Source organism: Drosophila innubila (assembly GCF_004354385.1).
Source record: "Drosophila innubila isolate TH190305 chromosome 2L unlocalized genomic scaffold, UK_Dinn_1.0 4_B_2L, whole genome shotgun sequence".
In the NCBI taxonomy this organism is placed as follows: domain Eukaryota; kingdom Metazoa; phylum Arthropoda; class Insecta; order Diptera; family Drosophilidae; genus Drosophila; species Drosophila innubila.
The window spans coordinates 22022605-22266397 of NW_022995372.1; the positions used below are offsets into that span (position 1 = coordinate 22022605).

General features: G+C 36.4%; 30 protein-coding genes across 50 annotated transcripts; 14 read left to right on the plus strand and 16 right to left on the minus strand.

Moving 5' to 3' along the window:
* The first annotated feature begins 7860 nt into the window (after positions 1-7860).
* On the plus strand, positions 7861-8349 carry LOC117781179 (partner of bursicon). Its single transcript, XM_034617925.1, has 2 exons — positions 7861-8115; positions 8179-8349. Exons 1-2 carry the CDS (start codon positions 7861-7863, stop codon positions 8347-8349), a joined length of 426 nt encoding a protein of 141 aa, XP_034473816.1.
* A 10908-nt stretch (positions 8350-19257) lies between these two features.
* On the plus strand, positions 19258-42803 carry LOC117780266 (zinc finger protein Elbow). Its single transcript, XM_034616720.1, has 3 exons — positions 19258-20470; positions 40141-40933; positions 41736-42803. Exons 1-3 carry the CDS (start codon positions 20402-20404, stop codon positions 42482-42484), a joined length of 1611 nt encoding a protein of 536 aa, XP_034472611.1. The 5' UTR covers positions 19258-20401; the 3' UTR covers positions 42485-42803.
* Positions 42804-72389: 29586 nt separating this feature from the next.
* Positions 72390-74850, plus strand: LOC117782003 (cdc25-like protein phosphatase twine). The gene is made up of 2 exons (XM_034618906.1): positions 72390-72738; positions 72820-74850. Exon 2 carries the CDS (start codon positions 72840-72842, stop codon positions 74163-74165), a length of 1326 nt encoding a protein of 441 aa, XP_034474797.1. The 5' UTR covers positions 72390-72738; positions 72820-72839; the 3' UTR covers positions 74166-74850.
* An 864-nt stretch (positions 74851-75714) lies between these two features.
* Positions 75715-77185, minus strand: LOC117781654. Its single transcript, XM_034618444.1, has 2 exons — positions 77026-77185; positions 75715-76947 (listed from the first exon to the last, which is right to left on the minus strand). The coding sequence occupies exons 1-2, from the start codon at positions 77095-77097 to the stop codon at positions 75919-75921; spliced, it is 1101 nt and encodes a 366-aa protein (XP_034474335.1). The 5' UTR covers positions 77098-77185; the 3' UTR covers positions 75715-75918.
* Positions 77186-85110: 7925 nt separating this feature from the next.
* LOC117779590 lies at positions 85111-87974 on the plus strand. 2 transcript variants are annotated; one of them, XM_034615820.1, is made up of 3 exons: positions 85111-85282; positions 86809-86886; positions 87716-87974. In XM_034615820.1, the coding sequence occupies exon 1, from the start codon at positions 85145-85147 to the stop codon at positions 85265-85267; it is 123 nt and encodes a 40-aa protein (XP_034471711.1). In that variant the 5' UTR covers positions 85111-85144; the 3' UTR covers positions 85268-85282; positions 86809-86886; positions 87716-87974. The 2 variants fall into 2 exon arrangements, with proteins under 2 accessions (XP_034471711.1, XP_034471712.1); XM_034615821.1 differs by having other exon boundaries at positions 85111-85278.
* A 258-nt stretch (positions 87975-88232) lies between these two features.
* LOC117779589 (protein tyrosine phosphatase type IVA 1) lies at positions 88233-91121 on the plus strand. The gene is made up of 4 exons (XM_034615818.1): positions 88233-88659; positions 88727-88893; positions 90298-90429; positions 90506-91121. Exons 1-4 carry the CDS (start codon positions 88552-88554, stop codon positions 90615-90617), a joined length of 519 nt encoding a protein of 172 aa, XP_034471709.1. The 5' UTR covers positions 88233-88551; the 3' UTR covers positions 90618-91121.
* Positions 91122-93154: 2033 nt separating this feature from the next.
* On the minus strand, positions 93155-113375 carry LOC117781965 (trafficking kinesin-binding protein milt). Of its 7 annotated transcripts, none has more exons than XM_034618858.1 (6): positions 113054-113375; positions 109469-109761; positions 109188-109397; positions 97437-97715; positions 95741-97367; positions 93155-95048 (listed from the first exon to the last, which is right to left on the minus strand). In XM_034618858.1, exons 2-6 carry the CDS (start codon positions 109641-109643, stop codon positions 93920-93922), a joined length of 3420 nt encoding a protein of 1139 aa, XP_034474749.1. In that variant the 5' UTR covers positions 109644-109761; positions 113054-113375; the 3' UTR covers positions 93155-93919. The 7 variants fall into 7 exon arrangements, with proteins under 7 accessions (XP_034474749.1, XP_034474750.1, XP_034474752.1 ...); XM_034618859.1 differs by lacking the exon at positions 113054-113375 and adding an exon at positions 110359-110493; XM_034618861.1 differs by lacking the exon at positions 113054-113375 and adding an exon at positions 109856-109872.
* A 270-nt stretch (positions 113376-113645) lies between these two features.
* LOC117780224 (RNA-binding protein 39) lies at positions 113646-119521 on the minus strand. The gene is given in 6 exon segments (XM_034616666.1): positions 113646-114718; positions 114779-115017; positions 115020-115363; positions 116146-116544; positions 116934-117082; positions 119262-119521. Coding segments are annotated over 6 exon segments (1824 nt in total). The 5' UTR covers positions 119316-119521; the 3' UTR covers positions 113646-114079.
* Positions 119522-120220: 699 nt separating this feature from the next.
* Positions 120221-121935, plus strand: LOC117780703 (ras-related protein Rab-30). Of its 3 annotated transcripts, none has more exons than XM_034617331.1 (2): positions 120221-120661; positions 120723-121935. In XM_034617331.1, exon 2 carries the CDS (start codon positions 120749-120751, stop codon positions 121424-121426), a length of 678 nt encoding a protein of 225 aa, XP_034473222.1. In that variant the 5' UTR covers positions 120221-120661; positions 120723-120748; the 3' UTR covers positions 121427-121935. The 3 variants fall into 3 exon arrangements, with proteins under 3 accessions (XP_034473222.1, XP_034473221.1, XP_034473223.1); XM_034617330.1 differs by having other exon boundaries at positions 120221-120520; positions 120719-121935; XM_034617332.1 differs by having other exon boundaries at positions 120221-120518.
* A 610-nt stretch (positions 121936-122545) lies between these two features.
* Positions 122546-126792, minus strand: LOC117780702 (guanine nucleotide-binding protein subunit alpha homolog). The gene is made up of 6 exons (XM_034617329.1): positions 125830-126792; positions 124480-124618; positions 124208-124413; positions 123420-123551; positions 123217-123356; positions 122546-123156 (listed from the first exon to the last, which is right to left on the minus strand). The coding sequence occupies exons 1-6, from the start codon at positions 126232-126234 to the stop codon at positions 122796-122798; spliced, it is 1383 nt and encodes a 460-aa protein (XP_034473220.1). The 5' UTR covers positions 126235-126792; the 3' UTR covers positions 122546-122795.
* Positions 126793-126945: 153 nt separating this feature from the next.
* On the plus strand, positions 126946-129033 carry LOC117782285. 3 transcript variants are annotated; one of them, XM_034619357.1, is made up of 4 exons: positions 126946-127112; positions 127421-127912; positions 128055-128227; positions 128397-128461. In XM_034619357.1, exons 1-4 carry the CDS (start codon positions 127031-127033, stop codon positions 128436-128438), a joined length of 789 nt encoding a protein of 262 aa, XP_034475248.1. In that variant the 5' UTR covers positions 126946-127030; the 3' UTR covers positions 128439-128461. The 3 variants fall into 3 exon arrangements, with proteins under 3 accessions (XP_034475248.1, XP_034475249.1, XP_034475247.1); XM_034619356.1 differs by having other exon boundaries at positions 126952-127112; positions 128055-128277; positions 128397-129033; XM_034619358.1 differs by lacking the exon at positions 128055-128227 and having other exon boundaries at positions 126949-127112.
* Positions 129034-129570: 537 nt separating this feature from the next.
* On the minus strand, positions 129571-139571 carry LOC117782284 (monocarboxylate transporter 13). 2 transcript variants are annotated; one of them, XM_034619354.1, is made up of 5 exons: positions 139186-139571; positions 133455-133557; positions 131688-131915; positions 131500-131626; positions 129571-131220 (listed from the first exon to the last, which is right to left on the minus strand). In XM_034619354.1, the coding sequence occupies exons 2-5, from the start codon at positions 133552-133554 to the stop codon at positions 129693-129695; spliced, it is 1983 nt and encodes a 660-aa protein (XP_034475245.1). In that variant the 5' UTR covers positions 133555-133557; positions 139186-139571; the 3' UTR covers positions 129571-129692. The 2 variants fall into 2 exon arrangements, with proteins under 2 accessions (XP_034475245.1, XP_034475246.1); XM_034619355.1 differs by lacking the exon at positions 139186-139571 and adding an exon at positions 137362-137378.
* Positions 139572-139955: 384 nt separating this feature from the next.
* LOC117782283 (protein lev-9) lies at positions 139956-147866 on the minus strand. Of its 2 annotated transcripts, XM_034619352.1 has the most exons (16): positions 147641-147866; positions 146920-147237; positions 146676-146855; positions 146348-146539; positions 145846-146022; positions 144547-144729; positions 143699-144489; positions 143424-143634; positions 142463-143364; positions 142284-142391; positions 141911-142230; positions 141713-141855; positions 141548-141662; positions 141370-141488; positions 141156-141315; positions 139956-141077 (listed from the first exon to the last, which is right to left on the minus strand). In XM_034619352.1, the coding sequence occupies exons 1-16, from the start codon at positions 147690-147692 to the stop codon at positions 140147-140149; spliced, it is 4902 nt and encodes a 1633-aa protein (XP_034475243.1). In that variant the 5' UTR covers positions 147693-147866; the 3' UTR covers positions 139956-140146. The 2 variants fall into 2 exon arrangements, with proteins under 2 accessions (XP_034475243.1, XP_034475244.1); XM_034619353.1 differs by lacking the exons at positions 139956-141077; positions 141156-141315; positions 141370-141488; ... (6 more) ...; positions 143699-144489; positions 144547-144729 and adding an exon at positions 145544-145770.
* A 920-nt stretch (positions 147867-148786) lies between these two features.
* Positions 148787-156473, plus strand: LOC117780427. The gene is made up of 10 exons (XM_034616952.1): positions 148787-149258; positions 150814-150957; positions 151022-151236; positions 151300-152608; positions 153206-153311; positions 153376-154190; positions 154301-155033; positions 155107-155297; positions 155361-155836; positions 156043-156473. Exons 2-10 carry the CDS (start codon positions 150887-150889, stop codon positions 156261-156263), a joined length of 4137 nt encoding a protein of 1378 aa, XP_034472843.1. The 5' UTR covers positions 148787-149258; positions 150814-150886; the 3' UTR covers positions 156264-156473.
* Positions 156474-156505: 32 nt separating this feature from the next.
* On the minus strand, positions 156506-157654 carry LOC117780428 (probable dolichol-phosphate mannosyltransferase). Its single transcript, XM_034616953.1, has 3 exons — positions 157492-157654; positions 157229-157439; positions 156506-156956 (listed from the first exon to the last, which is right to left on the minus strand). Exons 1-3 carry the CDS (start codon positions 157593-157595, stop codon positions 156546-156548), a joined length of 726 nt encoding a protein of 241 aa, XP_034472844.1. The 5' UTR covers positions 157596-157654; the 3' UTR covers positions 156506-156545.
* Positions 157655-158198: 544 nt separating this feature from the next.
* On the minus strand, positions 158199-160163 carry LOC117781166 (1-acyl-sn-glycerol-3-phosphate acyltransferase alpha). Of its 2 annotated transcripts, XM_034617906.1 has the most exons (3): positions 160094-160163; positions 159272-159477; positions 158573-159212 (listed from the first exon to the last, which is right to left on the minus strand). In XM_034617906.1, the coding sequence occupies exons 2-3, from the start codon at positions 159445-159447 to the stop codon at positions 158573-158575; spliced, it is 816 nt and encodes a 271-aa protein (XP_034473797.1). In that variant the 5' UTR covers positions 159448-159477; positions 160094-160163. The 2 variants fall into 2 exon arrangements, with proteins under 2 accessions (XP_034473798.1, XP_034473797.1); XM_034617907.1 differs by lacking the exon at positions 160094-160163 and having other exon boundaries at positions 158199-159212; positions 159272-159447.
* Positions 160164-163350: 3187 nt separating this feature from the next.
* On the plus strand, positions 163351-165371 carry LOC117781998 (oocyte zinc finger protein XlCOF28). The gene has a single exon (XM_034618902.1). It carries the CDS (start codon positions 163424-163426, stop codon positions 165212-165214), a length of 1791 nt encoding a protein of 596 aa, XP_034474793.1. The 5' UTR covers positions 163351-163423; the 3' UTR covers positions 165215-165371.
* A 14865-nt stretch (positions 165372-180236) lies between these two features.
* On the plus strand, positions 180237-193467 carry LOC117781864 (unconventional myosin-Ia). The gene is made up of 8 exons (XM_034618742.1): positions 180237-180474; positions 181073-181372; positions 184728-185035; positions 185117-185617; positions 186957-187661; positions 188776-190456; positions 191305-191468; positions 192320-193467. Exons 2-8 carry the CDS (start codon positions 181282-181284, stop codon positions 192746-192748), a joined length of 3879 nt encoding a protein of 1292 aa, XP_034474633.1. The 5' UTR covers positions 180237-180474; positions 181073-181281; the 3' UTR covers positions 192749-193467.
* LOC117781863 (accessory gland protein Acp29AB-like) lies at positions 193454-194120 on the minus strand. The gene is made up of 2 exons (XM_034618741.1): positions 194028-194120; positions 193454-193972 (listed from the first exon to the last, which is right to left on the minus strand). Exons 1-2 carry the CDS (start codon positions 194116-194118, stop codon positions 193512-193514), a joined length of 552 nt encoding a protein of 183 aa, XP_034474632.1. The 5' UTR covers positions 194119-194120; the 3' UTR covers positions 193454-193511.
* A 1311-nt stretch (positions 194121-195431) lies between these two features.
* On the minus strand, positions 195432-211618 carry LOC117780419 (diuretic hormone class 2). 3 transcript variants are annotated; one of them, XM_034616939.1, is made up of 5 exons: positions 210615-210671; positions 210415-210527; positions 197942-198054; positions 196543-196665; positions 195432-196466 (listed from the first exon to the last, which is right to left on the minus strand). In XM_034616939.1, exons 3-5 carry the CDS (start codon positions 198034-198036, stop codon positions 196331-196333), a joined length of 354 nt encoding a protein of 117 aa, XP_034472830.1. In that variant the 5' UTR covers positions 198037-198054; positions 210415-210527; positions 210615-210671; the 3' UTR covers positions 195432-196330. The 3 variants fall into 3 exon arrangements, with proteins under 3 accessions (XP_034472830.1, XP_034472831.1, XP_034472832.1); XM_034616940.1 differs by having other exon boundaries at positions 210415-210522; positions 210615-210635; XM_034616941.1 differs by lacking the exons at positions 210415-210527; positions 210615-210671 and adding an exon at positions 211558-211618.
* A 1986-nt stretch (positions 211619-213604) lies between these two features.
* On the minus strand, positions 213605-216063 carry LOC117780935 (ribosomal L1 domain-containing protein CG13096). The gene is made up of 2 exons (XM_034617630.1): positions 214625-216063; positions 213605-214561 (listed from the first exon to the last, which is right to left on the minus strand). The coding sequence occupies exons 1-2, from the start codon at positions 215963-215965 to the stop codon at positions 213872-213874; spliced, it is 2031 nt and encodes a 676-aa protein (XP_034473521.1). The 5' UTR covers positions 215966-216063; the 3' UTR covers positions 213605-213871.
* Positions 216064-216577: 514 nt separating this feature from the next.
* On the minus strand, positions 216578-218815 carry LOC117781384 (U3 small nucleolar ribonucleoprotein protein MPP10). Its single transcript, XM_034618136.1, has 3 exons — positions 218649-218815; positions 216852-218583; positions 216578-216788 (listed from the first exon to the last, which is right to left on the minus strand). The coding sequence occupies exons 1-3, from the start codon at positions 218753-218755 to the stop codon at positions 216636-216638; spliced, it is 1992 nt and encodes a 663-aa protein (XP_034474027.1). The 5' UTR covers positions 218756-218815; the 3' UTR covers positions 216578-216635.
* A 331-nt stretch (positions 218816-219146) lies between these two features.
* On the plus strand, positions 219147-220778 carry LOC117781467 (phosphatidylinositol glycan anchor biosynthesis class U protein). Its single transcript, XM_034618230.1, has 4 exons — positions 219147-219390; positions 219462-220086; positions 220153-220424; positions 220481-220778. The coding sequence occupies exons 1-4, from the start codon at positions 219261-219263 to the stop codon at positions 220732-220734; spliced, it is 1281 nt and encodes a 426-aa protein (XP_034474121.1). The 5' UTR covers positions 219147-219260; the 3' UTR covers positions 220735-220778.
* On the minus strand, positions 220752-221384 carry LOC117781468 (39S ribosomal protein L51, mitochondrial). The gene has a single exon (XM_034618231.1). It carries the CDS (start codon positions 221305-221307, stop codon positions 220789-220791), a length of 519 nt encoding a protein of 172 aa, XP_034474122.1. The 5' UTR covers positions 221308-221384; the 3' UTR covers positions 220752-220788.
* Positions 221385-223930: 2546 nt separating this feature from the next.
* On the plus strand, positions 223931-225556 carry LOC117794440 (adenylyltransferase and sulfurtransferase MOCS3). Its single transcript, XM_034635026.1, has one exon. The coding sequence runs from the start codon at positions 224053-224055 to the stop codon at positions 225376-225378; it is 1326 nt and encodes a 441-aa protein (XP_034490917.1). The 5' UTR covers positions 223931-224052; the 3' UTR covers positions 225379-225556.
* A 221-nt stretch (positions 225557-225777) lies between these two features.
* LOC117794439 (apoptotic chromatin condensation inducer in the nucleus) lies at positions 225778-229220 on the minus strand. Its single transcript, XM_034635025.1, has 5 exons — positions 227512-229220; positions 227230-227440; positions 226913-227165; positions 226738-226850; positions 225778-226677 (listed from the first exon to the last, which is right to left on the minus strand). The coding sequence occupies exons 1-5, from the start codon at positions 229014-229016 to the stop codon at positions 226489-226491; spliced, it is 2271 nt and encodes a 756-aa protein (XP_034490916.1). The 5' UTR covers positions 229017-229220; the 3' UTR covers positions 225778-226488.
* A 255-nt stretch (positions 229221-229475) lies between these two features.
* Positions 229476-231119, plus strand: LOC117780078 (tetratricopeptide repeat protein 19 homolog, mitochondrial). Of its 2 annotated transcripts, XM_034616474.1 has the most exons (3): positions 229491-230427; positions 230511-230658; positions 230716-231119. In XM_034616474.1, exons 1-3 carry the CDS (start codon positions 229709-229711, stop codon positions 230965-230967), a joined length of 1119 nt encoding a protein of 372 aa, XP_034472365.1. In that variant the 5' UTR covers positions 229491-229708; the 3' UTR covers positions 230968-231119. The 2 variants fall into 2 exon arrangements, with proteins under 2 accessions (XP_034472366.1, XP_034472365.1); XM_034616475.1 differs by lacking the exon at positions 230716-231119 and having other exon boundaries at positions 229476-230436; positions 230511-230643.
* On the minus strand, positions 231005-232676 carry LOC117780077 (protein catecholamines up). Its single transcript, XM_034616472.1, has 2 exons — positions 232257-232676; positions 231005-232196 (listed from the first exon to the last, which is right to left on the minus strand). Exons 1-2 carry the CDS (start codon positions 232579-232581, stop codon positions 231235-231237), a joined length of 1287 nt encoding a protein of 428 aa, XP_034472363.1. The 5' UTR covers positions 232582-232676; the 3' UTR covers positions 231005-231234.
* Positions 232677-233313: 637 nt separating this feature from the next.
* LOC117780355 (E3 ubiquitin-protein ligase MIB2) lies at positions 233314-240949 on the minus strand. Of its 3 annotated transcripts, none has more exons than XM_034616847.1 (7): positions 240814-240949; positions 239228-239324; positions 237661-237828; positions 236928-237594; positions 236708-236870; positions 234459-236232; positions 233314-234025 (listed from the first exon to the last, which is right to left on the minus strand). In XM_034616847.1, the coding sequence occupies exons 1-7, from the start codon at positions 240847-240849 to the stop codon at positions 233667-233669; spliced, it is 3264 nt and encodes a 1087-aa protein (XP_034472738.1). In that variant the 5' UTR covers positions 240850-240949; the 3' UTR covers positions 233314-233666. The 3 variants fall into 3 exon arrangements, with proteins under 3 accessions (XP_034472738.1, XP_034472740.1, XP_034472739.1); XM_034616849.1 differs by having other exon boundaries at positions 240470-240890; XM_034616848.1 differs by lacking the exon at positions 240814-240949 and adding an exon at positions 239407-239424.
* A 576-nt stretch (positions 240950-241525) lies between these two features.
* On the plus strand, positions 241526-243315 carry LOC117780356 (endonuclease III-like protein 1). Of its 2 annotated transcripts, XM_034616850.1 has the most exons (4): positions 241526-241698; positions 241757-242146; positions 242204-242374; positions 242433-243315. In XM_034616850.1, the coding sequence occupies exons 1-4, from the start codon at positions 241531-241533 to the stop codon at positions 242829-242831; spliced, it is 1128 nt and encodes a 375-aa protein (XP_034472741.1). In that variant the 5' UTR covers positions 241526-241530; the 3' UTR covers positions 242832-243315. The 2 variants fall into 2 exon arrangements, with proteins under 2 accessions (XP_034472741.1, XP_034472742.1); XM_034616851.1 differs by lacking the exon at positions 241526-241698 and having other exon boundaries at positions 241743-242146.
* Positions 243316-243793: the final 478 nt, after the last annotated feature.

Genomic DNA, 243793 nt, shown 5'->3' on the forward strand with positions numbered 1-243793 from the left:
AAAAGAGCCACTGGAGCCACTGGAGGCACCACCAAATGCCGACAGATAGCCAACTGAGAGGGCGCCCCCAATCGAAGCGTATCGCCCGTTACCTGGCTTGGTGTCATTAATTTTGGAATCGTAAAGCCCACAATATGTCAAATGAGACCACACAACGTCGTAAAATTCAAAGTTTATGGCACTCACTCAGTTTGCCAGAGTTTAGTTTGGTTTTTTTATTATTATTTTTTTCGCTTTGAGTTTGGGATTTGGTTTTGGGTTTTAGTTCGTTCGTTTGGTTTGGTCTTTTGCATTTTTTATCAGACTGGCGTTTTTAATGGTTTCGGCTTAGGTGCTGTGCTGTCTAAATGTGTTGCGTGTTTCGGTTTATAAACGCTTGCCACAAAATTAAGCGTAACTTATTTGTCAACTCAGGCCAAGCTCTCGAGTTTCGATTTTGATTTCGTTTTCAAAATGACATCAAACGCTTTGAGTCACTTATCATTCAGATAGTGCTGCCAAAACATGTTAATGGGGTCTTCACTAATTAGTAAAGTCACTCCATTCAATTTATTATAAAAAAGTGTATCAATAGCAGAAAAAAATAATAAAATATTAGCAGCCCTTCTCTCATACATTCACTTTAAGTAAAAAGAAATATTTACCAGTAATTTTCCCGAGACTTTAGCTAGACTGTTAAAATGTGCTATAATTAAAATCAATGTAAACAATTTACAAGTTTAAAATTAATATTGAAAGAGGTATGTAAAGAATTTTGAAATATATTAATAAATTGCTTATAATTTGTCTGCATTACATTAATTTTTTTCGGTTGAATAAGCTGCTCTGTAGATTTAATCGATTGTTGTCAGCATTGATCAATTCATCGACGTTACCTCAATAGCCCAATTAAAGCGAGGTGCAAATGGCTTAACCACTTTATTTGGGTGTCACCAACAGCAGCAGCAGTGGCAGCACTGGCAGCAGTGGCAGCTGGAAATGCCAATCCATCGGATCGTAACAGTTGCCCGTTGGCATCATAATAATCTTAAATGCTTTATAATAACCATAAATGTTTGAAATGTATGTGCCAAATGCCTTTGGTCGCGCAGACAGAGAGTTGGCCGGCTCCCACTGACTGGGCCAACAGCCACAGCGTGAGGCCTCCCCTACCCCTCCACCCCTCTGCGCCGTCAGTAAGCCTTGGTCCATGGACTGACCGACTGAATGCATGAAAATTGTTTATGAGCAGTTCGTGTATGTTAGTTGTGTGTGTGTGTGTGTGTATGTTTGGATCTGTGGTGTGTTTGAAATTTAACTGATTTTTAATGTGCATGCAGACCATTGGCTGTGAGGGGGGAAGACAGGGGGAAGCTTTGTGGGCGGCAGACAGAGACACAGACACACACACATTCATACACACACACACACACACACACAAACACACAGACACACACACACACACACAGAGACAGACAGAGCCACAGAGTAAAGTAAGATAAATAATCACATGGGGCATTACTTTGGGGTCGCCGTTTTGCATTAGCCAATTTGCGGCAGTTTATTGCCTGGCTACATTGGCATGATTGGGGGCTACTGTTTAATAAACTCGTTGATTTATGGCTAATTAAATTAGTTGCCATATTAATTTATGCTTGTTTATGCGCTCATGCGCAATACCAACCATCCAATCCAATCCAATACACCCAAAACAGCCTCAATGGGTCATTGCTATAGTCTGGGCTTAGGTTGTTGCAGAGTGAGTGGATTTCATGATTAATGATCGGCAAATTGGGTTGGCAGTCGCATATACCCACTGTAAAAGCCAAAAGAGTCATTTTTGAGCTGCCCCTGAAACTAAAAACTCTCTGTGTGTGTGTGTGTGTGTGTGTGTGTGTGTGTGTGTAACGCCCAAGCTGTCAGAGTTATGTATCACGATTGGAAGCTTCCATCAACTCATCGTCATCTAAACATTGGATATGCGATATAACGCCTGAGGTTCCCCCCTTCTCCGACCCCCATTTACAACTTTAAGTCGTGCTAAATTTGCCTGGCTGGGGGCTTGAGGGTGTTAACCACACATAACCATAGCGCATTTGGGCTTTGCTTATCCAAAATTGCAATCAACTTAATAATAGGCTCACCTCAATGCTGATTATAGGTTACTTTTACACATTCCCAGTGAATGTTTTCTTGCCGCTCTACGCACTGTAATTATGTTGTATAGTGTAATATCTGGATAGGCACTAAAATAGCCAACAGGCAGTTAGTCTCTATAGCTTTCGCTCTGCCAATCGCTCTTAAAATACAATTACTATATACATAATTACTGTCAAAACATTTGTCTCACAGTTTACAATACTATTTAATTGCACATTCATAAGTTTAAAATTTGCTAAAGAAGATAATATTCATAAAATGTTACCAAAATAAATTATTGAAAATTAAAATAAAGCAATTTTTAAAATATTGTATAGATATACACATAATTACAGTTAATTTAATAAAAAATAATATACAATTAGAAAATGTTATTTTAAACTTTTATGCTTGCATAATCACATAGATAAATCATGCGTGGATATATTTCTGTTAAGTATATTATGTTTGTCATGTAATCGAAATTAATTTTAATATGATTGATACGATTTAGTAAAACAAAAAACCCTTTCAAAAACTTTTGGCGCACAATAAATCATCGAAACAAAAATTGTGCACGCGGCACACATTAGTCAAAGAGGCCAAAAGTCAGCTAAAGTCGTTATTATTATTATGAGTTTTCTTATTGCTGTTATTGTTGCTGTTGCTGTTGCTGGCAAAAAAAAAAACAAAACGCATAAAAATTTAACAGCACGGCAGAGGAGAGTACAAACAATTAACTAAAAATAACATAACAGAGTAGGCAGTGACCCAGAAGACTGGGGCCCAAGAAACACACAAATATGATTAATGAACGTCACAATAGCATTTCGGGAAAGTTACATAAATTAACACATGTCTTTGCCGTAATGAGTTGACTATATAGTCGACTATAGTCAAGTCGTGTCAGTTGCCGTCAGCCAAAGGCGGTAAAACTACTTAATACTCATAATGAATGTGCTAGATATTAATTTTTGCTTAATAGTTTTTCACTAATGTTCAGTTCAGCTACTAAATAGCAGGTGAATTTGAGTAAGTAAATCACATGAATATTTATCATTTCTTTTTAACGATAAAATATTTGAATCGTATTTCACTGACAGTCCACTGTATATTCAGAAAGAGACCCCTTCCATGAAATCTAAAAGGAATTCAGAATTATTTTAATATATAATAATAATAAAGGTAACTTTCTTAAAAATTCCACCCAAAATATATGCTAATTCTCTGACCTAATAAACAATTTGTACTTCTTTAATGCTTTAGGTTCTTAGCCAGGGGCGAATCCCGAAAGCTGTCAAGGGAATCTTCTCCATCTACAAATCTCCTCACGTCTGTCACATAAATTGTTGTTTTTTTTTTGTGTACAACAAGTGAAAACCAAACAAGTAGGACGGCTCGGGGCAAAAAGCTTTGACTAAACAAGTAATCGTGCTCTGGGCATGCCTACTGGACTAGATAATACCCTACAGTCAACGGAAACTCTCACTCGACTACGTGACTAATGGTAGAAAATTGTATTGCAATTAATGAATTATAAACTTCTGAAGTACTTTAAATTAACATCCTGATAGCTCGCTCAGGCCAAGCTCATTTTCATAAACCAAAAAAGACCCTTTTTGTTCATTTTCGGTTTACAGGGTGTACAAATAAGGGCAACTCTGGTTCTGACAGCAAAAGCAGTGACCAGAGTATATTTGCAAATGGGGGAAAAAAAAGTGCTCACAAATAAAAACAACAGAAGAAAGTAGATGGTAGATGGTAGATGGAAGATGGAAGAAGAGAGAAACAAAAGGTTAGGGAGCAACAAATGAAAATGCTAAGTTCATTCAAATGGGCCAAGCTGAAAAGTGCGGCAATAAAAAATGTGTGTGCACATGTGCCCCCAGGACAATTCACAGATAGTCTAACACACTCACGAATACACTCATTCACATGCTCACACTCACACACAGACACACACGTATACGTGAGCACACACAGATCCCAGGGCCACTCTCAGGCCCAGTTGCTGTTCGAGACCCTGTCTCAGGTCCGGGCAGACCCTAATTCGATCTGATAATCATGGAGTCCCGCCAAAGGGCATGAATTGTAATTTCCTCTTTCGCGGAATTAACTGTCGGGCCTGTCGCTCGCTCGGTTGGCTTTGTAGCGCTGCTTTTGCAATTTTTTTTATTCTTTTATTTATTTATTCTTTTTTATTATTATTATTATTATTATTATTGTTGCCCTGTTTTGCACAATTTTTGAAAGAAGTTCAGCCCCAGCTCCAGTGCCTGCCATTGTGTTTGCCAGGCGCTTTGTATTTATGTGTCATATTTATTTATTTATTTAAAACATTACGCTTTTGTTGTTGTTTATTTTTTGTGATTTTCATGTTGTTCTTTTTTTATCAGTCATGTGCATCCGTTTCCAGTGCAAGCTGAAAAGCCTGCCAGCCATCTATTGTAAAACCCACATCTCCATTCTCCCTTCATTATTCTATCTTTTTTCTTTTTCTTTTTTTTTTTTGGTATTTGATATTATCCTTTGAAGTTTAGATATTTTGCGAGCATTGTTTATGAACTGTCTGTTAAATGTGGCCATTTGCTAATTTTGGGAACGAGGCTTTTGGCCATAAATTGTGAACTTAGTTTGGGCTTAAAGCAAGTGCAGAAAATGTATTATTTACGCAAAACTGATTTCAATATCCTTTTCAAAATTTTGAATCTTTTAGTATGCCAAACTATTTAATAATATTATTACAGGAAAGGCCTTACAAGTTATCGATTCCTAAGATATCTCAAAGAGTATAAGCTTATCTTTTTCCAAAAGGATTTCAAATTCACAGCCGATATTTATGTATGGCAACTCTGTCATTTTGTAAACAGAACAACTATTCTGGTAAAAATGTAAATATGTTTCAATTCAAAAAGTTAGAATTTAATAACTGTAATAAAAATATAAAACCATATATTACATTTTTCAAAATAAAATCAAATTGGACCCATTGAACAATTTCATACAGCTTGTACACAATTCCCCAGCATTTGCTAACATTTTTATCAAATAAATAAAAACTAGTCGGAAAGGCTATAGTCGAGATCCCGAATATAGGATACCCGTTACTTATTTAAATATATATAAAATTACTTTAAAGAAATTACTTGTATTATTTGAAAACATTAATTAGACATAACTGACGTTCTACATGTCCGATCTTGATGCGATTCAGTGGGATAATAGATAATAATAATATATAACAGTAATTACCACAAAAACTTAATTTGAAACAAACTTGATCTCCATGGGGTCTATAGAAATCTGTGTGCCAAACTTGGTTACTTTATCTCTTTTAGTCTCTGAGATCCTTGGCTATATCGACTCTGTTGATGCTGATCAAGAATATATATATTATATATACTTTATAGGGTCGGAGATGCATCCTTCTCCCTGTTACATACATTCTATCGAACTCAATATACCCTTTTACTTGTTTTTTAAGTAACGGATATAAAGGGGCTTTTAAATACTGTTGAAAAATATTACAAAATATTTTATTAAAATATTCGATTCATTTTTATTGAAATTTGAATTCCATTCTAATGGCTTCTGATTATAAACACAACTTCAATGTTAATTATAAGTATACCTGATCATCAAATTAGAGTCGATACAAATCTGTGGATAATATATTCAAATGTATTTCCCCCGCCCCATGTCATGAATAACAGCTGGAAAATCTGTCAGAGAGCAATAAACAATAATAATACCAAACGAATAACGAATAACAACAATTTCGCACAAAAGCCAAATGCGGCAAGTAGACAATTCAGACGAAAAACAAACTGAAAACAAAAAGAAAATACAACAAAACGAGAATCGTATCTGAAATCGGAAGCATCAGAGGCAGAAAGTTTTCCTTTCCTTTTTTTTTGAAGGGGTGTGAAGGGGAAATGGGGGACTAGTCAGGACGAATCGAGGCATTTTTGCACTGGGGTAGAAATAAAAATAAAATCAGCATTTTTAGTAGTTAATTTAATTTATTGCAGCATTTTTATGGTTGACTTTATTGCATAATAAAACATAATTTACTGCGCCATTGAGACTTTTGCGTTTGCGTCGATGATTCTAAAGCGCAGCCATATTCCATGTGTTCGGGTAGGGATCGGGATCGGGGTCAGAGACGGGGTCGAGTTGAGTCTGTGGAAATTGGTAAGAGAATGGGAAACAGACTGCGCCTTCGTCTTTGACTTTTTGTTTACGTTCGCAGAGACAGTGACAGCAAGAGAAAGAAAGAGAGTCAAACACAGAAGGAGAGTGAAGCGATTGAGGGCGTTGTGTTGCATGCCTCCTGGACGCAGATAGAAATTTTGCATATGTGCTTATGTCTGTGTGTGTGTGTAACAGAGAGTGAAAGAGATTCATAAAACATATTGGTTTCTGATTAAAGCTGAAATATGTCGGCTGATTGCGGCCTCTTAACGAACAACATGATTTACGAGAATTTGGCCAAGCGGAAGTTTTAAAAAATGTATCGAGTAATCGAGTAGCTGCTCCTGCAGTCGACAACTTGACATAAAGCAGCGGATTAATCCCATTGAAACGAACTTCTTAATTATATAAAAATAAAAATATGTACACTGAAAAAAGGAAGGTATAGAAATGAAGTAAGTATATATAGTTAGTAAAGTATATAGATGTACTATTTAATATAGCGCTCTGGGTAGAGACGCCGCATCAGTTGAGAGCAGCTTTCAGGCGCTGGTTCGAGTCCCACTCGTAACAAGGTAAAATAAAATTTTTAAAAGTTACCAAGACAGAATAAAATGTACATAAATCCAAGCTAAAACAACAATAAAAAGTTTAAATTACAAAATCATTTTTATTTTTTTTTACTTAAATTTTAAAAAAAGTTATTCTTATAAGAAGAACATTTATTCTAAAAAAAGACTTGGTCTTATTGCAAATGTTAAATTTAAAAATCTTTTTTTTTTTTTTACTCAAATCTAAAAAAAATTTATTCTTATAACAAGAACATTTATTCTAAAAAAAAAAAGACTTGGTCTTATTTGCAATGTTCGTAAAACCAAAATGTGTTTTCTCACCTTAAGAATTTTATGTTTTCAGACGCAAAATTCTTAGTTTTAAGACCAATATCTTGGTTTTTTGATCAGTGTAGTGTATATTTTAATGAAAATTATAAATATTTTATTATATGTTATGAATTATGCTTTTTATATTTATGAGAAAATGTTGAACAACTAAACCGGATTTCTTAAAGATATTCATTTTAAATAAATAAAAAAAAAAACCACTAACTTTCCATAATAATTTCTCCTTATTTTTGTAGAACTTGGTTTGACATACTTATCAGTACATTGAACTTGAGCTCCCTTTAGAGTCCTTGATATGTATATAGAGTCCATAATTGTGCCGCATTTGCCACTTGTGCGCTTGTAGCAAAGTCATTTGATTTAAGCACCAATTAAGAAGGCAACCCAGCATTAAGAGGCATCCACACATCACATTATAAAAGCTGAGTCCTACCGCAACTTAGCCAACTTTCCGACTGGGACCAACCGCTGTGTCCGACACAAAGATTCCATCAGAAAGAGTCATATATATTTCAACAGTCGGACCATGAAATGAAATTGCATCACTGACCAGTGCCTGTTAGTTTTTTGGGCTCTATAAAAGGACAAAGAATTGCGGCAAGGGTCAACAGTTCAGTTCAGTTCAATTCAGAGTTGAGACCTCAACATGCATCTACAGGAGTTGTTATTGATTGTGGCCGTGTTGTTGCCACAAAGTTTGCGGGCTTTACGCTATAGTCAGGGAACTGGCGATGAGAACTGTGAGACCCTCAAGTCGGAGATACATCTGATCAAGGAGGAGTTCGATGAGTTGGGACGCATGCAGCGAACTTGCAACGCCGATGTCATTGTCAACAAATGCGAGGGACTCTGCAACAGTCAGGTGCAACCCTCAGTGATAACTCCAACGGGGTTTCTGAAAGTGAGTAAACATCTATACTAACTGACAAGATTACTGATTACAAACTGATACTTCCCTCTGTAGGAGTGCTATTGCTGCCGCGAAAGCTTCCTCAAGGAAAAGGTCATCACTCTGACCCATTGCTATGATCCGGATGGCACTCGTCTCACCTCCCCCGAGATGGCCACCATGGACATTCGTCTCAGAGAGCCCACTGAGTGTAAATGCTTCAAATGCGGCGACTTTACACGCTAAAATTAATTTATATTTACCACAGAAATCAATAAAGTTCCTATTCTCTGAACTTTTCACCCAAAAAAAAATTGATTTTATAATTGTTTTTCCTTGGATTTCCCCAGGGGTCAGGTCAGTGTGTTTGACTTGCTGATTAAATGCCTTTCTGCCTACTGGGCACATTTCACATATCCATTCTGTTGATTTCGCCTGTCCATATCATTTATAGAATTTTTAACTTTGCTTCAGGTCATATTCGACAGCATCAAAATATTTTTTAAATTGCAACTCATGTGTGGCTCAAATTTCTGAATTTATTATTTATCCGTTGTGCTCAGTTGCAGTTATGTTTTCCCTGAAATTTGAATGAAAATTTCTTAGCTTCTGTTATTAGAGAGAAAAGTTTGTAAAGTTGTTTAATGGTTTTAATTGCAAAATCGTGAAAACCAATTAAGATTCGATAAACGTTGAGACTTTTTGGCTTGCAGTAAAGTATTTGAATTTATTTGATTCATAATGTTTGTTTTAATATAGAATTATTAGACTAAAGTACTATATGAAGCCCTTAATTGATAAAAATTCAAACCCTTTTCCGCACTTTGTAATTTTTTTTATAGCTCAAAATAATGTAAAAAAATAGCATATAGTATAGGACATTTTCTGTCTTTATTGGCTTTTTGTGCATATTAAAAAATTTAAATTCGTTAAATTAAAAAAAAAATAAACTGACCAGAAATAGAGAATATGAGATAATTTTCCTCGTGGAAAGGTGCCATTATTTTCTAAATTTTGCTATTTAATTAAACTCTAAATACTAGATTCAAAAAGTACCCGGACTGACACATAGGGTACGCCACTAAAATTTAGAAATACTTTTTTTTTGACAGCCTAATTAATTTCTAGACTGCTGTCAAAAATTTGAGCGCAATCGAACGCTTCGCTATCAAGTTATTGTGGTGCAACTTTTTGATTTTTTTGAAAAATGGAAGAAGCTGAATTTCGTGTTTTGATTAAAAAAAATATGGAAAAAAAATACCGTGGAAGCAAGGAAATGGCTTGATAAGCATTACGAGCATTATCTCTGCTCCAGGTAAATCAACCGTTTGCGATTGGTATTCCAACTAAACGCGGTCGTACGAGCACCGAAGACTCAAAACGTTCGGGAAGACCAGAAGAGGTGATTATCCCAGAGATCATCTGACAAGTCCGTCAAATCGTGTTGACTGATCGAAGAGTCAAAGTGCGTGAAACTGTTGAGACTGTGGGCATATCAACTGGGTCGGCGGTTTCGATTTTGCATGACTATTTGCATATGAAACAGCTCAATGTAATATAGGTGCCGCATTTTCTAAATATTGAACAAAAGCCAAAACGAGTTGCCGATTCCAAGTCCTGTTTGGACATGTATAACCGCAATCCAAGCGAATTTTTGCGTCGATATATAACCATAGATGAGACTTAGATCCATCACTACATTCCGGAGTCCAATCGGTCATCAGCTGAGAGGCGAGAGTTCGGTGAAAACCGTTCAAAGCGTGTGAGGGCAAGTCGATGGGCTGGTAAGGTTTTTGCCAGTGTATTTTGGGATGGACATGGAAAAGGGTGAAAAATGCAACAAAGAATATTACTCAGCATTGCTTGATCGTGTGAATGACGAAATCAAGAAGAAAGGCGCGCATATGGCAAAGAAAAAAATCCTTTTTCATCAAGACAATGCACCATATCACAAAGCCGCTTTAACAATGGAAAAAGTAAAAGAAAAGAATTGAGCTGGAAATTGATTCCTTATCCTCCATATTCCCCAGATCTGTCCCCCAGTGACTACTAGTTTCCTGTTTTCAAACTTGAAAATATGGCGCTAGGGAAAAAAATATTACTCCAATGAAGAAGTTGAATGGGAAACTGAATCTAATTTGGAGGGACTTTCTTCCGACCATTACAAAAAAGACATTGAAATGTTAAAGGACCGTTGGACTAAGTGTATTAAGCTAGATGGAGACTATATTGAAACAAATATTGATTATTGCAAAAAAAAATTGTTTTTTTATTGTCAGTCCGGGGACTTTTTGAACGATCTAGTATTATTTAAAGTTCTTCTAAAATCGAGCTACAATCAAATATTAAGGTCGAATAATAATATGCATTAATTGTTTCTATAAATGTGCTATAATATAAAGCAAGAAGTGCATTGATTAGAAAAAGTGATACATTGTAAGCTGAGTTTAGTCATGTGAATAAGAATGGACTACAATGTATCACATAATGTGTGTAATGTAATAAGTGTTTCTTCCTCTTCCCACCCGATGGTTGCACTTGCCAGTGCTTAAACATGGAAAGGTGCGTGACTTGATCGGTGGGTTTGGCCAACGAAGAGCTCTCTGAAACAAAAAGAGGGGACTCTAAATTAACCTGAAGGAGCAGTGCTAATGCATGGTATATATAATTTATATTGTGTCGGCACGTTGCGTTGTTGTTGATGGAGCAACTGACGCGATGCCACCCAAAACAATGATGAAGCTGCTGCATAAGGAGCTGAAGGAACTGGGTCTGAAACTGAGACTGGAACTGGGACTGACACTGGGCTGTTGTTAATGGGCGTGTCACCTAAATTATGAGTTTCGCACACACGGACAGAGGGACATGAGGGACATGAGGGACATGAGACTGGCATGATTATATGGATAGCGGCAAAAATGCTTAAGTAAATTACAGTGCGTGCAAATGTGCTTGTGAACATGAAATTATTATTTAGCCCGCAACTGCTGAAACAGCGCTCCAATTTACAATTAACCGATGCGATGCCTCGTGCACTTACTTTTTAATCAAGCTGGCCAACAAAGGGGGGACCATGTCTTGCCAATAACGAAAATAACAGCTTACCAAGCTCTTTTCAGCCTAAGTGCAGTTTATGCCTGATTATCATGTTTTGCTGGAGACTTCAAGTTTACCAGTTTACCAGTTTCCGGGTGGGTAAGCATCGACAGAGGGCTCAACACGAAGCTCTCTCTTAACATTTTAGTTACATTGTATGGTATGCTGGCTACCTAATGAGTTAATTTAACAGTTAAAATCGGCTCAAGGCAATAGGCCCCCATTCCCCATTCTCTGTCGGCTTCATAATTGCACTTCATAATCTTCACTGTAGTTTGCAAATGTTTTCAACAACATTGTAAGCCGCACTAAGTGCTGTTAGTATAGATTCTTTGCGGCAGGTAATCGACGGCTTAGAGTGCTCACCAAATGCCCCACTAAAAGATACCTTGTACACAGTACCACTGAACTCGTTTGAAAAAATATGAATTTAGAAATGGCAAATAATTTAACTACTACCATTAGCATAAGTATTTATATTAGCATTAGCATTAAAATTCCCAATATCATTACCATTGTGATTATTAATACAAATATTAAAAGACTCTTCTGTTCTATATATTTCACAGGGTAGATGCATTAAACAACACAATAGAACATATTATCAACTAGTTCCCATTATAATCAGAGCACTCAAGGAAACTATTAAGTTATGTATTATTTAAGATACAAGATAATCAACATTATCAGTTATAATGGATTCGTAGAGGATAATAATTGAAAGAATGTTTGGAAGTATTTTACAGAAGGCACTGTATAAAATTTGTCAGCACCTGAGATAATAAAACATTTGATTTTCATAGTGATATTCCAATTTTGATTACACTCAGCAGAACTATTAAACATAATATTGTTATGACATAACTAATTCAAATTAAATGACCAAACACAATTGAATGTATTTAAGAATAACAAAATTATGAACGATATGATGTCTAAAAGTATTTAATATTCTACGACTTAAAAATATAAGTGTTTTATTCTTTATTCGTTTAATTTGAAACCTATAGAAAGCTAATATATATGCAATCTGTCTCACTAAATACACTCATTAATTTTCTTATGATTTCTGGAATCCATTGTCTCTCGATTGGCAATGCAAACAAACGACATTAAAAATTGTTGCATATTAATAAGTTATAAATTAAACGGAGCAACAAAGCAGCCGCTGTCGATCTATGCGAATCGATTTCTTCCGAGTCTGTGTGCTGGGTTAATAAATGATTGTTAATTAATAACAAATTTGAAAGAAAGAAGGAAGGAAAAATAAACAGCAACATTATAAACATTTGCAGCTACTTAAATCTTTTTGTTGTTGTTGTTGTTTCTAACATACATTTTGTGTTAAAATGCGTTGATATTGCCAATTAATTTCCATCTTGATTTCTGTTCGTTTTCATATATAATTTGTTGGCTGATTTGCATGATTTTGCAATTAATATAAAATCTGTCTCTCCGTCTATCTTTCCCTCTGTTTGTCTGTCTTTTTGTCATTTGTGATATATATTTATGTGTGGTTTTAATGAAAGCCCAAGGCAATATGTAAACAATTTTACAAAAGTTAGCAACAAATCGCATTTTTTGATGAAAAAATGCTTTTAGTCTCTAGCACCAACAAGAAATATTATTAACAATAATAATAATAAGGCGCCCACATTAACGAGATCTAAGACAGCGTGACATCATTTATAGATTGTCTCTTTTCAGTCTCTGATTCGGATCGGCACTTGAATGGGATTGTCTCTCTCTCTGTCTTTATCTGTCTGTCTCTATCTGTCTGACTGTCAGAGGGGACAACACAATTTATTGAGTTTGGCAACTCTTTTGGGGTTGTCATTAGCACATTAGTTTCGCATTGATTGGATTTTATGTTGTGTTTATGTTTATGTTATGACTTTAGTTTAAACTAATGCTATTAACTATTTTTGTGTTCAAATTGCCATAAGTCGGTTTTTTTCTTCATCTTCTTTTGAATTCATGCATTTAGCTCAGCCTTTTCATTTTTAACTATGCGACAATAAAAGAGCTCTTCATTGAAGTCAAAATGAAAGCATTATTCAAAAGTACTCAACTTGCAGCTACCCTGTAAACAGTAAGGAACTTTTTTTTTTGATGGCCAGTTGAGGTCTCAATTTTTGAAATGAAATATATTTTCCAGTAAAATTTATAGAAACTAGTTCTAACTAATTATTATTAATTTTTCATCCTTTCTCCTTTTTTAAATTCTCATAATTTGCCTAAACTTGTCCGATTTTTACGCGGAATATCATTTTAATCATTATTTGGCCTATAATTTGATTCTGCGTTGACGACAAAAAAGTATTTAAAATGAGAAAAATATGTTGATTTTAAGGACATTTATTTCTGAATGTTTTTTTTTTTTAGCTGTGCTATGTAGAAAATCTGAAAATATAATACTTTTAAAAATTTGTATATGATATTAGTATACCTACCATAAATTTACATACATTTTTTTTCTTTGCTTTAATAATTAAAATAGTTCTTAAAAATATTTTATAATACAAAATAATCATTTTTAGATACAGCTGAACGTAAATAAGACAGCTGCTTGAATCAAATAAATAAGTATCTTAAGCTTACTTATTATCATATTCTTCTATTAATAAACATCATAGAGTATTTAAGTCTTTGTTGTGGGTAGAACGAGTTAAGCAAATGCATATATCATATTTGCAGCTAAAGCTTTGCGCTTGAAGCTCAACAAGAACAACAACAACAAGAGAATGGGAATGGGAATGGGAATGGGAATAAGAATGGGACTTGCAATGGATGAGGAGGGTCACCTGTCAGGAGTAAAAGCGCAACGAAGCGCAACATTTTTGCATTTTGCATTAAATTTATGATTTTTACAGCTGACATTTGTTTGGGGCGCCGCTGCGAGACTCTGAATGTAAATGCGAATGCGAATGCGAGTTGCGAGTACTCGTACTCATACTCATACTCATACTCATGTGAGTCACATGTGCGTAGAGTGACAGAGCAGAACACGTAACGAACATGTGAGTGTGACAGCAACAGCAGCAAAAACAACGACAGCAGCATATTTTTCAACCAGCAACAGCAACAGCAGCAGCAACAGAAGTTGAAACAGCAGCAACAACAACAAACAGCAGCAACAGCAGCTGTCATAAGATAAAAATTCGCGCGCGCCTGCATGTTGCATATTCAACTGCAACTGCAGAGAGAAGCAGAAAGAAAGGGAGGTACACAGGGGGAAGGAGGAGGGGGGAGAGGGGCACCTGCAACATATTCTAATGCGTTGCGACATGAAGTGACTGCAACGGCGACAGTTGCTGTTGCCGCTTGAGAGGCGGTGACAGCAACAGCAACAACAACAACAGCAACAACAGCAACTGCAAAAAAAAACCCATAAAATGAAAAGTGAGCTGATTTTTTCCTCTGTTTTCCTGGCATCTATTTTCTTTGCTCTGCTGTCAACTTCTCGTTGCGCGTTGCTTGCCGCACGCAAATGAACTGCAATTATGATAAACGTCAACAGTTGACCGGATATGAGCAACTAACTAACCAGCTAAATGACTCTACCCCTCTCTTTCTCTCTCTCTCCTTCTGTCTCTTTCTTTGCCTCTGAATAAAATCATCTACATTATGTTAATGGCATTGTCAAGGGAACGGAATGGAAACGGTTTACCAACTGCCATACAATTATGAGATAGTGAGTGCTCCACGAGAGGATGCAACAAAATGGGGAGAACTTCATAAGGATTTGCCATTCATAAAGTATTCCCATTTCCGAAACATACTTTTTCTATTGTTATTACCTTAACAATAGCAAAATTATGTTTCGGAAAAGAGTTGATGGAGGTAACTTATGTTAGTAAAAGTCGTAATAATTTACAAATAAATCATTATAAGAACTTATATAGTATATCTTTGACACATTTTAAGGAGACATTGAAAAACCGGCCCTTAATTAAATTCCCTTAAAGTAAGAAAACTTTATATAAATTAAAAATTGAGACATAAAATATTTCTGAATTACCCAAAAGCGATAGTTAATATAATATCTTGTTTATTGGTAAACGAACAACAACTTAACAATTGAAAAGTTGAAAATTACTTCAAAAATAACATTTAATAATTCATTCAAGTAATTTTACAAGCGATTGTAATGTATATTAACTGTACGAGTTGACTATAGTATTAGATAAGTTATCAATATTCTATAGATATTTTACAAAATCGAAGTAAATAAGAACATACTTGATGACATGAACTTTACCTTAGTTATGTGTATATGTTATCTTTGTTAAGTTTCTTTTCTTACTTTTACAAAAGTTGTGTGAATATTGTCGACTTTACAGCAAAATGACTTTTAGCCAGGGGTTATGCTAACGTTTTATATGCTGCTTCAGCAAACAATAGCAAAACCTTTTCACATGCTCCAAGAGACCTAAAAACTCCTGCAACAGAATAAAATATATTAAAAAAATATATATGAAATTGATGCTAACATATGTTGCCCGCTGGCCTGTGGCCTTTCTCATTTTGCTCCTCTTTTTCCATTTTGATCACTCAGTAAACACACGCACACAAACACAGACGCCTTAAAGTTACACTCCTTGCACATTACTCATACGCCCCAGTGGGCAAATTTATGAACTCGCCAGCGCACTTGAGACGACGACATGTGAGCTGCAAAAAAGCACACACACACACACAGAAGCACAACACGTACACACTCCACACACACACACACACACACACACATGCAAGCAATAAGTGCGTTTGTATGTTTATTAGAGAGTACGTGGAAGTAAAGCAGCTTGTAAAATATGCCAAGGGTTAAAAAGTGTGCAGCGCATATAATTCATACAACATGAAAGTGGGCAAACAAACATGGACTGCTGCTAGGTGAAGGGTTGAGGGTGGGGGGTGAAAGTGTGTAGAGGCCAGAAGGTGGCACATAAAAAGGCTAAAAGCGCTTGGCAGTTTAACTGCAGTCGAGTTGCGAGCAGCGTCGATAAAGACACCATGTGTAAGCGAGCACTGTGAGAAATCTGATAAAATAAATTTTAAAAAACAAATATGTCTTGAAAATGTGGATGGAAAAACATAAGAAAATAAATATATGCATATATTTACATTATGCGAATGAACCTAAGCTAACCTAATCTAATTAATGAACTTAATACTTGGCAACTTTCAGAAAAATATAATCTGTAAATATCTTAATCCTCTAACAACTAAGCGTGCCTCAAAACACTTATCCTTTTAAATACAATAACTAAATAGTAAATAATTTGTTAATAACAAAATTTTTTTTATTATGCAATGTAATCCATTTTACTGTTTATTTTTTTCTTAAAATGTAGGTTAAATTACTAATTAAATTAAATGACATATTCGCTAAGATATTAAAATCAAGCATTTTATTTTTAATGAATTTATGTTCATTGTTTTTTTTAAACCTCTGCTGGTATGCCTATACATATACAAATATTTTTAAACATTAAACTGTTCCTCTAACACCCTGTCTACCTATTATAACTAACTACTATAAATAAATCCTATTTGATAAATTAATTTCTGTTTACAGATCACCTTTATTTGTCCATTTAAATCCGCAATATTTCGTAAAAAATTATTAAATGAATTAAATCAATACCAATACCAAAATTTTTAATTAATATAACAGCCAAATACAATAATGAGTATGGAAATCAATGCATGAAATGAAATCCTTAACCAACAATTAAACAATTAATTTGAAAGGATTTAAGCTGCACATAAACAGAACCAGAAATGCACAATAGATCCACTCAAATGTCCATTTTGTGTTCTTCCTAAACTGTCTTTTCCGGTCATTTATGGACCATGAGTGTGCGGGTGTACTTGTGTGTGTGTATGTGAGTTGTTTGTGCGTGTGTGTTGTTCGAGTTGTTGTTGTTGTTGCTGTTGTCAAGCCCGCATAAATGAACTGCTAAAATGCTAACAAAAACACAAACCGGAATGTTTTTCCGAGCCCAGTCCCTTATTTGTCTTTTGGGATTTTTCAGCTTGGCAAAAAGGACAGCGGCAAAAACCTTTTTTTTCTGCTGGTTTATGTGTGTGGCCGCAAATTCAGTTAGCCACTTAATTTTGTGGTTAACAAACACACACATAAACAAAAAATGTGTGGTTCTTAATTGAAAGCTCAAATATTTGCGTTGTTGTGTGGAAAATCAGCATTACCCACCTGAAACCATTAAATTGAATATAATTTAATCTATTTATAATACGCGACAAACCAATTTGTGAATCGGAAAAATAAACCATGAAATATTTCACTCAATCAGCAAAATTTTATAAATGTTCTTACATTATAAGAAAAAATGGTTAAGGGAGTTTGGTTTTTTTTATAAAATTAAATAAGATATTTTTAAATTGGCAATCAAGATTTTTTGCAAATCAATAAAGCCTTATGTGTGCCGAGTTAAATAATGAAACAGTCGTAAATTTTAGGAACTGAAAAAGGCGTTTTTGGGAGCTAACAAATATCTAAATAAATATAGCAATCGCATAATATGAATATGGAAATTCACGTTAACAACGAATGATAAACACCTTATTTATATATTTATCTAATAGTCAAAGCTTTTATGTTATTTTTATGATATCCAGCTCGGAAATAAGGTATTGTTCACAAACATTATTTTGCAGGTAGGTGTTCAGTTTATGATACAGACATTAGCATATGTATTGTAGCCTAATTTAACCATGAATTAAAACAAAGAAAACGTTATAAACTGTTTAGAAAACTTTTCAAAATTATTTTATGTCAATTCAAATGCGATAATATTATATAAATCGATTTTTGGGCATGAATAGAAAGCTCTGATTTGGTTGCACTAATTCAAAATCCAAAACTAATTCAAAATCTAAAACTAAACTAAGTTTAACGGAAATTTAACTGTCATATTTTTGAATAAGAGAAAGTAAAAAATATTTAAATTAATATATAAACGTTTTGCACTGCAGGAAACATAAAATTAGATACAAATTCGCTTAGACAGGAAAGTAATATAACATTTCCGGTATTTCTACTTTACAGAGGCTCTAACTCTTTTACACTGACGTTACAAACCAGCTGTTTTGTGTTTACAGCTCGTTAAAAGACGCTCTCAATCTCCAACTGCTAAGTACTGTCCATTTATTATACTCTCAACTTACCATGCAGTTGCTCTCTCTTTCTCTCTCAGTCGCTGTCTCTCTCGCTCTGCGTGGCAGATAACTAATGTTGTAGCTGACCACATAACTCTAGCACATATTTTCACCACCGCCCACCTGCTCACCGCAACTTGTAAACAATTATGGCCGACGCCGTTGTGCTCTCAATATTGCCCAACACAACCGAAACCACAACCGCAGCAACATCAACAACAACAATAACAACAGCAACAAAGTGAGCGAGAAAAAATCCCAAAATGGCTACACAAAAGCGTCGATCATCCAATGAGCGTCGTGTTTCCAAAAGTTAATTTATCTGTGTGTGTGCAAATAAGTACTATGTATAAATTTAGTTACTTATTTAAGCTCCGTCTGAAATATTAATTTAACTAATGTTGTAACAATTAACAGACTTGGCTTTAAATACATACAAGTCTTTGAGAGCGACTTAATATCTTGTAAAACTACTTTTTGACATGTTACTTATTTATCTACTACTAAATGCACTTTATACTACTACTTTGTTGTGCCTCAGCAGCAAGCATGCGCGCTCCGAAAAGAGCGGCAGCTCTTTAATAAAATTGCGCTCACGCTCACTCACTATTTGAGTGTTGACTCTCGCGCTCTTTAATGCGCATGCCATTTATTGTCGCTCGCAAGACAACAACAAAAGCACACTTGTTGAAAATGAAAACGACAAGCACAAGACAAAAGAGAACACACACACACACACACACATATGAAACTGAACTGGTTTCGGAACGGAAGACTCTCGGCAACTATTGAGACTCGGACAAATCACCACTACAGATGCAAACGCAGAGCGAAAACATGAATGAGCGTCAATGTTGTTTATAGATTTTTAGTCGAATTCTGTTATTTCACGTTAAAGTACGTACGTGCGCTGCGAACGGATTGTGAACGGAGTGTGTGAAATTGTTTAACGTGTGCCGCGTGTCAAAGAAATACGTAAAAAATTACACACAAATTACACACATACGTACATACATACATACCATATGCAAATAATATCTTAGTCGGTGTGTTTGTAAAGTTGCAAATATTTAAAAATATTTTTTAATAATATTTATGCTGAGTGATTGTTTCAAAAGGTGCTTTATTCTTAGACTGAAAATATAAATAAATATTTTATAAATTTTAGAAATCTAAATAAAAAAACATTCATTCAGAGGTCAATATTCCCCCTGCACCAACACCAACACCGCCTCCTCCGCCACCGCCACCGTTCGGCCTGTCACAGTGTATGTCAAAATTACACGTACGTGCCTCGTCATAAACGCGCCCTAAACGAGGCATTCAAGCGAAACCACAAACCAAAAAAAATAAATTAATAAATAAGAAATAAATAAAAGGCACAGCCAAAGAAAGAAAGTAATTTTATAGCTGCAAATCCTTAATTGTTGTATTCTTAATCATATACATATATTTTGTTTAATTCGTATTGCATTTTGCAACTTTTTGGCGCGTAACGCAAAATGAGATTATAACGTGCACAATAACAACAACAATATTAACAACAACATCAACAAGAAATATAAGCAACCACATATAATAAATGTTAAGCAGCTGCAATTAAAATATTTAATGAATTTATTACACAATTAAGATACCAGCAACAGCAGCAAATAAAAATAAAATAAAAAATAAAAATTAATATGCCGTTGGCGTGAAAGTCACAATTCGACGCATAAAACCCCATTGAATTATTAATGATATAAATTACAATCAAACAAACAACAATACAAACAATATCAAACAACAACAACAGCAATAACTACAACAACAACTGAATATCCGAATATTCAACGGCTTAATAAAGAGCTACCAACAACGAGGCGCAGGCGCCGCTTTTAACACGAGTTGGCAGCACGCCACACAGCCCAGTTAATTGGCCAAGTTCGCCTCGACTCGCCGCTCATTTGCAGCTTATAACTCAAACACCTCCTCAACCAAAGAACCAGCCGTCAAAGTGGATTTAACAAATTATAATAAAATGCTGCAATCCAGCAATCATCATTACCTGAGGCCGGATTATATGACAGCTGCCGCCGCCCCAACAGCGGTAAGTTTTCACGAAACTGGATCATCGATCTACAGTTGGTCAGGAAACTCTTTTGACAAATTATTATTAAATAACTTTCCTTGGTTTAATTTTCTTATTTTATAATATTATCTTATGATTCTTAGACCAAGCATTTCATAATGAAAAACAAATATGTGAATTTTTTACTTTGTTAAAATAGTTACTAAACCAAATGTATTAAAAAAAAGAGATCAGCGACAAAACTATCTCTAAGTGGGCAGATTAATAAAGTCTAAATGGTATTTCATTTCTGAAACTAAATATCAACAATTGATGTATATTTTTGAATGCATTCTAGAACTGTATTTTTTGACCAAATGAGTACTCAAGCTAAAAAAAATAAAGCTAGATTCTGAACAGCGTATATTTCCATCAAAACATACAGAGCACTCACATCTTAATGAATATTTAATTATTGGGAAAACATAAGCTTTACACTTAGAAATTTGCAATAGAAAGAATGCCATATAATTTTAAAAACTTATTACCCGTTTCAACCAAATTCAGTATACCTGAACAATATCTTAATCGGTAGTATCTTTGTATTTTTACTATCCATCTTTACTATCTTATTATGTAAAATATGTTTATGAAATAATGTTATTATGTATATTAAGTATTTAAATGGTATCTTAATCTTCTCTCCTTACTTCGATACGAATTATTTTGTCGTTTTTTTAGGTAAGCGAAACCAACTTTATGTATTTAGATACAAATTCCAATAAGAATTGTCATTGCACTGCCATTTTTAATCCCGTTAAGTATTATGTTATAAGCGCAGCCAACTTCGCTTCTTGTTATTAGAAATCGTCGTTAGGTTATGCTTTACTTTTCAAAATTTTATAAAAATAAGTCTGGACTAGATGATTTCTTCTATGAATACCCCGATCAATTCAAATACTTTTTAATACTATTCAGCTATACGTGTATTTAGATCATTCTAGTTGATATTCCATTTCAATATTACTTTTAAGTCACAATTCAATAATTTTTCTATCATTTGTAATCCCTTTAAGTAACATAATCGCAATTTACTTCATGTCTTTTTGTCATTTCTCGCTATAAATACTTTCGTTAAGTCATTTTTTGATTTTCAAAGAATCAATATCAAAATCGATACATCACAAAAGTTAATATCTTCTTAGAAAACCTCGATCAATTCGATTACTTTTATATACTATTCAAATATACGAGTATTTAGATCATTCTCGTTGAATTTCTGTTTAGCAATTACTTATAAGTAAGTCACAATCTATATCGTATTGAGGTGAGACTTAGTGCTTGTTTGTCTTGTTTATCTGGAGTGTAATATATCACAATCGGTCTGATATGGTTGGGTAGCTTAGCAGTATATTGTCCAGGTATCTGTCTGGCATTATTTATTAATGTACGTTGTACGCGAGTATGATATTTCATAAATAATACAAATGTCGACAGAAAAGCAATTACTGCACTCGCCACAAGCAAATTTATTGTGCGACTCTCGACTCTCGATTCTCCCCCGCATATTTACAGCTGTTTTTACGGCGAATTGGCAATCTGGTTGTGGCAAGTGGCAAGTATCAAGTGGGGAGAAATACAGAAGAAAAAAACAACAAATAAGAATTATCCACAATTCTTTATCTCAGCACATAAAACTTATTTATGTTTCTATGTAAATACTTTCGAGTCTCTCTCTTGAGTTCAGTTAAATTGAGTTGAGTCTGCAGTGAGGCGGCAACTCTGGCAATTGTATATAAATTTATGGCACACCAAATTTGAATTTATAATGACAGAAAACAAATGCAATTTTACTATTGCAGCACACACTGAGAGAGCGAGAGAGAAAAGAAGGAAAAGAGAGAGCGTGAAAAACTATGGCAGTTAATCAGAGTCAAAGTCTTTACTGCTGCGGTTGTATTTCTCCCTGTCTTCCCCAAAAGCCATCAGGGGCAATCAATTTTCATTTTAATTTGTGAGTAAATATTCGCATACAGAACGGAAACAGATTCTTTCAAACTGCAATGGATGAGTGCATTCATTAAAAATTAACAACTGACTGCAGTTTGAATGCATTCCCATAAATACAGTATGTCAATTACTTTTTTATTTTCAAAAATATATAGATGGAATAGGTCTCATTATTTATTGTTTTATTTGTTTTTTGAGCTATAACAACTATAATAAATTGGAAAAATAATAAAAAATCATGAAAAGAATTTTTTTTTGTAAATTTGTTAGAACTTTTAAATGAGCCACTGATTCATTCGCTCGAACTAGCTCAATTGCTATCACAATTTTTAGCAGTACATTGAATCAACTTGTCCAATTGCAATATTAATTATTCACGATTTAAAATTTATAGCGCTGTCAACTTAAGTAAATTTATGAAAGCAACTGACTGAGTAACCCTTTCGTGTAGGAATGTTTAATGTAGAGACATATGTAAATACTAACTGGCGAATATCTATAAATTATTCAATGATTAATGGCGACTGCTCGCTATTAATTATAATAAAATCAAATAAACTAAGCTTGACAGCTGTCAGTGTCATCATTTGTTTTTTGTGGCGCCCGGGACAAGACAATAAGAAACTGGCTAAAAATTATGGCTGACATGCCACAAAATTACTGTTGATAATTTGCTGTCACATGTGAAAAATGATGAGGCTCCAAAGTGTTCAAAAGGAAACTGCCACAAAATGGAAACTAATATGCGTCGTGTTGGGTAATAACTCAAAAATGCCCCGGGAGAGTTAAACCAGCTAATGTGAAAGTCAGTTTTGTTTAGTCAGTCAGTCAGACTGGCTTAAATGACAGAAGCGGCTTGTAAAAAAATATTTAAAAAAAAAGTAAATAAAGTGCAAATGTCAGCTGACCGCAAACATCATTAATATAATTAAATGTGTCAGTCAAGCAGCCATTTATTTAGTCAGTCCGTCAGTCAGACATTCATTTCAGTTAACCACACGCTGCTGCTGCAGTCAAAGTCAAAGCTCCACATGTTAAATCGTTTGAGCAGCCAGTCAACAGTTAACAGTCAACCGTCAACCGTCTGCAGTTAACAGTCAACTCTCCACTCTCTGCTCTTCACTCTCCGGTCAGCTGGCAATACTGGCAGTTAAAGTGTGCGCTTGACACGGCACGGCGCTCTCGTTTTGACACAGAGAGAGCGTAATAGAGCGAGAGAGCGCGCTTAGTTCAGTTCGTTTCGTTTCGATTCAGCTCAGCTTAGTTTCGTTCAGTTCAGTTTAGTTCAATTTGGTAGTATGTCCCCCTTTTACTCTTATTTCACTTGAGTTGTTTTTGTTGTTGTTGTTAGTAGTAGTAGTTCACAGCCTGTGTCAGTCTTTGTGTTTGCGTGTGGCTCTAATTAAAGTGTCATCAACAGCAGAGACTAACAGCAACAACAACAACAACAGTGAATTGCCCCAGCATGTTAGTGATAAATTGCCATGTCTAGAGCTGTCATGTTAATTTTTCGTGCATACAAATAATAGTTTTGGCCTAAAGTGTTAATTAATTCTCGGAATATCTTAAATGTGTGTATTTGTATGCCTCTATGTATTTTTGTGCTAAAGTAAATCTTAAGAAATGAAATAACAATATGTACACACTTTAATTGGCTCGCAAAATATGAGAGACAAAACGTCAAGTTAAACATGCTTTATAAATAGATGCACACATTGTTGTAATGCCTAGGAAGCTGTAAGGATGAAAAACCTTTTTAAAAACTAAATCCTGAAATATGCTGCATTGCATCATAAGAATGATATGTTTAAGAGCTTATTTAAAAGTCGCCAAAACCATCTCAGAGATTTAAAAAAAGGTATAAACTAAAAAAATAACTAAGAATTAAAAATAATTTTAATTCCTACATATATCATACAGACGTAATTTCCTATTATAATAATTATATACTTTCTCTGGGACTGAAAAAGATAGAAAGATGAACAATCTGTAGAAATAATAAATAATTATCATAATATATCTGATCTCGTAGACTGTTAACTAGACAGTACAAGTTTGGTATATACTGTCGCATATTCCTCAAACTTCAAATCTGAAAAATACTCTTGTTCATACTCACAAACCAAATAAAATACAATACTCTTGAAATATGGTACACATGTATTGGGACTTGTTACCTTTCTCTAAAAGAACTCTCGACTACAGCATTCAAAGTTGTTGAGATAAGAAATCGATTAAGAGCGTTACCAAAAATAAATGTCATATAAACATTATTTAGTGGGGCTTTCATTAAGAAATACTCGAGTTTTGTAGCATTTTTATGACACTCATAATTTTTTAACGATCAATTTTGTTAATAAGCAACTATAAATAAAACGCCAAGCGGCACAAAAAAAAAAACAAAGCTCAATAAAAAAAATTAAAGAAGGAGATAAAAGCAGTGACCAACTTTTGTTGTTATTGTCGTTTTTCGATGGTTTTGTTGCTTTTGCATGTTGTTGTAGTTGTTATTGTTATTCAGTTTACTTCTCATCTAAGAGCGCAATCAAAAGGCATTTATCAATAAAATTGTTGGGCCGTCAATCGTGCCATTGACGCCTAAGTAAAACCAATTCCATAACCCATTCCATTTTCATGCTAAATGCTTACGTACGTACAAATTGAATGAGCGAAACTCAATGAATTCATTTAAATGCACGCGAGGCACTAACTATGGTAATGAATTGAAACTGCTTCTTAAATGCAAAATAATAACCCGTTTTTAGCGTCGGGCATTACGAGAGAAAAATACAAACAGAAAATACCAACAACAACAACAATACTCAGAAGTTATGGGCCGCGATAATCGAACTGAATGGGGTGTATGGGGGACTGTGGGTAAGAGGGGGACTGCAAAGCCAATAATCGTAAAATGCGGCAACAAATTAACCAATAAATTAATATAGAAATAATCATATTAATGTGACCGCTGATAACTGTCAGTTTTTGCGGCCTGAGAGGAAGAACACTTCTACTGGAGACCCCCAACTATAATATCAGACTATTATTTATGTATAGAGCTGCGATTCAGTTGTTAAAGCAGCTTAATCCCGCCTGTCGATTTAATAAATATAATTAATAAATTGTGAAATTAATTACTTAATCAAACAATTATATCACAATGTCTATCAGCTGAACTTATCTTTGAACTAAATCGGGAATATTTCACGAAACTGCGAAGCATAGTTCCACAACTGTAAGTTCAACTGAACGAGTAAAATAAGTTCACAAAAATCAGAGTTAATTTAAATTTTCAAGAATATCAATAAATATCTAAATAATACTCCTTTATAAAGTTTGGTTTTTTTTCTTCAAATGTAGCTCAATTGAACGAAAGATTGAAATGAAAATCTGAGACATATGATGATTCTTTCAGAACAAGTTCAATTGAACGGATATGGCTCTATTCTGTTATTTGTTGATATCTCAAGTGATTTCTTAAATTAATTAAGAAAGAGCTTAATAAAGCGAAATAATAAGGTGAAGGAAAGTTAAAGAAAGTTACCCTCTCAAATCCATAATTTTAGTTGAATGAGTTAAATTCCATTCTGCAATTCGTTGGTATCTTTGGAATTATTTTAGGTTTTCTGATGATTCAGATATTCTATAAACTAGGTGCATACGGTGAACTAATCAGCGTGATACGTAAAGCTTCCTGTTATGCATGGGTTTCTTATTGGGGTCTCTTACTGGAAATGTGTTTTAAAGCCAGGGCTAAAATTTTATTAATGAGCTGTGGTCTTATGTGGCATTTGCTGACCATTTCCGATGGGGCTCTAATGTGTTGTAATCTGCGGCAACTTAAATGATTTTCAAATGGTATCAATCATTAAGTCGCCTGTACAGCGGGTCGTATGAGTGATTGCCATAAAATGATATAAATATTAAGCTTCAGCCACAGCACAAAAGCACAAAACAGGCTTTCAAAGCTCAACACAACATTTGACACTAAACACGCACAAATTGCTTTTGAAGCCCCAACCAAAAAAATAAAAAAATAAAACAAAAATTATATATTCAAAAGAAGCCCCCACAAAGCCCCCGGGCGATATTTGAAGCGGAAAGCTGTCAGTATTTATGTGTTTATGTATTTATATATTTATGTGTTTATGTGTGGGTCTCTGGGCTTTTGTCCGAGCAAAGCGACTAATAAAAAGAAACTGAAATGTAATATTGATAAGCCAAAAAGCGGTCAACACTCGGCACACACAGACGGACAGACAGACAGACACTCTATACCCCAATGCCAATGGGCCTAAATGTCTGTCTGGCGCCAGGAGACGACTTCTCATTTTGGGCTCGGCGTTCGGTTTTGGCTTTCAATCAAATCAGGCCAAAAAACAAATAAACAATCAATCTCAATCACATCAATTATGCGCTGAAACAACTTCTGAGCTGTCCGCTTGTCTTATCATTCGTCGTGAGTGTCTGTCGACTGCATAGTTTTTTTTATTTATTTTTTTTTTCAATTTCATTTCCATTTCGAATTTGTTATTTGTTTTTATTATATGAACAAGGCGACACTTTTAAATGCAACACTATTCTATCGATGTTAATCATTTTAATTGGCGCCACTTGAACGACGTTTTTAAGTATCTCAGTATCTGTATCTGTATCTATGTCTGTGAGGCCTGAGTGTGAGTGTATGTGATTGGGGGCCATTAATTTTCAAGCAGTCATTTGAAAGCGTTTCAAATTCGTTGTATGTGTTGCAAGCAACAAGCAACACTTCACACAAAAGTGAAAGTGACCAACGCACTTTCAACGAGTTCATTTTCAGTTCATGTTGAGAAACATCCATTTCATTTCAGATGCTACAGATTAAGATAAGACTGTAATCGCATTGAAGATTTCAGAAATTGGTTTCCTTATTTTGTCCATTTTTTTAGAAGGTGAAATAAGGTGGACTTTCTAATTATTTGCAAATCGAGCTCATTCATATTTATAAATTTAAAAAAAAGTCTTTTGAGTTTGTGCAGTATGAATAAAGAATTCAAAATTCTACAAGTAATTTTAAAATACAATTTTTTGAAACGTCAAAAACATCTAAGCGAACTCAAACAAAGTTTCATATTGCTATATTGCTTATATTAAAATCATCTTAATTTCAGTTGAATATTAATATTAGTATATTTGACAATATAATTGTTTATATTTAACTAAAAAGCTACACAATTTGGATAAAAAAAAAGTTAAAATAAAATAATCAAAAAAAGTACAATATCCACTTCGACTTCTTAGAGAGTAATATTCCATTAATAAAATATCTGACATCTTTGGCTCATATTCAGTGAAGTTAAAAGCAAATTAAAGATGCAAAACAAGAACATATTAAATATTAAGTAACATAATAGAAGATAACAACTGACACTTTGCGTTACGAGAGGATCCCATCCATATTCATTACAAGTTGCCACAAAATTCAAAGCTATGAAATATGTACCATCAAGTTGACAGCAAGTTCATTTAAATAGAAAATGACATGTGTCAAACTGACACTTTTTGATTGCTCTTTTTCTGCTCTCAGGAGTACAGTAAACACAACCAATTGTGTGTCCATTCTTCCACAGTGCTGTGCCTGTTCCATCTTTACGCTTTTCGCTGTTGACACTCTTTGAACCCAGTCAGTTTTGACTGGTGACACCTCAAGGCAAAATGTCCCAAGGTTGAAGGAATACAAAGCCACAGTATTAACATGAAAATGAAAATGTGAGTAAAAATAAAACAAATTAAATAGTATGTCAAAGTTGTTATTTTTCAAAATGACATGAATGTCATGTCAAATGCCAGGCAAACTAAATATTTGCTTCACCGAACCCAACCAGGGACCTGCTGTTGACAGCCACATCACGTACAACCCATATAAAATCCAATGTAATTGCTTGCGAAATAAACTATAAACAGCAGATCCAATTGAAACGTACTATTCAGACACAAGTTGAGGCTTTTTGGATACTTATAGAGAGTATTTTAACGGATTAACCAGTTCTGATATAGTTCCAAAATAACAGCCCTTTTGACTTGCAAAATGTTTGATTAATTTATTCCATAAAATACACATAAGTTTATTAAAAAACTCACATTTACTGTGAGCTTGTTCCATGGTTCTTGGTTTACAGGTTTTAAGAAGTTCTTAAATAACTTGTCATTTTATTTTTAGCTTTTACTACATAATTTTGAAGTGTATCTCAATCTCTCACCTTTCTATTCTAAAGTTATTAATAAGTTCACTAAAACCACTTATAAACTAGTTCAAGAGCCGACTAGTTCCAGTTGTGAGCTAGCTCCAACCATTAACATTTCACTGAATCATTACGAATTAATGAGATTTCGTTCCAGTAAATCTTAAATAATGAACTAATTGCAAAAAATACCTAAAACGGCTGTAATATATTGCTAAACTAAGCGGTCAAAAAATGTATCTTAGTCTTGATATATCTATAATCTACAATTTTTTTATCTATAATTTTTTAGCCCTTTCAAAAAGTTTGTCATCTGCCGCTGAAAAGTGAAAATGTATTTTTCCCAGCACACGATAAGATGACAAGCATCTCACGCCTTCACATCTTCCCCTTTCGATACCCTATTAAGATTCGCTTGCAATTTTCCCAGCTGACGTCGCTTATCAGGTGTTGAAGATCGTTGCACAAAGCGAAGAGGCTTTTCTCCCGTTTCCCGTATTTTTGCCTGCTTATTTAAATTAGCTGCAACTATAGCAGAAAAAAAAGAATGTCTACCTTGTGCAATTCATTTATACAGCTGTCGGACTGTCGACCTGTCTCTTTGCCTGTCTGTCTCTGTCTCTTCTCGTCCGTCTGTTATTTTGGCGTACTTTCGTGAAATTTGCTTATCGCAATGGAAAAAATCAACGAAAGGGCGTTGGGTACACAAGCAAAAAAAACTAGTTAGAATTCCTTAAAGGTACATGCTCGACTAATAGATACCCTGTAGTATACTTCAAGGGGCAGCTATCTAACAGTTATCAATTCAGTTGTTGTTATATGTCTATCTAGTAAACTACTTTATTATTTAGATATACCCTATTTGCTCACTTGATTTTTAGAGGATATACAAAAAATGCAATGTCTGTGCTCGCAGCTATATCTCTTTATATTCTAGCCTCCCCCATGTCATGTTTATCCGTGTGTGTTTGTTGTTGCATTTCTCGGAGAATTTGGCTCTATTCGCATATTTTCGCATTTTATTATGCAAACTGATGGACGGGGGCAGGCAAACAGACTGAAAGACTGTCAGACTGGCAGGCGGACAAGCGGACAAGCGGACATACTGACTGACTGAGTGACTGAAAGACTGAGACGGCTGTGTTGTAAAGGGCGTCAGCATGTCACTCAGTCACACACACACACTCACACCACATTCGGGAACATTTTTTTTTATACTTTACGAATTGTATCTGAATTATAAATTAAAAAACAACAAACAAAGAAACAAAAAATACAGTTGTGCAACACAAAACTGTCAGTTTGCCTTCCGGTCTAAACGGGGGGAATGTGGGAGGGTCCTGCAACACTGGTAGCCGTCTCTCTATCTGTCGCAGTTGACTTTCAATGAAGGACTGAAACGGAATTGCAACAACAAAGTCTATTTATTCAGGCCAATTTCAGTTGTCCCAATGCAATTACAGTGAAGCACTTCAAAGTGCGACTAACTTCTTATTTTAGATATGTGGCAACTCTAAATTCATAGCGATAAATCAAGAAAAAAAAAATAATTGAACGTGTCTCCTAAAGCTTTTACAATTTTTGATTATATTTTCGCTCTCTCGATATCTGTCAGCTTAATTTAAAACTCTGTTAGAGATGAGCATTACGTAAACTTTATCTAGATTGCCAAACCTAAAATATATTTTCGAGGTAAAAATAGAGATATTTGAAAAAAATGTATTTCATAAATTTATTCACAATTTTACGTTACTTAAATATTAAATATGTTACATTTTTTTTCTTTTTTAAATCATGTTTTTTATTTTAAATATTAATTATTTAAATAAATACATAACTTTGAAATATAAGCTTTATTTATTTTATTTGGTAAGTCTCTCAATAAAAAAAATTATAATAGAGTTACCAATTCCTATTATAATTTATTAATACTTTGTTGTCCGTACTAAGCAATAGCTACTGTAACTACTGTGCTGCCAACTGGTTGTATGCGGAAATTACATACAAAATGTTTAGAAAGTTAATTAACTCATAATAAACATTGCCAACATTATTCAAACCAAAAAATTTTGATGATTACGCTTACAGAAAATGTAAATGTAAAACACGCAACCGAGTAAACGAATAAATATTCAACAAACAACCAAATGAAATAAAAACATAATCAGGAAAATAAATTATGAATCATCGCAAATGTGAATATGAAATGCAGTGGGGAGCAGGGAAGTAATTTTAAGGAAAGGGAAAACCGAAAGAGGCAAAGAGTCGATGCGATATGCCCGGTTCGGTTGTTAGTATTGCTGACAAGAGTTGTCAACGCATGTGTAGAGCGCATAATTATAAATAACACGTAATTAACGCGCCGCAAATGCGAATGACACCTCAACTCATCTCACTCTCCCTCCCTTTCTCTCTCACCCTCTCTCTCTCTCTCTCTCTCTGTGAAGCTTTTTCTGGGGTTCACGTGTCGCCCGTTGGCATTTTGACAGCGCCCAAGGCCCAAACGGATGACAGCGACATCGCTGACAAGTTGCAATGTGCATTGCCCGCTGAAATTATTAAGTGTCATTGGATTTATTACGGGCGACATGCAGCAGCATGCTGCAACGTGTCTCAACGTGTCCGTGGAGAGACCGTGCAGCCATTTCTCAGCATCTCATACTCGAATATATAAAGTATATAAAGTATAAATATTCAATATTAGCAACACTCGCCGCTGAATTCATTAACGCTGACAACTTGAAATGCTAATTATTGTCAAATTAATTTAGTCAGCTGTCAGCTTAAATGCGAGTAGAGACTCTTTTTTTTTTTCTTTATATTTTTCCCCACATTTTATTTTATTTTTGCATTAACAAAGAATATAAAAATAAAATTAAATTGAGCACAAGTCTGTCAGTGAGAATTTATATGCAGCTTCGTTCGCATTATTATACAAATGTGAGAATTAATGAATGCCGTACGTAGGCGCTGGCAGTCAGGCAGTCAATCAGTTGACAGAATGACACAATGACAGCATGACAGACAGACAGTCCGTTTCATTTTATGCAAATTGCAACAGCTGCTGCCGTCGCACTTTTTGGTGCCAATGTGTGTGCAAAAAAATTTGCAAAATGGTCTATGCCATCAAAAAGACATTCACATCAATTTTTTGTATACTACTATATTACTCGTTTTTGATTGAATTCGAAAATCAGTGGCCAAATAATCAGTAGACTTTGCTATCAAGAGAATTAAGAAGGCTTTATTTATAACAGGGTGTTTTACTTTCATTTGATTGTGGATTAAATAAAGAAAAGAGACTGTAACTTACAGTTTGTTTATTGGGTTTGTTAATGTTGTTTGGATGATTTAAAAAAATCTTTTTAAAAAAAAATTAATTAGATTTGGGAAACGATGAAATATAATTTATTTGCTATTAAAAAAATGTGAATTTACGGTTGAAAAATAAATAAATATATTGCATCTATCTTAAAAATTTCAAAATATCAAAAAATAGAGAAATTATTATTATTGGTAACTTATAATGCGAGCAATCGCAAAAAAAAATATAAAAGCTTAGATACATTTTCCTTAATCAAACAGCTTTCTATTTATAAGCCGCATATTTGTATAGAAAGAGAGGGATAGAAAAAGGGGGAGTGGAGAGGTAAATAATTTAAGAAGTGCTGACGCTCGTTGTAACGCCCACACATTGACACGATTCAGGGGATGGCGTGACAGGTTCACGTTGCGTATGATTGATAAACACGTTGCCAAAAAAAAATTACACAGAGAGAGAGATAGAGAGAACCATAGAGACAACAACAAGTTGCAGCTGCTGATCCAAAGAACCTTGAGCTGTTGTTGTCCGCAAGTAAAAGCAAATAACTCGTAGACAACTGTTGTTATTGTTGTGGTTTTTGTTGTTTTGGCCGTTTTTCAGCATTTGCTTTTATAAAGAGCAAATGAATGATGAGCCGCATAATGGAATATGCCAAATGGGCGTTGACAAGGGGCAATAAGTGTGTATATCTGGTGTGTGTTTATTTGACTAGCTATTAATTTGATTTACAAGGTTAATTATGCGGATATTGCGTATACGCAACGTGTGACGCCAAGAAACGAAACAATCGACAATACAACAACAAAATACACAGCAATATAAGCAATTAGCACAGCTGGCTAACAAACCAGGTAAGAGATTAACAGCTAAATGAAATGCCAACAACCTACAACTAATCTCAACAAAAAAAAGTCATGTAAAAATGTGCAAAATGCGGTGGCCAAAAAAATGAAATAAAATGAAAAAAACAACATAAATGTTGGCATAAACAAGCAAGTAAAAAAGAAAGAAAAGGTTAAATGACAAGCGTAGCAACAACACCAACAACAATAACAACAACACTGTTGTTAACTGACAACTAAATGGACACGTAATGTTGACAAAAGTCTGACATGAAATCTAACTGTGCGGTGGTTGGTGAGGGAGAGGAGGAGAGAGAAGGGGATACGGGGGGAAAGGGGGAATGAACAAGTATGTAAACCCGAACAGACCTCAAATGAAAGAAAGAGTGACACATGAAAATGGCATTAATGTGTCACTCAAAGCGTACACAGCAGCAGCAACAACAACAACAACTATACAATTTGCAACTGCAACAATTGCAATGATACGGTTGACAGTTTCTGTTGTTTGTTTGTTGTTGTTGTGTGTTGCTGTTGTTACTGTTGCTGCTGGGGCTAAAATTACAACATTGTCTAACGCCAAGTAAAGTGTAAATGTGTGTGTGTGTCTGTTTGTGTGCGTATGTATGTGTCGTTAAATTAAGTGGCAACGCCAAAAGCGCATTGCCACACGAAGCTTCATGTTGCGTCCCTCTTTGTGCAAGTTGCCTCTTTAATCATGCAATAGCTTAGCATACGCTAACAATGGGTATCAAACTTTATAAAATAGAATAGCTTTTCTTTAAATTATAAAAATTAATAAGGTTTATCAAATTTACTTCTAAATTAATGCATCTCCACAGAAGAATATTTTTTAGCTAACAATAGTTTTTATTAAAAAACAAAAATAAGGACAAACAGTTTACAAAACAAAATCTATCTTTTTTAAACCCCATTCTAGCTTGTAATTTATGAGGGTATTTTATTGTCGACTATACAATATTAGTTGACTTGATTGTTGTTTTCTTTACTGTTTGCTGGTTGCTGCAATTGCCAACTCTCGGCCATATTTACTCAACCCGCGTTTGACAGTCAAATGACGCTGTCAGTTGTCAATATGACAAGTGTCAGTTTTGCAGCAGTTGACAGTTAATGTGACAGCATTGTGCGCCGGCTAAATAAACTACAGACATATTGGATTGCACATTTGGATAGCTTGTTACTCGAGTAAAATTGCGAATACGAGTACTTGTTATTTGGTATATGAATATACTTTTTCTCAGCAATGCTTTATTGCAAATGTCAAACGTACTTGTGACACTTTAGACAATTCAAAAATTATATTAAGTATCATTCGAGCGAAATATAAAAATCCAATTCCTAATATAAAATGTTGAGCACTTATGTAGAAATTCAAGTGCACTTCAATTTATAGTGAAATATGTGAATTTTTTTTTATATCACAAAATCATATAGCTGAATTTTTCTATTGATAAAATGTATAAATGAAAATTATTATATTTTACTTTTTTAAATTCTTTGACCCCAAGTCGTTTTTCACTTTCTTTTTCAAATTACCAAGTTCTACTATGCTGCGAATAACTCAATTTAAAAGAAGCAGATTTAAATAAGGGCAATTTAGGGGGAACGTTGCTTTATGAATCGTAATTTATGTTTATTGCCACAAAAAGCGACGTGACACAAAATTACAATATATATTTTCGTAGCAATGTTTTAAGGGCATTTATGTAAATTTTCGGTCGAGGAGTTGGAACTAAATTTATTAGCACAACGAAACCACAAAAAGGTGTTAACTGGCAATGAGATAATGGATAAAATACACATAAGTATTAAGTGTGTATGTGCACAAAACACACACACACATACAGAGAGAGAGAGAGAGGTAAACCCAGCTAAACATCTGCATAAAGTTTTATACAATTTTTATCGCTTATTTTATAATTCGCAACAAAACTGCAGAAGCGTCTTAAGAGACGTCAACGTCCTCGCTGGGGGCTTATGCAAAACGATGGCGATGTCGACGTCGACGTCGCCGTAGCACAATTTCCGGTTTTTATGCTTATCCTGTAATTCATATTTATAGCAGCTATTTTTGTACCATAAGACGCCGCACAGGAAGCAGCATCCTGCGCCTTCTTAGCCTTCTTTGAAAATTGCATTTTCGAAAGCAGCAGCAAAAAAATATATATGATTCCCAAGAGAACGAGACAGAGAGAGGGGGAGTCTGAGTGTGAGCGAGACTAAATTGCATTATGTACGTAGATAAGTTTTATTGCTGTACGCTAGGGCATACCCCTAACGTAAATCATTTAAATGTATCTAGTCTGCGGATTATCAGCAATTGGCAGGGCCATCCACATTTCTTGTCAATGCCAGACATTAAATACTTGACTGTGTGAACAAAGTTAACCGAGTTCCGTTGCCAAATCTCATTTGATAGTGTGCTTTAACTCTCAAACTGTGGGATAAACCGTAAAAAAAGTTATTACTGTAGTCAAAATGAGTTTGTAAAATTTCAATCTTTATTTTAATATAATAACATTATAATATCTTATAGTTAGTGTCCACTGTGCTTTCAAGTCATACATTTTGCTTATTTGCACAATATTTTACAGCTGTCAATGAAAATGATTCCAAGTATAATAATAAGCAAAAAAAATAAAAGCTACATCAACAAAATATAAATAAAGAATACACGCGAATTGCTAAATGTGTCATATTTAACATAGCGGCATTTTAATAATACTCTAAGCCCGTGGGGTTTAATGGCTGATGAGGCGATATGACACATCGACACACTTTAGACAGCAAATATACACTTGAAACAATATTAAGTATCAGCGCGGCAACAAATAAAACAATAACAATAACAAATAGAGGCACGCGAAGTCTTCACTCTTTCAATGAGGGCAACTGGGCCAGGAGGGGACTGGGGGAAAAAGGGGGGCAACGATCAGCTGCATACTTGAAGCCACTCAAAAAATCATACTTTATGTTAATATGACAAACAAAATGTTGAAAACTTTTTGAGACAATGACAATGACAGCCCTCAAAACGATGAGCGATGTGAACAAGCAGTGGCTTCAAGATGAGTTCAATTGAATATCCGTTGAATAGGGGGAAAATTGCCAGACAACCACAGAGATAGAGAGACAGCCAGAAAGACAGACAGGCCGACAGACAAACAGATGGAGAGACAGACATCATTTGTGTGCTGAGCAAATCGTTGTTTGTTGTTTTTGAAATTGAAATTTGATGGCTGCTTTTGAGGGCTTTGAAGTAATGCCGATTATATGCGTTGTTACAATGAATACATTTGAATATAATTCTCTTTACTTTGCTTATGGATGATTAATTCTGATCAATCAGTTCAAGTAAAGTTTACATTGTTAATTTATAATTTATTATCTTATTTGCTTTGTGGCTGATACTACAAACTTAAAATAAAAAATATCATAAAAGTTATTTTATTAGTGTCAGAAAGTTGCCAGAATTTTATGCAGAAGGCTAAAATAAAATAACTAAAATTATGTGCTTTCTTTTAATAGCATAATTAAAGCTTGAACTTTGAACTTATTACTGTGTTCAGTTTGAATTGTTTACAAGCATTAAGTTGTGCAGTACCAATAAAAAGAAACCCGTTAAACGCTGCGTATACATAATATTTACAGAGTTTAGTCAAGCGCGATTTCGCACACACACCTTAAAAACTAAATAAACAACAAATGCAAAATGCAGTAATACTACTTAGTACCATGTCATGACATGGGCCTGGGGACTGTGGGCCTCTCTGTTTAGTTTTAAGTGTCTAATTAAATTATCCGCATTTAACAACCGACTGTGACTCGATTGTGCAAAAGGCATGACTAAATACCTCACTCTTTTCCCCCTCTCTTCTCTTCTTTCTTGGCTTGAACCTTTCCGCCCATTGCTCATGTTAAACTCGATGTTGTTTGCTTGTTATTATTTAAATGCTGTTGTTGTTGTTAGCACACTAGGTGTAACATTTTAATTAACACAATATTCATAATTTGTAAACGGATGCACAGGAAATTTTATTATATTTATACATATTTTTTACTCTATTCATTTCGACATGTTTTTGTACAAAATTGAACTAACACAACAAGTGTTAATTAAGTGCTATAACAGCCTACTTTTTGCTATTATTATTATTATTATTTTTATTATCAATAAATTTAGCACGCAGTGTTGTCATTAAGTGTGTCATAATTAAGTTTTGATGGCTTTTAATTTACCAAGCTTAAGTCTTAAGTTAGTATACGTATTAACTAGTTAGAGCTGGCAATTATTAAGCGGACTTTATGTGCTTATAAACGATCGAAGTGGAATATAGATAAGTCTCAATAACAACAATTGTTCGGTCATAAATCAAACAATCCCCATATGGCTATCTACAAGCCAGTATAATAATAATAATAATATTGTTTGTGTGCCGACAATATTTATAAACTAAATCACAAACAACAGAAAATGTGCGACACGAAATACGCGTTATACCAAAAATCAATACGGAAAGTTTATCAACGTTCATATAAATTATGACTAATTGTGCTTAAAAACGAGACTGAATGGGCCATAATTAATAAAGTGTTGATATAGTGCCTCGGTCTGTGTTTTGGGCCTGGCCCAATAACTGTATTTCCCCTCTTCTACCCTTACCCTCTTCAGGACTACCCCAAGGAGGGCAAGCGAGCAAGCAATATAAATTAATAAACCAAAAACGAATTGTTTTGATTCAATAAATGTATTGCAAATCATAAAAATAAACATTTTGAATGTAAATATATTTAGGCGAACAACTAATTAAATATAATATTTATTTACAAAATTAAAAAAACCCGATATTATTACAAAACAAAACTATTTGCATTTTGTATTTTCAATTAAATATTTAATTTATTTTAATTTAAAATATTTAATATTAATTTTCAACATAATAAAAATATATTAACATTTTTAGCTTACAAAGACTATTTCCTACTAAAACAAAGAGATTCATTAAAAATTCGTTATGCGTTCACCGCGTAGTAAAGTAAGTGCTCGAAAATTGAAATCAATCAATATTGAAGAAAATTTGTAATGCTTTGGTATAAAATATAACAAAAAAAAACATACTTTTGCTTGCGTTAACTTTATCAACAGTTTTATCGTGAATAAATATAATCATTTGAAATTAATTAGAATTATTTTGCAATCTTTGACGTAGTTCCCAGTATTGCGGAACTTTGGAAATTACTCGAACTCGACCCGTAAATAATGCTCCTTGAATGCGCTGCTTATCGAGCCTGTATAAACCCAATTTCCATGCCCATACCCACACCAATTCCCCTTTCTCATTCGCATTCCCATTCGAGTTCGGTACTGAAAAAGCGCTTAAGTACCGATAAGAAATTTGCCATTTTTACAATAGTATCATAATAATTTATGGCGGCCCATTGAGTGTTATAAAAGCTTCAATATTTTGTAGTTTATGACCTACGCCAGTTGTGGCATGGGCGTAATTACACACACACACACACACACATATATATATATACAAACGTGGTACAGTAAATACATACATAAGCTGTACGTCATTATTTCCAATGTGCGCCGGGGCTTTTGTTAGTTTGCCATGAATTATGATGCTCAACTCTTTGCTCAATTTTAGTCTCTCTCTCTCTCTCTCTCTCTCTCTCTTTCTTTCTCTATCTCTCACTCTCTGGCCCGCTGTGCCATAATTTATGGCATGCGGCGAAATGGATTTTATTGCAAAAGCCGTGTTTGAGTTTTATGGCACCAACTGTGAGTGGGTAATATTCATTTCATTTATATGCACTTCGCTTTGTGCCTTGTGTCGGCATTTCACGTTTAGAAAATCGCAAATTTTCACTTTTTAGTCGTTGTACTAAAGCATGATTGGTTAGTTATTTGTCTGATGATTAATGCCGCATGATTAGCCCAACGGGCCTATTCAGCATATTTGCCTAATCATTTCGAATATTACGTTGTCATATTTTACGAGCCGTCTTTATGGCTGGCAATTTCATTAAATAAATTGCACCAATTGAGAAATTAGAACTATGACAAATTGGCCATGCTATGGAACTGATTAAGTACCCTAATCAAATGTTTACCCACTCAATCAACATAAATAGCAACTGACGTACACATATTTCTAAGAATATCTTGTTCATAATTAAAAATGTTTTACGGGATGTAAATCTTTTTAGATATTATAAGCCACGGACAACCTTCTCAATTTGATTTGGTTTTGTTAGTTAGTCATGGGTAAACTCTTTTTTTTTTGTTGGAACACAAATTTATATATATGAATTCAAGGAGCTTTGGATCTTTGGATCTTTAACAATGAAGGAATACTACTTAAAACAGACACTGATTTTTTTTTTAAAAACAAATTTGTAAAAACTTTTTCAAGTTGGATATTTTATTCAACAATACTTTTATCTTAGTTCAGGATTGATACAAAGAGATGAAGTAGTAACCATTAAGAATTAACAAAATTATATTTTTCATTGCCAAATAATTATTATAAAATTTCAATTACAGCTTAAACTTTAATCACAATATGAATTAATGCTTAGCATACAAAATCTCGAAACTTCTCAGTTATTTTCTCAAATTCTATGTAGTTATTTTTCTGAACAAGTTTCCCCATTCAAAAGGGGAACTTTATCATTAAGAAATTTATTTTTTTTGCGACCCCAAGGGGCTTGCGCCCATTTGCGTCGTAATTTTATATTTTATGTACTTTTTATATCTTTTATTTGCAAACGTTTTAATAGCCTCATAATTCCATTTATTTGGCCACGTTGGGCATATTTATGGTTTTCAGCCCTTATTTATGACGGCCGTGGGGCACAACAAGGGCAGTCGGTATATAACATACGAATTGTTTCATTCTGGGATAAAACCCAACTAAATGTGAACTGAATGCGAACCAAAATGAACAGAACTCTCAAGTATTTCATGATCGCGCGAATGTTTGCACAGAGATTAAGATCTGGCATCGTGCTCAAAAGTTGGCGACGGTTAAGGAAGTGTTTAAGGAACAAAGTAAACGAAATGTTGAAAAGTGCAAAAATGAAAAGAAACAGAAAAAAACATGAAGAGAAAAGGCCATATAAAGGCGACAGTGGCGGAGTTTTGCCCTTGGGATTTGTCTTATCTGATGCCGCTGGCACGATATGTTGTCCCTTTAGTTATGCATATGGAAAGGCAGGCTTACTAATAATTCCTTAACTCTTTTACTGACTCTACCAATCTTCTTCTTCTTCTGCTTGCAGATGGACAATAAGAGCAGTCCGTTGGCGCTATTGGCGCAAACATGCAGCGCCATCGGTGCGGATACCGCAAATCCAAAGCTGCTGGCGGCAAATATTGAAAAGTCGACAAAACAACAGCCCAAAAGCATCGCCATGGGCATGGGTAATGGCAACGGCTTGGGCATGGGAATGGGGGACAACACACGCGATAAATCCTCACCAGTTAGCAGTCATTCATCCAGCGTTAGCACCGGCTCCGTGGAGCAACAGCAGCTGCCGCCGGCTCACAGTAAAACCCCCAGCACCTTTAAGCCCTATGAGGCCAACAATAACGACTGCGGCGCCACAAATCTCAGCAGCAACAGCAATAGCCACAACAACAACAACAACAACAACAACAATAGCAACAACAGCAACAATGGCAACAACCAACGCGTTAAGACGCCCAAAGCAACCAATGGACAACAACGTTGCGATTCGAACCAAAGTGCCAGCAGCTCACACCGCGAATCGCCAAATGCTCCAAATGCAAACGCCGGCTCCATGGGCAACGCCTCCCTCAGACGCACCCCCAACACAGTTGGCTCCCAGCTCAATGGCAGCCCGGTGCAATTATCCGCGCCAGTTCACAGCAATTCCAAAGAGTCCGCAGCTTTGCATAGTCCAAGTGCCGCTGCCGCAGCCGCAGCCGCCGCCAATTCGAGTCGCCTCCAGGAGGCAGCCTATGCGGCTGCCAAGGAAGCCAGCTATGTGAAGGCGCTGCATGCGGCCAGCCAACAGGCGAATTCCTCGGCGGCATCCTATTATCCTCAAGGTAAGAATTTAGTACTTACACTTCTCATCAATTGGAGTTACAATTAATTACAACGATACATATTACGTTTTAATTTTTATTATTTTTAATAAAAATGTTAAATAACCAGTAAATACAAATAAATAAATTTAACAATATCTTTATTTAATTATTTAACGGAAATTTTCTAATTTGAGAATTTAATTTTTTATTATCACTAACATATTAAAATCTATTATTTTAACTTGTCATAACTATTATACAAAACATTAATTTTAAAATTTTAAGAATTATATTTTAAAACAGAACAGTAAAACATTTAAGACTAAAGTAAACATTTATTAAAATACAAAAATTTACTTTGTTATATTTGTAAAAAATATTTTAACGAAATATAAAACTATTATTTGAAAATGAAATTTTAAATTTTTTTTTTAAAATTTTAAATTAAAATAAAAAAGTATACAAAAAATTAAAAATACAAATTCCAGGTTAATAACAAATTGATGATTTTTTTTAAATTGATAATTAATATATTTCTTAACCTAACGCAGGTGAAAAAAAATATTTTCCAAAATAAAAAAGTTATTATTCGTGTATTTAATGTCAAATTAACAGTTAAAAAAATTTAACAAATTTTCACAAATTTGCACCATCTGAAAAATCAAGTAATACAACTCATTATAACGATAGTTATACGATAGTCTTTTAAGTAGAGGTACAATACTATTGCTGTTACTCTCACTAAGATGTTATCGATAATTAGCTCTGTTTTAATCTTGCTCTATTAAAGCTTATCTCCTTTCACTCATTTCATTCACAGGCTATGGATCTCCGTATCCCATGGACTTGATGACAGCCAGCTCGCTGATGTCACCACATCATGCCATGTTCAAGGCATCGGCCATGAATCCCTATCTGAACTATGCCCGTCTCAAAGGCCTGACGGACCCATCGGCCATGATGGCCGCCTCTCCGAATGTGTGTCGGGATCCCTACTGCACCGGCTGTCCGGCCAGTCCGCATTACATTAACAAAGCCGCCGGGCAACCCTGTCCGGCAGGTTGTCCACAGTGTGAGGTTGCCGGCGGGGGTAAGTCGGGAGGAGGCTCTGGCGGTGCAGGTGGCGGGTCGAGTGCAGCGGCAGCGGCTGCAGCAGCTGCATCTTCATATCATGCTCAGTTGGCGGCACTGGCAGCTGCCTCTCAATTGCCGTACGTGTGCTCTTGGATTGGCAGCGATGCGGCGTATTGTGGCAAGCGTTTTGGCACCTCCGACGATCTGTTCCAGCATTTGCGAACACACACTGCCTCCGTGCCGGACGCTGTGCTGAGTGCGGCAGCAGCAGGGGGCATACCACCGAATCATCCGCTATTCCAACGCACCTATCCGACTCCGCCGCTGAGTCCACTGTCTGCGGCGGCACGTTATCATCCATATGGGAAGCCTTCGATGCTGCCACCATCTCTGGCACCTCCAGGACTGCCAGGGTTGCCACCACATCCCGCATTGGCCCAATACTTTGCACCCTACTCGTTATACGGACCTCGCATGGGCTCATCGCATCCGTAGTAAATGTAGAACAAGTCAGCGGGCGGGAAATGGGGCGAGGGGGCACTGGGGCTAGGGAGGGAAGGGGGATGGAGGGTCAACTCACTCGTGAAACGAAAAGCTAGTGATCTAATGTACGTTAGTTACATACAAATGTTTAATATTAGCTTTAGGCTCTAACGCAAGTTGAAAAGATTCTATTCAAGGACCTATACTTATGTATGTCAGACAACCATCAGAGTCTGTCTCTTCGTATGTCCCATCTACTCGTAATGCTTATGGTAAATTTAATATTATTTATTTAATTCAAAGAAAAAGATAAACATAAACATAACAAAAACAGAATAAATAAACAATATATCTTATACAAATAAAAGATGCAAAAACCAATTATGAAATGAAAAGATTGTCCAAAAACTTAAAGTTGTAAAATTCTTGTACATTATATTAATAAATATAAATATTAAAATTTAAATAAACAATATATATATATATGTATATGTATGTAAAATGTAATTATGAACAATATTTTAAAGTTCATTTAAGTCACTACAACAAATCAATAAATCAAAAGATAACTCAACTTACAATTACTTTTAATGGAATTTTCATATTGCAATTCATGTTATGGTAAGTATAAACTAATTTATACCTTTGCTTGCGAATATAGTCAAGTTTCAAATAATTTGCAGGCAGGTAAAAAATCATATATATATATATAAATATCTTTATAAAATGATAAAGGAAAAATGATATGCGGAATTGAATCCCTAATATGCAAAGTTGAAAACTTTCAAAATGTTGGAAAATGTACTTTTTGAAACCCCAGGACTTAGCTCGAATCTTTTTTCAATTATTTTTAAATTTGCTTGAGTCCAACAACCGATTAAAACGTTAAAATGTCCCAAGAAATGTGGCGATATAAAATTGGAAAGAGGTATTTATTTATTTTTTTCAGAATTATTTTCATTAATTTAACAATAAAGGTTAAGACTTAATGTCAAATAAAACTTATAAATAGATAAATAGCTAAGACGATCAATATACAAATAAAACTAGAACTATCATTATCAACTATTTAACATAAAGATGTTAATTTTATCTTTTTTCATATGATATAATTTGATTTGTATAATATAAAGCTTTAATATTTATTTTGCTTATTTCGTTATGTACACAAATGACTTTGTCTTCATGGTTAATAAGCTAGGAAATTTGAAATAAAAAACGAAGTATAGTATGCACTTAAGGCTGTCGAAAAGATTATCTAAATGGCTTTAACTTCAAAACGAAATGAATAAATGAGAACTGGGAAACGAGTCGAACTCAGGGCCAGCCAATAAACCAGGAGACTCACAAATCATAACATTCAGCTACGTTTGCCGCTGAATTATGCTCTGGAAAGCTCTTCTCTATATGAGGTGGTAGATTGCGGGGGTTGCTTTGACTAGGTAGAGGGTTAGAGGGATGGAGGAGGCGTCGGAGGGAAGTTGCCTGCCGACGCTTTGGTACAAGGCAGTAAATCAAATTTTATATTTCCCCCAAAAAGAAGTTGTGCACTGTGCGAAGCTAAAGAGAAGAAGAAGAAGAAGCCCAATAGTTACTCTGCTCACTGCCCACATATGGCGTCGATAAATTAAAATTTTGTGTTGCCAACAGAAGGAGGGGGTTGGGTGGTGGTAAACTGAGAGGAGAGTTATATTTTAGCCATGCCCTTGCATTTTGACAGCTCGCCAGCCCAGTGACTACCTGACAATTTATTGTATTATACGGTTTGGCATTTGGCAACCCGCATTGGGAATGACCTGGTCACCAACATCTGTGCCTGTGTCTGCGTGTGTTCCAAAGGGGGTGAAGTCATAAAAAAATATGCCATAAACTTTAGCCCACACACACTCATGGGCGTTGGCATCAATAATTCTTTCATAAATGTCCATTTCGCCACATATAGCCGAGAATCGCCGAGAGACGACGACTCTGAGAGTTCCCCCTACATATATCGGAGGGGTTATATATAAGTGATGTTCACGTTCAGTGCTTCTGACAAGCAGTGTAACCAATGTCCTGTAAAAATCAAAATGACAAAAGGGATAACTTTAAACTCCAATTGCAGACACAGCTCTTTTTATATATTAATATTTCCCTACAGGGTATTTGCTAGTCTTTTACTACTGTTTGCAATTTTCCTACTAGTGTCTTTTATTTTTTAATTTTTTACCCGTACAGGTGAAAGCCGCCGCTGTGGCCATTACAGTTCTCGCTGGCCGCGTCCATTTATCATTGAAGAAAACCCCGCAGCAGCTCCCTCTTACAAACTGGACTTGTCAGCCAGCTACCAATACTGAGAAAGAGACGCAGAGAGTTGCATACAGAAGATGAAAGAAAGAGAGAAAGTAAGACACACAAAAAAACAGTGGCAAGAATTTATCGGTTGGGAATTTTGGGAAAATATTTCATTCAACCGTTTGCAAATTTATTTTTTCTCATTGCTGCGAAATATAATGCAGATGAAAAATCGGCACTGATAAAACGAAAGAAACACAAGAATAGTGAGAGAGCGAAAGAAATATTACAAAGTGGTAAAATATAAATTATGTCGTTACAATGGCCTCAAGTAGCTATTAAAGTAGCCAATCCTCAGTAACCGACAGCTCTCGCCCCATTCCACCCATATTTTGTGGCTAACTAATGGTGGGACATGAAACAGCGACTACCTTATAGCCATATAGCCAGATAAGTGCTGACTGCATGTTTAAAATGCAGACATAGTGCACCAGGTAAGATCGTAACTCATTCAAATTTACGATTCCAGCAACAACAATGCCTCCTCACGTGCACAGAAAAAGAAAGAAACGATTTGAAAAGAAAAATATTCACAAACTATAATACACTCACTTTTCAATATGGTACGTTTTTGGCGATATCAATTACATTTACAGGGTATAATTGGATGTTATGTTTATATTAATGCTTCCATATACAGTTACAATTAAAATACAATCCTATCCCAAGCCCAAGAAACCTCATAATTAATAATAAAAGAAATGTATTTATGTTTTTTTTGCAAAATAAAATATATGTAAATTTTACTGTACAATATTATTTTTGATTTATATTAGTACTTATAGATTTGTTTGTCTGAATGTCTTTTTACCTATAAACATTTCTATATTTATTCCCATCTCAATAACTACATACATCCTGATTCTTATGAATTATATTTCTATATTTATTCCTGCATCTATAACTGACTATTCTTGTATTACTCAACTTACTTTTTATAACTTTATCTGTTCCTAGACATATATATTTTTTTATATCCTTGCTAGGTATCTGTATTTTAATCTGTAAAGATGTATTGCTATTTGTAGAAATACTTTGATTTAATCACTGCTATCTAAGCTTAATTTTGATCTCTACCTGTTTGCCTGTCTATATAGTATGTAAGTGGCAGTATTGTCAATTTTGGTAGAGCACCCGCTGCAATGGAAAGTGTATTTGCATACATGAGCGTGGCAAACAGAGTGCAAGCCACAACAATAATTTTCAAAGCCAAATGACAGCCGACAAAACCATATATCATTGTGTATGGGGGTCCGGGCGTTACTTGTCTGGCTTTGCCACCCACGAGCTGAACTTTTGTCACTTAAAAGGCGTCGCAAGCTGTCTTAACCAATGTCTCTCCGACTCTGTGTCCGTCTGTCTGTCTATCTGTCTGTGACTCCATCCACCAGCCTGGCATGCTAAATTTTAATTTCTTGCAAAAAGGAAAAGAACATTGTATGAAAATCTGCTTTATAAATTACCATGCAAGTGCTGCTGAAATTGTCGCATGTGTTGATGCATTGCTAGCAAATTATGCGCACTTTATGTACAAATACAAATACAAATACATACAGATATGTTTATTTGAGCTCTTAGCTCCACTTTTCAACGTAGACCCCACAAAACGCACCCAACCCAGAAATGTCTGATGACATTTCCATAATTAGTCGAGCGTGTCTCGTCTTGTCTTTCTCTGTTGCATGTTTGAACGCTTGTCTTGATTTGATTTGATGCTCGCTACCTAGAGATGACAACGTGTCATGACACGAAGGTGCGTGACCTGTCAAGATAAAGGATAAAAAAAACATTGTGTTGAGTAAAAAGCAAGAAATCTGTGAACTCAAAGCGGAAGGCGATTTAAACACGACCTACTTCATACTTGACTAAAGTAATTATAGAGAATTGAATTTTTTTGACAAATTGGCACCTAAATGTCAGCTTTTTCGTCATCTACGAATATCTATTAATTGAGATGAGTTGGTAGAAATGTATTTAGTTCTGTTCGATGGACGTATTTGTAAAAGAAAACGAATAATATTTTTAAATTTACATCTGCAGAAGATTTGTTTTGTTGTAGCGAACAGTTCTCATTGTGCATCAATTTTTAGAGCCAGCATATTAAAAAAATTTATCGTGTCGTCTCACGTGTCCATCTCTAGCTAAATTTTAACTGCATACACACATATTGAGAAGGAGGAGAGGCACCGTCAACTCGAGAGTTTGAAGTTGTCCGTCGTTACAGCCCATATTTATTTATTATGCACAGTTTGCAGTCGTCAGTCGTGTGTTCCTGTCCTCCATCATCATTCAGTCAGTCGCCTCGACTCTTTATCCATGTGCGAATTGACGCCGCATTTATGGTGTTGAAATATTAATGCCCAGAGTTGGTTGCTCATGTCATTTTGATTTATGGCTCTCTTGTACAATTCTGTTCTCGCACAATGCGAATATCGAAACATCGGGAGGGAGAATGCATTATGGGGAATAGGGAATGGGGAATGGGGAATGGGAAATGAAGAACGGAGAATGGGGAATACGAGTAAGAGGCGTTTGTATACATTGAGATGTTGTAAGTACAAGTCTTTATAAGTACGAAAAGCATTCGAGTGACAGACGTTTATATATGTGTATGTGTGTTATGTGATTCGAAATGTGTTTGAGAATTTTTAAGCTCTTTTTTCTGATGCAGGACATCGATACACTTGAAATTCTCTTCTTTGAAGTGAATCAATCAGTGGGCTACAATTTGATAGAAGCTTTGTTTAATTTTCTAAATATATTTTTGAAAGGAACAAAGTGAAATGAATTTAAGATTATGGAAATCGATACTGATGATTTTCTCCAACTTGAAGTGAATTAAGTCGATTTTGCTTTCAATTCAACTACAGTTTGATAATCCTCAAATTTATTTTTAAAAAGAATAAACATTTTTAAGGAATTGAGTCGTGTTTTCTTTTACTTCAGTTAAAATTTATTAGAAATTATTTTTTTTTTCTTTTTTCTCTTAAAAAATATAGTATTTGGAATTAGAACGTGGGCACACCGTGCGTATGAGTTATGTTATGCCATGTAATATTGCCTTCTATTTTCGCAGCTTGTTCACTCATTTTACGAAACCATTTATACAGTCGTTTAATCATAATGGAGACAGTTTTCCATAAATACGTTGACTCGTTGACCTCAGCACAACGTGGCTCAAAGCAAAGTCAACTAACATTCCATGGATCGATTCGATCAGCCCAAACCAATATAAAGTCAATGGAAGTCAGAGAGTACGCAAACCTGACACCCAAAAGCACAAGTCCAAGACCAACACCAAGAGGAGGAAGCACACGATCCGCACAGAGTGGAGGCAATCGCAAAACTACAAGCGAGAAACAAGCCAAAGACAGCTACTTACTTGCGGGTACCAAAAGGGTACCTCATCTGGCTAACCAGATGAAAACCAGAAGCAGATATAATAATACAACAGCAACAACAACAACAACAACAACAGTTGATGTTGCAGCGTCCACTGCGAAGCCACTTCCAACGAAGGAACGAGCGAATAAACGGGAACGCTAACTGGCGATGTCTGAGGTCGAGCTTGGGTTGCAGGCAAATGCATTTTATCTTCCTACTATATACCCTGTGCAAATAAAATGTTCAGCAATGGGTATATTAATGTTGTGTACATAAGAGACGGAGCTGCCTGTTTATCCGATTTAAATACGCCTAATATTGAAACACAATTTAAAATATAACACTTGATTTTGTTAAAATTCCGATGAGAACCGATTTTAGATAAAATTGTTTCCATTCGGAGTTTAATTCGTTCCTTAAAAAACTGGGCCTTTTCAACTAGCGTCTGTTATTTTGAGAGCACATGATTTTCAGAAGAAAATAAATATATTTCAATTCGAGAAGTGAATTAATAATTTGAAATCATATTCTTATCAATGTGTACTTGTTTTTGGGTCATTATTTAAATAATTACTTAATTTACAGTTTAGACTGAAAATTTCCAGCACTAATTCCAGAGTATCTTGCATTCAGACAGCCATTTTTTTATCTCCGATATTTTTTTCTTGGGTTTCGGGCAGTCGAAAATGCGTGGACATTAAATATGCATGAGAGGACATTACATATAAATAAATTTAGCAAACAGTTTGTATGCAGAACTGGCAAATGCATTTATCGACGATGATGATGATGGTAATGATGATGCCATTTTGAAGGTGTTGAGGCTGCTCACACGACGTTGCCCCCGAAAGAGCACGCAGACCGCCATGAAGCCATTTGACAGGCCACCAAGAGAGGGGGACAAACAGGCAGTCAGACAGTCAGACCGTCAGACCGTCAGACCATCGGGCAGTCAGGCAGCAGGAGCAAAAGATGGCATAGAGAATGTCCCGAGTTTTCCAACGGGTTGGGTTTTGGGACCATGTCAATTGCCTCTTCTGGTTTTGGGTCTCACTGTGGTCAATATCGTTGTGCATTTTAAATATGACCAGCCGCTGTCTCTCTCTTTCTCTCTCTCTCTTTCTGTTTTACTGTTTGCAATGTTGTCAAGAATTTTGCTGGCAGTTTGACACTCCGTGTACTTCATTCCCGATCCCTCCCCCCACGCATGTCATCAGTGGTGTTGTCGTGTTGCACGTAAATTTCAGGTACGACAATATATGCCACGATTTTATGGCTTCCACGTAGCACGCGCGCCTGTCAGCGATTTTGGCCATTGTCCTCGGATAGTGTGTGCCCATTGAGGGCCATTTTGACCAGTGCCAGTGAAGAGTAGTCCCTTTGGATCAATTCTATTAGCCATCATAATTTGACAGCTCATAATTAGTATTTAAGAGATTCTAAAATAACATAATATTTTAACATCATTCCCAAATAAAACTGCATTGGTTAATTTGACAACAATTAGGGAATAACACTTGCTCAATTTGTCTCTCTATTAAAATTACAGCAGAACAGCAACCCTGGAAAGAAGACGGCAATATATATACCTTAAAAAAATATTATATTTAATTTAAATTAAATAAAAACTTTTTACATTTGAATGTACACTGAGTTGCATTCCATCTAAAAAGAAAACTTCCTGATCGATAATTGCCAACCAAATAGATCGATTGCAAGGCTAAATATTTATATTTGCTAAACAAATATTAATAAATAAATAATTTGTAAACAGATTAGAGAGGGCCTTACACATTTTTTCAATAATAATATGCTAATTATTCTGGTGTGAAAATCACCATAATTTAGTAATTTGTGGACTGTACGTGTCTATAAAGATATAGGTTCATTTATAAACGCTTAGCACATTACGTGTAAATCGATATAAAACGATAACCATTTGGTATTCAGAAATATATCAATCTGAGCTTAATATGGCATATTTTATAATCAACAACTACAGCTGTAAAGAATAAAGAATTGTTGCTTACAAATTAAAATTAAAAGATCCAAATGATAGATATTTTGACTATGCTAATCATTTTTCCTCATATTCTGATTTATAGTTTGTTTAAAGAAAATATCATATCTGGATCGAGAGCAAAAGGTGCGCCCAGATTTAAGTTTTAGCTGTTAAAACATAGTGTAATTATGAATACATTGTGACAAACTCGATGTCACGTGGTTAGTTGGCTATCGTATATCATTCACATACGATAGGAGACCTGCTCTACAGAGATACTATAGTATTGTATGGAGATAATTTTCTCGGTGTTCGCGACGCGCTTACTATAAATTATGGCAACTGGTTGGGGCTGTGCCTCTGACTGGGGCAACTCTCCAGCTTGGCCTGTTGATTTTTATCAACGTCATCAGCTTAATTGCCTCACTGTGCCACGGCCTGTCGGACGTTGTGTTGTTGGATATGGGCCGCGTTTTGCAACATTATCTAGAAAATGTTGTGAGTGTGTGTGTATGCGTGTGTGCGGTGTGTGTGGTGTGCACAGTACGAGTTGTACTTGCAATTATTAATGAAATATTGCTGTCAGTAATTATTTGTTATAAATTTGCATAGATATTGCAATTTGTACACTTCACTCGCAGTTTCCAGCTAGTTTCCACTACCTAGCTTTTGCCCCTCCAACTATCCCCCCTCTTCCCTCGCTATACACTGCTCAAGTCGGCGGCACTATTAATGACAATGTAAGCGCATGATAAATATCGTTGACACAGGCCTTTGAGTTAGCAGCTTATAAGGCAGCAGTTAGATGTTACAAATATGTATACTAGTACTACTTACAAGTCATACTACCTGCCTAGTAAGTCGGTTAATTATTACCTACTGCAAGGCAGCAGCTAAAGTCGTTACTATCGCTGCTAATATGATAAACAACTGTATATTGTGGACATATACCATAAATACAATTCTCACCTGATTCTGTTTGCATTTTGATGTCGATTCGATCTGACACTTCTCAATGGCGTTTAATGCTGACATGCTCGCTTTTAGTACATCTTAAAACTCAGACAAGTCGTTTTAATAACAATTTATTGACGCAGTAATTTATTTTATTACTCTAACTCTTCTAGACAAGTTCCTTCGGATAATAGTCCCTAGCTCATTGAATGAGTTACCCAAATGGTGTTATGAAATATCATTCGTACAATTTAATAATCATAATCAACCATACAATTTATATTTCTTAAATGATAGTTTCCCCTTAAGTTTCCTAAAACAAAATTGTACGTATATGAAGATACTGATTAAGAGAACCAATTCATTTATTCTGATGTGCATTATTAAATGATTTAAGCTCCCCGCAACTAGTCTCATAAGTAGAAGACTAGAGAAAAGTTCTCAATATATTAAAAATTATTGGTTTTTAATTGAGTAATTTCAGGTATAGTTTGAAACTAAGAACCATATTCCTAAGCCCGAATTAAAACGCGTTCTTCGGAACTAATTTCGTATCAAAAGTTTTAATGCTTAAATTATAAACTAAGCATCAACAAAAATACCAATTAAGAGTTTAATAATAAATTCAAAAGAAGCTTCAATCTAACCAAATACAAAAGCAATGCCAAACTAATCTGCTAAAACGATTTTATATAATTGGCACAATTTGTAAACAATTTGCGGGCGATTTTGCAAATGTAACGCTTAAATATTTTACATAATTAGAATTTACAAATTAGTTGCGAGCTTCAACATAATACCGGCTAAAGGGTAATCTATCTGCCAGATTATTTCTTGATTGTCATGATATTTTGCCAATTTACATAATTGAAATGCGTGTGCATGTTTGTGTATCTGTGTGTGTTTGTGTATCATCTGTAATCCCACAAAAAACATAACTGATTACCTCTTTATACATACACATATTTAGATTCTAATGCATTTTCCCAACTACTTTGTGAGCAAAGTCCAAGCTCATAATTGCCAACTGACAGTGGTTACAATTAACTGATAGATATTAGAGGTATTCATTGAATTAAATTTCATATAAATATAATTATATAAGTTGCGTTTATTTTGATAAGTTGGGTGACAAGATATATTTAAATTTCTTTAATCCTTTTGATGTATCGGGCGATAAGATTTATAAGGCATTAATACAATAAACAGAGAGTACTTTTAATAAAAAGTGTGACCAAATTTATCGGGAATTTCTGCAAAAAAAAACTTATTTGATCAAATTTATCATCCTTAAAGAGTGGTATTTCTCTTATACTAGTGTGACCAGACTTACCAATAGTGAGCTAGTAGTGTGACCAAATTCCTCTGACACTTTGACAAAAGCTGGTAAGTTTGCTGCTTTGATTTGATTTCAGATGTAAACGACTTGTAATAAATAATTCAAGCGAAAAAGTTTTATGTGCGAACAAGGGAATACCCTTGATGGATTGAGGGATTGTTAGGGACAATGCTGAATGTTGTTGAACGCTGTGTGCTGAGTGCTGACCACTTTACCCAAGGCTAATCGTCTGTAGTAATTCCCCAACAAAAACTGCCACTCAACATGCATAATTTAGGTAACAAATGATAACTCGAAGAAATGTGAAACCATGCATAAATTTTCATTGCTTACAAGTGCAGACTACAACTGCAACTGCAACAGCACTCAGGTGAGTAGACATCAGGTGAGTGGACCTTTAGACATACCGCCCGGCCAGACAATTGCAGACGAACTGCTTTTGATTTATTACAGTCCGAGTCGGAGTCGAAATGGGAGGAGCTGTCAGAAGCTTACTCATCAGCAGCTGCAGTCAGCTTTGGCTTTGGCTCATAATTTATTAACAAACGTGCAGGATAGCCAGGTGAGCAACAGCACAAGGAAGATGGCTCAAAGGTAAAGTTGTAAGCTCTAATAGAACTCTGCAACCTCCTTTTATCATGGGTGGCATAAGCAGTTGTCAATGTTTTTGCCTCAAAACCAAAATGAATGATTCAACGAGCTATAAGTACTTAGTATAGTTGAGAAAACAGTCACGACCTCATACTATCATACTTATTATCTTTTATACAGATCTATTACATATATATATCTCAATATAAATTCTCACATAAAACCAGTTTGCATTAGGTAGCTAACATAGTTGACTTCTCCCATTTATTTCTACTGTTGGGCGCTCAATTTAATTTATTTCAATGTTTGCATTGGCAAAAGCATTGCTATCATTTAATTAGAGCAAATAAAATGCAACGAGCGTGCTAATTAAATGCATTTTTAATTTGTAATCAATTAACTGAATTACACACCAACTAGCAGCAATAAGTATTCAGATAGCAAGTGTTACTAATTGCTTTTTATTTAAGTCAATATGAGATGTACTCAGTTCAGTCAGTCTATCAAACTTTAGACAATCAAAATATGAGTGCAATAGAGGGTCAATTAGATTAATTTAATGAAGGAAACTACTTTTGTCTAATTTTCTATTATAGATGTCCATCAAAACTCATGAAATATGTTTAGCTTTTCTCCAAGCTTTATTATTTAAAAATTTTTTCAAGTTTTTTAAAGTTTTTATTAGTGATGTAGAAATACATCGAAATATTGACAGCTCGATTTTCGCAAAAGCGATTATCGAGTACTTCAACTAGATGCTTTTTTATTGACGCTCTATCGAGTTGATTAAATCGATTTCCAAGAAAAATCAACAACTTTTTGGTGCTTGCTCATTGTATTTAATTTACATAATTAAGTTTGGTCGTTCAATTTTAGATGAACGACCGTTATAAATAACCTACAAGATTGTCAAAGTTTGAATAAGGTATAAAAGATACAAGAAAAATAAGATTTGTAATAAAAGTTTGCGTGTATTTTTTATTACAATTGCGTTTTTTAATTTGAAAAATATTTATATATTATATTTTATATTTTCCGATATATCGACAACTTGATACTTATTTTTGGCGATTTCCTTTTTCGATATAAAACTCGATCTAAAATTTGAATTTACATCACTAGTTTTTACCGATATTTATAAAAAAAATTTAATAATTAATTTCAGTTAGAAAACTTAATTTTTTCAATTCTTTTTCCTGAGTGTCCATTTTTTTCATACTTTTCTTGACACTCTACCACACTTTCCCCTTGAGACTTTTTCAAAAACTTCAAACAATTATAAATTTGTCAAATATTTCTCGATTTTTACTAAAAATTTATTAATTAAATTTTTTCTCAATATATAATTCAAGTCAATTTATGGAAACTAGATTCTCAGTTGCAAGGTTTATCAAGTAAATTATAAACACCCTGCATTTATAAAGATCATAAGTAGGTATTTATAATTTCGTATCGAATAAAAATACACTCTAACAAGTCTACCTTTGGACAACTGACCATTTTGGCAATGCGACGTCCTCTGTATACAAACTAATATTGTGTATTGATTTGATGCTAAGAAGTGGAAGACTTGCTCAACATGAGATGCCACAAGCATTACTCTCCCTCTCTCGTTCTCTCACTAAATGCTCGACATCGTTTAACATGTTCCTGGAATTCTGTGGGTTCCTTTTATGCCGGCAATGCGATCCAATGCGGTGGTCAAGTCGCCCTGAGCTTGTGCGTGGTTTGATTTTGTCTGTTGGCAATGGACTGCTGGATTGTTGGATTGTTGGTTTGTTGGATTGTTGGATTGTTCGGTCCTCTTTTAGTGGCTCTCAACTGCTTCTGTTGTTGGCACTTATTTGGCGACATTGTCATCGATATAAAACGAGCTTTGTTTGTCCACTGGTCAAGGCATCGTCATTGGCATCCGTTGCGCATATTTCGAATACTGTGTGCCTCAGCTCCTCTTCCCTCCCCTCCAAATGTGGTCTGGTCTGTGACTCCGCTCTTTAGTCTCGGGTGTCTTGTTCTGGGTCTCTGGACTTTGGTATTATCAACGTGTGTGCATCAGCATTTGGTTTCGCGTGAAATTCACTCACGACTTGTAATTATTTAATTTTATTGTTTGTTTTACTCTGCCGTTAAACAACAGCAACAACAACAATGAGACTGAGTACAACAACAATATCGGATCGCTTACACTTTCAAACTGTCAGCCGTTTAACAAGATTTCTATATCAGATCAATTGTATAATGGCCTTAAAAATTACACTTAAATGTGTACTACGTTGAGGCGTCACAATCATTATATGGTTAAAAGTCATTAGACTTGTAAAGATAAGAAACAAGTAGTTTTTAGATTAATTGCTAAGATTTTAAAATAAATCAGAACCAGTTTAATGTGAAACGGCTTTGTGTTTACTTTCAAAATAATCAGTGTTCTGATTATTTTTATTTGTTTTATTTTTAAATTTGTTTTAGTTTTTTTTCTCATTTGCAACTCAACACAGAATTCATTTTACTTTTGCTACCGAATCACTGACAAATGGCAACATCTCTTGAGTGATTATTTTGCATGCATACATTATTTAAATATAAATATGTTTTCAACAGTTGCAGCACCACAAGGGAGGAGGCGTATCATATGAGACATAGAAAAGACCCAATTGCCTATCAGCATTTTATAATACTTTTATGCATTTGATGGAATACGTTTTTGTGCATTTTCCAAAACCCTGTGCACACTTCTCATATTTGAGCAATTCTATTTTGAATAATTTACTGTACTCGCAATTGAAAACTGTTGACCTGTGAGCGAAATGCTAAAGAATTTTAAATATTTAAATTAAATTACATTTTTCATGTTGAATAAAAATTTTAGAATACTTTTAGGCAAGGGTGAAGCTCACTTTCGGGATTTTCAATAATTCCTTTGCTCCTTTTGCATATCAACAAGGTATTTATTTTTATACGATTTGATTTGATAATTTCATTTTCAAGCTTTTAGTTTACTGTAAAATTTAGGAAAAATATGCATTTTAGAGCTTGCTGGATTCCATCAAAAATGTTATACATTTAAAAGAACCAAGCCGTATCTGAAAAAAAATCAACCCAGTCGTATTTTCAGTGTTCTTAAATGCTTTATTATAAGCTGTTAGCACAAATGTCAAAATTAATTACTCATGTCAATGGTAACAAATCATAAAATACGAAAAAATTCAAAATTTCAACATTATTTATAACGCATGACAATCAAAGTGTTCGCCAGTTTCTTTGATCTGTTGCGTCGTGTGGCGTTGTTTTTATATTTTGGGAAGGTTGAAGAGGCAGGGGAAGCGGGCTGATTGTCAAAAAGGGGTAACAAAAATTTATGTGACACAAATATTTAGCAATAAAAACACTGACTGAAAAAATGATTTGATTGCATGGAGGTTAAGTCTTTGAATATCTGAGGACTTCACAATTTGACTGTCTCAAAGATAAAATATCTTCTACAGTTATTATGATGTGTGTGTACATTTCGATAATAAAATATATATTTATAAATTGTCGGATTCATTTAATATCTATAAAGGAACTTTCTTAGTTGTGCGTGGTGTCTCTATATAAATTCATAGCTGACAAATTGTTGGCACAGCTGTTTGTGTTTTAAATAAGCAGGCGGATTTTAGTTAATGGTCCTCAACGGTTTCACTTAAGTTGTTTATGGCTTTTGTGTGTGGGAATACAGAAGCAAAAATAAATTCCAATGTGATCTCAAAGAAATGTACACATACATACGTACATACATATACATATATCTACATTTAGGCTTAGTTATTTGCCTTACATACATCAGCTCATAAATTGCAATATATATTTCCCAAGATTTTTAAGAATATTTAACATGATAGATTTATGAATTTATAACATGAAAAATATTTACTTAAGCGCATTCATAAATTGTGCAAAAGAATGACGGAAAATGCTTTACCTTCAGTCGTAATCCCCCAAGCAATTTTGCATTGCCCAATCGACATATCAAGAAGATTATAGCGATATAAATCGAATTGATTTGCATAGAATTAATCGTTTCTTTTAATAGCTTAAAGAATCTCTTATATTTTCGAATAATATTCATTGATTTTTCCTTCTAAAACAATGGAATAGATCTGCCCATTATAAATATATAATTATAACAACTTCATGGTCCATCAAATGTTCGGAAAATTTTAAAAGTATTTCAACTTGACAGGAACTCATATGTTATGAAAAACTAAAGCCACAATATACATAAATCATGAGCACTAAATACTTTGTGTTTCATCAACTAATAATCCGCAGGGTTAAGTTTGTGTATAAGACATTCAAGTCGTAAAGATCATAAATAAAGCACACACATTGTACTAAGCATTTATGTTTAAATTTAGGCTGAATGAGATAATATGTTTATGCAAGGAACAAGATATTAGAAAAACGAATAAATAAGAATCTTAAGATATTCAAAAACGCCAACGTTGCGACGTGCCCTCATACAATGGTTAAAAGTATTTTCAAATTAATTTTTATTAGCAGACGGCTAATAAACAAAAATAAAAACACACACTCTCAGACCCCAAAGCGCTTGTCTTTTAGAGCAAGAATAAATCTAGTCAACAGTCAAAATGAAAATGGAAAAAACGAAGAAAAAAAAATCACAAGCACAGAAAACTGAAAATATTTTTATTAGCATGTCGCGACATTTTTCAAGGCATATGCCAGAAAATAATGTAGCCACCATTTACCCATTTCACTTTAGAAAATCTGTATTTCTATTCGTGTGTCTTTCAATTTAATTTATTAATCGAGCGTGAACATTTTAGTGGGTGGCATCCAATGGGGAATTTTGAAATTAACATCTCTTTTGATTGCCCAATGAGCACACAAATTGAGCTGCGCCCACACGGGCCGTGAATTGAACGACTTTTGAGAGTGGCCATTAAATATATGGTAGCTAATGAGCAGAAGCTAATGGCAAAAAGTGTTCTACATTTAACTGAACTAGTTCTCTAACTCAACGGATGATCTAATCTTAATTAGCTCCAAGGTAAAGTTCACTTGAGTTGGTTATGTGTTTTTGTACTTATTGATAGGAAATTTAAATTTCGGTATAATAAATATTTGAGATTGGTAGGGGAAACTGTCAAAAACTCCTTATATCAGCTTATAAGCTCAACTTATAACTGAACTAGTTCGCTAGTTTGTCAATACCTAAACTCCAATCAAATGTTACTTTTTAGACTTCGGTTAAGTTACTCGACATTGGAGTCTAAATATTTTTAAGTGTTTAAATATATAAATCGAAGATAATACCATCAATATTGACTGATTTGGACCATTATTTCATAGAGCTTTAAAGGAATAATCAATTTTGCAACAGAGTTTAACTACAGCCTACACTTCCCAATAGTTTACCATAGTATCTCGATGCTCTCAATTAAAACTGTAGAATGTGGGCACACCACAAATATATTTGAACCACAGACGATTTATAAAATGCGTAGGCCAACATAAATTATTGATTGCTTTTATTAATCGATGGCAATATAGTAATTATGATACCTTAAAACAACAGTCTCGCCTCGCCCAAAACTAAAAGTTGCAGAAAATACAGAAATGCAAAATATGTATAATTATTAATTGTGACACAATTTTTATGACATTGCGTGTTGACAGATTTATGTTTTGTTTTCGAAACAATATATATTCAATTTTGTTTGTGTTTTTTTTTTCTGCTATAGGTTTGCATAACAAATACTCATACAATACGTACACTGATAAAAAAAATGTTCTAAAATCAAGATTTTGGTCTCAGAACTAAGATTTTTGGTCTAAAAAATGCGTCGAGAACATCAAATTCTTGAATTAAGAGAGCGCATCTTGATTTTAAGAACATTTTAAATAAGACCAAGTTCTTATTTTAAGAATAAATGTTCTTAAAATTAAAATCAAAAAATAAAATAAATGAAAATTATTTTTTATATTTATATTTTTTTTATTTTTATATTTTGATTTATTTATATTCTGTTTTAGTAATTTTATAAATGTTATTTTAATTTGTTACGAGGGGGATTCGAGCCGCCGCCTACTGCTTCGCAACTGAAGCGGCCTCTCTAACCAGAGCGCCACGGTGCTATCATTTGTTTGATACGAAATAGTACCTATTTATACTTTCCTAACAATTTAAGATTTTTATTCTTATTTTAAGATTTTAAGTTTTTTTAGATTAATAATCTTAGTTTTAGTAATTTGGTCTCAAGATAATCTTATTTTAAGAACAAAATATTTAAGATGAATGTTCTTGATTTTAGAAGTTGGTCTTTTTTTTCAGTGTATTCGTATGATATATACATTCTACTTAATGCTTAAATTACGTCATTTCATGGCATGCCGGCTTGTTTTAAACCCATAAATTATAGTCAACATATTTGAATTATGATTGCCCGCTAAAACCCATAAACATTAAATTCACGGCGCTTAATTGAACAAAATAATTTGCTTAAAATATATACAGCTCGTTGGGCTTTGACGTTCCCAACGTAATAAATCAAATGCAGAAAAGTTCTTTTAAAAATTGTAGGCATGCTAATTCTTAACTTTCCACTATTCTTATTTAACTAATTTTTGGACTAGTATTTGATCATTACAATTGTTTTATAATATTTATAATGATAGTAATATAGTGACTAGTGCCATAGTTAATAAACTTCAGCAAGTAGCAATAGGATATAATAATAAACAAATAAAAATATTTAGTTTAACAATTGTGGAAGCACATATATAGCGAAAAAAAAACAGCATTATTATCTCAGCATAAAATGGAATTACGATTCGGCAGAGAAACAAATTGATAGATATAAGTGGGAACAAGGTTACGTGGACTCAGCCCTGATGGGAAGGCCAAATGATCGGCAAATCGGATGTTTTTTAGGTAAGCAATTGTTTTCTTAACAATAACAATGCTAATGGACAAGCTTTTGTTAAAGACAAAAGAGTATTTGATTTGGCAATATATTTAATGAATTTTGTACAGTGTTTAATTGTGAACAATTGCTAAAGCCATATTAGCAATAAGCATTTGCATACGAATAACAACTAAACAATTTAATATTTTAAGGCGCATTTTATTTACAGCAAAGGCCATTAATATATGTCAGGCAGTGCGCATAAATCAGTTTGACAGTTGAGTGCTGCCGTTGCCAGCAAATTGAAGTTGAAAACAGTTCGACTACAAAATACGCTGCTTAGAAAGGTTAATTAAAATTAATTTGGTAATAAAATACATACAAATTAAATATAATAGCAATAAAAATAAATGTAAGATAATACGAATTAGAAGTTATCATTATGCGAAATGAATAGTAATAAAAAATCAATTAAGTTTTATATATATTTGCTAGGGTATACAATGGGTAGAGTCATATAATTGTTTTTATATTTTTAAATAAAGTTTCTAAGACAACGGTCGTCAGTCAGCTTGACGCGCTCCGACTACCTGTCAATACAGCGATTGATTGATTTATGGATGCCATTTAGATTTGATTTGTGTTTGCACAGAGCCAAGTACGAAAAGGGAACTAAATCAAATGACTTCAAATAGAAATTGTTTAAATAAAAACTCCCTGAATACGAATGCAATATAGATAGAAAAGGAGAGAGAAATAGAAGAAGAGTGCAAGGTATATGTATGACAATGCTGCGAATATTTGCATACAACTTCCGGTTTGTCTGTTTCCGTAGCAACAAAACTGTTTTAGGTCTTAACATTTTGTGCACGGCATAATAAATAAGATGAAGGATGCTGCCAGTCAGCATAAAGGACTCTGAATACTCTATGAAATAATATGATAAATGGAGCACTAAGATATACTAAATTATTATTTATATGCATAAGCTAATAAATATTAGCAATTAGTATTAGTATTAGTAATATTAAATTAGATTATTAGATATAAGAATGTTAAAATTTGTATTATCAATATAAACTTTGTTAAAAAAAACTAAAAAAAAATATAACAAATATTAAATAAAAACTTAATTAAAAGCACTTACCTATAAAAATAATATGTTATCAACTTAAAATGCTAAATTTACAGACAGAATTTCGTAAAATTAATCATTAATAATAAATCTACAAAAATATAATTAAAGCTTGAAACTCGAAACGTTATGTTATCTCTAGCACATGCAAGTCAAAGCATGTTAATTTTTCTTAAGTGTATTTAAATTATTTATGACAAAACATGGAATATGATATTCAGCTTTGGCTTTTGGCTTGGCACTTAATCATAATCAACTGTCGCGCAACTGGAAGTTTCCAGCTCAGACACTGAGCCTCACCTAACCAACTAACTAGCTACCCAACTTGGCTCTCCTCTTAACTGTTATTTGCCCCGACTCCACTCCACTCCACTCGATTCAACTCAACTCTGGGGCTCCCAAGAGCGCCAAAGTGTGCCCGAAATAAAAATGAAACTGAAAAAATATATATACAGAAATGCTGTGTAAATAAATCAAAAATGTTGACGCTATGATTACGATACATTTTTGGGCCTCTCCGTTCCAAGTTGAAGCGAGAGCAGCAAAAGGAAATCGTGTTCGGAGGTGTTACAGCACTGACAGTTATTCTATAAATTATGACAACTGACAGCTACATTTATAAGCCACAGCTCTTGAATTGGCACCGAATTAACTTAACATTACATAAAAAATAAATTGTTGACACACAGCAACAGCAACAACAACAGCAACAACTGCCCCCGCTAATTAATTTGACCGCATTAAAAAGTATACAAAGCAATTAGCTAAAATATTATATGGTGATGGTCAGAAAAGATAAAATAAATCGAATTACCAATATTCCATCAGGGTTATAAAATAAATTAAATGTCCTCAACATATTATCGTAAACTAATTAGCATAAAAGTACAAATACAAATAAAAGATAAGCGGAAAAGGTGGTCAACAAAAATTAACATGGGCCAACTGCAGCCCATTAAACCTAGTTACTTTATTATAGTTGAGTTTTTTAATATATAATATATATTTTATTTTAATTCAACTACGAGTTTTATATAACTATGTTAACAAAACTTTATTAAATATAGTGCATTTTGGATACCCTAAATTGGTTATTTAAATAAACTTTATAAATAAGCAAAAGCTGCAATTATAAATACTAACAACAAATTGTAAAATATATAAATTAAATGTAACCGATCAACAGGTTGTAATTCAACTAAAATAATACTACAACATTTGATCTCATTTTGTTTTTGCTTTTTATTCGCTGCGAGTTCATAAGTTTAGAAACTTTTGTTGGCACAAGTCATAAATTAAATCGTAAAGTTCATTGTGTAAGCTTCCTTATTAATTTCCATTGTGCATTTTGAAAGCAATAACAATAAGTACCATATTATTATTATTCATATAATTCATTGTTGTTATCCCATTTGATTGAATACAAAGCAACAAAAGCAATAAATTTAAGTATTTGTTAAGGTAGTTTTAAGAGCCAAATGCGATCAAGTGTTAAGTGTTAAGCACGACAAAGAAGACAAGTATAATCCAACAGTTTATAAAATTATAGATCTTTTGTTATATCGTAAGCTGTGTTGCTAATTTACATTTTGCAATCAATTAGCATAAATTAATGAACAACTGTGGAGCTCGAGCTTGATTCTAATGACTCCTGACAGTTGGATCAGTCGAACAATGACAAATTAAATGAAAAAAAAAAAAAAATTTAACTATTGACCACTATTTGCCTTTCTCATTTCTATTCTTGCCTTATTTCATTAGCTGTAGTTTGTAGCATAAAAATATTATAAATTATGCACAGCGCTTGATATAAACACATTTCAATTTGTCTAAGAAATATTTCACATATAAATGCCGACGAATTTTTGTGGCTTCTTGGAAATAAATTTCAAACAATATGTACAAACGAAATGCCAAATTATGAATAACAACAAGTAAAATAAAACAAAAGCAGATGGCAAGATATTAAGGCAACACATAAATTGGAATAAAAATATTTTAAGCATTTTTACGATGCTCGCGAATTTTGTTGACATTAAATATTGTGTTAATTTAATATTTAAATTCAGTAGAATGACAAAACGTATCAATAAACAAGCGTTAATGTATATTTTTGGTTATAAACCAATGTCGAACATTCAAATACTCTGCAGCAAGATTAAAATAAAGAAAAGTCTAAGCTAATAAATAAATAAAATTAAAGTTGCAATAAATTTTGAGTTAATAATGAGTTAGGTTTCCAGTTTTATTATGATTTTGTAATGTATTTAAAACTAATAAGAAATATGAAATGTTATGTCGTTATTTTAAAAGCTCAAAAAGACTGATTTTATAAAACATTTTTTATATAGAATTTGCGAAGGAAATTTTCATTTACTTTTTTCTTATCTTTTCCCATTGTTTATATATTGTTTTTAATAACGACAAAGCAAATTTTTTTTAACTGATTAAAGAGCTAAATTCCTAGCAAAAGTTGCGCAAAAAGTAATAAATAAAGTGTTGAAATATTATTAAAATTTATTAGAGTTTCGCTTGTTGTCGTTCAAGCTAACAACATTTTTAGTGTATCGTATTTTGTGAGATGCTTATAAATGATATTTGAATATAAATTAATCGCCCACTTTACATTTAGTGGGAATACATTAATTGTCTTACCAAATCGACTTGGTGGGCATTTCAGGCAAATCATTAAAATACAATAAAATTTTATAACAAACTTCATTAGTGACATCGCTGGCGTATCTACTAGTAAATGCATGCACATATACATACATACTCACATAAACATATTATACAATGTATAGATTGTTTTCGTTTAGGCGACAACAGATCAACAACAGATTGTATACCAAAAAAAAAAATAATAAAAACAAAGTATCAAATATTAAAATTAAGTATCGCTTTGACAGGCAAATATTTAGTCATCATAGACACACCCATTTTGGAGAGCTATGAGATCAGATTTCCGACAATAAAAAACTAAGCACTTTTAACATTCAAAGTTTAAGAAAAACCTTCAGTAAAGTAGTTCACACAGATTTATTTAAGCGACAAGTTGCAATAAAAGCACGATTATGTCTTTATCAAAAAGCGAATAAAATGAATCGCGTTGTCGTCGATTTGATTTTGCAAATTGCGAGTTACCTAATGGATGTCTAAAGACTCTGTTGCCCCAGGTGCAATGCCTCAACTAGCTCAGTTATTTAGACCCCTTTCCCCACCCCTCACCCCTTTGCTGCAATCTTTATTGAATGTCTTTTGGCCAAGCGACAGTTGTCCAACCAGATGACAAGTGGTACACCGGTAAAACGCAATGATTTGGCCACATAGACAACATCGTTAACATGGTGGCATGTCTTAACCTATGTCGCATGTCTTTCTATCGGCCATTTCCCCAATTGCCCCAAAAGGCAAAAGAGTGTGTGATGGACACACTGTTTGCCGCAAGCAAATGCTGCACAGCTAATTGGACCACGTAAGGCATCTGATCTATTAATTGAGTGCTCCTTTTCAAGCCATAGCATTATCCAAATTGTAGTTGGATTGGCTAACTACAAATTTACATACTTTTTTTTGAGCTTTTTCTTGGTGAAAATCTAGCAAAACATATATACAACATTGTATATTAAATCTTTTTTCAACTATTCTGTAGTTATATTTTAATTTGTTTTTAATAATGTAAATCAACCAAAATCTATACATTATTGGGAGATCTTCGGTTAGTTTCATATCTATGGCGCCTCTTTAAAATTGATTTTGATACAGCATTTTGAGTTTCCATAAAATTAAAAGAATCTACACCAAGTAATTAAATTGCAGTCCGACTATAAACAATTAAAGAATTAGACTAGAGTATTTTAATACTTTGCAGTGGCAATATTAGGATATTTTCGAATGCTTCTATTTCTATTTAATAAGTATGCGTATTTGTTTCTTATATAAAATTGTTATTTTCATGAAAGATATATTTTAATAAAAAAAAATAAAATTTTCTATTATTAAAAGATACCCTATTGTTATAGAAACAGCTTGTGCTTTGATCTACCATAATCAGGGCTGCCACAGAAATTGAAACCAACCGAAAATCTGCCAAAACTCCCTACATTTCTGGGAGATTTTCGGTCGATGTTAACATCTGTGGCAGACCTGAATATAAGATATTTAGCTTATTTTTGTTGAGCAGCTGTAATTTTGTTGAAGCCACTTCTCATGTTCCATCAACATCTCATCTCCAATTTGGTATCGCAACCCCTGATCCTCCCCCACCCCCCTTTTAGACCAGACTTTCAGCCACATTTTGTGGGCCTGGTTATGGGGTCTGCTGTTCTGGCGATACGTGAGCCGTCATCAACGTGGGCAGCGTGTGGTGCATTGGATGTTTGTATGGGATTTGCCACTTCCCTTTTGTGGGTTACATATACGCCATGGCATATATACATATATGTGTGTGTTTGTGTTTGTGTGTTGGCTCATATTGTAGGTTTGTAACGTTTTTATGATGCCTGGCGGCATGTTAAAATTGAAAAACGCATTTGCGTGATAAATTGCAATATTTAACACACACGCCGGCACACACACAACACACAATACACAGACATATACAGACATGAGCACATGGCAGCTGTAGCATGTGGTGTCCAGTTGTAATTGCAACAACTGCTGCCCCGTCTCCAACTCGGACACCGACACCGACATCGACTTGGACTCGAGAGTCGAGAGTGGAGAGTGGAGAGTGGAGAGTCGGAGTCCAAGTTGGACTCTCAACTGGCTCCGGCATCGGGGCATGAATTATGGCACCCGTCAACTCTGCAGCGCTGTTGAATGTGGCGAAATACGAGCGTATAATGCAAACGCCATTGCATGCACACACACACACACACACACACACGAACACACACACACACTTATACGGCTGCAAGAAAGCAGTTCACATGTTTATCCTTCAGCATTTTCTTGTTTCAAGCCAACGCGTTGCCGCCTGACGATATGAGTTACATGCCGTGCTTAATGGCATAATTTAAAGCTGCAAATTTTGTCATAAATTTTAAAATTGATTACCACAACGGCAGCAGTGGCAGGGGACCTTGTTGTTGTTGTTGTTGCTTTTGTTGTTGTTGCTTTTGTTGTTGTTGTTGTTGTTGTTTTTGCTCGTTAGGCGAACATTGCATGCCGCCTGATGGCTACATTGGCAGCGGTGTTAAATTGTGTTACCTCTTGTTGTGTGAGTGTATTTGTGTGTGTATTTACGTGTGTATATGTGTTGGCCATAAAAATTACACACTTTGCCTTTTGTTTTAGCCATTTTTCTTGTTACTAATGATTTTGATAAGCCAGCGACCAAAGAAAATATTCAAAATTAATCAGTCAAACACATCAATTATGATGATAGACTTCAAATATCTCAACTAACTTATCACAGTCAAGATAATTGTCATTTTTTTTATCAAATATGCATTGGTAATTAACTTCAATAAAATCTATATAAACACTTTTCATGTTAGTTACCATTTCCGCATAGTTGTCGAATTGTTTTCAAATCGAATATGCAACTGTTTCCGATTCATGTATGTGATATTAAAAATAAGAAAAAAATCTTAGTAAAATTATGAAACGGCTTAAATTTAAATTAATTCATTAAATATGTATTTAAATAAAAGAAAAATACCTAATTTTTTTTTATATATTAACATGTTAATAGTCAACCTAAGGAATATCTCATTAAATAACTTGGATACACCCAAAATACTTTTAGTTAAATGCTAAAAATAAAGTGAAAGAATAAAAAAAATCTCATTATACCTTTTTCGAGCAATAATCACTAGATCAATGTTAATATAAATTGTTTTTTTCAGGGAATAAAACCGTAACTGAATGAAAATTCTCTGTCAAGAACCGAATACCGTTTGTACCGGTACAGTTGTGGTAAAGTTGCTAGGTCAAAGAGTTTTCCAACTTCCAACTGTCATAACTTGATCAAAACTAAATAGATTTTCAAACTGAATGTCATTTTGATCATGATTTGGCCTCTAAATACATTCTGTATTTCATTTTTGTTCATTAAAAAAATGTAATTATTTTCGACCAAGATTCGATTTCGATGATAAGGGTCCCCCCTTTAAAATTTTGAAAATTCAAAATTTTAAAACTCAAGTTTTCACTTTTAATCAACTCCTTATATGGTAATTAGTATAAAACAACACTTAAAACTTGCATTTTTTTCTTAAAAATTGTGTAAAATTGAAAAAAAAAATTGGAGTTGTAAGGTGGCTAAGTCCCCAGTCTGACCAACTTCAAACTGTCACAACTTGATTAAAACTGAACCGATTTTCAAGCGGAATGTCATTTTGATCATGATTTTGCATTTAATTATCGTTCAATTCGTTCAAAACAATTTTTTCGTGCCCTATGTCTGTTTACTTCGATGTCGTATTTATTATAAAAAGTCATCTTAAAATTTTTAAATGTTTCAAAATTGATTTGTTGTACCGGTACTGATACCGGAACCGAAAGAAAAAAAACTGAAATAGAACCTTTTACCGAAATAGTTATTTCGGGACGTACCGGAACCGAAACCGTAACCTATATTTGTTTCGGTTTGATATTCTGTTTTTTTATAAGTTGACTATACCTATTTATGTGGGCTATTAATACAACATTTATTAGAATCATGAAAATATATATAAATATATATATATATATAGTTGTTATCGGTCATTTCGTTAGCTCTAAATGGCAAATAAATTAGCCATGAATCAATTTAACGCTGTTGAATCAACTCGATTAAGGTGAGTGCCAACAAAGAAGGCATCCTGTTTGGTAGATGAATTGGTTGCAACACCATTAAAATCATGTCTTTCAGCCGTAGCAATTTAGAGCGAGTGGCAGATGCCATAGCGAGAAGAAAAAGCAAAAGAAGCAGAAGAAGCAGACACATCCATATAATTAGTAGCAATATCAGAAGTGATGAGCAAATGCCGACAAAGCATGCGAGATGGTGTGACTAGGAAAGTCAAAAGCTGGCAATTATGGACAAGTTGTTGTATCGTTGTATCCACCAGCTTGATTATAGACTTTAGGTGTAAGCCAACCAAACAACAACAAAAATACGACAACAGCAACAGCCCCAACAAATAAAAAAAAGGGAGAGAAAAAGAGAAAATGGCATTATACTAATTTAATTTTAAACGAACACAAATGCTGTACATATAATTTAAATAATTGCATAGGCCCCAGAGGCACGACTATTGATGATGTTATCATACGACTCTTATCAACAATTTCCGCTAGCAGCTGCATTCTCCGCATCGTTTCGTCTTGCCTCGTTCACTTAATTATAATGTATCGCTTAATGGCCACACTTTGTGCCTACAGACACATTTCCTTCGGCTCGATTATTCGCCATGTATGTAAATGCAATGTATACATGACATCGGGCAGGGAATCTGTTGTGTAGAGGGGGAAATACGCAACAAACTATCGACTGATAAAACAATTTACTCTCCTCATCTGTTTCGTGTGCTCAACTAAATTATGGTTACAAAATTTTATGAAGCCATTTATTTCACTCACAGCTCGCACTCGCTTTTGCCCCTTGCTATACCATAGTATTATTGTTAAGAGGAGTGCTTATAATCAGTGGACTGATCCTCCTCTTTGTACTTGTTTTCAATTTTAGTAAGAAGAACACATAAAAAGCCACAAAAGATTACATAATTATACAAATTATTGCGAGTTTATAAGAAAAGTGGTAATCATATATAATTTTATATTTATTGAATAAGCTTTTTCTTTGGGCTAAGGGCAATGTTGCCATGTTTTGGGTGCTTTTCAAATTAAGAACAAGGTTTTTTCAACTAACAATTTTATTTTAATTTATTTATTGAATACAATCTCCTAAAATTAGTAAACAAATTTTTATAGACTGTGCTCTTAGTTTTATTACATTTTAATTAAATGTTTCGATAATACTCATATGAATACTGTATGAATATAAATGTTGAATAAGTAAAATATGGAGAAAGCTTAGTGTCAGATTTTCAAATTTTACTTTATGTATTTAAATTTTTCATATTGATTTCGTAACTATCTTATTTTTTTAAATTATATTCTTACATTTTCAAATAATTAACAAGTTCAATATGGATTTCTAAAAGTTTTAAAATACGAAAAATGCTATCAAATTTCTTAAATATCTAAAGTTAAAATATAATTGAATATTTTAATAATACTCTTAAAGTCGGTAAATTAAATGGTAAAGACTATACTATTTAAAAAAGTTTCAGTTTCCTGTAAATAAATTTCGAAATAATGCTTAAAAATCAAGTTGTGGATCAAAGAAAAAGTTAAAGACTATTGCATATTTTGAACGGACATCGACACAGAGAACTGCCGAGCATAATCAATGTTATCGATAGTAAGATCGATAGTTATAAGCACTAATTTAAGCTGTTGCATTTAACAGCACTTTCAATCATCATTCTGTCAGACGTTATGTACATATGTGTGTATCCATATTGTCAGTTATCTGGCATTTCGGGCATACATTGGTTAGTCGTAAAAGCCATCTCAATAAGCACACAATTATGCATATAAACGAACCAGCCTACTCGTACTCTTCATCATTAAGACTAACAGACAATTTGTCAAAAGGAAAACAAGAAAAACAACACGAAAATTTGCATAAAAAATAAAAAATAACAAACAACTAACATTAGACAACAGCAACAAAAACAAAGACGACAACACACAAAAATTTGCATGTCTGACCGACTAAGTTGGCCAACAACAACAACAAGGCAAACACCAACAAGTTGGCTACCAATAAAAAAATTTTGCACAAACGTCTGGTGGTAACACAGAAGCAACAGACCAGACCCCAACTGCAATTACCAAAAGCGAGCCACCGAGCCAAAGAGATATCAGCGAAGATCGGCCAAGAGGCAACTGCCAACTATCAACTACCAGCTGAGCAACTGGCCAACTGGGCAACGTTGTGGCAAACAACATGTGCGTTTGTGTCCGCAACGATTAAGTAAAAACAATTTACACGCCTGCCTGCCAGGCCAAGAAAGCCAAGTGACCAAGACCAAGACGAAGACGAAGACGTGAGTGTGGCCAAGATCCAGTGTCCGACGTCCGACGTCTTTCGTCTACCGTCTCCCGTCTTGGCCCTGACTGGCGGTCTCTTCTGGCCACGGACGTGTGGCGTTAATATGCGTCGCTCTGACTTAGCTCGTTGCTGTTTGCCACTTACCACTTGCCACTTGCCTCTGCTGCATGTTAGTGCTTCCTTTTGGCATCGCCAACATGTCAATTATATCGTATCAAATTAATAATTGTACGCGCCGCGCACATGAACACATAAAAATAAAACAAGATTGAATTGATTTCATTACCATAACGAAGAATTAATACACTTTTTTCACAACTCTATCTATGTAGTTTCTAAAATACAAATACAATTAAATCAACTTTTTTGAGTACGTAAAGTTAGTATTGAAAGTGTTTTGACCAAATCAAATATAAAACATATATAGATATTTATTTTAGTGCCTTTTTTTTAATTTTAGACTATGTTTTTTGGAACAAGTTAAAAATTATTGTCGATTAACTTACCTTTTTTTAAAAATAAATAAACAAATATGTAATTTTTATTTTGTCATATCACTTGCTTGCCTAACTGTATATTATAATCGAAACTTAAAGAATTCAATTCAATACAGAAAAATCTCCTATGATTATGTACATACAATAATGTCTTCGTACCGGTGCAAATCTTTAACTTGTTGGCTTATAAACAAGAAGCATTAATTAAAATTATAATTAAATTAATTAAATTTAATTTAACTTTAAATCTTCAATTTGTTACCTTCGGCTGTTTCATATCACCTATTTTACTATACATACAATTAAGTCTTTGTACAGTGAGACATTAATAAAAAAAATCATCGCAGTGCACTTTCGTGTCACGCGAAAATTGCACTGCACACTTTATAAAAAAAAAATAGTAACATTCATGGGTAGCGTATAAAATAGTATGGTATGAAAAATAAAATGATACACGTCTGCGTCCAATTTGCCAATAAAGTTGGTTTAAGGAGCTGCCAGTTGCTGCCACTAATCGTGGCAGACAGGCATGAACTGTGGCCACATATGGAATACCCAACTGCACACATCCTTACATACATTTAATTTTTTTTTATTTAACTTACCTGTCGATTTGGTGTTTTTAGCTGCTGCTTAAGTGAAATGTTGCTGCGTTTTGATTTCAAAATCTACTTTACGACTACTTTGGCACAATTATTGATAGCTAAGCACCAACGAAAAAAAATGATGCATACAAAATTTAAATAAATATTTTGACTTGGCTTCAAAATAACGCTTCTTGGAAATCCTTTTAATTAAAAACTTGTTTGTATTTCATTTAAATTTGTAACTAAAATTTGCATATATAACAATTTAATTGTATTAAAACTAATCAATTAAGTAAATAAATTGATAAATTGAGATTTATCAAATTAATCTACAATTTTAGTGGCTTTATTGAAACATACCAAACACTGCAGGAGAAAACTGGTTCCAATATTTAATGTCTTGCTGTTTGTAATGTTTGTTGAGTTGGCGTCACTTTAGTTGTCTGCGCAAAAGCTGAAACGGTTATTATCTTTTGACAGCACTTAAGTTGAATTTGGTAATGACACGTAGCTAAAGATCGAATCGGCGACAAAAGCGACGCTTTAACCTAGCTGACAGTTGAGGTTAAAACTTGGCCGATAAAAATGACAGACAGTCAGCTAGTGATTTACTTGCTGGTGAAACGAGACATTCCTTTACTGATGCATCATTAATGGACAAATTTTATACCCCTACTTACACATGTGTAAAAAATGCTTTAAGTCATGTTTTGTTATTATACTGGGACTTGCTTACTTGAACTATAATCATTTCTTATTTACTTTAATATAACAGCTTTACCTTAAAGTAATAATTTATTATTATACAGGGAACTGCTTACTCGATCTATAAAATAATTTTATTTTAGATTTTCCTTATTTCCTTTAAAATAATAATTTTACATTAAAGTTACATAATGTTATTATAGTGTGAACTGTTAACTTGAACTATTAAATAAATTGCATAAATAAAACACTTTTATTTCCGTTAGTATGACAATTATACACTTAAGTAATATTTTGTTATAATACATTGATCTGTTAACTTGAAAAAGTAATTTTGATCAATAAAACACGTCTTATTTCCTTCAAGCTTCAAAAATTATATTTTAAAAATAAAGACTAAAATTGAGTGTGGTGAGTTTATAATCAGCTGACACGCAGACAATGAAAGTTCAAGATCAAATTAAGGTCCACCTCTAACGCGCTCTGTTTACCATTGTGCGTACGTGTGTGTGTGCGAGTGTGGGATGAGCGGGAAATGAAAACGGCGGCAATCGGACAGAGAGAGAGCGCGAAAATCAGGAACAAGCACAAAATTCCAATGAAAAAAAATTCCGCCAATTGAGATTTAATGAACAACTTGCCAATTTTAAAAGTCGAAATCTAACAAATTGTTAATAAATATAATAACGATCGCGATTGCCAACTGAGAGAGTGAGAGAGAGTAAGCAAGAGAGCGATAGAAACAGCTGAAGGGTTCAAGTTTTTAATATCACACATTGTTTTATCGTTGGCAAAATTGCAGCTGATCGAAATTGGATCGATATGGCAAGTAAACGGCTGAGTTTGATGCTGGGGGAGGATGAGCAGTTGCTGGGAGATCAGCATGGCATAGATAATCAGGAGAACATTGATCCCAGTTCGGCAAAGCGTTTCAAGAGGCATGCGAAATCGTCAGTGGAGTCGCCATTGCAGCGCATGTTGCAACGTCAACTGTTCAGCAACTCTTGCAACTTGTCGCCAATCACAGAGTTGTCGCATAACATGCGGGACACACTGTTAAATGGCGGTGGCGGTGGCACTCCCAAATCCAGCATGTTGCGGAAATCCAGCTACAACAGCGTCTCGTCCTCCAGCTACGATTCGGGCAACTCTCTGGATGATGAGTATATGGCCATGTTCGAGCTGGAAGCATTTGAGCAAATGCCGGAGAATAAGCTGCCCGGGGATCTGGATGCCTTGATCAGTGGCCAATTGAAGACTACTAAAGATGAGCTTGTGCCTACAGTGAGCACTCGCTCGGTGCGACGTTGTCTCAGCATGTCACAGCAGGAGTCACTCGATATCACGCCCATTCGGCCCACCCATAACAACAACAACAACAACAAATTGAAGTCGGATTCGGAGGCACCAGTTAATCAAGTGATGCGTAAGTCCATGTCCATGAGCAATGTGGACATACTGACCGCTCTGGGGGATGAACCCGAGCTCATTGGTGATCTGAGCAAACCGTGTGCTTTGCCCGTACTCCTCGCCGGAGTGCGACATCGCGACCTGAAGACCATCTCCTGTGACACTCTGGCGCGTCTGATGCGCGGCGACTTCTCCCAACTGTCCGCCAATTACAAGATCATTGATTGTCGCTATCCCTATGAGTTCGATGGAGGTCACATCCGTGGCGCCCTCAACTTGTACACGCGCCAGCAGATCAAGGAGGCCTTTCCCACCACAACGGGGATGCAGTCGCAGGATCAGCGTAGCATCTATGTGTTCCACTGTGAGTTCTCCTCGGAACGTGGCCCGAAGTTGCTTCGTTTCCTGCGCAACAACGATCGCAGCGAGCACACTCATGATTATCCCACATTGTCCTATCCGGAGCTATATCTGCTGCACAATGGCTACAAGGAGTTCTTCAGCAGCCATGCGAATCTCTGCGAGCCCTCGAACTATGTCCCAATGCTGGCCCCGGCCCACAATGAGGAGTATCGTCTGTGTCGCGCCAAGACCAAGTCCTGGCAATGTGGCGATAGCGATGCTGGTGACAGTGGTATCGGTGGTGGTGGTGGTGGTGCATCTGATGGTTCATCTTCGTCTTCGACACGTTCCCGCATCCTGTCTAAGTCACGCTCTCGTCTCCTCTACGCCGAGTGATTGAACCCACTTAACTTGCCCCTAATCTCTATCTAGAGTTAAGTAGCTTTAAAATTTAACCAAAGGACGCAAATTTTTAGTTTCGTTTCGTTGTCCAATGGATTTTCATGTATTTTGTTTGAATTATTTTTAATTTTCCGCATTTAGTGTTGACAGTTCGACAAACTAAAAAAAACTAGTGTTTCCAAAAAATCCTCTAGTCAGTGCTAAAAAAAATTTCGTGATTAATTGGTTCAGTTAATTCATTTAGTTTAACGTTGAAATTTTCTCTAGTTCTAATTATATTAATTATTATAATTATAATTTTAAGTATATTAAAAAAAAAAAAGAATATGAAGAACAAATGAAATCCCCGATATTAGGTATATAACTGTGTATATGTTTGTTTATAATTTATTCAAGTTAATTATTCAAATATCTGTTTGTATCAATGAAAATTCTCGAAATAACCTTGGAAGATTATAAAAAAAACCTAGTTTTAGCACTCACTATAATTTAAATGATTGCTGCAACAGAGTAAACCTCATTTTGATCCTTCAAATATCGGTTGTAAAGCTGAGAAGTTATCGATTTTGTTTCTAAGTGTACATTTTAGTTAATATTATATTGGAAGTACTTATAAAAGAAGAAATCTATAATTAAAATCGCAGTCAAGTTTTAGAAAGATTCACTGTTATTAATTACTTATCATGGGTGTTCCAGAATTACAAAACCATCCAAAAGCCCATACATATTTAGTTGAATGTTTGTCAATAAATTCAAATGGCTGAGTTGGTATGCATTTAAAAATAAAAACATGCTAAAAACGGAGAATTAAGCTGTTTTTGAACATTTTTTGTTCTACTTACGATAAATTTGTATGTAATTTTTTAATATCTGTGCTAATAATTCGAATATTGATAATGGGTGACATTAAAATTTAGTTAATGTGTTAATAAGACTTGAAAAATATGAAATAAATTTATAAACTGATTATAAATCGTAAATGTTACCATAGACACGGGCAATGCCGAACCTTACCTGCTTCCATGCATACGCACAGTGGCGGTCAAAAGTCTACATGCAATAATGTTAGTATAAACCAAAGAATACAATTTTGCTCGAAATTATATTTAATTAATATTATAATTATTAAGTTCTAATTAAACATAAAGAGATATACAAAATTGTTATATTTGCTTATGGAATGTCCATATGGATTTTTGCAGCTACTGGCGAAATACAGAAAATACTTTCGCTGTTGCCACGATTTTTGTTGTTGTTGCTGCAGAGCCACTGCATAGGAGGTAAGAGATAATAAAAATGAAATATTACACGGAATGAAAGCGATTCTCCGGACACTCTATGCATTGGCCACTGCCATGAAAATCGGATAGTACACATATTTTATGTTTTCTGACTGGCAAAAATACATTTTATTTATTGCCAACAACGGAATATTGTACAACAACAACGACAACTTTCTCTGGTTGAAAGGAAAGACAACAACACATATCGCATTTATTTATATGCACATGAATATTGGATAAATCTGAAATGAAAAACAACATTTATATTTATGAGAATTCATTAACAGGCAGATTATTGCAACTGCCACCTGTTCTTGCATTGTTATTTGTTTATTCGATATACAAAACTTAACGATTTATATAATTAACAATTAGTTAGTTTCCTGGCTTTTAGCCAAATGGATTGAAGCATTACAAAATTTTGGAAATATTAACTTAACTAAGCTGCAATTGGAGAACAAGAATTATTCCTTGGAGTTCTTGGAGGGATCGAAGGGCGCTTTGAAACCAGCTTTATCATAGAATTCCAATGGAACTTCATCCATGTTATCAAAGTAATCAGAATCACGTGCGCAACACGGACCGAGCTCCATCTCGACCATCTTCTGGCCCCAGAAGTCCAGCATTTCCCGCTGGAGCACTTCATCCCGCAGCTTGACAATCCACTTGTTAAACTCCCAGGGGCCATAGAAGCCAGCGTCGCCTTTGTACTCCTGCAACAGCTCGGCGGCCTTGTCGAACTCCACCTGTGTGGGCGTTCCCTCAAACAGCAGCTTCCAAATGGTCGATCTTGTCGCCTGGCCAATCTTATCAATATTCTTCTGCTGGATTTCATCGGACACAATGCAGGTGGTTAGTACATAACGCTTCATCAGATCCCGATAGTCGATAAGTGGTTGATCCACGCTTATGGTCGCCTCAAAGTCGCTCGTCAAGGCGGCCTCATTGCAATTACTGCGATCAAGTGCCGCCCCAGGATCCTCATCCCCGCTGGTCGCCTTCTCGGCCGCCCGCACCTTCAGACTGGTCGCAAAAGGGGCAACGCAACCGGCGTGCGCATAGAACTCCAACGGCGGCTCATCGTCGCTGTCGAACAGATCCGAGTCCCGGGACCAACAAGGACCCAATTGCTTCTTCACAATTGTATCCCGCCAGAAATCCAATTGCTGCCGCTGCAGCAGCTCATCGCGCAATTTCACAATCCACTCGTTGTAGGGCATCGGCTCGTAGAAGCATGCGTCACCTTTGTATTCTTCTAGCAAATCGCTCGCTTTTTTCTGTGACTCAGCAGCTGCATCGGCATCCGAACCGGAATCGGAATCGTCGCTGAACAGAATCTGCCAGATGACATCACGCGCTGCAGCTGCAATTTTCGTGAAGTTTTCCTTTGTAATGTCGTCGTCCACTATTTGATCAACTGCCACACGTGTATTTATTAACTTTTGATATTCCTCAAGCGGCTGCGACTTGTTTATTGTAATATCACCCACAATCTATAATTATGTGCGCAATTAATTTTTTTAGAAATCTGATTTCTTAAAAGTAATAATGTTATTTGTTTATTAGCTTACCTGAATGGCATCTGCTGGATTTACTTTTTGTGCTGCTGTCGCCATTTCGTTGTCAGCTTTGCGCTTTGACATTCCTTAATTAATTGATTGCCAAATTTATTATTATTAATTCAGTGTTGGCAACTTTTTAAAGGAACAAATGACTGGTTCAGTAGTAGCAGTGCTGCCAACTTGCTTTAATAATCATAGTGCCTAGAAAACCTGGCTGGCAGGTAGCTTCGCAGATTTAAGCACACCTTCAGATTGTGATTATTTTTGAAAATGTATCAAGATCTGCAACTCTTTTAATTTAAAACAAGAATTTTAAAAATTCCGTTAAAATATTTGTTTAAGATTTTATTCAATTTTTAGATTTAATTAAATGAACTCTATTTTAACTAATTTCGAATATAAATTGTCTTGTTGTAATTGATCTCATTGATTTCCTAAACAGTTGCTTGTAAATTTAAATCGTCCGCCGGTTCCATAACAGAAAGTGGGCAGCACTAGTAAGTTTATAATAAATGTATGTAAAATAACATCTTGGTATTATTATTCTCGACTGCAATTAGCGGTCACACTGTCACTCACTGTAATCACAATCTATCGTAATAGAGGAATAAATAGCTGTTTCTGGCTGGAAAGCATTTGAAAAATAGCTGAAATTGCGATGCAAAACAGCTAAAATACTAGCCAACATTTTTAACAAATTATTGCTAAAAAAAAAAAAACTAATAAAAGTTATACTGCGGGCGCTTGGTGAGGAGCTAATGAAGAGCATCGTGGATAAATTGTATGCCTTTAATATACCAGAACATCTGGTAACTCATAAATACTGAATCAGTATTAATTAGAACGCGTTATTGGTCTCGTGCGGCCACACTAGTAAATGTAAATTTAAGTTAATGCAAAGTTCAAAAAGATGTAACAGCAATAAATTAATAATTTGATTTACAAATTTAAAAATTCGAAATAAGATAAAATTAAGGAAAACATTTAAATGAAGGTTTAAAGCTTGTCCCCCCAAGAGGAGAGAAGTTACGAATTTAATTTTTTTTAAAATCAAGAAATCGACAAAATTCTGCAAAAATTAAAGAATTAAATTCAAAATAAGTTCAATTTCTCAGGTGCAACTGTTTTTGCAATTTGATTAAAATCGAACGGGCTTCCAGATCGGAAATTTGGGCCGGGTGGCAGCCTTTCACACCAGTGTTGCCAAGTTTTTAGAGAGAATAATAGCTGTTTCTGGGCACTTTTGCACAGTTTTACCAAAAACACGAATGTTTAAAGGTTTTCTTGGTGTGTCCAACTCTATTACAACTAATTAAATTCCAAACAAGTTGCTTAATAATTAAAGCGAAAAGAAACCTACCAATATTTGCAGTTGCGTTCGTTTCAAGTTTTGATCTCCGCTGTGTTTTCTGTTTGTGTGTATCACACTCAGACATTTGGTGAAAAAATTTGAGGTTACAATTATTTGACCACGGAAGCAAGAAGCCAAACGCCCGTGTTAATGTCTTCAACAAGCAATAAATTGTCAGTTAAATTGAATATAAAACGTTTTTAATACGAATACAGTACAACGTACAACAACAGTGAACTAAATATCTAAAAATCAATCGCATTCGTGGAGTTTGATTCGTGTCTGTGTTTTTGTGTGCTTGAGTTTGTGTCTGTGCGTGAAATTCTCCAATTCTCTCGTTAGTTGTCAGGAAAAGGCAACGAAAAACGTTTTAAAGTTATACTCAAATGTGTATGGCAATTGTGGTGAGTACATAAATAAGTATTTAATAATAGCACACATAAAACATATTAAGGGCAAGTCACATAAATCTTCTACAATATATACGTCTGTATGTATGTGTATTTTATTTATAAGACTTTACTTTAAATTTACTACACTAAGCTTCAACAAAATATTACGTTTTGTCTTTTTTGTTGTTGTTGAGTTTTGTTTGCTCACAATGCAATTAAGTTGCAATGCTGCGTTCTCTCTCTCACACTCTCTCATGCTCACAGGCCAACTTGTGTAGTTGTGTGGAGTCTTCACACACGCACACACATACACTCACATATCTGAGTCAAAAAAAGATACTAAATTTGGCAAATGTTTCCGATGTTTGATTAATGCACCTCTGTTAATTGCAATTTTTTAGGCATTTTGGCTGTGAGCCATTGACCCAATTGCTTTGGTATGGCTTCTATGTAAATGATTTAATGACGTCGCCAGTTGAAAGTAAACGTCGGCACTAGATTTGACCTGGTTAGCACACAGTAACAGTGAAAAGTAGTGCAACTATTAAACTAGGACATGACCAGAGAGCAAGCGAAAACAGTTAAAAGATACAAATATCTACAAATGTATCTGTATACATACATATGTATGTCTGTACATTTATTTACTTTCTTTAATCATTTTTACGTCAGCCACTTGACTAGTATCTAATCTGTTAAATGCTTAAACAGATTTATCATATCAACGTCAACTGCAACAGATACGCGACGCAAAAAGATTCACAATTCTCTGTATTGAGCAAAAAAACAAAAAACTAAAAAAAAAAGAAAGGAGAAAAGAATCAGTTGAATTTTATTCTGAGCAATTGAGGACGCGATACGCATATTGTCCACAAAGTTTTAATATTTATTTCTGTAGATTCGCATGTACAATATTTAAACAAATGTACATAAATTTACTATCGAGCATTTGCTCTAGGTATGTACAGGTTTTCTTATCGCAATTTTTTTTAACCTGTAATTTATTTGTGTTTGTTTTTGTGCTGTCTCAGTCACACACATTTGCACACAGATATTCTCGAGTATTTTTGCAAATTTTCGATAAAATCGAAACTTATTTACGTACGTATTCGTCATTTGCGTCAATGCAGACGAGCAAACAAAACAACAACAACAGCAGCAACAGATGCATAACAGAGAACACACATGCAAACATGTATTCCACTTTGCACAAGCTGTTATCTTTACATTGCGTCAATTCCAAATAACGCTGTTACGTTAAAAATGGTAGAGCAACAGCTGATATGACAGTTTGAGCCGGCATAATTTAAGCGTATAACAGTTAATCACAATCAAAAATGTTTATCAGAAGAAAAAAGAGTTTTTCGCTTAGTTTTCTGTGAATCTTTTGCTGTCCTTGAACAAGTTCAATGATATTTATATATTTTTCTGTTGTTGATTTTGTTATATTATTTATTCTTGATAAAAACCGAAAACAAAATGCATGAAAACATGGCATATGTCCGTCGCAATGACGATACGTTTATTTTATTTTATTTGTCTTTCTCTTGTGTATGCCTTGTGCCACTTTAAAATACATATCTTTCTAGATATTTATATAGATACATAAATATGTATGTATCTAGATCTTTGTGTATTTGTATTTATAAAGATGTTAAAACATATGACAATGCCTCACAGATTGTAGAAGGAAAAATACTCTTTGGTTACAGATTAGATTAGGTCACAGTCTGAGTCTGTTAGCCAACGCAGTTATTTATTTACATAGGCAGTTTCTGTTAATAAATTCAACTCCTAACACGCGCTATAAATATAGATCGTATTGGTATTATGTATCGCAATCGAATCAAATGCAACACTCCTATATAGTATTGCATTTGTCAACTGTATCTTATACTATATATGTATCTTTAGTTTCGCCATTGTCACGTTTCCGGAAAGCGTGCGAATTTCACCAATATATGTACATATGTACATGTCATTTCTAAATATAGAAAAGGAAGAAAACGACCAAAACATGCAATACTTACAACGTCAGTTGTCGCCAGTCGGTTGCCAAAGAAAAAGCGAGATAGAGATAAATAGATAGATAGAGGGAGAAGTAGTAAAACCACCAGCCAAGTCTAAATATAGTTGAATAAATGATGTTGTTGTTGGCCAAGTGCATGTAACTACGACATATTTTGACTGGATAACCTTGTAAAGGATTCATATTTGTATTCGCATACAGGAATCGGATTCATTGTTTGATTGATAATTCTCAACTACTACTAAGTAATCGCCAATTGTTTACTCAAGAGCATTTGATAATATGAAAGACCTTCAGTCAAACTGTGATAGCTCACTAAAATGTTTTCCACTATCAAATGTATTTAATGTACACTTGAGTAAAATAAAAATATCTGAATAGTTAAGGGGAAGTTAGACTGGAGTAAATTCTTCGCTGTTCTTTTGATATAAAACATTTGTATGCATTAAGTAGAGCATTCACTGTACTTGCTTTTGCTGGCGGTATCAACAGAAATGTGATAAACCTTGATTACGCATTTGACGACTTAAAGACGTCATGGAGTTAGTTGCCACTTGACGACAACGGCAACCGCAACTGAAAGATTAACAAAACCAAGTACAGTAGTCTTAACAAGTAATGCCACACCCAGAAATTTGGAGTTTAAATAGTTAAGGTTATGTTTCCTTATCGTAGAATGCAATAAAGGCAAAAAAGTAATCAAAATAGCAATTGTTGTATAACTAATTATTTGGGTTTTCCTATTCAGCGCAACTTATGGAGCTGCCCTAGCTTGTGGGTGTGCCTAAAACATGTTGCCAACGACCGCATGTCGTCCCTACAGTAACGATAATTTCCATAATGGTGAAATGCCAGACTACCGTTATTTGTATTTACTTTCGGCTCTGTTCCACCTTCCCCTCCAGCACCTCTTACTTTTTGCTCCTTTTCGTCCTCTTTTACGCTTAGAGCAGTGTGCACACACCAGTCGCAAAATCAATAATTCCGTGCAGACTCGCGTAGGTTTCAGCAAAATTATTTTTGTTAATTATCTGCTTACTAAAGTTTAACTAAATTGCATTCTTAATGTTGCCTTTTTAACTCTCAGCTTTGTTTGGTAACCTAAAAGCAATGTATACATGTCCGAAATGAAACAAATTAAAATAAAAGAATTATATTGGAGTTTCTTCTATAAGACTTTATTTATACAAAGTAGTAAAATACAAAGGAATTTCTAAAAAAAAAATAATAATTTTAAAAAACTTCGTATATAAATTCGTATATATTCCCAAAACGCATTTTACTTTTTGTCCTTTTTAATAGTAATTTAAAAAAATATACAAACCTAATGTCAAAATGATTTAAGCATTATTTTAAATTAAATAAATTATGCGACAAAATCTGATTGAAACCAAGAAAAAAAACAAATTTACAATGCAAAACTGTCAGTTGAGACATTCGATCGAAGCGTAAAATAAACGTAGACAACTTTTTTGGGGTTCTAAAAACATACTACAGATTCATAGTCTAGACTCAAAATACTCGTATTCTTTTAGTTGAAAACAGTAAACAAATCAGGCTCAGACAACAGGCCATGTCTGGCAAATGTCTGGGTCCGTTTAAATGTTGTTTCATTTAGGGAACGTGTAGACAGATTATGTGACAATCGAATCATATTTCTTCTACCCGACTATATCTAATTTAATGACAGTATTAGTCGGGTTTTGAAAATAATATAAACAAAGCAATAGACTTTGATATAATTCCTATCTACCCTTTTCCGGTTTTTTTGGGTTGAAACCTCTGTTTTGCGAGGTGCCTTGAACCCAGCATAGTCAACAGCCAGACATTGGGTTGACCTTATGCTTATCCCTCATATCTTTCCGTAATTTTTTTCCTTTCTTGCCAAAAGATACATTACCACCTTGACATTTCTTCGGTTCCTGCTTCGTTATTGCCCTTTGTTTTATTGTTGTTTATGTATTTTTGTGTGTCTATCAGCAAACGACAATGGCATTGGCTTGTCTGGCTCGAGTGCAATCAACTTTTAGCTCTCTGCTCACTTTATCCTCAATTTCTCAAGAAAAACACGAAAAAAAGACTTCAAGCAATCTGCCTCACTTCATTTTCTTCTTTCAGACTTTAATTGTTAAAGACTGTTTCGTGAGATATTATGCTGTTTTTATTCAAGCTCGTTTATTGATTCTCATTTATTTATTATATATGTACATATATATATATGTGTCTTTAATTTTAACCCATTTAGTTGAATTCCATTGCAATGTTTTCAACATTTTGTCTATATTATATCATTTATACCTGTGATTAGATTAGTTAACGAAAATTATCTTATTGTTAAAAATATTGGTTGCCAAATAAGGAAGCAATTTATTCATCATGATTCGTCAGTGTCAAACAGATTCAACTGACAGTTTTAAGTGCACGACCAATAAAAAAACACATGTGTACACAGTCTTAAGCGTGCCGAAGATTAAATACTCTTGCATAAACCTTAATATTTGAAAAATTCTACCCGTATCTTAAAAAGATTAAAATCAATATGGTGAATAGAAGTATTTTTTAGAATTGACCATCATATATTATCCTTATTTTATGTGTAGGTTTTGCATGTTTTTTTAGATTTAATTAATGGAGAAAATAATATGATTTTCAATGAAATGGCATTCCAGATATTTCTTAAACTGTAACCAGAAATGTTTATTTTTTATTCCCTGACATAATATTTTACATGTATGAATTTAATCACTCTAAGTCTGAACAATTAATTTTTGTTTTAATATGTACCTATTTATTGTAGATCGTTTTATGAAAATACATTATAAATTTAATGAAAAAATTAAAATGCCTTTGAAAAACTACAATAATTCTAGCAATGCTAAAGAAATTTTTATTTAATTGCAAAAAAAAAAATTCACTGTACCCAGTTTAGAGTAGAACAAAATTATTAGAATCTGTGAGAAATAATAATTGACTGATTGATGACTGTTATCAATTGCAAATTAAATAATTAAATATCAACCCTTTCTGATAAAGTGCTTCAAAATGTGTCATATACCCGGTAATATCAACGTAAAAATGTAGTTCATAGAGCCTACATATATCTAAGGCGTCTCCACACAAAACACCAGAAAAATCTGTGTTCACTGAAGTGTGACACAGCGATGTGGTTGCAACTGCGACTGTGACTGGGGCCTTGTTGTAATTATAGTATGTGGATCAGTGATTGAAATGCCGGTGTGTGGGGGTACCTGGAATACATAATAAATAGCAATTTTCTCCACAAATGGATATAATACCTGTACCTACAACATTTACATGTGCCAGCCTACAATTGATAAGTTTTAACTGGTTTCAATTGAAGCAACTTTTTCCCATCGTACTCTCTCTACCCGTATTCGCTTTTTTTGCGGTCTGACCTTGGCTGCCCATTGACATGCGCCTCGGTTAAATATATATAATTAAACTTTAACTGTCGCAACTTGGGTTTGTTATTTTCTTTCTCCGTTTCTCTCTTTAAGATTTTCGTTTTTTGATCAAGATAAATCGATCTACATGCATATGTATATAATATTGTATAATAAGATAATTGGTTTGTTTTTATGAGGCGTAAGTCATAAATATTTTCTTAAAAATACATTTTTTAATATTTCAGCACATTTGAAAAGCTTACATATGTATGTATATAGATTATTCATGTTTAGATTCATAATGGAAAAAGCAGCACAAATTATATATGAAAGTATCCAAAAATAAAAACAGTTTTTAGCATAGGCCGACTTCTCTCACTCTCTTTTATTTTTCCTTTCCCTCTCTTTTTTTTTTGTTATAAAATTGCTTATGGTATTATAATTTTCTCATTGAATATAATATAATGTTAGTTACATAAAATATGTTAAAGGGTATTCATTGTTTGTCATTTCGAATTTACCATCTCTTTCAAAATTCAATGTGTTTTATGAGCACTTTAAGGCAATTGAAGTGTTATGAGGCGACAACGAACAATTAAATCCATTTTAGAGATGCATTTCAACTTGTTCGACAGCTGCTTAAAAAGTCAAAATTGCGCCACACTACGAAATCTTTGCTCAGCTTTGCTCATGTACTGCTAGTAAAGAGTGAGAGAGCAGGGCGAGTGTAGAATTGTGCGTCACAGCGAGAGCTGAGAGCAAACAAAATAAAATAAGCAAAGTTACTCGCTCACTCGATTTGTGCGTCACGTTATTTGCACGCGCTCTCAAGCTCACGCTCATTAGTCGCTCTCTGTCTACAATCGCTCTCTCGCAGTAAGTGCTTGTGGGGACATTTCGACTGTTGTGCTCCTAGCGGCGTTTGGCAACTTTCAGTCGATAGCAAAAGATGAAAGAGTGCTCATCGCGCAGCAATTGGTGTCTGCTCAGTGTTGTAATCGATCAGCGTCTTAGAATTGACACCTGTCGATATCTAATTGAGATTTTATCGCGCCGCATTACAGGCGACTAAGTCGCTTTTAAGTCGGTACAAAAATATTCAAGCAAACAAATACAAAAATCATACTTAACTATATAAACATTACCCGTATATTCAAAAATAAGTGCAAAACTCTACAGTGTCATTGTGTATCATTGTCCATACTTACATACAAACTTATACATCTACCTGTATAAATATATTATATGTTATTCTATATATTTGTGTTTGCTTGTGTGTGTTATTCATTTTCGTAAAGACGCAAAACAAAATACATTGCATAAGCAAAAGTAAAAAAGTCAAAACCAGAAGAAATCTTCAAGTAAACAGCTGATATATTTTTTATATATTCTTCTGGTTCGTACAATATGTTCGCGTGATTCTGTGCTCCTAATGCCCCAGAGGTACAAAACAAGTGAAAGTTTCCTTATGTGAATAACTAACAAAAATCATGTGCCCGCCCAGATGTGACTAAACGTATATACTCATAAATACAGACATACATACTGCAATACATACATATATAGAGAGCTATATAATTTCCAACCGCTTGTTAATTAGTTCCACGTTTCCTTCGTACCGCTTTATACGAGTTTTAGGCGGTAGTCATCTACTTATAATGATGTTTCGTGTACAGCACACACACACACACCCCAATAATTTTTATCAATATTATGCCAAAATTCAAGAGAATTGAATTGTTTGTGTAGCTTTGTTTAAGACTTGAAATACGAAAAATGCCAACACCTTCAAACAAAGCCAAATATTTGCTAATGAATTTCTATGTATTATAATATAGCATGTACATGTATTTATCTCTGTATGTCTGTATGTATTTAAGACTAGTCAAATACATATATATGTGCGTCTGTATATATAATTGGATAGAATAATATTTTGTTATGTCTATAGTTGAAGGCGTGATATATGTTTTTAAAGTATAATGCAAATTGTATATACATAAGTTGAAAAATATTCTCATTTGGCTTTTATTTTATTGCGTTTGAATTCTTTAAAAGTTTTTCAACAAAAGGCAAACAGATTTTCACTTACAGTCTTTGTACCCAGTCCCTTTTTCTAAAGATGTGTGTAACCTATATTTATATTTAATATCACTATTCTGATTTGACTGACAAGACATCATTTTTAGAGATTTTTTAACCTAAAGAACTTGGTTTAGTACATGATTTTCATAGTATTTAGAATTTCATATATTAAACATAATTTTTTGGAATAAATACCCTTTAGAATGTTTATTTCGAGAGCACAGTTGTCACGCCGAAATAAGAATCTTTTAAAATTGGAAATTTAAAGAAATTAGAATACAAATATTATACTACAACATAATAATTATCTTTAATTCGAACCTTAGATACTAATTTTTTGTCTGTTCGCTACGTTGACCAAGGGGCGTTTATGAAGTACAGGGTATTTAACACTCGAGGGTAGTTTAATTATTTTACGAAATGTATCTTCCATTTTCATTATTACATACAATATTTATAAAATAATAATCAAATATGTGAAACATCAAGCAACTCATTATTAATCACAATTTTGTCACTTTCTTATAGTTGGTTCGACCTGTTCCCACATCTATGGAGTTTCATCTAGACAGTGCAGAATACTGCCAGGCACAGCACAAATAAAAAGTAAGTAATCCGAAATAAGAACTTCCATAAATAAAATCTATTGCCAAAAAGAAAACATAAATATGGTCAGGGCTGGACAGTGTTGGACAAGGCATGACAGGCACTTTCCGATGATTGTAATTGAATGCGCGGCCGACACGTGCTGTTAGCCCTGTTAAAGGTCATTTGAGTTGGTCAAATTGAACTGTGTTAACCTCTTGGTGAACTAATGAAAATAGAAAGCCATTAAATGTCGTTGCAAATGTGTCATAAGTCCTTAACTTGAAATATTTTTTCATTGCCTGTAATTGAGATTAATTCCCTTTCATTTCTTTCCCATAAAAATTTTCTGCAATTAGAAGTTGTTTGTTTCAAATGAAGCAAATCAATTAAAGCCAGTTACAAAAGCTATAAAATTATAGGAGAACAAAATTCTTAAATGCTCTTCAAATCAATTGTTGATTAATTTATGGCCGATTGCTTAACAATTAATTGGGATACTTATGCTGTTTATTTTATGATCACTAATGATGGCTTTACTTTATATTAGTTTTAGTACATTTATTTAACGTTAAACAAACCATAGTTTGAACTTTAAAGAGTAAATTTCATGCAAAAAAAAATAAAATAAACGTTATGTAATTAAAATTTATGTCTGAAAAGATAACTAATAAATTTAAAGTTAAAAAGTCGCGGGGTATTCAAAAGGTTAAAAAAAGTTAAAAATGTTCGTATTTACTAATCGCTTGAAGATTAGTAATTCAGAAAAGCTGTGTCATTTTTAGACACTTTAATAATAAGTTTTCCATATTATATGATTTTAATTAATTTTAGTATCATTCATTCACAGGTAATCAAACCTCGAAAAAGGCCGTGGATAGCCTATGAAAACGCTGTCACCTTTTCGGAAGTCGATGTAAGATATCAGACCAAAGCGTGGACAGCGAAGATAGTGTCAGAGGAGGTCATTAAGCCCGAGCTTGGGGATAACGAATAGAGCTAAAAGATAGACACAAGAAAAAGGTCTGAAGTGAACGCGGTTCATATCACAAATAGAATAATCCAAGTGTGAAAGAGACGCAACGAATAAACAAATAGTAATTCGAAAGAATGGAAATTGGAGAGTGAAGAAAATATAATTTATAATTGAATTAAAATTGAAATCGTGACATTTGCGAAATCGGAACAGGGATTTTTGATAGACACAAAAAATTTGTAGAAGAAAGAAAGCTAGAGGAAAAGAAATCCAAAATTGTGTACTTAATTATTGAATTATTAACTTATACTTAAAACAAAAACTAATAAGTTTTGCGTGTGTTTTATATAGAAACCTAAAGCTAACAAAACGTCTAATTATATAATATATATATATATATTTATATATACATACATATATTTTTTTACTAAAAGATAAATCAAAGAAGAACAAGTTTAAAAACATCTACTAAGCTGTATTTTGTCGACTTATAACAAAACAAAAAAGAAATCAAGTAACTTCCCAGAGTCAAATCCAAACGTTAAATTAGCCCAGAAAATTTTGAAAATTTTTTTATACAATCAAAAACTTTAAGTTAAATTAATAGAAACCGAATTGATAATTTTGAGTAATTATACAAGCTATATATACATTTGATACTTACACTTGAACCGATCTGATTTGTAAAGTTAATTAAGTTAAGCATCAAAATGCGTCAAAAAGATCTGCGCCCAGCACCTGCTCTTATTGAGTATAAGGGCATGAAGTTCCTAATCACCGATCGACCATCAGACATAACAATTAATCATTATATTATGGTGAGTATAAATTGATTACAAGATATTGATGATATATATAAAATATTAATTGTATTCTCTCTCGCAGGAGCTTAAAAAGAACAATGTTAATACTGTGGTGCGTGTTTGCGAGCCCAGCTACAACACGGATGAGCTGGAGGCCCAAGGCATTACGGTCAAAGATCTGGCTTTCGATGATGGCACTTTTCCGCCGCAACAGGTCGTTGACGAGTGGTTTGAGGTCTTAAAGGATAAGTAAGTCCATTTAACATTACACATTTAAGTCACATTCAGTTGCATTTTCATTTCTACAAGCAAAACTCATTTATTTGTATAATTTTATGATTAAACTGTATATACATAGGGTATTTATTTACATTATAAGTTCTATAAAATGCCAAACTTATCGAAATACTTATATAACAAATTAAAAAAAGAGTTTATAACAAAAATAGTTGCAATTAAAAAAGTGTTTGTCTTTATTAATTTTATTTTATACCTTTATAACTAAACCACTCATAAATATTTCGATCAGTTTTACTTTAATGTAAGTTTATCGTATCTTAGACATATTTACAAAATTCAAATTAGTTTATTATTTAAATATGCTTAAAAATATACATCAAGCTCTGATTTACATAAGCGATACCAAAGTTGATTTTTATAAATTTATTCAGTATCATTATTTGTTGCTTTGTACACTGACAAATTTACAATTACCAAAAAAAAGAAACATCAGAAAATCAAATAAAAGTAATTAAAAAATGAACTCTCGAGCTACTAATAACATTCAAAATGCTGCGCCTTAAAAATTAAAATAATAATCTCATCGCAAACAAATGTAAATTATAAATAAAAGTACACACATACCCAAGCACACACTCATACAGAATAGAACCATTTCCCCGTAGTCCTCGCTTAGGCTTTGCTGTCTTTTTATTTATCGTTTAAAATACATGATTCACAATTTCTTATGAACTTCAGTCTGTATATATTTAGTTTTGCTTCATTCCAATTAGTTAATTCCTCTCACTCTTTCAACAAATGTTGTAATTTTGGTAAACTTACCCACATCCTTCCTTTTTTCTATATGGATACACTCAATATATGTATATGCGTTTTGTATATGTATATTTGCGTTTGTATTCCGTTTCGTTTCTTGGTTTGTGTGCTATTATCCGCTGGCTAGTTTTAGAAAGTCCACAAGCGCCACACTATCCTACTACAGACATAAGCGTTTCTCGCTCAGACACATACCAAAAACAGCTCCAATGACAGCAGCTTCAGCCACATCCCGAACCAGAGCGAGTCTGTCAGCAGCAGCAACCACAACAACAACAACAGCAACAATAACAACAGCTACAGATACAGATACAATGCCCCTAACAGCTAATGAAATTGATACAAGCGATACAGCAGCAGCTATATTTAATAATTCTACTGCATTTGTTGATAATGAGACTTGTCGGTAAGCGTAGATCCCAATGCTTTGTAAACGCTCAACTAAAAACTACATGCAACAATTTTAGAATAATAAATAAAAGCCAAATTTTGTATTGCTTAAGTATGTGTTTATAATTACAACTATTACAATTACACCTACTATATTTAGATATTATAAATATATTTTCTCATTTGACGCTTTTTTCCTTATCGCAGATACCAGCAGAATCCCGAGGCTTGTGTTGCCGTTCACTGTGTGGCTGGCTTGGGACGTGCCCCCGTTTTGGTTGCCCTTGCACTCATCGAATTGGGCTTGAAATATGAAGCGGCTGTTGAAATGATCAGAGAGTGAGTCATTTGATTGCAATCACCAACATTTATGGCATACTTATATTTATGTTTTACTTTTTTGATTTCATTTTAGTAAACGACGCGGCGCTATCAATGCCAAGCAGCTGTCGTTTTTGGAGAAATACAAGCCGAAGGCGCGACTAAAGCACAAAAATGGCCACAAAAATTCATGTTCTGTGCAATAGATTTCCATAACCATATGTATATTCCCACCAGATAAAAAGTGTTCATTTTTTCAAACAAAAAAACCAAAAAAAAAAAGGAAAGAAATAATTAAACGAAACGCAAAACAATTAAACTGTAAAACTATCCAAGATACCAGAAAAACACACTATACAAAATTACAGCCCCAGTTATTATATAAAGCAAAAGATAAATCCATAAACATATTGGCATCAAATTGTATGTATTAATTAATGTAATTTATGTTTATTTTATTTCTGAAACAAACAAAAACCACAAGTTGAAAAATATGTACCGCAATTCTAATATTGTTTCAAGCCCGTTTACGCCCATTTAATGGTTGTAAGCGGGCATATATATAAATACATAAAAGTAACAGTACAGTTTAAAAAAATTTTAAGTAATAGTAGATTATATACCCATAAACTGTATCGAAATTAATTGAACATACTGTCAAGGGTCAGGCACCATAGCAATATATATAGAAAGGATGAAAAAACAATAAATGATATAAGAAATTAAAAACACAATGTTAGACAGCAAAAAAAAAAGTTATAGAAAGCGCTACAGTTATGCATTATAAACCAGGGACAGGAATAGTATGAAGCTAGTGGAAGAAAAATCGAGTCTGCTTATATAAACTGAACGCTGCATTTGATTGATGATACTGTATAACCGTTCAGACAAATGTACTTAAAATTGCATGTTTAGTTTAGCGTTGCTCCCATCCAATTATTTTATGGTGAGAAAATATATTCTAAAATATATAAACCATTACCTACAATACATAACGAGTACGTTACAAATTAAGTGGTAGCAACAAACGAGAATCTAGAAGATACTATCTTAAGCCATAATTTATAATGCAAATTGTTCATTTTATTTTGTATGCTTTAAGGAATGGAAATGGTCCTATCAATTTTTGCTTCTTCTTCTTCTTTTTTCTGTACTATACCAATCTCCAATTTGGATACCCCTTTATATATATGTATATATATATAAATGTATTACTTATTAAAGCATACACAATATACAATATTAAATACAAATACATTTAAAGTTTTACATTAATGACTACATACATTTAAATAATATATATGCAACAGTTGCAATATTACAACAGCAAACAACAGCAAGCAAACAACCAACAACAACAGCAATTGATACATAAATTAACACTTTGAAGAAAAATTGAGAAAATGAACATGAAAAGAAAAATTAAACAAACCTTATATAACAAATTATAGTGAGGACAAGGCAGAAATTGCAAAAATATAATGCTTACAATTAATTTATCCAATATTGAATTGTAATTTTTTAAAATGTTAGTCATTACAATGAAATAAAAACGATATATGAAAATTTTAAGTTTTGTTATTGTGTATCTCTATGTATATGTAAGTATCTACTTACTTATATTTAGTGCGGAAATATCCTTCACATTCAAAGACTGTAATTAGTCAAGGAAATCAACAAATGAGGATCGCTAAAATACCACATAAAAAATGGATTCCATTCAGAGGACGCTAATTCTGGCAACTTCAAAACAATTACCTAATTTCCGCTCGATGGAAATCGACTTAATGCCTAAACTTTTGATCCACATCTATTATAAATTCAATTCAATCGGAAAAAGCTATGATAATTCAATATTCCCATATCAAATAAAAAACAGTTAATAATTAACGATGTTTCTCTTTATTTTTGCATACGTAAATAAATATATTGATAATAATTACAACTAATAACTTTTACATTTGTTATTTTTCTTCTTTTTTGGGAGGGGCACACATTCGATTTGCTTCGATGCCGGATCCTCTTAGTGTAAGGAATTACTTATTACAAACTCGTACTATAAACTTAAATTCTCAAAGCGCGTACAGTTTCGTTAATATATGTATGTGTGTTGCTCTTGATTTTACGATATTACTTTAATTCAATGATATACATAGGAATATTGTATGTGTCCACAAAGTCAAAAAGTATTTCTAAATAAAGCAAAGGATATTCCAAAAATGGTTGTTTTTTCATAAATTGCGCACACAATATTGGAGTTTCGGTTTTTGAGAAGACCGTTAGCAGAATGCCTGCTGTTAGCTAACAGTGGTCTAGTAACATGTGTGGTGAACTGTGCTATGTTAGCTAACAGTGGTGCTAATTAACAGCAAAATGTAAATGGTTTAGCTGAATTTTGTGATTTTAAATTAAATAAAAACTATAATTATTAATAATAATAATAGTACGTAAATCTATTTTACATTTTGTTCAGTTAATTGTGTCTTCGTGTGTGTGTATATAGATATATATGTTTTGCACTCAATTTAGAAGCTATGCATCAAAAAAGTCGTATAGCCAAATGAATGCCGAGCCGATAGACAGACTAGAAACAAAATTTCTTATTTTGGGATATACTTTTATTTAAATTACCATTTTCTAATGGCTGCGCGCAAAGCACTGAAAAAAACACGAAATAAACGGTTTTTTTCTTTTAGAATAATGCAAGCAGTTAAACGTATTCAAAAATGTTTGTGATATTTTCAGAGGCAAGTGGAAAGCAAAAACGTAAACTATACATACATGTGTAAAAAAATATATGTACCTCTTTGCATATCCACTTTTTCTTTAATGATTTATCTCAATTTATATACAACTTTTCACTTTAGCACATCTTCGATTTATACATAAAAATTTGTTTAGGAAAAATAAAATACTACGCTAAGCTTCATCTCATAATCATTTAAGTAAACACATACATGAAAATAAATACATAATTGGCAAAATTAATTAATTTATGTTTAATGTTAATGTTGAGTAAATAAAAAGCTGCTTTGGAACTAACTGACCATAGTGTGGTGTTTGTTGTTGGTGTTGTTCTTGTTACTGGATGTTGTTGTTGTTGTTGGTGTATTAGCCTTACAGTTTAGCCGCCGTTGCACACAAGCAAAACAAGTGAAGATTTCATTAATTATAATAATAACTACTAAATTTAAACATTTTACTACAAGTATTTACAAATCACAGCTACAAACACTAAGTTAGCCAGTGTTGCATAACATCATCATCATCATACATTCATTCATTTAAATAAATGACGGCAGCGGCAAAACAAATGAATCCTTTACTTTCGTTTTTTTTTTGTATTTTGTGTGGTTTCGTTTTTTGTTGTTGTTGCATATATAAATATAGTATGTAATATATAATAAACTAAAACTGTAAAACTGAAATCATAGTCCGGCGCCTTCTCTCATCTCATTCTTCTACTCCTGCGTACGTATGTGTCTGTGTGTGTATCTGTGTGTTTTGTTTACAGCCAACCTCCTTTACGGCCAAACAACAAGGAACTAACTGAACCCACAAATGACTGTGTTATGCTCTGTGACGCCGCTCTGGAGTCGTCGTTATCACTGCTCTTGACGGCAGCAGCTCTGTTTGATGTTGCTGTCGCTTGTGAAGCTGCGCTGCTGTCCGAGACCTTGCCAAGATCTGGACGCACACGCCCACCACCGCCACCGCTGCCGCCGCCTCCAATGGTGCCCAGGTCGGAACGCTGCGCAGCCATTCCATTTTTCAGATTGCGACGCGACTTTTGACGTTGCATTTGCTTTAAACGCGTTTCGCTGCCCGAGACAGAGACGCCACTACCCGCTGCTGTTCCTGTTCCTGTTGCAGCAGCATTTGTTGTTGTTGGTGTTGAGTGCTTTAACGATTTGGTTGTAGTTGTTGACTTGGGTTTCAGTTGCAACACAATGCCCTGATCATCGCTATCGTCGCTGTTGTAGGCGCTTGTTGTTGCACTGCTGCAACTGGGCATCATTGTTGTTGTTGTTGTTGTTGCAGCTGGTGATTTGAGTCCACGGTGCAAGACACCCTTAATTTGTGCGCGATCAAAGTGGATATCATCCACAATGCTATTGCTGCTCATATGCAAACTCTGTAGGCTTTCCCCTCCGCTGCTGCAGCTGAGTTGGGAGAGCGGGGAACTGCTGCGATTGGCAATGCCAGTGCCAAGATTACGCTGTGCACTGATTATGTTCTCCAGTCCAATGCTCTCCACCTTCTCGATCAGATTGAGCGAACGCAACGCTCGTCGCTCAAGATGCGACAACATGACCTTCTGCTGATGCTGCTGCTTGCTTAGATTCCGCTGCAGTTGCACATCGCTGGGTCCAACCAGTTTGCGTCTTATCAAATCCGCACCGGATGACAGCAGACCAAACAGCGGCTCCGGCGACTGACAACGTGGTGGCGATCCTTCCGGACTGTTGCAGGGCGTCACGGTCGGCGAGTAATTCGGACCGGCGGGTGTGTTTATGGCGCTGGGCGTGACCGCCTTAATGCCGCGCTCGTTCAACATGCCAGCCAGGCCCAGATTCACCGAAAATGTGGAGCAGGAGTTCTTCCTCGACATGCCAGCACGGGGCGTGGCAGGACAACTGTAAATCATAAAGATACCAATTTAAATAAAGTTCATTTTCAGCAGAACTGTGAATAATTGATGCCATTTATTCAGAATGTCAAAACTGCAATCAAATAAAATTGTTTACTCAATTAACATATTTGATTGCAATCTCTAAATATTAATATAAAAATAATCATTCCATAAGTAACAAAAATAAAAAATAGTATAGTATGTGCCTTCAATTTTTATATTCAACTTTAATTATAAAAAAATTCAAAGTTAACTTATAGAAAAAATTTAAAATACGAGTATTTTAAATGCAATTTTTCAAATAAATTAATTTAAAACAAACTTTCATAAATAAAAAAATTAAAATAAGAGTTACAAATCATAAAGGATTTTTAAATCATTTAAATATTTATATTTGTTCTAATTTTTCATATCTAGGTTAATGTTTTGATAAAAATAATATGTTTAAAATCTTTTTATAAAGAGAATTTGCAATTAAAAAGACTGATTTATTAAAATTTTTATACTAATTTTGATTGCAATCACTAGCTTTAAATTAATTGCAGTCTGAAGTTTTTACACTATCGATTTTAATCAAAAAAGTTCGATATGAAAATATAATAATAATGTGTCAATCAAAATGATTGATATTTTATACAGTGCTGATTTTTAGGTATATGGCTGCATTTATTGATAATGATATATTGATCGACTCACCTTGGCTGTCTTGATGTCGAGGTGGAGGCCATGCGCGAGGACATCTGTGACTGCGACAGGAAGGACAGATCGTTGACGAATCCGTCATCCGGATGCATGACCATGCTGTTTGTATATGTATATGTGCAGCCAGGCGCTTCAAACTGCTTGCCGAGACCTATTTCTTCATTCACATCCTCCTCCACATCGGACAAGTTGTACACCTGCATGCCCAGATCATCGAGACCACGTCCACCGCGAATGGTGACCCCGGGTCGCTCCTCCAAGAGGCCGCTGAGCGTGGGCGTTGCCAAGCGGGACCAGTGATGCAGTGTCTGTGAACCCTCCATGGGCTTCACAATCTGCAGTTTCTCTGGAAGACGCCACTGATGCGTTGTAAGGCCCGACGAGCCCGATCCCGTTGACATGATGCTGTCCGGCGTGCGCACACCCATGGGCAAACCCAAGCCAGCTGCTTGTCCAGCCTGGCCAAGTCCACATCTTCCCTGATGCGGCTCATCGTAGTTGTAGGTGCCGAGTGGAGCATACGAGAGCATTGCACGTCGAGCCAAGACCTCAGCGGGCGTCAGACGCTTGAGAGCCGCCTCCAGCTCCTTGGCACCAGGAGCACCAGGCACACCAGATGGCTGTGCCGGATAACCATCGTCCGACTGCGAGTTGAGGCTTTCGTTGGAGAGCGTCTTGAGGCCGAGGGAGTTGCTGCTGCCGCCGCTAGCTCCACGGTAATACGAACCCGCCGGATACGCCATGGATGCCATGCGCGGACCCGACGCACTGCTCATGGACATGGCGCCCAGCTGTGTCATGGACACATTGCCGCTGTCCATGTAGTTGCCACTCTTGGTGGCACAGCGCACCGTGTCGAATGCACGCTTGTAAGGCGGTGGTCCATAGATGCTGCTGGAACCAAAGCTGGTTGCCATGCCACCACCACCACCACCTCCTCCACCTCCTAATCCACCCATTCCACCTGGCATCTGTGACATCATGCGACTCATGCGATCCGCACAGCGTTGACTATCTCCCGAGATGCCCGAGTCCAGGCTGTTCTCCGAGTACAGCGAGGATTCCATCAGTTCGGATTGCAGTGACTCCACAGCAACAGCTGCAGCTGCTCCATTGTTGCCCAGTCCACCCAGGAAAGAGCTGCGCGCCTGCGGTTGCGATCTCTTGCGCTGCTGCTTCAACTGATCCTGGGCAGAGTGCAGCAGTGCCAACACCTCCTCATAGCGCTGCTTAAACTCCACCAGCTCCAGTGCCAGGGCATTCTGATTCTCCTTGGTCACGTGCAGCAGCGACAGATGCTCATCATTGTCCTGCGTCAGCTGATGCAGCCGCATCTCCGCCTCCGCCAGACGCGCCGTGAGACTGACAATCTGCTCATGCTGTAGACGATTCTCCTCCCTCTGTCGCTCCAGCTCCAAACTGATGTTGTCGTACTGCGAATTGGCATCATTCAACTGGGCACTTATGTCCGCCATCAGTCGCCGCTCATGCTCCTCCACCTCGTCCGTCTGATGTGCCAATTGCGTCGCCTCGCACTTCAGAGATTTGTTCTCATCCAGCAGAGAATTCACCTTCCTCTGCAGCAGATCCAAGGTGATGGACTTGGACATTGTGGGTGTGTCTGAAGGTGGGCGGTGAAGATTAAAGTGTGAGTTGTTTATTCCACATCTACTCATCAGATCCGACTTACCCGCATCTGTGCCATCGTCCGCATCGTTGGTTAGCACCGAAATCAGTTCGTTCTTCTTGTGCAGCTCGTGCAGCAGCTGGGCACGATCGTCATTGGCGGATTTCAGATCCGTCTCCAGATCGCTGACACGCGCCTCCAGTCCATTGTTTTGGGTTAGCAATTCCTTGCCAATTTGCACAGTCAACTCCAAATCCTTTTCCTTCTCTTCCAGCAGACGCGTCACGGCTTCAATGTCATCGTAGGCACGAGTCATCTGGCTAACACGGTTACCACATAGAACTGCAAATGCATATGATAAAAATATTCCAATTAAAATGTACACAATTTATAAATAAATAACAAATGTTTATCATTTTAAAGCTATCGATTGCATCATACACAGCGATACACTGGCTTTAATTATCGTTTGAAGTTATCGAACGACGTTGCCAGATCATTGCGTAATAGAAAGAGAGCATAATGACAACAGAAGTAATACCTTCCATCAGCAATTGCTCATTCTGCTGGTCCCGCTCACCCAACCCGAAGGCCAGCAGCCCACATTCATGGGATGGCGTTGCCATTGTTGTTGTTGTTGCTGCACTACCACCAGCCGAGAACTCGAGTTCATCCTCGTACTCAAGTTCATCGTCTATGATGCAAAAGTCGTCGTGCCAATCGCTCGACGCTTTCGTTTGGCATGCAGCAAAATCGCATTCCTCTAAGCAATTTGCTGTTGCATCCACAATATCCACAGCATCCACACGAGAGCTACTGCTCTCAGTTGCTAAAAATCGATGGACGCTGCTGCTGCTGCTGCCGGCAGCAGGCGCCACATTGTCAACTTCCTCTCTCCCTATGTCTGTCTCCCTCTCTCTGATTACTGCTCCTGCTGCATTGTTTACGTGCGTCATGGCCAAACAAGTCTTTGTTTTAGTTTTAGTCTTATTCTATTACTGATTCCCTTAGTCACACTGCGTTATTTTCATTCCCTGTGGTTTTTCTTTTTATAATCGTTCAGTTTTGTTGCGTTTCTTTGCTTTTATTCTGCGGTGTATTATGTAATCTTTTGAGCGATTTCATTATAAAATCTGCTGCCAAGGCACTTGGTTTGCTTTGTGGTTGGCGGTGGTGTTGATGGGTGGTAGGTGGTGCAGTTTTCCCTCTATAGGTGATTTCTTAAGTTTTTAATTTTCCTTTGTTGTCGTTTTCCCTATCATTAGTCACATGAGTTTAGCTATTTATTTGTACGAATGATTTGCAAAAGCAATAAACAGTTTATAATAATTGCTGAATTAATGCGAATTGTCTGAAGTCAGCAGAGAAACTGAAACCGAAACTGTCATGAGACAGTTACTCTCTCTCCCGCTCTCTCTTTCCACCCACTCTGCGCGTGCTGAGTGTGCGCAATATCGATTCAACCGCTTTGTTTGTGCTCTTGTTAACTTATTTTTAACAAAGTTTTTTTTTGCTATCAAAAAAAAAACCTTGCTTGAACTTCTAAACGAGTATTTTGTTATTTATAAATTTAGCTGTGAGCGCAGCTCAAAAACTCAAATTCAAAGCCACTTCTTGAATGCGCGACGCGCACACACACACTGACAGGCAGCTGTGACTGCGGCGTCGACGCGGCAGCGCAGCAACTGCAGCAGCAGCAGACGGCACAGGCAGAAGTAAAAGGCGTTTTCCTTAAGAGAGCTCAGAGTGAAAGGAAAAATGTTTGGTGAAAAGTAATGCAACAGCAACAACAACAACAGCTGTCGGTTCTACGGGAAATACAAGCAATAAAACACAATACACAAATGGGCAACTCACGTGTCGAAAATATTCCCTCGGATTTGTTTTTGTTGGTTTTATGCAAACTTTACGCGCGTTTCACTTCACTGGGCAGCAACAACAACAACAATAGCCTTGTGGCTGTGGCCAGTCCAAAGGTTGTGAGACATTAACAAACGCAAAAAAAAAGAGATAATTCTAAGGTATAAAAACGTTGCCAGCCAGCCAGCCAGCAGGGCAAACGGCGCTCCAAACTCGTGACGGAGCAGAGCAGTCCGAAGATTGACTCACATACACACACACACGCACGAACAAACGCACACGCATACACACACACAAACGCGCAACAATACTTTGTTGTTGTTGGACGGGCCTCAGGAGGGTTAAATATTTTTGCTCGCTATTTTTTTTGTTTACGGCGCGCTTTTTTTCAATTTTTACTTATAAAATATATCAATGAAAATCTCCTTTACATTTTGACAATTTTCTCTAATTTTTTACATTTACAATTGGCACGAATTGTGTAATTTTGCGTATTGGCACGAGAATCGAAACGAACGCTCAGAGTGAATGAAAATTTGCTGTGTTTTGTTGTTGTATTGGAATCCACCACCAAAAACATGGCATCCACATTAACGAGAGCGCGTTCTGTTAAGGCGCTGTTGTTAACGAGACTGCTATGTTATGTTGTTAGAGAGACTTGCAGCATTGCCAGCACTAAAAATTGAGCGCGCAGTTTGAAATGTTAAATGTTAAATAAATAACACTGATATAACAATGCAAATGCAGAGCGTAATAGTTTGTTTATCTTTACTTATTATCTGACAAATTTGCTACGTTTTGCGGGCTCAAACCGAAACCAGACAAATCTGCATGGTATTATGAATTTTATACCTACATATTTCTTATCCCAAATCTCATTCATGCTGAGGGCGCGGAAAGAATCACGGGTAATTTTCCGCGTAACCGGCATTTCCCTGGAAGACCGCAACATAAAAACAATACAAATTGCAGGTAGAAACTCCGGATTAAGCTTAAAGTATCAGCAGAAAGATCAAAGACGAAAATGTATGTCAAAGTAAATAGTATTCCAAATTGTAGAGTACATTAAATACATTTCTTGTGGGTTCTACAAATAACCTGGCAAATGGGTTATTCAATAAGCACGTGTCTGAGATCCATTAAAATCGTGAAAATTCAATTAGTATACATCTGAAATTTTTATATCCCAACCAAACTTGGCATAACACAAGTTAGTACCTGATTTGACGCTATATTTCTATTTCTTTTGATTAAAGTATAATTGCAATTATCATTAAGACTGTAAAATTACAGTCATAGAAACTATTCCTTTGTAGTTTTCCCAGGAGCATTAATAACTCAATTTTCTTTTTAGTTGAATAAAAAAATGTTTCCATCGATTTGCAGCTAGTAAAGACAGGTGATAATTATTCTCCTAATTATTGGTCAGACATTAATGGCTTTTTGTCTTCTAGCTAATAGCTTATAGAACTTGATATCGAAGGGCTTCGCCCTTTTAATTGCTGTGGGCAAAACAAAGAAGAAACAAAGTAAAGAACTTCAATTCAACTTTTTCAAATGACCCGCCATTAGCCAAGTTAGTCAGTGAGTTTTCCTATCTTTGCTGATTGACTAAACGGTGCGATAAGAGCACAAAAAAACTTTAAGCACTTGACACTAAAATGAAATTTAAAATTAATAAGAAAAAAGCGCTTATCACAATTGAAGGTGCTTCGTAAGATGATGATATCATGTGATTTGCAAAAGGGACCGAATATAACTTTGTAGCCAACTTTGACATTAGTTTTTTTTTAATGAACTTGCTAAAAAGCTGTTAAACTATTTGTATGCTAAGCAATAAATCAGCCAATTGTGCACTTATCACGAATATATGACTAGCAGATACCCTTTTAGTAAAGCGTACTATAGCTTTGATAATTTCACTAATAGCTCAATTATCTATTAAAAAATTGAGATATGTTAAGCTAAAAAAGTTAAATATATTTCTTCAAAAAATTAAGCTTTTATCCTCAATGCTTCCTTTGTATTTAAGGATATTCTTATAAATTGATACTATAAATTAAAAGTTTACCTAATTTATATAAAACTTTATAATACCCCTTCTACTACCCTTTTAAAATAAATACAAAGAAATTCGATAATGATTTACGCAAATAGCAATAATGACAGTCAGAGAAAAATAACAAAAATTAATACAATGTCTGAAATTTTAGCAAGTAATAGAAACTAGAAATAACAAATGTTTAGGCTGTGGCAAAACAAATTGCGATCGTGTTTCTAGACACGTCGACCACAGCACAAAGGAAAACATACACAACAAACAAACGTAAAAAAAGTGCGAAAATTAAACATTAATCGACGAGCAAGTTTAACAACAAAATAGATAAGATACGCTAAAAGCCGACAAGTTGAGGGGTTTTTTTTAAAGCGCATTCGTTGCACTCTTTGCTGATAAGACATTTATGATAAGAGGCCTTTCTCTTAATGCCGATCAGACAAATGTGGCCTAGTGATTTAAAGATGACCCTGAACTAAAGTTCAACGAAAAAACTTTGAGTTTCAACTGAGATATTTAATCTCAAAGTCTAGCAAATCTATTTATTTTGAACTAAAATCAGTTATAATTAGCAAACGATCATCTTCAAAATAGATATGAGGCAAATAAAACTACGGTTGGGAATAATCGACAGGCAAATGACCCTGTCTTTTTACTGTAATGAGAATTTTAATCTACTTAATTATAAGATGCCATATTAAAATGTTCTAAAATATCTTAACTCATATTTAACTTTAATATCTTTCTATTTTTTATGTGAATATTCGAAATAACGAAATAAAATGAAAGTTCTTGATAGACAAGTATTTTGATTATCATACTTTATTTTGAAGTGTTTACAGATACTTATCAAAGTTTTGGTTTGAAAAAATTACGCATGCATTTAAATGTTTGTTATTTCTATTCGATATAAGCATTGGATTAATCGTTTCGAAATAAAAGTGTTTACAAAGTTATAAGATTGCTTCGAACCTAAAAATTATCCACATTTTGTCCAAATTTTGGAATATAGTTTTATATTTAAGTTAACTCGTCTCGAAGGTATTCGAGATAACATATATTTTAGATTTTTAAATCAATTTCATTATATTTTTTAACTCAAATTATGAGATTGATCTTTGATCAATTTGCTGCTTACCTTTGTTGGTCAAGAGACTGCGGACAACTTTGAGGCAATTCTTGCCATCGACATTCTTGGACGCATAGTACATGAGCTCCCAAGAACTCGCCGCCTGCAGCAGCTCTTTGGGCAGCTCAAAATTGGGCCCCTCCGGAGGCAGAGCACCCGTAATGGGACTCGACGTTGGAGTGCAGGGTGTGCTGTTGATCGTCTTGGAACTCGGCTGTCCCTTGGCAGCAAAGTCATGCAACAGGGCCAACATGGGAACAGAGACGGAAGACGAAGCCTGCTCTTTGGGCGTGCTCTTCATTTGTTGGACAATAACACGCATACGTTCAACAGCCTCCAATTCAAGTTCGAGGCGTGTGGGCGCCGGTTCAGTGCCATTAACAATGGCCGATAAGGAGGAGCTATTCAAGCTGTCCAAATCCAGACTCGAGTCGAGTTGTTTGTCCAACTGTTGCAACTTGTCTGCAGTACGTTGACAATTGCTCTCTAGATGCTTTCCCAACAACTTGTACGTGTTCTCAAAGTGTTTGCTCGCATTCGACGGTTGTCTGCTGATCGTTGTAACTGAATCCGTTGAACTGTTGGAACAGTTGGAGCAGTTGGACCAGTTGGATGCCAGAGAGTTCAGTGAGCTGCCGCTGATGCTGTTCTCCAAGCTTCTCATCATCGAATGCGTCTCAAGACCAGCGGCAAAGTTGAGCCTGTAATCATCCAGTTCTTCCGTCTCTGTCTCCGACTCGGACTCCATAATCAATTCATTGATAATGGGCAGCATTAGACTTGTTGTTGTTCCTGTTTTGGCATGTTGTGGTTGTTGTTTCTGCTTCTGTATGTTGTTGTTGCTGTTGTTGAATAGTGACATTTTGTTGGTGTTTTTTCTTGTTGTTTTGCAAGCAAGCGCATTGTTTGCTTTATTTCAATTGCTTTTTGGAGTTTTTGCCTCTTTGTTTTTCTGTCTATTCTGTTGCACACGGTGAATTTTTATTAAGTTTGTAAATCGACAAGATGTTAAAATGTGGAATGTGTTGTTGTTGTTCTTGGTAGAGAATGTCAAAAGTGGCTGTCAAAAGTGGCTGTCAAAAGTGCCAAAGTTGCCGGACCAGTGTTGGTGAACGCTTTTCACAAGCAGCTTTCAGAACATTTCTACTGTGCCGAGTTTCAAACTGAGCAATTTTTACAAATATTTAATAATTTTTATTGCAACCAGTGTTGGCTAATTTATTTAACAGACACCTTTTGACCTATTCTGCAGTTGGCATTTAATTGACTGCGCATTTTATTTATTAATTATTGTTTTTTATGACTCGCTGACACTAAAGGCAAGCATTATCTTTATAGACATTGTATTTTATCAATTGTTCTTGGTCTATTTTTGTTTATCTCTTCACACTTTGCTGTGCCCAATTTGTGCAAGTCAAAGAGAGGAAGCGAGAGAAAGAGATAGAGGCGAAAAAGGTTTTATTTAAACAATAGCAAATTGTTAATTTCATATACATAACACAACTGCCAAACTGGCATTCCATTTTAGTTTGCAACAATTTACATACAATGCGAGTGAAAAATATTTCAAAATTTTTAACCAACAAAAAAAAAAAAACCTAATAAATAAAAACACAACTTCACAGACAAGAGTGGACGGAATGAATGACTTGAGAGACTTTGGAAACTATTTTCAGGCGTCGTCGATTTGGAAAATGTCTCGAGCATAAAACAAGTTTACAAAATTAGCCAGTTTTCAAATGATGATGCGCCTTTCCATCCGCTGTAATCTGTCCACATGTTGACGATCACGTAGATCTCTTAAGGCCTTTCTTTCTTTTGTGTAGGTAGAACACCTAACATGAGAAGAACGCTGAGACCAGAGGATGCAAGAATGCAGAGCTCTAAACAACGTGGTTTGGGTTGGGTTGAGTTCTTTAATGTGGCATGTCCGCATCTAAAGAGTCTGGGAAATGATGCAACATTAAGTTAAGAGTGCTTTCTACCAACTGCTTGAAGGCTATTATTGAGCTCAATAACTATCAGATCATATTTAATACTACTCCAACAGAGTGAAAGAAAATTGAGCTGAACTAGAAAAAAAAAAATAAAAATACCGTTGATGCTTGTGCCAAATGAACAAAATGACCAGCAATAAATATAAGATTGAAGCAAAAAATTAGTAGAGCAGATATAAGATACCCTTGTATCTCTTCCAAGAAACAAATGAATAAGTATTCCGACTTTTTATTCCTCTTGAAATGGTCAATCTTAAATGCGAATTTTATAAATGATCAGGGGAACTTCTTTTATGCCACAGACTGAAAATTACTTTACAATAATCAAAAGTTATACTCATTTCCGCAGTATTTCGCTGCGAATCTCTGTTCGAAATAGACCTTCCCTTCCCAACTCCAGGGGACAACCTTGACTGCCTTTTTGCATTACAATACAATAAAACCGTCTACATTAAAAAAAAAAAAAAAAACATGAATTAATCAACGCAAGTCATTTTGATTAATATGAATTCGCAGTTTCAGCCAAAAAAAAAAAAAATATAATAATGACAATAATGCTACTCGGTGAGATTCGTAGTCAAGTTTATATTCTACAAATTTTACTTGACATTTTATTTTAATAATTCAAATTATGGAATTTTGATTAAGAGTCAAATTGTTATGAATTTAATACTAAAAAGCAATAGTGGAAAAAGTTTAGAGAAACGCAGCAAATTCTGCCATCGAAATGCATTAAAAAATATTGTACATAAACCTCCTCATTGCGGTTCATCGACATGCAAAAGGCGTAGAGATCTCAAATTAAGTTTATGTATTAATTTTTATGAGTCAGACTTAAAAGGTAAGCCTTGGCTATGAGCTGTAAACGGGGAACGAGGCAAATTACGTTATCGCATTGGCATATGACAAAAATATGCGAGAGGCTTAAGAATCGCACAGGTTGATTGCCTAATTGGTTGATTGACAAATGGAATTATGTAAACAAAACTGAATAAATAATATACATATAGACATACATAAATATGAACATTTACGAGGGAAAAAATACACAAAAAAGTAAAAAATAAAATGCCAATCAATCGTGCACACGAGAAAATGAAATGAAAACGGTAAAAAAAAAAACTGCTGCTAAATAAGACAAACTTTTGTAGTTTGTTTATTTGTAGTATTGATGTTTATTTTTTTCTTTTAGTTCACATCAACTTTCACAAAAAGTTGTTGGTAATTAATTGCATTGGCAAAAGTTGGGCGCCGCTTCTGCCTATTATGGTCAAAATTGAAAAATAATGCTCACAGCTGGAAATGGAGTTGCATCGTTAAACGCTAATCAACACTGCTAATAAGTAAGTTCCGTGCCGGGTATATAACAACGGGCTCCCAATTTACAAATGCAACCATACCATTTTTCAATTGAATTTTAAGTTGCATTTAATAATGCAAACAAGAAAACACTTTGCGCTCCATTTTTCTGCGCTAATTGTTTTTCTTTTGCTCGACAATGTGAATGTCCTACTCAATAGGCCAGTGACACAGTGTGTAGAGGTGCGAAAGAGACAAAAACACAAAACTACCGTTGGCAGCACATCAGTGTTGACAACTTTTCAAGGCCTTAAAAAGGTATTCCAACACTTTAAAGTAGCTAAAAAAACTAGGAAATCTACAAGGAAGTCAGATAAAAATAAAATTTGATATATTATCTAGATCATTATTAGCAACAGTCCTGTTGTATAAAAACCAAGACCTTCGAGTCTCTAAGAGCTAGATATACAAAAATTAGCAATATCATTAATTCTATCATTATAATTTTTTGATGAAAATTTTTAATATAAAAAAAAATCTTACAACTGCATATATACAATATTAATTCAGCAATAATAATAATTCATGCCAGCCGTTATTGAATAATTTTTATCCGCGATTGGCATTTGAAAAACTCTAGATCTAGCGGGGGAAAAAGCTGAGCTGGCAACACTGGTAGGCAGCGCACTGCGGACCATTGCCGAGGTGTAGTGCTGTCAAATGACGTAATTTATGTATGTCACCTGGGTACACTGATATTTGTGTTTGTCAAAGAAGTGTGCGGACATAATCCACAAAGTGGATTCCACATTATACACAAACACACACGCACACACATACACGAATGACACAAATTTTTGCCACTTTGTGCATTGTGTTTTGTTCGCCGGCAGCTTAACACCAATAAATAAGCAACTAGTATGTAGGTCTGGGGGAAATGATCGGCAATTAAATGCGCCTAATAGCTTGCAACAACAATAACAACAACATTTAGTATTGCGGTTTATTCTCTATGGTTCGACGGCAACTGATGAGTAATAATCAAAACGGTACGCGCTTTTTACCCAAAGATAAACATGCACACACACACACACACACAGACACACGTCTGATTGATGCGATACACGGAAGAGGCAGCGTAGCAATTGCTGATAATGATTAATCAACAAACTGCCCGCAAGAACAACTACCTAACTGGATAAGCGGCATTTTCACAACGCGCAACGGTAAATAGTAGAATTACAAAAGCCACGCTTGCTAGCAAGCAAACAAGCACAATCAAACAAAAACAAACAGCTGTGTTGGATTGTGAGAATGCCAAATGCGCGGACAAAAGCAAACGGACTGACAATATCGATAGATGTCGCTTTGGGACTTGCACTCAACGCTTGAGCGATTGCCGAGTGCGCTTATCAGCAAGACGACGAAGTCGACGAATAAGAAACGTATCAAGAAACAGAATAACGGCATTACTCGTACACACTCACAAATACATATAGAACACATGGTAAACCGATTATGTAAAGCACAGCCAACAAATGGAGACGTTTTGAATGGAAACGGAACAGTTGTACAGTACAAGGGCATAATAAGCTGAAGCCAGAACAAATTAAGCTGACAGACGATCCCCCTGGCCCTGTCCATGTCCATGGCCCTTGGCCTATTACAACTCCCACACTTCAGCTGAGAAGGGGCAATGTCGACCTCATTCATTAAATGTTTACAAACTGGCAATAAATTCTCTTATTCATAATTCACTCAAACACACACACATACGCACACGCTTACACTCATCTCTTGTTGCTGTGTGCGTGTGTTGTCCTAAAAATAAATTCAGTTGTATGACGCCAGGCGGCGGCAGCAGGCAAAGTTTGCCACTTGGAGAAATTCCAAATGTTTCGTTTATATTTGTTGTATTTGATTTTTTTTGCGCACAGTTGTATTGCTTATGTATTAATCATGATTTTCGATTGCTTGAGCTTAAGTAAGGGGCAAAACGTTTCGCTTATGATTTTGCCATACATTTATTTTCGACAATTATTATTTATGTTTGGCGCACGCATATACACAATTAATAATTTCACTGCCACATTTTAGCGGGGCAAACACAACCAATATTTTATTTTGTAGTCCAATGTCGACGTGTGTATATTTATAAATTGCACATATTAAATACAAGACGACGCCCGACGCTTACGAGTTGATTTTTCTTTCTTTTTTGGCACTATTTGTTTCTAGCGGCGCGTCGCCGTCAGTTTGGCACAACACACTTTTGAAATGCACAGAGACCGACGACGCACGCGGAATGACAATACGACAATTCCCCAACCGCCGGCGATGGCTTCACGTGAAAGCACCAAAACAGCTGTGAGATTGTGTGAATTACAAATCAGCGTTTTGTGTGAATTGCAAATAAACAGCTGATTGTCAGTGTGACCAGCACTACACAAAACAAAATGCCAAACATGCAGTTGCCACTTGGCAAATCATGCAAATGACGGTATTTCAAGATATTAATATTTTAATATAAGCTTAAGTTATAAAATTCCAGTCAATTTTAAAATTGAAATTGCCAATAAGAAAAAACAACTGTATGCTTTTTGAAAAACTCAGCAACGCTTTGTATGAATGTCCAATAACAGCAGCCGTTAACAGCCACAATTTACCAACACTGAACATAGGCAACAAGTGCTGTGTTATGATCGAGTCTTACATTTGGCGCACTTTTTAAATATAATTTGTGTATTGTTTATTACTAAAAAAAATATATATATACATATATATATATATTTGTATATATTAAAATATTTGTAAGCAATATATTACAATTATCATATTATTATTATCACCACACGAAGCCATTACACAACCTATAAAAGAACTTGGCCAAATTCTTTAAAACGTTTGCAAAAAATACATAAATAACACTTTGTCACAAGTTTATTGTCGTGTGAAATAAGAGGCATATTTGCGAATACATATAGGATTTATTTTTATCTCCTTTGCGTCGCACAGATAAAATAAAATTGCGTTTTGTTTCAAGCGGAACAGATACACTTTTTTAAGATATTTAAAAATGAATAAAACAAAATACGTATGCATAATATACGCGAAATTTTATGAAAAGAGATTTCAAAAACAAGTTGATGTCAAAAAACTTTGCAAATTGTTGCTGTCATTGTTGAGGGGAACAAATTGTTCTGTGAAAGAATTATTATTTTTATATATTATGTACACGCAAGTATTGTATAACCCGAGAAAGAGAGACCTTTGTGTTTGCATATGTAAGCAAATTAATTTCTCTATATGTACATACATATGTATAAACAATTATAATTGAGCAATTAGGAATGCTGGAAGTCAACACCACAAATATTGGGTCTATTTATAGTAAATATATTCTTAACTGACGTTGTGACTATTTATAATCAATCGCTTAATATTACAATATTTATTAATGGGAAGCTACTTACGAAAATAGTTGAGGCACTCTCTAGTCTGTTCCTTGGTCAATCCGAGTCCCTCGACTGGAATGGGCAACGCTGGCGCTGGTACAAACCAATCCTCGTTCGCATATCCAGAGAAATTGGTGAGAAAATCATTTCGCACTTTGTATTTAGGTATTTTCTCCTCCAGCAATGAAAATATTTCCACCTCCGGCAAGTTCTCGCTGCTGCACAAATCTATATATGTATACAAGTGACACATTAGCAAATGGTTGGCAACTAATTTTATAAACAAACAGTCAACTCACCAGTTAAGCAACTGGCATCGCAAGTTTGCGGTTTAGTTGCCGTCAGCGTCGACGACGACGTCTGTTGCATGAGACGCTTCGACTGCAACTTGGGCAGATGTTTGCTGAGCGTCGCTTGCGCCGAGGGACTGAGCGGCATCGGGCCGCCATTGGCCCCAAATGTTGCGGATAGCATAAATGTTGCAACTTCTGTATATGGTTATTTCTCGCTGATTTGTTTATGTATTTGTATTTTGTATTTTTATCTCAATTATCGCCCACCGTCCTGGTCCAAAGTTTAGCTAGTTTTTCAGCTGCAAATTAGATTGTAAACGGGGTTTGTTAATTGACTGACACTCACATGAAACTAATAAGCGTGTTTTTTCTATATCTTCCCCGTTACCATACCATTTTCGTTTGCCTTTCATACTATTTCATTATGAAAGTGTTATCTCGCCGACAGCTGGTTGATAAAGCTCAAAGCGTCAATATCATGATTATTAATACTATAAATATTAGCAAACGTCAAAGGATTTTCGCCTAATTTATCACTAACTTATTTCGCAAACAAAACGAAGTCACACACATTCACTTACAGTTAGTCAAGTAATTGTTTTGACACACTATACGACTTTTTCTTGATTATTTTTATTTTATATCATATTTTATTATAGTTGCTTAAACTTTAAATTTAAAATTATGTTCGCTTTATTACTTGACCAACTTTTATCAAATACCGCCACAATTTTCTATGTTTAATGGTGGACAGCATATCTGCCTTGTCACTTGTAATCGATAACTCTTGCTTAAAAACTATCAAACAAAGACTGTGATGAATGGAACTCGCTAATTGATTGTGTTGAACAACAAATTAGAAAAGAGGAACTGATATGAACTAGTTCACAACTTAAAATCAGCTGATCTGCAGCTTGCAGTTTTCGTTAATGCAAAAACTTTTCTCACAATTATCAAAACAGCGCATTTAACATTTTCGATGTGTTGCGTGCACGACGTCGCGCAAGCGTTAACTGATTTATCTTAACCAACTTCACAATTGGTTAAGTGGAGTCTGAAGAAGCTCAGCTGAGTCATGTACTCACATGCAGACATAAAGAGAATTGGAAAAATTATGAGTTAATGGGGTCTTATTATTGTTGGAGTAATTTAAGAGCAAATGGAGGCCAAAGCTTAAGAGATGGCCAAAATAAGAAAACGCAGACAGACAGTCTACGTGCCAAAAGTGGCGTACACACGAACGTATGGCGGCAAATAGAACGATTGCAGTTCGCGCTTATAAACGAAGCGTGTACCGAGCACTCTTGATAATAACGCACGTGTAGGGGAAGATGGAGAGCGGGAAATGAAGACAGCGGGTAATTAAACAATAAACAAAACAGTAAAAGCGGAAAGGCGAAAATTTGAGTCAAAAGAGTCGTTGCCTTGCGAGGCCGAACAGCGTTCAGAGACTGCAGCAAATGCTTTCCAAGGCAAGTCGACTGCGCTGACGCACAAAGGCCGCGAAATGGAAGCATGTGACGGCGACAGCGACGTTGACGCTGGTGCGCCGACAGCAACCAACCCCAAGCACCGCAAGTGGGCTATATCTGAGGTATTCCCTGACCGTCGCGCACAAAGGTTTTAGCGATAATTGCGATAACAGTGCGATTGCTTTTGCGCTATCGACAAATTGGACTGTTGCTGATGCATTTGTTGGGCAGCTGCATTGCATAACAGGAGAGTGCCAGAGAGAGAGAGAGAGAGGGGAAAATTCAAACACACACACACACACTCAGTCATACACGATAAACAGCACGAAATAACAACAAAAGCGTATATGTAAATGTGAATGGAAGCAACCCGGCAGTGCTGCCAACTTTTAATACAAAAAAGCAGTTTTTGACTGTAAGAACAAAATAAAGCTTTAAAAAAAATTGAAGAAAAAAGGTTTAAAAAAGCGGTACTTATGGGCTCACAAATCTAATGTTTTTTACTCTGTGCCCATTAAAACTAGGCCAAAAATGTGTAATGTGTTTATTCTTGATCAGGATCAACAGCCGATTCGATCTAGCCATGTACGTCTGTCTGTCCGATCTCAGAGACTTTGTATGTAGGTTCAAATATGAGTAGGATAACCTTTTTTTTATTCATTGAGATATCTGAAGCAATTTGATAGAATATGCACCTATGTTGGTCTGGACGGCATCAGCGTGCCTCAGTCCAGGGTATCACACTGCGAGCCGGCGGTAGGTGAGCAAAGCGAGCAGGGGTCTTAGTCTTTTGACATTTTAAAAAATATTGTAACCATTGGCGCCGAATTTTGGTATGAAGATGATAGTCTGGCCAAAACTTGTGGTGATATTGGCAAATATCATTAAAAATAATAATGAAGCTGTTATGTAACCGTTGAAAGCATTAAAAAAAAATCCGAAAAAAGCCAATTACATTTTTAAAGAAGTCAGAATTCCCGCTTCCCGCTATTCCCAAATTTTCCCGAAATTGGTGTTTAAAAACAGCCAGATTTGACGGGAAAAAAGCTAAATTGGCAGCAGTGCAACCCGGCGATATCAGAAACTGAAACACAAATAAGCAATGAATAAATTGTTGTTGTCGTTTTGTACTCTCTCACAAAAGCAAAATAGCTTGAGTTGTGTGTGCTCGTAGCATTTTACATTTAATTTGTATTTGTTCTAGCCTGGTTACGTTTATTTATTTGTTTTTCTCTCTTTTTCTGCACTATTCGTATTATCTACTGGTCACTCTGTTAAGCGCGCGTTGTCAGGGCCCCTGCTGCGAATGAAACTGAATGGATGGCATAATGCTCTAAAATAAATTTGGAAGCCAAAGACGCGCGCGATAATGGCAGCAACGGCTGCAACAACAACAAAGTTGGCGACGCTTGCCAAAAAAAAGGAAAAACTAACTTGTTTAAGTGTTTTTTTGGTGGTCGATGTTGGCGTCAGATTTGTGTGCTTAAATTTTTTTGAGATTTGTTGTTGTTGTCTTTCTCTGGCTTTGTTCTGTCTATTTTCACAGTGTACTCAATTCTTGGCATACGCATTCAAAACATACACACACACACGCAAACAGTGAGAAACATTTACGGTTCACTTATATAAGCAGCGCTGTTTTCAGGCAACGGCGACGACGCCGCCGTCAGTGGGGCAGGGTCATTAGACGACACCGTTGTAATTTATTTGAGATCAGAATTATTTAAAGTGTGTTCCGCATGCATTGCCAAACGCATTAGAATGAATCAGCTGGCCCGGGGGCGGAGAATTCAATTGGGGGTGGGGTGGGGGATGCGGAACGCTTATGCTGCGTTGGAGAGGTCAAAAATGGGCTGCGTGGGCGCAGAACATCCACACATACATATGTATTTGTATTGTGTGTGTGTTTGTATTTTTGTGTTATAAAACACTGTCATCATTTGCTCAGCACTCGCACTCGCAATCGCGTACTCATTCATTCAATGCGATTGTTACTCATATTTCATAATGCTTTTCAGCTTTTTAGTTTGTTTTGAACATTTAACCTTAAACACACTGCGCGAATTATTGAATTTTCATTTTCTTTAGTTTGTTGTTGCTCGATGGTGATGGTACCTACATTTGTTGTAGTTGTGCATGTGTTTGCCATTTTTTTCTTTTCGTTGTGTTGTGGCTGCTTTCACACTTAAAATCGGATCGAAAACCACATGCTATTTTTTCCTCTAGCAGGCGCGCGTCAATTAATTTAAAAAGAACTTCTTGTTGTTTGTTTAATTAGTGTACACAATGTGTTTGTGTGCGTTTAGTCACATTTGATTTAAACTAAATAAAATAAATTGTACTGATCTAAAATAAATTTCGATTTCACAGCTGCAAAGCCAATTTCATGCGCACACTAGTGATGGAATAACGCGACTGTCGATAACAATTAGAGTTGAGTCGTTTCTGAAAAAGATCAAATGAACGGGTGCACGAGTGAACTTATTCATCAAATTGAACCAACGCTATTTACAATCAGAAAATCGATTGATTAAAAAAAACACAAAAATATCGACAATCACGAGTTTCGATAATTATTATCGAATTTTGACTAAATAAAAACAAAATTTTTTTTTAAATTTTTAAAATAACTTCAATAAATGTGTGTTATTTCGATTTGTGGTTTAAAAGATAAAATAGTTGAATCCGATTTTTATTTTGATTTTATGTTCTTTGTTGCTGTCTACAAAATGTTTTTATTTTGTTTGTTTACATAGCATTATACATTTGTAAGTATGTAGCGCTGTCTAAATTATGCTTTTAAAAAAATGGAAAATTTAAAAGTGATAAGTTAATTATTTCTACACATAAGTAGTTCAGAATTGAAATCCAAATCGAAATTTTTGGCGTGTTAGGAATGCCTAATTATATATGATGCATATTATTAAGATATATATTTAATTATACTTGTATTTTTCATGTGTCCCATTTTTCTTTCAGATTGCGAATCAATACACAAAATTGGCAAAAGTCTTTCAAAAAATTCAAAAATTCTGACAAAATTTGTTTAACGAATAATAACAATATATTGTGTTGTAGTCGTAGCTGCTGCTCCTTCGGCGGCTACTTTAGCAATTCTATCGCTTGCCTCACCCCATATCATATTTTAATCATCAGTATTTTTGCGTGTCGATGCAATCAAATCGACGGCGCTGATTGTATCCGGAAACATGGAGTGATAGTTGATCAATGGCACGTATGCCGCCGTAATAACGCGTCCGGCAAACCATCGTCCATGCAGTGAATTCACCGCCAACACCGCTGTGGTTGTGCTCGGACATTTGACATAGACAGTGCCCGTGGGTGAAACGGTGTCCACGTGTATGTGCAATACACCTCCGTGCTTGTCGCATTCCTCCAACACATCGTCGCGTACCTCCGTATCCCATGTTGGATTTGTCTCAGTGCGCGGATCAAACATGTTGGACAGTATAAAACACTGTGTGGCTATAGATGGTGTTTGCTGTTGTTGTTGTACAGGCGCTGGCTGTGGTGCCGTCGCCAGCAATGCATTGGCTGCTGCTTGTGGCACTGCCAAGCCGGCTCCCTCGGCCAGCTTAAACATGAGCTGTAGTCGTCCCGTGGCGCCAAGATCAATGCCGCTGCGGTCCATTTCATCAGTGTCCAATGAGCTGGTGTTCATATCCAGGCGCTCTGTTACATTACCCACCTTCATGGGACGGCCGGCCAGCTCAAATCCGTTCAGTTGCTCCAAAGCCTTCTTGGCATCGTCAGCATTATGATACTAAATGGGGAAAAAGATTTATTAACATTGTTGCGATACCATTATTATTCATAATTCTACCGTAATAAATCCATAGCCTTTGGAGCGTCCCGTCTCCGTATCCATTATCAGTTGAATGACATCAATCTTGCCAAACGGCTCGAAAATGCCACGCAGCATGTCCTCGGTGATGTTAAAGTGCAGCGATCCAACGTATAACCGCATGGGTCCGGTGTGGGCTTTAGGTTGGAACGGAGGTGGCGCACTCTGTAGTCGATTCTTTTCCGCCTGGGTATGCTGCACCATTATGGGCACCCCAGCAGCCGCTGGCCGGACAATCCCAGTGCCAACGCCACTGACTCTGGATCTTCGAATTCAATATACGCAATGCCCTTGAAGCGTTTTGTCTTATTGCATGTTATCAAGCGTACATCACGCACCTTGCCAACGCTGGAGAAGAACTCTTCCAGATCACGGGCACGCACACGTTGTGATAGCTGTATGCAGAACACGGTGCGTGCATCGCGTTCCTCAGGACTGAGCTCGGTGGGTGGTGTGCGATCCCCAACGCCATTCGGTGGCGATCTGCCACCGGGACCACCACCACCGCCACCACGCCCGCGCCCACTGTGTGGCCTTGGGGAGTAGCTCGTGCGACGGCGACTGCTGCAAAGAGAGAGAAGCAAAGATAACATGATTACGGCTTACTAACTAAAGCTGGAAATAAAACAGATACAAATATCTGTATATCGGTAAAAGGCTCTATTTCGGGTTTGTCCGTTCGGTTCCGGTATCAGTACCGATACGTACCGGTACAAAAAAAAAACAATTTCGAAAAATGTTCAAATTTTTATGTTTTCGATAAAAAAAAGTTGATTAAAGATTTAAAATATTCAATATTCAAAATTCCATAGGGAATTATTGCTTTCTAATCGAAACCAAAATTTTTTTTAACGAAATTAATAAAATTTGAATTCAGAATTAAGTTGGAGGTCAACATATGATGAAAATTACATATTTCTTGAAGATCTGTTTAGTTTTGACAAAGTTATGAATGTTTTAAAGTGGGTTGACCTAGCAACTTTACAAGTCCAAATTTATTTCAAATTTGTCATGATTTTTTTACAGGAAAATGAAAGATTGCACAATCAAATTTAAAATGTTATTTTATACTAATTACGATTTAAACACTTGATTAAAAGTCAAAACTTGAGATCTAAAAATTTTTAATTTTCATAATTTGATAAGGAGAAGTCTTTGATTTAAAATCGAAATCCGGATTGATGAATACATTTTGTTTTTTTTTTTTTAACGATATTAATCAAACTGGAATGCAGGATGAATTAAGAGAATCGTTTCAGTTTTGACAAAGTTATGATAGTTGAAAGTTGGTCAAACAATCGACCCAGCAATTTTTAAAGTCCTCGTACAAATTCCTTTCAACTTACTTTCTGTCTTTGGAGCGTGAGTGACTGCGCCGACGTTCTCGAATCGGACTCATCCGTTTGCGCTGCTGCTGATCCCGAGAGCGACTGCGCCGGCGTCTATCACGAGAGCGGCTGCGCTTGCGTTCAGCATCGCGCTGCATTGTCTTGCTGCTGCCACGACGCTCACGAGAGCGTCGTTCGCTGCGTCCACTGCCGCTGACCCGCTTCTCATCGCTGGGACGCTCATCGCGTGAACGGCTGCTGCGTTTACCATCACGATAACGATGATCACGCTGCTCACGATCACGATCGCGATCTCTATCCTTGTCGCGATAACTGCTGCGTTCACTCACGCGCTCTTTCTCGCGTTCCCGATCCTTGGAGCGTCTGTGTTTGGCATCACGCGATCCACTGCGACTGCTACAAAATTGAAAGAAAATATGAAAGGTTAACAAAATATAAATAAAATTTTAATGTTATTCTTCTGCGTTTAAATTATAATTATTATTTTCTGCGTCTTTCACATATACACATTTATTTTGAAAGAAAGATTTATAATTAAGTAAATATTTAAGATACTGTAAAGTACTTAAATGATAATATTCACATGAATTATACAAATCTAATCTATTTTATTTGCATGGTTAAATAAATTTACATTTATGTAAAAACGCAGAAGAATGTACATATTATAATTTATATTATATATTATATTATAAATTATGGAAATTTATTTGTCTTAGTAAAGATTCTTAATTTGACAATATTTTTGTTTGTTTTTTTTTAATTAAAAAATTAATCCAACTTACCGTGAGCGATGACTGCGTTTTTTATTGCCATTCGAGGAGCGTGTGCCGTTCTCAATGTAGCGCTCATCCTCATCGTTGTCATCGTGTCCAGCGCTCTCGCTGTCGCCGCTTCGTCTGCGTCCCCGTCCAGCGCTGCCCGCACTGACGTTCTACAGATAGGGTTTTTTTTTTTTGGTATTTGGTTGGTTGGGTGGACATGGATGGGTGGAAGTCGCAAGCAATAATGTACATACATAGAATTGGATATTTTCATTTGTTCATGTTTTCATGTGAGGGACACATAGAGAGACACACACACATACACATAACGTTTGGTTCGTTGTTGATCCCACGTTACGGTTGATGTTGTTGTTGTATTTTCATTTTACAATTTTTTGAGGTATTTTTTGTATTTGTTTTGTTTATTTTGTTTTGAATAAGAGAAAGCAAATCAAAGTAAATTAGTTAAATTTTTTGGTATCTGCAAGTATATAAAATAGAAATGCTTAAGTCAACAATGATCATTTTACAGATCATTGCCAATTTATAGCAATAGAATAGTAATAGTGATACATATATGTATTTAATAATAACAAGAACAAATAAAAATCAGCATCATTAAGTCGGCAATCAGCTTATCGCTAAATTGTACAGATATATGTATATATATATATATATATATACCTATATAATAATAGACATATACCTATAATGTATACTGATACTGGTAGGCAGTAATACACACACATAAGTAGATCACGTCGAAATTTCTCCATACATATGCAAATTGGATTCGATATTTGGGTATTAGCGCTGGCTAGTGGTTGGTTGGGTTGGTTGGTTTGGTTGGCTGGTTGATTTGGCTGCTCTTATTTGACTAAAGACACTTGGCCAACACACATCGCAGGCGCTCTCTCGTCTATATGTACATATATAGATATATAAGTTAAGATATGTGAAGTGAAATAATTCAAGTTTTTTTGGCTTATTACTTTTTTGTTTTGTTTGTTTGCTTTTGAATTTGATAATTGATAGTATATATATTTGTTTGTTTTGGGCATTTCAGACTCGACTCCTGAAAGAGCAGTGAAGTGGACTTGTGAGACTTTCTTTCTTTCATTCTTGTCTGTCTGTGAGTGAGAGTAGTAGTAGTGCTGCCCCAGACAATAGGTAGAGTTTATCTGAAATTTAGTGCACGTTCAGTTTTCATTGATTTTCAACAGTTAAAAACAAAATTCATTAAAAAAAAAACAGAAACAAATCATACAGAAAACAAATGCCTAGATATGTTTTGGTTATTATTTTCTTTTTTTTTTTTGTTCGCAGTTTCTGGCACATTCAAAACTTACCAAATGGTCTCCAGCTTTTTGTTTTTAGAATGACCAAAACAATCACTAGCAACAATATTGAGCTTATACGATTTCTGCAAAGACATTTCACCCTTAAGAATTATTCTCGCTTTTTGTTTTTGTTTTTTATTTCATTTTTGGTAGTGTGATATTTTTTTTATTTGCACATTGATTTTGTTTATTTTTTATTTTTAGAGAGAGATAGACAGAAAAGGAGAGCAACCAACTCAGGTGTTAATTTGTATTCAAAAATTTGTTGAAACCCACTTGTCACAAAATATGTAGATATTGTCGAATTAATCAAGAAATTAAAGTTACAATAATATCACAATTTATCCAGGTATTAAATCGTAATCAAAGTTGAATTGAATTTGACAAGATAATATAATATTGGATCTATATGTCTAGCTGTACTTTAAAGATAAGATAAACTAAAACGACCAAATAAAAAGCCAGTGTAGAAAGTACCCCATTTATAAATAATGGTAACATTTGCTTTAATGTGATGCCGTTTAATGTGCAAGCGAGTAAATATCGGTGTCAATATCAGTCAGAAGTTAAATAATATAAAGTTACCACATGAGGTGGGGGAGAATTATTATCACCTGCCGACAACAGTAGCAACTTGATGCGGCGCCCTAAGCTTGTCAGTTTTCGATTGCATATCAAGAATTTAGGTTAAAAATCGATTTAAAACAACCACTTAAGTATGCAGTGTCCATAAGTCACACACGTACATATATACACGGATATGCATATACACACAAAGGTGTAGAATGAATACACGTGTGTGTGTGTGCCAGACGGCTCAAAACATACATATTTACATACATACGTACATACGGACGTATCGTACGGCGCGATTGTAGGTGTCTATTTAGAAAGAGTATACAAACATTCATAAAATATACGTTTGTCATATATTGATAACACATTTGGTACAAACCATTGCTTAATTTATTTGCTATATTTAGCAATTGCAACCAATTGATCCACTTACGTTTTTTTGGTACGGCGCCTCCAGCATTGCTTCGACATCAAAGTCCTCGGCCATGTTGAAATTTTTGGACGGGAAAAAACGCCCTTGCTCGGTGTCTAGCACGTTTGAAGAAACCAAAAATGTTGTTGGTATGCACAGCGCAATTCGAAGAATCACTTACGAACTTGCTTTTCAATTATTTTGTATGTTAAATACAAGTTTTCCCAATTTTTACTAAATTTTTCACAGCGTGGCTGACTATGTTGTGTTGATGTAGGGATGATAATGAAAAATCATCGATTATCGCTGTGCTATCGATACATTTCCACATGGGTGCAAATACGCACATATCGGCAGCAAATGAGTTTTTAACCCGCAAATTAGTTAAATCAAAATTTCTATATAAACCTATACTAAACTGTCTTAACTATTTAAAAAGTTTGAGTAATATATGTAAATATCAAATAGTAAAAGCCGTAATATATATACCCCTTATACAAAAAAAAAAAAAAAGTATTAGCCCTGGCTCTGCCAGATAGTTCTTAGTTTTTTTTAGCGGGGAAAAGTTTAAAACAGTGGGCAGCAGGAACTTTGGCTTTTAAAAAAGAAATCCAAATGAATAATAAATTTGCATATTTAATAATAATACAAGTTTTTACAAACCACGGTTTACATTTATTTGTGCACATTGTATAACATAAACTCAACACGCTCAAAGATTAGTCTAATCTTCTGATCAGGTCTGGGATTAAAACCCCATCTTGAAGCACTATACAAAATATTTTGAGTTCACATTATAATGACAAACTTCAAGACGATTTTGGATGTTAATGAAAACTTATATTTAATTAAAAAAAATACTTCCAAGATTATTGTGATGCAAATTTAGCCTTTTTCAACTTTCAACCCAACAAAAACAGCTTTATTTTTCCTATAACGAGCTGGCAGCCCTGGTTGTTACAGTAATCGATTTGTTTATATTTACATATACGCAGCGAAATTTTAGCAAAGCAATAGTAAAGTGGCGTTGCGCCTAAATACTGGATGTTTTAAGGGTTTTGGAACTCGTTTAAACCCGGTGCCTGTTTGATTGAATGGCGCTGTGCAATACAAATAGCAATACAAGTATCAACAAACGCTGCTGGCAGTTTTAGTTGTTGAGTCATCATCAAGCAAGTCAATAAACACAAGCAGAGAAGAGTTTGCAGCAGCTTTGGAGACGACGGCAACCGTTAGACCGCAGACGTAGGTTGCGTGTACCCAGCGCCACAGCTACAGGTGAGAGATAGTTGCGTTAAATGAAAAGTGGCGTAAGCTGCGTCTATGGGTGAAACTCAAACTGCTAAGCAAAGCAATAGTTAAACCATCCCCCATTACGAACGTTACCGTTTACACATAAACGTTACGCGTCGTTGACTAAGGTGTGTCTAAATTGGCTAAACTATGTATACTCATATCTCATTCGCTCATATATATTCGCAGGCAAAAGGTTCCCTGTGTCACTTCAAATGGAGGACTACAAATTCCTATTTAAAATTGTGCTCGTGGGCAATGCTGGTGTTGGCAAAACATGTCTGGTGCGACGCTTCACTCAGGGCCTATTTCCACCTGGACAAGGTGCTACCATTGGTGTGGATTTCATGATAAAGACCGTCGAGGTGGAAGGTGAGAAAATAAAGCTGCAAATTTGGGACACTGCTGGCCAGGAACGTTTCCGTTCCATCACACAAAGTTACTATAGATCAGCGCACGCGCTGATACTTGTATACGATATAAGCTGCCAACCTACGTTTGATTGTTTACCTGACTGGCTGCGGGAAATTCAGGAGTATGCCAATTCAAAGGTGCTCAAAATACTGGTGGGCAACAAGACAGATCGCGATGATCGTGAGATTCCCACCCAAATAGGCGAGGAGTTTGCTAAGCAACATGACATGTACTTCCTGGAAACATCCGCCAAAGAGGCGGAGAACGTCGAGCGTCTCTTCTATGAGATTGCTGCCGAGCTAATCGGACAAGCGCGCAGTAAGGATAGCAGCAGTGCTGCAGCTGCTGCCGCACAGCGTCAATCCGAAGGCAGCAGTTCAATTGGCCTGGGCAGCCTGAGTGCCAAAGCAGCCCAAAGCAATTGCTGTGGAGGATCAAACAGCTCTGGCAGCGGCAACAACTCTAGTCAAGCCGGTTGAACTATTATTTCACACAAGTAGGACATTTGGAAGCTGGCAGCTAAAATGGAACTTATTGACTATGGATGCTAAATATTTGTGTTAAAAACTCCTTTGGATGTAGTAGACTTAGTACGCCTGATTTTCTTAGTATTAACTGTTGAAACAGATTTTGATCTGAATTGTGAGCATCACAATTTATGCTTTAATTTAATATCTCTACAAGGCAATGCACATTATGTTATTATTCTAAGAGTATTATTGTATATTTTATACATTTTGTTCTCTTTTTTATACATATTTATATATTATCACTTACAAATACGTATTTATTTTAATTTCCCCGTTAATAATTTATGTATATTTTTTTAATTATACATTGGCGTACTTGCAATAGTATATAAGAGACGATTTTATGACATTCCAAAAATTAAACACGTAGTTCAATATGAGATATACAAATGCCGCAAGCAAAATGATAACATCACTTTGTAATTAAATAGAACCAAATAAAATTTTAATTGTGAATATATAATAAAGTGGAATTTTTGAAATTTTATCTGTTTTTAGCAAAGTTTTGGGAACGGCGGATCCTGGAATAGAGTTGATATACGGTCAGCTAAAACCCAACGAATATTTTCAATAATAACTCATTTTGTATTATCAAATTTTTGTTTAATTTATTAAATATTGGTGTTTTCTATTTTTAATTGGTACATTTGTCGTTTTGTAGACCTTTCTCTATGAGAAAATCTCTTGCTTAGTAATAAGCTCTCTTTCTATCTCAATTGTATAAACTACAGTATATTTGTATATGTGTAAATATTAGACTTTCGGCTCTACATATACAAAAGTAGAGTATAAATATGTGTATATATAAATATATAGATGTATGTATGTGCACGGTATATATCCTTGTAAAACGTCATAGTAGCAAAAAGGCATAAGGATATTGAGTAAAAAAAAAATGTATATATATATACATAGCAATATATGTAGCTGCAATAATTGAGTTAGTTAGTTGATTTGGGTAGCATTAATAAAGTCTATTAGCAGGCCACATACGAACACATACACAATGAAATATATACATTTATGCATAAATAAAATACATAATATTACATGTAAATGCTAAAAATAATATAATAATTTCATTTAATACAAGCTTTTATGAATAATTAAACCATTTTAAAAAGTTAACAACAATTTGGGTCGGCCCTTTACAAAATTCTTCAACATTCCTGACAGCCTGGCACTTTTGTTTTTATTTTTTTGTTCTATATATGGTATATATTTTTGTATGTATGTATGGTAGACAGTTTTGCCAGAGCTGGCGCGAGATTCGTGGATATGATTTTGATGGCCCGTAATGGGGGTGATCAGGTGACGACTACTGCAGCATTAATGCATTTAAATTACGCTGCAATATCGTGTCCTTCACCGAATTGAACACCACATTGATGTTGCGCGTGTCTATGGCAGTAGTAAAGTGATGATAGATCCGACTTGTGCTTGTGCTGCGACGCACACTCATAAACATTTGCAGCATAAAGTTTTGGACGTCTAAAAGTGAGTGCGGATTGCCATTGAATTGTGGATAGTACCAGCGTATATCAGTCTCTGGATTGCGTACTTTTTGTTCCAGCAAATCGGTTTTGTTCAAAAATAATATTATTGAAATGCCTTTAAACGTATTATTGTTCACAATGGTATCGAATATATTCTTTGACTCTTCCAGGCGATTGGTTTTCCTAAAATAAATTTAAGCAATTAAATTCTAATTCCCTGTCTTTATCTTATTAAACACTCACCTGTCTTCTGCGAGCACCTGATCGAACTCGGAGCTAGACACTAGGAATATAATCGATGTGACAGAGGTATCAAAGCATTTGGTCCACTTTTGTCGCTGCGTACGTTGTCCGCCCACATCGACAAACACAAATGGAATGTTCTGCAACAAATATGCAAATGCCTTTAAAAAAAATTGGCTTAAAAGAAGGTAATTGCAGCTTACCTGTACTTTGACACAAAACTCGTAGACACCTTTGGTTGCTTTGCGACAATGCAGTATATCTTTGTGTGTGGGCACATAATCCGGTTTCGCCAGTCGCTCAATTTCGTCAAGAAAATAGCTGACCGAATCGCTCTGCAAATTGTGCAATAGAAACAAATAATTTGAGCATGTTATTGGACCTAATACATGACTACAAAAGCTACTTTCAGTTAGATAGATTTTTCAAATATTAAATAGCATTTTCACAGACTTTTTGATGGGAAAAGGATAAGTTGAAGCACTAAATTTAAATATATATCCTGTCTAGCAAATGTTTTAAGAAAATTAAATATTCACATATTTGATTTTTACTTTTGAAAATAGCTATACTCCATAGATCTCATTTTTGAAATTTTTCTAGCAACCATTATTATCATTACTATAATTAAATGCTAATGAGAAATCTGAAACATTCATTTTGGCAAAACAATTACTGCCTTACTAAATTTTAACAATGAATTTTAAGCTCCAACTTCATAAAAAAATATTGCATACATTTAGGCGCTCATGTAGAAACTTAAAACAACCATAAGTACTCTATTATTTATCCAATCTTAATAATATTAAGCTGTAAGATTGATATTATGTATGCCGAATTTGCTTGTCCTAGCTTTAATAGTTTCTTGGGACCAGTTGTTTATACAGATAGGCAGACGGACAGTGTTATATCGGAAAGAGCTAATGCGGAACAATAATATACCCTTCTTCTCTACTGGCAATGTTTTCATTGCGATTAATCTACTGCTTACAATTTGAAATTCGCGTCGTCGCTCGTAGGCGCGCCTTATGCCACGATCCTGCCACAGGCGCCGTATTAACGGCGCATATTCTACAAATCTAGCTGCCTCTATTGCATTGCATTCCAATGATTTGGCGTCGTTGGCATCCTGTTCGCGTCCATTGCTGCCCCAAGAGATGTCCAACTTTTCGCGCGCATCGAGGAGGACCTGCATACCTGTCATTACAAAAATAAAATATTAGTTAATTAAAGTTCTTTAAAAATATCTTATTTATCTCTCACCTCTTATAACATTTTGGTATATCACATGTTGGTACTCGCGCAGCAGCTCGGGATCAAAATTGACGCCGTGGATGATGCGCATCTGTTTGAGGAAGGTGGATTTGCCAGACTCGCCAGCCCCCAGGAGCAGCAGCTTAACCTATATAGAGAGAATTAATTTATTCAGTTACTTTATTTAACAAAATTATTTACAGCTTAAAATCAGATTTTAAATTAGAATTGTTTTAATAATAATTTTTGTAAACACAACAAAACATACAAATAATGCAGCATTTAATTTAAATAAATTGTCTTATCAGAGTGTAAGCTACGTTTTTTTTTCAGCATAAACCAATTCTTTAGAGTTTAAAATAAAACTAGAAAATATGACTTTGCTCAATTTTTGAACAATTATTTAAGAACGTCAAAATAAAAGGTTCTTTTCGGCAAAGATAAACTATTTTATTTCAGTAGTGTTATCAGTTATAGTTTTTTAGCAATATATAAAATATTTAGTGTTCAAAATAAATTGTAAAATAAGATTTTAAAGAAAGACTATCTCTAAGATTTGCAATTTGTAGCTATGATATATGTAGTTAGATTTTAGCCAAATAGAGGAAAACACAGAACAAAACAATCGGATCAATATTCAGCTACAAAGTTTAGAATTTTTTATATTGGAAAAAGAGGATCATAAAATCTAATTTAAATAATGTGCGAAATTGAAACCTTGACCGATAAAAAAAGACAACAACAAACAACAAAAACAAATGCTGCAGCACGAAAATGTTGTTAATTGAATGCCTTTTGTGTGAATAAGACTCTTTTTTGTAATGATTGCCTAAATGATGCAACAATAAAACCCAGAGTCAGAGCCAAGCCCAAGCAAACTACAAAAACAACAGCAACAATATCAGCAAGAGAAAAGTGAAAATTCGTCTGACGTTTTATTTGTTTGCCTGGGCGGCCCATGCGGGCCATACAACCGGATGAATGTTGTATATACAGTGGCTGCCAGCATATTTGACCCAATACTCTTAAATATTTGCAAATTTTAAATGAATTTATCTTTAAATGATAAAAAGATATGAATAAAATAGAAGTGCTGATTTTTAAACTAATATTTACATTCAAACATAATAATTTTTTATTGAACTTTGTGAATATCTATGGTATCTGAATTAAGCAATCACATCAAAACGACTAAAAATCTAGTAGATCAAATAAGCTGTGAGCCACTGTATGTACAAAATATTTATTTGTGCGTGAATAAATGTATGTGTGCATGTGTGAGTCCAAGTAAATTAATGTTAATTATTTAATTAAACGGAATGCGCAAGATTGTGAATATGTTATGTGTGGATGATTTACCTGCCGTCGAAACGTATGCTTCTCCTTTTCCAGAAACCTATCAATCTCTTTGGATTTGTAGCGTTGCTCCAGCTCCTCGGGCGTGCTGCGCAATCGTACCAAATAGGTGAGAAAGTTGCCGCAACATCGCATGCAGGCAAATCGCGAGGTTTGCAATCGGCTGCCCTGTCGTCGGAGTCGTTCGGCACCATCGGATATGAGGCCGGATGGACCACCACCACTACCAGCAGCAGCAGATGACGATCCTCGGCCAGGCAGCACATTTCTCGTTCCCGACTGCTGGTGATCCTCCATCAGATGTGTGAGCGTTCCAGTGCGTGTATCGTTATTGCTGTTGTTGTTGCTGCTGCTACTGCCAATACCAACACCACTGTGTGCTAACGTGGTCAATGTAATTCTGGACATGGTTGCGACTTCGACTGCGACGACAGCCAACGCCTGACGTGCGCACTTTCTACACAAACACACACACACACACACACGCGCGCACAGTTAAACACAGACACGCACACAGACGCGCGCGCTCTGTATGTTAAGTTGTTGATGTTGCTGTTGTTGCTACAGTTCCTTTCGTTGTTGTTGTTGTTGTGCTTTGCTTTCCGATTATGCGATGTTATTGTTCTTGTTGCACAGACGCTAAATTTAGCCTGATCGCGGGGTTTATTGTTTTGGTCGTTGTTTGGTTGTCGTATCTGCAGCCAAATCACATCTTGACCACAAAAGCAGCGCCTCGCTCTCCCTCAGTATCTTCTTTCTCTTCGCGAGCATTGCACATCATTGCACACACTTTCACACTCCCTCTTCACTACGACATTTGCGTTTCGGGATGGTGACAAATTTATTAACTCGTTTTGTTTTTTGTTATTACGCGTCGCCTTCGTTTTCTCGCATTGGCAAATTTTGTAAATAAATTCGCATTTTCACTCCCAAATGACACGACAGGGTTGTATTCACGATAATAAGGTATCGATACTATTGTTATTTCAATATTTATATCGATAGTTAGTTTTGGAAGTAACGAGTAACGAGAGCAACCCTGTGCTTGAAACCAGCTGTTTTTTGTGCTCCTCACCAACACACACATACACAGACACAACAGGTTTAGGGCGAGTGCCGCTGCTGTTTATACATTTTTTTGCTTTGTCGCCGTGAAGTTGACATTCTCTGTTATTAATCAAAGCCGCAAACATATACAGCAAATATGATTATCAATACGAGCAAAGCGTATCTGCTGCGTGCCGCGCGTCAACCAGTCGGTGTGCAGTACATAAAAAAGTATACAGGTATAGTTTAGTTAACATTCCTGATAATCTTAGAGGTCATAAAGTTTATATTAATTGAAGGCCCTTTAATGGTTAATTCACAGTTGTTGTGATTGGCCAGCAGATAATAGAGTAGTGAACGCAAACGTAGTTTAAATTCAATTTGCGCGCTTTAAGCATTTTTGTCAATTATAAATATGTACATAGTTTTTATATGGTATATTTGTATATAATGTATGCAAATTGGACTCTGTTCAACTGCGCAATACTTTTCCATATTATGTATTATGTGTTAATGCGTTTGGTTGTATACATATTTTTATTTTTAGCTATTCAACCATTTCACACAAGCGCCAATACTCTCAATAACGCATTGCCGGACCCCACCCCCGCCCTTCCCATACCCCATAATGTGGATGCCGCAGAGTCAACGCGATTTTCCCCTCAACGCTCAAGGGACATGTCGGACAATATCATGGTGATGTCACATGCACCCATCTCGATGATTGACATCACCACCGATAACAGCTTGAGTGCGTCGCAGGGTGCGAACTTTGTACAGGATTTGCATGTGCAGTCGTACGATTGCTTCGGTGCCGTTAGCCTCAATGCGGTGATGCAGAGCAATGTGCCCACTCCGTTTGGTGGCATGCACAAGTTCTCGCATCTGAACATGCCCGGCGGACAGTGGTCGCAGGAGTACAAGTTCACATCGCAGAATATGCACAGCTCGCATTATCGTGCCTTGCGAGACAACACACGGGCCGATTGGGTGACCTATGATCAGAATGCCACGGTCCTGGGCAACCACAATGGCCAAGGTGAGAGATGGCAGCTGTTTTGTCTAAAACTGACACTTGTTGCCCCTGTTTAAGCAATCTGTAACCTGTTGCATGTAGTTGGCGCATGCGTTTCGTCTAACACGCATTTCCATATCATAAACGCACTGCTCACATTCCGCAGGCTCCCGACGTTGCTACAGCACCCAAGCAACTCCGCCACCGAAGGCATCCGAAACAGCAGCTTCAACTACTCCCGTTTCCGCAGAGACAGCTTCTCAACCCGAGCAATTGAGCAAGAAGGAGCAACTGAAAAGAGCCTTTAAGGACTATGGTGCCACTATTGTCGCATTCCATGTAGGTATCTCTCTGATATCTTTAGGTGGCTTCTACATGCTCATCTCCAGGTAGGATAACTAACTGATCATCCGATCATCTGCCTGCAATTCTAACAATATAATCACTATTAAAACATTTTAGTTGTATATTAATCTAATTTCCATAAATTTTTTATATCTATTTGCAGCGGAGTAAACATGGTGCCTCTTCTGGAATTCCTTGGCATTGAGTCGAGTGCCATTGTGGAAAAAATAGCTGTGGGCAGCACCTTTGTCACGGCCTATGCCGTCCACAAAGTATTTGCACCGGTTCGCATTAGCATTACACTCGGTTCGACGCCTTTCATTGTGCGCTTTCTGCGTTCCAAGGGATTCATGAAACCAAAAAATAAGAGCATATAATGCCAAACTCGAAAGCATATATTATTACGATTTTATGTAACGCGATTACGCGATAAATACACGACATTTTAATAGCTAAGCTATGCATGCAATTTACGTTTATTATCCTATTTTTTAACTTTTATCTATACTTGTATACTTCTCGAACATATATTTATCAAGCATATATTTATTCTGTACCAGTTTCACTTCATAATTAATTAAATTGATTCCCAAAGAATGCAAATTATAAGCATAGAGTTGGAGATATTTGGTATACTATATATATATGATGGGAGGACATCGAGCTTAAAAGCAAAGAGACATTAAATTAAATTTAAAAGATACTGTCAGCACTTTTATTTTCTTAGTGTTGATGCTTTTAGTCAGGGATCGTAACGATTAAATAAAATTACTCATCGGCTTATAGAAAGAAACTTTTAACATGGATTAAGAATCCCGTGAGCAAATTCTTTTTATTAATATAGGATAATTGGAATATAATATACGGGAACTCAAATTTAAAATGTTGCTGATCTGTGTCGTATAGTCCCTGAATTCAATAGAATCTACCAGAAGAATGCTAAAAGCAATAATATTCCACCAACTCCAGCTCCATATTTAATAATAAAACGCAAGACGTAATTTTTTTTTTTATAATTTTTAGTTTTTACTGCTTTTTTTTAGTTTTTTGTTTTCTTTAGCATATTTATAGAAAAAATATTTTTCATTTCTTAAGTTTTTCACTTCTACACACACTTTTCATTTGTTATTGGCTTAAGCTATAAATTGATTTTAAGTAAACAATAAATTGTAATAATTATACAATATAATAATTAAGACTTAACAGTTAGACAAAAAAAGCTGATGGAAGAAACAAATTAACAATTTCCAAAATTTCCAATGCCATTTTAGGTCTACCTTCATCTACGTCTTCATTATAATCCCCCGTCCAATTTTCTTGCACATTCCTTTATTCTCTTCGTTCTGTTTCTCATTCGGCTACTGCATTCTTCTCTTCCTCCGCTCCATTTTCAATGATTTCCTCCTTTGTACGCATTTAAAGCCTTACAACTAAGTGTAATTGTACGTGGGTTTGTGGCTTAATAGCCATCGACAGCTTCCTCGTCCAGTTGGGCCTCCAACTTCTCCTCCTCTTTGGCTTTGCGTCGCTCAATCCAGGGCATAAACGCCCATAAGCTGGCGCCGGCGAGCAGCGTCAATCCAAGGGCATGGAACAGTGGATTGTAGTCTTTGACCATTTCGGTCCAGTAATTACAAAGTGGCGGACCCACTAGCTGAAGAATGCCATTGACAAACAGGCTGATGCCATAGGATGAAGTAAGACGTTCCGTGCCCAGCATATCGGCCATAATGACGGCCGTAATACCCACATAAATGCCAGAGGCGAGTCCAAAGAGGGAACACCAAAAGCAGACGCTACCATAGCTATAGGCAAACGGAAGCAGGGCCAATGAAATGCCGGAAACTGTCAAGCCGCCCACAAAGTACCACGTCTTGGGTATGAATCCCATGTCCGACAGCGCTGATCCGCCAATGCGTCCAATTAGATCCGTTGCGGAGACCACAGATAACAAATAAGCGGACAAGGATTTGTCAAAAGATCTGGCGAGTCCAAAGCTGGGCAGCAGGATGATGAAATTTGTATAGCTGATTGCATTAGTTGAGTTCGAGATGAGTATGACCAAGTACATGGGATCCTTCAGCAGACTTAGATCAAAGAATTTACTACGCTGACTTGGCTCCTCTTTGCCACCCTTTGTATCATCCGCTCGAGCGGCAGCCGGAGCAGCTGAATCATTTGACGCTGCGGCGCTGCCAGCGGAACGAAGCGACAGATGAGAGGAGAACTCCTTGGGCTGGAAGGACAACGTGCTGCCATGATACGGTGTGCTGATGTACAAAAAGCTACTGGTCGATGGCGATCGCTTGGACAGACGATTCCGAGAGCTATTCCTTAGCGTGAGCTTGTTGGAACTGGACCTGCCCTCGGGCACGGCGTACAGCGACGTTTGCGAGTTCAGTTGACCAGGAGTGAAGGTTTGATTGCGCTGAGGCAGACGCACTGGAGTGCTAATCTTTCTGACACGTGGCTGGAACTCGTCTCCCGGCTTGGCATAGCTCTGGACAACAGCTGCCGAGGCGCTGCGCACAAACTGCTGCTTGTCATCCGCATCATCGGGCAGATAAAGTGGCGATGGTGGCGAATTAAATGGCAGCAATTGCTTCTCAACGGTCTGCTCCTGATTCTGTGCCGTCTCATCCACATTCTCGAATTTCATCACAATGCCAACGTCCTCCTCCTCGGGAATATCATCGAGTGCCTGACGAGCACGCGGCACACGCACCATATGCTGTTCCACGGGCTCGTAGAACAGTGCACCCACTAGCACATTCAATGTAATGCCACCCATGATGAGGCACGATCCGCGATAACCATATGCCTCCAGTAGCCAACGCAGCACAGGCGGCAATATAATCGAGCCGAGGGCACTGCCCGAAATACAGAGGCCATTGGCCAATCCTCGCAGCTTCACAAAATACGAGGTGACAATATACACAGTGGGGGGAAAGGAAAGTCCCGCTCCAATGCCGACAAGTACGCCATAACTGCAATAGAAAGAAAGGCATTTGTTTAAGTCTTAAGAATATTTAAATATTATATATATATATACGAGTACAATTAAAATCAAGTTAAACTGGCAAATCGGTCATTGGACGTAATCGGAAACGGGTTCCAAAAGTTACTTTATTCCTTTCTTTTTTAGAGCCAGACGCACAAGCAGAGATCAAAATTTTTTTAAATTTTTAGTACTCCCAGAATTAATTGCTTATTTTTATTAAATGATAGACTTAAAGTTGTCCACTTTTTTTTTTTTAGGTACCTACCTGATGTACAAATATCCAACAGATGATGCCCAAAATGATAATACCATGCCCAGAGATGCAGAGACGGCGCCTATCAGCGTTACCGTACGGTAAGAATACTTAACTGAAAGAATACTCGAAACAGGACCTAAGAAAAAACATCACATTAGTTAGATCACAGTAGAGATCTTTTAAACCCAAACACTTACCCAATGAGCTATACAGAAAGTAACATAACGCCGGTATCCAAGATGATTTCGTTTGCGAGACTTCGAAAGCTTCCGTAAACTCAATAAATAATACACCGAAACTTTTGATGGTGCCGGGGATGAGTATGTTGGTCAGACAGGCGCCAAAGAGAACTAACCAACCCCAGCCTCCATCGGGTGGTACCAAATCATATTCGCAGCTATCATCCTTTTTATTCAGCAGGCTAACTGTAAATATAAAGATAATAACGATTGTTTGGTTAAGAAATTGAAGAAATTTAATAAGAATTGAGATCCCTGAAGAGTCCTCTATTCCATTTTCGACTGATAGTTCGTGTGACAGCATTATGAATAAGTAGTCCGATTTTAAGCATATTTTTTCTGGATATGTAAGACAATGTCAGATACACTATTTGTGTATTTTGTTAAAAGATCTCAAGAAGAACAAAGTTTTTCACATTAAATGTTGATTTCAGTACGATCTTTCCTATGACATCTATACGTTATAGTAGTCCGATTTAAATCAATATTTTAAGACAATATTAAATGTCTGGAATATCTCTAAAGACAACGAAGTTTTTTATACCAAATGATATAAATTATCCGATCCGTCTGTTTCTGACATGTTCTTGTATTGTCTGCGGCAATAAGACAACCCTGTACCAATTTTCCTCAAGATAGCTTAAAATCATAGAGATCAGTTTGCATAGAAACACACGGACATGTCTGTATCAAATCAGTTACGAAATATATATAGGTATTCTTACATATACTTAAGAGGTCTAACACTCCTCTATTAATGATGACACGCTTCTAGACAAAATTATAACACCTTTTACTACCCATAATAAACCAAATAAATAACATTTGTTTACCAGACGATATCGTACTTTCATTATAGATCCAAGAGATTCCCCCTTTTTAAGTGTCTTACAAGTGTCACTGCCTTATTTTTTGTTTTCAAGTGTCTGACGCTTTTGGGTCTTTGTAGTCTAAACCAGAATAATGCATATCTTATCTGGAAATGTCGGGACTACAGCGATCAATCGGTTATTACGTGGCTCGCGTGTTTTATACTCTTTGCTCCATTTTGGTGGCTGCCCACAAATGCGAAACTGATAGCGCCACCGTACTATAAAAAATGTGTATATATTTGTACACTATACAAAGTCGGCTAAGCCGGCAAAAACGTGTCACGACTACGAATGGATGGATGAACTGCGTCGACGTCAAAGATACGCATTTCGAGGCCTCGTGTTATTTGTATAACGATTTCGATTGTCAGAGTCCGTCAAATGATTAACTTTGATATGTGCAATCTAAGTACAAGTTTGGATGATTCAATATGTGTAGGGGGAGTAGCAATGTATACTTTGATATAGGGTACCCGCATTATATTTACTATTTATTATGTTTTCCCGAAACTTTCTATTTTTATAGTTCAAACACAAACGTGACTGTACCAGCTGCAATATACTACATTGTTGTTGTGGCTTTTTCTTTTGAGTCATAAAAGAAAATATTTATCATTCTTAAGGGTATAGGGTTTATTTAAATGTCCATGACAAGTTGTTGATATGATCGATTGAGGTTATGTGTTCATTTATTTGTCGCTGATCAATCAAAATTACAAATATTCCTAGTACTTAGCGTAGAATCTATCATCTAGAATCTAGATATACTATTGATACGTCATTCAATAAATGATTGTTATTGTCGTTGTTATTGTTATTATTGTTGTTATTGATGCAAATATCGATTACTGACCTGTTTTATCACTATTTTCTTTTGTTGATCCATTTAATTTATGCTCTTTGTTGTTTGCTTTATTTGCATTTTGTGTACTTAAAACTTTTTCCTTATGCATGGTCTGTAAGAAGAAGAGAAATAGAGAAAGAGAGAGAGAGAGTGAGAAAACAGAAATAAATATATGTGATTTTTGTTTTCCTGATGTGTATATATTATATGAAGGGGCTGAGGGGCAAATAGAGACAGCAAAGGGATTGCAGCAGGCCTAGATAAAACGAGGGATGCAATTCGCATTAAAAGAAAAGAGATGAGAACAGGAAATGGAAGATCGTAAAACAACGCATATACAGTACGTGAAAAAAGTTTTTCGACAACATTAAAAATTTACACAATTTCTCCTGCAAAAAATGTGTATTTTTAAGTATTTTTAAATTCACATATTATTACAAAAAAAAAAAAACTTAATGTGCATTTTTATTTTGTCCAAACACTTTCTTGTATAACTGTTTATACATATGTACAAAGGCAAGCTATATTTGGCATATGAGTAAATAAATATATGTATATATGTGTGGTTACAACAGCTGGATGAGCGTGTTATTTATTATTTATGGCGTCTAATCTCGGTTTATGGCTAGGCAAATAGTAATTGCATGCTAAATGACAAAACATGTTTCGTCATTAAATCCGTCTCCGACTCCGGCACAATTAGAATCGGGAATCCATCCGGCAGCTGCTGATAAACGCTAGAGTACAAATTTCAATTTGATTCGAGGTCTGTAAACTTGAACACAGTTGCTCAAATAATTGTTTTGACAAATAAAAAACTTTTCATACTGGTTTTTATTATTAAAAAAAGTTTAGTTCTTTGTATATCTCTTTTTATTTATTTTAAATCAGAAAAAAATATAACAATAATAAATTATTAACTTTTTTTTGTTAATACAATTGCCTGACTAACTGTATGTGTACAAACAAGCACACAAACATATACAAGCATACTTATAGACCGAAAAAAACAGCAAAATATTATTGTGGCGTGATCCCAACCTCCTCCCCCCTTTTCGAATGTCAACCCACTCGACTCGACTACAAACAAAGCACAGAAATTGCTCCATGTCATAAGTTTCCACATCACGCGGATGATTCATCCATTTGTGTTGATCACTATGATACTTTGTGCTACGTCAAGGATCATGCGAGAGATATAACATAAATGTTTTCCCCTCCCCAAACCTCACACTACTGTGTTAATATTTTGTCTTCCTCTTCTCGCTTTTGTCGCTACTAATGATGAAAATTTTTCAGCTGGGGCCTACTTATGACGTCATGGGAGCCAACTAGATATATGTAGATATATATTCGCGAAATGAAAGCAAAACAAAACAAAAACATAATTCACAATTATTCAGGGGGACTTTTATGCGCTGTAGTCCATTATTGGGTATATTGCCTATATGAAAATGCGAAAAACAACAAATGCTACATAATTTAAACAATGTCAGGTGAAGATCAAGCAGCTTAGACTCTTTCCAACTATAATATAAATCGAATGTAATCGATAAAAATTCATACTAATTTGTTTTATTCATAAAGTCTGTAGGTCATGTTATAGCTGAGATTTCTCACCAAATACTCAGTTAATTCATTGTTTATTGTCTGGGACATAACATATACTAAGTAAACAAAAAAACAAACATATGTTTTTTGTGGAAATGCCAAGTCATTTGGAACTTTCAGAGTGTATTATGATGGTTGTTTTGCTTTTATTGAATTGTGAATTGAGAACAACGCCATCAGATCGTTTGTTGCCCCCATAGATTGAAGGTCGATTCCTGGGAAGTTATTAAACAGAATTTGATCAAAACAATGTTACAAATTCAAATTCAATTGGCGCCTCAAATTGAAACGTATTGACTACAATTACTATATGTATAAAAAAAAACGAACACGAGGTCTACGTTTCAGTTATTGTTATTGTTGTTAAGCTAGTTTCTTGATTGTGACTGCCATATGGGCGGCGTTCACGCCCAGTGAATCGCGTTGATCATTTAGAGCAGAGCTCAATTGATCAAATCATTTCGATTGCTTTTGTACAGTTCGTAAAGTAATTGATCTGACAAAATAAAAAATTTCCACATTTAATTTGATAGTTTTTTGTTGTTTTTCTAGTTTTTTGATAAGTAAAAAACGAAATAATGAGATCCCTTTGATTTAACCATTTCTAAATAATAATAAAACTGAATGAATTTAAATGAATTTTTTTTCTTTGTCAAAACAATAATTTAACTAACTGTACACACGCACATTAATCAGAACACAGAAAATGTAACAGACAAATGTTACATTTAACAGCAAGGGCGGCTGTTATTCATTTTATAACTAAGCCTTGCTTAGAACTGAACTTTCATTTTAGAATCGCTATTTACTTCAAATTGCGATCAGCAAGCGAACGTCGATATTGATAAGTTGTTAACTATTGTATGTTTGCGTGTCTATTAATTAATTCAAGTAAAAAATTGTTTGCACACATCGCTCGACGGCCATAAATCACTTAGAAAATATTTAAACTTGTGAGAAATACAACAGCTGTGCTTTTTTACTTGCGCTGTGGTTCACCTCCAATTCGAAGGCTCCCATTCATAATTCAATGAGTGATTAGAGACACGTTTAAGCCTTTACAAAAGTCAAATAACTATCGAAAGCTAAAAAATACATGAAAAATTGTAAAAAGCACTGTTATTTTTACCCGTTAAATTTTCAACACGCGCCTTGTCGAAGATGAACAGAGCAAATGTTACGCCTCAATTACGTGTTGCTAATTGCTGATAAAAAGAATCACACACACATAAGCATTTAGCCACATTGTAGTTTATATGTTTAAGTTTTCATGATGTGTATAGTAGGCAGCACACTTTTGCCACATTCAGTCGCAGTTGGGCCTCGTCAAAACAATAATAAATGCAGATAAGAAACATTCCCTTCTAACTCTTTCTCTCTCTCTAACTGTCAATGCAGTTGGGCTATGAGATAAGCAAACGAGTTAACAGATAAAAGCTGCGTCGACGCAGTTCATACATAGATAAAGTAATAAATGCATATCTACAAATATTTTTGTTTGCTTCCATTTCTGGGTTGTCATTAAAATTCCAAGAAGGTTCATTAAATGCTACTTATAAAGGCATTAAGGGGGTTTTAACACTGTTGAGACAGGTCAAAAATGACAGCTGTGATTTGAACCATATGTATGCTTGCATGTGTGTGTGTGTGTGTACGATTCGAATTAAATGCAGGTAGAGAACGAACGCTCAGACAAAGGCGCAGACATGGCGACGACAATGAGTCGGCATTGCCTTTTGTCTACTAGCAAATAAACAAGTGTGTGGGCAAATAACACGTAAATAGTAGGAAATGCAGTACATCCACTGTTATCGATAGCATTGTCGATAACGTAGTTAAATATGTTTAGTGCAATGAAAACATCGAATTGTTGACTCATCGGGAAAAATCCAAAATATTAATCGATTTGAATACAACAATTTTTATTACAATTTTAAAAAGAATATAGAAAGTAGCTGTTAAATTTGGAATTATTATTTCTATACAATTTTTTGCTTTACATCACAGACAAATTACTAAATAAAATGAATGAGATCAATTTTTTATGATTATCTATTAATTGATTGATTCATTGCCAAATTAAAACAAAACATACAGGATTGTTCCGAATTTCACTTCCAATTTTAAAGGATTTCATAAAAAGTATTTTGTCAGGTTGCATTTAGGCTAGGTATAAAAATGATATTTTTTCACTTTATTAGACTTAAATGTACCAACTCAAAGTGAATTCAATACGTAAAATGTTTGAAAAATGAAATTAGACAAATCGTCGCTTCATCAATGTATTTTTACATCACTAGCTTACTTATGGATAACAGTGCGTTGGCCCCACGCCAACAGATGCTCCATCAACGCATGCAGAGCAGAACAGTAAACAAAGCAAAAGCTGATGCTGAAGAAAAATAAGAATCAAAGAACAAAAGACGCGACACGCCGACGCGATTGTGGCCAAAAAGAAGAAATGCGAAGTCAGTGCGCTGTGATTGATGACTACACCTCCTTACTCTCTTTCACTCTCTCCCTCCCTCTCTTTGTCAGTCTTTCTCGTGACAATGGATTCGCCTATCGATACCAACAGCATTTGTGTGCTTATCTAAAATCCGTAATCTCTGCGAGGCGTTATCGTCACCTTATACGTAAAATTACATCACTAATAGCGTTAAACAAAGTTTATTTATGAGCTTGATAACAACAATGACAACTTTTATTTAACTATGCCCCATTATTAGCATAAGTATTGCTTGTTGTGACCGCGCCCCAAAGTAAATATTAACGAGAAATACTTCTAGTAATAATTATTTTGACCAATAAACCAGATGTTGTACATGTTAATGACTTCTCGACGTGTAAATGCGTCATAACTGTATCGCTTAACAACAAATATAAATATAAATAAAGCTGAGCCAGCGTCTGGGCGTAAAATTTTAATATATGTTTATTTTAGTATATGTTAAGTTAGTTTTCCAAATTAATTTTTAACTGGTTGAAATAAGCTGTGACATTATTAATGGTTGATTTTTCAGCATTTAATTGTTGAATTTTTCTGGAAAATACTCAAAAAATAAATGAGTTCGTATTTAATAAGTTAAACAATTAGGCTACAAGCTGCGATTAAACCATTTTGATGTCTGTTTTAGTTTAGTTGATATAAATGATTACTAAACTTTCTAAGCGCTGTTTGAAATCAGCTGTGAGTCACTGTACGCATAAACTGATATTGTGTCTCAAGTCTTATACTTCTCCCTCTCCATTCTATCACTAATTTCTGCGAGCAGCTGCCGAAAACAATAACAATTTTAAAGATAGGGTCAAATGGCAACATTGACCCAATTTACTTACTACGCACTTTAATGCGCACAAAAAAAAGAAAGAAAAAATATAAAGAGCAAACAAGTATTTGTATTGAGATACGAATCAAGCAGGCAAACAACAGCAACAACAACAATAACATATTTAGCGGGCCCCCACTAACACACTGACATTTATGCTGCTGCTGCTGCCTGCGCGCCAACGACTCGTCGTCGACGCTGACGATACTGTTGCGCGCGTGTCGGGGCCTGCGTGCTTGAGACTTGCAGTAACAGTAACTGCCGTGAGCAGAGCAGTAAGAAGTAAGAGCAGCGCCAGAAAAAAACGTAACGTGGGGTGGCATTGACGACGACAGCAACAACAAGCTGAGCATGTCTATCACTGATATTTTTCCATCATAAATAAGGTAACGGTATAGCGTTGTTATCACGTCATTTTTGACGCCCACAAAAATTCAAACAGTGCAGCAGGAACAACAACAATACCGAAATGTTAAATAAACAGTGCAAAAATTCAAAGCAAATCACGAAACGCCACAAAAGCTTTTGTCACACTCTTGTGACTTTGCTTTTTGTGTTTTTGTTCTGCTTCCTCTTCATATTGTTGTTGTTGTAGTTCATCGCCCTTGAAGCGTTGGCTTCGGCTGCTGCCAAAAGGGGCCGGGGCCTGTGTAAGGGGTTGGGGCTTAGGCAAGGTAATGTTTTTTTTTGTGTGTGCTGCCTCTCACATACACATTATTGCGCATGTTGTTGTTGTTGTTGTTTTCGTATGCGTCAGCTGTTCTTTTTATGCATTTTTGTAATCTTTTCGAGAAACTTACCTTAAATTTAATTGTTTAGCTATTTAAATTCGTCCTGAGCAGGCGTTTCGCACAACAACAATACACTCTAGTACACACGCTCACTGTCACACTCGCAATCGCACACACATATACACATACACTGACGCACGTTTTTTGCACGTTTTGTAATGAATTATTTTTGTTGTGTTTTAATTGGTTTTTGGCTGTTACATGACATTGGGTCAGTTTGTTGTGGTATTGTTTGAATTAATTAATTAATGAAAATTAACTACACTATATACACAATTATAGACGTATTTTGTTCGAAATATATACAAAAACAAAACGCGAAAAACGAAAGGTTCCCGTCGTCTTTCACGCGCACACCACCCACACGACGTGCCACACTCTCAGACGTGGAAAAACAAATGAATGCACGTTCGCTCGCTTCTCTTGCCAAGAGAGCCGCTTTGATTCGGAGCGAACTGGTTCCCAATGAACGAGCTAGCGAGCAGCGCTCACTGTTAAACATTCATTCAAACAGCGAGCGATGTAAAATATAATAACACAGTTCATGAATATAAATTGTTTTTAAAATTATATAAATATAATTATTTTAACAAGAATTTCATGTATTTCTTGACATGTATACAGCTTAACGCCATATAAACATTTGCCAATGTTTACTGCACTGTTAAATAGCAGTTGGACTCAAATGACACTGCTAACCAGCTGTTATATACATTTAAACTGTTGGCTAACATAAGCAAGATCACTACTTTTGGCGGCAAATTCAAATTCTCTTTCTTTTGATTGAACATTTATTTATTAGTAAAATGACGTAGTAATACAGTTACAGTTACAGTTAAAATTGCAAGAATGTCACATGTATTAGCATACGTGTGTGTGTGTCAGTGTTTTGAATGTGCAGTAGTTAGTACATAAGATGTATAAGTATCACTTTGATTCTCAACTCGTTGTTATTAAAATCTTGGGTCGCTTAACCCATGGTTGCCAGATGCTTATTCGTGCCAACGGCGCCAGCGGGCGCATCGTTGGTAACACAAGTGGGTATGGCACTGGACCATTTACCATTTTTTTGGCATTTGAGAATTTTGGAGCCTCGAAGCTCCAAGCCGGCATCGCAGGTGAACGTAATGCTCTCACCGATGGCATAATAGAATTTGACGGAGGACATGCGACCGCTGATGGCGGTGCCAGGATACGAACATGCCTGGACACATTTGGGCAAACCGCCCGACCATCGTCCGTTATCCTGACAGGCAATTATTGGCTGACCTTGCATCATGTACTCCGGGTTGCAATTGAATTGGACCACATCGCCGGCACGATATGGTGCCGAGCCTTGGGCGTAACCGTTTTGCGGTGCACCGGGATTATCGCATTGCACTTCGACACAGGTGGGGAATGGTGTCGCCCATTCGCCCGTAGGCAAACAGATGGCCTCCGAAGGGCCGCGCAATCCGTAACCCGATGAGCAGGAGAATGCCGACCGACCGCCCACCTCACGTGACAGCACGGAGACGCGAGGTGAGCTAACATTATTAGGCATTAGCGGAATATCGCCGCACTCCACGCTCTCGCAAACCGGCAACAGTGCGCTCCAATTGCCACTGGGCAAGCAAAACAGCTCCGATGCGCCAAACAACGAGTTGCCATTCGAGCAGGACAACAGGACGCGTGTGCTCAGTTTCGTATCGTTCGTATTCACAATTAAGCCCCGACGTATCGGAATCTCCGGGCAATTAATCGCCTTCACCACCACCTCAACCGCATGTTCATGTCTCGCCGGTGTCATGCACGAATATGTTCCGGAATCCTCAGCCACAGCATCGAAGATACTCAAGCGATATTCCAATGTTGAATCACGTCCCTCATCCGCTTCTGTCACCCAGCCCTCGGTATAGTTCCTAGCATTCAAAAACAGTTAAGTAATAATTGTTAGATAATTAGACTGTGGATAACACATTTATCCGGACGCTACCCACTTGAAGGTATGACTGACATTCCATTTCGGATTGCCAAATCTTCGCATCCACAGACATTCCATGTGCACCGTTGATCCGGGATACACAATCAGCTTGCCATCGTTGCTCTGGGCAATGGGTCCATTTTTATGCCGGAATAGTATAGTGGGTGCCTTCTCCACTGAGATAAGTATAGTTTAGGTTTAGGATTGAATAAATATTCTCTGCTACCTACTCGCATAGTCATTTTCCTGATTGAGTCCCGAGCACACGGGCTTCGTATTCGTCCATTCCGAGTGTATGCAAGTCCTTTCATGACTTCCAGTCATCGAGAATTTCCCTATGTCCACGCATCTGTAATGGAAAGAATCTTATGGGTTAGTTACTGCACTCCAACTGCTGCTTTCACGCACCTGGATATGATGGTAGCACCCGGCGGAAAGTCCACAACATCTTCGCGTATTTCCAGATCATTATAGAAGCTCACCACATTGGCTTCGTTGTTCTTGAAGGAGCAGGTGCCATTTTCTGTAAGTTTCACATATAGATTATAACTCAGGATGACTCCTCCAACCTACCGCAGTTGTAGGAGCGTCCAATCCACTGTCCATTGTCACAGATGATGCGCCAGGTTTGACGATCTCCGGCTGCATTTGGAATGCAATTGAAAAAGATCTCAGTGCCGCTCTCATAAACACCATCGATCTCGCCGTCCACATTTCTAAAAGGATAAAGTAATGTAAGTGGATACTCCTCCACCTCCTAGTGCCATTTACTTGTAAACCAAGGCGCCATCTGTTAAACTGGGGTGTCCACACATCTTGTAGTCATCGTGTTCATCCGTATTGTTGTCATGATGGTTATTATTAATCTCGTCCAACTCATTGTGATCCATTTTGCTATGAGATGTGGGCGTGGGCGTGGCATGTTCCAGCTCCTGACGCGACTTGCGTAAGCCCGATTCACAGGGTATGCTGGGTGGAGTAAGCAGACCCTTGCGACAGGACATCTCTATGGGATTGGTATTAGTGGAGAGCTCACAACGTACGCTGACCGTGCTGCCGTGTCCAATGGTCAAGCCAGCACGATAACCACCCTAATCAGAAGTTGATTAATGATGTTTTTAAAGGGATTATTCGTTTAACTTGCCTCATAGATGACACCGGGTATATTGGGTAAGGTGCAGGAAACGGAGGTGCACTCGGAAAAGGCATTCACCGACCAGGAGCCATGGGCGCAACGCAATTGAGCGGATCCCTGAAAGACCAAAGAGAGAAATTGAATGGCTTACTCCGGATAACTTGTCAGCTTTAAAAACATCCATCTACCTGTATATTGAAGCCATCTAGGCATTCAAGCGTGATAAACTCATTGGATTGAATTTCCTCGTAAGTGGAGAGTGGTGTCAAGGAGGGTGTATCACTCAATTCCGTCGTATGCGGTTCCACCTTGTAGTACCGTCCATGTTCCACAGCTGGCACCAGACAGGGAGCGGACAAGCATTTGGGAATGTCTGGTTTCCAGATGCCGCGTATACATCTTGCCGTGGCATTCTCTCCCTTGATGTTTAGCTTAAATCCCGCATTGCATTCCAGTTGTAGCATAATTCCGACGGAATTCCTTCCGGGTGCCTTTCCCGGACGCACTGTGGTTATGTTTGCAAACGAATCCCAGTCGAGATCCTCGCAAGGACCACGCAATCTCTTGCCGCCCGAGGCTTTACTAGTCTCCCCACCATCACTGGTATCCAGTTCCGCATCTGGTAGCGTTGCCGCCGAGGGTGGAGAGGATCCAATGCTCGTGTTGCGTTTACGGCGACGTCGCCCAATTTGGGATTTCAACTGGTCGATAAGTTCACGTGTTGCATTCACGTAAGATTTCCGGGAAACTAAAGCTGGGGCCACATTCGAACTGTGCTCCATTTGCAGACGATTGTGATGAGTATCCAACACTGGCGCAGCAGTGACATGGAGTTCATTAATATTGCCATAGTGATTCACCTTACGCGTCATGACCAGTTCCGGATTGTTGTAGTGATTATACCAGTGTCCATCTTGAATTGGACTTGCCGTCGGCTTGTACAGGCGACTGTGTCCTAGGATCTTGCGCACATAACGATGATAACGCTCCTTGATCTTCTGATAGTACTTCGAGTAGGCCAAGTCAATGTCGGAAGGATTGGGATTAGATCCACGCTTAAAGCGTTGTCCTGAAGAGTCGGAAGGTATAGCTGTAACCAAATTGGATTATATAGTTGGGAAAAGTAACGCTACAGAATTTCCTGCTTACCTTCTGGCTGATAATACTGGTACTCTGTCAGCTGTCGTTGAAGTTGACGCTGTCGTCGCAGCAAATAAACAGAGCGCAGTTGTCGCAGCTCCAAGGAACGACGTCGTCTTCGTCGATTCCAGCGTAGACGCGGATGCTGGCCAAGCAGACACTGCGGCAGATCCAAAGGACGCCACTTGCCACCCACACAGGTAGCACCGGGAGGACCTACCTGCAAAGCGATGTCAAATTCAGGGATTAACAGCAGAAAATATAAGTTTTTTCATTAAACTTACCTCCAGCACGTAACCTTTGTCGCAGTCATACATAATCTGCTTGTTGTTGACAATCTTCTTGACATATGGACGATAATCGTAGAGTCCCATGTTGCCCACAAGCAACACCTTTCCGTTGGGTATGTAGCCGGGGAAGGAGCAGAAGACCTCATCGCATTTGGGCGTCTCACCGGTCCAGTTGCCAAACGAACACGTTAAGACATAATCATGTGGATCTGTGACATCTTTACCCTCGGGAGAGACCAATTTAAAGCCATCCTTACACTTAAATCTTGCCTTCATTCCGTGCTCCGTCTTGGGTGCCATAACCATGCCATGCTTCGGGGGCCGGGGCATATTCTTGCACCTGGCAGGCACACAACGTGGTATAATGCTCCAGGTGCCATTGTTGCACGTCGGGGGACTCAGTAGAGAGACCGGAAATTCATAGTTATCATCGCATTTCACCTCAAGAGCTGTGCCATGTTTCACCTTTTCCACACCGCCTACGATTTGAGTGGGCGATTGCGTTGTCGTCGTCGTCGGGGTAATAATCGTGGTGCCATTCTCATCTGTAGTTATCTCAATGGGGATTACGAAACCCTGTGATATGGTAGGGACCACACAGGGTGCCAGACACTCGGGTAAGGCATTACGCCATCTTCCATCAATCTGACAGACACTTGATCCCAGTCCGTTGATCAACATCTCCGGCTGACACCGAAAGATGATGCTAGCTCCCAATCCGGTGCCTGCTTCAATATTCTCAATCCAACCATTGTAGAGAACTCCCGGATGTCCGCAGTTAATCTCTGCAAGAATTTATTGTCTTAGATGCCATGATATTCTTTGATTCCCAGAGGACTTACCCTTGCAACTTGGAACTGTGCCACTCCACTTGGCACTGGCTCCACACCGACTGGAACTCTCTCCGACCAAAGTGTAGCCATAACGACACTCGTAACTGACCACAGAGTTGTATGCCAGGGTTGTATATGTGGCTTTGCCATTCTTCGGATTCTCTGGGGTCGGACAGACCACGGAGGTAACCACTAAGAAAAATGAATTTTTGCATGTATTGAAACTTTTTGTTTTAGACTGGGTTGCATATAGTTAAGATTAGTTGGTGTTAGGATAGAATGGTGTTAGGAAGAATACCTTACCTAAGTATAGTAGGTATAGGAATATGGTTTAAATGGGTTGGGTTATTAGCTTACGATGTTAAGTTGGGCTACAAAATTTTTGGCTGAAATGTTAGGGTATGAGTTAGGTTTTTTTCAGACAGGTTGGATTGGGGGTTCGGTTGAGTGGGGTTTGGATAGGCGAGGAAAAATTTTTGTTGAAATAGGACAAAGGTAGTGGGTCAGGTTAAAACAGGTAAGATTTTAATAGTTTCAATTTGACCAGTTAAGCCGAGGTCTGATAGAGTTCGGTTAGGTTATATGTTTAGCGAATTTGGTTGCTTGGGTTTGGCTAGGATAGATTAGAGATGAAAATTGACTAAGTTGTGTTTTGTTACGATAGGGGATATTAGATTATGTAAGGATTTGTTTTGTTGAACAAGGCTATTTTAGACAGATAAAATCGGTTTGGTTAAAATCTCTTGGGTTAGGACAGGTTTGGCTTTGACGAACGCCGTCGAATCCCTACGGCATACCGGAACCTATGCGTGGCTAAAGGTTACCACAAATCTTATTCTTGGAAGACTATTCAAAGCAACAGGACCGATCACCAAGAAATAAAACAACTGCAGGTTTCTTTTAGTATTTTCTTAAGATTTGTGGTAACTTTTATTTATTCAATTAACATTTTTATGCCAACAACAACAACTTTTGTATTTAATTTTAACAATATGTTGTAACATTGTTTGTTTTTTTTTTTTATATATGGGATATTTTATTTTTGGTTAGGTTAACGCTATCATTGAATGCAGAACGATTCTTAACAAATTTTGGATAGAAGGATTATTGAAACTTTTGGGCTATACTTCAATTCGATTTCAGTTTAGTTTAGTTTAAAAGTTAATTTAAGTTTCAAAATTAGTTTAGCTTAGGACAACGACGCTTGGGTTGTGGTTACATTTGCGCTATCCGCTTTGGGGGAGTGATAAATTATGAAGGCATAAATAAGTACGATAAAATATAAGATTAAATTATTATTATACTTACACACACAGGTGGGCAGTTCCTTGGGCGTCCAGGAACCATCCGATTGACAGTAGCGCTCATGTTTTCCCACCAGCTCGTAGCCGTTGCCACAGTTATAGGTTATCTTGCAGCCATAGGTATAACACTCGCCAGCGTGCCAGCCATAAGCCGGATCCGGAGGCTGTCCACAGGAGCGTGCTGTGGAGAAAGTAAATATTTATCAAAAGTAATTTAATCTTTCATATCAATTTTATTTTCATAAGTTTGTACGATATTATCTAAGTATTTCAAGCTCAAGTCTAACCACATCTTAAGATCCTGAAATCATATCCTTTCAATTTTTGTTTATTTTTACGATAATCTTCTAGATTTTGTTAGTTTCTTGCCTAGTTTTCCCAAAATTATTATAATTATTATTATAATGGTCTAATTTTGTCAAATTAATTAGATAACAGGTAGTTGAGAAAGTAGATATTTAAATGGTTTATGATGAGATCAAATTCTTTCAATAAACTTAACTTACGTTCGCATTGAATATCCGGTCCATACCAACTAGCCAGATTATCGATAGCCAAACATTTGGCACGTGGAAATCCATTGGTCACATATCCTGTATGGCAATGATATTGCACCGTTGAGTCCAAATCGAATGTCTCCTGCTCGGGTAATGCCGAATTTCTGGCATGCTCAATCTGTGGCGGCTTCAAGCAGTAGACTAAGCGTAAGAAAAATACATTAGGAAATTTTGCTTAAATTGGAATTATTTTCCTAGTATGCAACACTTCTCAGATAAGTTTACGTTTAGCTTAGATCTTTGGGATGACCTATTTAAACTATGTTTTTCAACTTACTGTTCTGTTTGCAGGCTGGCTCGGCACCTGCCCAATTGCCATCAGCCTGACAGAGGCGACTTTGTAATCCAACCACATGATAGCCATGCGGACAAGCGTAGGAAGCGCGAGCTCCAAAGTGACGTCCGCCGACGGTGACCTGACCCAAGCTGGGTTGCGCCAGCTCTGGACATTCGCGATCTATAAGTGAAAATAAATGATGAGTTATCCTTTCATTTAAAATAATAGGAGATTAGTAACTCACCTGGTTTGATGCAGGAATTGCCGCAGACACCGTCGCATAGACATTTCTTCTTCTTGCTCTTGCAATCCTCATCGGAGGAGCATTTCCTCAAACATTTCTGACCCAAAAGCGTGGCCTGCTCCTCATCCCGTGGACATTCAGTGGATGGTGAATTGCGTGGATTTTTATAAACTCTTCCATCATCATCCGACTCTAGAGAATCGTCGCCCTCATCCCAATCATCATCATCGTCATCCTGTTGCGGTATCTCCGTGGTGGTTTGTGCACCCGTCGCAATACTGGTCGTGGTTGTGGAGCTGGTGGTGGGAACTGACAATACTGTAAGGATAATAAAAGAAAATATGTAAGTCACAGAAAAATGTGTACGATGACAGCTGTGATGAGAGTAAACCCGATGTTTTGCCCTTTTGTTTTGATTCCCATCTTCGTATACAGGAAAACTTAGACTCTGGCTGATTTTGCCCCCAAAAACATTGACCCATTTTGTGTTGACGTCTATGCCACATGTCAGTCAGTTGGTCTGGGTGCCCAATCCAATCTGTAGTTGGGACCTGCGCATTGGCTAAATTCTTATATAACCAACAGCATATACATTTTTCAGTTAACAAAATTTTAGTTGAATACTTTCAGCGTTCAACAAATTTTCTCTTTCAATTTACTTATTAAACCTTTCTCATTATATCCATTATATTGTGAATTAGTTTTATCTTTAATTCTTTACCTTTATAGACAAGTATCGTCGTTACCAGAAACTGCAAAAGCAGGCGATTCATTTTGACTGCAGTTTTCCAATTTTGATTTTTCTTTATCTGCGTTTAGTTGATCAATTTATAAGTTTAATTCTGCTGCATTTTTAAGCAATTATATTAATTAATTTTAATCAGCTTGTAGCCAATTTCTTTGCGATTCTTGCTAATTGCAATCTGCACACTTTGGCGAATCAACACGAAATGCAGCCCAGCTGCTGAAAGTTTTGGTCCTTTCGCTCTCTTCCACAATCTCTGACAGTTGGAGAGAGTGCCAGCATCCGTCTGAATTTGTGTTTTGAGAGGCGCAAGGAGAATCAAATAATGGACTCATCATGCAGCTGGTTTGTGTCCCAACTGATGGAATTGAAAGACTTTAAATCTAAAAGATTTAAATTAATTTTTTTATATATAATATAATAATTAAAAAAGAAAATTATATTATAAGAACTTGAAACTTATAATCTTAAAGTTTTAGAAATTTAGCTAGCCTTATATTTATTTAAATATCTTTACAACTTTCTATATTAATTTTTAAATTAATTATTTACCACTTGAAAATGGTTTGACACACTTTAGCCCCTTTTTCCAACAACTTCTCGAATTTTTTGCAGTGATAAAATTAATTTCCTTTATTTGTTGGAAATAAGATAGCCAGTTGGCTTATAAAGAAATTATTTATTATTTTTAATCAAAATACTCAATCTTCAATTTACAATCTGATTAGTAGAAACCTACAAATTCAATAAAATGTTTCTATTAAATAGTTCAACAAATAAACAATAAAAGAAAGCCCCAAGTTATCAATCGGGGAAGTTTTTAAGAGTGTTTTGAATTTTGTTGAGTATATTTACGTAAAGATATTGACTAACTATTTTTATTTATTTAATACTTATACAATTTATCTGTTACAAAAAGCTATGCAATTTACTTACATAGCAATTACAATTCATGAAAATTTCAAATTACTCTAATTTCATTTTTGCATACACTTTTAACGGTCGCATTCGAAAGAGTTGCTACCCTTTTTACATTTACTACCTACTGCGCTTTTCCTTACGCATTGCCAGCCCTCGCCAAAAACGAGAGCTTGGGAGAGTGTGAAAGCTCTCGCCCGAAGCTTTTATCGTTCGGCTTCGAGAAATTTTCCAACGGTCGCTGGCAGAACGACGCACGGCACGGAACGCAACGCACAAGAACGGGAAAAACTAACCCAAAGCGCGCACAACTGAAAAACGAAGAAGAGAAAAATAAGAATATTAAAAAAAAAGGAAAAAAAACCAAAAAGAAAACGCAGAGCAGAAAACAGTTTCTACTTTTTTTTGTCCCCAAATATAGTCGAAAATGTCTTAGTGCAAAGGTGAAGCAAACGTTTTGATTAAGCAATTAATTGAGAGCGCTTTGAATAATAAAAAACGAAAAGAAAATAGAATAACAAAAACAAATAACGGCAATTGCAAGTGCAGTGGGTGGGGAAATGTTTTATTAGAATATCGTTTGTGGGTTGTGGGTTGTGGGATCGGGAGCGGGAGCGGGCAAGAGAACGGTTGGGAAAGTGCGGCGGGGAGGCGTGCGAAAAGCGCGTAAAGAAAAGTAAGTGCCAGAAATGTGTGTATTTAAATAAATCAAATAACCAACTAAGCGATGCATACACACACACACACACCTGCATACACTCACATACACACACTCACACTTATACACACATGCTGAGCGCATAGTGTAAGTGAAATATGCGCAAAATAAAAAAGATTATTATACAAAAAAAAGAAACGAAACGAAAACGAACATCATTATGATGATTAAAGAAATGCTGTGACATATTAATTGATATTGAGAAATATTCAAATAAAACAACAACAAAAACTGTGCGACAAATGCGCGACAAAATGTCGAACCAGATAAAAAAAATTGAAAATGTATATATAAAATGCGTTTATTTATAGCGCAAACTAAAGCAAAAAAAGAAGAAAAAAAACGTTGCGCGATTGAAAATACTTTGATATCCAATAAATATATTTAACTGAACGAAGCGCATAAGTTCCAAGTGTAGGCAAAGGGAGGCAGAGGGGAAGTCCAGCCGTTTGCGCGTCAACAATTTTTAAGCGTGTACACAAAAATCCAGACCAAGACCAGACCAGAACAACGAACCCACCAACCCACTAACCCATCCAAAACGAACACCATCCCACCCACCCAGGCGGCCACTTGATTAACGCCAATGCCAATTCAAACGCAGAAAATCTCTATTAAACTTGTGCAGAGAGCATGCGTTACAAGAGCTTTTATGCGCTCTCTCTATGCGCTCACTGCCGCTCTCCCACTCCCTTTCTGTCTTTTCTCTTTTACTCTTGTTCTTACTCTCTTTCTATCTGTCGGCCTCGCACAGGACGTATTGAATTCGTTCCTTCTAAAGTCTTGTTGTTTTTGTCATTGACCTGTTGTGGAAAGTGGAAGACACAAAATATTAAAATAAACGTTGTTTAAATAACTATAGCATAAGTATTAATCAAAAAGATTAAATATTATCATAATTGTTATTATTATTAATTTGTTGAAGCATGTATTATTTTTATTTTCTACATACTTGCATATTTTACGCTTGTGCTACCTCCCCCTGCTTCGTCCAGTGTTTTATGTGTACCTGGCATAAAAATCAAGCCTAGGCATTTTCAAATGCCACATTCCCCTCAAGCCACAGCAGTTAATCGATATAGGGGCACTTGAAGACCCCAGACGAACACACATATTAATGTGCCCCTTGAGATACGCTCTCAACCCAATTTCTTGCTATTCCAGCCTGTTTTGTATTCCATAATAGTATTAATTTCAATCGTAAAAGTAAGGCATAGTTTTTGGAAAAGTATAAAACTAATTGAGATAGATGTGACTTAATTTTTAAACATGTCCTGAGCTTTTCTTCTGCCTCAATTTTACTACAATGAGTAAGGCACTTAAAATATTATGTAGGATTTTTTTTTAACATTATTTTCCGTAAAATGTGAGCTAACTCATGTTTAAATAGTAAATCGAACTGTTACAACACGCTTCCGAAATTTGTATAGCATACTTCTTGGAGTAGGTTAAATTTAAGCTTAATTTTATTTAGATATCATAATTTTCTAATTAATTCTCTTTCTTTCTTCAGGACATTAATAGTCAATTTTAAGTATAAACAAAAGTGAAGTAAGTAAGAAAAAGCACAAATATTTAATTTTAACATGGGCAACGTGTGCAGTTCCGGGCAAAAAAAGAAAAAGGACAAGGACAGCTCATCCGAAAAGTCAGATGAGTAAGTAAAATAGCAAAAAGAGATTTTTAAAATTGTAGTTGCTAATATTTCCGAAACTTTGCAGTTCCCCACCTTATCAGGAGAGTAGTGCGGATAACAAGGATTCGCTGCTAAGCAACGATGCGAATGAGACGGATGAGAAACGAGCTCCATTGGCAGATGTGGAGGCGTTGCCAGAGACGATGCAGCCAAATGATTCAAATGGGAATTCTCAACAACAGCAGCAGCAACAACAGCAAACAACAACAACACAGCCAAAGCACAATGCAACAGAAAAGGGTAAATGTATGAATTAAATGGAATTTCTCTTTAATCCTAATCCCTATCCCGATCTCCTTGCAGATTCGAATAGTACGACACCTCAGGGAGCGCCCAGTGATGTTGCACATGCGAGTCCAGGTTTGGGTAATCTGAGCGTGCTGCAGGGTAAACCACCGCCTGGCCGCAAGATTGAGCGAGACAAGAAGATTGTCATCTATATATTAGCCGATAATAGCACCGAGTACAAGAAGCACAAGCGTGTCATCTACAGCCTGTATAAACATTTTAAAAGCAAGTGCCAAAGCAAAGGATTCGATTTCATCATTGCTGATGTCCATGACAGCGAGACGACCACGAAGGAGGGAACGGCAACGGGAACGGCGTCAATGCAGGGTCAGGGACAGGAGGGACAGGGCATTGGGAATGCCAAGAAGGATTTCTCTAGGCTGCAGGAGGTTAAGCGCTGGACGCAAACACCGCTGGAAGCCCAAGGAGGTCACGAGGAGGCTGCCAATTGTCTGTGCGAGATAACGCGTCATGTTGCCGGCGCCTACATAATACCAATCCTCTTTCTTGGCTCCACATTGGGTACTCCGATGCTTCCGCTCACGATTGAAAGCCAGGACTTCACCTCGGTGCTGAGCGCGGCTAGCGATACGGAGAAATTGCTGCTGGAGAAATGGTACACCATTGACAACTCGTATCAACCGATGTGCCATCGTCTGTTCACCCAACAGATTGATCCCTACTCCAATCAGGTAAACGGTGAGCTTAACGAGCTTCTCTCCGTGCTGCTCCGTCTATTCTCCGACGATGTGAAGGATTCGTATCTGACCACCGTTGTGGAGCAGGAGATCAACAATACGGTACTGATGAGCCAAGAGCTTGCAAAGCGTTGCATTTGGATACAAACTGGAGCTCAATATTCACGTGCTCCGGATAATGCCAGTCAACTGGAGCTGGAGGTTCTACGTCGCATCACTCGCATCTATGCGGAGCTCAAGAACCAACTTTGCGAAAAGAATCTCATTCGTCTTCTGCCAACCATGAACATACTGGACAATGAACTCTCGGCGGTAATTGAAAGTCTTCTCGATAAATCCCTAACGGTCATTTTTGAGGAGCATCATCAGAAGAGCATACCCTATAACACGCTGGGCGTGGATCGTGTGCTGCTCGAGGAATTGCAGCTGATTGGACACTATTCCAAGTTGCTCGCTCAAAACTCGGCAAATTTTGACATTATGAATGATGTGAAGCGTTACATCCGAGATTCCACTGCTCAGCCCCTGATTGTCTCCGGCTCGCGGGGGAGTGGCAAGAGTGTGCTTGTCTCCAAAATCATGGAGAATGTGCATCGCTGGAAACCGGAGGCACAGCTGGTGCTCAGGTTAGCGCTTCATATTATATTTTTGGAACGTTTAGTATACAACAATCGATTTATCCCTGTCTGTATGTCTGTCTGTCCTAATGAGGAGCTAGAGCCTCTCAATTTGGAATTTCTCTTTATGTATTTATTCCGTAAATTTTATTGTAATAGAAAGAAAGTAATGGTTTTTCGAACCTTTAAAATTAAAATATTTGAAAATTATAAAGTATAAAGTATATACAAATATAAGTTTTACGCGGACTACGATTATAGAAATTTCGGTGTAGTCCATGTTACTGTATCATGTTTCATTAAGGAAGCTAACAAATTTCCTTTGAAATCTCAATGATCTTATGTCCTCAAGATTGATTGTCCAGTTAAATAATATATTTAAAATTTGACATAATTTTTGAGTTAGTCTGTATATATTTTAATTGGATTGTTTTCTTTTCGAAAGTTTTAAAAATGTTGTTATTAAATTGTTTATTTAATTTTGTTATATTTAATATTTATTTTCGAAGGTAATAATAGAGGGTATCTCGCTGTCGAGCTCACTCTACTGTACTGCTCCAACTTTTTTGATAATCAGCTTATCTTGAATCTCTCCTTCCCTTATAGATATGCCAATCTGAGTGCTCGCTCCTCGGACCTCAGCTCCTTGTTGGGTTCCATTGCCAACCAAATGTCGGTACTGGAAACTGGACAACAATGTCAGGTGCCACATGTAAGTACATTACTGTAGCTTCTCCTTATTAATTCAAATTAACACCCTTTCCTTGCCCGCACAGACACTGGAGGCTTATGCTGGAGTGATAAGAGAGATTCTCGGAAGACAACAGCGTTTCTTTGTGCTCATCATCGATGGATTGGATGCACTACAGCGGGATGATGCACTGGATTGGCTTCCCATGCAGTTGGGCAGTTGTGGCAAACTGATTCTCACCGTCAGCGACATGGAGGAAGAGGATGCATCCGATGCTGGAGCTGATGGTAATTCATTTGATATGCTCGCCGCGCTGGCGCAGTTGGGCATTCCACAGCGTTGTTTCCTCCGGTTGCGTCAGTTCACGGAACGTCAATGGCACGATATACTCAGTTCCGGCGGTGGCGATTTCTATGCGGCAAATGGAGCACTTAAGTTGCCCGACGACTGGAAATCACTGCATGGCAAGACACCCTACCATGCAAAGTCATTGTGGTGGCTCGCCTGGCTGGGACATGTGGCTCAACCCATTAGTGAGATTGGTGACATCTCCAGCAAGATACTACAGGTGTTGGAGAGTAAATTTACCGCGGATCAAGTGGAATTGTTGCTCCTAATCGTACGATTGTCGCCATGGGGCATACGGGAAAGCGACTGCTTGGGCGTATTTCAAAAGATTACACAACTGGAGGCGCAGGTCGCCTTCAAGATATGGTCCAAGTTCTGTTGGTTGATGGGACCAATGCTATTAAACCTTAAGAATATTAGAATAGCGGACAGAAGCTTCGGACGTGCCATCCTGGCGAGGTATGCGCAGAAACAGTGGCTGGTACATGAAGCTCTGCGGGACTACTTCGATCGTCAGGACAGCGAGTTTAAAGGAAGCTCTGGCGCCAAAACGTAAGAGAACTAAATCATCCCAATGTATTTACCATTTACAATTCTTGGTCCACAGCAGAAAACCCACATTTCTTGGTTTAATCTAACCTAATTATCTACTTCTCTTACAGCTACAACTATCAGAAGTACTTAAAACTGCCTTATCATCACTTTTGTGCGGTGATCGAGGATAAACCGGCGTCGCACAAGATTGACATACTCTTCAATTGCTTCTACTTTACGGATCTGCAGTGGATCGCCAACAAGGTGCATGCCACGGGGCCCGAGCATCTAATGCACGACCTTCTCCATGCCGAATGGTTGGCTGGCATTACAAAGGAATCTTCTGGCTATGTGCATATCAATTTCCTCAAGCACTTTCTCATACGATATCTTCATGAACTTAGCTACGATGGCCAACAGTTCTATACGCTTATGAAATACTATCTGAAAACGCGGCTTAAAGAGTCGTCCTTGCTCAAGGACGATGAGAAGATACGATCCTGGTGGGAGTATACCAATGAGCTGGAGTTCGCCTTTCTTGAGATTCTCAATAACGAACTGGATGCCAATGATAATGATGATGACAATGCCAATGATAAGCAATTAACTGAAGACGATACCAAGCCCATCATCAAAGGATACGATGTGTTAACGAATCTGCCACAACCGGGTTGCTATGTCGCCTCCATGTCCACGGAGCGTGCCGAGATTTGCATATGGGATGTGAAGAACTGTTGTCGCATACGTGAACTCCATGGAATACAGCAGCCTACGGCCATGTGTCCAGTTGGCAACTATGAAGCAGCTGTCCTCTGTCGACGAGAGATTCGTGTCATTAACCTGGACGAGGGCAAGTTTAAGGTGGGCTATATAACAGGAGTTCTTTTTTTTTAATACTTTATTTCTATATAAATATTTTAATTCTATTCCTCAGGTCACACTCAAGGGCGTGATGAACCAGAAGATGCCCTACTTTGGACAGCATGATCAGAATCACTTGGTTTGTCTCTCGCGCAATAGAATGTATGTGAATCTCATGAATCTGGAGTCGGGCGATTGTGTGACTACCTTCAAAGCAGGCGAAGATCGTTTTCTCAACTCATTGCTGGTCTCTGGCGATGGACGGTGAGCATTATGAAATAGTTTTAATTCCATTTCGATTGTAATTGAATCTATTTTGCTTTTCAGTATTCTCGTTTGCGGCGATGAGACACAGAAGCCTTTCCCACTGCTCGTCTGGCATTTGTCGCAGCGTAAATTGCTCTATGATCTTCGTATTCCGCATCATGATTTTGTCACTTCGTTGTCGGCCATCACACACGAGGGCTCCTATGTCAGTGTGGTGGCCAAGGAGCTGAATGAGCCGACGACGCCCAACTTCATTGTTGTCTATGATCTGCAGAGCGGCACTTTGTTCAAGAAATGGAAGCCAAGCTGTAATACGGTGTCCTTAGCCATATCTCAATTGAATGCCTGTGTCATTGCCGGTCTGGAGGATGCCAAAATCTTGATATGGGATCTAGTTACGGGCAATTGCAAGTGCACGTTGATTGGACACAATGCGCCCGTCACATACTTGAAACTGGATCCACTTGGAAAGGTGTTGTTGTCCTACGACAAGGAGGGTCGCGACAGCGCCATACGAATGTGGGAGTTGAGCACAGGTGAGTGAATATTCATATGTGTAAAATTTAAAAAACATCTTGGCTTTTTATTTTTTAGTTTTGACTTATAGAAAGTGTTTATTAAAAATTAGATTCCATTTTTAAAATAAAAAGCCAATAAGTTTTCTTCGCAAAAAAAATCTATATATTGTATAATTACTGTTTAAATGTTGTAGTTAATTTCTAACCTTCGATTTCCCTTTCAGCCAAATCCCTGGCCGTTTTTAAGCCGCCCGCACAGATCAGCACCTGCGAGATACTGCCAAATGGTGCATTTGTGGTATTAGCCCTTAAGGATCGCAATGATCTTCTCACGTTGGCGCTAAAGAATTATGGTGGCAGCACTGCCGACGCCCTGGAGGATGACTGTGGCACACTTTATGGCAATCCCGATAACCAGCACAAAGTTTTTAACTTGAGTAATTAATAGAGGCAAAAATCCGCCTCAATCAATTAAAATTAGCTATCATTATTCAAATTATACATACATATATGAACAAAGATTACAAGAAAACTTAAAGAAATGAAATTATAATTCTGAATTATACAAATATCGCTAAACAAATTCTCATGCATAATTCATTAGTTGTATGTAAAATTCTTAACTTACCAAATGTACAAAAAGCTAAAAAAAAAATCCAAAAATTACAAATTTAAAATTAAAAAAAATTCTTAAGTCATTCGTTTAGCTTTATTGTTGTCAATATATTCAGGTGGTGGCAAATAGATAGAGCAGATTCTTGGCAAACTGAATGATCTCCGTGCCGCCAAGTTTGGAGGTGCCATAGATGCGATCTACAAATGTTATTGGAACCTCGGCAATAGTAAAGTTGTGCTGACGTGCCCGCACCAACATCTCCATTTGAAAGACATATCCCTTGGACACACAGCTGGCAATGCATTTCTCCAGCACTGGTTTCTTGTATAGCCTGAAGGAGCCCGTTAAATCGCTGGCATTGGGACGCAACAGCACCTGGGATAGAAAGTTGGCGCCACGTGAGATGAGCTTGCGCTTGAAATCCCAACCATAGACGCCGCCGTCGCCTGCATAACGTGTTCCCGATACAATATCATAGTCGCCAGACTTTTGCAGCTTAATAAACTCAGGTATAAATTTGGGCTGAAATAAAACAAAAACCGTTAACTTGTTATCATTTTATGAGTCAGTGAAACCACTTGTAATCGTATTAACAAGTTAACAAGGCAGTTAAACCTGATTTTACAAACAACATTTTTAAATTTCTACAGCTGACATTAATTTGAGTTTATATTGACTATTATGTGGGCTGATTTTCTATTATATTCAAAGCGATAAACGGTTGCACTACAAACGGACTTCACTTCCCGTGTTTACCGACTTAAGCTGTCGTATAAACTTGCTCATATACTCACATGATGACTCAAATCGGCATCAATAATAATAATAAAATCGCCGGTAGCATGCTTAATCCCATGTATATAGGCGGTGCCCAGACCCAGCTTAGCGGTCCTTGGTCGCAAAACAATTTTGTCTTCACCATAAACCTTCTGCAAATCCTTAGCCACGTCTAATGTGCCATCCGGACTGCCGTCGTCAATAATAATCACCTCGTAATCGTAGCCGCTGTAGGGTCGACTTCATAAGTAATTTCCAGAAAAGTACGGTAGGTACTCACCTGGCTTTCATGTATTTCACAATTAGCCATATGATAATTGGTAAATTGTCCTTTTCATTGTAAGTGGGCAGCAAAATGCTATATTTGTGACCATTTGTTGGCATTTTGTTTTGCTTATTTTTAAACAGCGAACTAATTAATAGAGTCGCCAGCTGGCCCAAATTTTGCCACCCGACCGAAAGGTTGCCACCCTGTAAAATTCACAGGTCTGGCAATGTGTAAAATGACATTTTGGGTAAAATGTCAAAATTGGTAACTTAAAAATTGTCCACCTTCTTTTTGACAATGGCTTAACTTGAAGCTAGAACTTTTTAAATTTTTGCAGAAGTTTTGTTGGAATTTTCTGCATTTGTAAATATTTTTTTTTAGAATTAAATTTGTAACTACTTCCCCTTGGGATGAAAACTCAAGCCTTCAATAAAATGCTTAACTTAATTTTATGTAATTTCGAATTTTCTTAAAGTTAATTTTTAATTGCAAATTTAAAGAAAATGAGCTAAATGACTGATTTGGTTCACGACTGAAAAATTAACTTATTCAGCAAATTTATCGTTTAATTGAATGTCTGGCAGCCTTGATTTCGTAAAAATATGTTCAGGCGCGTATTTGAAATCAATTTTTTTTTTTTTAAATTACTCTTAACTATTCGTAAGCATGTTTGGATATTAACAATGTAATGAAAAATTATAAAAATTTAGACAAATTAATTAATGTTTGTCTTCAATCATTTGATTTATTAGTTTTTCCTATACCAGCTTAAAGTTTGAAGGTAATGTTCTAATGGAAAAACCTGCTGCTCGTTCCGGTTTTTTAAATTTGTTTTGGCTTTGGCATTATAATGGTGTCAAACCCGCACATGATAAGTATGTATAACTTGCGTAAAAGGCAATAACAGTTAAAATTAATCAAAAATACAGTAAAGTTATCCATATAACTTAACACTATAAAATTAGTTCATATTGGCTATATAGTATTTACATATCTGCTTTGATTTCATAATATTATCATACAATATTGTTCGACTCTGTTAAAAATACCGAAAATGTGTGTAACCTGAGGTTTATTTTATTCTAATCCAGTTTTACGACTGCTTTTTTAAGACTGAGGCTTGTGTCGATTTACTCAGTCGGGTATATTCCTGTTGCATGGTTGAACGGCAATGATCGATCAGTTTATCCATATCTTCCTTTTCATAATCCTCTGTTGATATTTCGGGCAGAATATTGATTACAGCATGACCTGGTCGGAAGGCTTTCTTCTCCTCGTCAAAGAACGAATATTTCGATATGATCACAGGCTGTATTGTGCACTTGCTTTGTAGGGCAATGTGGAAAGAACCTTTCTTGAACGGCAACAGGGTATCCTTGGAGTTGCGTGTACCCTCCGGGAAGACTAAAATCTTGCAATTGCGTTCTTTTATCGCCACTGCCTCCTTTTGCAGGGAATTGATAGAATCAGTCTTCCGGGAACGGTTAATGTACAAGGTGCCCCAGAGCCAAGCGCCAAATCCAAAGAATGGGATGTAAAGAATTTCTTTTTTGGCCACAACAGTTGACCTTCCAATCACCGGCCAAAGGTGAGCGAGCACACATAAATCCAATGCGCTCTGATGATTCATTAGCACAACACTTCCATGATCTCTTTTCACATTCTCCACGCCACGCACCTCCATGGAAATTCCCATCAATTTGCACAGCTGAACAAAGCACCAAGAGGGCACACTATCAGGAAAATAAATCATAATTATACATGTTATCAAATGATGATCATCTTTACTTACAGTCCATTGCGATAGTCCTTTGGTCGCAGAATCATAAAGGGAATACACACTGTGACAATGACACCCGCTCCAAACAGCACAAAAAACATTCTCATCTGATAAGGCGCCTTTGCCGCAATACTCAATATAAGAGCCACGACGCAGGCTAGTCCAATTATTTCACAGCAGCACGCCATGTCGCAACTATCGAACTTTAATTGTACCCATTGAGATTTGAGAGAGAAAATGATTAACAATGTATTTCAACACAATCAAAGTTAAATAAAATTCTCTTAGATATGAGAAAATGGTCAAGACATTTGATGATTTGCCCGCTACTTCGCTCTATGCATTATTTAAATTTATAAAATAAAATAAAATAAAATTAATAACAAGTTACGCTTAGAATCATGTATAGTCGGCCTTGCAGTGCTATACAGAATTTAGCTACCATTCAAAAGAATATTTAAAAGTTTCAATTGACAAGTTCTTACGCATTGTAGCCATACTATCCGTAAATATATCAATTACTGGAAAACGAAATGATATCTTTGATAGCTAAATCGATTTAAAAACCCCGATAAGGAACTGCCTGGCAACGATTGTTTACAGCTCATATAAAGTTGGTCTAAATTGAACACAATACTAATGGGAAATGGTATAAAAATAAAGCTTAATTGCCATGTTATACGCAAAAAATGGCATCTATCACTCCAATAATCTACACAGTTTTCAATATTTTCATATTTAAGAAAAAAATAACCAAGTTTTCTTTTAAAGTCGTTAACTACCAGGTGTAGTGTATGCTTTTTAATGTTTTACGAGTACTATTTTGAAACTCACAACTAAAATATTAAATTAGTTTAATTAATACGTCCAACCCAGAAGAAGGCACATATAGCACTAAAAACCCATTTGGCTCAGGTAGCACCTTTCCCACTTAAGCTAAGGCAATTAGTCGTACTACTGGCAAAAACCTTATCAAACATTTTCAATTTTTCTAGTTGTTTGAATTGTTGCATTGAACTTTGATATAACGCTGATACTTTTTATTGCACGATTATAAATATTGTTGTAGCCCAGCAACAAAAAGTTTAAATCCAATAATATCTTCTCTAGATTGTGCTTCACTTTCAAGTTGTTTCAATGGATGGATCATCATAAAAGAGTTTTTTTTGGCAAATATCTGAAGTGAGCGACTTGCCAAAATAAACTTTAAATAAACCTATTAGTAGCTCTAATCGGACGAAAAACACTTATGATAACAATGATCAGATTCTGATAACGACAGGGGTTTATTTATACAATTTCTATTGTAATCTTGACTACTGATGGAAATACAGTAAAAGCTCAACTTATGAAATTTTCAATAAGTCAAATATATTAAATTTAATATTTAAACATTAATGTTTTCCACTTTATTGAAAGCTTTCATATCTTTACTATAGCCATTCCATTTCTATCCACTCTACATATTTTATACCCACTATAATCGACAATTTCATGCATGGTTAACTATAATACTGATAAGAGTAATAGTGGGTAGAAATTATGGTAAGCGAAAATAGCCTACCATATAATTATGCTTTAAAATACGATTGTTATTGTTTTGAATGTCTGTTCTATTATAATATAATGACCGCACTCGGCAATTTTTGTAATCTATAGCGACGATCGCGTAAAATTTCATTCACTTAGCATTCGCTCTTACTATTGATAAGATTATGGCATGATTCCGATTCGAATCACCAACAAATGTTGACATGCACCAAAGAAAATTACATAAATTTTATAACAAGTGCTATGATGTAGCCGCTATAATTTACGGGTGTAATATGAGGGCGTGGCCCGTGACCATTACTCTATGAATTTATAAGCACTATCAAGTTCAAAGTCGATTAATGCAATTTTCAAATGTCCTCAGACACTTATTGAGTGGGAAATCTGAAATCAGACTTGAATCATCTGATGTGATGATCGCATAATTCGAAATCGAATGACTTTTAAATGGCTTTTTTACAGACATGCGTATAAATTGTTACGTTAGCTGATTGCTGAGCTAGTACCTCTTTAAAAAGTTTAATTGATGGGTCATTTGACAGTGAGAATATTCGAAAATATTCAAGTAAATTATTTAAAGGAAATTATAAGTAGAAGGTTATTATAATGTATGTCTGTTCAAAGTTCTATCACGCAATATGAATAAGTAATAACAGCCCCCTGGGCTTTATGCGAATGAAATGCAGGCAATAGCAGTAAACGATGAAATTACGTGAATTTAACAGGAAAAGGGAGCAACATGTGCTATATTGGCCAAGTAATTGTTTTCAAAAAAGCAAGGGGAGGTGAGGGGAAAACCAAGACAATAAATGGAACAGGGTAGTTCGTAAAAGCTACGCAAAAAAAAGAGGAAATGGGTGCGCAGTAAAACAAATAGGTATATTGTTACAATATTTAGTTTACATATGCAAGTAGTAGAGAAGACATGAGCACAAGGGAATACACTTAATTTTACAAAAAAACTTTTGTTATTATTATAGTTGGTAATGCTTCATAGAACAATCTAGTTAACATTAATAATGAGCTCCATTAGCTTTAACTATGTATTTAAAAATAAGTAAATTTTTTTGGGTTATCAGAAAAATTATTTGATATACTGTATGTCACAGGAGGAATCGACACAAACACACAGCACCGTTATGTTCGCTTACTTTGTTAATGTTGGACCAAATATTAATTGACTTATTTTGCACCTTTTAAAGTGGCTGTTCTTGTTGTAATTGATTGATGTCCTGATGAATTCCACAATAATTTTCCGGTGCTTAAATTTTAAATTTTGAAGCAAGCCGCGAATGAATTCGATTCGTAAACAAAAAGAACCGAGCAAATTTTAACATTTCACATAGAGATTTTTAATGACAGCATGTAAAATATTGACAGCCTGTGTTTAATTTTGTGATAGATGAATTAAGTAGTTTATTAAATTGACCGGACAGTTGACTGTCTACTCAAAACATGTGAACGCCAGCGCACGCTTTTTACGAATGCCAGTAGTTTACTAGTGAATTAAATGGGCTTTCGCATTCTCTACGTTGTCCCTTCAATGTGTGTGTGCGCGCGCAATTGTTCAAAGTATAGGTGTGTACGTGTGCTTCTCATGTTCGTGCTCTAAATTGGGACTCGTGCAATTTTCTAGATTCGTGCTCTCTGAAAAGTAAACAAGACCGCATTAAATTGAATTTAAAAGTATACACAGTCATCTTAAGTTAGAAACCTACCAATCCCTTTATCTTCAATTTTAATAAATATTTTTATAATAGAATTTTTTGTATTTTAATAACCAAAATTAGAATCAACAAGTACTTTGGCTTCCTGCCGTGCCTTCACGTGGCCATCACTAGTTCGCATAAACACTGATACATGCTTATGAAATTATGCGCCAGGCAAAGATAAACGAAGGGCGCTCGAGTCCTACGACTGAGAATAACAACCACAAGAAATCTGCGAAAGAGAGAGACAAAAAATTTAAGAAGCAGGATACATTGTTTTTTTTTTAAATACAAAGGGCCGTAACCTACTGCAAACAAAAAGTATATATACTTTTAAATACGCTATATGTAATTCTCATTTATTTTAATGTTTGATACGAAACAAGTTAAAAAAAATAAGAATTCTAATTAACTTAAATTGCAAAGTCTGTGCTTATATTTCCAATCATTAAGCACTTGAGTCAATGGAATAATTAATATGTTATATTAATATTTTTTACCGTTACTGATTTAAATTAATATGTGTATATCGATACATCGCCAGTAGAAGGCGATATTTTAGTTGAACATTTCATGATGTTTCTTATTGCATAAATCGATATTTTTGACCATCACCACTGGGTATTGCTGCTAGCATTAACGATTGCATTTTAAGAAAATATCAAAAATTCGACAAAATTTTAACAAAAATTCTGTATAAATTTTTAAAATTAAGAAAAACTACCAAAAAAAATTGATTTTTTCTGGCCATTTGACTGAATTGGTACGACCTGCCAGATCGGAAATTTATTCCTTGGACCAATCACTTGGGCCCAGTGGCAACACTGCTAAGTTTAGTGCATTAATCGCTTGCGAGATTTGTTTACCGCGTGCCGCTCTGTTTTTATCCCGAAAATTTTGTAAAATGATCATTTTACGTACAGACGAAACAGCAATTGCAACTGAAGATACTAACGACAATCCTGTGCATGCGATGGAATCAATACGATGTCGTTTATGCCACTTGCGAACGAGCCCGGACACGGAATCTCCCAATATTTACGAGTCGACTGTAGATTGTGGCCGGCAAGATTGCGAAAATAGTGAATACGAGAAGCTCCTCATAGTGGATGTCTGCCAAAGTGTATGGGGTGTAAAGTACGAGCGACATGAGTTCCTCCCCGAACTCATCTGTGCCAACTGTCTTGAAATGCTGAAAGACATCTACGAGCAGCGGAAAGGAATGCAACAACGAGAGTCTGAGCTGCAGCAAGATTTGAAGAATATCATTAATCTGGATGCCAAATATCGACCCGGCTTGAATGGCAATCCCGGTGTATTCGAATTTGGGGAAGGCGAAGAAGCCTGTGTCATTGTAGACGTTGATCCAGATCAACTGTGCGAGACGAGCGATGATGAGTTCCTTGGCTCCGATGGCGAAGCTGATATTGAGGATGAGGAGTGGGACGAAGAGGACGAGGAAGAAGCACAAAATGATGAAGATGTTGAAATGCCACTCGGCATGGATGCGGCTCAAATGGCGCTGATGCAAGCGCATCAAAACGTGGATACCATGGGCAATGCCAGTGCGCATCCAAAGAGCGCGTTTCTCTGCCAATATTGTGACCTGGCCTTCACACTGGAGCAGGACTGCCAGCAGCATGAGGTGGGATCGCACGATCCCACAGCGCCGTACTGTTGCAACTACTGCCAACTGCGACTGACAACGCGACCCGCTTTGATAGCGCATATCAAGGAACTGCACGACGCGGAGCGACCTTATGTCTGTGCACACTGCAACAAGGGATTCGTGCGTCGATCGGATCTGAAGAAGCACACAATTGTACATACGGGTGTAAGGCCTTTCTCGTGCCACGTCTGCTCCAAGAGTTTCTCACGCAACACCAATCTAACCAAGCATTTGCGGATTCACAGCAGTGTAAAGCCATTTGTTTGCCAGAAGTGTCCACGTTCATTTCAATCGGCGCTGGAACTGACAAAGCACGCACGCTCCCATGCCGAGGTCAAGCCATTCCAATGTGATCGCTGTTCCACCTCCTTTGCGCGCAGGGATAAGCTATTGATGCACCAGCAGATGCACATCAGACGTGATGCGGAGCAGCAACAGCAAAATGCTCGAATTAACATGGGTATAACGCCGGAGCAGGTGCAACTGCCACTGCATCCTTATGTAGATGCCGATGCAGCTGGTCAGCAATTACCCTTCGCCTATCAACAGCAGGTGACGCCGCCGCCCAAGATGAAGTCAGGACGCGGCTTTCGTTGCACCGTTTGCGATAGAAGTTTCCAGCGCGAACGAGATCTACAGCGACATCAGGCTCTCCATATGGACACACTGTTTGCCTGCAAGCTCTGTGGACAGGGCTTCAATCGTCGGGAGCAGTTGCAACGCCACGAGCTGGAGGCTCACGGTCCCAGCTACACCTGTTCGATTTGTTGCATATCTTTTCTGCAGCAGGCTGATCTGGAAACTCATCTGAAAGTCCACGAACTGCAGCACAGCGTGGCCAAAAGCACTCAGGAGGCGTTTAATGCCGCAGCCGTGTTGCCATTGCCACATTCGGTGACCGAGCAGACCAGAGTGGTCAGTGTGCCACCTGTTGCACAAGAGTTATCATTCTATAGCAACATGATACCTACTATGAATCTGGGCTTCTACAGCGAGACACGGCCCGAAGAACGTAATGGAATTTGAGGATAAAAATTTCAAACAATTGACAATTTTAAGCTAAGCGGAAAAATGTACTGTAATTTTTAATTGATAAACTAAATCACATTTTTAATCTATTATATCATGTAATGCAAAAAATTATGCTAAATGAATAAATTTACTGTAATTTTTAATCGATAAATGTATAACAATTGAAAAAAATTATGTAATATTCTACCGAATAGTTTAAGTTTTTTTTAAAATATTTGATTGTGTTTGGTTGAAAAATTTACTTTACATTTTTTCAAAAACTTTTTAAATAACAAAGTAAATAAGATATTCTATTATAAAAATATAATAACGATTGAAGAAAGTAATGCAAGAAGAATTATAAAAAAAAATTACAGCGTATTTTAGTCAATAAAATATATTAAACATTTTAATAAAATACAGATATAATTAATCGTTTTTATTAACTTTTTTTTAGGATTAAAAACCTAGATTTTAAATTTTTAAAAGGGTATGATTTCCCAAATGAGTAATTTATATCGAAAAAAAAATGGACCTCTCCGGTTTTCCCTTTCGGCAAGAATTTTCAGAGGTGCTGATCTTTAGCTTGAACGTGAAAAAATACATTTTATTATTTGCTGTAAAATTAAAAGTGAAAACCAGAACAGGCCCGACAGATTTTAGGAACAGTTTTGATTTTTTTGATCACTTTCTTTAGGAATAAAAAAGTCTAAATATATGAATACCAAGAGATTCTAATTTCTGAGACCCTACTGCGTTATTATAATAACTGTTAAAAAAAATATTTTTCAGGTTCCATTTCTGGGAAGTATTTCAAATTGAGATTACAGTGTATGATGCATGAGAATGAGTAATTTCCTGGCATCTAATTCAAGTTATTTTCGGGATAGTCCTACCTAATTTGCACAAGGTGATCTATGAGGAGGGAGTTTCCTCTTTGCAGGTTGCCACAATCCGCATTCTCCTTTAGCCCGCCCTCAAAACAACTCAATTCGTAAGCTTCTGTCGCATTATTATCGATGCAAAAGCAGCTGTTTCACCACAGCTGCCTCATCTGCCCCACCTGCCTTTTCTGTCGTGTGTGTGTGTATGTGTGACTCTTGTGGCTGCACCGGTTCCATGCATTTGTTTGTTCATCCTCCGCTGATCAGTTCCCAAGCAAAGCGCGACGAGTGAAGACGTGAAAAACAGACGCGACACGACACCGCGAGTGCTTGCAACAAGCTGTTGCCACAGATGGTTGCACGAGCTTACTCCACTTTTTGTTTACTTTTATACGTGAAGGTGTGTTTCATAATTTTCAGAACTCAAATCATATTGCAATTATATTAACTGTGTGCTATAAATGTGATGTAATATATTTTTTAATTAGAAAAATAATACATTATTATAAATTTAAACTTTGTGCAAAGTGTTCAGTGTATTATACGTAAAAGTAATAAAGTTTCCTCGAGATGTTAGATTTTTTGCCGCATTTGATGCAACTGCAAAACGTTCAACCATTTAACGCAACACGCAATCGCAACTTGGAAAAGCAAAAATTGCCATTTATATGTGGTACTTTAATGTCCGCTTGGAAAAATACTCTGGATAGGTACGATATTACTTGGGTCACTTGATAGTGTGACTTATGCATTTAACGCCTTGTCCACCTCTCGCCAAGTCTATTGATTGTTGCATGGGCATCGCAAGCCATCTCCTTATAGAGTTAAGGAAGCGTATTTTGAAAATTTGAAGCGGACATTTTCCATTTTCCCAATAAATGAGGACGTAGGATCAAAGCTTAAATCGAAGTCAAATTTAAAATTATTGCAATACAAAATGTTAAAATAAGTTGGAATTTTTGGCAATCTTATATTAATTTTTAAAGTTGCAAGCTTTAGAGAATTCTACATATTGATCTTTTTGAATAAATAAGAATTCGAGCTCATCATTCATCGCATATTTCCATTTCTTAGTTTTGTATTTATTGCAAATTTAAGTATAGTTGTTTATACTATTAAAAATAACAGAATTTTTTTTTGTCAAAAAAAGTTACTTTACATACTGTATCTAAATATGTTGAAGTTATCATAATAAACTTTATATGCATTTGTCACAGAACAAAATTTGAAAAATGCTTTAAAAAATACTTTGTTGTCTGATACGAAAGTCCCCTGTGATCAAGTTATCAGTTTTATTAAATCTCGATGAAACTCTACCCCACATTTTCTTCAGAGCAATCACATTTGCTTTGTAATTTTATTTAATTTATTTTCGATTTGATGCGAACAGTCATGCCAACTTGTTAATGAGGTGGTGCTAATTTATTGGTATGAAAATTAAATAACTTTTAAAGTTTAATTGGTAAAAACTAATAAAATTTGAACTTTCTTAATTATACTTTAAATGTAAAGACGATATAATAAAATTTGATATATTTTTTTTTTATATATATCTTATTGATTTCCACTCTGCAAAAGTTTTCTTTTTAAATTTGAAAGATAAGTGTGGAGAACTTTGTACAGCAATTGTTGAGAGAGTTCAAGAAGCATTGTTGATGAAGATCTTATGTTTAGGATAACGTCAGTTACTTCCATTGCCAACATTGTTTATTGTAATTGCGATTTGTTGATCGAATACGTCAATGTCACGAATTGACACATACGACACTTTACAGATGTCAGCGTAAACTCCAAATCCAACTCGAAACAATTCCCTGTCGTTGTTTGTCGAATCTTTTGCCATATGTCCACGTATTTGTTCAGTTTTCTCCACAACGAAAGAAAAGACTGTACGAGTATTTGTATTGTATTGTGTTGGTTTTCGGATTGGAGATTCACGTTCGCATGGGAAGTGCAGGAGAGTTTTGTTTCGACATCCGTTTCACTTGAATTTCAATTCACTTTCTTTGCTTGTGGTTGCATTTCTTTTAGCCATTTGCAGACAATGCCATGACTATAGATATAGATATAGATATATGTTGATATAATATATACGTTCCACTTGGCAGAGTCCGCATCAAGTCAAAGTTTTTCATCATCATCGTAGTTAGTTGATGTCGTTGTCATCCGTTTACTGTATCATAAACATTTATGCCAATGTTTTTTCTGTTTGTTTGTTTGTTTCGCTGCTTTTCGCGTATTCAGTGTAAACCTGTTCCATGTGATTTCTTGAGGTATTTTGCCTGGCACGACATTTGTTCCTTGCAACGTGCCCCAAAAGACACTCTGACACTGGACTCGATGACGCTGTGGCTCTGTCGACTGTCGTTTCTGCCTCTTTGGACGGTCGTTCGACGGTGGCGACTCACTTCATGTCGTCACGCGAACTTCAATCCGTTCATTAATTCAGTCGGCAAACGGTTAGTCGGTTGGGTAGGCGTGGAAGTAGCTGGAAGTGTTAATTAGTTGTTGCTGTCTCGTACCTGTCTCCCTCTCTACCTTTATCTCCCTCTCTTTCTATATAAACAACGCCCGTTAGTGATTTATATGGGAACTGGGTGTCAATTGTGGGTGGATATCTCTTTATGCTATTTCATGGACAACGCGTCTTTGCTACGTTTAGTCTAGAATTATGATTCTTACTGTTAGCGATAAGATAACCGCCGGAGGTTTTAATTAACTGCGCGTTGCAACTCTCACATAGATGCATCTGTTTGACACCTAGGTCATGCGTAGGTAATTCAGATATGGAGATTCAGGAAGCTTATTCTGGATTCTCTTTTATCGAGGAAATTCTTAACAATGTATTCTAATTTCGTTAGCAGAGACACTATCTCAAAATATATGTTATTATTAAATTTATTTAATAGAGTATAAAATATATGTAATCAATTTTCTAAAAGCATGGTATTCATTTCTGTTCATCTTGGATATTGTTTTAATTTTAATCTTATACCCAATCCATATGTATTATATATTTAACTAAAAATCTTATTAACTATTTTTTAGCAGCATCAATAGAGAATTTAAATCAAATAAAGAAATATAGTATTTAACGAAATATATCATCCAATCAAGTTTGTATTCTAGTAGCTTCATCTGGCTTTCTTTTCGCTATTAAAATTTTATAATTTCATCTTCATCTAATGTTAATATCAAGTATAGCATATAATACTGATGTAAAAATACCTATATGTAATTTTCTTAAAGTAACTAATATTAAATAAGCCTAAAATTCAGAAGAGCTTGTCATGAGAATTTTTATTTTAATGGTCTTTTTGAGTTAAGAGCTTTCCAAAACTAACTCTAACAATGCTGAGCATAGTTTTAAGTACAACATTCAATTACCCTTAACAGAATCACATGGATAATTTGTTTTGCCTGGTGGATTGTCGAGAGATTTCCATAATTGTTCAAATTGCGCCGACCCATTCGGGTTTTTTTTGAGGGGGGGAGCAATCGTGTGTCGTGTGTCGAATCTCGATTTCGACATTGAAAAATTCCATTTGTTTGTGTTGTTGTTGTAAATGCGAAACTGCCGCCAACTGACAGTGAGGACGAGATACAAATTAGTGGACTCTCTGTGTGTGCATCCCAAGGCATTGAAATAAATTCCTACATGCAATTTCAGCTCCAACTGCAGCCAACTGAAAACTCGGATGTTGATCGTGGATGTGAATGGAAATGGAAATGCGATTGCAGAGGATAAAGAGGGAATGTGAAGGGGGGAAATCAAAAAGATCCTCAGTGTCTGTCGCTGTTTCTGTCTCTGTCTCAGTCTCGGTCTCAGTCCCTGTCTCTGTCTGAGAAGATGCGCAGGTGATGTTCAGCTCGAGGGCATCGCACGTCTATTGATGTCTCCACCTTCCACTGCAACAATCTTTCCCAAGTTGCAACTATAGTGGGTGTGCAACACACACACACACATATGTATGTGTTTATGGTATATGCGATTGGATTATCGTTATCGCATCTGCACAAATTACAAACATATTTCACGGCGCCCATTGAGATAGACATTGTCCCAAGTCCCAAGTCGCAGTCCTATAGGAGTCATATATGAGTTTTGCCCTCTGCCTTTAGAGGTCACTTAGCTGGTAGTCTTTGTTGCCCAATAATCTGTGCAACCTGCGCTCTATGAAGCCACACAGTCCCCAAGTCTCTCAGTCCCTCTCTTTTAGCATCTTTTCTTTTTTGTCACGACAATTACATTGGACTCTCTTTATGTGAGTCGAATTTGTATTCTGTTTGTGTCTTGGTCACAGTTACTTCTATGATTCAAATATTAATAGGCATACTTATAAGCATTAACTGTAATCAGCGAACACTTAGAGAGACTAGTATACTTATCTTATTTGAGAGAATTAAGTGTACTTAAAAGGAACTATTAAGAATGCATTTGGAAGACTAGGGATTGTTAGGCTTGGATTGTTATTCACCCGATTCTGCACATACTTAAGAATGTATTATAGAATTGTTTAAGATTCAAAAGATTCTATAGATTATACCATACTAATTCTACGGATTCTACTAATCCAACAGATTCTCAGACTCTAATTACATTGCATACATTTTAAAGACATTACCATATATACCTATTCCTTAGATTATTCAAACTGTGCAGTTACTAACGAGTTATACACCCAGAAAAATATATTCGTAAAATTTTAGGAAAGTGTGACTTATTATCAAAAAAAATAACTTTTAGTTTCCTCACGGCCTACATTATTAGGTAGAGAAATACCTTAAAAGGTCATTTATGGACTAAAAGTTTTTAGGTAATGGGACATTTAAAATCAAGTCAATTTTTCCATGACTGTTTTTTTAGGTAAAATGACCTAAAATTGTATGCAATTTTCATCCTTTTAGGTAATTTTTTTTTTTGATTTATTAATTCTATAGATATTATAGATTCTATTGATACTAAAAATTTTACAGGCCTTTCATGGTCTATACATTCTTCCGATACTTTAGTTAGATTTCACCATATTGTAGATTATACCGATGTTATGGATTCCTTAATGTTTAAATTTTACCATTAACTTTTTTCCTTTAGAAATAGCTTAAAGAACAGTCATATTTTTGGTATTAACTTTAACTCTAAGCTGAAAGCCGAAGAAAATGCTGAAATCTTTACCAGAAATTCAATTGCAGAGAAAGCAAAGTTTTCATAGAGTACAATGCAAGATATTGCTTGCAGCAAACTAATCCCTAAAGTGTTGATTAGTATTAATGATCGTGATTAATGACACTTTGTTAAGATTTGTCATAACTGTGGAATTTTGCAACCAACAACAATCAAGTCATTGGCATGAAGACAGACATGTTTGGTTAACTGGTTTGTACATAAGGTTAAGGTCAATTATTTAGTTATGAACGAACGGTTCATAATATGATGATGGTTAATGGTCTTTGGGTTGATATTGAATTGTGCAATCTTTGGGCTGATGCAATTCATAAGAGATATACAGAGAACAGATAAAGGAGACAACTGCAATCGTTTTGACATGCATCTAATTGTTTGATGCCTTTTACTGCTAACTGATTCAGTGACCACGTAAATGGTCTGAACAAGTTTTTTGCTCTTCAGGTGGATCTCCTTAGCGGGTCGATCGATGATGCACGTGTAGGCATTCAACTGGTTACTGGTCCATCATCATCACAGCATCACATCACATCACATCACATCCCATTCCATTCCATTCGATACCATACCATCTCATCTCATCATATTGCATAACCCACACGCGACAAGAAATTTAAGGCAGGCATGGATCGACTTGGTATGGATCGGATCGAATTGGATCTTAAGTGCATCTCAGCTGTCGGCCTTCTTCGGCTAATGCAATTAAAGTCCCATTAAAAGTTTTCACACACCTTCTTCCGTCTTGGGGAAAAGACTCCCACATAAATTAGCACTCCTTCTTTTGATCTCGATCTCAATCTTGGTTGATTGATAACGCTTCTGTTTCTGTTTTTGTTTTTGTTTCCGTTTCCTCTCTCCCAATGCATTGTTACTTTCCATTTTAATGCGAAATTAATGCAATCGCATCCAATCTTCCACTTGACAGCATTCGTGTGCATTTTCAGCTGCGATTCTTGAAATGTCTGCTTTATATTTCGGCTTCTTCTCTCTTTTTGGAAATTTTCGACGTTGACTTGGGCACATGTAATTATCCTTAAAACCAGAAACGTGACGATATTTACAATTTGGTGGCCATTGAGCTCCGTTGCAATGTTCGACAGGAATGCGAATATAAATAATGGTTAAGGCAATGTCGCAAACCCCAAATACAGTTTTTCACTAAAATTCTCAATTGTTGCAGCTGCACTTCTCACATTAGATAAAAACGACTAAAACTTCAAGTGAACTCAAAACTACTTATTAAGATAGGTATTATCAAAACTGAATGAGTTCCTGCTTGATACTTTTTAAACGTTTTGGTTATTTAAATGTAAGTTACTGAAAATGCTAGTTAAACTTTAAATAACCATAACTGTTTAAAAACTGAATATGCAAAATATATTTTTAAAAGGTATACTTTTTAGATAAATGGTTTTAAAAATTTGTATTTAAATTATATAACATTTATTTATTGTTGATCGACAACATTAGCTTAATACAGCAAAGCTGGATACACCAAGGTCTGTGTGTATAATGCTGTTTGAACAACACAGGTGAGGGTTGTTTTAAATTTAGCATATTTCTCCGCACTTCACTACAAATTAAAAAAAATTAAAGTTAATTTTTCAAGATATACAGCTGAACTTTGAAAAGCTAATGAATTTATGGAACCTGTAAGCTTCGTTACAAAAGTCTGAAAATATTTAATTTGTTTGCAATAATTGTTTATTGAAATTTAAAAGCTTTAGCCCCAATTTGTAACCTATTATTAATATACTCCAACTAAACATGTTCAACGTCTTAGACACTAGTATTATCGAAAACTTTTTCTTAACTTTTGAATGCACCTATTTTAATCACATTACATTCTCGATATTCATAGGGAATAAGAACATTTGACTAAACTTATTGGGTTTTTGAATAACAATTAATAGGCTCACATTGAATAATTTATCAGTCATACAGGAAGGCATTTTACGAACACCCTGAATAATAATAATAACAACAACACGTATAGCAAATCAACAAGAAACATCAATAAAAAATGAAGAGGAGTAAAAATAACAACAACAACGATAACAATAACAACAACAAGGTTGAGAGGTAACAGAATTTCATTGAGTTTCGACTGCGTCTTCGTCTGTTGACTCGATTCGCAAAAATATTTCTCAATGTCTATCCAGAGCCTGAGGCCATATCAAGTTGAAGGAGTGAAGGGAGTGAAAGGAAGGAGTGTAGAAGGGGCAAGGAAATAGCTCGAGCTCAGGCGAAACAACTACCTATTAATCAAAATCTCTTGATCTGGGCAAATGTCTACACTGAAAGAAACTGCAGCGATCCAAGAGAAACACATGGCGAACTCCCTCTAATTGGGTCAGGGAAAATTTTGACAAGTGTGGCGTTGGCGGCAACCCACCACGTTGATGGACGACGCCAGGCAATGCTATCGATGGCACAACCCAATGTCCAGAATTCAGAATCCACAATCCAGAGTTTAGAACTGAGAATTCAGTGTGTTAGGCATGTGTGTGTCTGGTTTGCCCTCTGCTGTGGTTAGTTGTATTAACTATGAGGACTACGGGCAAATCGCGGTAAATCACAAAAGCCAGACACGAACTGGCTACAAACAAAACAGCAACAACAACAATAACAACTCCATAGAGATGCCAGTGCGATGCCAAGGAGAAGTCCAGGAGAATTGCTGCACCCTTCGGCTCTTTATTAAATTAAGTTAAATCGTGTAATTTCCATGTAGCAAGTCAAAAGTGCAATGAATCGCCATCGCCATCGCCCAAGACCCAAGGTCTGATGATAATGATGCTTAGCCATAGACGTTCAAGGAAGCGGGAGGGTAGGGAGTGTAGAGTAGGGCAGGGTAGGGAACTCTTTCGTACCCTATGATCAGTGGTTTTCCTTCTGGGAAACTTTTCGTTTGCCCTCAAAGTGATTGCAAATGTTTACCCAGTCGCACACTAAATACGCGTACTTAAGTGGTTCCAGCTTGCAGCATTGCTGCTTTCTTTCTCTTCCAAATCTCTCAACTCCGACTGCTAATTAATTCATATGTACGGGTACAATCTAAGACGCTGCGCTGATTTGTTGTTGTTGTTGTTACTGCTGTTATTCTTGTTATTGTTGTTGCCGGTCAGCGTTAGCACAAAATGCAAAAATGCAAATTAGTTGGCAGCCATCGACACAGGGCCACGGCCAGGGCCAATGCACAGTGTGGCAAACTAGTCCAACAGCTGTGTATCATTTAGCACACGCTTTCATATTGGATTTCTTATGCTTTCTAGGTATTCAAAATTATTTCTCTCTGAATTTTTATAAAAGCTTTACTTTTTAGAAACATTTCTAAAATGTTTTACACATTTATGTCTTTAACAATCTTGACAATTTAAATTTAAGAAATTTAAATCAATTTTTTTTCAACGCTGTCCATTTTTCAAACATTTCCTTTGAACCATTTTAAAAATTTCAAACTGTCATTACTTTGTCAAAACTTAACCGACTTTCCAGAGAAATGTCAATTTTATCACTGTTTGATCTCTTTTTTGATTCCACATCAAAATTGGAAAATCAAAATTCCATTTCCATTACTGTCCATTATATCAAACTGTCATAACTTTGTCAAATCTTAACCTTACATTATAATTTTATCATTGCTTTGCATCTAATTTGATTCTGCATCAAAACAAATAAAAAATTATCTCCATCACTGTCCTCTTTTTTTCTGTACTCGATATTTGATCGACATTTTGGTTCTTTTTTTTTTCGATTTTTATACCCTGAGCCCATTGAAAATGGGCAAAAAAGGGTATATTCTGTTTGGCAGAATGTATGTAACAGGCAGATCAAGTTTGTTTTTATTTTTGGATCGAACCTCTATATGAAGTTTAAGTATGATAAGCTTCTTGGTTTTTTGAGATATCTCAACCAATCCGACACAGTAAATATTTGGGCTGGTATTATACATCCTGAACAAATTTGGTTATAATCGGCATACTATATCATATAGCTACCATAGAGACACTCAGTCGAAAATCAAGTTTTAGTATGAAAAAGTTTTTTGTTTTTTGAGATATCTTAACCGAGCTGATGGAACATGAATTTAAGGTGGTGCTATACATTTGGTTCAAATCGGACATAATATATTATATAGCTGCCATAGAGAAGCTCAGTCGAAAATCAACTTTTAATACAGAGTACATGGGCACAGGGTATCCTACTGTCGAGCGTGCTCGACTGTAGCCGAACACTTGTTACATTTCTATTTTAAGCTCTACTCACAGCTTGGATTTACATCGATATTTTTTTGTCATTTCGACTCTAAATATTTTTAAAATAATTATCAAACTGATTAACTAGACAATACAAAAATGGGTCTTAATAATTAACAACTATTGGAATTCAAAAATTGCATACTAAATAATCACACAATTTTTGTGGTATATTAGCCCACTGTGCGCCTGGGCACCACATTGTCTCAGTGTGGTTCAACTTTAACTTGAGCTTCAGTTGAACGGGGACCAAGACGACCCACAACAGCGTTTGCGTTTTAGGTCCGACTGTTGAGTGGAAACTGTATATCGTATCTCGTAGTTAGAATAAATAACTTACCTTTAGTCAAACTGCAATGGCATTTGCTAGTTGCAAAGTTGCACAGTTGCACAGCTCGTGCCCCAATGGCTGCATGCCACGAAACTATCTGACGGACATATTGAGATACATTTCCTCAGGTAGCCATGTGACAAGGGGGAAAGGAGAATTGACTCAGCAAGTCTGCATATTTATGAGATTTATTTTAATAGTACATTATGCGATGTCGCTACCTGATTCTTACAGATTCTCTCAGCATTTATTAGACGACCTGCAAATATTTTATTCCCTCTAAACTGATTGCCAATGCTCAGATAGTCAAATTGTATAACTGTCTCGCTGAATGGCCAAAAGCATGCTCGCATTGGCTAAGCCGATTTATGGCTTATACATAACATCCTCGTAAGTCCGCAATAGTTGTCAGTGCCGAGGAAAAGTTGATTATATCGGATTTAAATGAGATTACCTGCATGTTCTTAAAGATCGTCGATAACTTTAAGCACAGCTTAAGAGGTAATTGACATAAGGAAACAGAGAGTCATTCTTAAATTTATTTTTTATTTACTAAAACTTCCAAAATCCAAAGAATTTTAACTTTGTAATAAGTTAATAGACTTTTATGCGGAGTTTCATTTTAATTATAAGTAAGCTAACTAAATATTGCAAAATATTTCAATGCACTTATTCAATTTTTTATTAAAATTAAGATTATTTATTTTTTATTAGCTTCTGATTGAAAAATAAGTATAAGTATTAAATAAATTTGATAATATATAATAGCTTTTCCGATTTCTTTGTAGTTTGATATACAAAGCTCAAAAATAAAAGTATTTGATTAATAATGAAACTAAATTCAATTGATCTACTCGTATTACGTAGGTACCGGGGGCTACCAGTTTTAACATATTAAGTTCAAGCCAGATGTAGAGCCATAATATAAATGAGAAATACGATATTCGTGTAAGATATATATCGTAAAATATGATTTGATAGCCTGTCTAAAATCTTTCCATTACGACAATTTATAAATATTATTTACAGCTTGAGCAAAGACTGGGGGAGAGTGGGAGAAGTTAGTGCTCATTGGCCATGTTAGGTAATCGCCATAATAAACCAAGAAGTATGTGGAAGTTGACTCAGATATCATTGGGCTGAGGCATTCTGCGAGTACTCAAAGATGTTGCCGCCCGCTGTGTTGACACTGAAAAATGCCTATGTCGGCGGCGACTTGAGGTGGCCAAGAGGCATCTTGGAGTTCCCATCTCCCATCTAACAACTGCCCATCCCATCCAACTGCCTTCCACACTTGCAACATTTTATGACAATCATTTGAGTTAATTGCGAACAGCAAATGTCCTCTGGTTGGTGGCATGAGCTTTAAAGGCCCAAAGACCACACCGCATGGCATTGGCAAAGTGTGGCATAAATATTGTGTCTCATTTCGATTGGCAACTCATCTATCTGCTACGCTGTGGCAAGTCGGGAAGAAGGAACAGCTGTGCTTCAGATCAGACGTCAGTTCAGTTTTCAGTAAAAGGCATTAGCGTCCGTGTCTGTCACCTTCGTCATGGTCACGCTAATCGTGGTAATCGCCTGCGCCAATAAACTGACAGGTTTATAGGCGTGCAGACGCAGACAGAGACAGAGACAGGGAAGAAGCGAAGGAGATGAGGAGATGAGGAGAGTGGAGACTGAAGACTCCGATGCGGAAGCCACCAGCAAGTTGAGCACTTGATTTAAAAGCAATTAAAATGCGAATTGATGTCGCACGATTGATTTCGCATCAGACATTTTCAACATTTTCAACATTTGCAACATTTGTTGCAGATATCTTCGGTTAATGGGTCACGCAAGATGTTGATGCTATGTTGCTGCCGGATCAGACATACGCTGACTACGTGGCCCGACATCTAAACAAGCCGCGTTCCAAGAGCTCCAGCGACCACCACAGCACCACCAATAGCTACGATCGCACCGCCGACTTTTTTGAAAACATTCCCGACTTTGTGGGCGCCTCCCTGCCGACCTTTCTCTACAGTCCCCAGACTGACCCGCCACCCGATGCGCCGGAATCGCCACCATCGTCATCCGATCCCAGTGGACATGCTGTCGAGAGGCAACACGAACTTTCTAGTGAGAGCGAGAACTGTGACGATGTGCTGCGTCTGTGCGAGGACTTTCTCTGCCGGCATCGCATGCGTCCGGACTTCTTCTGTCAATACCACAAGGCAGTCAGGTTAGTAGGTGCTCTTCATCACGGAGTGTAATCATTATATAAAAATTGGAATATAATGTTTATTTTATGGATTTAATTACAATATAATTATTAATTTTGAGTAGCAATTTACAACTAGAAATATAATTATTATTATTTGAGCGAAAAAATAATACTCCTAAATATTGATAATTCCTTTAGTGCCAAAAATTTATTTTAATAAAATTATTTTTAATTCTAACGCTACAAGTACATAATGATGATTCCTTGAGCTTAAGTTTGTCTGCAAAAATTAAAACCAAGTTCTAATATCAACTTTCCCATCAATTTTATTAAGTAAGAATAGTAAGAGTACTCATAAAGTTTGCTCGTGAAAAGGAAAAATTATATTTAGATTTTTATTTCTGGGCAATAACAAACATTATTTTTGAATAAAAAAACTCAAGCAATAATTACTATTTTTATGAGTTTTACTTTTGTTTGTTAAAATATAATGATTATTGTTTAACTTTTGAAGTTTACCTTAAAATAATTATTTTTTGAAAATCTTAATTTTGTATATCGTTGTGAAAATGTATAGTTTAACCTTAAAGAAGAATATTGGAATATTTTACATTCTCTTTAAGTTACTCTAAGTGAATGATTTTTTCTATAAAGAACCAAACAATCATTATACAGTCTTGCATGTAATCCCAATTATTTTTCTAACCCCCCCTCTCCCTCTCTGTTTCTCTCTTAGCTCAACTACGCCATCGCCGAAGCAAAGCAAAGCCTCACCGATTGTGGACATTGGCACCTCCGCTTCGGTTGAGCTCAAGTCTTCCAAGGATCAGGATTCCTCCTTGCAATCTGGCAGCAAAGTTAACGCTGTCGTTGAGCGCTTCACAAAGTTCTCGGCTATTTATACGCTGCCAGTGGCAAAGCGTAAGAAAAAATGCAATAAAACAACTGGAAATATAACAGGTAAGCGCTTTACAAGAGGTTTTTATAGGTTCAAAAACATCAATATTTACTAAATATTATATACTCGTAGACAAATAAATTAATAATGAATATATTTAAGTACATGTGTAAAAAATAAAAGGTGAGTTTTGAGCGTGATTTTATAGATAAGGTCCATTTAAATTTGGGTCACGTACCTCTAAATGTATCCAAATAATAATAAACTAAAGCCATATATTTAATAAAGTATATCTGAAAATATACCCGGTGAGTTGTAAATGAGTTATTATTTATATAAAATAAATTCAACTTGCTTAATAAAATGTGTTAAATCTACTAAATTTAGTATTATATTATACTTTTATTATTGCAAAAACAGCTAATATTTAGATCAATAGATTATTACACATATTTACATTAAGAAAATAAGAAAATAAATCAATCTATAAATAAAATAGTTTCAAATCTGTTTAACGCATAACTCAGCTGAGGTTGCGGTGCGGCGAAATGATGTTGAGTGTAAGGCGAATTTTGCAGTGTCAGGGTGACCATACACGGTTAAAGCTGCACCTGGTTGTTGTCTTTGTTGCAGTGTTGGTTTAAGTCCCAGATCGACAGCTGTGGAAATAAAATTTAATTTAAATATATTATTTGTTTAACGTATATAAATTAGATAAGTTAAACAGCACGCTTAATTATGCTTTGTGAACAGTTGGAAAATCATGTTGAGCTGCAAGAATAGAATATTAAAAAGAATTAACATGTGAGTTGCAAAATGCAATGGAAATGCTGTGGGAATTGTAAAATGCAGCATAAACAATAAACAATCAACACTAATTAACACGCGACCAGCAAACGAGACACAGCTGAGACAAGAAGAGCAGAGGAGAGGAGAGAAGAGACGCATAGTTCAAACACTTGACCTCATATTTGAGCAACTGCATGGAGACAGATAGAGAGAGCAGGCCTTTTACCTGTTGTACACAAAATAAAAGACAGCAAAAGACAGAGAGAGAGAGAGAGCTAAAGAGAGAGGTGTACTTATTAGAGAGACAGCAAAACGATCGTTTGTACCTCGGCGTCTGGAGCGACAAAATTGCCAGCGATCAGTCTGCGGCTTGGCTTGGCAGCGTGCAAGTGTTAAAGTCCACAACGCGGCTGATCGTCTACCTGAATTAAAGGTGCACTTTAACAAATTCAAATCGAGTCACACAATTTGGAATATACTCGAGTTGTGTTTAAATCATAACGGAAAAGTCGCCAAAAAAAAACGGCAATAAAATAATACTTGTTTGCTTATAGATACACATACGAGTACAGCATATGTGTGTGTGCGCGAGTGTAACATAGTTTACCTGTATATACCTGTGTGTGTGTGTGTGAGTGTGTACCTTGAAGGTATCTAAGCATCCACTCCGACTCCAACTCTGACTGCGGCTACATTTTCAACTTCGCGTGTCTGCGACTTGGAGTTGGTAACTCGTTTTTCAAAAAAAGAAAAAAATAATAAAAAAAGAAAAACAGTAAGCGACGAAAAAAAGTCTGCACACAACAAGAAAACAAGCGCGCGCGTCAAGAGGGCTACAAAAATAATAATAAAAAATATAATACGAAAAAAAAGAGAAGAAGATATAATAATAATAAGAAGAGGAGACAAGGCAAAAGCAAAAGAACCATATAACTCTCTGGCAAAGAAGTATCTGGCAGATTGAGACAGGGGCTGCCAGTGATTTGGCTGCTGCCCTTCAGCATTCTTTTCGCTTGTTTATTTATTTTGTTCTCTTTGCTGTTGTTGTTGTTGCTTCACTTGTTGCGCTGCCCAAAAATTATAAAAAAAAAGGAAAAAGAACGAAGCAACCGCAGCTGCAGATAGACAGTCATTCGGTATCGGTATCGGTCCCAGTTCCAGGCTCACTTTGTCAGCCATAGAGACACAGATACAGATACAAAAGCAGCGACAGATACAGATACAAGTTGGCCTGGTCAGTCCGAGTCCCCGGCATGCGCCTGTGCGGAAAACCTGTTCGATCGGGCGTGTTTTGAGTACTTTTTGTATCTCCCTCTCTCAGTATACGAAATTATTCAAATAAGAAAATCGTCGCCTCCTCATCCTCTCGTCCTTATACGTCAAAAGCGAGAAAAAAGCAAAAACAACATAAAAGAAAAGGAACTCACATTTGAAATCCAAACTTGTTTTTTTGGGTGACTGCAGTTGGAATTAGCTGGTTTTTTTGGTGCTTTCGTTCCTTGTTATTGGCCACACAAATGTACATCAACGATGGCCACATTGGGCCTGTCAAAAGTTTTCATACTGGATAAATATTTTACGGAATTGCAAAAATTTTGGGAGACCGAGAAGAAGCTGCAGGGTAAGTGTCAGTCTAAGAGATTGTAATATAATTTCCCCTATTTAACGAAACAAATATCACAGCAAGTTTGTTTCCTAAGTCTTTTGTTTTGCAGCTGGCGTGATACAAAATTATGCGACCCCATTGTTAGCAAAGTTAACAAAGCTTTTTGTTTGCTTGTATAGAAACTATGTTTTCTTCTTTAATATTATAAAAGAGCTATGAACTCTTTTGAAATGCAGAACATTTATTCTTTTTTCTGATATACAATACTTAGTTTAAGTAGATTGTTGTTTGATTTGCTAAAAAAATTTATGAAAACCAAATATGTAAATAGTTTAAATATTCATATAGTATTATAATGAAGCCTTTTAATATTTTAAACAAAATTATAAGTTTTTGTTATCTTTGTGTCAACAATAGTTAAACAAAAATTAAGTTTGTCTTAAAATTTTAAATAGTCTTCCAAAAAATTGTATTTCACTTGTAATAATAAGTATTTTAACGATTACTATGCTACTTTTATATAAATTTTGGGCTTATAGATTTTAATAGATATATTTAATAGATAATTATGGTCAATGTGTTGCATAATATCGCTTATAATATTTTTTGGATAATAATTCACAGATAACAGAAGCTTTAAAAATTTTGGTTGGTCATAATAAAATTATCATAAATTCTTATTATAATTTACCCTTCAGTATTTTAGGTGCTGTTTACGTATTAAATCTTACAATTGAAATTAATTGGATTTTTACTAGGACATTATTTAATTCTCAATCAAAATATTAAAAGAGAATTTTTGAATCAAAATTATTTTATTATTTATTATGATTAATAAATATGATATATTATAAGGATTACCTAAATATAAGTATTCGTACTTCTTCAGTTTATTATTTGAATGGAAAATGTATATAGATTCAGTTATTCATATCTAACTATGATATATATAAATAGTTAAGATATATCTTTCTATCAAGTCATTATTATATGGTTCTTGAACAATACCAACAGCAATAACTCAGTGTACCTACCTATATGTACTTATATGGAACCCTTGTGTAGCTAGCTTGTCTGCTGCTTTGGCTTGCAGCATTTGCCCACCGTCAGCCTCCCCCTCCGCTATCTCCTCCAGCCTATTGGTGACCAGTTTTGGTTCCAGGCAACGCCGCCAACACAGCCGTTGAGATCTTTAAATGTGCCCGTCGTCATCGTTGTTGTTGATGTTGTTGTTGCCTGCTCTTTAGTGGTAAAGCTGCACGCTGATTTCAGCTTCCAAGAAATTTTCTTGCCTGTGCTGCTAATTCGGACTTCAACTTTTTCTACATGCAAAAATAAGAAACAGAAAAAAATGAAATACCAAAACAACAACAAGGCGAAAAGAAAGCTTTAAATCTCTAAAGAGTCGAGAAATTTATACTCTAATAAATGAAGTTTTATTACAATTCATGACTTGCAATTGTTAAATTAATCGATGTATTTATGTAACAAAAAAAGAAAGAAAGAAGGAAAAGAAATGAAAGAAACGATGATATTATCTTTATGTTTTGATTAGAAACTTTAAAAGAATTAAAGAAATTGTCGAGAATTTATAGAATTTATAGATTAGCTATTAAACTATAATAATTATTTATACATTTGATATGAATCAAAGAAAATCCGTTGCAGATAAGTCAAACTTCTTTTAATCAAAGCCAGTACTTTTATCATTTTAAAAGTTAGGGTATTATAATCAAAACAAATTGTTTGATGTTTTTCGAACTTTAGTGTTGTTGCTGTTGTAGTTTTACCTTTACATTTCTTGTGTGCAGCTTAAAAACAAAACTGGTTTTCCGCCATCAATGATATCGGTTTTTTGGTTGAATGTTTGCCTCGTCGACTCTGAAACTGTTCGCGTCGTTTGCCTCTATTTCGATTCAAAATAAAAATTTCGAACACCTTTTTTTTGTGGCAAGTATTAAAACGCGTAATTAGCTTAGTACTTTTACTAATTTTAATTTCTCTTTTATGCAGCTAATTAAGTAAATGCAGTGTAATGGTTTATTGGTAATCACTTCCAGATTTAATTTTACCTAATATCGATAGATTACTCGATTGTAGATTTAGTGAAAGTATAGTACTAAAGTATTAATTAGTACTTGCAGATACCTTCTACTAATTCTAAAGTCAGAGGTTGTTGTCATCATTTTCGAAAGTTTTCGTGTCTTTAATCGATTGGCAATCATTATTTATTGCGAGTATCATCCCCAATTCATTGATGTTTTTTTGACTTCCCCTTTGACATTGTTTTGTTGTTGGTTTTTTTTATATATATATTTTTGGCACCTGCCGCCAGCTTTTTTGTTTCATCTTAGCGCGTTCTGCGTTCTGTTATTCGATTTGGCTTGCAAAATTAGTTCATTAAAATTTTATGTAAATTTTGGTATGTTGAAGTTGTTGCTTTTTATTTTCTTTGTAAATTGGCGTCGCAAGCCAACCAACTTAATTTAAGTCAGGCCTGACTAAACTAATGGATATAGATGTTAATTATAATTAAGCAAATTGTGCGTGCTCCCTTCTGAAATTAAGAAATTTTTAAAGCTTCGTGTATTTTTACGGTTTAGTTATTAGCGAAATATATTTTAGTGTGTTAATAATGTTTACAAAATTTTCTGCTGAATATTTGTAAGTTTATTCACATTGGTTCAAAAATTATTTAAAGCCTAATAATATTTTATCACATGTGTTGTTGATTGAGCTCAAATCTCAACGAAAGAATACCCTGATATCAGATGTTTGCAGAAATATATAATTTTAAGAGGAATATCTATTAATTTTTTCATTCAACATATACAGGTAAGCCGACAGAAGTATTTTAAACTCAAGAGTGCTAAAGGATTTAAAATAAAAAAGTGAAAGAGATGCCTAAATACTCTTATGTTTTTCATTTTCTGATACATTAAATTTTCTCCAAGCGTTATTTAAGCTGTAATTTAAAATAAGTTTAGATTATGCGAAAAGTTTTATATACATATATCTTTATGTCTCAGACAGTTTAATAAAACTTGAGTGTACATTTTTCTACCAGCTCATGTCAAGTATATAAATTACAGGGTGTAATGAACAAAAAAAAAACAGATTCAGACTTAACAATAAATATGTTAATCTATTATTGTTTTAATTCTAAATATCTAAGAAAATATGTTACTTATCATGTTTTATATTTATCAATTTTGGAATTATTAAAAAGATATACTTTTGAAAAATATATGTAATATATTCATATTTATAACGTATTTTTTAAGAGTTTTCAACTATTTTTCAAAATAATTTAAGTATAGAATAAAATAGAATAGAATAATTGAATGCATAATTTTTTTGTTTTTTTCAGATGCTTCATCATCCAATGAGGCAGTGCATCTGCAGCAGCGGCTGAAGAGTCTGAGCACCGAGCTGCTGGTCATGCGCAATCGGTTGCATGTGGAGGGTCAGGTTCAGGGTCGGGGCAGCGATGCACAGCATCACAGCATTGGCGTTGGCGTCGGCGTCGCCGTTGGCATTGCCAATAATGGAGGTGCGAAGGCGGCTAACTTTGATTTGAATGCATCCAGTCCGAATCTAAATCTGGGCACTGCCGGTCTATCAACAAATGCATTGCAGCAGCATGTGAACGGAGGTGGACAACATACGCTGCCCAAGGTGAGTGTAGCTCGCAGAGATCTCTGCAAAATTTAGAGTAATAGCAACTGCCACTTGCCACTTGCCACTTGCCACTTTTAGCAGCACACTTACAACTTCAGCCAGACGTTGCCAAGTAATTCGGGCTCTGGTGCTGTCATCTCGGCACGCAACACATCGATTCCACATCCATTGCCACATCAGCTGGGCGATAAATCCGCATTGTCGCATCACAAGAGCAACAATGGAAGTCTGGGTGCTTTGGCAACATTGCCACATGGCGGCAATTCCAATTGCAACACGCTGCCGATGCGCTCATCGACGGCAACTGCGCTTGCGGCATCGGTGGCAGCATCGCAGCAGCAGCAACAACAACAACAACATCATCAAAGCCAGCAATTTCCCTCGACCAAACATGTGAATCCTTGCCAGAGTGTGAAGACGTTGCCATTTGGATTCGGATTTGCCGCCGGCGGCATTAAGCTGCATTCAACTGGAAGGCCCCCTAAGGATATGCAGGATCTAATCCATCTGGCGGGTCCTCTTAACGAGCATGCCGTTATGCATACGCTACAGGCACGCTTCAACGAGCAGCGATATTTCGTAAGTGTCGTAATTCTATCGATCCCGGTAATATCAGTCATTATTTTTGTTCAGCATTTAGCATAACCAGTTCACAGTTAGACTCACTTTTATCCCCACTCCAATTACAAAAGAGTCTCCGTCTCCATCTCCGTCTCCATATCTATCTCCGTCTCCATATCTATCTCCATTCAAGTCTCCTGCAATTACTATAATAGTTTGTCATTAAATTAAATTTCCGCTTGCACTCGCCTCAGATTAACTGTTAATTTCGACAATTATATACCGTCTGTCTAACTATCCATGGTTACTAACTGAAGGCCGAGTCTTTCTACTTTAGACTATTCACTGATTCTTTGAGATGAATAACAAGCTGTGATTTACTTTTATCAATGAAATTTCTTTTCTAAGTATCAAAAATACCAATGTTTACAGAATTATTTACTGAGCTATCCTACATTTAGAATATTACAATAGTATTATTTCTTAGCCTGCATTCTTCTTGTTAATCCACACTTCATCCTCCTTTAATGATAAATAAAACGATCTATCTCTTTTTTCCAACTAATTCCCTCTCATCAAATTTTTTTTCCGATTTTATCTTTATTTTTAATCTGACTTTCTTTTTTTCTTTTTTTCATTGAGAAATATATTTTTATGACCTTCTTTTCTTCTTTTTTTCATTGAGAAATATATTTTTATGTAAGATGCTTGTCTTGGGCCTTAAATTCTAAGCTTAGCTTCACTTCTAAGTATTCTAATTAACAAGACAAACAGTTTTTAGAATTATTCACTTATGTACAATTAATATAGTGTTATGGTAGAGTAAAATACTCATACTTCTTTAACTATCCTTTCTTGTTGGTAATCCTCCTCTTTATCCTTCATTGCGTTTAACAAGGAATATAACGATCTGTAATTTCCGTTTTCTGCAGAACTCAAAAAAGAGATTTATTTGCTTAAGGAGGATTATTTGTTCCCTGATTTAATAAGTTCCTGGTTCTACCCTTAATTTGAAGTTCACCTTATTACTTTCCCATTGTATAGAGGGTAATGTTAAAGAGAAGCACTTGATTCTCTTTAATCTGCAATAATATTCGCTTGATATAATATTAAATATAATACAAAAATATTTCCAATTCTTTGCTACACATAACTATCCCAAACACAGTGTTTTAGTGGCTGTTAATTCCTCTGCTTCCTTAAGATGTTTTCCTGTTTAATAATCCGCCTTTCTTCTCCACCGTTAAGTTTAACGACTTTAAGTTTTCGAGTGCATGATTCATTGAACTGTAACCCACTTGAGAAATACATAGATTAATAATATCCATGTGTCATCTTCTTTGTTTTCAATTGGCAGACAAATGTGGGACCCATTCTGCTGTCGATTAATCCCTATCTGGATGTGGGCAATCCGCTGACATTAACATCGACGCGTGACTTGCCGCTGGCACCGCAGCTCCAGAAGATAGTGCAGGAGGCAGTGCGTCAGCAGAGTGAGACGGGTTATCCGCAGGCCATCATACTGTCGGGCACCAGCGGAGCAGGGAAGACAGCGAATGCCATGTTGATGTTGCGCCAACTTTTTGCCATTGCCGGTGGTGGCCCGGAAACGGATGCCTTTAAGCACTTGGCTGCCGCTTTTACGGTCTTACGTTCGCTTGGATCCGCCAAGACAACCACCAACTCGGAGTCCAGTCGCATTGGCCAATTCATTGAGGTACAAGTGACGGATGGTGCACTCTATCGCACCAAGATTCACTGCTATTTTCTGGATCAGACGCGCGTCATCCGTCCACTGCCCAAGGAGAAGAACTATCACATATTCTATCAACTTCTGGCCGGACTCAATAGGGAAGAACGTCAAAAGCTCCATTTGGAGGGATATTCACCGGCTAATCTGCGTTATCTGCGTGGTGATAGCTCCCAGAACGAACAGGAGGATGCTCAACGTTTCCAGTCGTGGAAAACTTGTCTGGGCATCTTGGGGATTCCCTTTTTGGATGTGGTGCGTGTGCTGGCTGCGGTTCTATTGCTTGGCAATGTTCAGTTTATCGATGGAGGGGTAAGTTTTTTATTTTATTTATCTAACAATACATTAATTACAAGCATTAGCAATTTTTTGTTATTTAAAATGTATAAATTAAATTTACACAAATTCTCTTAATATCGTTTATTTACCTAATACGATATTCACATGGCAAGTGCCGAGTGCAGCGCCATCTATGGCTCACTAGCAGTAACTAGCAGTTGGCTAAGTTGGCAATGGCGCCATCTGGCGAGCTGCGTCTGCTCTCCCGCACTTGTTTCGGTTTTAGTCGCCATTATGGTAATGCTGCGGTGGTGCTTTGGGTAGAGCGACGCTCTGTCAAGTCGAGGTACCTGGTTCGAGACTCGGCGAGTTTGTCATACAATTGCAACTTTTTAAATTTCTTGCGCTGATGTGATTATGGGTAATTTACGTCTGAAATTATGTCGTGTTCGAAATCTTATACATACTGAGCAAGAAATCCTTTTTATATTTTTGTTTATTTAAAAATATTCAAGCAATAAAAAGAAAATAAAATAACAATTTTGCTAGAATGGCAAATGAAATAAATCACTGAAACTGAGAATTATTATTCGTAAAATTTAAACTTACATTAAAAATTATTAATATACAAATTATTTGTTAATTTTACATTTATGTTTTAAAATTGTTTTTAAACTCGGATAAATAATTTTTTCTCTCTGTCGATTAAATAAATATATTAAATAAATATTATATATTAAATAAATAGTATTCTTTATTATCAAATTTCTTACAGTTAATAAATAAATTATTTTAAGTTAGTCTATTGATATAGATTGATGGATAGTAGTTATATATATTTAGAATTTATGAATTTATTCCAACACTTTGTTGTTCAGCAACACAATTTGTCAATATTGGTTTAAGTGTCATACGTTATTTGTTTTTAATCGTAGGTTAAATAAATAACCAAGGCAATCAAATTGGTGGAAAATTTACCAAATATTCTTCATTTATTTTATAATATTTATTCAAGAATTTAATTGTTTTGTTGTCATCAAGGAATAAGATTTGTGTTAAGCTATTATCTTAAGAACTGATTTGCATATTTATTAAATTATTTTCCTTCCACCCTCCTCTTTCTTCTCTCTCTCTCTCTCTCTGGCAGGGCCTCGAGGTGGATGTCAAAGGCGAAACGGAGCTTAATTCAGTGGCCAGTCTTTTGGGTGTGCCTCCGGCAGCACTGTTCCGGGGATTAACCACACGCACCCACAATGTGCGGGGCCAGCTGGTGAAATCGGTGTGCGGGGATGGAGATGCGAATATGACGCGGGATTGTCTGGCCAAGGCGTTGTACTGTCGCCTGGTGGCGACGATTGTCAGGCGAGCAAACAGCCTGAAGCGTTTGGGCTCGACGCTGGGCACGCTCAGCTCGGACTCGAATGAGTCGGTGCACAACCAGGCGGATGCAGCATCCCAGCATGCGTCGACTATTGGCGGTGGCAATGCGGGCTCCAAGTCGATGGCCGCACTGAATAACGCAGTGCGACATGCGACGGATGGATTCATTGGCATTCTTGACATGTTCGGCTTTGAGGAGCCATCGCCACATGCCCAGCTGGAGCATCTGTGCATCAATCTGTGTGCGGAGACAATGCAGCATTTCTACAACACGCACATCTTCAAATCCTCGGTGGAATCCTGTCGGGATGAGGGCATTGTATGCGACACGGAGGTCGACTATGTGGATAATGTGCCATGCATTGATTTGATATCCTCGCTGCGAACCGGTTTGCTCAGCCTCTTGGACATGGAGTGCTCGGTGCGAGGCACAGCCGAGAGTTATGTGACCAAGCTGAAGGTGCAACATCGCTGCTCCACGCGACTGGAGGCCCGCAATGCCTCCGAACCAGATGATCCACGTCTTTTTGCCATCAGACATTTTGCGGGTCGCGTTGAGTACGACACCACCGATTTTCTGGACACGAATAGGGATGTGGTGCCGGATGATCTGGTTGCTGTGTTTTACAAACACAGTTGCAACTTTGGCTTTGCCACACATCTCTTTGGCTCGGAGCTGAAGGCTCTGTATGCCCAGCAGCAGGCACCGCGTGGCCTCAGTTTCCGCATTTCACCCACCTCGCACTCGGACCTGCTCAATGGCGATGAGCCCGTTTCCACACTCACCCAGGACTTCCACACACGACTGGACAATCTGTTGCGCACTCTTGTCCATGCCAGACCGCATTTTGTGCGCTGCATTCGGAGCAATGCATCCGAGCAGGCGGGCAGATTCGAGCGGATGACGGTGGTGCGACAGATTCGTTCCTTGCAGGTTCTGGAGACGGTGAATTTGATGGCATCTGGATTTCCACATCGCATGCGCTTCAAGCAATTTAATGCCCGCTATCGCATGTTGGCTCCCTTCCGCCTGCTGCGACGCAGCGAGGACAAAGCTCTGGAGGATTGCCAGCTGATACTGCAGTATGCCATGGACATGGAGCAGCCACCTGTGCTAGATGGTTCCGTAACGCTGGCCTGGGCGCCGGGCAAGAGACATGTCTTCATTAGCGAAGGCATCCGACAGCATCTGGAGCACTTACGCACTGAGATTCGCCACAAGAGCGCCACCCGGATGCAGGCCACCTGGCGTGGCTGGTGCTGGCGCAAAAAGATGGGCAACAGCCTGAAGCGTCCCAGTGCCAACGATGCCGGACTCATGTCAGCATTGCCGGCCATTGCCAACTCCTGTGCCAAACTCGCCAGTGCCCACAATAATCCCAATGGCAAGGCAACTTCTGCTGCAATGGCTGCTCTCGCCGCCGTGGCTGCAGCTGCTCCCAATACAGGTGATTGTGGTCATAAAATATATTATATCCATAACAGGTGGGCGGTTACAGTCGAGCATGCTCGACAGTAGGATACCCTGTGCCCAGGTACTCTGTACTAAGGATTATTTTCGACCAATTGTTCCTATGGCGGCTGTATGATATATGGAACCGAATTAAATCAAATTTGGTCAGAATGTACAAAAGCAACTTAAATGCACATTCTAACAATTTGGTTAGGATATCTCAAAAACAAAAAACATTTTCCAAGTTAAAATGAAATCGACGCGTTCAAACAGACAGACGGACAGACAGACAGACAGACGGACATTGCTATATCGACTCGGCTATTGATGCTGATCAAGAATATATATACTTTGGGGAGTCTGCCACGCCCCCTTCTGCCGGTTACATACATCCTGCCAAACACAATATACCCTTTTTTGCCCAAAAAAAAAACAAGTTATCTTTCGCATCTTATCTTGATTCTCTTGCAAAGCATTGTTTGATGAGTTTGGTTCAAAAATCTCAATGAACAACCATGTTTTCCATTCTAAAGGTAATTTTCGACCGATTGTTACTATAGCAGCTATAATATATAGGCATCGGATTGTGCAGAAATTCAATCTATGAGTTTGGCTGAGATATTCTGAAGAACAACAAAGTTTTTCATACTAAAGGTTAATTTCGAATGGTATTTCCTATGGCGGCTATGAATGATATTGTCCGATTTTAGCCCAATTTGTATAAGCCTGTATAAGATTCAAAAGATTTTCATACTAAAGGTTGATTTTCCAAGATTTATATTACCCCCTGCAAGGATTTAAATATTTATTTATTTAATTATAAAATTATTATTTTCTCTGCAGTTCCACGCCTCTCTGCGAAATCCACAAATCCGAATCTCGGCATCGGTGGCACAGTGACCCGGCCGAGACCTCAGCCCATTGCCGGCACACCACCGCCGGATCCACACGAGAAATGCGACCAGAAGATTATACAACAAACATGTAGTCTTTTCGGATTAGATTTGGTAAGTGGCCGATTTTGTTATTGTCGCACAAGCGCTTTTTTCCTGCTTCCGTTCTGCTATAGAATGGTATAATTCGATAAATTTTTAAACTAACTTGTACAAGTTTTTTTTTATTCACATTTTAAATTTAGATTCAAGAACTAAAACAAAATATATACATATGAATACCAGTATTAAATATTTTTATTAGTATTCCCACTTTTCAAATATTTTAATGCTTTTATTAATTAGATAGTGAATAAAATTTTTATTTAGTTTTTAAGCAGATAAATAATATACGAAAATTATATATGTTACTTTATGAGTAGGAGGAAGTAACCTAAGAAAGCATTATAAATCCATTTAGGCGGCAATTTATCTAGAGCTCCTATTAAATATAATAATTATTTGTATTACTTAATTTTACACATTTCTGGTAAATGAGTGAGATATATTTGAATATATGAAGACACAATATTCTAAAATGTGTTTCAAATGAGCAAAGCTTATTAGAGGTTAACGTATAAACGTATCGAGGAGAAGGCTCGTCTATATGATAGATACATAGATGTATTACCAAAACCATATTACCATAGGACCGATGGGGCGAAAATCCAGATTTAGTATGAAAAACTTTTTTGTTCCTTGAGATATCTTAACCAAACTGATATAACATGCATTTAAGTTTGTCTTGACCAAATTTGTTTCACTAGAACGTTAGATCATCGGAGCCCCCTAGTTATTACTTCATTTTGCACATTTAGTGTGCCCATTGTGCAATGAGTTGCCTTAGTTGATTGTACTTTTATTTTTTCTTTTTTTTTCATATATACCATTCTACTTGGATTATAATTCTGTGGTTTCGGTTGCAGGAACGCCCACCGCCCGTGCCTCCATCGAGAGCGTACACCATCACGGCCAACTCGAAGAAGCTTGGCTATCCGCAAACTCGCATCATGAAAATGAATTTTCCAGAGGATGCTCTTGCTAATCCGGCAACAGCAATGCCACCTCCGGCCGCAGGGGAGCTGCAACAACAACAGCAACAACAGCAGCAACAACAACAGCAGCAACAACAGCAGCCGTTGAAAAAAGGCGAGACTGTGACTGTGGTGGGTGCCTCTAATGGTCGGGGTCACTTGATTGTCGAGCACAAAGGCCAAAGCTATCATGTACCCTTTCAGTACATGGAACTGAGCAGTCAAACAATTGGCTCTAGTGGCAATGCCAGCATCCCCAGTATTCCCAGCATCCCAACTATTCCCATCTCGACTGGACAATCTAATGGAGTCAAGATTTAAAGCCACACAAAATGAACTCAGGTGCACTTCCAAAAAAGTCACCTAACAGGTTCGAGGACTGTATATATTTCAACTAGTTCATAATATTTTTTTTGGATAGTTCCCATCTCCAAAAAATTTGAATTGTGCTTACCCTAAATATTGTTAAGATTATGGAATCTGCTTTAACATTCAGATTCTAAGCACATTGTAGTATTATTTTATGTTTACCACTGTACGGTAGGTTGTAGCTTCCAGTGCCAATCAAGTGAGTTCTTCCAATAAGAATAATCAATTATAAGTTCTTGTAATTAAAATTTATACACACACACATATGCATACAAGAGATTAGTTATTGCTCATTAAATACGTGTTCGATTATTCATTTACCGATCACTTTGCGGTTTTATTTCTTTCTTGTTACTCATATAGCCTGATATAAATATCCATAAATAAAATATAAGTAGTTTTACATATATAGCTTTAAGATATCGCATATTATTTACCGTTTATCATGTTAATGTTAAGTTTACTATTCTGACAATGTTGCCACTTGGTTATAAAAAGACTCACATTGCCAACTTATCATCTTATCTTATCCATGTCATGTGAAATTTAACTAAGTTACTTATGTATTCAGCCAATTTATGTGCTAGAAATACATAAAAATATATAGATATCTATGTACTAAAATTAAATCCATTCCTGCATTAAAGAAACACATAATTGAGAACATTAAATACTGTTTTTATTAATTGAGTGGATTAACAATAACTAGTTCTGATTACCATAGGGAAACCGATATTGTAGTTGGTAATTTTGACTCACAAATAGGACGACCTTTTTTCATGCACTTTTGTTGTCCCACTGTAAATTCTCGCGTGTTCTTTTCATATTTTAAAATGCCGCACATATCGAGTTCGTCATTCTCAACATTAAGAAAATTACTGTAACTCCCTGTTGTTAATGAATAGAACACTGTTTTTTTGGCAAGGTTATTCAGGTCGGTCCAGTATATAAACGAACTATTTAACTTCACTTTAATATTTTCCAATTCGAGTTTGTTTTGTAGATTGACAAGGTTTCCTCCAATCTGCCGACAGTTTTCTGCAGCTCCAAACCAATTTACGGTATTATTTTGATCGATGTTGTAATACTTTTCGCCAATTTTCTCAAACGGCTTTGGAATTTCCCCTTTAAACTCATCTTTTAAACCATGATAAATACTTATATGGGAATTTACACCTAGAAATTCATGTAAGTTAATTATATGATTAAATCTTCTCCTCTTTTATCTCACCTTCAGATATATCTTGTGATAGCGCAGTACATAATAAAATTACTATTAAAATGCAACAGCTTTTTACACCACCTCCAATTTTTTTATACATTTTATTAAGTGTAGTTCCCGCTGTTCAGAAACACAATGAATTTGAAAATGAATGTCATAAAGTATTTATACAATGACTGTAAATGTAAAGAGTATGAATATATACTGATACATAATTCTCATTAAAACGAGCACTCATAAAATTATTGTTCAAAAGCTTATATTGTTTTTTCAGGTATTTCAGTTAAACCCAGCGGATCCCAATTGCAGCACATAATTTCATCACCTGATAAAGTATCCTCAAAACGGAACAACTATATAATATAGTTGCCAAAATTTTCACCTAACTCAAGTCTCAGTTAAAAAAATAAATCAAAAATTTCAAATATAGAATAAATTTTAGAACAATATATTAAATAGACGCACATATACATTGAAGTTTATATCTAGTTATGTCCCTAATAACACGAACGACACTGGGTTATATTATTTCGTAGATTTATTGGTGTATTTATTTACTTTTACTTACTAACAATCAATTGGCTTATGGATCCCTCGGCAGTTATTTACTGTGCAATTACACTTATCAATATCGAACATTAATTAGAACAGTGCATTATTTGAAACACATTGGCCACCACAGCATTTATGGCACCACCTGGTGCACTTATCTCCCCTGGTCTATCTGCGAGTGTACACATGTATCTTTGAGTGTCCGCACTTGTGCATAAATTTAATTTGCCTACATACAGATACTCGAGTTATTGCGCATTTGTTGGTCCCAAAAGATAAATTTCGAATTAGAGATACATGTGTTTATATAAATGTATATTGGTACACTTATTCATGTTCTTATGTAGGGGGGAGTAGGGGTAGGTAAGCTAAGAGTACCATATATAGAAAACTCTACCAATATAAACAGCTAAAATATTTATAGTAACTTTAATTTGTTGATACAACCAACAACCTCTGACGAGTAGTCGCAAATTGGGACTCCCAATATGTTTTCTGGTCTATCCTAAAAGTATGCAGCATTAAATTGTTTTTTTTTAAATTATTTTGAGCATGAATTTCAGATTTACTTTTTAATTTGTTTAATTGTTTTTTTTTTCAACGTCAATAATACAAAAGAATATAAGAAAGAATCGTTCCCAGTTCAAGGAAGGGCAACGAGTTCCAAAAATAATATATCAATCCTTTTAAAGACAGGGTATTAAAATAAAGAATAACCAATAAATTAAGCTAACAATATTTTGACAAACGAAATATACATTATTTTGTGTTATAAATGCAAGCCTTTTTAAATTAGAATCGATTGGAAACATTATGGGGATAATAAAAGGATTGCCATACCATTAAAAAGACAAAATTGCATTAGAGTTTCTCTAAATGTAAATTTATTTAATCATTGTTCGTTACGATATTGATGTATTTACGTTTCGATAGACACATTAATCCATATATGTATATATGTATGTACGTTCTCAGATATTTGATATATTCGTGTTACATAAATAATATATATATTTACAAGAAATACATTAACACCGCTCAAAGCGGCCAAACAAGATCAAAGGTGGGAGCTCATAAGGATAAGCTTTTACAATAAAAAAAAAAAAAAAATACGAGCAAGAAAATTGTCTAAACTTAAATATTGTGAGATAGATGTTCTTGTATTTTATATGTGATGTGTGTGTATGTGTGCAGGTGTTGTATGTGTGTTCAAAAATGTGTGTGTGGGTGTGTTAGACTAAGGCATACCTATTTAAAGATTTTTTGCGCGAGTTAAATTACACTTGAATAATTTGTAATAGTATTGTACTTGTTCTTAAATATTACAAGATAATTTGATTAATTTCAATTCGTTTTTCTTTATCGAATATTAAGACGAGCGAGAGAGCGAGAGGGGATCATGATCTTGGTACTCTTATATCATTTGTTTAAGGATCCATAAACATTTTATAACTTTGGAGCAACAGTTTAACATTTTATTTTGTATTTAATTCAGAAATTCCTTGCGTTAATAAACGTTTCAATATATTTATGCTTAAGAACCTTTTTTTATAAGTTCAACACTTTTGTAAGTTATACTTTTAGCAACTTCAATATAGATATTATGTATATACAACGAATTAAATTTCATTTAAAAAAAGTTCGGAATATTTGTAAAACTATGTTAAAAAACCGAAAATAAATCCGCAAAGTTGTTTGTGTAATTTTTTTTTTAAGATTTCGCATTTAGTTTGACATTATCGTGATCGTGATTTGAAAATTTAAGCATCGGTTTCCGAACGTCGCCTTCGTCCCGGTCCGCCTGGAAAATTGGCTGCAGCGAGACCCATACGATGTTTCGCCTCCTGAGTTCCAGAATAACCACGCGCCAATCCAAAGTCCACAGTTCGCTTTGAGCTATAAAAGAGATATGTCATGTAGTTATATAGTTTATATAGTAATAGCTATTATCTGAGCTGCCTCAGGTACTTACTTCTCCAAGTCGTTGCGTGCCTGTATTATGGTGCGTCCAAAGCGTGTCATCAACTCCATTAAAAGGTCATCGGGCACCTCCTCGAGCTCGTTATAGCCGCCGTAGCCGCCATTGGAGCTTTGGCTATGGGAAAACCAGTCAAGCGGAATATTAGACTTTTTTTCTTTCAAAAATAATTAACTTTTAAATTCAACATCTTGGCGAAGGATTTGAAATTTCAAATTAACAGACCGTCTAATTACTTTTGGCTTGTAATTTACTTTTGTTGCATAAAAATCAAATCGCTTGGACTTCCCGTCTCGCTCTCTATTATCAGAAAACATGAAATACTCCATGAATCTAATTTTCCAATAGAGCTGCTGCTAATTAGGAGGCTTAATTTAAGCCTAGTATATCTATATATATTTATATAATATATATTTCGCTTTTCACCAGGAAATGATTGAAATTCAAATGTATTTGAAATATGGCCGCAACCTGAATACATTTATAAATTTAAAGCATTTTTGAGCAGAATATTAATTACTTGAAGTGTCTACTAAAGGTGCTGATATAATATTTAACACGTTTGCAGATTTAGCTTTCACTTTAGCAAGAGTTTACATTTAATTAATTGAAATTTCCACAAGCTGCTGAATATAAGTAAAAGTTACCCTCTGACAACAGCATAAAGTGTGAAATTATCGCAGGACACAGAGAGAGAGAGACAACAGACATACAGACAGACGGACAGACAGCTCCTAAATGTGCATCCTACAGAGTAAGATCCTTATTTGAAAATGTCCCTGTTTCGCATCTTTTACTCGCATGAGGATGTGCCCCAAGTTGAACAGCGACTGGCAAATGTACTCAGAGCACACTTTGGTAATTGGCTTTTCGCAAATATTTTTAACACCAAATTTTAGATACTCGTAGCTAAAGTGCCAGAAATTAATTAGTTCATGTAGGCAGCACAGTGTGCAAGAGATGGTAGCGTGACGTGACACGAATACGAAGTAACAAACGTTTTCAGATCGTAAGCAAACTGAGAATATTGGGGGAATCAAACTTTATATTTATAAAATTTAGTTTAAAAACATGCTTAAAAAGAGAAATCTTGAATAAAATAAAATAATTAAGCACATGGTCAATGTTTCAAAAATGTGTTTTTTAATTCAAAAGTTCGAAAATTTAAAATTAGTTTGAATCTATCTATCATCTAGTATTTTATAATAGTTATAGTACATAATTTTAGTCTCATTCCTCTTCAATTGCCTATTTATTATTTAAATAAAATTGAGAATAACATTACAGAAAATTGCCTAGAAATTCGTCACACAAGAAAATAAAATTCATGTCGGATCGTGGTAAAAATAAGCGTATATAATATCATCTCTAATATTTGCGGCAATTGCACAACTACCTGGGCATCGGTGCCGCATCGGTCCTCGAGATGGCCAGCAAACAAATGGCTAACAGGGCCAGGGTGCAGAAAGCAAATCGGTTTGTCATCATTGCGCTGCAATTTATTTGCTGAAAGAAACAAAAAGAAAATAGAGATAACGAGTGAAAAAGGGAAGTCAAAAGTAAGTGTTAAAAATATTAAAAAGTGGATTGACAATATTTAAATTAAAAAGTATTTTAGCTAAGACGCTGAGTAATAGCATATACTGTAACACGTGGCGTATGAGCAATAAACCTCAGACAATTAAAAATCGATCGAAAATGCTTTGCGGTGCGAGGACAATCCCAGTTGAGGACTTAGCCCCTCGGCTGGACACAGAACGGAAGTCAGGTATACCATTTTCCATTAAGTGATTCATTAACTGCTCAACGAAGCATAGGCGTCAGCTCCGTCCCCCTTCCTTCCTCTTCCCTCTTCACTCTTCCCTCTTGTGCACCCCTTACGCTGGAAGGGCCCATTTGACTGTCACAAAGTCATTTGCGTAGCTGGCAATATGAGCGGGTCGAGACTCACTTATGCATTTCTGCACATCCTGTCGTCATGATGTTCCCTTTCAACTGTTTCAGCCTGTTGTTTGTTGTTTTGTTGACTGCCACCTGCCACCTTGCCCCTAAGTGCTGTTGTCACTGTGTTTACTGTTGCAAAACTTTAGCAGCTCTCTGACATTTGTCTCTGACATCAGCGGTAACAGGACACCCGCAGGACAACCATTGCAGTGAGGCCAAACCGGTCAACCGGTCAAATGAATTGATATATAATGAACTCGTCTCATACCCAAAGCTGACTTTTAACTCTGTCCGGGGACATCACTAACTCATCTCGCAATTGCATCGTTTGCCAATTTGACCAGAATGTGCCCAGGGATGTGTGGTCCGTGCTCAACTGAAGTGCATTTTCATTGATACAGGTGCTATATTTGTCATTACGATGAAACCGCAATGGAAAGCTACCAATAAATCGAGTATGAGTTGAGTTTTAACAAATATGTATATATACTTGTACTCCCACTCAGTTTATTTCACAGCCAATAAAGAGACGAATGTGAAACTTATTCGTATTTAAAGCATATTCGCACATCTGTTGCAAATACTTAGTTAGTTATGGGCAAAATTTAGGCTATAGATTAAATAAACTAAATTAATTAAATTAAATATCAAGAGGTAGACAAAATACCATGTATTATACACATATGTTATATATATATATTTATTTATTTATCTATTTATATAACCATAACCAAAGCTTGGCTATTTGATTCCCTTGAATTTCTTGTTATCCCACAATTATACCAATATCATATATCAAAGTGTATACCAAGTCCAACACTTTCTTATTGATTTAAAGAACCATACCAGTCACTTGTAATATTTATGTGTTCAAATGATATAAATTAAATAAAATTACATCTCTCTTAATTTATATGCACAAATGTATTCTGCTTAAGCTAACTGAAATTCAGAAAATCCAATATTTAACAACATTTAATTAGATCAATACTAAAATACAAATGACTATTTCTTACTTTAAAGAACCAAATAAATGGCAAACGCATGACTGTACAATCACGAACATCATTTGCTGCTGACCAAATGGAATTGTCATTAGAGAAAAAATTTCGAAAATTCCCTTGAACTTTTTTTTTGTGGCGAGTTAAATCCAAGAATTATTGGGCCATAAAAATATCTATATATGTTTGAAAGTTAGAGATAAAAACACGTGCAGTTGGGTATTAAACCTTCCCCACAATTCTCAGAGTTAGCTACGATTCTTAAGCCATTATTGAAAGCAGATTTAAAATCAAATAAAGTGGTCTACCATTTGGAAAGCAAAGCATACGAAGTAAAGGACACACAATGAGATCAGTATGTGATTGCGTTTTATTACACGAATATTGTGAGAGGGGGGGAAGCCACATGTTGTTGGGTTATTCCTCCCACTCTTTAGGTGTGTATGTGTGTGCGTATGTGGTTCGCTTATCAGACCGCACAACAAGTAACGACTGCTCGACCTCGACCGCTGGGAGCGAGGATGTGAGACAAAAAGGAAGTACACGGCCGAACGCGTCGCGCACTTTGTACAAATAAAGTAATCAACGGATTTTACGCAACGACGAACAATTTCCGCTCATCTTCGTTTCAGCTCTCTTTCTCTCCTTGTCTGTTTTTTGTGGATTCGGATTTTATTATTGTTTTTCTCGTGCAAACAGTTTGGACAACCGTGCGTATGATTGCTGACAGTACGAGTTGTTATTAGGCAGCTTAAAAGACAGTTCGCTGAAGCGAGTGAGTGGACTTGACCAACCGTTTATCAATCATTTTCGCATTTGATTTATGGCCATACCACATCTATTCACATCGTGGCCATAATGAGTAAAACGTACGTAAATATCTCTTTTGCAAATAACGCATTCGCCTCGTCGGCCCAAAGTCAACCAAGTATAAAGCGATGCACACATAAATTTCGATTTATTTTGTTTTTTTTTTCGTTTTGTTATTTGCTTATGAGTATTTACTTGTGCGTCTGATAACGAAAGCTAGTTACCGTGGCACATGCATAATGTATTTGGCTTAAAGGCTTAGCGGCTATGCAAATAAAAATGATCCGAAAATAATATACAAATATGATAATAATGGATTTGCATCGAAAAAAAGAGATTGGAATAATCAACAATTGTCCGGTCAGTGCACAATTCTTTACGCGCTTGATCTGCAAATAACTAAAATTTTATATTGTTTGCCCAGCAAATAGCCCACATCCTTGCCCCTCAAAGCACACATTCACACACACACTCACAATTGCCTCGGCACACACTCTTCACACTTGGCTGCAACTTCTGCTCCATCTCCTGTCTTCTGTCGAGTGCACTTGCCGGTTTCCAGCATTCCTGATTCCTGATTCCCTGACAAGGCTTACCGACTCAGTCACTTGAGTTTTATACCCCGAGAAATCAGTCAAGTGCCAGACGATTAATTGTTAAATGCAGTTGATCTAAAATGAAAAAATGGACACTCCACAGCCAACAAAGCGCAAAAAGTTAACCATTTGATTTATTTCACTGGTCTGACGTCACTCATGACTCAGCTAAAGCAAAAGATTATATTAAATTAAAGTAATCCTAATCACCAGTTGTATTGCAATCCTTTGATTGCTCAGTAATTTATGTATTAATGCTCATTCATTTGATATTATTTGCTTTTCATATCAATTAATTATTTCTGTCTGATTTAATTTTGTTACGGTCAATTAGCATTTACATATTTCACAAATTTCTGCTTCAAAATCAATTTATTACAAGTATTAATAACACGCAACATTTTTTTATTTAAATATACTATTTAGAGCTGAAATTAAATAACGATACTTTGTAGCCTCTTCAGTACAGTCCTTACAATTCTTACTCAGCAGATAAAAAATTTGAAGAAAGTTAAGAAAGAAAGATAAAATATTAATATTCATGTAATAAATAGTACAGAATTTAATAGAATATCGTTCTTCTATAATTCTTTTAAATATTATTTTAGAGTTAATTTGGATAATTTTGTTTGTCTTGAGTCAATCTATTTTATTTAATTAGAAAAACTTTTTTTTCTTCAAAACCATACTTTCTTGTTCTTTTTAAATTCGTTTCTCTGAACTGAATGTCAATTATTTGCTACTCTCTATTGCTCTGCTCCTTGGCCAGCACACAGGGAGTCTAGCTAAGACTTTTGTCTTTTGGCTAACGAGATGGTCAACTTACAGCCACATGGCCAAGTTCACGTATTGTCTCTATAATTTCCAACATGTGCCAGAAAAACTTGTTTATCTAAAGACTTGTAGAAATTATAAATTGCTTGAGAGAGAGAGAGAGAGAGAGAGAGAGAGAGAGAGAGAGAGGAGGAGAAAAGGCACTACAGTTGGGAACACTGTGGTTTGGGGCTAAAGTGAAACACGAGACGCAGACATTGAAATTGCATTGCGTTGATTATGGGGCAACACCTCGACTGGGTCGACTGGTTGCCCCAGTGGCAACATTCGCCCCGACTCTTTGTAGATGTGGAGGAGGCATATGGATTGGATCACCTGCTGTGCTGGTAACTGAAAACGTACTTATGATTTCTCTGGAACGTGGGTGTGGACATCACAAGTCTGAAATTGAATTTGGGTCATTCAATTGCTGACGGGCTGCCTGACTCCGATTGTGAACTGTCCGAAAAATACGATAGCTGCACGTGATTTGAGATGCTTTGCAGAATTCACCTATTGTTTCTCTTAAAGTCCGTTCAAGTGTCTTGGACTTTAATTGTGACATAAACAAGGCAATTCGCTAATGCCTTGGAAATTGGACATGCTCGTAATTATGAAAATTATGAACACGCACAAGACAGCACTTTGCTGGCATTAAATTTTCATATACCTAATGAAAATTACGTATACGACACGTTTGCCAGCAGAGAGTACAACATGTTGAACTTCGAGAAAGAAGTTGAAGTAAATGTTGATGGAGTCAGTTTCATGCCGTGTTGTAATTGGATGCTTATTGAATTAGTGACAAAGACGTTGCTGAGCTGTAAGGGGAAGATAGAGATAGAGATAGAGATAAAGATAGAGATAGAAATAGAGATGGAGATGGAGAAGGCAATGGCGACTGCCTGCTGTGTCTTTGCTGCCATTTAGATATTCATCAAATTATACCGTTTGTCAAATTAAGCAAACAACTCGTCCAAGTTGTAGCCACAAGATTGATTTGGATTCAGACAGGCGACGGAAGTCGCAAAGGCTACACATTTTATTTGCTTTGATTTGTCTTCATCTCTCTCTCTCTCTCTCTCTCTCTCCTCACTCTCTCTGTCTGCCAATCAATTTGTGACCGCGTCCATACTGATTACGTACTCAGTCATTAGCAGGGTTTATCTCACAGAGCCACAGTTGGTTGACGTCCTCTAAGCTCCACAAACATCTACAATCTGTCCAACTAACTCAACCGTTGGCCTCAAGTCCACCTGCAAATGCCTTAAGCTTTACTAATAGAATACACAATTAGGCAAAATAAAGCTACTTCGACTGCCCAAGACTAAGAAATTGGTATATAAATACTCGTTCTACGATTAGTTTCCTTGAAATGTGGGACAAGTGCATTCAACGTTAACAGGATATTATTTTAATAGGAAAATCGTCTGGACTATAATATTTATAACATACAACGTAAGTATGGCTATTACTTTAAATGTAATATATTTTAATGCAATCTATTCTTTAAGATGGTTCTCATAAATAAGTTTATCTAATTCAAACTTTATTTCTTCTAGAATTTGAAACAATTTTTTTGAGATTCCTGTTAAATCTAAAAGTCGTATAAGTTATTGATATAAAAACAACTATAATTATATTCATATTAATATATCAATTTAAATTAAAGTTTAAGATTCTTGATTTTAGCTTGAATTTATTTTTTAAGTATGTACTCAGGATATTATTATTAATTTAAAATGGCAACGACTCAAAAAGTCAAAGAAGCCTATACTATTTGATCTGACAACAATTTGATCTTACCACACATCATAGAATAAATATTATTATTTTTTATTTGTATTGACTGCACATACCAAAAATAACAAACAATGAGTTTTGTGGCATTTGTAAAATATTTCGGATTTTTGATTTCAAATAAAATCACCAAAGTTTTGGTTTAATTGTTTAATAATAATGTTATAGTATAAGGCTTAAATGTTCTTACTTTACTTACAGACTTAACTGACAGACAAGACAAGTAATTGCAACTTCTAATGGAGGAAATCTTGGCCATGGTTTTCCCATGGGGAATGAAAGTTGTGTGCATGCTTACATGAGTTACATGGCGTTGGGAGGTTGCGACTTAAGAGGCACTACGATAACGACTTTCACAACGACCACGACGTCATCATTCACATAAGCACGCGTTGCTCAAATGCCAAAAAACAATGTAAAAACTGTTGACCCAACTCAGAAGCCGCATCCAAAGTATTTGTCAAGGCGCTTCAGATGAAGAAAGAGGAAGGGATAGGAGGGAGCGGGCGACGTGCCGGCTAGGCTTACATGAAAAAGTCAGTCTAAGACAATGAGGTAACATTTGAGGCTAAAAGCATCTCACGCAACAGCAACAAGAACAGCGGAATCCTTGGGGAGTCGTCACTTCTTAGAGCTGAACCAAAACCCAAGACAGTAGTTGGAATAGAGGGGGACTCAGGTATAGGAGCGAGAGGGAGGGAGCAGGGCAGCTACCTTGACGCTCTTTACATTAACTTAAAAATTCATTGCGACCCGAGGAATACTTTTTATTTAGCTTTGCTCGCGGTTTGCTTTCACTTTAACTTTCTATTCTCCCCATTTTCCATCCAATTGAAGAACTCTTTACAACAAAATGATGAAAAATTATGCGAAAAATGTCGGATACAGATTAAAATAATTGTACAAAGGTATTCAACGCTCACCAAATCTGAAATTGTAGGAAACCAACAGGTTTTTTCCTGATTTTTTTCTGTTTTTTTCCTCTTTTATCCCATGGGAATTTGCTGTTGAATTGTTTATGTATTTATTTAAACTGAGCATTTTGTGAATTAGCCTCAGGTGATTCGAATTGCGAATTGTTGTACGAGTATTTTGTGGTGTTTTCAACATTTGATTGTGCTTTCAGGCCATTTATTGCCTACCTGTTAACAAAAGGCTACAAAGCATTCAAAATTAATGTACCAATGCAAACTAAATGGGGATACAACAACAATAAAATGAGAATTTGAAATTCAGAAGAGGGGATTTTGGATGCCCTATTAACGTCGACTAAAATCAGTCGATGAATTCTTTAATTATTTATTGAAAATTTAAAATTAGGCTAAAATAAATTCAATATTTGCTATTTTCTATGTATAGAAATTCTAGGAAGTACTACCATTTAATTATCCCCTCGCCTCAATCATCATATTTAAAATAGAAACCTTTAATTTTCACAGTTCGACTGATTATTTTTTGAGAAATTATTCCATTCAAGTTTTCATAGCATACTTTTTGGGCAGACTTAAAAAAATCGTACTATTATATTTGGAACGATAGTTTTCTTTGAACTATTTGTTAAAACAAATTGAATTTCGCAAATAAGATCTGCTCAAGAAAAACCCATTCCATATTAGGAATGTCAATTATACTCATTCAATGCTAACAGGGTATTAACAATGAGTGCCCTAAGCAATTATATTGCGGATATGTTTCAGCATCAAAAGATTTCCTAGATTAAGTATGTATACCAACTCGAAGAGCTTTTCTGGTGTTTAATGTTGAGTTGATGGCGTTTAGTTTGTTATCCACCTTTAAGTGCTCAATTAGTTTTTGAAATGGGTGCAAAGTTCACTTTCCATATTATGATACACATCAGAAAGAGAAACTTGCAAATACTTTTTACTTTCTGAAAATAATGCTCAAACAAAAATGTATTCTCGTACGTCAGAACTCAAAGGTTGAAGGGATAAAAGCCATATGAACTATGAGTATGTAAGACATTGGCAAAATATTTTAATGCTACGCAAACTATGCTTTTGGGAGCAAGAACGTAAATGGTGCAAACTGATGCAAGTACATAAAACAAAGTAAAAAAAACTGCGAAAAAAGATTGTGGGCAAACTTTTGCAACCCTCGTGAGAATTTTGTACTCGTAATTGTTGCATATGTGTGACTTGCCTTGGGTAAGAATTTCAAACCATTCAGAGCCTGGATGCAGGCAGTGAGGAGAGTTCGAGATCCCTGGCAACCAACATATCGATGTCAATACAGTTGTCGTTGCTCTTTCACTTTCGCTTCATTGCATTGCCGTCAGCTATCAAAGTCCCTCCTGATAAACTCTCCTGTTGTCCCTAGACCCGAGTCCGACCCCGACCCCGATCCCGACCAAATACCATTTTCAGCCTTGGTTTCTGCCACACATCCCGTTGACATTTGTGTTTGTTTATGTTTTATGAGCATTGTTGCCACAAAACTTTTGCTCAACTTAAATAGAGACCTTTGAATAACGAGTCGACAACTTTTTGCATTCGCTTTCTGTTTAAAATGTAAATGTTTTCCCATTAAACGAGCTTCGTGCTTTCCTTTTCCCATTCCTAGTACTCTGATTTCAGCCATTGCACAATAGTTTTTATCCACTTTGTAGGCAGCACACGTTCAAAGGATTTTCACTTTCAAATGATTAAACTATAAGCACCTATCCATCTGATTCGATAACTCAAAGCAAAGGCTTGTTTCCCGTTGCTTTGAGTTATGTTTGTTGCGTGTTCTGATTTCCAGTTTCGAGTTAATATCGCCCACTTTTGGAATTGATAATAGAAATTAAAATTTTATGCCTGTGGATTATTTTAGACTCAATTCGGAAGCAAAAATTGAATATCTTTTTTATACCTAAGTAGTAAGTTTACCTAAGTAAGTAGTTTCGTTTACGCCTTTTATTCGCATCGACAGGAAATAAGATTATAATTTATTTATTTTCAGTCTATACAAAATGACGCGTTTATTTAAGCAAAAATGCTTTGAAAGCTAATTGTGGAAAAGGATTAAATACAGAACACCAGCCTTTAATTCCTTATTAAATATCAACAAAAATGTAACGTGGATATCAGTCTGAATACGATTGTAAGTACTTGTATATCGAAAGCATGCCAATGATATTCATTTTCATTTACATGTCCGTACGGATTGCTCCCGTCTTGCAAATATTTATTCACATTTAAAAAGTATTTTATGTTGCATTTCCCCATAAGCAATTCTTTTGCCAACGTAACATGGAAATTTTCACCACTGAGTGGCATAAGGAAAATGCCAATCTACAGTGATAAGACATGCATTCAAGTTGCCTCACATCTTCAATCGTGGCCCCCTCTGCCCCTGTCCCTAGGTCTCCTTCGGGGCTCAGCGATGGCGTTGGGTTTTATGTGAGCTTTTTCTTGTTTGCTTAAAGGCTTCCAAATTGCTTGTATGACAAAGTTGGCAGTTTGTAATAAATTCGCTTTTAAAAAATATTTGTACATTTATGGTGAGCATTTAAATTAAATACTTTTTTCGGTATGGCATTCCCAGTGAATTCTTTTAGACCTCAAAAATAAAAAACAAAAGAGCTCACCATACACACTTTGGCAAGAAATCATATTTCTTCTTAATGATGAATATGACTGTTATGTTTATATTTGTTTCATACAGGCTTTGAGCATTAAAATAAAATGGAATTCATATTGCAAATGGAGAAATTATTACTGTGTTTAAGTAACAGTTATGGAAAGCCAAACTACTGAATTACCCAAGTTTTAAGGAAAAGTGTAAAAATGTTAAAATTTAATTGTCTAATTTCCATCTTACAAAATTTTTTGTTTTCTGAAAAATATGCATTTTTTACAATTTTTATTAAATCATCGTCTGAAAAGTATTTTACTTTATTTTCTGCTATATTCCCAGAATTAAATTCGCTCAAAATCTTTCTTAATATTTATAATTTAACCGCAATGTATTATAAAAAATTATTTGAATTTAACATTTAATTAACTCATCTAATTGGGCATAAACATTTTTGGGCTGCAGTTCGTGTCCAATTGAAGAGTCCAAATTCACATATTTTCTCGGGGCCAGGATCATAATAAAGCCATAACAAAACCCACTTACTAATGAAGGGAAGCCGAAATGGAAACAATTTTATGGGAATTACCGGGGGAACAGTCTCGGGAGTGTGATGTGCATAAAGATTACAATTGCCATCATTCCATGCGGTTTTGTTTGCTTTTTATTTGGAGTTTTCGACAGGCGAAGTGCCGGAGATATGTTAATTTTGAATAAATGCAGCTAAGCTCGACAGACAAAGACAGCTCTTATTTAGGATTTTTAGCTCAATGGTGATTAGACAACACACATGTGTGTTTGTGTGTGTGTGTGTGTATGAGTGTGTGTGTTTGTGTGTGTAAATGCTGCAACCCAAAAACCGTCGCCAAGTGCCGTAGCCAAGTTTGATGGGTAAACATTGCTAAAACAATTTAATTAATAAAAAAATGCAAATTTAATTAAAAGAACAAACGCAAAACTCGAAAGGAACAACAACAACAAAAAACTGCCAAATGAACAGCAAAAATGGAAATTTGTAAGCCGTCATTGAAGATTATATCAGGGTCTCGAGTAGTTTATTTTTTCGTCGAACTTCATAAATATTTTTTAATTAGAGCTCAGGTATAAAAACCCAAAGCATGAGATAAACTTTAGAAAGTATCTTCTGAATTAATTGAGTATGAAAAAGTTTTGGATGCAGAACAGATGTGCAGTGTCCTGTGTGCTGTTCCTTATTATGAACTAAACTAAGCATAACTGAACCGAAACGGATACCCCAACAAATAATCCATATACCCAAGAATTTCGTCCTTGTATCTTTTTTGTATTCTGCTCTTTTTTTTACTGTTTATTTTCTGTAAATTGAACGAAAACAAATGAACAAGCAGGCTCAAAGAAAACCTCATAATTTGTCGCCATTGAAGAGATAACAAAATAACTCGAAGCTCTGCATAATATTAAGTAGTTTTGCTGCAAAACAACACCTGGAAAAATGCGAATCCCACAATTGTTCCCTTGTTAAGAGTTTAAGCGCTAGACAGCAGACATGTTCAAAATTTAACAGTATTGCAAACTGTTTAAGCGAAACACAATTAAAGAGCTTCAGGGAAATTAATTTGCATATTATTCAGCAGAGTTTTCAAGAGAAATGTTTCTTAGAAGTCGTAGGAAAAATTCTATGCTCGATACGAGAAATATAATTTCTAATAAAAGCACAAACAAACAGATGGATAGCATTTTTAAGATTTAATATTATGTGAAATTGCATCTGTGTAGCAATAATTCAAGATAAAATCAAAAGAATTTCAATATAAAGTAAATTAACAACAGCTAGAAAATGAGTGTATTCATTAAACTCATGTTTTAATATTATTTCAGAATTTTCCAAAGACTCTCAGCTATACTAACTTAACATACTCGAACCATCTTACTTGTAATAATTTATTACTCATTTTCGTTTAGGCAATTTACAATTTTAAAATATGGATATATTTTATTTTTGGAGTTGGAATCCGATTCAAAGTTGCAGTGCGACATTTGTTCATTTAAAGTTTTCTTGTTAAGTTATTCATCCAAATCGATGCACAAACCTGACAGAACTCAAACACGATGAATTTGTTTAGAGACAGTTGAATATGTAATTCACAAACTTTTTGGTTATGTTGTAATTAAATAAAAACAAAGACATATTAAAGTTGCATTAAGTGCACATATATTAGTAGAAAACATTGCATGCTCAAGATGTTTATAAACGCTTATCTAAAAATTATTCGAACTGAACTAGAACAGCACAGCTTTCCTTAGAGTTGAACTTCACAGAATCCGAAGAAAAACTCAACCTCAATCATCCTTCGAGTCATTACAAATTTAAGAGCCACAATATAAGCGCATTACGAGTTTGTCGTTTATTGAAGCTTGCAATTCGAACGATAATCCCAAAGATTTTCACATTAAGTTTACCAGAAAAGACCGAAATAAGGCAATAAAGGTACAAAGCGACCTCAATTTTGCAATATTAAATAAGATTTTCTGAATTTTTTGTAATATTAAAGAAGGCAAAAAATAAAGGTCATATTGACCAACAGCTTTGTCAAGTCGATAAAATGGGCAACGAAGCAACAAATGTCCTGGATTAAGGAAAAGCACACATCCTACAAACATCCTACGACAATGTGTGGGTCTGCCTCAATTAAAGGAGCTTGGCACACTTGGAAAACATTATAATAGTGCTTTGAATATTATAAACTGTCCTTTGATAATATCATCAAAGCCTGATTTTATTTTATAGAGTATGAATATTATTAAAATAAATTGGTTCTTAAATTAATTTGGTCTTGAAACTAAAAGTTTTGGTTTAAAAAATGTGTCACAAACATAAAATTCTTAAAGTTAAAAAAAAAAACATCTTGATTTTAAGAACATTTCAAAAAGGTCCAAGTTCTCAAACTCTTAAGATTTGCATTCTTTTATTGGGAACAAAGGATTTTCTAGATTATTATTCAAAGTATTAGTATATGTATTATAATTGAAGTGATTAACGCCGGAATTGTATGATATCTTAAAGGTAGGTATTCCTTATTTTAAGCTTGGGAGCAACAAATGGGGATGTTAAAAAAATTGATTCGGCCAAAATATAAATCATTAAGAAGACCTCTTCCAAATTCTATTTTCGAGTCAAGTTCACATAATAACTAATAACTACATTTTTGAAATTATAAAAAAAAAATATTTATTCTGTTTCCTTTAAATTAAAATGTTTAAAATTAACGTTTGGATAAGATTTAGTCAACACAACATTTATTTTAAAACTTCTAAAAAAAATATTTTTTAAATTTCATAAAACTCACCCTTTTTAATAAATGCACAAAAAACTTGAACAAAGATTTTGAAACTCAATATATGTCACTTTAAGATTTCTTTATAAACAGTTATTTAGAATAAAATATTTTCAAAAACTGCACTGCGAAATACACAAGAAACCAGAAAAATTATAATGTCACTTTGGAAATATTGTTGAAATTAATCAAGAATTAAATTGTAGATTCACCGTCGCTGATTTTCTGTTGAGGATGAAGTTGAACCTCAGGGTCAATCCGCAGCTAACTGCACCGCTTTGAAACTGAAACGTAAGTGAATTCGGCAGCAAAGCCGCACTCGATTTATACGAGTTTGAATGTTCCGATGAGTTCGTGTGCCTTCGAGTGGTTCGTATCGGAAGAGGACGAGGATTCGAAAGATTTCAATGCAGGTAAATGACGACAACACGAGCACCACAAACGAAACGAACGCCCACGACTTTGATGTTGACTATATGAGATTGTGCGCAGTCCTCGTTTGGGGGGGATTTGTGGCTGCTCGGTTTGTTTTGTATGCGGCGTCACACACGTCGCATGAGTAATATGCAACACGTGGTGGTGAGCACACTACATATCCAACTCCAGTACCATAAATTTTGGCAAAAAATAGCGTACTCCTTTATCTGTTTATCAGACATCAATTACGCATAATTATCGCACACACATTTGTCACGCGATCTTATCAGCTAATCATATCACATAATCATCTAATCAGCAGCAGATTATTTTCAATTAGTTGCACATTTGGCAGCCGTCACATCAAATCCAATATAAATCCCAGACTTATTAATTGTTTGGGTACTCTCTGTTTTATCGCCCTTATCTTATTTGTATTATACAATATGTTTAATATTTAGCATCATCTCCGATTTCCCCGTACTCTCCAAAAACAAACCAAAAATGAAAATCACAATTACGCATATACTCGATAGTTTCTACGTATCATTGCTAAAAGTATTCGATAATATATATATATACATATATAGATAAGCTTGATTTTATTTTGGAGGTCACAAACAGTTGGATAGCATAATTAATTGAACTAATTGCAATAGACAATAGTAAATAGAAAAGAAAATTGCGTGGCCCCGTTAAACTTTTAAGTATGTATACGTAATTATATTATTACATTACTTTTTCAATTATTTAACTAAACTCTTAACATAACATTCTTTGCACTTGATAGGAAGTAACTGAACTGCTTGAAGAGTCGGCTTTAAACTGAGATAAGAAAATGGACAATGTTATTTAAATTTAATTGATTTGTAATATTGCAAATTAAATACTTGCCGGCCGTGAGAACGAATTACAATATTTTCCATGATAAAATAAATTTGTAATGGACTGAACCTGTGCACAGTGTCACATATGGGAAAGGAATAAATGACATTGCCCACGACTGTTGACATTTATGGGAATTTTAACCACAATTAATAACTCTGGATCCATATATAATACATATTTTCTAAATATAAATGTATAGGCAGTGGTTAACCTCATGGCTTAGAAAGAAATATTAAAAATAACTTTTTGTAATAATAAATGGTAAATAACAATTGAATAATTATTCACTTTATTTCTAAATCTTATAAACTTATTATTGTACACTATATTTTTCAATATAAATAAATAAGTGAAAACACTAAGGTAAATAATTAAATATATTTTCTTGTACATTTATGAATGAAGAAAACAAGAATAAAAAGAATACAATAGTTTCGTTAAAAAATGGAAACAACAACAAAATGGTGAGTAATTAAACTTCTAGAGTTAAGAAACTTTCTAAATTTAAAATTTGTGTTGATGTATAATTAAACAGATATTTTTAAATTTGACATTCATTTCTATACATTTTACGTCAAAATATCTCTGATATGGTTATCAAACCGCTAAATAGACATTCAAAAAATCGGCACTAAATATAATGTATAATGTATTTAATATATAATTAAGAACTCGTCACGAAATACTCATAAATATTTTTTATTAAATATCTTTTAGCAACACAGTTGGAATAGATATTGTATGTATTTTAATAAAATGCATATAAACGGATGCATCTACTGGTGAGCCAAAATACAATTTCTGTTTTATGGCAACAGGCAAAATTCAGCTTGCGACCCGCTAATGATAATGTGACTGATAAAAGCATTACAATGTTTTTACATGACGTGGTCAGCGACATTTCATCCATAAATTGCGCTCTGACTGAATGTGATTTTTAATCTCTGCAGCGTGTCCTTGCCCACAGACCAAACATAAAAGTATGTATGTAATAACACATAGATACATATTTATCTGCAAGTGCTTATGTATTAATGAATGTGTCTACGGACTTTCCCTTAACGTCTACAAAGTTTAACGGCACTCCAGGAATTCCAAAAAAGCTAATTAGGTAATAGAATGGACCTACACAAGAAAAATGCTAACTTTTTGCAGCATCATGTCCTTTTGACCTTTCACTTATATAGCGTAAGATTCGCACATAACACATGAGAATTGCTCATCCATCAAATAACTTCAAAGACTTCAGATTGGCATTGAACAACACATGGGATACAGTGTCAAACTAGCTAATTTATGTATTAGATTTAGTGCATATTAAGTACGCATACGATTATGATTACGACTACGGATTTTATGGAAATTGGATACTTGATTATTCTCGATACATCCATCCAACTATCGACCCACTAAACCAAAAAGCAAAATACTTTATGCACTAAAGTGCATTTCACTTTGCCATGACACGGAACGCCCGTAGCGAGAGTCTTGGCATATTTTGTTAATATCCATCCATCCAACTAAACATACATGTTATACACATATGTGCATACATAGAAGATGATGCTCTATGTGCATATTTGGATTCTATGGACAGCAAAGGCTAAAATCTCAAAGCCAAAGAATTTCACATTGGCATTTCCTTTGTGTTTCGGAAATAATATTTCGTGCACATTGACACTAACAAAGCTGGGACATAAAACGGTTGAAAGTGCATATATTACCATTGACACTATTAAAATAATTCCACTATTAAAACTTGTAATACAATTATAAAGATATAATTCGAAAAGATTATAACACAAATGCCATTAAATTGGTATTTCAATGCATCGCAAATGAGCATAGATATCTATTTTTTATCAATTAAATAAAGCCCATTAAGCAATAGTACTCATTTAATATTATTGCGTAAACAATCAATTTTTATTTCACAAGATTCTCAATGACCACTTGACTTTATAGATGATTAGTTTTAAATATACATATGCAGAAACTAAGATATATGTATTAAGTAGTTGTCAAAGTTTATATTTTTCATATATAAAACATTTATTTAATAACTAGGAGGGTTTCATAATCCATAAGCATTACATAAAAAATGTAATATGCATATAAAAAAATAAAGTCTAAGGAATTGCAAAAACATTTGAAAGTCGCCATTTTACTCTTCCTCATCTTCATCTTCGTCATCATCATCATCTTCCTCGTCATCTTCTTCATCATCCTGCTCATCTTCATCCTCTTCTTCATCTTCCTCTTCATCCTCATCGTCATCAGCTTCGACTGGTTCAATTACTGGTTCTTTGCGTGCTTTCTTCGCTGGCACAGCTGCTTCCTCATCTTCGTTATCCTTGCTGGACTCCGCAGCCTTAAGGGCAAGACGCTTCTCACGCATTTCCGCCTTGTACTTCACCTGATCCCCAGTTAACTTAATAAAGTCAACATCCTTGGTAAGCGCGAACTTGGACAGCACTTCGTTAGCCTGTTTCTTCAACTTAAGCATGCGCTGTTCACGCGGACCAACTACGTAGGGCGTATCCGCGGGTGGAGAGCACATGCTGATATACAAAGGCAGTGCGGAGGTGCCAACAATGTCGATTTTCAAGTACAATGAACGGATGTTGGCTAAGCCCCCAGGATAGTGTTGCTGCAGCTGCTTGATGACGGTCACAATGTTTTCCGCCAGCTGTTGGCCACTGTGCTCATGATTGCCCACTGGAATGGCGGTAAGATCGCCCTTGCGCAGCTGCCTGTAAGCTGTTCGACTGAGGGCACGGGAAATCTCTTTTGGCAACTGGTTTTCTTTTATCAGGCGAACTGCGTGCAGAACATTGCGGGGTTTCTGGGTAGCCTACAAAAGATATACAATTATTGTTTACATACAGTTGCTAAATTATTTTAAAATGCCACAAACCTGGCCGAGAAAAGCGCTGGCCTGACCCGAGATTCGACCATCGCAAAGGAAGTAATCGTAGCTGTTCAAGAACTTGCGCTTGGCCTCAAATGTGCCCATATCATTACGTAACCGATTAAATGGCACTATCGAAAGCCTCTGCTCCACTCCAGCCTCACGGAACAAATCCTCATAGTGTTGCACGGTGGGTTCATAGTCGAAACGAGCACCACGCTGCAAGTCAGGCACGATGATGGCAACGTCGTCGTTGGGACCGACCAGCGGGTTATTCAGCATCAGCTTCACAACACGCTTGGGGCAACTGGGAATCTTGTAGCAGCACACTTGCAGAATATAACGATAATCGCTGAATATCGATGTTGCCTTCTGTTTCTTCACCTCCTCAGTCACTTGAGCCTTGAGTGCATCGCATATTTTGAGCACACTGGATTCGCTCACAATATCATAGAATTTATCCTCATCGAATGGCTTGAGCTCATAGTTCAGCTCAATGACTTTCTTGGTCTTCTTTTGGACTCCCTTTTGTTTTTTGGCACCCTTTGCCTTTCCTTTGTTGTTTGCCACTTTCTTGGTGACAGGTTTTACTTTTTTGACATCTGACTTCTTTGCTGTCTTCTCCACTTTCTTGACCAATTCCGACTGCTTAGTTTGAGCTGGCTTTGTAGGTTTCTTTGCCGCCTTGGGAGCAGGCTTAGTTGCTTCTTTCTTTGCAGATTTATTTTGTACAGCTGCCTGCTTTTTGACCGGTTTCACAGCGACGGCTTTCACGGGCGGTGATGGTTTCCCTACATCCTTGCCTTTCTTTATGCTGCCAGCTTGCGTCTTTTTTTGTGTCTTCACATTCTCAGGTGCAGGTGCAGGCACAGGGGCAACCTTCTTGCCACCTTTTGTTTTTGACGCTGCTGCAACCGGCGATACTGGAGCAGCTAATACCAATTTCTTGCCACCTTTTGGTTTTGGTGCGGCTGCTACTGGAGATACTGGAGCTGCTGAAATCAACTTCTTCTTGCCACCTTTTGGTTTTGGTGCTGCTGCAGCCGGCGATGGAGGAGGTGCTAGAACCAATGCCTTTTTGGACGGTTTTGACTTCTCCTTAACTGCATCTGGTTTGCTTTTAGTAGCTACCTTCACATTCTTTTCCTCCACACCATTCTTTAGGTCTGCCTTCTTGGCACCTCTCTTTACCTTTAGTTCAGAAACATCAGCCGAGGCTGCTGTCAAAGCGGCAGATGCTTTTGCTGGTTTTTTCTCTTTCTTCGCCTTTAGCTTTTCCTTGGAAACTCCCTCAATTTTCTGGGTTTTACTTAACGACTTTGGCTGTGGCTTCTGTACTTTCACCATTTTTAATTCTTGTTAAAAATTAATACAAATTTAAACACAACACACGCCAACACGTGCAAATGAACAGATATATCGTTCGGTGCGCCTTATCGATATCGTTAGCTTAAATCAAATATCGATTACAAATTTCGATACGTTTATTAGTGTTGCAAAGTGCTGAATTTGGCGCCACTTTAAATATTAAAATGGAGGAGCTTCAATATTTATTATGAATTATTTAAATTCAACAGGTTTTCAAATAATTCATGCAATTATTATAAGCGTGAATTTGGTTAAGAAATCATTGTTTTTGTTCTTCCGTCATACCAATGCCCTAAATAGCATAATCGCGTTCCTATTTGAAGCAGCTATTTATTTTGGGCATGATAAAAATAAACCAATTTTGATCTAGCACGCGTGTCTAATAACAGTAACCCGTCAAATGTCCTTGCACACCCCCACATATGTATGAACTGGACTAGTGGTCGACGCATGGCAGCTCCCATGGCGCACCAAATTAAAGCTTTCTTTGTAAACTGTGAGCGTTTCTGGAAAGGCCCCGTGATGAGTGGACGTATTTGACGACACGTGACTGAAGCTGAGTTTCAGATAAACTAAATTCATAAAAGAAACTTCGCCTGCAGCAACTGGTCAAATATAATTAACATGTATTAAAGACTTATTTGTACAATTACAGCTTAAGTTTTTTGGCATTTGCTTTAGAAAGGTCCTTTTTGGGACGTTTGCTGCCAGTAGTTGTCGACGTGGCTGTTGTTGTGTCCTGCAGCTTATTAAAGAATGCCTTTGATGATTTAAGTGCGCCCTGATCGTTGCTGGTTGTAATCTGCAAAATAGTTGAATTCGCATTAGATATATTATGTATAAACAAGTTTCATTGTTAGCTCACCTTTTGTACATTGCGACTCTTTGTGATGGATTTAAGCAGCTTAGCGTTCGCCTCTCGCTGTGTAGGAGCTTTTCCCTCCTTGGCACGCTGCAGATCACGCATTTCTACGGCTGCATTGATAGCACGCTGCTTCTGTTTCTTCTTTCGACGTTCCCGATTTTTGTCTGTGCGAGTGCGCTCTGTCTTGCCCAACGGAGTGTGTTTGGGACCGCGGAAGACCTCCTCGGGAGCCAGCAGCTTGGCATCGCTGACTGCGACTGGAGCCACCTCTTCCATGTGAACGGCGGGCGTATTAGTGACAATCTTAATTTCGGGCGCTACTGGCTTGGGTGTGAAGTGGAAATTAGAGAGGGCATCGAGCTTAAGAAAGAGTGAGCGCATGGCGCGTTTGATTTCTTGATGCTCCTTTGGCTCCGGCGCCGTGCTGTCGTCAGCATCACGATTGGGATCTAGCTTGTCCAACTCCTGCTGATATTGCTGTTCGTAGATTTGTGCCAAGGACTGCTTGGATTTCTCCTGATCGAGCACGAGCTGCTTTCGATATTCCTGTGGCGTGTGCACAGGTCGCACCGTGCGCACCACATCATCCCAGGCCTTGTCGCGAATGCGCTGCTTAATTATATCCTCGATTGTTTCATTTTCTTCCTCCGTAATGGCAGCAACAGGTCGTCGCGTTGAATCAAACTCCAAGATCTCCTCCAGCAGAGAGTTTTGTGGCCGACTTCCAGCCTGTACTTCACCCCTTAGCTGCCAGGGTTTGTCGCCGAGCACAACATCCTCATAGTCTCGTATGCGCTGCAGCAGACGCACCTCACGCATTTCATTGGACGACTGTGGCGCATTCGAGATCTTCTCCTTCTCCTGCTCAGCTTCTTCATCTGTGCTTTTATCGTCATCTTCAGAATCCGAAGCGCTGGCCGGTTCCACTCCACTTTGGGCCACAAAGTCAGCCTCATCGATTTCACTAGGTACATCTCCCGCTTCCTCCTCATCCTCGTGCTCACCATCACTTGCTTCTGCCTCATTTTCATCCTCCTCGTTGTCATTTTCATTAAAGAAGGCTCTGTCCTTGTCCTTTGGCAGCTTCTGTGCCTCCTCTTGCAGCTCGTCATCCATCTCAAAGAAGTCGGCATAATTCACATTGACATCATTGTCATCATCCGACTCCTCACCAACTCCAAAGTCTTCTGCAAAGTGATCAATTGCCTCTGAATCGTCCGCTTGGTTTTTTTTATTGTGTCTTCGCATTTCCTTGGCATCTTCCTGCTCCAAAAACTGTTTCATTTCATCCAGCTTGAAAAATGTGTCATCAACCACGGATTTTCTTCCTTTTTTGCTAGTTTTTGAATTGATTTGTTTGGATTTAGTTGCGGGCCGTTCATTAATGCCATCAGAGTCTTCCTCCAACTCTGATTGCTGCTCATCCTTCTCGGCTTCTTCCTGCTCACCCTCCGGCTCGGACAACTTATCATCATCATCATCATCGTCGTTGTCAAGCTCAATTCCCAAATTCTGCTCCCTTATAGCTGTAAGATGAGCAGTTTGTTTTAAAAACTGTGGGAATACCAAATCGTTGCGTAGTTCAAGCTGCTGCCAAATTTGTTCCTCATCCATCTGGTCCAAAACGAGCTCAGGCAAAACATCCTTTTGATTGTCCACATCGCTGCTGATGCTTACACCATACGTTTGCTGAATAAGTCGATGAATGGCATCAACCCGCTCCGGCTGTGGCCTGCAAGGAAGAGATTGTTGAACATTAGCAAACACGTGCGCGCATCGAAGACAATGAAAACAAACTTTAAAAAGCGATCTGCATGGCTGACCAACTGGTCAAAGTTTTCAGCAATCTCCTTGAAAGTGTTTGTCTTTGTGGTTATTTTCTTAGATCTATTATTCCCAGCCATCTCGTCGTATTGTCCGCTTAAACAAATTATTAAAAACGGACTCAAAGCGAAATTAAACAAACTAGAGTTGCCACAAACGCAAGAGTAGAGATGTGTCGTTTCGTTCTGAACCAGCTCAAATGAACGGGTCATTGAGATGAACGAGCTTAAATCAAATTTTTTCTAGGACTTTTTTTTTACTTTTTTACACAATTACAATTATTTTTTTCATTACAACATTCTTATGTTTTGAAATGCAATGTTAAAAATACGACACAAGAATTTAAATTAACTCCTACAGCTTTGGTTAGTTTAATTGAGCTAAATCCGTTCCGTCTGTTGTTTGATTGGTTTCATCGATAACACAGTCAACAGAAATCGAATAGTTAATAATCAAGATAAACCAATTGAAAAACATATGTTGTTGTAAAAAGCCGTGTAGAAACGCAAAAAGTAGTTTTAATAATATTATGTGTGTCGTTTAATTCGCTTAGTAAATCGGTAGATCTCAATTAATCTGACAGCAATGGAATCCAACTGCTATAAGCTACTGTTATTGGGCGGCGCGGTGCGTCTATATTTTAGCCGCACCTCTTTGGCAACGCTTATCGGAAATCGCGTTGAGTTCGCAACTCCTTTGAACTCATTCAAGCGCAGTAAGTATTCAGTTCTACAGATATATGGTACTTCCTTACATACTCTTACTCTTGGTTTACGTTGTTTGCAGTGCAAGAAGGTGTTTTTCTGCTACAGCAAGGAATTGATCCGTATCGAGGAGACCTAGTTCATGAGACGCCGCTACTCCTTAAGGCCCTGTCTGCTATTCTGATAAACTTTGCGGAATTTCTACCACTGCTATATATAATCTTGGATCTGTGCACTGCCACGCTGCTGTACTCGATGAGTCGCAGTTTTGTTGAACGCAAACTGCTGCAAATGCGAATAGAGTCCAAGGACTACGATAAGGACACGACGGAACTGCAGTATAATGACAAAGACGTCCACGACATATCAAAGATGGTCCTAGTTGCCTATCTGTTCAATCCGTTAACCGTCATGAGTTGCATTGGACTCACCTCGACGGTGCTAAGTAATCTGCTGCTGGCAACGTATCTATATGCATTGATCCGGCGAAAGCTTCTGGCTTGTCTCGTTCTACTCGCTTTTGAGACTGTGCGTAGCCTCTATCCGGTTGTGCTCATTGCTCCGCTACTGTTGATCTTTGCACGCCGTTCTGTCGGTCTGGGCATAGCCATACTCATCATGTTCGTGAGCTGCTGCTTGGCCATAGCCGGCGCCAACTTCTTAGTCATGAATAGCTGGAACTTTTTGGACGGCACACTTGGCTTCATGTATGTTTGATGAAGCAGATACAATGTGGATTTATTAATTACTATGTATATTCTCAATCCTTGCAGTTTCTATTTTCGCGATTTACAACCGAATATTGGTTTGTTTTGGTACTTTTTCACCGAAATGTTTGAGCATTTCCGCACCATGTTTTTAATCACATTCCAACTGAATGCTACCGTCCTGTACTTGGTGCCCCTCTCTATAAAGCTGCGCAAGGAACCAATGTTGCTGGCCACTGTGTTGATTGCACTAATGACAGTTTTTCGTGCATATCCTAGTCTGGGTGATGTCGGTTTTTATTTGGCTTTGTTACCTCTTTGGCGCCGTTGCTGGAAATGTAAGTGGCAGCTAACATATCAGACTAAACTATCATTAAATGGTTCCAACTTGCAGTCATGGCACATGGATTTGTGGTATTTACATTCTTCCTCATCACCTTGTCCATGATGGGAGCTCTGTGGCATCTGTGGATCTATGCCGGCTCAGCGAATGCCAATTTTTACTTTGGTGCTACGCTCGCTTTCTGCACAGGTCAAATATTCCTAATTACGGATTTACTTTTTGCGCACGTAAAGCGAGAGTTTTGTCTTTACAATGGCCAAAAGATCATGATTGATGGGGAAGAAGCCCGCATACTGCTAGAATAAGCACACACACACACAAATAAAACGAAACATTTTATTCAACTTAAGACTGTAGGATTACTGTTTGGAGTATCCTGTTTTTGTTTTCCTATTGAGGAATTTATACAGATACAAGATACGCTTCTCCATTTCCCTCCACTTGGTTGGTCGTGCGATGGGATATTTGGTTTTCTCCATGAGGCGACGCTTTCGCAGAAGCACCTGATACTCATTGCCTGAGACGCCGCGCAACCAGGAAGGTACTGAGTATAGCACTCGGGTTGGATGCAGCCGATCATTGCCCAGTATATCGATGTAGTCATTTTGACCAAAAAGTGCGCGCTTTTCCGACCAGGCATTTTTGGGTCGATACACCGGCATGGGTAGCTTCTGGCCATTATCTAAATGCGGCAGAAGACCACTCTGGAACAGCTTGTCCTTGTAGCCATATCGTCGCACCGTGGGACCGCGTGCCCGGCGCTCGGCATGTGAAAGTTGGCGTACAGTTGTCGACGAAGTTAATGCCAACGGTTTAGACCTTGTCGCGAGGATTCCGGCACTCCACAGCTTTTGAAATGTACTGGTAAGCCAAGACATCTCTTCCTGCTTGTTTTATGTTATGATTAGGTAATTGTAAATAGTCAACTTGGAAAATAATATGCAAGCCTGACTGACTTCACTTGTGATCAGCTGTTAGAAGTCGATAGACTACAGCTGGAAAAATATCGATACGGTATTTTTTGACATATTTGATGAGATTTATCGATATTTTATTATTGTTTGATATCTTAAATATTTATCGATATAATTAATTATATAAAAATCACGGTAATTTAAAATAGACTCAAAATTTATGGAGGTTTGAAGTTGGTCAAACCCTTGGACATAGCACTTTTACAGGTAAAAATGTTTGTGCATTTTGCCATGATTCTTTGCAAAAATAAATTCAACGTCTCAAAATTATATCACTACGGACGAAAGTTCGCGCTAAAGGTGATGAAATTTAAAGGTTCCCATACCTAGATTTACAAAAAGGAATTCCACCGCTTTTTGTAAATCTAGGTCCGACTTCAAGTTTGAAGTTTTCACTTCCAAATTTGTTGTTTTTTAGATGTGTTCTATTGTGACAAGCACATCGAGCAAGTTGGTTTTCGTTCACATTGTGAAACCATTGCATTTGTTATTTCTTAACAAAGTTAATTTATAGAAAAATAATATAAATAATTTTGGTACGTTTTTTTTATTTAGGCATATTCAAATAGGTAAATATGCTCCTATTTTGTATTTGCCAAAAGAAATGGATTCCCAAAATAAGACAGAGCTAGTGGCACTTGCAGCTTTTGGGATGAGGATGATAATGACCTGAGGAACTGACACGGCATCGTAGAAGTGAAAGATTGGATTTCTGACAATTGATTTTGTGGAACTTGCTTATTGTTCAAGAGTTTGTTCAATGAAGAGTCAAATTTTGCTTGTCAAAAAGTGTGACGCACAATTTTTGTGACAGCAATGTTAACACTTTTGACAGATAGGGCAAAGCATCGCATATCGTCAAAGGTTTGATAACACATTGTGATTCAGTGAGAACCCAGCATAAAGCGCAATAATTATCGCGTACAAAAATATTGATATTTGTATCAATGCTTCATCGACAACCCTACAATAGATTAATCGAAATCTCTTGCTGACAAAAGTGAGCGGCAACAAACAAGTAAGCTAAAACCAATTTAAATTATTTATTTATTTATATATTCTGTCAATTTTAATAAAGTTATTAGATATTTACTTGTGGTGATTTTGGCAGTGATTGCGGGGTGACGAACTGCTTTGAAAACATAGATAATCCCGTGAAAAGTAAGTACAATTTCTAACAAATTTATTTACTTAAGTATGTATACGAGAGAATGAGGAAATACGAGAGAATTAAGTTAAAGTTGCGTAGCGCATTTCAAAATAACTACCGATTACTGGACATCGTTTTTTGATAATTGCTACCTTACAGTGACTTGCCACTTTATTGATAAATGTTTCGATTTAAAAACTGCTGTCCTGGCAACAATAAATACCGGTAATTGTGCCGAATATATTGCCGAGACACTGCACTATGTCTTAAGTGAGTGGGCCTCTCTGATAAAGTAAATACAGTCGTAATCGACAATGATGAGACCATGAAAGCGTATGAATTGCTTAAAATTAAGCATAAAGAATGCTTTAAAATCTACAGCATTGTTTAACTATCTCTCCGCAAATGTAAGTGTATTGCCAAATTTTGTAACAGTAATACAATCGCGGATAAAAAACTGATGGCAGCTCAGGACACTGAAGAGCCTAGCAGTTTGTTTCAGGAAGATCCTACACGTTGGAAAAGTGCTTTCCTAATGATCAGTCGCATTACACTATTTAATGACATTATTACCGATGTGCTACAAAATGTTCCAGAAGCACCACAACCACTTATTATCGAAGAATTCGAAATTTTGAAGGAGATTTGCGAAATATTGGAAATATTTTATGATGGCACTTGCCAGATTGCTACAAATAAAACCGACACAATATTTAGAAATATAAATTTCTAATACTCTGACAACTACACCGTCAATTACTTTGGAAGAGGAAACAAAAAAGCTAACACTTTTTGAAAATGATGTGAAAATCTATTCAAATCGAAATGATGCTGATGATACTGCATTAAACAAATTCTTCGAAAAACAAAAATAAAAACAAAAGCCATTGTTAACTTTCTTTTTTTAATATTATTAATTTGAGTTAATCCTTACTAAATAACTCAACTATTACTGATAAAGAAGAAAATACTGAATTTAAATTATTATTTGATTTAAAAATTGTAGTAACGTGTATTAATCTTATTTTTATTCGCTGTAAGCGACTAGTGTCATCTGAACTACTATTACAACTATGAATCTTAATCAAGTCAACTGTTACTGAAGTGAAAGAAAGAACTAAATTTAATTGAAGAACCTTTGATGCAGCCAAAATTTCAATTTGATTAAAATGGTACAAGTTGCCAGATCGGGAAATTTTGCAGCCTTTGGACCGGGTGGTAGTCTTCCTCACCACTGTTGGCCAGTTTTGGTGGGAACAATAGCTGTTTCTGTTAAATTTGTAATTGTGGGACTTTTGCGCAGTTATTGTTGGCAAAACTTAGCTCAACTTATATTTAGAATAGCTAATACCAATTTTGAAATTTTTCTAGCAAACGAACTCTGAAAATAGACAGATCTAGCTATAAAAGAGCTAAGTTGACAACAGTGCTTGGTGTGTAAACAAGCAATAAATTGTTTCGTTGTTTTCTTCGGAGTGGATGACTTTGTACACGTACCAATGAGTAATACTGATGATTTGGATACCGAAAGGGCAAGGCTGCGGTCCGAGATTGCCGATCTTAAGGCTTCTTTGTATGCAACAGAGCAAAACTTGCGCGAGTTGCAGGAAAGATCGGAAGACGCACACGCAGCAAATCCAGTCCATATAAAGCTTAGCAACGATGACATCTTGCGTTACAGTCGCCAACTCATATTACCTGACTTTGGAATTAGTGGGCAGCTGAAGCTTAAGAACAGTACAGTGCTTATTATTGGCATGGGCGGATTGGGATGTCCGGCGGCACAATATCTGGCTGGAGCAGGATGCGGTCATTTAGGACTGGTGGATTATGACGAGGTCGAGCGGAGCAATCTACACCGACAAACCCTACACACAGTGACTCGTTGTGGCATGTCCAAGGCGGAGTCGGCACGCATTGCGTTGCTGGATTCGAATCCGCATTGTCAAATCACGTGCCACACGCGCCTTCTGAATAGATTCAATGCACTGCACATACTGCGTGCCTACGATCTCGTACTGGATTGCACCGACAATGTGGCGACGCGCTATCTGCTGAATGACGCCTGTGTGATGCTGCGCAAGCCGCTGGTCTCCGGCAGTGCCCTAAAACTGGATGGACAGCTCACAGTGTATAACTACGGGGTGCAGGGACCCTGTTATCGCTGCATTTATCCGGTTCCCCCTCCACCAGAGGCAGTAACTAATTGTGGCGATGGCGGCGTTTTAGGGGCTGTTACCGGCACCATTGGGGCCATGCAAGCCCTGGAGGCCATCAAGATAATTGTTGGCATGGGAGACGTATTGGCTGGTCGACTGCTCATCTTTGATGGCAGCAGCTGTCAATTTCGCAACATAAGAATCAGGAGTAAGCGAGCAAACTGTCACATCTGCTCCTCCCAACCGCTCATCACGGAACTGATCGACTATGAGCTCTTCTGTGGCATGCACGCTAATGACAAAGACAAATCGCTGCGTCTCCTCGAGCCAGAGCAGCGTATTCATGTTACAGACTATCAGTTGCTGCAGCCAAAGGAACATTTGCTGATTGATGTGCGTGCGCCGGCCGAGTTTGAGATTTGCCAGCTGCCAGAGGCAATTAATGTGCCTTTGGCGCAGGTTCTGGATGACAGCTATCTTCAGCAGTTTATCCAACAATTTGCGAGCAAGGAGCTTCCCATAGTGGTTGTATGCCGACGAGGCAACGATTCACAGATTGCTGTGCAGCACATGAAAAACCGGTTTCCGGATCATTGCATACGAGACTTGGAAGGTGGACTACATGCCTGGACAAAGCAAATTGACGACAGTTTTCCTATTTACTAACTTTGAACTCTATCCTATTACAAATGTTATCTGTAATCTAATCCAACAATCTTTTATATTTACCCATTTTAACATTTTTACACTTATTGTTAGCATAAGTTACAGGCGAATTGACCAAAGTGTAAACAAATTGTTGTTTTTATACTATCCGATATTTACATAAAAAATATCAATTTCATTAGATTTTGTCAATCTTTATTAATCAAATAAAATGTTTTATTTTTTTTAAACGAGTCGAATTCGTTACAAACTAAACCTTAAATCCAATATATATGGCGGGAAAATTAGAATTTTCTAATAAGTAGTTTTTTTCGTTTATTCTATATAATTCAAACTAAAAAAAATAAATTTTCAACATAAGAAATTGCAACTCTTTTTTAAAAATAGCGAAAGATGAAATTAGATGAAAAAGAGATATATATTTTGGCATGGTCACAAACTTGCCTTCTGTGATTTATATTTCTAAGTTCTTTAAAATATTCAGTTAATTACAATAATTCAGTTAATTGTTTTTGCATTTACTGTTTGAATATAAAGTAATGTATGTATAGGCGAAATATATAAACACTTGCGGCAAGAGTTTTTTTTTGGGACTCCGGACAGTGAGAAATATCCACGTGTGTCGCAATCGTCGTTTTATTGAATTGACGCCTGTTCAACTGCGTGTTGATCGGTTTGATAGTTGTTGTTGTTGTGGTTGTTGTTGCTGTTCTTGTTGAGGATGCGTGCTGTAAAAAGCTACATTTGGGAAAGAAATCAAATCAAGTTATGCATATATATATATGTAGGTATATATAGAACAGCAATTATAGAGGGGGAGGGAAAAAAGTAATTGAAATCTCATTGTTAGACTTTTGCGAGTCTTTGGAAAAATATTCAATTTGAAGTGCTTTCTGAGAGCTCCAACTTCAAGTTGAATACTTTAACTCAGACCGATCGTAAAGTACGAAAAATAAATGAAATTAATATTATTGGGCATTTCATTAAGCACCCCTCGAAATTAAGTTGCTGTTTTTTGCTTGCGGTTTGTTTAAAATTTTTTGTCGAGATGACTTCATTTTTATGTTTATTTTTGTTGTTTTGTTTTGCTTGTTCTGTTACGGTCACGGCCTAGTAACGACGTCGCTCTCGATCACGAGTACGTGATCGCCGCCGATCATTGGAGCGATTGCGACGAGAGTCCCGTTGACGATCGCGATCCTTCTCACGTTCACGCTCCTTTTGACGCTCTTCGCGTTCCTTTATTCGCTGTTTGTGCTCCTCAATGCGCTTTTGACGGAATGCCTCCTTCTCCGCGATCTTATGATTCAAAGTTATTAATTTCAATGTGGTATGTACTAGCATATTTGGATTACTTACGGCTTCCGGCGTCAAGGGCAGCCAATATATGCACGGTGTGCCCTTGGTTTTGCGAAATAGATCATCTAATAGTCTGATTGGTGGTTCATTCTCCTTCTTTCTCGATTTTAACGCTGCACAAGACGAATGGATGTAAATATTTCTATTGCAATTGATAAAATTATATTGTATTTACCTGGTGAGCCGCTCTTGCTTCGACCATGTCCATGATCACTTCGCTCTCGTTCGCGTCCCCCACGATCCCGTTCGCGTGACCGTTTGCGATCCTGTCCACTACGATCAGCATCATCTGCCCCTTTGCCACGATCCGAATCACGCAGCCGTGAATCAATGCGCTCCTTGCTGCTGCGACGTCTGTCATTACTTGATTTGTCGCGATCGGTCGGCTCCTTTTTACCCACATCCCATTCACGGACTGGACGCGCCGGCTGTCATACAAAACATTTCAGTTAGTTACAAGCCATGGTGACATGGTTTTTAAATTGGACTCACCTTTTTATCGCTAGTATCTAGGCGTGACCAAGTATTGCCCGCATGCTGATTATCTCTGGTGTTGTCCTGTGGGTACTTGGGTGTCTCATTCTTAGTCGATTGTATAGCGCGATCCATGTCTGTGCGACTGCCAAAGTCAACATTTAAGCACTTGGGATTCGAGACTGGCCAACGGACTCCATGAAGAGCATGACGCGTTTCGATGGCTTCACTATTAAGTGGTAATCAAAGTATTGTTAGCATATTCATATATTGTGATTAGATTGAATTCCAAATACTTACTCCTCTGTGGCATATGCAACATAGCATTTGGACTTGATGCGATCAATCCAGAAGCCGTCATCTTCAACGATTTTGCCAGTGCGTGCCAACAGTCCCTTCAGCTGCAGCACAGTAAAGGGACGCACCAAATTGGTTATATAGAGCACATGACTGGCCCGATTACGTGCCGGACTGGGTGAACGTGCAACAGCAACGGCAACAGCGGCATTTGTGGCAGGTTCAACAGCTGATTTATTGCTGGCTTGTGCCGTTGGAGTATCCTTATCATTTTGCTTCTGTTTCGGCTGTGGTTTCTGTTGCTCTTCGTCGGTTGCATTGCCCTCATCCCGTTCTCGTTCCCGCTCCTTGGTTACTCGCAACTCTGGCGTTAAGGAGCGATCGTCTGTTTCATGGTCACTGGTGACGAGGCCCTCCTCCTCTGACGACGACTCCAACTGCACATCACTGAGCGGTACAGGATTAACCACATCCGATATGATGTTCTTTAACGAATCCGTCGTAATGGCCAAAACCGGCTGAGCACGTTCTACCACCTTTTTGCTTAGCCACTTGCGTTTACGCACGGATCGTTGAAGTGCAACGGATTCGTGTTTATCGTTGCTTGCTTCTTCCTTGTTAACCGGCTGATCCGACGATTGCTCTTGACTTTCCTTATGATTCTCCTTCTGTTCCTTCTCTTCATCTGTTTTAACTGATGCTTTGATAGAGTCCGTTTTGGGCTTCTCTGTGTTCTCTTTCTCCAGTGTTCTCTCGGTTTTCCGCTCTTCAACGTCCTCTGTTTGAATGTCTAATACATCGCTTGTTGTTTTTAGATGTTCCTCATCCTTATTTGCTGTAAAGCTTAAAGACGAAGCAACTTTTACCTCTTCCACGCTCCGTTTGGCGCCTTCGTCATCGCTACCCTTTCCCTTTTCCAGGCCCGGGTCCTTCCCTGTGTCATCATTGTGTTGATCCTCCGCCACTGTTGGCTCAGTTGAGTTTTCTTCTTCCTGTGATTTGGACTTCGACTTCACCGGTGTCTCCGGTCTCTTCTCCTCTTCTGTGTGTTCTGGTTCCTTCTGAAGTTCATCTGGAGGCGGCTCATCGGTCTTCTTTACCGATTCCTTTTCTGTCGATAGATTGTTATCGGTATCGACGCTCTTGTCGCCAATTGCTTCAGCACCATTTTCTATTTCCTCCGGTATTGTTTCCACCTTTCGTTCAGAACTTTTGTCACGTTGATTGCTGCTGGTGCTATTACGCTTTTTGGGTGTCGTACGTGTGCTGCGGCTTTTGCGCACTGGCGATGCCGCATGTTCCTCACTTGAGGCGCGCTCCCCTCGCTCTTCATTGATTTCTTCAATGGAAGATGTCGCTTTCGAAGGCGCTTTTGTATCATCTACCTTCTCCACAAGCGGCTCATCCTCAGTTTTCTCATTCTCCGATATTTTGCGCGATCGGCGACTGCGACGTGCCGGCAAAGGTGCAGGCGATGAAGATTTTTTTCGTTCGCTACGACGTCTCATAGCTGTAAAAACAAATGCTTCCCGCACACTAATAAAACACTAAATTAAAATGCTATTGCACTTGTTATTAACGTCAGCAGTACGCGATTAATACGCACGCACAATTGTTTCTTTATTTTGCAGCGTGCAACGTTTTAGTTTCCTTGTAAAAGAAAATTTTGTTGCCAACGAAAAGCGTCAATCCGCCATCAAAGGTAGGGTTGATTTTTGGGGTAATCAATGCTTACAAACTATCGCATGCTCCAAACATCGATATATCTTTGATTTAAATATTCGATAGATAAGGCTTACCACGATTCTGTAAAATATTTTATTATTTTTCTTTTGCTTTATTATTGTTAGTTATTGTTAATAATCTTTATAAATTATACACAATTTGGTATGCAAGCTATTTAGTTATTTTGATTACCGATAACAGCATTAAGATATCAGCAGTTATATGCCGAGGCTGTCAGTCCTTAAATTGAATGGAATACCTCCAATTCGAATTGAAAGTACATAAATTATAAACAATGTTTAATTTTATATTACAATTTTATAATTTGTTTGCTTAATTTGTTTGGCTACACTTTATATAGAACCCGCCTCTTTACAACACTGAATTGACGCATATTTCGTAATTGAACAGCCTGACCAACAAAAGCATCCAAAAATTTGTTAAGTTTATTGTAAAATGCATTGATTACAACAAAATGATAGTAAAGAATTTTAGTAAATTCACACAAATATTTGCACGACTGCGATGTGCGCGCGGTGTGAACGTCAATTCGAATGACTATTCAATCAGAGTGCAAAACAACTTGAAACTGAATTCGGAAGGATGTCGATCCTTATGTGGCCTTTATCAAAGGCAGAAAGAGGAAGATGAGTACCGACAACGTTCCTCGTCTCGCTCTTCGCCCCTTCCGCATCCAAGTTTGCTGTTCACCGCTGCGTTTAGCTTTAATTTTCTTGGTGGCAGCAACGGCGACAAGGACCAGGAAGAGACACCAGAATCAAAATTGGTGAATACTATAAAACGCTCGATTCTCTGCATACAAAATGATCAGTATGACAAGGCCGAGCAAATGTTGCATCTGGCGCTTCGTATGGCCCAAGATATGCAGTCATCCAAGGGTATTACGTATGTGTACGATCTAATGGCCAACTTGGCCATGGAACGCGAGCAATTTAAGAAAGCAGAAAAACTATTTGTCGACGTAATGAGGAGATTGATGTCGGATGGGCATACAGAGGATAGTCCCAAGATATTGCACATAAGTTCGAAAATAGCGCATATGTCACAGCTGCAAGGTGAATTGGAGAAAAGCTTTCAAGGGTTCACATGGACACTGCATCGACTGGGCAAACTGGTAAAGAGTACGCCCGAAGACACTGATATACTGGAGCTATATGGCCTGACAAAGAATTGGTATTGAAGGTTGTTCCATGCTTCAGTCAATTATGAAGTGCAACTTAATATGAATAAATTAACATGGATTTTGTAATCCTCAGGTTTGGGCAGCTGCTAATGAAGCAAGGCAAATACGACGAGGCAAAGAATCTATTCAAAGAGGCCCTTGATATCCTTATTTGTGTTTATGGCACCCTTAACGATGCTTCAGTAACAATTTTGAATAACATCAGCGTGGCTTATGTTAATGTATGTATATTATGAACATAATCCACTCTGTACATATTATTATATTTTAATTGACAGCTTGAAAATTATGCGGAAGCAAAGGAAACCCTTTTACATGCTCTAGCAGTTGCCAAGGAACTCAAGGATGTCACACAGGAGGGCATTATTCAGGCCAATCTGGGATTAGTATATCTGCGAGAAGGTCTTCTCAAAGAAGCCGAAAACTTTTGCAAGCTTGCTTGGAAAACGGGTAAAAGTCATGAGAACGCCGATGCTATTGAGCAGGCCGAGTATTGTCTAAATGAGATTAAGTCCAGCATGAAAGGCTAGCAAAGGTCCAAGCCAGAGAACTATCAGAATATAACTTAAACATATAAATTAAATTGTTTATTAAATACACAGAAGACTTTCTGGAAGAGAATTGTATTACATTAATTAGTCGATCCTGGCTTAGCGTTATTAAATAACTCCGTACAAATTTATATTTAAAGGTGTTTTAACATTTTGTTACAGTGGTTCATTTCATTTCACAATTTTAAGCAGATTTTAAATTCAGGTTTGAGTTATTTGATGGACACATAGAAAATAGATATACAACTATTCAAACTTGGCTATAACAATCATCAAAGCCACTCCAGTAAGAAGCGCCACAATTTCCTTCAAGGATTGTTTGAGCTTCGTCGACTCTTCCAATAGCTCTGGCAGCACACTGACCGTGGCAATATAAATGAAGCCACCGGCTGTGAAAGGCAATACCCATGGTGCTGAGCTGCCATCGCTGCTTCCTGCACCCAAGAGAGCCAATGCAGTGCCAGCCAAGGCACCTAAAGCTGTCACCAACTGCAGCAACATGGCCTTGCGACGCGAGCAGCCAGATTTGATGAGGATGGCAAAATCACCAATCTCATGCGGAACTTCGTGCAGCAGTATGGTTATTGTGGTTACAATGCCAATGCTGTTGCCAGCCAGATAGGAAGCACCAATGGCTAGGCCATCGGTAAAGTTGTGTGCAAAGTCTGCAGCCAAATTAAGATAGCCTGATATCTCCACTTCACCCTCTTCATCCTCTTTCTTGGCAACTGTCTTGCTTGGCTTTGTTGAGGCTTTTTTCTTATCTCCAGATGCTGGTTCCTTATCTTTGGCAGCTGTCTTGGGTTTCGGTGTGCCATGACTGTGACCATGTCCACCGCCGCCGCCCTTCAGAATGCGTACCAGCTTCTCCACAGACAGAAAGGCAACAATGCCACCAAGAACCCAAAGGCCAACACTCATATCATGTGCGTGGGCATGACCCTCGCCCTCCCCATGATGATCATGATGATGGTGGTCATGACCGTGGTCATGGCCATGCTCCCCATGGCTATGTGGATGTGTGGCGTGTGGAATCAAGTGCAGAAATGCATCACCCAACAGTCCGCCGGATGCAAAGGCAAGCAAAACTTTCAGTCTTGGTTTCATCGCTTCGCTGTTGTCGAGCGGTATAATGTAGAGCAGCACAAAGGGAGCGGCACTGATAAGCAATGTGGAGCCCATCGAATGCAGCCAAATGCTCTTCATATCTGTGGGAAAACGAGATTAAAATAACAATGTGCACTTGTCGTTCGTTATCGGCAGCTTACCCAATTTTGCCGCCGGTTTTGCGTGATGATGATGTTCATAATGGTCGTTATGTCCATGATGATCATGACCGTGGTCGTGTCCATGGTGATCATGATCGTGGTGATCATGGTCATGATGATGATGATCGTGATCGTGATTTACCGGCGGTGCTTGCTTAGCATCGAAATTTTCATTTGCTTCGCGGGAGTATTTAAAACTGGGATTGCCTTGACTCTGACATAATTCCGGCAAGGATAGCACTATGGCTGTAAGTAGAATGCCGAGTGCAACTTTCTGATAAAATTTAAACTTTGACGGCTGCAAATTAGCCAATTGTTTAGACATAGCTGGCTTTGTTTCTTCAAAACGCGTGAATATTATTTTTTGTAATTATTGTGACGTGTGTGTTTTTCTTAGCTTTTTGTTCGCGTAGTGTCAGTGCTGCCAACTTGTTTTATATCATGTCGCAAAAAAACTGGTTGGCAGGCTTGGGTTTCGGCTTCAAGCCCATTTTGTGATCAATTTAAATTTAGGTATTGCAAATATGAAAATGCCATAAACTTTGCAATAAATTAATAATTTTAAGAAAATTTAAAATTCGAAATTAAATTTTTAAAAATATTTAAAAATGCAGAAAATTTTAGCTCAAAATTAAGAAATTTTAAAAAGAAAAAAGGTAGAAAAAATTTTAAGTTACCAATTTTGACGATTGACCCAATATGTTTCAAATTGCCGGTCGGTGAATTTAACATTTGGGCCAAGTGGCAGCGCTTTGTCTTTTAAGACGCCGCGAAACGAGCGTCTCGTTCGACTTCAATAAATAAAAATTAGAAACTGCTCTCAACTTCGTTAAAATTTTTATATTTATAGCTCACGGTCAAGTGGCATTAATGAAAAAGAAAGAAAAAGTCAGGGCTGAAAGGGCAAAAGAGCGACGGAATTTTGAAAAAGACGTATCCATTGACCTGGAAAGGCAGCAAAAATACTAAATAGAGCATAAAGCTTCAATAATCCTGGTGGCGTCACAAGTGCCCTTTTTGGGCGCAGCTGAAATACAAAAAAAAAACTCATACACCCTTCTTATATTTTAAATTAAAATGCTTATAATTTTAAACATCTAATCGTATTTAGTTAGTTTTTTCGTTGTTCGTTAAACGAGGCTAATTAACTAGACAATTGTATAGGTATGGTGAGTGCAAAATTGATTTTTTTTTATGTATGTATATGATGCCATCGATAGACCGTTACAAAAACAGAAAAATTCGTTGGTGTGTAATAAATAATATGTTTGTAAAGGGAGTAAAACCATATTCGCTTGTTGTATCAGACACGACACTTTCAAATATGATGATAAAACTATTATAACTTTCATCATTATGTAGTATATACAAGCCACTTTGGTTGCAAATTGCCAGATCACTGCCCACTGCTTAATACAGATTAATTTTCTTTAGTATCGTCTTGCGGCACATGTGGCAAGTGCGCAGCGTCTCGGCACAGTGGGAGCAGGCGCCATGGCCACAGAGGAAGGCTACATCCCGTTTGCGTTCCATGCAAATGCCACAAAAGTGCGATTCCTCAAACTCCTGAACTTTGTTCTCTAGATATCGCAACAGATCGCCAGATGGCAAACGAGCCTGGTCACTGGGCGATGATGTGGTGGACAACTGTTGGCCAACAACCTGACGACCGCTGGCATCCAAACGTCTCTCAATCACAACTCCGCAGCGCAGACACTTCTTCATCCGAATGCTGCATTCCTCACAGGCAATCTGATGCAGGCAGGGTTCTATAAATAAATACAATAGTTAATAGTAGTTTAACGACAGTTGACTTAAATTAAATTAGCATAAATTGCGCAAAGTTCTTTTTTGAATAACTTCCAAATTAGTTATCCAATGGTGATCTTATTTTCAGAGTAGATTCGGAATATAGTATATATAGCTTTATAATTGTAATCTAGTAATTAGATTTTTTATCGTGCTGGATTTCATACACTGCTGTATACTGACAGTTATTTATAGCAATAGAATCTATACATTTTACACCAAAATATCTTTCAATTAATTAATTAGGTCCCTAAATCATAGTCATAGTCCAGTTTTATTTCAACTGAGAGATAGTCTTGAATTTGACAGCTATTACTATAAATTTTAATTCGGAATATCTTTTAGTTAATTAACTGTGACTTTAACTTGACTTTGAATTATTGTGTTGCTTACCGAAGCGCACCAGTTGCAGCGGCTCGTTGCACACGATGCACTCCTGTTGACCAGAGATAAGACCCGGCAATGCTGCAGCAGCTGCCGCACCGATCGCAACATGGGGCAAAGCATTTGTTTCCACTGTGGCAGCACTGCATGTGGTGGCTGTTGATGTCGCTGTGGCTGTGGTTGGCACTGGCGGCTTTGGTGCTTTCTTGCGTGGCGCCACTTGAGGTGAAACACTTGTGGTGGCATCCGAATTAAGTTTCTTGTTGCCCGGCGATGGTGCCGCCTCGCTGGGCTTTGGTTGCGTAACTGGCGGTGGTAGTGCTAATGATGTTGAAGATGTCGCTGCCGTTGCTACAGCATCTTCACCAACTTCAACAACAGCGGCCGCATCATCCGATGTGTTGATGTCCAGAGCTTGCATATTACGTTGTAATGGAATCGGTGCCGTTGTTGTTGTTGCTGTTGTTATGGATGACTCCTCAGTTCCGCCGGCTGTTTGCTGGCCAAAGATCAACTGCCTTATATTTCGATCTGTAATCCATTCGAAAATACTGGCATTGGCATTGTTAAGCTCCACACGACAGCCATGACGCGAAAGATAGATTAGAATGCTGTACATTAATCGATCCTCGTTGCGGACACTGGTCTGTGCCAGGCTAATAAAGAACTTGTGGATTTCGGGCGCGTCTTCCTGTGCCGGTTCAGCTGCTTGCTGCAGATTGGTTTTCTTAATGACACACAAGTGCATAGCATTGTCGCCATCCTCATCCTTGGCATTTATGTCACACGACAGCTTGACGAGACGTTCAATGACACCCGCATGTCCCTGCGAGACAGCCAAAAGGAACGGCGTTTGACGCCTATTGTTACGTATGTCCAGCTCCGCTTGTCCCTCGGTTACCAGTGTTTCCACAACCTGTGCATGCCCATTGAGTGCCGCCAAATGCAGCGCTGCAAATCCATCGTCCTTTCTTACATTGACCAATTGACGTGACAGCTGGAGGATGCGACGAGCGGCCACAACGTTGCCCTTAAGTGCCGCATGATGAAGCACATTGAAGCCACGATTGTTCTTCACCGTAAAATCTAAATTTGGTGCATTGCAGAGCAGCTCCACGACTTCGGTATTCTCCTTGCCTATGGCATCGTGCAGTGCGGTGTCTCCATACGAATCCTGGATATTCACATTGGCATTGTGCTGGAGAAGTTCACGTACACAGTGTGGCGTCTTTTTGTGCGCACAGATGTGCAAGGCCGAACAGTGGCTGGAGTTGAGGAAGTTCACCTCGGCGCCATGCTCCAGCAGCACACGCATCGTTTCTGGTTGATTGCCAAATGCCGCGTAGTGTAACGCCGAGTCGCCCTCCTTGTCCACAACATTGACATTGGCGCCCTTCGAAATGAGGTAAGTAACCAGCTCCACGTAGCCCTGATGTGAGGCCACCTGTATGCATGCCTTGCCGCCGCTCATCACATCCACCTGACTAGGATTCACGTCCAGATATTGTTTCACAAAGTCTAAATGACCCTGGGCTGCCTCACGAACCAATTTATCGGCCACCGAGCTGCCAGAGAGACCCGATAGTGGCGTCATCACATGATCCGTGCGACGATGACTCAAGTCCATCATGCTATTGGAACGTTCCGCTGCAGTCGCCAATGGTGAACGCTCCAGTTTGACACATTTCGGATTTAAAGTCCATTCGAAGCCATCATGCAATTGCTGTATGCGCAAATCTCCATCGGAGTACACCTTCACCACCTTGCAGAGCTTGCCCAACGCCTAGGAAAGAACATAAGAGTTTAGTTGAGTGTAAAGATTCCATATAGGAAATTTTAGAAATAATATTAAGAATATTAAAATTGAGGGAAACAAAATGAATAGTGAGAAATTAATTGGGTAGACAAAAGTCCGAAATCAAAATTTGTTTTTAAATACGTACGTTTTATAAAAGTTCAAATTTCACAATATTTTATTTGAAACATGCAATTTTTATTAGTATAAATATTGAATAATTTCTAAAAGCCCGATGATTTTCATTAAAATATTTTTAATTTCGAATCTTTCTTATCCCCATTTTTTTTCCAAACACTTGTTTCTAAATTAAAATTTAACTCAAATGCTAGTTTTTGGTTAATTTTCTGCTTTATATTTACCTCTTAATTTTTTTTTACTAAAATTAATTTTGATTTTGTAATTCTTACAAAAATATTCGGAAGGTGCAAAGCAGAATTAAAGGAGTCTGAGAACTACTTACATAGCGCATTATGTCAATCCATTCGCCGTGTCCCTTCTGCAACTGCTGGACCTTATGTGCATCATTGATAATTGTGACCAAGTCGCCCACACGGAACGATACAACTTTAACAAGAGCGGCGGGATGAAACGTCCAACGATTGGGACAATTTTCGTACTGAACACTGCAAAGTGGAATTATTTTATAAATGATCTTAAATTGAGTATCCTGGCTTACATACCGTATATCACCCTTTTCGGTGATGCGATGCACGGTGCCCAATTTGGCGAGATGCTCGACCATGCGAGGATTCCAGCCACCATGTCCCTGTTGTAGCTTCATCAGTGCATCTACCTCTAAGCAGACTTTAACCCGATCACCGACAGAGAAGGTGGGCTTAACCATAGCCACGATCGGTTGCTGTTCCTCCGGTTGACCCAAGACAGGCATGTGATCCTTGTAGTAATAACCACCGCAAGTAGCTGCTATATATTTAAGGTCGACGTTGCCCTTGTGGCCAAGGCGATAGACGTTCGTTGATCCGGTTACCCAAGAGACGTTGGCTACACTGCGACAAGATTCATTGTCCCAGCCACGAATTTCCATAACACGCCCGGTTTTACCCTCACCGCCGTCCTGGTCGTTCCACTCCCAGTCGGGACCACGCACAACCTTTGAGCCCACAAAGATGCCTCGCAATTGTATACGCTGTGAACCTTTTCGTGGTGGCACTCGCACTCCCAAGGATGTGGGCGTTGTATATCTTACAAATGAGTGCTCCAAATCGTGAAGATTTGCGCCGTAACAAAAGGCACACAAATGATAATTTGTGCACTGGGCGCACTTAAATACAATGCCAGCTATTCCCTTTGAGCAGCCATCACACACGACATTCGAGTGACGAACACCTAGATAATTAAAAAGAAGAGTCATTAGTTAATGAAAGGAATTAAGAATATCCCAATTATACTTACCAACTTGGGCATTGTCCACAATTATTAGATCATACTGATTTTGATAGCCAACTCTGTAGTTGGTGCGATGACCTGAATCCCAATTGACCACAACCGTATTCTCGGGTGAGTGTGTCGATCCGCAACGTCCTATTTCGCAAACGGTACCAACGTGACCTTCCCCGTCGTCTGTTGCATGGAAAATGAATTGAGATTTTTTAAAAAGTCAGAAACGTTTCTTTTAAAGTTGCCCTCTCTTTTCCCAGACAGCTTGAGTTCTATTTATAGACTACAGAGATAAAGACTTCGCACCCCACAAAAATCGTTTGTGTTTTCTCCCCAAAGGAAATGTTTCGTGTGCTCCATCCGGTTGCAACACGGGGCTGCCTCTTGCCACACATCACCAAACAATTCTCGTGCACAAAGAAATATGTATGTATGTAAATAAATTCTATTGAATTCCTCCTCCACTCTCTGTCCTTACTGCAGCTGTACTTGAAATTAAAACACACATCTGTTTAATTTCCCCTCGCGCCCTGTTAGTCAAGGCATATAATGATTTATATTAGGTTAGGATATGGCCTGAAATGTTAATGTGACGCTGTTAATGTTGAGTTAACAGTGGATGTTAACGACTCAAAGGCCAAATAAACAAAGAGTGATGAGAATGCTTAAGATTAATGTTGGCTAAGGCTATGATCCTAATGTTATTGTTAAGTTAACAATTGTTGTTCAAAATTAATATGATAACGATTCAAAGAGGGGGAGATGAAGAGGTATTGAGAGGAGAAAGACGACAGAATAGAATAGGGAGCGAGGAATAAAGACAATCAGCAAGAGAGAGAAAATGAGAATAGAGAGAAGGAGAAGAAAACAGATAGAGTGGAAAAAGAGACAAAAAAAAAAGAGGAAAGGAGGAGTGGAGAATACTAAGAGGAAAAAAACAGAGAGTAGAAGGAGGAAAAGAAATAAATATAAAAGGAAAGGAGGAGGAAGATAAAGAAAAAGGAGCGGATGAAGAAGAAGAATCAGATCCCCAACAAACTGTAAACTCTAATAGCCTGGAATAGTGAAGTACTTGAGACACTAGATAAACTGTTAAGGGCTATTTATAGTACTCCCTCCATGGAACAGCAGCTGCAATCCTGGCCAGCTCCCCCTAATTCTAAAAATACGGGATCTTTTCAAATGGCACGCGCCCCAAACGCCAACGAAGACTTCGTTTTTATGATGAGGCGGAGTAAAAACAATGTGAAAAGAGAGAGAGAAGGAGAGTCACATGTGTGTTGTGCCCCTGCTTATAGTATATAGCAAACCCCTACCCCTGCCCAACGTTATAATGTGTTTAAAGCGGCAGCGCCAAATGAAGAGCCGTTTGGGAAGGCATTCCGCTGTTGAGTGTTGCTAAAAATAGCACCGTCCTCTTTACATTCACTAGCAGCCAAAAGTGCGGATCGTTTGCCATGTGTAAAATATACATATATGCAGATAAGTATATGTATGCATACACACATGTGTATAAACAAATTGTTATAGCTAGAGTTAATTCCTCAAATGGGGTAAACAAAGTGTTGCCTGTTTCTTTTACCTTGATTCGACCATATCCAATTTGGACCGCGTACAACACGTACGCCCGGCGGAATGGAGGCACGCATTCCAGCGTTTTCTTGTTGCGTTTCTGTCGCCTGTAATATACAAATAATTATCCAATTTTAATATACATATTATTGATAAACTATGATAACAATTGAAATGTGTGTCAAATACCATTTACGAAGGGGAGGGGGAAGTGGGGAGATGGGTGGCATATAGTACATAAATATTTGGGTCAACGACAATATCAGCGCATGTCCAACTGGAAATATGCATATATGTATCTAGATATGGAACTGAAGCACCTATGAAAATATAAATTTAGAATATATTTTTTTGAATATAAAAATACTTTAAATAACACATACAGTTATTCGAGTAATTTTGTTGACAAGGAAATAAATGCACATATTTATAATTTTTTGTAAAAATAGTTAAGCTTGTAAAGTCGCATTATTTATTTTTGTTTTAACTTGTTATCAGAACCAAAAGTAACTACGAGTTTAATAAAATAACAAAAAACCTATAAGATAATTTTTTTTCAATATAAAATAGAAAAAAGGTGCAAATATTTGTTTGTAATTTTTAAAATTAATTCTATCCTTTGATTGTTATTACTTCATTTTTAAAATTGTTTTAAAAGCTATAAAAAAAAGAAAAACCCAGAATAGAATTTTTTTTTTTTTACATAAAATATGTGAACCCTTTCATTTTATGATAACAAATACTTGACCAACTGTATATATTAAATAAAAAGCATCGCAAATATTTTTATGTTTTTCCCCAAGCTTAATTCGTGTTTGTCGTGTATGAAATGTGCCATCTCTAACAGGTGCCAAATGGACAGTTTAAAATTCCCCAAAATAAACCCAAGTTGGGTGGTTAGTTGTAGTATGATTCAGACATTGTTTTATGATTAATCACTTTCTAGGAAATAAGAGCTTAAAGTGGTCTCACATCAGACTCCGTTGGTTTATCACTATCAGACACAACAAAGTACATAAATTTATGTATGTAACTGCAGCTGTGGCAGGAACAACAGCGGCATGTAAGAAAATGACGCATGAGATAAGACATATGGATACATATGTATACCCTACAGATGTACACATATATGCCAATATATACACTTTGTTATACATTACGAAAAACAGCCACTTTGCACTGAACTACAACAACATATTATTAGGTGAATTTAACAATTTGTTTATTTGTTTTGATAGGGGGCACAACTTACCAATGAAATTTTACGCTTCCGTCAAATGTAACAAATGTGTGTGTGTGTGTGTGTGTTTGTGTGCGTATCTGTGTGTGCCCGTATGCTTGTGTGCAAATATCTGTATGAAATTCTCAATGCTAATCCCAGTTGTCGCTTTGTTCACTTAAAATCTAAAACCTATTTTGTGTTTTATCAGTAATGCATTTGTCTTTTGCATTTACTTAATTAATTTGTAATTGATAAATAAAGTTTTTTCATTTGTCGTGTTATATATACACAATTGAAATCATTCACAAATTGGGCTAGAATGGTTCATACTGCGTTTTTATGTGCATCAACGTTAATTTTGTAATTCAACACACCCCGTTTTCCTGTTTTTGTTTCGACGAGCAATGCATTTTCACTTATTTTTGTTTGCCAAAATTTTAACTTTTATAAAATTTTTTACTTTAATTTTTATGAAGACAGTGTGACAGCACTTTGCAATGCTAGGAAAGCTAACATATTGCAAAAATATGCCCTAAAAATACTAATACAATATGCTCCTCACTTAACAAGCGACTCCTCACTTGACGAATTCACTTGCCGAATAACAAAAACAGCTGTTTATCGCATATGGTCACACTGCAAGCCGACATCGCAGTACTGCCGCCAGCTTTTTAGATAAATAAATAGCTGTTTCCGAAAAATAGCTAAAGTACTAGCCAACTTTCCTAGCACCGGCCAAGAGTCAATTATTGCTGAAAAACTAAAAAATTTTTATCTGCGCTCATTTGCAATTTGATTAATATGATACAAGCTGCCAGATCGGGAAGCTTAGCAGGGTGGCAACCTTTGGACTGGGGAACAATACCTGTTTCTGTTAAATTTGTTGTTGTGGGACTTTTGCACAGTTTTACCTAAAATATTTATGGCAAAACTAAGCTGAATATATATTTGAAATAGCTAGATTTCCACCTTATAACAATTTTGAAATTTTTCTAGCAAACGAACTATGAAAATAGCCAGATCTAGCTATGAAATAGATAAGTTGGCAACAGTGCTGCAAGACGGCATCGCAGTAAAAACAAAAGTTGTTTATGCTTAAAATAAATATAAATTATATGCAACATTTACACAATATTTGTATTAGAGCAATGGCGTCTATATCCAAACAAACTAAGCTAACTTTGTCCAGTAAATTGGCTAAGCAGAATAAAGTCGTTAAGCCAAAAGCTATAATAACGAAACAAGATACAAGGCTCTTGGTAAGAAAGCGTATAAATTAAATTATTTTTTATTTGAAATTAAGATATTTCTTGATAGGACATTGAGGATTTGCCAGGATCTGTTCCACGCTACTTTTCACCTGTGCAAACACGTAGTCAACGTCAGGTGAACAATGCCGGAATCAAAATAAAAATGACCGACAAAAAAGCTCGTCAAATTGTTAAAAAAGATAATGCAGATAAAGATTTAAAATCCACAGAGATTAAAATCTGTTCAGCGACAATTATAAAATGTGAAGTAGTGCCAGAATCTTCGCTCCTTGAAGATAAAAGAATTAGCCTTACTTCAGTTAAAATGGAGGTTGAAAGTCCCAATGCAAATTGGTGGCAACAGTTGGAAAATGTGCGTTTAATGCGTGCGGAAAAACCCGCCCCAGTGGACTCTCTGGGATGTCATCAATGTGCCGATAAAGATGCTGATGAAAAGGTAAGAAATGTGAGAATAATAGCATAACAATTTACTTATTTAACTAACGTCTCATAGACACAAAGATTCCACAAATTGGTGGCACTTATGTTGTCCAGTCAAACTAAAGATGAAACCACGTTCGAGGCAATGAACCGTTTAAAGACGATATCATTAACACCCGGCAGTGTAAAGGATATGCCCATTGGCGACTTGGAAAAGCTGCTTCATCCTGTGTCTTTCTACAAGGTTAGATTTTCAAGATTTACCTTATTTATTAAAATTTGTAATACTCCCTTTTCTCTAGAACAAGGCCAAGTATCTGAAACAAACCTCGCAAATCCTGATTGACAAATACAATGCGGATATTCCAGACAACATACAGGAATTATTGAAGCTTCCCGGAGTTGGTCCCAAAATGGGACACATTTGCATGGCAACGGCTTGGAATAAAGTGACCGGCATTGGAGTCGATACCCATGTTCATCGCATTGCCAATCGTTTGGCTTGGCTTAAGCAACCCACCAAGGAACCGGAGCAAACGCGCATTCAGCTGGAAAGCTGGTTACCAAAACATCTTTGGGCAGAGGTTAATCATCTATTTGTCGGATTTGGACAGACCATTTGCACGCCTCTTCGACCCAATTGTGGCGAATGTCTCAATAAACACATCTGTCCGGCATCAACAGCTTCCAAGAAATCCTAAATGATTGATTCACCAATATCCTAAATCGAATTAGAAGTTAGGTTGTAAATTTGTTATTATCAAGAAATAGCTTATGATGTTAAAATGAAAGGAGGCATCCTGTTGTTACCTAAATTTAAGTATTTAAGGAATTCACAATTTTTAATTTTTTTTTCACTTTTGTTTGTTATGATTTGAAGTTATTTTAAGGAGTTAAGCCATACTTCTCAGTTCTTCAAATTAAAATACAATTTCACGGAGTTATATAACATTATTTAATTAATAATTAATTTAAAATAATATGCAAACTTTTGCTTACTGAATTTAGGGACTTAAGCGATTTAATATTGTTCATTATATTTTCATATTAATCTGTAATTATTAAGATATAAGATCCCCAAATAATTTAAGTGCTCCTTGGATCTCAAGTGTTTTACTTGAAGGAACTTGAGTTTTTTTCAATAAAATATGTAAATTCATTATGAATTTATAAAAAAATTTTAAATTATATATTTCTTAAAATAAAAGTGTTCTATTCTGAGGAATAAAATAGATCAGAAGTATTACAACACAATATATATTTTTAAACTTATAGCAGCTAAGGTCCCTGGTTTATTTTCATAATACGTGATCCAGAAATGATAAAGGCATAAATTTTATATCTTGCCTTACAAATAAAATTTTAGCGATTTGAAGAACTTATAACACTTCTTAGTAAACTCAGAAAGTGTACTGACTAGAGATTAAAAATTTGAGATATGACTTCCCTTAATAGCTCCCATTAACTGGGACTCCAAGTTTGATTTGATATGTAGCTATATATTCATTCGAATGTCTTATAGCAATGGACATGTACGATGCTGTTGAGTTTCAATCTGCGGTCAAAGTTCTGGGGGGGTTTAATCCTTGCTCATCTTTTCGCTCTATCGCTGTGTATTGACCTCATGTGAAAGTATTATTCAATAAATTGCTCTTCATTTCAA

Coding starts and splice junctions, on each gene's coding strand:
- LOC117780355 (XM_034616847.1), bottom strand. CDS start 240,849: ATGCATTGCTCGTCGAAACAAAAACAGGAAAACGGG. Junction 239,325..240,813: donor AACAAAAACAGGAAAACGGG/GTGTGTTGAATT, acceptor TGTATATTACAG/GCGACAGAAACGCAACAAGA. Junction 237,829..239,227: donor TTGGATATGGTCGAATCAAG/GTAAAAGAAACA, acceptor TCCATGCAACAG/ACGACGGGGAAGGTCACGTT.
- LOC117781863 (XM_034618741.1), bottom strand. CDS start 194,118: ATGTATAAAAAAATTGGAGGTGGTGTAAAAAGCTGTTGCATTTTAATA. Junction 193,973..194,027: donor ATCACAAGATATATCTGAAG/GTGAGATAAAAG, acceptor ATGAATTTCTAG/GTGTAAATTCCCATATAAGT.
- LOC117781468 (XM_034618231.1), bottom strand. CDS start 221,307: ATGTCTTGGCTTACCAGTACATTTCAAAAGCTGTGGAGTGCCGGAATC.
- LOC117780427 (XM_034616952.1), top strand. CDS start 150,887: ATGGGCAACGTGTGCAGTTCCGGGCAAAAAAAGAAAAAGGACAAGGAC. Junction 153,312..153,375: donor AACAATGTCAGGTGCCACAT/GTAAGTACATTA, acceptor TTGCCCGCACAG/ACACTGGAGGCTTATGCTGG. Junction 155,837..156,042: donor AATGTGGGAGTTGAGCACAG/GTGAGTGAATAT, acceptor TTTCCCTTTCAG/CCAAATCCCTGGCCGTTTTT.
- LOC117781965 (XM_034618856.1), bottom strand. CDS start 103,280: ATGTCACTATTCAACAACAGCAACAACAACATACAGAAGCAGAAACAA. Junction 97,716..102,427: donor CAGTCTCTTGACCAACAAAG/GTAAGCAGCAAA, acceptor ATGCATTTGCAG/TTCTATGTGGTAACCGTGTT. Junction 97,368..97,436: donor GGACGATGGCACAGATGCGG/GTAAGTCGGATC, acceptor GCCCACCTTCAG/ACACACCCACAATGTCCAAG.
- LOC117782284 (XM_034619354.1), bottom strand. CDS start 133,554: ATGCATAAGGAAAAAGTTTTAAGTACACAAAATGCAAATAAAGCAAAC. Junction 131,916..133,454: donor AGAAAATAGTGATAAAACAG/GTCAGTAATCGA, acceptor TTATATTTACAG/TTAGCCTGCTGAATAAAAAG. Junction 131,627..131,687: donor CTTTCTGTATAGCTCATTGG/GTAAGTGTTTGG, acceptor GTTTTTTCTTAG/GTCCTGTTTCGAGTATTCTT.
- LOC117781179 (XM_034617925.1), top strand. CDS start 7,861: ATGCATCTACAGGAGTTGTTATTGATTGTGGCCGTGTTGTTGCCACAA. Junction 8,116..8,178: donor CTCCAACGGGGTTTCTGAAA/GTGAGTAAACAT, acceptor TTCCCTCTGTAG/GAGTGCTATTGCTGCCGCGA.
- LOC117780702 (XM_034617329.1), bottom strand. CDS start 126,234: ATGTCCAGAATTACATTGACCACGTTAGCACACAGTGGTGTTGGTATT. Junction 123,552..124,207: donor GACGACGCGAATTTCAAATT/GTAAGCAGTAGA, acceptor CACAATTTGCAG/AGCGATTCGGTCAGCTATTT. Junction 123,157..123,216: donor CAGGTGCTCGCAGAAGACAG/GTGAGTGTTTAA, acceptor AATTTATTTTAG/GAAAACCAATCGCCTGGAAG.
- LOC117794439 (XM_034635025.1), bottom strand. CDS start 229,016: ATGAGACGTCGTAGCGAACGAAAAAAATCTTCATCGCCTGCACCTTTG. Junction 227,441..227,511: donor GTTGCATATGCCACAGAGGA/GTAAGTATTTGG, acceptor ACCACTTAATAG/TGAAGCCATCGAAACGCGTC. Junction 227,166..227,229: donor TAGATACTAGCGATAAAAAG/GTGAGTCCAATT, acceptor TTTGTATGACAG/CCGGCGCGTCCAGTCCGTGA.
- LOC117781998 (XM_034618902.1), top strand. CDS start 163,424: ATGATCATTTTACGTACAGACGAAACAGCAATTGCAACTGAAGATACT.
- LOC117780419 (XM_034616941.1), bottom strand. CDS start 198,036: ATGATGACAAACCGATTTGCTTTCTGCACCCTGGCCCTGTTAGCCATT. Junction 196,666..197,941: donor GCGGCACCGATGCCCAGGTA/GTTGTGCAATTG, acceptor GTTTTCCCATAG/CCAAAGCTCCAATGGCGGCT. Junction 196,467..196,542: donor GCACGCAACGACTTGGAGAA/GTAAGTACCTGA, acceptor TCTCTTTTATAG/CTCAAAGCGAACTGTGGACT.
- LOC117781467 (XM_034618230.1), top strand. CDS start 219,261: ATGGAATCCAACTGCTATAAGCTACTGTTATTGGGCGGCGCGGTGCGT. Junction 220,087..220,152: donor GACGGCACACTTGGCTTCAT/GTATGTTTGATG, acceptor CAATCCTTGCAG/TTTCTATTTTCGCGATTTAC. Junction 220,425..220,480: donor TTGGCGCCGTTGCTGGAAAT/GTAAGTGGCAGC, acceptor TCCAACTTGCAG/TCATGGCACATGGATTTGTG.
- LOC117779589 (XM_034615818.1), top strand. CDS start 88,552: ATGCGTCAAAAAGATCTGCGCCCAGCACCTGCTCTTATTGAGTATAAG. Junction 88,894..90,297: donor TTTGAGGTCTTAAAGGATAA/GTAAGTCCATTT, acceptor TCCTTATCGCAG/ATACCAGCAGAATCCCGAGG. Junction 90,430..90,505: donor GCTGTTGAAATGATCAGAGA/GTGAGTCATTTG, acceptor ATTTCATTTTAG/TAAACGACGCGGCGCTATCA.
- LOC117779590 (XM_034615820.1), top strand. CDS start 85,145: ATGAAAGAGTGCTCATCGCGCAGCAATTGGTGTCTGCTCAGTGTTGTA.
- LOC117780935 (XM_034617630.1), bottom strand. CDS start 215,965: ATGGTGAAAGTACAGAAGCCACAGCCAAAGTCGTTAAGTAAAACCCAG. Junction 214,562..214,624: donor CCAGCGCTTTTCTCGGCCAG/GTTTGTGGCATT, acceptor TATCTTTTGTAG/GCTACCCAGAAACCCCGCAA.
- LOC117780266 (XM_034616720.1), top strand. CDS start 20,402: ATGCTGCAATCCAGCAATCATCATTACCTGAGGCCGGATTATATGACA. Junction 20,471..40,140: donor CTGCCGCCGCCCCAACAGCG/GTAAGTTTTCAC, acceptor TTCTGCTTGCAG/ATGGACAATAAGAGCAGTCC. Junction 40,934..41,735: donor GGCATCCTATTATCCTCAAG/GTAAGAATTTAG, acceptor TTTCATTCACAG/GCTATGGATCTCCGTATCCC.
- LOC117794440 (XM_034635026.1), top strand. CDS start 224,053: ATGAGTAATACTGATGATTTGGATACCGAAAGGGCAAGGCTGCGGTCC.
- LOC117781654 (XM_034618444.1), bottom strand. CDS start 77,097: ATGTCAAAGCGCAAAGCTGACAACGAAATGGCGACAGCAGCACAAAAA. Junction 76,948..77,025: donor ATCCAGCAGATGCCATTCAG/GTAAGCTAATAA, acceptor ACATAATTATAG/ATTGTGGGTGATATTACAAT.
- LOC117782003 (XM_034618906.1), top strand. CDS start 72,840: ATGGCAAGTAAACGGCTGAGTTTGATGCTGGGGGAGGATGAGCAGTTG.
- LOC117782283 (XM_034619352.1), bottom strand. CDS start 147,692: ATGAATCGCCTGCTTTTGCAGTTTCTGGTAACGACGATACTTGTCTAT. Junction 146,023..146,347: donor ACCGGATATTCAATGCGAAC/GTAAGTTAAGTT, acceptor CTTTCTCCACAG/CACGCTCCTGTGGACAGCCT. Junction 144,730..145,845: donor GGAACTGCCCACCTGTGTGT/GTAAGTATAATA, acceptor CATTTTTCTTAG/TGGTTACCTCCGTGGTCTGT.
- LOC117780356 (XM_034616850.1), top strand. CDS start 241,531: ATGCTTAAAATAAATATAAATTATATGCAACATTTACACAATATTTGT. Junction 242,147..242,203: donor ATAAAGATGCTGATGAAAAG/GTAAGAAATGTG, acceptor AACGTCTCATAG/ACACAAAGATTCCACAAATT. Junction 242,375..242,432: donor ATCCTGTGTCTTTCTACAAG/GTTAGATTTTCA, acceptor CCTTTTCTCTAG/AACAAGGCCAAGTATCTGAA.
- LOC117780077 (XM_034616472.1), bottom strand. CDS start 232,581: ATGTCTAAACAATTGGCTAATTTGCAGCCGTCAAAGTTTAAATTTTAT. Junction 232,197..232,256: donor AAAACCGGCGGCAAAATTGG/GTAAGCTGCCGA, acceptor GTTTTCCCACAG/ATATGAAGAGCATTTGGCTG.
- LOC117782285 (XM_034619356.1), top strand. CDS start 127,031: ATGATTATCAATACGAGCAAAGCGTATCTGCTGCGTGCCGCGCGTCAA. Junction 127,913..128,054: donor GGGCAACCACAATGGCCAAG/GTGAGAGATGGC, acceptor CACATTCCGCAG/GCTCCCGACGTTGCTACAGC. Junction 128,278..128,396: donor TTCTACATGCTCATCTCCAG/GTAGGATAACTA, acceptor ATCTATTTGCAG/CGGAGTAAACATGGTGCCTC.
- LOC117780428 (XM_034616953.1), bottom strand. CDS start 157,595: ATGCCAACAAATGGTCACAAATATAGCATTTTGCTGCCCACTTACAAT. Junction 157,440..157,491: donor GTGAAATACATGAAAGCCAG/GTGAGTACCTAC, acceptor TCGACCCTACAG/CGGCTACGATTACGAGGTGA. Junction 156,957..157,228: donor ATGCCGATTTGAGTCATCAT/GTGAGTATATGA, acceptor GTTTTATTTCAG/CCCAAATTTATACCTGAGTT.
- LOC117780703 (XM_034617331.1), top strand. CDS start 120,749: ATGGAGGACTACAAATTCCTATTTAAAATTGTGCTCGTGGGCAATGCT.
- LOC117781166 (XM_034617907.1), bottom strand. CDS start 159,447: ATGGCGTGCTGCTGTGAAATAATTGGACTAGCCTGCGTCGTGGCTCTT. Junction 159,213..159,271: donor AAGGACTATCGCAATGGACT/GTAAGTAAAGAT, acceptor TTTTCCTGATAG/TGTGCCCTCTTGGTGCTTTG.
- LOC117781384 (XM_034618136.1), bottom strand. CDS start 218,755: ATGGCTGGGAATAATAGATCTAAGAAAATAACCACAAAGACAAACACT. Junction 218,584..218,648: donor CATGCAGATCGCTTTTTAAA/GTTTGTTTTCAT, acceptor TCTTCCTTGCAG/GCCACAGCCGGAGCGGGTTG. Junction 216,789..216,851: donor AGAGTCGCAATGTACAAAAG/GTGAGCTAACAA, acceptor ACTATTTTGCAG/ATTACAACCAGCAACGATCA.
- LOC117780078 (XM_034616474.1), top strand. CDS start 229,709: ATGATAGTAAAGAATTTTAGTAAATTCACACAAATATTTGCACGACTG. Junction 230,428..230,510: donor TATGGCCTGACAAAGAATTG/GTATTGAAGGTT, acceptor TGTAATCCTCAG/GTTTGGGCAGCTGCTAATGA. Junction 230,659..230,715: donor TCAGCGTGGCTTATGTTAAT/GTATGTATATTA, acceptor TTTAATTGACAG/CTTGAAAATTATGCGGAAGC.
- LOC117781864 (XM_034618742.1), top strand. CDS start 181,282: ATGGCCACATTGGGCCTGTCAAAAGTTTTCATACTGGATAAATATTTT. Junction 185,036..185,116: donor GACAACATACGCTGCCCAAG/GTGAGTGTAGCT, acceptor TGCCACTTTTAG/CAGCACACTTACAACTTCAG. Junction 191,469..192,319: donor GTCTTTTCGGATTAGATTTG/GTAAGTGGCCGA, acceptor TTTCGGTTGCAG/GAACGCCCACCGCCCGTGCC.